This window comes from Eschrichtius robustus, chromosome 21, assembly GCF_028021215.1.
Source record: "Eschrichtius robustus isolate mEscRob2 chromosome 21, mEscRob2.pri, whole genome shotgun sequence".
In the NCBI taxonomy this organism is placed as follows: Eukaryota; Metazoa; Chordata; class Mammalia; order Artiodactyla; family Eschrichtiidae; genus Eschrichtius; species Eschrichtius robustus.
The window spans coordinates 22,307,480-22,560,274 of record NC_090844.1 but is presented as its reverse complement, the minus strand read 5'-3'; the positions used below and the strand labels follow the sequence as shown (position 1 = coordinate 22,560,274).

At 41.8% G+C, this 252,795-nt stretch overlaps 2 protein-coding genes and 1 non-coding gene across 7 annotated transcripts; 2 read left to right on the top strand and 1 right to left on the bottom strand.

The window, feature by feature from the left end:
- Positions 1-12,843: 12,843 nt before the first annotated feature.
- On the top strand, positions 12,844-138,538 carry MFHAS1 (multifunctional ROCO family signaling regulator 1). 5 transcript variants are annotated; one of them, XR_011072134.1, is made up of 5 exons: positions 12,844-15,985; positions 117,900-117,971; positions 119,230-119,356; positions 131,022-131,132; positions 135,845-138,538. XR_011072134.1 is itself a non-coding variant. In XM_068532115.1 (4 exons), exons 1-3 carry the CDS (start codon positions 12,991-12,993, stop codon positions 118,924-118,926), a joined length of 3,123 nt encoding a protein of 1,040 aa, XP_068388216.1. In that variant the 5' UTR covers positions 12,844-12,990; the 3' UTR covers positions 118,927-118,957; positions 119,230-119,315. The 5 variants fall into 5 exon arrangements, 4 of the variants coding, with proteins under 4 accessions (XP_068388216.1, XP_068388213.1, XP_068388215.1 ...); XM_068532115.1 differs by lacking the exons at positions 131,022-131,132; positions 135,845-138,538 and adding an exon at positions 118,871-118,957 and having other exon boundaries at positions 119,230-119,315; XM_068532112.1 differs by lacking the exon at positions 131,022-131,132 and having other exon boundaries at positions 12,845-15,985.
- On the bottom strand, positions 28,507-28,641 carry LOC137756135 (small nucleolar RNA SNORA1). The gene has a single exon (XR_011072191.1). It is a non-coding gene; the product is annotated as a small nucleolar RNA SNORA1 (small nucleolar RNA).
- Positions 79,897-87,082, top strand: LOC137756089 (nuclear pore-associated protein 1-like). The gene is given in 7 exon segments (XM_068532360.1): positions 79,897-79,995; positions 80,612-80,742; positions 84,540-85,176; positions 85,224-85,269; positions 85,272-85,817; positions 85,820-86,516; positions 86,695-87,082. Coding segments are annotated over 7 exon segments (2,544 nt in total).
- Positions 138,539-252,795: the final 114,257 nt, after the last annotated feature.

Below are 252,795 nucleotides of genomic sequence, written 5' to 3'. Positions count from 1 at the left end.
GTCAAAAAAAAAAAAAAAAAAAAAGAAGAAGGGTGGGGCAGAAAACTCTCTTTATCAGGATTAAAGTTAAGCAAAGGCAGCATTTTCAGAAATACAACTGATTCAAAATTTTTTTGTAGCTAGAAGTGAGAGTTCTGGAAATGTTTTGTATTAAATTACTAGGCAACGTATTCTAAACATTGTTGAAATGTATTTAAAAATCCCCAGTTTTACGAGTCTCATGCAATTAACTTGGAGAAATTGCACATGCTGAATAAGGTTGCGTTAAGGGCAAGAAGGAAGCTTAGATCCATATTCCAGGAAAGAGGGGGATTTCCTTGTGAACATATTTGCTCTCAAACAAATCACAAATTGAAATACAGAAATATAACCTTAACTGTAACTTAAATATAACAAGCACTTTTTGTGATTGCTTGAGCAAAATACATGTACTTTTTGGCATGACTTTCTTTTGAAATATAACTTATTCTGATGACAAAGATAATACCTATTATAGAAAATTTGGAAAACAAAAAAGAAAAGAAAAATTGTAATTCCAGCAAGTACGGATAACAACTACTGACAATTTGATGTACTTTTTGTGATATTTTCAGGCTTTATTCTGTGAGGGTCCATTTATACCACTCCCCCCACCACACACACACACACACACACACACACACACACACACACACACACACACACACACACACATACATACATACATACAGGTATTGTAATCGAGCAGAGAAGAGCCCTATGGGGCCTTCCTGCCCCCTGCCCGCCCACCCTTGTCCTCCTCTGCCTGCCTCTTGTTTGTAGAAGAACTTTAGCCTCCTAGGCCTTCACTGGGTTCCAAAGAATAAATTTAATCACAGAAGTGAGAAAATGCAGAAACAAAGGAAAACAGCCAAGCAAGACAAAATAGTAATAGTTTAGCCATTAAACAAAGTCAGTGACCTTTAGTTCCTCCTCAAGGGCTATAGATCATATTCTGAGCCAAATCCTTTGAGCTGTTTTACAGATACTGAAACCCCCACCAGGTGGAAGAAGTTAACTGCTTGTTGACCACAAGCACCTAGACCCCAGACCAATTGGAACCAGAAAGTCGATAATGTTGACTCCAGATTACCTCATCACCAACCTATCAGAAGAATGTCCATGAGCTGATCACGTACCCCACAACCCTCTCCCTCACCCTGTCTTTAAAAACATTTCCCTGAAACCCATCAGCAAGTTCAGGCCTTCTGAGCACTAGCTGCCTGGACTCCTTGCTTGGCCCTGCAGTAAACGCTGCACTTTCCTTCACCTCAACTCCGTGTCAGTAGATTCGCTTTACTTGGGAGCAGACCCAAGTTTGGTTCGGTAATAGTATGTGTGTATGTACTTACATCAACGTGAGGTTATGCTTTATATGAAGAACTGTATATTTTCAACAAATGTTATGACATAGGTATTTTTTTAAGTTCTTAAATTTTCTTGGAAAGCAATTTTTTTTTTTTAATTTTTAATTTTATTTATGGCTGTGTTGGGTCTTCGTTTCTGTGCGAGGGCTTTCTCTAGTTGTGGCAAGCGGGGGCCACTCTTCATCGCGGTGCGCGGGCCTCTCACTATCGTGGCCTCTCTTGTTGTGGAGCACAGGCTCCAGACGCGCAGGCTCAGTAATTGCGGCTCACGGGCCCAGTTGCTCCACGGCATGTGGGATCTTCCCAGACCAGGGCTCGAACCCGTGTCCCCTGCATTGGCAGGCAGATTCTCAACCACCGTGCCACCAGGGAAGCCCTGGAAAGCAATTTTTAATGGCTACATAGATTCTATCGTATAGGATGCCAACATTTACTTAACCATTATTCCACTGCTGGAAATCAGGATGTTTTTCGTTTTCCCCACTGAATATCCTTGGATAGATCTTTGGGGGCATGTCTATCTTTAGAACAATCCCCAGGAGTAGAACATTTCTTTAGGATTTTGCTGCATATTATTAAATGCCCTGCATGAAGCTGTACCAATACATTCTTAGCTGTAATACCTGAGGATGCCCCATTTCCTTATTCTTCTACTAAGATCGCATGTTAAAACATTTTTTCTTTTTTTGCTTTTACTTTTTATTGTATCTATATGAGAAGATGGATGCTAACTAAACTTATTAAACCTTAAACTTATACAGTTATGTATGTAAATTGTATCGCAACAAAACTGGAAAAAATAATGATATATTCTATGCCAATTTTATAGGCTAAATATGGTATCCTATTTTAATTTGCATTACTTTGATTACTCTGGAGATTAAACTATTTTTAAAATGTATTCATTACCTATTTGTATTTCTTCTAATGTAAACTATTTTCTTTGCCTGTTTTTTTTTTTATTCATCATTTGCATACTGATTTGTAGGAATTCCTTATATATCTTGAATATAAACCCTATGTTGTATGCATTGAAAATATTTCCCATTTGTCATTTTCTTTAGCTTATGTTGGCACTTTTTTCCTCCAGTGTATAATATCATGAAATGTCACCTGTGCTCCCAAATTGATTTGAGCTGAACTGCTTTACAATGGGGACAGGCCTCACCACATTTACCTGTTGGGGTAAATGGTGGGGTTGGAGCACATAGAGGATTTGGGGAGTTAAAGCTGGAGTTCAGGGATTAAAGTCCTTAGCGCATCTGGTTTTTCCCAGATATTCCCATTCTAATTGCCGAGATTATACATTTTCTTAATAAACACACCAATTTTAGTTTTAAAAACGATCACAATACAGAATCTGGTTGTATTGATCTGTCTTTTTAGATGCTTTTTAGATGGACTTTGAGCAGTTAGATGGCTGGCTTTGGTCAGAAAGGATCTTGGTACCCACTTGGATTCCAACTCTGCTTTTCTGTCTGCTTTTGGCTGGGTAGCCTTGGCCTCAAACCTCTCTCCTTCTTGCTCTCATTGTACTTCCTTGAAAGGCTGCAAGGACGGAACACAGTTTATCATCCTCTCTTTTGTTTCTAGGACTACCCATTTCTCACCCCATCTGCTTTGACAACCGTTTTCTTAGATGGTCTGTAACTTGCAAACTCACTTCCAGAAAACAATTTCTATGCTAAGAGTGTTTTCGTTTCAAGGAAGGAAAGCCAATTCAAGGGTACTGTAGCAAAAGAAGGGGATTTATTATAAGTCTTTAGGCCAAGGAATGTAGCTAAGACTCAAGAATACCAGGCAAGACACCAAAATGTTGGAAAACCAAGAAATATGATCTCTTGCTAAATCTGCGATCATTTCACATCTACCTTTTTCTTTCTTGGTGAATGGATTTCCTCTGCTCCCAAGTCCCTCTGATAGGCTAAGATAGGAGTTCATGATTTCCAATTTAACACCTGGATCCACAGAACGACTGACTTTTCTACTTTCAGTCCTGAAAGGTAGCAGAATATATCACCCCAGAATATGCCACTTTGGCATAGCAATTATTTTGAGCTGAAGGCAGTTGAGAAGAAATGGTCACAAGAAAAGCTCCATCTTCCCCCTGTTTGTCTAAAAGGAGGACATATATTTACAAAGGCGTCCCTCCTCCCCTCTCTACCGGGAAGGACAAAGGTTAATCCCTGGAGACAACTTTAGACCCTTGTCAGTGGAGAAGGCAATGACTTAAATGTTCATAACCCACTCCCCCATCACCCCCAAGACTGGTCTGCCCCATATTTCTCTTACGTCTTCAGCTGGAGATGTTATATAAGCCAGAGTTCTAAGACACCATTTTGAATGACTCATTTTCCGCTGGGTATCTCCCGTGTATACATGAGGTATACACGTTAATAAACTTCTGTTTGCTTTTCTCTTGTTACTCTGTCTTTTATTACAGGGGTCTCAGCTAAGAACTCAGAGTCAGAGGGGAAATTATTTTTCCTCCCCTACAAAGCTAAACTGCTAGGATAAAGCTCCAATAATCTTTTCGGTTTTGCTTTGGGGCACATTGTCATTTAATCTGTACATCATGTTAAACTTGTTTAAACAAAAACTTACTTTTTAAAAAACCAAAGTAAGGAAAAAAGAACAATAAGCTTAGTATTCTGCCCTAGAACATTACCCAAACTCCTAGTACAATACGTAAACTTAATACTCTTTGTTTTGAAAATGTAAATTAAGTGTTAATATAACTGTATTCAAGAACCACAAGACCATGGAACAATATCACCTTACAGAGGAAGGGAAAGGCTTTCTTAAATTCTTCTTTAGCATCTGAAGAGCCATTGTGGTGCAGGAACAAAGGAGCAAAACTCAGGCATCTGCTAGACTTCCATCAAATCCTCTGAGAATTTTGAAATAGACAATATCTTTTTAACTGATGGGAGATCCACAGCTTTTGAAGACTGTCTTAATCAACAGAAGACAATATTTTATTTTTATACCTCGGCAAAGACAACAGAGAGAAGAAGCCTTCTCACATTATCTTGTATCCAGGCACCGTGCACAGTCTTAAATAAATATGTGTTGAATTAATAATGAAGTTATGACCAGCTGTGATGCTTGTGTTATGACACACCATTATTCCAAAGCATCTCACCATTTCATGGGATGAAGTGGAGCAGATAGGGAGTCAGGTTTTATTGTTCTGTCCTGCAGAAGGGTAAACAGAAACTCTTTTTTTTAAATACAAAAGTAATAAAGTATCAGGAAGAACATAAATGGTAACTTTGGCTTCCTTGTCTTTTAATAAATACATGGCTTTATTAAAATCATCATCAAAATTACAGTTCTTTGGGAGGACTTCACATTTGTGATGCTGTGCTGTGCTTTATGATATGTGTTATACTATGTCACTGTAGACTGTTTCTATCTTAGAAATAGTGTTTCTCAAGGAGGAGGCAATATCCCAGGTGTCATTTATTTAAAAGCTAGCCGTTAAGTAAATTTGTTTTTTAAAATGGGAAATATTTTGTAAAACTGTGCAGACAAAAGCAAGATCTGAAACCATTTGTCTCACTGTCACCAAATCTCGTGAACAAACATTTCAGACTAGTAACTAAGACTCCATTGCCCGGGCTACACAGCTTGTACACTGCACACACCACCCTTGGAGGGAGGGACCAGAAGCTGAAACCACCTGATTCTCGCAGGTCTGCTGGGGGTGCTGCCTTGGTCCGCCTTTCACAAAGGCACACATGGGCCCCTTTCACAAAGATGCACCGTATGGTGGCTCCTTGTCCATGGCTTACCTTCAACCTTCGGCACAAAAGTGCGGGTGGGGAAACGACCTGCCTGCTCCCCAACCTCCCTACCCCTTCCTCCTGCACAGGGCCGCATCTCAAAGCGCCAAGTGAGCTATAGTTAGCTTCGTTTGTCCTAACTACTTCACAGATGTTTTTCATTTATCCTTCACTGGAATGATTTTCCTCCATTTTCTCATAAAGAGGATGTTTGCACCAGGATGGGGACTGAGAATGGTGGAGGGTGGCGTGAGGGGCTCGGGGAGAGTGCTATTTACAGACCCTCAGGGCGAGTTCTGGAATTCTAGGTGACACTGCTGCAAATCCTTTGGCTTTCAGTGAAATCGCCTAGATCCTGCAGAACATCTTCAGCTGAAAGTACTTCCAACGGATGCTAAAAATACATTGCAGTTTATTTTCCTCAGTAGGGAGCATATGTGTTCCCACTTGACCTGGAAACACAAAGAGATCCAATGTTAAATTTAATGCTGCCCATTCCAAGATAAATCTGTTTTCTGGAGAGCAAGGGAAAGAAAAAACAACAGACATATTGGTATGATTTTGCCTTTGCTCTCTGGGGGAGTCAGTGCCTTGAACACATTTTTTATGTTCCCTGTTGGTAGTTAAATGACTACTCTCAGACTTCTTAGCTATTGCTGATATAAACTGGCTTGCATTCAAATCAGATGGTGAGTCCAAAGCAGATTTGTTAAATTTGGGGAAAGCGGGGTGAGGAGTTTGATTTTTTTTTTTTTTTTTTTTTTACCTAAACAAAAATGTCAGATTCTTTGTATCTAATCTTAGATTGATAATTTAGCCTTCCATCTTCTTCTTTCTTTCTTTTAATGCTCTTCTCAAAAGACAATCTGAAGTGCCCTCTAATTGAAATATAGATTTAATGGACATTTGTATTAAATCCTTTCTCTCTGAAACGAAAAGCAAACAAATCAAATACAACTTATCTACAGATGACATAGAAATTCTGTTTCCTGCTGTAACATTTAATAACAGATGTTCAATCCAGTTCTTGTAGTTTGGGGATACTGTTTGTTTAGAGCTTTTGGTTGCCCAATATGACATTCTTCAATATTGTAAGAGCAAAGTTCAATCTTTACTGAAGATGAAGTCTCAGCCCTGCTCTACAGCTGGTACCACACTCTGGAGCTTAAAATACACAGTCTGCCGACAGAGAACTAAGACCCATTCCCCTCCCCCCCAACCCCCGTCCAACTCCCCCCTCCCCAAGAAATAGCACAGCAATTAAACATGAGCTTTGGACTCCGCCTTTTTTTGAGTCTGGATTCTGCCACTCAATAGTTCTGCCTTCATTTTTCTCCATCTGTAAAAGGAGGATAATGATGGGACCTGCTGTTCAAGGCTGTTGTGAAGATTAAATGAAATACTGTGTGAAAAGCATACAGCACCTTGCCTGAGTATGTAGAAAACCTTGAATCCATATTAGCTATTATTACCGGTGATGATTCTTAGATACCCTGGTTAGTCGTGCCCAATATCAAAGCTAACTGACACCACCTCGAAGATCCACTTCCTGAACTGTCCTTTATCAGATTTTTTTTTAAATTAAGTAATTAATTAATTTTTATTTTTGGCTGCATTGGGTCTTTGTTGCTGCGCTAGGGCTTTCTCTAGTTGCCGGGTGCAGGGGCTACTCTTCATTGCCGTGTGTGGGCTTCTTGTTGTGGTGGCTTCTCTTGTTGCGGAGCACGCGCTCTAGGCATGCAGGCTTCCGTAGTTGTGGCACATGGGCTCAGTAGTTGTGGCTCGCAGGCTTAGTTGCTCCGTGGCATGTGGGATCTTCCCAGACCAGGGATCGAACCTGTGTCCCCTGCATTGGCAGGTGGATTCCTAACCCTGATGCACAGGGAAGTCCCCCGCATCAATTCTTAAGGCTTCATTTCTATCCTCTTATTTGGGATAAGCCTAAAACCTTTTAGAGGGCATCCCTTCCTTTTCCTCTTTCTGTTTTCCCCTTGATTTCCTCCTCCAATAAAACCAAGCCAAGAAGGATGTGGTCTGATGAAAATCATGGAGATGGATTTTCTCTTCCTTACCTTTAACCAGATAGTTGGGAGCATTTTTGTTATTGTTTATTTAAAGCAAAATATTCACTGGATCTAAAATTATAAGAAAGGAGAAATATGAGAAGCCCTTTTCTTCTTTTCATGATAAAGGCAGCATATACTGAGCCTCTCCAGACTTCAAGGAGACAGCTAAGTAAATTTTCTCATGAAATGTTGTAGCCCACCCTTGGGTCTCATTTACACTGCAGGCTTAAGGAATAGCCACATTTCCTTTCAAGACTAGATGGGTAGTTTTGACACTCTAAAGTTAGTTAGAACCTCAAGCCCATGAATGTCCTCTCTGATAAGTTAGTAAGCATTTACAGGCATACCTCAGAGATGCTGTGGGTTCAGTTCCAGACCACGGCAATAAAGCGAATATCACACACATTTTTTGGTTTCCCAATGCATATAAAAGTTATGTGTACACTATACTGTAGTCTATTAAGTGTGCAATAGCATTATGTCTAAAAAAACAATGTATGTACCATAATTAAAAAATACTTTATTGCTAAAAACTGCTAAGCATCATCTGAGCCTTCAGCAAGTCTTAATCATTTTGCTGGTGGAGGGTCTTGCCTCGATTCTGATGCTGCTGACTGATCAGGGTGGTGGCTGCTGAAGGCTGGGGTGGCCGTGACAATTTCTTATAATAAGACGGTGATGAAGTTCATCACACCAATCGACTCTGCCTTTCACTTAAACACTTAGAGGCCATTTTAAGGCTAGTAACTGGCCTAATTTCAATATTACTGTGTTTCAGGGAGGCCTGAGGAGAGGGAGACAGGGGAAGGGCTGGTCATTGGAGCAGTCAGAACACACACATTTATTAAGTTTACCATCTTATATGAGCGCAGTTCATGCCCCCAAACACAAGAGTAACACCAAAGATCACTGATCATAGATCACCATAACAAATATAATAATGAAAAAGTTTGAAATAGTGCAAGAATTACCAAAATTTGACACACAGACATGAAGTGAACAAATGCTGTAGGAAAAATGGCGCTGACAGACTTGCTCAAGGCAAGGTTGCCACAAACCTTCAATTTGTAAAAAACACAATGTCTGCGATGCACAATAAAGTGAAGTGCAATAAAACGAGGTCAGCCTAAGTAAATACATAAGTAAATAAATCAGAACTATTTTGAAAGTCTAAAGTAGCTGAAGTAAGTAAAAGTCCTGCATTTCTGGGAAGCTATGTTTTCTGAACTCTTGAAAGGTAAAGGGAGAGCAAGATAAAGACCAAGTAGGTTAACTAACTGTACTAGTTTCCTAGGATTGCCCTGGTTTTAGGTGCAGAATGTCTCCTGTCCTGGGAAACCCCTCAGTCTTGTGCACACTGGGACATTTGGTCACCCTAAAATAAAGATTTAAGTTGTGGTTGATGAAATTAAAATTCAGTGGAAAGGGTACTTATATATTATTTTCCAAATTATATATCTTTAATATAAATGGAGTAATATAAATAAAAACAGAAAAAGCATAATGACTAAATACTCTCCTAAGAAGCTATACATATATAGGCAAATCTTGGACAGTTTGTCCATGCAGTTATAGAAGTTCATTTGGTAGCACTTATTCTAATTGCGAACTTTTTTCCTACAAGGAAGTAATTAGCCTTTATAGGGTTCTTTTGGAAATCCCAAACTTTAGCATGACACCAGATATCCTACAGGCTGAGAAAGGAGAAAGTTTCCAAAGGAAATTGCTTAACATTTTCAACGATGGGAGGTCAAGAAAGGGAAAAGGGTGAGGCGACCTTCCAGAGAACAGTGCTGCTGGCACAGTGGGGACAGAAGCCAGATTACTGGGCCCAAGGAGGGACCCAGCGGAGAGGCTCCAGACGGCCTGAGACCACTTCTGTAAGATGTCAGGGAAAGGAAGTAAACCAATGAGCCAGCAGCTAGGGGGCAAGAAAAAAGTCTGTCAAGGTGGAGGAAAGTCTAGTGTGTTGAAAACAGAACAAAAGAAACCAGGGATGGAAAGCTTACTTGGAGCTTGTTGCTACCAAGAACAGAGGACTCCTGCCACCTGGGCCATTCAGACTGTTATCGAGAAATATTTTAATGGAAGACTCTGGCCCACGTGTCCAGGATCCTCCCTTCTAGCTAGCCACATCTTTTAAGGCCCAGCTCAAGACCTGGCCTCTATACATGTGCTCTCCCACTCCTTTAAATGACTTGTGCCGTCGCAGAGGGTCTGGACTCTGGGAGCAAGCCAGTTGCAATCATACGGCAGCAGCTAAAATGAAAACAGTGTCAGAATAAGAAAAATAGGATAAACGTAAAAGTTTTGGAAAGTTTATAGCTTGGGTCCATGACATTGGGTAAACATCCAAGACAAGAAAACCTTTTTTTTTTTTTTTTAATAAAAGACTGACATTTTATTATATCAAAATTAAGAAATTTCTTTTTTTTTAGAAAGACAAATTTATGTATTTTTATTGTCCTTCTTTTCTCAATAAAAGGTAGCCTTCTAAAAAAATTAAGAACTTTCTTACATCAAAAAAATTTTTAAAGAAAATGAAAAGACTCTTAGAAAAGATATTGGCATAAACACAGCAAGGGATTAATAAGAAGAACACATAAAGAACTCTCATAAATCAATAAGAAAAGCAAAAGAAAAATGGGCAAAGATTTTTACAGAAGAATAAGCACCAACAAAAATACAGAGATGTTCAACCTCATTATTGATGAGGGACATGCAAATGAGATACCATTTTGTGGAATTCAATTGGCAAAAATTTAAAAGTCTAATGTGTTAGAAAGACTTCGAAGCATGAGTATCTTTTATACGTAAGACAAGAAAACCCTGAATAATCAGAGTCCCTATTCTCCAAACTGAGATTGTTTTTAGCTTTTAGGAAAACTCCAACACATGCAGGGCCACTTAACATTGGCAGGGTCTGGGGCGAGAGCACAAATGGAGGCCCATCTACCATACACCTAATCTTTAACTGTGCTACATCAGGCCAGTAAGTGTGGCTCACCCACACCCCTTTCATCCTAACCTGGGCTCTGTGAGGAGCCTGTGGGCTCACAGGAGCAATCAAGCTCCAGCCACCCCCTGGAGGCCCAGGGATGTCCACATCAGCAACTCCTAAATGACTATGAAATACTGCCCACCTTCTCCAAGCAGGCTTCAGGCTGTTTGCACTGGGAATTTAGGGTCCTTCATACCAAGTGTGTTCCAGAAGGCCGAGGGGGCATATCCATTAACCCCTTGGCCCATCAGAAACCTTACCACAAGGGGTGTGGTGTCACAAGAGGAGGACCAGCTTGTGTGCCGAGGCCAGGATCCTTCTTGCCTGAGTTTAATAAACATACTGGACACATTATCTTTTTCCAGTTATATTTTATCACTGCATTCTCCCAGTCTGACTTTCAAATAACTCTTGGACAAGACTTTACAATAAGGCTTCCCACAATATTGACTGTAACAGCTCAAGCAGCCTGAACAGCCCAGAAAGAATGTTCCCGCTGAGCAAACTCAAACACAGCAGGCTTCGGTGCTCCAGTGAGAGGCCCCAAACGGGGTGTTCTCTGGTCCTATCCAGCTTTTTTTTAATCAGATAAAGCAAATTACAGATTATCTCCTGGCAAAGGAAAAGCAGAGTTTCAAATACATTTGAGATGGAAATATAATCTTCTGACAGCTTCTGAAAGGGAGCAGTTTAGGCTGGGTTATTTAGATCAAACCCAAACCACTTCAGTTTACCCTATGTGGGGTAGGGAGCTGATGCCTTCTCCAGTCTTCTTCCTCAGGAGCTAAAGCCCGGAGGAGGTGGCGTCTGACTCAAGAATACCTTGAAGGTGACGCACTCAGGGGAATAATCCCACAAGGGGAGTCAGCACACCTGGCTCTTCTCTTCACCTGGCTGGTCAGTTAGGAGGTTGCTTCTTTTGGGTTGCCACCTCTGAGAATAAAAGGGCCAGCCTAGGTGATTTAGAATTTTCCTTGGGGCAGGAGGGTCTGGGGAACCCTTGAGCAGTTTGATCTTCTAGGAAGCCCTGCAGGGTGAACACAGCTCACCTGTACCTGTTAATGTACTTGGAATATCTGGGATTCACCTGGCCCCAGGAGCGTCCTCCAGTTACAGGATGTACCATCCCAGGCTGGATAACCATCACTGGGGCGTATTTCCAGTTTGAGGTGCTCAGTCACTCTCTTTGAAGAGACAAACGATTACTACTGCACCGAATTTGGGTCCCCAAATGACAGCAACGTCATGTGTAGGGGAGAGCCACGACTGTTAACTGGTGCATTTAACCAATTAAATTCGGCTTTGTGTCTGAAAACAATTTGCTTCATTATTAACCAAGCTGGAGGCAATGATGGAGGTGATATTCGGAGGCCTGATAGATTTCAAGGTTTGGGTAAATTCTGAAGAAATTATTTGCTTAGTATAGATGTGATCTCAAAGAAACTTCCTCAAATAATAAACAAACAAATAAATAAATAAAATAAACCTTCAAGTTGAGCATTGGGCTGCGAATTTTGCTTGAAATAGCTGCCGTTTTCTTAAACCTACAGCATAACAAGTACTGTAGAGTTGGGGGTATGGTATTTGTTTTCCGGGGCTGTTGGGAGGATGAATGGGATAGCCCAGATAAAACGGGGCGTGGCCCCCCTACCCCACCCCCAATGAGGCCGGCGAGGAGCCTGCTCAGAGCCTTCTGTCTGTCGGTCTGGCACAAAATAGGGACTCAATAAATATTTCCCAAGTGCATGAACAGCTGCCTGCTTTTCTCCTTTTGTTTAGTCACAGTCTCCTTTTAAGCTCCTACAAAGAAACCCAGGGCGCTGCATGCTGCCAGTTCCACTAGGGTGTGGATGTAGGGTGAGAGGAAGGGGAATGAGGAATCAGGGAGGCCAGGGATCCGAAACGAGAGGGAGGAAGAGAAAGATATGCTTAGAGGCCCAGGGCCAACAAAGAGCCAGACGCAGGCGAACCCAAGCGCTCTGCACCCGGGACGGGGCCCCAGCGCACCTCCCGCCCAGCGCCGTCCACGCCGCCGGCCTGCACCGGGCGAGGCGCCCCCAGTCCGCACCCGGCGCGGGTCAGTGCCCCCGCCCCCGGGGCGGTGCCGGGAACACGCGGCGCCTCCGGCGGTCACGTGGGGGCCGCTCCGCCGGGCGGCGCTGCTGCTTCCCGATCGCACCCTCCCAGTGCCGGGGACGCGGCGATCGTGCTCCCGCCGGAGCCTGGGGAAGCGGAGGCCAGGAGGCGGCCCGGCCCTGCGCCCACAGGATGCCCGCCGCGGAGCCGGGCGCCGCCGTCCTCGTGGAGCTGGCGGAGGCGACGACGCTGCGGGCCGCGGGGCCGCGGCGGCAAGGGTAGCGGGGCCGGAGTCGGCCCCGAGGCGCCGAAGGCGGGCGGAGTGGGAGGAGGAGCGGCAGGCATCCTCCGCGGCGCGGCGGGCGGGCGGCGGCCCTGCTGCCCCGGCGCGCCACTGGCCCGGGAGCCCGGAGAATGCGAGCTGCGCTCCCCGCCGGCCGCCGCCTCCCCCCGCGCCGTGCGCCCGGCGACCCCCGGAGCTGCTCGCGTCGCCGCCGCCCCCCAGCTGCGGGCGCCCGGCCGCTGGCTGCGCTAGGACCCGCCGCCGCCGGTTGCCGAGGGCCGGTAGGAAGGGAGGAGCGGGAGCGAAAGGGCCCCGGAGACTGGCGCCCGCCGGGGCGCAGCGCGGCATGTAGCTGCGGGCTCCCGCGCGAGGGTGTCGGCCCGGCCCCGCCATGGCTGGGACGGACAGCGGGAACCTGAAGACGGTGAGGCTGTGGCGGGACGCCGCCCTGCGCGCCAGGAAGCTGCGGAGCAACCTGCTCCAGCTCACCCTCAGCGCGGCCGGGGGCTGCCCGGGGACCGACCAGCTCGACTCTCCCGACGCGCCCCAGCTCGTGCTGCCGGCCAACATCGGGGACATTGAGGTGCTGAACCTGGGGAACAACGGCCTGGAGGAGGTGCCCGACGGGCTGGGCTCGGCGCTGGGCAGCCTCCGCGTCCTGGTCCTGCGCCGGAACCGCTTCGCCCGGCTGCCCCCGGCGGTGGCCGAGCTGGGCCACCACCTCACCGAGCTGGACGTGAGCCACAACCGGCTGAGCGTCCTAAGCGCCGAGGTGGTGAGTGCCCTGCGCGAGCTGAGGAAGCTCAACCTCAGCCACAACCAGCTGCCCGCCCTGCCCGCCCAGCTGGGCGCACTGATCCACCTGGAGGAGCTGGACGTCAGCTTTAACCGCCTGGCGCACCTGCCCGACTCCCTCTCCTGCCTCTCCCGCCTGCGCGCCGTCGACGTGGACCACAACCAGCTCACGGCTTTTCCGTGGCAGCTGCTGCAGCTGGCGGCCCTGGAGGAGCTCGACGTGTCCAGCAACCGGCTGCGGGGCCTCCCTGAGGATATCAGTGCCCTGCGGGCCCTCAAGATCCTCTGGCTGAGCGGGACCGAGCTTGGCACCCTGCCCAGCGGCTTCTGCGAGCTGGCCAGCCTGGAGAGCCTCATGCTGGACAACAACGGGCTGCAGGCTCTGCCCGCCCAGTTCAGCCGCCTGCAGCGACTCAAAATGCTCAACCTCTCTTCCAACCTCTTGCAGGAGTTCCCCGCCGCGCTGCTGCCCCTGGCTGGTCTGGAGGAGCTCTACCTTAGTCGCAACCAGCTCACTTCAGTGCCATCCCTGATCTCGGGCCTGGGCCGTCTTCTCACCCTGTGGCTGGATAACAACCGGATCCGCTACCTGCCTGACTCCATCGTGGAGCTCACTGGCCTGGAGGAGCTGGTCCTGCAGGGGAACCAGATCGCTGTGTTGCCAGACAACTTTGGCCAGCTCTCCCGGGTGGGCCTGTGGAAGATCAAGGACAACCCGCTGATCCAGCCCCCCTACGAGGTCTGTATGAAGGGGATCCCCTACATCGCAGCTTACCAGAAGGAGCTGGCTCATTCCCAGCCGGCGGTCCAGCCCCGCCTCAAGCTGCTCCTGATGGGCTATAAAGCTGCAGGAAAGACCCAGCTCCGTCACTGCCTCACCGAGGACAGAGTGGAGGGGAACCAAGGAGGAGAGGACAAGAAGAGCCACCCGCCTTCACCTCCTCCCGTGAGCAAGGGCATCGAGGTGACCAGCTGGACAGCGGATGCCTCCCGGGGCCTGCGGTTCATCGTGTATGACTTAGCTGGGGATGACAGTTATGAGGTGATCCAGCCCTTCTTCCTCTCCCCGGGGGCCCTTTATGTGCTGGTGGTGAACTTGGCCACCTATGAGCCGCTCCGCTTTCCCACCACCGTGGGCTCCTTCTTGCATCGGGTAGGGGCCCGGGTGCCTCATGCCGTGGTGTGCATTGTGGGCACGCACGCCGACCTGTGCGGGGAGCAGGAGCTGGAGGAGAAGTGTCTGGACATCCACCGCCAGATCGCCCTGCAGGAGAAGCATGACGCCGAGGGCCTGAGCCGTCTGGCCCAGGTGGTGGATGAGGCGCTGGCCCGGGACTTTGAGCTCCGCTCCGCCAGCCCCCATGCAGCCTACTACGGTGTGTCCGACAAGAACCTTCGGCGGCGCAAGGCCCACTTTCAGTACCTGCTCAACCACCGGCTGCAGATCCTCTCCCCTGTGCTGCCCGTGAGCTGCAGGGACCCACGCCAGCTACAGCGCCTGCGGGACAAACTGCTCTCAGTGGCCGAGCACCGGGAAATCTTCCCCAACCTCCACAGAGTACTGCCTCGGTCCTGGCAGGTGCTGGAGGAGCTGCACTTCCAGCCCCCTCAGGCGCAGCGCCTCTGGCTCAGCTGGTGGGACTCGGCTCGCCTGGGCCTGCAGGCCGGCCTGACCGAGGACCGGCTGCAGAGCGCCCTCTCCTACCTGCACGAGAGCGGCAAGCTGCTCTACTTTGAGGACAGCCCGGCCCTCAAGGAGCACGTCTTCCACAACCTCTCCCGCCTCATCGACATCCTCAACGTATTCTTCCAGAGGGATCCTTCCTTGCTGCTGCATAAGCTGCTCCTGGGGACCAGCGGCGAGGGCGAGGCTGAGAGCCGGGGTGAAAGCTCCCCGCTGATGGCGCCGCCCGCCCCAAGCCAGGATGCGCTCCGGGCCACCCAGCTCCATCATTACGTGGAGGGCTTTCTGCTGCATGGGCTCCTGCCGGCCCACGTCATCCGGCTGCTGCTGAAGCCTCACATCCAGGCTCAGCAGGACCTGCAGCTCCTGCTGGAGCTGCTGGAGAAGATGGGACTCTGTTACTGCCTCAATAAAGCCAAGGGCAAGCCTCTGAATGGGTCCACGGCCTGGTACAAGTTCCCGTGCTATGTGCAGAACGAGGTGCCCCACGCGGAGGCCTGGATTAACGGGACCAACCTGGCCGGGCAGTCCTTTGTGGCTGAGCAGTTGCAGATTGAATATAGCTTTCCCTTCACCTTTCCACCCAGCTTGTTTGCACGCTACAGCGTCCAGATCAACAGCCATGTGGTGCACAGGTCGGATGGCAAACTTCAGATCTTTGCATACAGAGGGAAAGTCCCTGTGGTGGTGAGTTACAGACCTGCCAAGGGGGTCTTGCAGCCGGACACGCTGTCCATTGCCAGCCACGCATCCTTACCGAACATATGGACGGCGTGGCAAGCCATAACCCCCTTAGTAGAGGAACTGAACGTCCTACTTCAGGAATGGCCTGGACTGCACTACACCGTGCACATTCTCTGTTCTAAGTGCCTTAAGAGAGGGTCACCCAATCCACACGCTTTCCCAGGTAAGAGGGGAGAGGGATGTGTCTCTCTTGCGGTATGTTTTAAGATGCATTTTGGGAAGATATTTGTTTCTCCTTTGGCAGACTGTTTGCTTAACCTCACTGGCTCCCCAGGAGAGCTTTTCAAGGTAAACAGAGGGGGATTTGGGGACAAGCAAAAGGCAGCAAGTATGTGAGCAATATGAATACAGTCCCCAGTATCATGTATCATACTCTTCTAATAGCAAGACTCAAACTTCCAAAGTGGGTTCCAGTCAAAACATTTCGGATCTCCTTTTCCCTCTTCCCAATTCAGCCCACCTTTCCTGGAAGGAAATTTCAGATGGTTGAACAGAAAATGAGTGGTGTCTGATGCCGAGCCCTGGGCTATAATGCTTATTAGACACATCTCGAAGGGGTGCTTTGAGTTTGAGATGTCTAGTCTCATATTCTTTTGTTTAAGTTCAGAGTGTGATCATAATGCAGAAATTATTGCTCCTTTTTCTTAAGCAATTCCAGAGAAGAATGTTTCGTAATCGGGGTGAATGATGGATTAGTAAAGACAAAAATGTCAGTCTGTAAGGCATGACTCAATCCTGGGATCACTGTTTCACCCACTGCACTCTAGGGCATGAAAGAGAGATTACTGAAATCTCTTAAGGGGAGTTTTTTGGGTATTTCCTGGTAATTTTGTGCTTTACCGACATCTTAAGGCCTGGTTTTTGGTTAAGTGTTAGAGAGTGGAGCTTTATGGAGGTCCTTTGTAAGAGATGGAAGGGACAAGAAACTGACACGAGTTTTTGGGGTTTTTTTGTTTTTGTTTTTTTTCCTCCTTTGGGGAGTGTTTTCCAGCAGACTTTTTTTTTTTTTTTTAACTGTTTCAGGTGAGTGGGAGAATTCCAGGACTGGTAGGGTTTTTCAAGCCTGGTTAATTGGTATCCTAAGTGTCTATTTGGGAACGGGTCCATTTCTTGACCCTTTGGAACTCTTCTCTAAACAGCTCTGATTTTTGTGAAGCAGGCTTAGTTAACATTCCAAGTGTCCTAAGGACAAACCCAATAATAGTATCATTGCCAGTTTCTCCCCTCGGTCCCCCACCTCTGGGTACATTGAGGGGGGTGATGAAATGGAAAACTGTACGCCACTGTCATCTTTGTCCTAGTCTGAATGCTGCTCGTAATAGTATCGGGAAGGAATTGGACACCAATATTTCTGAAGGTAACATCTCCCTGTTGCCCTAGATCTAGGTTGAGTTTAATTCATCAGCTGAAAAAAGCCACCATATCCAGTTACCAGTCAATTAAGCTGTCCATTCTGTATGATTATCTGGTGTCTCCTCACAGTTCACGACTTGGTAGCCTTTTCAGTTTGCTTTATATTTGCCATTGTCTTTATGCATGAAAGCAAAATTCTTCTCTATTGTGCCACGAAATTGAAGAAAGTGGTTGAGAATTACATATTCACAGAGCAGATTATTGAAGGAGCTACTTAAAGCCAGTTCTTAACACAAAGATGGAGCGTTAATAAAACTGATATTATTAACAACAAAGGGGAACACATAGGTTATTGAACAAGTAAGGATTTGTGCAGAGGAATTCGAAGAACTTTGAAGAGTAAACAATGAGGCTGAATTTTTTTTTTTTTTTTTCTAATCTCAGCTCTTTATTTTTTAAGTCATAAATTCCACAAACAAGCTGTCTCCAGATGCAGAGACAACCCCATTCTCTTGCTATTGTTTTGCCTTTTTGTCTTTCAGGGAGGTTCACCTGGTTTGCAATCCAGGCTATAGGGAAGAGGTGGCTTTTTCAACGTAAAAAGCAATTAAATGATTGAAAATTGTCAAATTATCTTATGTAGTGAGTAGGAATAACTCCACAGCTGTTTTTATAATATGGACTGCAGGCTTCTGTCTTGTTTATGGTCAGAGAAAGAAATTATCTTTTTTGCTTCGTTCAGGATTGATTTCTTCCAAAAGCAGCAGAGGGTACAGAGTAGTGGGAAAAGATGATTATAGTACATTTATTATATTAAGACAAAGAAAAAACCACATTTTCCTCTTTCATAATTTTCTGTGATAGCCATCATTTGTTAGTATTTGTCGCAATTCTGAAAGATTTGAGAAGAGCTAAAATAATGAAAAGCTAGAAGGTGATGTAGGAACAAACGTATAACGTTGGGCGTTCAGTTAGTGAGGGCATACATTTAAAAATATGCTCAACGAGTCCCTGGATTATTAAAATATATTGTAACTCAGCAGAAACCTTTGAATCTCTTGGTAGCCTTTTGTTTCTTTAAGAAGTCATTTTGCTTTTTAGAGACATGAAAAAAGTTCGTTACTTAGTTTTACATTTTATTAAAGTGTCAAGTTCTCTTGTAAACTAGCAATTTTATATACAATGGTGAAAAAAACACTGGCTGTTAAATTTGTTTCAGCTTCAAGACATTAAGATTAAATAGAAAATTAATCAAAGTGTCTCCTTTGATTTTATACGTAAGAAACAAAGTTGCATTATTATCTTAAAAAGTTTGTGTGTGTGTGTGAAAAGCCCATTTTGGCTCTGTCCCTGTGGATGGGACATTGAATTTTCTGGCCTGAGCTGCACTGAGGTAGTTGGCCTAGGGAAGTATAACGCTAGATTTCTCTTTTCTTATTTTGATTTACAAAAGAAATGCAATGTTTTGGAAAATCCTTAGTCACCAGGCCACTTGTTTTGAAAAGTTCTTGTTAAAAAAGATCTAAGCACCGTGTCAGAGAGGTCACCTGTTTGTTTCATTTGAGATAAATGGGTTGAGTGATAAGAGAGGCTTTCCGAAACTCAAAGAAGGCCCATGACGCAGCCTACATGTCTGTCAGGTGTGAGTCTTTGCCTACTTTCTGCAACGACTTTACTGCCAGCACCTGACAGCCAGGCTTCCTCATCCTTAACAAGGGAACTCCGTGGAATGTTCTTGGCCTTGAGTAAGTTTCTTCTTGCGGGATATTTATCTATGCTCTCGTTCTTTTCCACCAACATGACATCTAAACCAGGAGAGCTGACTGCTCCTGAGGTTGGATAATGTGTGGCCTACGGATGTAAGATGTGGAGGTGAGGACAGAGGTCCACAGCGAGATTCTAGTGCTTTGCTATCCATTTCAGTATTTGAAAGGATGCTGTGTGTTTTTAAATTGGAAGAGTGCATCTTGGTGAGTTGAACTTGGGCCGCGTGTGATTTTTCATGAAATATCCTACTCTCCAAATTATTCAAGGTCACTCTTAAGAATAATTAGAAAGCAACCCAGAGCAGTAGGCAGAGAATTGGTAGATGATCTTTTATATATTTGATCCCTTTCATTCACTCAGTTGCTCAGCACCCTGCCGCTTCTCCCTAGTCAAGTGCCTTTTGTCCTTGTTTAATTTCTTACACACTCTTAACCTCTCTGAAGCCCTCAGTGAATTTTGCCTTGTTCTGTGGCTGTTTGTGTAGGTCATAATATCTCTTTGATTAGCTTGTTCACTTGCTTCCTCCAAGCAAGAAACATGCCTGAGGCTTTGTGGCTTCTGTAAGAGCCTCTCAACTGTCTGCTGGATGATTGGTCTTAGTGAGAAATCTCTTTTTTGTTTTCTTTGATAGTCACATACTCTGTCAGATTCCCAGGTGGTACTCTTGTAGTCATCTCGCTTTGTCCTGTGTCCCAGCTTCCCTCCCCCACACTTGTCCCTCTGGTGTTCTCTTCGTGACTGTATTGCTGGCCTTGCCCTTGAATGGGCCCTTCACTTTGACCACTGAAGCAAAGCAAAATTCTTGCCTTGTTCTATCTCAGTTTTAGATTTGAGCATGACCTAGTTGCTCAGATTGAATTAGTCATTGTTTTTAATTTTGCAAAGGTTATTAAATATCTTTTTGGTTTGGCTTTCTTAATACTGATGCCACTCGGCTTTTGTTTTTGTGGAGAGTCCTCTTTGAACTCTCTTGGGCTTTGTTTCATAGAAACATCAAAACCTTCATCATGCAGTGGACGAAAGAAACTCCCTGCATAACAGAATTCAAAGACTTGAAAGGCCTTTGGAGTGTTCAGATTATTTTGAATATTAGGTGCCTCTTCTTTAAACTCTAGAATAAACTCTCAAGTCCATCCCTGCACAAGTTTAGAATTTCCTAGAGAAAGTATTTTTTAATTTGTTAACAGACATTTTGTGTCATCCTCTGCCACCTGCTTGTCTTATCCTCCAGGAAACCTCACCTATTTTAGTTCTTACTCATTTTCTTCATCTGAACACCTAGAACATGTATAGGGTGTACTTCACAGGGTTGTTCTGAGCATTAGGTGAGAGACTGTGTCAGGGAAAGCAGTTACCCCCCGTGTCTGGAGGAAGTGAGGGGCTTCTGCTCCGTGTACCAGAGGGGGGCCGTGGTGGGGAGGGCCGATATGGGAGTGAACATTTCTGGTTGATTTCTCCCTTCACCCACCAACTTGTTTCTCTCCATGGGAGTCTGTTTTGATTAAGGATCTGACCACCCATCAGGGAGCTTTTTTTTTTTTTTTTTTTTTTAAATGCAGGGGACCAGTAGTGCTGGTCTCATCTTTTGCCCTCTCTCGTCTGCTGCAGCCGAGGCCCTCCTGGGCCCGGGGCTGGAGAGGAGAGTTGTTTGCGTTTCAGGCTCTGCTTGGGGCAGGCCCAGCCAGGTCTCTGTTCCCCTGGTTCAGCTGCTCTGATTGCAAAACCAGGTGTCAGGTTGCTGTCAGGTTTACTGTCCTCTGGGGGCTGGCTACCTTCACTTCAGTGGGGAGGGCTGTGGAGGCCTTATTTTGGCCTGCCTTCCCCAGACCTGCTCCGGCACTCCTGAAGCTGACCCTTGGATCCCCATTTAGTGCTTCGAGTCTGCACGGCCTGTAGAACCCAGAGTGATTGACAGACATCTCAGACAGCCACAGAATACGTACGATGACATGTCTTTCTTGAACCACCAAGACCCTCTCCGTGAAAGGTGTGGCAGTTTGCTCTGCGGTTGTACCCTCACTTCTCTGAGTTCTGATGTCTCATGTGATGGCACATCGCACCCTGGATGGTGCCTGGCACAGGGCCGAGAAGGTAGAAGGGACTCAAAGCGGATTGGTTATTTTTCAAGAACTCAAGAAATTCTAGTGTTTCTTAATTGATTCCTTGGCAGAGTGGGTTTTTTTAGGTTGCTTGTGATGTATTTTATCTCAAAGTGTGTACTTTAAGAGAAGCGTGTATAATTTTCCCATGGGATTTTTCTGCCACATCAATCCTGCCCTCTGTGTACATCCTCCTGACTCTTACAGAGATGGGGCAGGAGTGGGCGAGGGGCAGCTTATCAGGATGAAGGTGAGTGAAGCGTGGAAGTTGGCTACAGAAAGCTTCCACCACCTGACATCACAGTCGCTCTCCTTGAGGCAGTGGGCACTGCCCTCCCTCCTGTCTCATAGCTCTTTCTTTCTTTCTTTTTTCTTTTTCTTTTATTTTTTTTGGAATTTTGGAATTTTGTTTTTTGTATACAGCAGGTTCTTATTCGTTATCCACTTTATACATATTAGTGTGTACATGTCAATCCCAATCTCCCAATTCATCACACCATTCCCGCCTCCCCCCCCACCCCCCGCACTGGCCACTTTCCCCCCTTGGTGTTCATACGTTTGTTGTCTACATCTGTGTCTCTATTTCTGGCCTGCAAACCGGTTCATCTGTACCATTTTTCTAGGTTCCACATATATGCGTTAATATACGATATTTGTTTTTTCTGACTTACTTCACTCTGTATGACAGTCTCTAGATCCATCCACGTCTCAACAAGTGACCCAATTTCGTTCCTTTTTATGGCTGAGTGATATTCCATTGTATATAGGTACCAAATCTTCTTTATCCATTCATCTGTCGATGGGCATTTAGGTTGCTTCCATGACCTGGCTATTGTAAATAGTGCTGCAATGAACATTGGGGTGCATGTGTCTTTTGGAATTATGGTTTTCTCGGGGTACATGCCCAGTAGTGGGATTGCTGGGTCATACGGTAATTCTAGTTTTAGTTTTTTTTTTTTTTAATAAATTTATTTATTTTTATTTATTATTTTTGGCTGCGTTGGGTATTCGTTGCTGCACACGGTCTTTCTCTAGTTGCGGCGAGTGGGGGCTACTCTTCGTTGTGGTGCGCGGGCTTCTCATTGCTGTGGCTTCTCTTGTTGCAGAGCACAGGCTCTAGGCGCGCAGGCTTCAGTAGTTGGGGCTCACAGGCACTAGAGCGCAGGCTCAGTAGTTGTGGCACACAGGCTTAGTTGCTCCGCGGCATGTGGGATCCTCCCCGACCAGGGCTCACACCCGTGTCCCCTGCACTGGCAGGCGGATTCTTAACCACTGCGCCGCCAGGGAAGCCCTAGTTTTAGTTTTTTAAGAAACCTTCATACTGTTCTCCATAGTGGCTGTATCAATTTACATTCCCACCAACGGTGCAAGAGGATTCCCTTTTCTCCACACCCTCTCCAGCATTTGTTGTTTGTAGATTTTCTGATGATGCCCATTCTGACTGGTGTGAGGTGATACCTCATTGTAGTTTTGATTTGCATTTCTCTAATAATTAGTGATGTTGAGCAGCTTTTCATGTGCTTCTTGGCCATCTGTATGTCTTCTTTGGAGAAATGTCTATTTAGGTCTTCTGCCCATTTTTGGATTGGGTTGTTTGTTTTTTTAATATTGAGCTGCATGAGCTGTTTATATATTTTGGAGATTAATCCTTTGTCCGTTGATTCGTTTGCAAATATTTTCTCCCATTCTGAGGGTTTTCTTTTCATCTTGTTTGTAGTTTCCTTTGCTTTGCAAAAGCTTTTAAGTTTCATTAGGTCCCATTTGTTTATTTTTGTTTTTATTTCCATTACTTTGGGAGGTGGATCAGAAAAGACCTTTCTGTGATTTATGTCAAAGAGTGTTCTTCCTAAGTTTTCCTCTAAGAGTTTTATAGTGTCCAGTCTTACATTTAGGTCTCTAATCCATCTGGAGTTTATTTGTTTATGGTGTTAGGGAGTGTTCTAATTTCATTCTTTTACATGTAGCTGTCCACTTTTCCCAGCACCACTTATTGAAGAGACTGTCTTTTCTCCATTGTATATCCTTGCCTCCTTTGTCATAGATTAGTTGACCATAGGTGTATGGGTTTATCTCTGGGCTTTCTATTCTCTTCCATTGATCTATATTTCTGTTTTTGTGCCAGTACCATATTGTATTGATTACTGTAGCTTTGTAGTATAGTCGGAAGTCAGGAAGTCTGATTCCTCCAGCTCCATTTTTTTCCCTCAAGACTGCTTTGGCTATTCGGGGTCTTTTGTGTCTCCATACAAATTTTAAGATTGTTTGTTCTAGTTCTGTAAAAAATGCCATTGGTAATTTATCTGTAGATTGCTTTGGGTAGTATAGTCATTTTCACAATATTGATTCTTCCAATCCAAGAACATGGTATATCTCTCCATCTGTTTGTATCATCTTTAATTTCTTTCAGCAGTGTCTTATAGTTTTCTGCATACAGGTCTTTTGTCTCCCTAGGTAGGTTTATTCTTGGTATTCCATTCTTTTTGTTGCAATGGTAAATGGGAGTGTTTCCTTAATTTCTCTTTCAGATTTTTCATCATTAGTGTATAGGAATGCAAGAGATTCCTGTGCATTAATTTTGTATCTTGCTACTTTACCAAATTCATTGGTTAGCTCTAGTAGTTGTCTGCTGGCATCTTTAGGATTCTCTATGTATAGTATCATGTCATCTGCAAACACTGACAGCTTTACTTCTTTTCCGATTTGGATTCCTTTTATTTCTTTTTCTTCTCTGATTGCTGTGGCTAACACTTCCAAAACTATGTTGAATAATAGTGGTGAGAGTGGGCAACCTTGTCTTGTTCCTGATCTTAGTGGAAATGGTTTCAGTTTTTCACCATTGAGGACAATGTTGGCTGTGGGTTTGTCATATATGGCCTTTATTATGTTGAGGTAGGTTCCCTCTATGCCCACTTTCTGGAGAGTTTTTATCATAAATGGGTGTTGAATTTTGTCAAAAGCTTTTTCTGCATCTATTGAGATGATCATATGGTTTTTATTCTTCAATTTGTTACTATGGTGTGTCACATTGATTGATTTGTGTATATTGAAGAATCCTTGCATCCCTGGGATAAATCCCACTTGATCATGGTGTATGATCCTTTTAATATGTTGTTGGATTCTGTTTGCTAGTATTTTGTTGAGGATTTTTGCATCTATATTCATCAGTGATATTGGTCTGTAATTTTCTTTTTTTGTAGTATCTTTGTCTGGTTTTGGTATCAGCGTGTTAGTGGCCTCATAGAATGAGTTTGGGAGTGTTCCTTCCTCTGCAATTTTTTGGAGGAGTTTAAGAAGGATGGGTGTTAGCTGTTCTCTAAATGTTTGATAGAATTCACCTGTGAAGCCATCCTGAACTTTTGTTCTGAACTTTTGTTTGTTGGAAGATTTTTAATCACTGTTTCAATTTCATTACTTGTGATTGGTCTGTTCATATTTTCTATTTCTTCCTGGTTCAGTCTTGGAAGGTTATACCTTTCTAAGAATTTGTCCATTTCTTCCAGGTTGTCCATTTTACTGGCATAGATTTGCTTGTAGTAGTCTCTTAGGATGCTTTATATTTCTGCAGTGTCTGTTGTAACTTCTCCTTTTTCATTGCTAATTTTATTGAGTTCAGTCCTCTCCCTCTTTTTCTTGGTGAGTCTGGCTAATGGTTTATCAATTTTGTTTATCTTCTCAAAGAACCAGCTTTTAGTTTTTTTGATCTTTGCTATTGTTTTCTTTGTTTCTATTTCATTTATTTCTGCTCTGTTCTTTATGATTTCTTTCCTTCTACTAACTTTGGGTTTTGTTTGTTCTTCTTTCTCTAGTTCCTTTAGAGGTAAGGTTAGATTGTTTATTTGAGATTTTTCTTGTTTCTTGAGGTAGGCTTGTATTGCTATAAAGTTCCCTCTTAGCACTGCTTTTGCTGCATCCCATAGGTTTTGGATCATTGTGTTTTCGTTGTAATTTGTCTCTAGGTATTTTTTGCTTTCCTCTTTGATTTCTTCAGTGATCTCTTGGTTATTTAGTAACATATAGTTTAGCCTCCATGTGTTTGTGTTTTTTACGTTTTTTCCCCTGTAATTGATTTCTAATTGCATAACGTCGTGGTCAGAAAAGATGTTTGAAATGATTTCAATTTTCGTAAATTTACTGGGGCTTGATTTGTGACCCAAGATGTGATCTATCCTGGAGAATGTTCCATGGGCACTTGAGAAGAAAGTGTAATCTGCTATTTTTGGATGGAATGTCCTATAAATATCAATTAAATTGATCTGGTCTGCTGTGTCATTTAAAGCTTGTGTTTCCTTATTAATTTTCTGTTTGGATGATCTGTCCGTTGGTGTAAGTGAGGTGTTCAAGTCCCCCACTATTGTTGTGATTTCCTCTTTTATAGCTGTTAGCAGTTGCCTTATGTATTGAGGTGCTTCTATGTTGGGTGCATATATATTTATAATTGTTATATCTTCTTCTTGGATTCATCTGTTGATCATTATGTAGTGTCCTTCCTTGTCTCTTTTTTTAATAAATTAATTTATTTATTTATTTTTGGCTGTGTTGGGTCGTCATTGCTGTGCGCGGGCTTTCTCTAGTTGCGGCGAGCGGGGGCTATTCTTTGTTGCAGTGCATGGGTTTCTCATTGCAGTGGCTTCTCTTTTTGTGGAGCATGGGCTCTAGGCATGTGGGCTTCAGTAGTTGTGGCACGTGGGCTCAGTAGTTGTGGCTCGTGGGCTCTAGAGCTCAGGTTCAGTAGTTGTGGCGCACGGGCTTAGTTGCTCCGCGGCATGTGGGATCTTCCCAAACCAGGGCTCGAACCCGTGTCCCCTGTATTGGCAGGCAGATTCTTAACCACTGCACTACCAGGGAAGTCCCCTTCCTTGTCTCTTGTAACATTCTTTATTTTAAAGTCTATTTTACCTGATATGAGTATTGCAACTCCAGCTTTCTTTTGATTTCCATTTTCATGGAATATCTTTTTCCATCCCCTCACTTTCAGTCTGTACGTGTCCCTAGGTCTGAAGTGGGTCTTTTGTAGACAGCATATATACAGGTCTTGTTTTTGTATCCATTCAGCCCGTCTTTGTCTTTTGGCTGGGGCATTTAATCCATTTACATTCAAGGTTATTATTGATATGCATGTTCCTGTTAACCATTTTCTTAATTGTTTTGGGATTGTTTTTGTAGGTCCTCTTCTTCTCTTGTGTTTCCCACTTAGAGAAGTTCCTCTAGCATTTGTTGTAGAGCTGGTTTGATGGTGCTGAATTCTCTTAGCTTTTGCTTGTCTGTAAAGCTTTTGATTTCTCCATCAAATCTAAATGAGATCCTTGCCGGGTAGAGTAATCTTGGTTGTAGGTTCTTCCCTTTCATCACTTTAAGTGTGTCATGCCACTCCCTTCTGGCTTGTAGAGTTTCTGCTGAGAAATCAGCTGTTAACCTTATGGAAGTTCCCTTATATGTTATTTGTTGTTTTTCCCTTGTTGCTTTCAATAATTTTTCTTTGTCTTTAATTTTTGTTAGTTTGGTTACTGTGTGTCTCGGCATGTTTCTCCTTGGGTTATCCTGCCTGGGACTCTCTGCGCTTCCTGAACTTGGGTGGCTATTTCCTTTCCCATGTTAGGGAAGTTTTCGTCTATAAGCTCTTCAAATATTTTCTCTGGTCCTTTCTCTCTCTCTCTTCCTTCTGGGACCCCTATAATGCGAATGTTGTTGCATTTAATGTTGTCCCAGAGGTCTCTTAGGCTGTCTTCATTTCTTTTCATTCTTTTTTCTTTATTCGGTTCCACGTCATAGCTCTTTCTTTCTAACTAGCCCCCTACCCTTCCTTGACATTGGCCTTAAGAAGCGGGAAAGTATAAATGGTAAGGAGAGTGAAGGTCTGATGGTGGCGATGCAGGAAAGAACGTGTTTTCTGTGGTGTGTCCCAGCTGTTTTGCCTTCTTCCAAGTACTGTTGCTTTCCAGAAGCTCCTTCCAGGTTTCTTGCTGGTTTGAGTTCAGGAGAGACCATAGAAGAGTTGCTGGCCGGAACGAAGGCAGCAATGGTTCATGTGTGCTATACTCTATGGTAACAACTCCCAGACACCACTGCCAGCGGGCCTGACTTATTCATGGAGAGGGAGGAGAAAACATTTTCAGTTATTTTTATCTTTGGTGCAGAATGCAAGAAAACATTTTCTCATTTTTCCTTCCTCGACCTAATCTCTTAGCTGCAAATAGTGATGCCTTGTTTCTTAAAGGGTAAATTAGCAAAAAAACCATCAGCAAACTTCTTTCTCTTTAGCTGTCGGTTTACAGAAGGCAAGGAATACTGAAGGAGAAAGAAAGTGGGAGTGGGGAGCATGGGAGCAGGGGAGAGGCATTCGGGTCCTGGTGAGGTACTGCGGTGGGTTTGCATAGGCTTTGCGAGCCTGGAGCCTGTTTTACCGCCTCAGGAAGGAACTTCCTGCCCGGGACTGGCAGTCCTAGGCACCCGGGCTGTCCCAGCTGTTTCCTTCACTTTTGCAAATCTGTGCACAAGGGTGCTTAGGAGAAGGGAGAGGAGGAAAGGAAGTTGTGTTAAGTTGTGTAAGTTGTCGTGTTAAGTTGTATCAAGACTGCTCTTTGAGGGTTCCCTGTTTTGTGCCTGCCTTTCTGCTTTTTGGGTGGGGTGGCTTACCAAGTCTAGCCCTGCTGCTTTTGCTTCTTCCTCCTCTTCCTCCTTGTTATCCAGGTGAAATTCACATACATGAAATTAACCTTTAAAAAAAATTATTTATTTATTTATTTATTTATTTATTTTTGGCTGTGTTGGGTCTTCGTTTCTGTGCGAGGGCTTTCTCTAGTTGTGGCAAGCGGGGGCCACTCTTCATCGTGGTGCGCGGGCCTCTCACTATCGCGGCCTCTCCCGTTGCGGAGCACAGGCTCCAGACGCGCAGGCTCAGTAATTGTGGCTCACGGGCCTAGTTGCTCCGCGGCATGTGGGATCTTCCCAGACCAGGGCTCGAACCCGTGTCCCCTGCATTGGCAGGCAGATTCTCAACCACTGCGCCACCAGGGAAGCCCAACCATATTTTTTTAATGTGAAGGTTTTTTTTTTTTTATGAGTAACATAGGCAAAATTAAAGTCAAAATTTTATTTAAAGAATTCGCATGTTATGATTCCCTCCACTGCCAATCACCTTAGTTCCTCAATGTTTGAGTCATAATCTTCAAGGTAGCCCTTTTAAAGAGAACTTTTGCTCAGACCACAGTTGTTATATTAGTAAGTCCACAATTCTATTTAGTTGGGATTCTTTGATCTCCACTTGAATATGGAGATGCTTCAAAAATTCCCCACCTGTAATCTTTGGGTTCCAATTTCTTCAAGCAATTTACTTTAGGGCCCTGGAAGTTAAACTGTAGGAAGTACATTGCTATTTTGGCAGATGATCTAAAATATATTGTTCCTTCATCATTTCTAATATTGAAAAGTTTTGTGACATCCAGTTTTCACTCACGGCCCTAGCAAAACACGTTACAGGTCTCCTTGTCACCACTGCAATAAACTTACTGTGATGGAAACAAAACCTATGTCTCAGTGTGGCCACATCAGTAATATCTGGACACCGTGCACAACAGTTCCCATTTGCATCTAGAATGAGGCTTGAAATGAACCATTTTACAGTGAACAGTTCCCTGGCATTTAGTGTACTCACAGTGCTATGCAGCCACAACTGTAAGTCAGGTGCTTCTGGAGGGAAGGAGCCAATGAGGTTGGTGGTTTCTTCCTGGGGCGAATGTTCTGGAATTCTTTTGCCAGACTCTTTGTGGCAACTTTCCTTCTAAGACATGACTTGAGAAGGGATTTTTAAGCTAGGCCTTGAGATGCCACGTTGATGAACGTCTTTTAGCACAGCTGCCATGAGAATCCTCTTCCTTAGTGTTGATGAGAGGACAGAAAGTAGGACATGGAGACTTCTGGTCTGTGCCGTGCATATGTGATTTAATGGGGGGCTGACACACAAAGGACATGTAGGAGAGAAGCACAAATAAGTACTGTGTAATTACTGTCTTCTGTACAGTGCTTTTTTCCCATATAGATTTTGACTAGAGTTCTGGAATGATTGGCAAGGCCATAGGCAGGTATGAGGGTTAAGGGGATGGGGTTGCATTGATTCAAAATTAGGTTGTTACCAGATTAGACAGACGAGTGTACCATACGTCTATGAGCTGGATGCTGTCATCAATCACTGCTGAGTACCTTCTGTAAACAGAAGACTGTACCAAACTGGGATTTTTAGGAGAATAAAATAAAATACCTGGCCATGGTCATGAGGAGCTGAGATGGGATTTTGGTTGATGTAATTGTTGACTCTTGTACATATGGAATCTGACTGTATATAGAGAAATTCATTGCATGTTTGAGGAATGACTGGAAAAAACTGGCTTTTGATTTTCTAGAAGAAAATGTGGTCATATGGAAAAAAAATCAGGTATAATTTTGAATTTGCTTGACATAGTCATTCTTTTCAGTTATTTACAGTTTAGATCATTTGTTTGCAAGAAATCTGAGGCAGATCTCGAGAGGATGCTGAAAAAGGAAAAGGCATTGTTTCTGAGGATTTCTCAAAACTTCCAAAACTAATCAGCCTTTTAAGAGGAGGGAAATGCCTCCTCTTCAGGAATCTTTTACATTTTTCAGAGTCATTTTTGGATTTGCTTCTGTTTTGAGAGGGATTGCCGTCAGCAGTGATTTCTGAACCCCAAAGACTGCATGACCACTGCCTCCAAAGACAGTCTAAATTAAATCGGGTACTGCCATATTAAAAAGATATGGCTGCTACTTAGAGATGTCTTTGTTGAGGGACACTTTGTTGGGGTGGTTTACTATTCTTAGCATATTAAATGTTGAGAGAATTAAAGAGTTAATTTTCTTGGATCCTCCCCACTCCTAAAATGAAGCGTGTGATCTTAACATTGTATTAGTACTGTGTTACAGTAATAGTGAATTTGGAGGTAGTAGAACACGCCTCCCTTTCTTTCTTTCTTTCTTTCTTTCTTTCTTTCTTTCTTTCTTTTCATTTTTGAAAAGAGGATGTTTAAAAAGAAAGGTAATGGAGAAGAAAAATATAAAATCAAAAAAATATTTCTCCTAGGTACTGTTGTTTTATCAACTTTATTACTGTTTCCATGAGATTCTTATTTTTCATGCCATAGCGGTTATTATTGTATTAATCATCACATCAGTCATTCTAAGGGTATAGGGTTGGGAGAAAACATGATAATCGGTGACACTGTTGAGTTCCTGTCATGTTCTAGAGACAGTGCTAAGTGCTTCTTATGGGTGATCTCGCTGAATCCTCCCAGCAACCCTAGGGGGTCGATGTTGTCATTGTCCTGACTTTCAGGGGGAGAAATTGAGTATCAGAAAGTTAAGTGAGTCCCCCAGAATTCGAACACTCTGGGATTTCAGCCCCGACCCTCCGCTCCTACCCACTGTCCTGCTCTGCCCCTCGGGGTCAGGTTGCCCACTACCCTCCAGGATACACAAACTCACCTCTGTCCCCCTCTTTCCTAGATGTCCATTCTGTGTCACTGCCTGCTGTTCACTGTCTCAGTGTTGGGCATACAGGCTCTGGTAAGGCATGGGACCTGCCCACGCAGAGGTCAGCAGAGGTCATGGTCAGGTGCCAGCGAGAGGTATGGTCTCAGAGAGGGGTTCCTGAAAGGGCTGCATTGCAACTGAGTGTGATTTCCAGTCCCAGCCAATCGCGTGGAGAAGTGGGGAAGGGTATTTCAAATTAGAATATCTCTTAAAAAGGCGGAGGGCGTTCAGATAGATCACCAGGCCATGCCTGGGGATGGGTGTGTGTGCACGAAAGCAGTTAGCAGTCGTCATAAAGAAGAGGCTTCTCGATGGTAAGTATCATTTATGGACTGGTCAGAGTTTGCCAGTGGCCACTGCTGGCCCATGAACTAGAGTTTTGGGAGCACTGTCCTAGCTCATTCCTTGTCCATCAGGCAGGGCTCTGTCGAGACCATGGAGGGGATTTACGGCTCGGAGAGCTGAAGGGTAGTTTCAGATGATTTGCTCAGACTCACGATCAAGTTACTGTCGGGCTGACAGAGCACCTGTCCTGTGTGATCCCCGGCTAAGTGTGCCCCTGGTCCGGTTCTCTGCGTCTGAGTCCAGAGAGAACACGCACGTTGGCTGCTCCCCCAGCCAGATGGCTGCATGCTTCTGTGATCGCTAGGAATGTATCCAGAACATCGATTTTCCTGACTTGAAATCTTACCATAACAGATCCTGCAATAAAGGCGAATTTAGCTGTAACACAATTAGCATTTTATTGTGGACTAAGTTTCCCTGTCTTTACTTTGGGCTTTCTTGTGACACCACAGACTGACTGCAAATACTGTTTTTTTAATTAATTTTGCACCGATGGAACAGCATATTTTATGCACTTTATTTGTTTGGACTCCACTTACCACGCTGTGATGGTGTTTTCTTGCACCTTTCATCATATCACCATTGGAGTTTGTCTTCCCCTGCCTCTCAATTTATCAAAATATACTTAGTTACATTTTAATTGAAATCCTAGGAGGTGCAAGATATTAAAAAACTTTGTTTTGTTTATATTTGCTTAATATTTTGACTTGAAACACTTGGAATTTTGTGTTGCATTTTAAAATGGAAGCATTATAATATAGTGGTTATTTGCAAGGGCTCTTGAGATTCTGCTGGATTCGAATCCCTGTTCCACTTGTTAGCTGTGTGACTTTGGATGTCATAATAGTTTTTGTCTCATAGGCTGGCCCTGCATGTTGAGTTAATACAAGTGAAATGCTTTGAACAATGCTTGACGCATGGCAGGGGTCCCTTAGGTATTAGCTGCTGCTGCTGCTGTTTCTACCATTATTCCAGAAAGCACAAGTCTAAAGATCTATTTGGAAATCTGATAAGCTTATGGATAAAAGTCTTTTTTCATAGGAGTATAGTACAGTGTGATTCCTATTCGTGAATACCTTATGCTTTTTTCAAAATGCATTTTTCCCATTATTAAAACATTTACAAACTTGGAGTATAAAGGGGAAAAATACTCATAGTTGGTATCTAACATAATTACACATTTTGCTCTATTTCTTTTCAGTTTTTTTTCCCTTTAAGTTTAGGTTTATTAAAATGTGATAATCATATTGTATAAATAATTAAAAAAATTTTTAACCTAAGTTACCATGAGTATGGTTTCAATTATTAGTAGCTACACAGTAATTATAAATGCTTGCATAATAGTACGTCAAGGAAATTTTTACCTTTGTTTATTTAAACATTAGACACTTGAGTAGTTTCAAGTTTTGTTGTTATGAGTAATTCTGTGATGACTGTACTTCTCTATAAAAGCTCTTATTTGGGCAGTAATCCTAGAAACAGACTCATTGAGTCAAAGGCAAAGAATGTCTAAGGTTCAGTACATGCTTCTGTTGCTTTTCATTTGAGGAACATTGTGCTACCTGCATAGGATGCTAGAATGATTTCACTGCATTTCCTCAGCATTGGGTATCATCTTAAAAATGCACTAACAATGAATGGAAAACAATATATCACTGATAGATGAAATTTTAATTAGGGAACATGCATGTTTTCCTCTATGAATGTTGCCTAATTGTGTTGCTTCTTTTGTGAATTGTCTGATCATGTCTTTTGGGATCGTCTTATTGGTATTTTTTTTTAATCACAGTGATTTCTTATAATCATAGATTTCAGTTTACATTAACACTTTATATATGAAAGATGATAACCTTTTGACTATCAAACTGTCAGGGAGGGGAACACTTCCCTCTACCCATTTTGGTTCTTTTGGCTGGTCTAATAATTAAGTTGACACAAGGCAGATTAAGAGGAGGAAAAAAACAAATTTAATTTCATATGGATGGGGGTGCTAAAGATAGGGGACCTAAGAACTGACCAAAGCAGGCTGTTTATATACCTTTTAGACAAAGAAACAATAAATTTGTGAAGAACTGACAAGATAAACTTAGGCTTGGGTACTAATTAATGAAGAAACTAAGCAGAGTTTGTTTATACAGCCTTCTCTACCTTGAGCTCCCTATCTCTGGCGATAAGAATATCTCTTTACCTACTGGTACAGGAAGGGTACCTTTCACCCGACCCGGGAGATTTATTTCCTACTTTCGGGGTCGGGGGGGGACAAAGGAGGGTCAGAGTGTCCTTCTTGTAGTGGCTGTTTAACTTTAATTCAAAATAATATGTCAAAGTGGCATATTTTGGGGTGGCCTGCCCTGAACCCCATCATCCTTAACGTGTTTTTGCCTTTTCGATGTTTAAAAAACTTATGATGTTCTGAAGTTTTAAATTTCATTTGATACAATGTATTGATAGCTTCCCTTGTGATTGAATGAAATACCATTATTATTTTTCTAAATACAGAGAAGTAACAGAAGGGATCACACAGTGAACCATAATTCTCTACCCATATAACGTCTACTGACCATAAAAGAGTGATACCTGTACGTGGATGGTATATTCAAAAGCAAAAGCCCCTCTCAGCCCCCTCCCCGAGGCCCCTTTCTCCTCAGTAAATTGTTTCTTGTTATTGCTTTCAAGGAAAATAAAACATGTATTTGCAGATATTTTAAACTGAAAGAGATCATGCTGTAGTCACTGCTCTGCACCTTGCTTTTGATCACGTAAAATATATTTTGGAGATATTTCCATATGAGCAGTTATAAACCTATTGTGTGTGTGTACATACACATATAGCATAATATTCTACCAATGGATGTACTGTTTAGTTAGTCCTATATTGACAGACCTTTGATTCTTTCCAGATTATTTTATAGATTTTAAACTAAGTTCTCCACCTTCCAGAATTTTGAGAAATAATCAATTTTATTTCCCTCAGGGTTGGTGACCCCTCTTTGTGCTCAGGACACTGTCGAGATGCAGTTAGAAAAAGACAAATCTCTGAGTCAAATGGTGGGACTTAAAAAGGGGCTTGGGAATGATAAAAGCTTAACTCTGTCATTTAAAATAAGGGTAATCTTTTTAATTGGCTTCTGTGATGCCTAGTGGAATACCATTGTTTGCAGCATAATTATGCATTTCCCAGTTTAATTCATCCATTATAACATGATGTAATGTTTAGACACAGCAATAATTACAAATCTCGCATGTCTGCAGATAAATATACCACTGATCAAAATAAGACAGTGGCAGCACGAATAGTGCTGTGTCCATGGGGGACATTAATGAAAAATAATTGATAATGAACCGTATCTCATTGGCTCAATTTCTACATTGCTTGGTAGAAACATGCCTTTCTATCCCAACTGTCATGTAGAGGCCGGTCCACCTGTGCCAGCGGGGCCGTTTTCATTTCTGCCCTGTAACTAGCCCCAGAGTTCCACACCATTGTATTTTCTAGATACAGCTTGGTGTGTTATGCACAGATGTGCCCTGGATATTTTATCCTGGGACCAGTAGGGGTCAAAATTTAAGAGATTATCCGGAACTGTCTGCTTCTCTGTGTGTGTGTCATGAATAAAGAATGGGTCTAACCCAGCCCACTAAATGTGTTTGACCTGGAAGAACAGTAAACAATTAAATCCTGGTAGAGTGGCTTGTTTGTTTAAAAGCTACTTAGTTGTGTATTTTGCTTAAAGCAAACAAAATCATCATCAGTCAGGTTCTTGGAGAAAAGAGATTGTTCACAGGGTCCAATGAAGTGTTTGGTCTTTAAAATCCTCCTTCTTATAGTAAATGTCCAAACTGGTTCAGACAGCATGGAGGGAAAGAGGAAGCCACGTTTTCTGAACATGTTATTAAAGCAAATATTGGCGGGGATGATCTTGACTCACCTTAGCTGTACATCGACATGGCATAGCTGAGGTGCCTTTGATCCAGGGGGCTTGTTACAGGTGAATCACATGGGGAAGAGCTGAAAAGAGAGATGGGAATTTTCTAGAACGCTGTGATGCCCCAAACAGCTCACTGGTCTGCTGAGAGCTGGGCCATTTCGTGTCCAGGTTACAGAAACAAAAAATGAGATGCAAAGCCCCTGTAGGAGGATGCATCTGTCCCCTTTGCTGACACTGCTCACCCCCAGATGGCTAGTGAGTGGCACGGCCCTGGTTGTGCCCCCCTCTAGTCTGGGGCAGGTGTTCTTTTGAATTTCTTTCTTTTATTAAGCCTCTGCGACTATGTATGCCTTCTCCCCTCCCCGAGAAAAACACACATGCTCACCCTCTGGTTACTGTATAATATAATGTGCATTCTCACTGGCTAGTACCTTGTTTCCATCTTTTTATTCTTAGTGTAGGGAGAAGGAAAATTCACTAGTTTTCTGTTTGGTCATTTCAGGAATTTGCCTTTGGGGCTCTTGGACCAGGCTTTCCTGTAGCCACACAGAGCTTATCGGGTCTGTGTTAGCCTCTCAACCACTTCTTGAAAACTGTTGATGCCGCTGAGCCTTGACTGTGTGACAGGGCGCAGCATTAAAATCTCACCCAAATAGCAGGGATGGTGGCGTCTTGTTGATTACCAGGGCTGTTACAATTTTTTTGCTGAGCCAAAAAAAACAGGTGACTGTTTCCAGGAATTGAAAAGCTGCTGCACACCCGGCCCCAGGTGTTCCATGAAGGTTGGATCACTCATGTCATCCCTTTTTACAGTCCATAAATCTTCTGATTTATTTTGCCATCTGGGATCCAAGACATGTTTATTTGTGGGGGGATTTCCATTGAAATCAGAGCCCGCTGTCAAGCAGGAGAAAGCATCAGGAATTAGAATGGTGTACATTGTTCTTTGTTAGAAAAGAACCCTCGTTCTTTGCTTGTAGACAAATATTTGCTTTTGCAGAATCTAGTGGTGTGTCGGTGCCTTTGTTCGCATCCATGCAACAAGCACGCTCTCTCGCCTTCTAAGGACTCAGGCGTACACCGGGCGCAATTTGATAATGCTTGGAATCTGGGTGTGTGCTACTTAAAGTACGAATACCTTTCTGCTTCCTACTCCTCTGACTTAGCTAATTTCTGTAATGGGACAGATCTTTATCCCAAGGAGTCTACATAGTTTCCTACGGAGGGTGATATTGGAAAAAATGTCCCTTTAACTATAGCTGGAGATGAATATTGCCATGCGGCTTTCTTGTGTTATGCTAAACCAGCATCAGAGCAAGAGGCCTTACATCTTTTATCTTTCCCAGCCAGTGGATTAGGGAGGAAAGAAGCCTGGATCTCTGGGAAGCCACCCTGAACCTCAGTTTCTTCATCTGTGGATGAGGAGAAATAATTCTGACACTTCCTAAGCATTCGCTCTTGCTGTCACAGCCTCCTCAGATGTTATGAGTATTAAATGAATTCATGCACGCCAAGGGTCCAGAGTAGTTTTTACCACATAGTATTGGGTTGGCCAAAAAGTTCGTTCAGGGTTTTTGTTAAGATGTTATGAAAAACCCGAATGAACTTTTTGGCCAGCCCACTAAATGTTAGCTCAGGATCCCTGTTTCCAGGGGCGGAACACTGAGGAACGGGAGGGCTGAGGAACTTGGTTGGGTACATGCAGTACGTGGCAGGGCCCAGGCTGTCCTCCAGAACCTACATTCTCTGCCACCACCCTATACTGTCTCTCAGGAGGATGATAGCTTTCCACCTGCCATAAACGCGTGGTTGGTGGAGTGAAAAATGGAATAACATGTGTGAAAGACGTGTGTTTAACTCTGCAGTGATGGACTGTAAGCGTTAACTGGGAATCTACAATGACGACAGGGCAGGTGATGGGGAGTCTGGGGTGAACAGGCCTTGATCCCAGGAAGCTGCAGTTTAGGGAAGTGGTGCACACAGTCAATGTACAGTTGCAGTGCTGTGTAATAAATGCCAAGTTAAAAGATCTCCAGGGGCCAGGAGAGGCCTGAGGAGGGGAGCTCTCTGGAGCCCCATGGGTGGGGTTGGATGGATGGGAGCAGGTCTCTAGCTGAGTGGAGGTGATGCTAGAGGACTTTCTGCAAAGCATCAGGTCCACTGAAGTGCGATGGAGTTGGGATGGGGAAGGGGGTCGTACAGATTATCAGGAGCCAGTTCTTTTACTTATCAGTGCACATGCCATGTCAATATTTTTTAGCCTATCTACCTGATTAGCTAAAATTCTTGGCAGAATTCTTGGCAGCATGATATAAAGCTAAAATATTTTTATTTGATTTGATGATTTTTTTTCCCCTAGGGTGAGAAGGACATATTGAAGGGTCAAATGGGGGAAGTGTCAAGTGTACCTTTTGTAAGACCACTCAGGGCAGCAGCATGGAAGATGGACGTGAATGGAGTGGGAATAGAGTCAGGGGATCACTCTGAGGTCATTCAGACGTTATATGATACGGGACCCCAGGCAAGTCCCTAGGAATGAAGGAGACAGTCCAGGATGTTAATGAGGGCCTCTCCGCCTGGCTGGGAGATCTTGGGCGATCTTGGGCAAGCTAAGTACGTCTCTGGGCCTCACTTTCCCGTCAAGCTAAGTACCTCTCGGGACCTCACTTTCCTGGCATGTCTCTTTGATTTGGGTGTATGGGATGGGATGGATTTTAACCACAGTGAGAAGAAAACTGGGGCGTTTATTTTTAAAACAGAAAGCAGAAGTGATTTGATAAGATTAATTTCAGCAGAACTGATATATGTTGCCTGCTGGCTTAATAGTTTTATTAGGGCTGTTTAGTCACCCTCCCTATGATGGAAACCAAGTGAATTCTAGTAGATTTGTAGTCTTAGGTTTGTAAGTAATGTCATGTGCAGAGGAGTAAATTTCCCCATTTGTTCCTCAATTTGGAAGGATCGTGTAGAAATCAGCTACTTTAAAAGTATCCAGCAACCTTTCACCACTTTAAAATATTGAAAGGATAAGTGATGCTGATGGTGGCTGGCTGTGCATCATGAATTATGGATGCGGCGTGCCCTGGAGCTCTTTATGGCTGTGCATAACGAATCATCTTTTGTTCTAGCTTATTTTCATTGGGGTGCTTGTAAAAGAAGAGGTCAAAGCAAATGCATTAAAGAGATCTGTTTGGTGCAGGATGATCGTTTTTTGCCATCCTGTTCTGTTAGTTGCTTTTGTTGGCGCTTTGTTTATTCATTATCAAATTGGTCCGCAGTAGGGTGGGATCTGGGGACAGTGGCGGAGGACCCCCTGTGGAGTTAACAGCTGTGGGTCAGGCTAATGATAGAGCAGGGGGCTCGCACACCCCTTGTTGGTTCCCTGCATCTCTAAAGCAATTCTCTTCCTGCCCCCTTCTTTCTCTGAGCTGCACCCTCTTTAAATTCTTCAAGGCAGTGGGCCGCCACGAAGTAAAAACGGGTTTATGCTCCGTATAAAAGCAGGTGAGGCCTTAAGTACTTTATAACCTGATAATAGTAAAATAAAGTAAATTGGAATAAATTATTCACATGCCCATGATCTTTTCTCCCACTAATTTTCTCTAGACTCTCAATGCAATTAGAGAGGATTAAAAAAACATGAAACACAGCAGAAAATTAGTTTGTGCTCTTTTTTCCCCTCCCCTCCCCTCCCCTGGCCAAGATGCCTTTAGAATCTGAGTATGCTATCAAAGGTACCATTTAAATTTCATACATGAAGTCATAATGACTGTAAGTGGAAGCTGGTGGTCACATTGCTTATTTTGGTCATTCGTATCTCCTTTCTATAGTGAAAGCGCTACCTACTTTGTGAGGGCGGAGCCTCCCAGACACAGATATCAGGCCTGGCTCATCTAGAATCAATTAGAAAAGGTCTACCCACTGCATTTCATTTGTGGTTAGGTGAGCTGTCTCATCCGCCCTAAGATGATCGTGTGTGGGGTGCTCAGAGGCAAACATCGAAATAGTTGGGAGTGGCTCCAGATTGAGGCTCCAAGGCCCATGGCCGCCTCTGGACGTGCACATCTACCGAGGGCTGGTCCGTGTATTCATCGGAGTTCCAATGTAGTCATAGTTGCAAAATGTTGGGGCTATTCTGATTTCAGTGGTTAATTACGGTTTTAGCTCATACTAAAATTAAAAAAAAAATCTTTGCAGGAAAAAGTATTTAACTGTTTGTCTATAGTATTAACTAAAAGACACAACACAGTGCTCATGCAATGTAGAGAAATGGGATAACGCCTGGAGGTTACACATAGGCAGAAATTTGTCTGGATACGCATCCACTTAATCCTGTATTCATTCAGCAGAAATTCACGGAGGCCTCCCAGCAAGGGCCGGGCACCAGGGGACTTCCAGCAGGAATCACGCTCGGAGCCTGTCCTCAAGGACCTTGGTCCAGAAAGGGAGATGAGGCTTGGGCACCACTACGAGACATTGTAAAATGGGTCTAGACCCTGTGCCGTGAGAATTCAGTAGAGAAAGAGACTCCTTCCAACTGAGTGGGTCATGGAGAAACTAGAATTCCACTTACAGGTGGTGGGAAAGGCATTTGTGAACAAAGAATTTACAAATGGTCTTTTTTTCTTCTAGAGAGATCATCAATCAAATCCCTGGGCTTTTAATCTGTTAGCTAAAAAAGTGCAGTAATTCATAATTTTTGAATTACTATTAGCCCGTTCTCATGTAATGATACTTTACATCGCTTTTCAAATCCTGGGATTGAAATAATAATAAAAGAGTAGGAACATTGATTATTTAAATTTTTTTTCTATGCGATACATACAGGGGACATGATGTACCTCCTTTTATTTTTACGCTAGTTTTGGAACATTTCTTTTCTTTGCTATCCTAGGAACAGTTAAAGGCATACTTCCAGTAGTGTGAGATTACATTTTTAATTTGTGCTATAAACGTGGAACGATTTATATGGTGAAGAATTCAGTGGGTCTACCTACACTATTAACCATTGTGATTTTAATAAACCATAGCCTTTGTTTAATTGTGATTTTAATAAACCGTAGCCTTTGTTTAATTGCATTCTCTGCTAGCACAGATTTGAAGAGCTCAATCCATCTGCTTTATTGTCGTTTCCTTCTATCTGAGTCCCGTTTTGTTTCCCCTTCTCTACTATACAAATGCGTCTTAGTAATACAGGAAATGTTGTGACTGCATTATGTGAAGCTGAACCGTATGCTGAAAGTAGGTCATACCAAGCCATTTCTCTCTCTCGCCCTCTTTTTCTTTTTGCTCAGTATCACCTTCTAAATTTATAGTTAGTTATTTGCAAACGATGGGATTATACTTTCAGAATTGTCTTGTATCAGATATATAGCTCCCCATTCTCTAAAGAAGCCTTATTATGCAAATTAGCTGCACTTTCTTGATTCATGAATTCATATCGTGATTTTATTTTGGGATTCCTCGAGGTAATCGCTTATTCGGGTGGTTCAGAAGACCGGAGAGATCCAAGTCATACGGTGAACATCTTCCGTCACATAAAGGCAGTTCTATCTTCCGCAGAAAATCAATGAAGCAGTCACTGTGACAGTATGTTGGAGACTGGAGAAAGAAGATCAGTCAATGGTCATTTAGGATCACTGTTCCTTTTTCCCAACCCTAAGAGTGATCTTTACTGGGTAATCGCAGAGCCCTCTTCTAAGTCCCCATTTAAATGCCTCAGTTTTATCTTCTGAAAAAACAGTGATCAGGTAGGAGAGCGCTTGGGGCAGGCAAAGGCACTTTACCTGTGAGTGGCTAAAGAGCTTCCCCAGGTTCCTTGGGAACATTTTTCTATTTTCCTGCTTCAAGAAAGAGCGTAATAAAAATACTTCAGCAGGGAGTAAAGCTCTCCCGAAATTGCTAAGTCCCGGGAGACCCAGGATTGGAGGATCTTCGCTATCAGCTCCTTTTGCGGCTGGCACGTCGGTGCTTCCTTGCCAAGTGAGCTCAGTGGGGCGTGGAGGACGCCAGCTCTGCAGTGGAAGCGGTCCCTGTCCTCGTTGTCCTGTCTTCCCCAGTAAACTAAGAGGACACCAGCTCTCTATAATAACCAGGCTTCTGACCTTTTTTGGCCTTTTTGGACTATGACAATTTAGTTTTTCTAAGATACTGAATGTCAGTTTGGGGAACAAAAAGTAGTGGGATTAAGGGGCTATATGGTTTAATAGCAGTAACTGGATTTTTTTCTTTTTTATGGATGTATAGTTGATTTACAACGTTGTGTTAATTTCTGCTGTACAGCCAAGTGACTCAGTTAATACATATACATATACATTCTTGTTTTTCTAGTCTTTTCCATTATGGTTTATCCCAGACTCGATTTTTATATGTAATTGCTAGGAATTTCAGAGAAGTCACAGGCAGCTCACCTGGAGCAGCCTAAGATTTGACACCTGAGTGACTTAAATTGCACTAAGCAGCCACTTTCTAAAATGAAGAGAAGGTGTCCAGAGAGTAATTGATATCATGTGTCATTTGCTGCTTTTTGGCGTGACTCCCCCCTTGCAGGGCTTTCCTGGACCGTGGCCCTTGTTGAGTTAGCAGTCCTTCTGAGTTAAGGTAACTCGTATTCCCCGCCCTTACCAGTTTATACCCTGTTTGTCTGCCTTCCCATTTTTTTTAAAACATCTTTATTTGAGTATAATTGCTTTACAATGTTGTGTTAGTTTCTGCTGTACAACAAAGTGAATCAGCTATATGCATATGTATATCCCCATATCCCCTCCCTCTTGTGTCTCCCTCCCACCCTCCCTATCCCACCCCTCTAGGTTGTCACAAAGCACCGAGCTGATCGCCCTGTGCTATGCAGCTGCTTCCCACTAGCTATCTATTTTACGTTTGGTAGTGTATATATGTCAATGTTATTCTCTCACTTCGTCCCAGCTTACCCTTCCCCCTCCCCATGTCCTCAAGTCCATTCTCTACGTCTTTGTCTTTATTCCTGTCCTGCCCCTAGGTTCATCAGAACCTTTTTTTTTTTTTTTAGATTCCGTATATATGTGTTAGCATACGGTATTTGATTTTCTCTTTCTGACTTACTTCACTCTGTATGACAGATTCTAGGTCCATCCACCTCACTACAAATAACTCAATTTCATTTCTCTTTATGGCTGAGTAATAGTCCATTGTATATATGTGCCACATCTTCTTTATCCATTCATCTGTCGATGGACACTTAGGTTGCTTCCATGTCCTGGCTATTGTAAATAGAGCTGCAATGAACATTGTGGTACATGACTCTTTTCCAATTATGGTTTTCTCAGGGTATATGCCCAGTAGTGGGATTGCTGGGTCATATGGTAGTTCTACTTTTAGTTTTTTAAGGAACCTCCATACTGTTCTCCATAGTGGCTGTATCAATTTACATTCCTACCAACAGTGCAAGAGGGTTCCCTTTTCTCCACACCCTCTCCAGCATTTACTGTTGGTAGATTTTTTGATGATGGCCATTCTGACTGGTGTAAGGTGATACCTCATTGTAGTTTTGATTTGCATTTCTCTAATGATTAGTGATGTTGAGCATCTTTTCATGTGTTTGTCGGCAATCTGTATATCTTCTTTGGAGAAATGTCTATTTAGGTCTTCTGCCCTTTTTTGGATTGGGTTGTATTTTTTTTTGATATTGAGCTGCATGAGCTGCTTGTAATTAATCCTTTGTCCATTGCTTCGTTTGCAAATATTTTCTTCCATTCTGAGGGTTGTCTTCTCATCTTTTTTATGCTTTCCTTTGCTGTGCAAAAGCTTTTAAGTTTCATTAAGTCCCATTTGTTTATTTTTGTGTTTATTTCCATTTCTCCAGGAGGTGGATCAGAAAGGATCTTGCTGTGATTTACATCATAGAGTGTTCTTCCTATGTTTTCTTCTAAGAGTTTTATAGTGTCTGGCCTTACGTTTTGGTCTTTAATCCATTTTGAGTTTATTTTTGTGTATGGTGTTAGGGAGTGTTCTAATTTCATTCTTTCCCATGTAGCTGTCCAGTTTTCCCAGCACCACTTATTGAAGAGGCTGTCTTTTCTCCATTGTGTATTCTTGCCTCTTTTATCAAAGATAAGGTGACCATACGTGTGTCGGTTTATCTCTGGGCTTTCTATCCTGTTCCATTGAACTATATTTCTGTTTTTGTGCCAGTACCATACTGTCTTTGTTACTGTAGCTTTGTAGTATAGTCTGAAGTTCCCTGCCCATTTTTAATCATTGTATCCAGGAGTTTCCAATTCTGCCTTTTGAGTTTAGTTTCGTCAAGGAGAGCTAGGTTTTTATGAGGAAAGAATTTCTAAGCTTCTCACTTTTTGAAACTTTTTTTTTTTTTTTAACTTAGGTGGACTCTTAATTGACTTATTTGGGACCTAGATATCCTTTTTAGTAGCTAATTCACACATAAAGCCAAAAGAAATCTCAAGTAATCTTTCGGATGAGAAAATTTCAGTGCTGTGTTATATAACTTTATGATATCTCATCTTATTTCCTGTTTTTCTTCCCTCCCTCCCTCCTTTCTTCCTTCCTTTATTCCTGTTTTCTTTTCTTTCTTTCTTTCTTTTTTTTTTAAACAGAGCCTAGAGCCTGTAGGTGAGTTTATCTTGGGATGCAACTGGGAAAATTCACTTTACCTGATAAAGAAAATAAACTTCAAAAGCATCTGGTAGATAGCTGGTACACATTACAGGAAGGGAATAGCTAATTTTATGCTGACTGTAGTTCTATAAGACAATGTAAATATGTTTGAATATTTTAGGGGAAAGAAATGTAAAAAGTGATTTCACCCGAACAGTTGTTTGTGGTCTTCTGCATTTGGACCTGTCTGAAACACATCCAGGTCAACAGAAGAATATTTGGAATGTGAATTTGGTCCAAGGAATGTTGAACATATTTTTGCTACGTAATTTTCAGTATGAAGGCACTGTGTCACTAATGTGTGAGCTGGAGGGAAGAAGGGGCGGAGGAGTGGGGGCAGGGCCATCTTGTTGCACAGTTCCACTGCAGGCAGCATGAGCAGTGCCCCTGGCATCATGCCCTGAACATCCCTCTTGGCCATTGGCAACAGGCCTGGTTGGCTTGTGGGTAGAAATATCTTTGTTCATTCATTTATTCATTTATGGTTATAGCTGGTTAGGGGTGAAGTCCAAACTCAGAATGAACCAGGTCACAGCACCCCAGGGAAATTGGTCTCTAAGGCTGGCCATAGGAGTAGGAATCAGATGGTCAACACAGAGGTTAGCAACGTTTTGGTGATGTGGTCTGGAGAAATCTAAGGAGTAGAGACCAAGAGTCCAGGGGGTCATGGCTGGTAGAACAAGAGCATAAGTGAGAGCCCGTTGTTGGTGAGGTCAACTGGGTAGGAATTCTTTATGCCCCCGCCTAAGCAGGAAGTAGATGTAGGGCTTTGAAGCTCCCTGGAATGTGTAGAAGGAGCCACTGTTAATTTCAGAAAGGGCTGGGGGGGATGGAGTGAGCAACAGTGTCAATTGGAGGTCTCATGCTGTATCCATTGGGAGTGAATTGTCCCATAGGGAATCAATCACCAGTTATTAAATTATTTAAAAATAGGTATTCTAAGTTGAATATACTTAGGTATATTACCTGATTTCAAGACTTCCTTTGAAGCTACAGTAATCAAGACAGTGTTGTTTTGTGTAAGGACAGATAAATCAATCAGTAGGACGGAATAGACCCATATATATGGTAATTCATTTTTGACAAAGGTACAAAATAATTCAGTGAGGGAGAGATAATATTTTCAAAAATAGTGCTGAAACAATTAGATATCTGTATTTATAAAAATGAACCTTGACCTCTACCTTGTACCATACACACAAATTCACTTGAATGAATCATAGATCTAAATGTAAGAGCTAAGACTGTAAAATCTTATGAAGAAAGCACAGGAGAAACTCCTGTGCTTACGAAAATTTTGCTATATAGGACTTAATCAAAATGAAAAACCTTTGGTCTTCAAAAGACCTGTTAAGAAAATGAAGAGGCAATCCATAGTTCAGGAGAAAATATTTGCAAAACATATACCTGATAAAAACCAAAACAGAACTCTTACAAGTCAATAATTATAAAACCAAATTAAAAACTGGGCAAAGGATTTGAATAAACACTTCCCCAAACAGGGTATATGAATGGCAAATAAACATATTAAAAGATAGTAACATCACTAGTCATTAGAGAAACACAAAACCAGTAGGAGATATAGCTACCCACCCGCTAGAATGGCAAAGATTAAAAAGACTGACCATACCAAGTGCTGGTGAGGATTTGTAACAGCTGGGGCTCTCCTGCATTGCTGCTGGGAATGTAAAGTGATGTAACCATTGGAAAACAGTTTGGTCGTTTCTAATAAATTTAAACATGCATTTACCATACAATTTAGCAATTTCATTCCTTGGTATTCACCCAAGAGAAATGAAAATCTGTGTTTATAAAAAGATTTATACACAGATGTTTATAATAGCTTTTTTCATAATGGCCAAATACTGGAAACAACTTGTCTGCTAAATAGATAAATTGTGGTATATTACTTAGCAATAAAAAGAAGTGAACTACTGTTGAAACAATGTAGATGAACATCAAGAGCATTGTGCTAAGTGAAAGAAGCCAAACACAAAAATGTATGGACTTTTGGGCTTGAATCCAATTGTAGGAAATTCTAGAAAGGCAAAACTGCTATGGTGACAGAAAGCAAATCAGGGGCTGATGGTGTGGGCAGGGGATGGACTACAAGGGAACTTTTGTGGGTGATGGAAATATTCCACATCATGATTGTGGTGGGGATGACAAGACTGGATACGTTCGTCGAACTGCATCAAATATTACACTTAAAATTAGGGAATTTTATTATATGTAAATTATACCTCATTAAAACTAATTTTAAAATAAGTTCTGGTTAAAATAATTCCTTCGATATCCTGAAACAAATTTTTTCACATTAACGTGGTATGTGCCTTGTGATCCTATCCTTTGTATATGAATTTTTTTTAATTAATTAATTTTTAAAAATTATTTTTATTTATTTTTGTCTGTGTTGGGTCTTCGTTGCTGCGCGCGGGCTTTCTCTAGTTGTGGTGAGCGGGGGCTACTCTTCGTTGCGGTGCAAGGGCTTCTCATTGCGGTGGCTTCTGGTTGTGGAGCACAGGCTCTAGGCGCACGGGCTTCAGTAGTTGCAGCACCTGGGCTCAGTAGTTACAGCACGCGGGCTCTAGGGTGCACAGGCTTCAGTAGTTGTGGCACGCAGGCTCAGTAGTTGTGGCTCACAGGCTGTAGAGCGCAGGCTTAGTAGCTGTGGTGCAAGGGCTTAGTTGCTCCGCGGCATGTGGAATCCTGGACCAGGGATTGAACCCGTGTCCCCTGCGTTGGCAGGCGGATTCTTAACCACTGTGTCACCAGGGAAGTCCTGTATATGAATATTTTGATAAGTGGAACATGTTATGAAGATACATCCAGATTTCCCACCTATGTTTGTGTGATTGGTTATATTCTATTATGTTGAACCATATGAAATTGTTGATATCCAGTATTTTTGAACTGTAAAAGTGGCAATTTCCTGTTGTTCAACTAAGAGAAGAAATTTTGTTTGCTTTCTAATTCATTGGAAAGACTTTTGGCAGTGGTTACAGCTCAAGATTATGTGGCAGTGGTCAAATTTCAAGAGTTTTATAAGCCAAAAAGCCTAAATTTTTGTTCTAAGTTATGCATTTTCTTTTCCCTCATTTTGCTTTTTCAGTTCAGTAGATGTTTCATGTATCTATCGCTTTCAGGGCATTATACTTGGAATTACAGTGGATGGATATAAAGATGAGTTTGTTGCCCTTGCCTGGAAGAATTTAGGTGATGAAATTAAAAGACATGTATAGACTTTGCCATAATCACGACTGTGAAATACAGCTCTTAGTCACTGTTGTCTCCATTGTAGTAATTATAGAAAGATATTTGGATTTTCTTACTGAAGAAATAAGTGCTGTGGATGTGTATATATAAATCTATGTGCATATGAGCCTAAAGAAAAACTAGAAACAAGGTCAGCAATTTGCATAATATTCGAGTCTGCCAAGAGCAAGCATCTCTTAACGTTTTTCAAGAAAAGTCTGTATTGTTTGCCGTTACTTAGTGGATGACCTCACACTGACTCTTTCTTTAGTTATCCATTGACTGTATTGAGCTGTTGGTCATAAGTGAGGTGAGCACTGCTTAAGGAGGTTTGCTTCTGGGTGTCTTTGTGGCCTTTTGTTTGGTGTGCAGATGTGGGGAAAGTGGCTGTCACTTCATCCTAAGACTAAATTTCATTGTTTGTTGAGTTGGTGACAGGGGCCACACTAAGCATCAAATGAAGAACCCTGGGAAACTTCTAAAGACATATTCTAGAGCATTCAATACAACACTGTGTCCAGGCTGGTCAACTCGATGCCCTGTTTTCTTAGGTTTCTGAGTGGAGACCCATCTGAGCAAAATGGAAAACAGCAGAATGCATGCTTTATGTCTCCTAACTCTGGTGTATTTCCTCCTTCTCTTTTCCTAAATAAGTCCAGGGGACTGAGAGGGCTATTCTTTTTATGTGGAGTGAAGCTATTCTAGCAGTCAGAGATGAGATTGTTGATAGTTGATACATAGCACATAGGCTGTTGTTTTTGGACCTCTGCCCCAGAAGAGCATGTACCCAAGAAATGATGTTATATAAGTGGGATGGGTTTCCATGTTTTGTTCTGTGCACTCTTTATGGAGTCTCACAACTGTTTGTGTGTGTTACCTCTGACAATAGCCTTTACTTTTGATCAAGGATTTGCAGTTCTGAGAGGGAGCAGGCATACTCAAATTAAGTAGTGCAGTAGTTTTTTTGGTGCCCTCGTGGGGCAGTGGAAAAGAGTACATGTTTTAGAGCAGCCAGATGTGGATCAATCCTAGATCCTCCACCCTAAGGTGTATAATCCTGGGCAAGTTGTTTAACTTTGAGCTGCGACTTTCCTTATCTGAAAAGTGGGATTAATACTGATGTCACTTAAAACTGTTGAAAAATAGACACTAACTGCCAATATTCTTTTTAAAATAGTCTTTTAAAAATTATCACATAGCAAAAAAAAAAAATTATCATACAGTAAAATTGACTTTTTTCGACATATAATCCTATGCCTTTTAACTCATGTATAGATTCATGTAATCACCACCACAATCAAGGTACAGGAAAATCCTATTACCCCCCAAAAACTCCCTCCTGCTGACCCTTTATAATCACATCCTTCCTCCTTCACAAAGACTTGTTCTTGAAAAGGGTCATGGGGTACAAATCATGCTTAATTTATATTTCATATCACTCTAAACTTAGGGAACTCTTTAGCTTATGATGAAAAAATGCATATGTCAGGAATCACTTTTCTATCTGTGACAGGAGAATGTGTGTGTGTGTGCACACGTGTGTGCACGCACAAAAAGAGCAACATGGAATTTTTTTCTTCTCCCTTCACCCCTTTCTTAGGAAATACTTACATAATCCTGCACATTGGAGAAGCTAAACTCCAGAAAAGTCTAATTCCCAAACCATGTCCTCTGCTTTGAGATTCTTTCTAATGAAATCAAACATTAACATGAAATTTAGCAAAATTGTGTTTTGTACCACATTTAACATCAGCTCCAGCAAGGTTGTAAAATATGCGCTTTGTCTATAAAATCCTTCCATCTTTTGAGGCAATCAGAGTTCTTTGAAAAATGGTATCTGCCCTTAAGTTACTTGCAGTCTAATTTAAGAGACAAAACTAAGACAAGGCTTCCTGTCCCTTAGGAGTTGAATTGTACCCCGCCTCCAAAAAAAAAAGGTATATTGGAGTCTTAACCCCCAGTACCTCAGAATGTGATCTTACTTGGAGATAGAGCCATTGTAGAAGTAAGTAAAAATGAAATCATTAGGGGCCATTAGGGTGGGCCCTAATCCAATATGACTCCATGTCTTTATAAAAAGGGGAAATCTGGACTCAGAGACATGCACACAGGGGATGGTACCATGTGAAGAGAAAGGCAGAGATTGGGGTGCTGCATCTATAAGCCAAGAAATGCCAAAGAGCCAAAGATAGCCAGCACAGCGCAGAAGCTAGGGGAGAGGCATGGACCAGATTCTCCTTCACGACTATCAGAAGAAACCACCATGCCAAACGCCTTGATCTTGAACTTCTAGCCTCCGGAACTGTGAGAAAGTACATTTCTGTTGTTTAAGAGTCCAGTTTGTGGTATTTTGTATGGCAGCCCTAGGACGTTAATACACTGTCCTTAATAAAAACTGCCATTTTTTAAAAAAATTTTTATTTATTTATTATTTATTTATGGCTGTGTTGGGTCTTTGTTTCTGTGCGAGGGCTTTCTCTAGTTGTGGCAAGTGGGGGCCACTCTACATCGCGGTGCGCGGGCCTCTCACCATCGCGGCCTCTCTTGTTGCGGAGCACAGGCTCCAGACGCGCAGACTCAGTAACTGTGGCTCACGGGCCTAGTTGCTCTGCGGCATGTGGGATCTTCCCAGACCAGGACTCGAACCCGTGTCCCCTGCACTGGCAGGCAGACTCCCAACCACTGCGCCACCAGGGAAGCCCAAAAACTGCCATTTTTAAATGGCAGTTTCTTTGTGTATAGGAAGAAAGGACACTGGTATTTGGTAAATTTGGAGTCTTAGTGCTGATGACCACTCAGTGTATGATGTGGACGTTTCCTGGTGCTGACACCTCCATGTGTAGAACTCAGTACTTTCTTGACTCCTTTTAAAAAGTGGTTTTTACAATTATTGTCGCCTTCACCTCTCTTCCTTCTTTCTCTCAACCTCATCTCACTCCCTTTCTCCTCTCTCATGAGTGCCTTTTCTTCTTCCCCCCACAAGCCTGCTTCCTCCTCCTCCTCCTCCTCTTGCTCTCCTCAGATGCCTTTTCACTCATGGCTGCACAGAGAAGATATGAATCGAATGACATTGTACCTTCATTGAGTCCTCTCCCTTGACAGGAGGAAATTAATGATTGATAGGTGGTTAGGGGTGACTGCTTCTTAACCGATTATGTTTTTGTCTAAGAAAACTCCCATCAAATACCAGCTTGAACTCTAGATAAGACTCTGCTTTACATTTTTTAAAAATGTGATATTTGAAGGTCCAAATTCATAGGGCATATTTACATAATCTACTTAAAAATTCTCTGATCCCACTGAGACCTCCTGACCTTTCCACTTTTATATTGTCTCCCAGCCCCACTCATGTCCTCACTTCCTCACCCAGTTTAAACCGCGTGGTCCATTACTGACTATTCACCTCAGTTCCCTTAGCCCAGGTTCCATTCTGCACAGTCATTCTGGTGTTCATGTATTTGAACGCAGCTGCAGAAAAACAACCAAGGAAAAAGCAGGCATAGGAAGAAACTTTGTCACCTTCCCACCACTACATTTACCAGCTGACTTGTATGAACACCCATATGCCTACTCCACCTTGCCTGTTGTGATACATGAACAATCCCTGCCCTGGCCAGTTATTCGCAGGACACCTTCTACTCTCGTCTACTCAGAAGCCCTTCATCCTACAGTGAGTGCTCCCCGCTCTCTCCTGCTTCACCAGTTTCCCCTCTACTTGATCAATCCTGTCAGCAGATCATCAGACTGTAGCATGTTCTTTCTTAAAATAAACAACCAATGCATGTTTTCACTTTATGGTCCATGCTAGCTGTTGTCTCTACCCTGTTTATAGTAAAGTTCCTTGAAAATGTTGTTCATCCTCCACATTTACGTCCTTGCTTCCCATTCCTTCTCTGAATCTCTTTCAGTCCAACTTTGTCCCCACTGTTGATCCAGAGCCTCTCTTGCCTTGGTCTCCAGTGATGTGCGTGTGGTCAGCGGTCAGTTCTCAGCGTGCCCTCCACTTGACCCCACTGTTGTTCCCTCCGTCCTTCTGGAGACACTGCCTTCCCCAGGCATCCTGTTTCTTCACTGCTTTTGGGACATCATTTGCCCAGCTGTCTTCTCATCTCACTGGGTGCTCAGTCCCCTTGGCTGGATGTGCTTCCTCATCCCAGCATGAAGTGTCACAGGCCACCAGGGATGGCTCTGTCCTCAGACTTCTGCTCTCTCTTCTCTAGGAGAGATTGGCAGAATTTTCTGGAAAAAGTCTTTTTTTAACAAACCTTTTAGGTTTTGTGGGCCACATAGTCTGTCACAGTTATTCAACTGTGATGTGGCACAAAGACAGCCCTAGATATTACATAAATAAATGAGTGCGACTGTGTTCCAGTAAAACTATTTATGGACTCTAATACTTTAATTTCATATTGTTTTTATGCATCAAGAAATACTACTTTTTTACCATTTCAAAAATGTAAAAACCATTCTTAACTCACAGGTCATATAAAAATAGGCTGTAGCCTGTCATACAAAAATCAGCCGTAGTTTGCTGATACCTGCTCTACATCACAAAGTGATGTCATCCAACCTTGGTCTTACTATATCACACATACGTAGTAGATAAATGAAGAATGTATACTTTCAGCTCTAACTATACCTTGAATTTCAGACTAATATATTCAGCTCCCTGTGTTATATCTCCACTTGAATGTCCAATAGGCATCTCATGTCTAAAACAGAGCTCTTGATTTTTTTTCTCCCTTCTCAAAGCTACTGGCGTCAGATGTGTGTTCAAATCCCAACATTCTGCTCCTTGCTAACTATGTGACCTTGAGAAAGTTACCTGCCTTCTCCCTCTCTTTAAATATGAAAAATACCTACTTTAAAGGCATGCGAGGATGGTGAATACTGTGCCTGACCTATAATAGGCTCAGTAGATCATAGAAACCACAGTAAGAAGCCACCTATATGTAGATATCAGATGAAGGAGAAAATTTTTGTAGTCTATTTATATAATAGAATAAAGATAGCTTACCAAAGCAGAGTATAAATTAGAGAAAACAGAAGGACATTCAGATGGTAATATAATCGATCAGTTTCCAACTTCCACAGGTAGGGCAACCCTGAAAACTGGACGTCTCATGAAGCTCTGGCCAGTTTAGCTCTATTGGAGGATGCTATGGGTTGAATTGTGTCCTCCTCAAATTCATATATTGAAGTCCTAAGTCCTGCTACCTCAGAGTGTGACCTTATTTGGAGACAGTCTTGACAGAGATAATCAAGTTAGAAAGAATTCCTTAGATGGGCCTATTTCAATCTCTCTGGCATCCTCATTTTAAAAAGGAGAAATCTGGAGACAGACAAGCAAACAGGGAAAACACGGACATCTCCAAGCCAAGGAGGGGGCCCGATTCAGATTCTCCTTTGAAACCCTCAGAAGGAACCAACCCGGCGGACAGCTTGATTTTGGACTTCTACCTTCCAGAACTGAGACAATACATTTCTGTGGTTTAAGCCACTCAATTTGTGGTCCTTTGTTATGGCAGCTGCCATGGGGCACCGATACAGGAAGGATCAGGAGGACTTCATTAGCTCGGCTTGACTTACAGTCTCTCCCAACACTCTCCATTGTTCTTCAGTGCCTGTAAGTCGTGCGCCCTGCCCTGTATCGCTACTGACGAAAGAGGGTCCTGTCATGAGTTCAGAGCTGCAGTTACTCTCTGGGCTAAGTTCTGAGGTCCCCAGGTTCACTGATCTCTAAACACCCAGCCAGTGCAGACTCTAGGAGTCTGTGAATTAGAGCTGTGGTTCCCAAAGTGTGGAGTGTAGGTTATCAGTCCCAGGAGATCCTCTGAAAAAGGGTTTCTGGTCAAATTAATTTCAGAAAAACTGTATTTTGTAGAGCTGTTTTTGAAAAACACCAAGTATCTTAGCATATGAGGAAGCTTCTGAGAAGTTCCACAGTTAAGAAATGTGATGAGCCTAGGTTAAGCAAGTATTCTTCAACCTTACGTGACCACAGAACCTGTGTGTGTGTGTGTGTGTGTGTGCATAAAACACTTGTGTATATTCCCCAGAGCTGGTGTTATATAGAATATATTCAATACTTTGAGAAATGCTGATAGAAAAATCTCCCTCACATTCATCGTATGGCTTTTTTCTTTTTTTTTGGCTGCGTTGGGTCTTCGTTGCTGTGCGCGGGCTTTCTCTAGTTGTGGCGAGCGGGGGCTACTCTTTGTTGCAGTGCACGGTCTTCTTATTGAGGTGGCTTCTCTTGTTGTGGAGCACGGGCTCTAGGTGCGCGGGCTTCAGTACTTGTGGCTCAGGGGCTCTAGAGCGCGGGCTCAGTAGCTGTGGCGCACTGTCTTAGTTGCTCCGCGGCATGTGGGATCTTCCCGGACCAGGGCTCGAACCCGTGTCCCCTGCATTGGCAGGCGGATTCTTAACCACTGCGCCACCAGGGAAGCCCCATTGTATGGCTTTTTTGACTCAGAATACTTTATCAATTATGGATATTTTCACTTTTCTTATACCTATCTGGGTCTGATCCATGAGCATAAACTTTTTTTTTTACAGTTTTATTGAAGTGCAATTGACATACAATAAACTGCACATATTTCAAGTGTACAGTTTGATAAGTTTTGACCTATGTGTATTCCCGAGACCATCACCATAATCAAGATAATGAACGCATCCACCTGAAAGGCATGAGCATTTTTAATATAGTTGTAATCATAGTTTCACATAGTCACTTTAAGTAGCACTGACCTAGTCTGTAGCTTTAGGTCCCAGTAAAATAAATAACTCAATATTGAACCCACTTAGCCTCCAAAACTGGATGGGCCTTTTTTTTTTTTTTTTTTTGGCTGCGTTGGGTCTTCGTTGCTGCGCGTCGGCTTTCTCTTGTTGCGGCGAGCGGGGGCTGCTTTATGTTGTGGTGCGCGGCTTCTCGTTGCAGTGGCTTCTCTTGTTGCGGAGCACGGGCTCTAGGCACGTGGGCTTCAGGAGTTGTGGCTCACGGGCTTACTTGCTCCGAGGTATGTGGATCTTCCTGGACCAGGGATCGAACCCGTGTCCCCTGCCTTGGCAGGCGGATTCTTATCCACTGCCCCACCAGGGAAGTCCCAGGATGGGCCATTTTAATAGACTTTTCTCATATATCAAAGCATAATAAAAAGATTTAAAAAAAAATGTACTTTGATATGTTTATATTTAGATGACATGGGAACATCTCAGTGTGTTTCCTTCACTATACAAAAGCTAAGTCTGTTCCATAGAGCTACTGAAAGGATTAAATACGATACTAAAAAGTGTAAAAGTGCATCATTATGGCTGGCACATTATAGGCACTTACTAAACCATTTCCTTCCCTTCTTGGTTCTTTAACCACTCCCTACCCCCTAGTTTGAGTTCACATGGCTATTGCTCTAGCTTGGGTTGTCAGGCTTAAAGGTTGGGAAATGACCCAGGTCATTGTATTAGAGCATTTGTTTGATGCAGCTCAGGTATTGGAATCGTCTTGGTTTTTCTCAGTGTTTAGAAAATGTTTTACCGAAAGTTGGTGTTGGTGGGTTCTTGATAACAATGTGTATGTGTCAACAAATGGTGTAGTTCAGCAGATGGAACTTTCCTGACTGTAGAGGAAAACTTGCCTTAGGTTTTAGGCTTTTTTTTTTTTTTTTTTTTTTGGCTGCACTGTGCGGCTTGTGGGATCTTAATTCCCCAACCAGGGATTGAATCTGGGCCCATGGTAGTGAGAGCACCAAGTCTTAACCACTGGACCGCCGGGGAATGCCTTGTTTTAGGCATTTTTAAAATTAGTTTGTAACAGTCACTTTTTGTTGGGTTAAAGATAGTTAAAAGTCATATACGTCTATTGAGTTCACAAAACAGAAGACTAATTTTGAACTCATTTTTAATTAAATTATTCTTAGAATTAATTTCATTTTAATTCATCTCACTTAACAGTTATCTGTACTCACTTTTGTTTTTTTTTTTCTCACTTTTGTTTTTAATTTTATATATGCACTACCTATATATTATACATACACCACTTATGTGTATATATATTATGTTTTTAATTATACATTACTTATGTATATTATTAAATGTGGTTGAGGTGACTAGACCATTTGTGGCTGAATAAGAGGAAGAAGAAAATATCTAAGCCCAGAAGATTCACATGTTTAAGGCAGAAAAGGTTTGCATATGTTGGCTTGGACAATATCTCAATTATGGAGTCAGAGATCTGAAAGGGATATTAAATTAGAAGTAAGCCTATCCTGGGTTGGTTAACCGATAAAAGTTGGGTTGACTATTTAATAGATAAACAGTGGGGGCACATCTGGAATTTATTTATTGACCTTTCATGAACTTTCTGTTTCAACCTCTATTGCTTTGAATTGATAAAGTTTTTTGTTTGTTTGTTTTTTTGTTTCATTTTTTTCCTGCTTTGTTTAATGGGCTGAATTTGGTTTTGGCTTTTTTATGATTTTTTTTCCCTCCCTCCCTCCCTCCCTTCCTTCCTTCCTTCCTTTTTTAGAATTTGGCAGTGCTTTCCAAAGTGTTTCCTTCTGCACTGCCTCCAAAACAAAATTATAAACAGGTTGGCTTCTTTTTTGATATAGTATGAAATAGTGTTTTTACTTTTCTGACTTGTAAACGTGTCTGGTTTGGAGTAAGTTTTAATGTTAGGCCTTGAAAGATGAGAACTTGAGTTCTACTCATTTCTCTTTAGCACCTAGAGAATCGTGTTTGTTGTTAGGAAAGTGTATGAGCAGACCTGTGTGGCTGCAAGGTTCCCTGCTTGCAGTAATAAACGAATGCATGCCCGTGGTAGGGAATCTGGCTCATAGGGTTGAAACTTCATGAACACCATCCATTAACTCATCAACATTACAAGGTGTGTGCTAAGTGCCATGACGTTGCTCAGTTCTGCAGATGCAAAGATGAATAGGCTCGGAATAAGAGGCCAATTTCATTTTTTAAAGTATTAGTGTTTTTAACACTGAACTATGAGACCTTGTGAGTAAAGTGATACAAAGTTAATTACCCAATTATAAGTCTTTGAATTATTGTCTTCTGTGTGATATATGTCCTTGGTTTCCCACCAGTGGACCCCAGAGCCTTACCTAATGCCCTTGGCAATGATCACGCCCTCTTTTCTGTGATCTAAGGCAATTCCAGCAGGAAATACATACACACCACCTTTTTCTTAGCTTCCTTTTCTCCCAACCTGCCTTTTGCTTTCTCTCCTATGATCTCGAAATCAAGGGGTAATGAAGTGGCTCTTCACAAGAAGGTGCATGAGGCTTCTAGGCCAGAGCCGTTTCTGTGCCAGGCGGTGCACATTCACACCTCCTGGGCACCCTCTGAGAATGACATGAGCCGGGCAGGTCTCTCTGGCACTGTCCTTGCCTGACCCCACCTGACCAGTCGATTCTGTGCCTTGCCCAGCTCCCTTGGCTGCTGGCGCCAAAGACAGCTCGAGATATAAAAGGAGAGCTAGTTTTCCAAATATGGGCCCAAAATCTTCCTTGCAGAGCTGTGCGCATGAGTAGTATGTGGGGAATCCCTGCTCTCAGCAGAAATGGGGAAGACTGTCCTCTACACTGTGTTCGAAACAGACAGGCTCCCAGACTGTGGGAGCTCCCCAGGCTCCAGGATGAAGAGTATTTTGCTCTGTAAACAACTCAGTTTATTCTCTCTAATCTGTCTTTTCAAATCTGTTTTATGGCCAGTATTCTCTAACTCTCTCCAGATTACCTCGACAGTAACTTGCTTCAGGTGTAAATAATGGCAGAAAGCGGAATGAATGATCTTCACAATTGTTCAGCTTTCCGGGTTTCCACTTGGGGATGGTGTGCATTTGGTAATGTTCGGTTTCCTCATCCACATGACCCTTAGTGAGGAACCACATGCAAGCCACTCTGCTCTCTGCTTTTATGTGGGTTCCTGTGAGGTTAGCAACACAGCTCTGGGTCAAGGAGAGAAGTTCTTAACTCCTGGAAGTTTTGGAAGCTTCAGCTTAGCTTGGGGTTTGCTTCTTCCTGTGGATGTTACTCCTGAAGGAGGAATGGTGGGTGATGTCCAGTCAGGGGAGAACACTTAGAACACTTAGCAAGTTCATGTGTCAGAATTGTAGATCTGTAGAATATAGAGAATTCTAGAATAAAAAATGTTTACTTCCATTGCGAAAAATAGGAATATTTGTGTGCTACATTAGGATTTAATGGCTGCTTTGCCTGTGTTTCCGAAAGCACTTGGTAAGTGCCTCTAATCCTCTATGGTAAACTGTATTGTTCTGGTTCTCACCAGACTGTGCGCTCCTTGGGGTCAGATGCCATGTCTTATTCATCTTTGTTCTTCCAAGCCGTAGTGCAGTGTCAGGGTTGCCAGATAAAATGTAGGATGCTTAGTGAAATTTGAATTTCAGATCAACAGCAAGCAAATTTTATTCTAAGTATGTCCCATATATATATATATTGTTAAATTTGAATTTTAGATAAGCAACAAATAATTTTTAGTGTAAATATGTCTCATGCAATATTCAGATTTAATTGGCTATCCTGTAAACTTGCTAAATCAGGCAACCCTATGTAATGTCCCTCACTTAGAAACAATTTTTTAACCCAAATAGGTATAATTCTATAATGTGACCCCAACTAAGGCAAATCAAGGTGTTCACTGGGCTTGTAGGATGGGAATTGCAAACAGGAGTAATTCCCTCCTTCACAAATAGCATTTGGGAAGATGAACCATTTCACCTACTACAACTGCATAGCCTTGATAATAGAAAAATGTAGCTAGGACCTGAATTAATGAGTTTTCTAGTGCTTCTGGCCTTCTCTGAGCCAGGCACTCCTAACCCAAGTTTTTTATGGTAATAATGAGCAGCCATTTTGGGAGATTGTGCATATTAACTAATAAAATATTTGTCTGGGTTTATGGAACTGTGGTTAAGAGGTACAGGCCTCTTTCTCTCTTTCTGCTGTTTCTGTTCTTCTGAGTACAGCTCTCCAGTGCTCCCCTTCCTTCTCGGAAGATGGGAAGGGGCAGGCAGGACAGGAGTTTGTCATCTGTTGAGCTAGAGGGACATCACTTCATGGGATCACTTCATGGGATGTGTGAGTGTGTATGTGTGGGTTGGTATATATCCACGGTATAAGTAAATAAGCATGAGTGGGTGGTAAATCCCCATTTTTATAGGAGGAGAAAGTGGAGCAGGTAGGGGTGAAGTCAGCAGCTTGAGAGCAGACATATAGGCTGAGTCAGGCAGCTGCTGTTGCTGAGAATAGAATTGGGACCTCCTGCCTCCTTTGGGTTAAATGGGGTTTTTTAGGCTATCTTCCCATCCACAAAGTAAGGCTCTGAAATAGGCCTGGGTATAAATGTTTTTGTGGAAATATAAACAGTTCTGACCTAAAGTATTTGGAAGTGAGGATTCATGCCCTTCTCCCAGAATGTAAATTTGACTCATTAGTGCTAAAAGCAATTATAGCCTAATATAAGAGACCGTTAACAGACTTTGTTCTGCTGTCAGCCACATTAGAGCTTTGCATGGTCGGGGGGCGCTATGTTGGCTCTACTCTATTAGGGAAAGCAAAAATAGAAAGCTTTTTCTCTAGACTTGAGCACCAAATCAATGTATGGTTATTAAAAGCATCAATGGCAAATGGCCATGGCAGTTGGAATCTCAGCCTTAATGAAGGGCGATGGTGTCCTGATAATACTGAATTTGCAAAGAAACAAAATGCTCCCATTGGTTTTGAAGCCATGGAGACCTGCAAATGCCAGATAGAAAACTGGGGGTGATCCCTAGGAGGAGGAGCTTCAAGATGGTGGAAGAGTAAGACGCGGAGATCACCTTCCTCCCCACAAATACATCAGAAATACATCTACATGTGGAACAGCTCCTACAGAACACCTACTGAATGCTGGCAGAAGACCTCAGACCTCTCAAAAGGCAAGAAACGCCCCACGTACCTGGGTAGGGTAAATGATAAAAGAAAAAACAGAGACAAAGAATAGGGATGGGACCTGCACCAGTGGGAGGGAGCTGTGAAGGAGGAAAGGTTTCCACACACTAGGAAGCCCCTTCGCGGGCGGAGAATGTGGGTGGCGGCGGCGGGGAGCTTCAGAGCCACGGAGGAGAGCGCAGGCACACGGGTGTGGAGGGCAAAGCGGAGAGATTCCAGCACCAGCCTGAGAGGCTCATCTGCTCACCTGCAGGGACGGGCGGGGGCTGGGAGCTGAGGCTCGGGCTTCGGTTGGATCCCAGGGAGAGGACACATAGTAATCAAATTGAGAAAAATTAAAGACAAAGAGAAAATATTAAAAGCAACAAGGGAAAAGCAACAAAACATATAAGGGAATTCCCATAGGTAATCAGCTGATTTCTCAGCAGAAACTGCAGTCCAGAAGGGAATGGCATGATATATTTAAAGTGATGAAAGGGAAGAACCTACAACCAGGAATACTCTACCCAGCAAGGATCTCATTCAGATTTGATGGAGAAATTAAAAGCTTTACAGACAAGCAAAAGCTAAGAGAATTCAGCACCACCAAACCAGCTTTACAACAAATGCTACAGGAACTTCTCAGGCAGGAAACACAAGAGAAGGGGAAAGACCTACAATAATAAACCCAAAACAATTAAGAATATGGTAGTAGGAACATACATATTGATAATTACCTTAAATGTAAATGGATTAAATGCTCCAACCAAAAGACATAGACTGGCTGAATGGATACAAAAACAAGACCTGTATATATGCTGTCTACAAGAGACCCACTTCAGACCTAGGGACACATACAGACTGAAAGTGAGGGGATGGAAAAAGATATTCCATGCAAATGGAAATCAAAAGAAAGCTGGAGTAGCAATTCTCATATCAGACAAAATAGACTTTAAAACAAAGACTATTACAAGAGACAAAGAAGGACACTACATAATGATCAAGGGATCAATCCAAGAAGAAGATATAACAATTGTAAATATTTATGCACCCAACATAGGAGCACCTCAATACATAAGGCAATACTAACAGCCATAAAATGGGAAATCGACAGTAACACAATCATAGTAGGGGACTTTAACACCCCACTTTCACCAATGGACAGATCATCCAAAATGAAAATAAATAAGGAAACACAAGCTTTAAATGATACATTAAACAAGATGGACTTAATTGATATTTATAGGACATTCCATCCAAAAACAACAATACACATTCTTCTCAAGTGCTCATGGAATATTCTCCAGGATAGATCATATCTTGGGTCACAAATCAAGCCTTGGTAAATTTAAGAAAATTGAAATCGTATCAAGTATCTTTTCTGACCACAACGCTATGAGATTAGATATCAATTACAGGAAAAAATCTAAGAAATACAAATACATGGAGGCTAAACAACACACTACTTAATAACCAAGAAATCACTGAAGAAATCAAAGAGGAAATCAAAAAATACCTAGAAACAAATGACAATGAAAACACAACGACCCAAAACCTATGGGATGCAGCAAAAGCAGTTCTAAGAGGGAAGTTTATAGCTACACAAGCCTACCTCAAGGAACAAGAAACATCTCAAACAACCTGACCTTACACCTAAAGCAGTTAGAGAAAGAAGAACAAAAAAACCCCAAAGTTAGCAGAAGGAAAGAAATCATAAAGATCAGATCAGAAATAAATGAAAAAGAAATGAAGGAAATAATAACAAAGATCAATAAAACTAAAAGCTGGTTCTTTGAGAAGATAAACAAAATTGATAAACCAATAGCCAGACTTATCAAGAAAAAAAGGGAGAAGACTCAAATCAATAGAATTAGAAATGAAAAAGGAGAAGTAACAACTGACACTGCAGAAATACAAAGGATCATGAGAGATTACTACAAGCAACTGTATGCCAATAAAATGGACAACCTGGAAGAAATGGACAAATTCTTAGAAATGCACAACCTTCTGAGACTGAACCAGGAAGAAATAGAAAATATGAACAGACCAATCACAAGCACTGAAATTGAAACTGTGATTAAAAGTCTTCCAACAAACAAAACCCCAGGACCAGATGGCTTCACAGGTGAATTCTATCAAACATTTAGAGAAGAGCTAACACCTATCCTTCTCAAACTCTTCCAAAATATAGCAGAGGGAGGAACACTCCCAAACTCATTCTACGAGGCCACCATCACCCTGATACCAAAACTAGACAAAGATGTCACAAAGAAAGAAAACTACAGGCCAATATCACTGATCAGCATAGATGCAAAAATCCTCAACAAAATACTAGCAAACAGAATCCAACAGCACATTAAAAGGATTATACACCATGATCAAGTGGGATTTATCCAAGGGATGCAAGGATTCTTCAATATATGCAAATCAATCAACGTGATACACCATAGTAACAAATTGAAGAATAAAAACCATATGATCATCTCAATAGATGCAGGAAAAGCTTTTGACAAAATTCAACACCCATTTATGATAAAAACCCTGCAGAAAGTAGGCATAGAGGGAACTTTCCTCAACATAATAAAGGCCATATATGACAAACCCACAGCCAACATTGTCCTCAATGGTGAAAAACTGAAACCATTTCCACTAAGATCAGGAACAAGGCAAGGTTGCCCACTCTCACCACTATTATTCAACGTAGTTTTGGAAGTTTTAGCCACAGCAATCAGAGAAGAAAAAGAAATAAAAGGAATCCAAATCGGAAAAGAAGAAGTAAAGCTGTCACTGTTTGCAGATGACATGATATACTATACATAGAGAATCCTAAAGGTGCTACCAGAAAACTACTAGAGCTAATCCATGAATTTGGTAAAGTAGCAGGATACAAAATCAATGCACAGAAATCTCTTGCATTCCTATACACTAATGATGAAAAATCTGAAAGTGAAATTAAGAAAACACTCCCATTTACAACTGCAACCAAAAGAATAAAATATCTAGGAATAAACCTAGCTAAGGAGACAAAATACCTGTATGCAGAAAATTATAAGACACTGATGAAAGAAATTAAAGATGATACAAATAGATGGAGAGATATACCATGTTCTTGGATTGGAAGAATCAACATTGTGAAAATGACTATACTACCCAAAGCAATCTACAGATTCAATGCAATCCCTATCAAACTACCACTGGCATTTTTCACGGAACTAAAACAAAAAATTTCACAATTTGTATGGAAACACAAAAGACCCCGAATAGCCAAAGCAATCTTGAGAAAGAAAAACGGAGCTGGAGGAATCAGGCTCCCTGACTTCAGACTATACTACAAAGCTACAGTAATCAAGACAGTATGGTACTGGCACAAAAACAGAAATATAGATCAATGGAACAGGATAGAAAGCCCAGAGATAAACCCACGTACATATGGTCACCTTATCTTTGATAAAGGAGGCAAGAATACACAATGGAGAAAAGACAGCCTCTTCAATAAGTGGTGCTGGGAAAACTGGACAGCTACATGTAAAAGAATGAAATTAGAACACTCCCTAACACCATACACAAAAATAAACTCAAAATGGATTAAAGACCTAAATGTAAGACTGGATACCATAAAACTCTTAGAGGAAAACATAGGAAGAACACTCTTTGACATAAATCACAGCAAGATCCTTTTTGACCCACCTCCTAGACAAATGGAAATAAAAACAAAAATAAACAAATGGGACCTAATGAAACTTAAAAGCTTTTGCACAGCAAAGGAAACCATAAACAAGACGAAAAGACAACCCTCAGAATAGGAGAAAATATTTGCAAATGAAACAGCTGACAAAGGATTAATCTCCATAACATACAAACAACTCATGCAGCTCAATATCAAAAAAACAACCCAATCCAAAAATGGGCAGAAGACCTAAATAGACATTTCTCCAAAGAAGATATACAGATTGCCAACAAACACATCAAAGAATGCTCAGCATCATTAATCATTAGAGAAATGCAAATCAAAACTACAATGAGATATCATCTCACACCGGTCAGAATGGCCATCATCAAAAAATCTACAAACAATAAATGCTGGAGAGGGTGTGGAGAAAAGGGAACCCTCTTGCACTGTTGGTGGGAATCTAAATTGATACAGCCACTATGGTGAACAGTGTGGAGGTTCCTTAAAAAACTAAAAATAGAATTACCATACGACCCAGCAATCCCACTACTGGGCATATACCCTGAGAAAACCATAATTGGAAAAGAGTCATGTACCACAATGTTCATTGCAGCTCTATTTACAATAGCCCGGACATGGAAGCAACCTAAGTGTCCATCAACAGATGAATGGATAAAGAAGATGTGGCACATATATACAATGGAATATTACTCAGCCATAAAAAGGAACGAAACTGAGTTATTTGTAGTGAGGTGGATGGACCTAGAGACTGTCATACAGAGTAAAGTAAGTCAGAAAGAGAAAAACAAATACCATATGCTAACACCTATATATGGAATCTAAAAAAAAAAAAAAATCAGAAGAACCTAGGGGCAAGATGGGAATAAAGACGCAGACCTACTAGAGAATGGACTTGAGGATACGAGGAGGGGGAAGGGTAAGCTGGGACAAAGTGAGACAGTGGCATGGACATATATACACTACCAAATGTAAAATCGATAGTGGGAAGCAGCTGCATAGCACAGGGAGATCAGCTCAGTGCTTTGTGACCACCTAGAGGGGTGGGATAGGGAGGGTGGGAGGGAGGGAGACGCAAGAGGGAAGAGGTATGGGGACATATGTATATGTATAACTGATTCACTTTGTTATAAAGCAGAAACTAACACACCATTGTAAAGCAATTACACTCCAATAAAGATGTTAAAAAAAAAAAAAAAAAGAGAACTAGGTGTGGTATGTTTTCATTAGTCACATGTAACACACCAGGCACTCCTGAATCCTCAGCGCTCTGGAGGAAAGGGTATGGGGGGTGGGGTCACGTGGTTGCTGGAGCTGGCTCTCCTTGACAGGAAGCTGGCATCCCACCCCCACTGCCTGCATCTCTACAACTGGGCTCTGCGGAGGTGTTTCTGAAGAACATTCAGCCCTTAGTAGGGATCTTGATGACCTGGAATCTACACTAAGCTTCCACTTTGCCCATAGTAAATATTTTCTCTCCATCACCGAGGACTTACTGGGAATGGAGGACATGGTGATCACTTGAAGTCTCACAGGCCCAAAAACCTTTGTTTTATGGGAGGCATCAAAACTTCCTATTTTTCCATTTACCTTAGTTTTAACATTCCTGCTAGTGTTTTTGCTCAGATTAACTTCCTGCATTTGTTTTTATTTTAAGCGCATTCTTTGGTTAAAGTGTTAGGAAGTGAATGGAAAGAGAAAAATAAGGCAAGGGGAAGGGGTACATTATTCAAGAATACAGTTTTATTTCCAGTTCTGTTTGCAACATTAGCTAAGTGTTTTCCATTTTCTATTCCTCGTTGTTTCACAACACATTAAAACTCCATTTTTTAACGAATATGGTTAAACTTTAGATGGCAGCTCCACATGGAGAGTTTGCAGAGGCTCTTTGGTGGAATCCAGACCTCACTTTTAGGAGGGTTCACGTGCACCTATGCATTCGTGGGGCATCTATTTGCTGACTGTCCATCGTGTCCCGAGACCCAGTGTCCTCACCTGCCAGCATACTACTCGTTTCAGTGACAGAAACTTGGCAAATATTAAGTGCCGGAAGAATACTACATATCAATATTTGAGATCAGATAATAAAATCTAGTTCCTGTTAATTAGACACCCAAGTCAAAATCATAGCACAAATGAGAAGTACAGAGTCTTGTCAGCAGAATTGGGCATCCTGAAAACAACCAAAAGCTTAGTGAAAAAGGAAAGCAAACCTGGTACTTTTAGTTTGCTGTAATTCACCTAGCTCTGGAATTTTCTTCTAAACCCTTGAGAGAAACTTACACACGTAACCCTGGGTGGGACTTTTGGAGTCTGAAGTACAGAGGTTCTCTGTAAGGAGAAGCTGATCGGCTGGAGGTGATTGGTTCCAAGCATGGTAAAACTGTTCATGGAGCTGTCGGGGTGTGTATGGGACCCGCTGGAGGAGGGTGGGGCTGGTTGGAGCCAGTCAGGGAAGGAGAGAAGGAGAGGAGAGAAGGAGATCACATGTGTTGTGAGGGGCCAGACTAATGTGTAGCGCAGGGGCCTGGGAATTCAGGGTCTTCCGATATTATTTCTACTAATAAACTTTGTGACTTTGGACATCTCAACTCTCTGGTCCTGTCTCCTAATCTTTAAAATGAGGGGCTGGATTAAATGATTTTTAAAGTCTCTTCCAGGTTAAAAATTCTGCTCTCACTTGGAAACACAGTGTTAGGAAAATATCAGCACCGAAGTCTGCTTTTCTAATAGGGGAAGTATATTTGGATTGGGTATCAGCAAAAATTACTATTGCTAATATTTTCTAAAATGTATAAAGTGGGAAATTATTCACGTGTATTGTGGCACCTGGGTTTAGCTATTTGTGTTTCAGTTAATGGAAGAGAACTTTAAGTGACTGTTAACTTTTACTAAGGGGTGCAGCTCAGAGTTAACAGTTTGTAAGGGCTAACTAGTTTACTAGCTGGTAGTTGCCACAGGATTTACAAGTTTACAGTCTGATTTTTAGTTTTGGTAGCTCCACACCTAGTCAAGAATAGATGATTCATGTAAAATCATCTTCATAAGAACAGGCATATAATATTGGCTTTTCATTGCTGCTCAAGGTAAAGATTTTAAACTGTTACATTGAAGTAATTTAATTTCCTTTGCTTTTCTAAAAGTCTCTACCATCCTGAGAAGGTCTAGTGGTTTCTTCAGAGACCTGGCTGCTTTCTGTCTCAGAGTATTTAAGGAAAGTGCATTTTCTCAAAATGGAATTTTTCCTGGGTCACACCAGGCAATCAGGGCTTTGAGCCATAAACCATCTCCTAGGGTTTGGTTCCCTCTGAGAGAGAGGGAAAGGAGAAACTTTCACCCTTGCTAGAAAGTAAAGCTTGTCTACCCCTATGTGTTTGCAGCTTTTAAAAAGGAGTGGTTTATACAAAAACCTAGCACCCTTGACCACAGTAAAGCAGCACTTAGGCTGCTCATTTTGTGTCCAGGAGACACAGATGCATTTTTCAGCCCATGGAAGGCTCTTTTGGTACCAGATTTGGGCTGAATTCTGAGGGAACAATAAAGGTACAAATGTGTGGCTGTGTAAATATCTTTATAATAACCCCACATTTTATATATATATATATATATAACTAGAATATAAAAAATAGAATATAATATGTAAAATATTCCTATATAGTAATATGTATTACTATATATTATATTACATATTCCTATATAGTAATATGTATTACTATATATATTAATAATATATATTATTACTATATATTATATATTATGCTATATCATAGTAATAAATATTACTGACATAGAATTATGTATACATCTGTAGGTATATATAGATACACACACATACACACACATCCATGGGTGGATGAAGGAATAAAAGTCAGTGAACTGTAAACTTTCAGAGTTAATTGTTTCAGAGTGCTGTGTTTTCAGCTGTGTATCTTTACCATGATATTTGAGGAAGAAATGCTAAATTCAATCAGTTTGCTGTATAAGAGGAAAGTAAGTGTAATGGTGCTTTGAAATCAGAAGTAAGTCTCCCTCCCACTTTCAAAAAAAAAAAAAAGGCTGTTTGATTTAACCACTTTTTTCCCCAGCCAGTTTCATGTGGGGAGGCCCACACTGACCGTGCTTGATAAAACTAGTTGTGTTTTTTTGTGTTAAGTAAACTGTAGGCTGGTGGCTTACTCTAGTTGTCTGCATTTTTTTAAAGTCCTAATATTAGGACAAAAAGCTTTCTCAGTTCTCTGTTGAATATTTTACTTATCGGTTAAAAATGAGTATCCAGCTCTGTTATTAGTCAGAGGGCTTCCCATCAACTCATGAAGTGTTTCAGTATCTCAGTTTTCGGTTAAATGGTGAGGGGATTTTGAGTTCCCCGGGAGTTCCGTTTGGTGTTTCACTTGTGTCTCTTTATATTAATGGCTTTAATTTTTATTCCTTTGCTTGAGATGGAGAAGGAAATGAAATTGGATGACTTTTTTTTTTTTTTTCATGCTTCAGCCCGACTGGCTCTTTATAAAATGGGGAGTAGAGTCACTCCCTCAAAATGGATAATGTGTTCAACTGTGTGTAAATTGGGGTCATAGTCCTTTCTTTGAAGAATAGGAGGAGTGCTATTATGATAAACGTGCTGGAAATGATTAAAGAAAGGTAAAATACAGCAGGAAACAAGTGGCTGCTTCAAGCCTTTTGGTGGCAGGTGGGACACCCTCTGAGTCCAACTAAAAGAGACTGAGAAGAAAGGGATCAGCCAGTGCAGCCCTGGCCATGGGGATGTCGCCGGGTGAATTTGCAAGCAGCCCACTTACATCAATGTCTATGTTGTGTTCTGTCTTTTCTCATCTTCTATCATAGGATGGGGGAAGATATCCCAAAATAGGGAGAGAGATTTGTGTACCGCTTTATCCAACCTGTGTGTGCCACACCAAATATACACCCCCCTCCAATGTCTGTGGATGTTTTTCTTAAGCATGAATGTGATAGGAAATTGAGGTTATTCAGCTATACAGGCTATACTGAGTATTGCTTATACTAAGCAGGATATGCCATCAAAGAATGATTTGACTTTAGATGCCTGCTATTTGAAGTGGTTGGGAATAGAAATATTCCTTTCACCATTCATGATCAGGAAGAACTTTAGTCAATACATGTTTTCTGAAGTGCTAGAATATAAAGGGAATTTACTGCAAAATTTATGCCATCAGGTGTCTTTATTCAGGCAGTTAATTCATGACAATTTTAAAGACAGGGTGTTTGTATTTCTTAGTGTATAACCACTAACTGTCTTATCAATAATGAATTCCTATTCCATTCCATATTATCTTTCTACAAGTTAAGTGAATCCTATCTACTTCTGAGAATCTTTCTCTCTCAAGACATTTCTAACTAGTTTATTGGAAACAAAAACCTTGTGGTTGTTCCTTCCAGGGATGATAAAATACATTTATTGTCAGTGCATGAAAGTAGAAAGAAGAAAATAAAAATCACTTGTAATCTCACCAACTCTATCAGAGCTGGGAAGCCAATGGGGGTATTGGAGCTGAGAAAGAAAAAAATTTAAGGAAATTTTTAATTAAATATTTTTAAAGGACCACAGAGGGGGTGTGGTGAATAGGCAAGGGGGAAAGCATGGAAGGGGAGGTAGGACTGTTTCAGTAGTCTAGGCAAGAAACAATGGTAGCTTGGAATGCATCCTAGCAGTGGAGCTGGTGAGCAGTGGTCAAATTCTAGATCTGATGGGAAGGTGGAACTGAAGGGTTTATTGATAGGCTCTGGGTTATGAGAAAAAGAAGTAAAGAAAGACAAAGAGTTTTGTCCTGAACAGCCAGAATGATGGAGTTGCCACTTATTGAGCTGGGAAAGGCAGGGAGAGGGGGAAATTTTGATGAGAAAAATCAAAAGTTGAGTGTGGGCCCATGTAGTTTTTTTATTACAGTACTTATTCAAAACTTTGTCTCATTCGGTCTCCCCCGTGCTTTTCCACAGGGATAAGTGTGCTTTTATTAATAAATCTCAAGGCAACACTAAGCTTAAGGTATGGAAACTTTAAGTCAAGGAAGGAAAAATTCCGGATAAAGATCAGAAAAAGCCAGTGAGGAGAAGCATCCCCAGGCGCCTGATAACGGCCCCAGCAGGAGGGTCTTGTAAAAGGCAATTTAATTAAACTGCAGGCGTCTAACTGAGAATCGTTCTCCAGACAGCCTCACAGAAGAAGCCCTTTATGATCTTTTGTTCGTGCATTAGGCTCCAACTGGGTGTGTTTCCAGGTTTGTTCCAGGTTTGGACTTTGTTACCTGACGTGCTGTGTAATGGGGCTATTATTACTAAAAAGAAGTATGGATTTTCCCATGCATCATAGATAGATCAATTCTAATCATGTTTCTAATATGGGTTTGCACTGTGAAAGTAGTTTTTTTTTGTTTTTTAATGGAACTGTTTCTGCCTTTTACATGAACTAACCTAGAAAACTCCATTATTTGTTCTGATCATGCCTGAGAAAGAATGGCAGTTTTGAAGCAGAATCTTTTTTTTTTTTTTAAGCCACTTTATTATCTTTGCATATGGCTCAAAGCAAGCTGGTTTAAATCTCTAGCTTGAAGGGAAAAAGAATATATGTTCATTTAAAATAGCAAGGGAGGTTATAGCTTACTCAGTTTTAAATGTCCTCATAGTCTTCCTCTTATTCCAGCTCAGTTGAGTTTTTTTCCTTCCGCCTTCATCTTTTACTGTTGTTGTTGTTCATAACTTCACCCAAGAGTTGCTTTATTAATGCTGATAGTATTTGGGCCTTCTTTTAAAAATAAAGCAACCTAAGTGCCCAGGATTAGAACTTAAATTTGCTTATTTAGCCATGTTGATGCAGCATCCTATGTGCCAGGCACTGTTTGAGGGGCTGGAATGCAGCAGTGACAGTCAACACCCTGGCTGTCCAGGAGCTGAAAATCTAGCTTGGTGTGTGTGTTGGGGGGATGGGTAGGTGATCAGTAACCCAGTATGCAAATATACAAGTTAAGCTTTGAGTGAATATAAGGAGAGTCAGGACATAGAGAGCAATGGGCAGTGCGTGGGATTATCTGAGGAGGCATCTGAAGCTGAGATCTGATCTTGCACCAGCCTCCTGGTTTACGACAGAGAAGCTGGATGGAAGCGAGCCCTGCCTCTGCAGAATTAAAGCATTTTAACTGTGTAGTTTTAGATCTTTTCAGATAAGAAGCCGGTGCAAGAGTCCTGCTAATTTTTAACAATGACAGGAGTGATGTATGTGCCCATGCATATTTTATTTGTATTTTTGTAAAGAAACCTGGTTAAGTGTGAATAGAGCGGTATTTGAAGAAAGTGGTACTGTTTCCCAAAGGGAACAAATAGCACATTTGAAGCCAGCCTCTGGTGAGAACACCTGTGGGTTATTTTTCCCGTTTTTAAGAGAGGTAGTAATATTGGGACAATGATCGTATGACTTAGAATCATATCATTTTTAGGTATGAAATGGAGGAACTTTTAGAGACTATGTAGTCTGAGCACTCTCATTTCTTTGAATGACAAAGCTGAAAAGGACAAGCTCTGCCCCAGGTTTCCCTGGTGGTTAGTGGAGGGGCTGACACCGTGGTCCAGGGTTCTTTTCTTCTCCATCTACCATGCTTTTCCATGTGATTAGAATCTGTGTCTCTATGCCTTTCAGCAAGGTGTCCATGCAGTTAGGGCCCCAGAGAAGAGCAGATTTTCAGTTATTTTAAATTGATCCTACAATCATTTATAAAATGTCTCTGCTGTTTATAGTTTGTCCTCTTTATGCATAAGTCTGCCCCAGATAATGATAAAACAGAGAAATCATTCTTCAGTTTCTACTTTTCCATTTTTGGTTTGTTTTCACCAAACCTTAGTTTTGACCTTAGTGTAAAAGCTGAATTTAAAAGAAATGCTAGTCTCTCGTTTTCAGCCTATAAGATATGAGTAGATTTGCTAGTGTTGGTGGGGAAGGGGCACGGGGTGACGTCCAGGGGAGAAATGACCGTGTCTCTACCTTCCCTTCTCTCTCCTTTTCCCCTTCCCTGCCTTGCCCCATCCACCCTGTACCCTTCCATCTTTCACTCTTATTCTTTCTCTCTTACACAGACCCCCTCTTTTTCTCTCTCACATTCTTATGTGCAAACCTATTTTTGTTTGTTTTCACGTTGGTTAAAACCATGCTAAGTTGTAAATCCAAATTTCCAAACCACAAAGAGATAGTAGAGATAAAATGGAAGGGCATGCAGTATTTTTCTGGCTTATTTCACTTGGTATAATATTCTCGAAGTTCATCCATGTTGTATCATGTGTCAGAATTTCCTCTTTTTTTAAGGCTGAATAATATTCCGTTGTATGTCTGTACCACATTTTGCTCATTCATTCATCTGTCAGTGGACACTTGGGTTGCTTCCACATTTTAGCTATTGTGAATAATGCTCTTGTCAACATGGGTGTAGAAATAGTTCCTTGAGATCTTGCTTTCCATTCTTTTGAGTATATACCCAGAAAAGTGAAATTGCTGGATCATATAGTCATTCTATTTTTAATTTCTTAAGGAACCGCCTTAGTGTTTGCCACAGCAGCTATACCACTTTACGTTCCCACCAACACTTGTTATTTTCTGGTTTTTTGATAGTAGCCATCCTAATGGGTGTGAAGTGGTATCTCACTGTGGTTTTTTTTTTTTTTTTTTTAATTAATTAATTTATTTATTCACCTATGGCTGTGTTGGGTCTTCGCTTATGTGCGAGGGCCCTCTCCAGTTGCGGCGAGCGGGGGCCACCCTTCATCCCCGTGCGCGGGCCTCTCACCATCGCGGCCTCTCCCGCTGCGGAGCACAGGCTCCAGATGCGCAGGCTCAGCAGTTGTGGCTCACGGGCCCAGTCGCTCCGCGGCACGCGGGATCTTCCCAGACCAGGGCTCGAACCCGCGTCCCCCGCATTGGCAGGCAGACTCCCAACCACTGCGCCACCAGGGAAGCCCTCACTGTGGTTTTGATGTGCATTTCCTTAATGATTAGTGATGTTGAGCATCTTTTCATGTGCTTATTGGCTATTTATATATCTTCTTTGGAGAAAATCAAGTATTTGCTTAATTGCTATTTAAAATATTTTGTCCTGAATGCCCAGCAGGGTAACTTATTTGGTCATCTGCATCAAGAATATATAAAGATTGTTATACAGGAGAAACTAACACCACATTGTAAAGCAATTATACTCCAATAAAGATGTTTATATATATATATGAAGAGCTTGCCCAATTAGCAGAGTACTTGCATCATCATTTAAGAATTGCAGTGTTACGAACATCTAGTTGCTAATTACATATTGATAACAGTTTTCTATGTCAAAATGCCACATGAATATTTAGAGACACAGAACTTAGTTATGTTTTGCCAGAGTCACAGGCCACTGTTCCCACATTGCTCTTCCTAACTCAGTCCAACTTGTACAAAAACATCTAAAAAAATTTAAATGGAACTATTCTTACTCTCTACATTAGGCAGAATGAAACTCATACCCATGTAAAGAGGCAGTAGATAAACAATGAGATGACTATTACTGTGGGGAAGAAAAAGGAAGAAAGATTGGTTCACCTACAGAAAAATGATAAAATTCAGAGGAGAAAAGCAGTCAGATTTTTTAGACCCATGTGAGGAGAAAGGGGGACAAAAGAAAGCCAGCTCCACTTTATTTTTTCTCTCCTGAATTAATCTTGCACGTAAAAATTTCGAGTTCATGGATAGACGAATCTCTACACCCAGGAAGTGTTTAAAATAGAAAGCTGGGTACTTTTTTCTAAGAAGTCTAGAGCCATTGATAGTAACAACTTGAAACAACCCAGAGAAGTAGATTTTTTTGAGTGAGACACAATCCAGAGTCTGGTACTACTCAAGCTACACATTTTGTTGGAAACAACAGAATAGCCTGAAATTTGCATTTGAAACAGTAAACTCCCTCCTGCACCAGAGCCTGCACAGAATTGTTCAGTTGTGTTTAAAAAGAAATCCCTTACTTAGGTGTTTGGTTTTCTCCTCCTCCTCCTCTTCCTCCCTGACTTGTACGGTATATGTTGTTTTAGAGCAGGTACATCTTAGGTCAGGGTTCAGCAAACTTTTTCTGTAAAGAGCTAGATAGTAAATACTTTCAGCTTTGTAGGTCATAGAGTCTCTGTGACAACTACCCAACTCTGCTGTTGTAGCAAAGTGGAAAAGCAGAGTTGTACCATCTTGGAAAGCAGCCATGGATAATCGTTAAAAGACTGGCCATGGTTATATTCCAGTAAAACTTTATTTACAAGAGCAGGCAGTGGCCCTAGTTTGGTGATCCCTGTTCTAACTAATTTCAGGAGGCCATGGGAAGTTTAATCTCAACGCATGGTTAATGAGAGCTGTCTCCAAATGTTGACTCTTCTCCGTGGTATTTTTGGGGTCCCAAATATTCTTAGAGGGTTAAATGATCTTTTAAATTTTTAATTTGAAACCTTTTTCAGTGACTAGAATCTTGAGGGAGTAAGAGAGAAAAGCTTTATAAATATTTATAAATGCTAAAAATTAAATTGCTGAGATAAAATTTTGTTCTCATGAAAAGATAATTATATAACAAGTTTGGAATTCGCTTTCAATTTTCATTTCCTTGTGGAAACATCTTCATTGTGAGGAAGATTAGGGAATTAATGAACAAATGTTTCCTGAGCATGAACTGTGGTGTTTAACCGGGCCCTGAGGGCATCTACTGGGATGGCTGTCACATACTTCCTGCTCCAAGGCACTTATCATCTTGGAAAGATGCTCAAGGCCCATGAGAGAGGATATTTTTAAAAGCGTGTTTTAACTTTTTTTGGGGTATTTTATTTTAAAATAAACCTTTTTGAGGTACAATTTACATATAGGAAAAATGCCCCTATTTTAAGCGTATGATAAATTCCATGAGTTTTGACATGCAGCCGCCATCCCAATCAAGATATGGAACATTTCCATCTTCTCAAAAGGTGTCCCAACCCTCCCCCTGCCAAACCCCAGACAACCATTGATCTGCTTCCTGTCACCGTAGATTGGGATTGCCTGTTCTAGAATTCACGTAAACGGAATCACAGAGTATGTACTCTCTTGTGTCTGGCTTAGAGGTTGCCAAACTTCCTTGGCTCACAAGACCTTTAGAGAATCAGTAATTTTTTCATGGAGTCACAAGTCAAAAGCAATACCTAACAGTTCCATTAGGTCCAGAGAACACAGTAGAAGTACTTGGCATGGTGTTCAGTTGTTGCTGTGTTTCCCTCAAAAATTTGAAATACCCTCTGGTACCTGTGAGTTCACCGTGGGGCCCTTGGGTGACATAGTGCAGAGTTTGGGAACCAGATGTCTAACTTCTTTAACTCAGCATAACTTTTTGAGATATATTCATGTTGTTATATGTGTTAGTAGTTTGTTCCTTTATTTTATTGCTGAGTACTAGTCCATTTCAGAAGATACCATGGTGTCTTCATTCACTTGATGGGGGCATTTGAGTTGTTTCCACTTTTTGGCTACTGTGAACAAAACCAAATAAGCATTCGTGTGTGAGTCTTTGTGAAGGCAGAAACATATTGTCATTTCTCTAAGAATAGAATTTTGGGGCCATATGATAAATGCATGTCTAACTTTATGAGAAACTGCCAAGCTTTTCCAAGTGATCGTACCATTGCACTCCTACCAACAATGTATGAAAATTCTAGCTGCTCCAATTCTTGCCAGTACTCGGTATTGTCAGTTTTAAAAACTTTTAGCCATTCTACTGAGTATGTTGCATATCTTAGTATGGTTTCAATTTGCATTTCCCTGAAGACTAATGATGAGCATCTTTGCAAGTGTGCTTATTTGCCATTTGCGTGTGTGTGTGTGTGTGTGTGTGTGTGTGTGTGCGCGCGCCTGCACGTGCGTGGTGTCTGTTCAGATCTTTTGCCCATTATTCAGTTGGGTTGCTTCTTATTACTGAGTTGTAAGATTTTTTTTTTTTTTTTTTTTTTTTTTTACATATTCTGGGTACAAGTCCTTTGCCAGATAAATGTTTTACAAAGAGTTTCTCCCAGTTGGTGGCTCTCCTTTTCATTTTCTTAACAGTATCTTTTGAAGAACAATAGTTTAAAATTCCAATTTATCAGTGTTTTTTTTTTTCTAGTTAGTACTTTTTTATTTTTTGGCTATCTCAAAGTTAAGATTTTCACCTAGGGCTTCCCTGGTGGCGCAGTGGTTAAGAACCCGCCTGCCAATACAGGGGACACGGGTTCAACCCCTGGTCTGGGACGATCCCACATGCCGCGGAGCAACTAAGCCCATGATCCACAACTACTGAGCCTGCGCTCTAGAGCCCACGAGCCACAACTACTGAGCCCACATGCCACAACTACTGAAGCCCACGCACCTAGAGCCCATGCTCCGCAACAAGGGAAGCCACTGCAGTGAGAAGCCCGTGCACTGCAACGAAGAATAGCCCCCGCTCACTGCAACTAGAGAAAGCCCGCACGCAGCAATGAAGACCCAACACAGCCAAAAGTAAATAAATTCGTTAAAAAAAAAAAAAAAAAAAAAGATTTTTCACCTAAATTTTTTTCTAGAAGTTTTATAATTTTGACTTTTACATTTTGGTCTAGGATCCACTTCAAGCTATTTTTTGTGTATGCCATGAAATGAATGTAGAGGTTAGGTTTTTTTCCATACAGATTTCTGGTTGTTTCACTAGCATTTGTTCAGAAAACTGTCTTTCCCTTTGGAATTAACTAGACCCTTTTGTCAAAAATCAGTTGACCGTGGATGTGCTTGTCTGCTTCTGAACTCTGTTCTGTCCCATTAATCTATGTCTATTCATGATACCTTGATTATTGTAGATTTATAATGAGTTTTGAAATCAAGTTATAGAGAAAGATGTATTTTTAAGTTTGATTTCTTTTATCAAACTGTTTTCTCAAATACTTTATTCCTATTGCTTCTGAAAATGGAAGTAAGCATATTTCTTTTTAGTCCTGGACATTAAAGTGACGTTAAAGGCAAGGGAGGTACACTGAGAATATAGCACAGTGATCTTGCTTCAGCACCAAATTTGATGACCTTGGGCCTCAGTTTTCTTGCCTGTCAATGAGAAGCTTTTGACTCCAGAATAGTCCCCCGCAGTGTCCCATTTAAATCTAATAACCTGTCATCTTAGATGGATCATAAGCGATTTCCTCTTTTACTTGTGCGCTTTGCTGTGATTCAGGTTTTAAAATAGCCAAGCATAAACAATACTGAAAACCAAATAGTTTCGTGGAAGCAGTGCCTGACACTAAATAATAACTTAGTACGCTCTTAGTCGAAGTGCTTCAGGAAAATCTTGATGCCAGTGGGACTCCTTCGTTTATTTTAGGAGCTTTTACAGTCATTCCTTCCTTAGGCCTTTTATCTTGGCGTTTCCCAAGTTATTAAGTCTTGGTTATTGGGTCTGCAGACCAGAGGCTGTGGGGCTGCCTCTCCTATCAGGGTCCATGGATAAATCCCAGGATTGGAGAGAGCTAGAGGTCATCTTGCCCCCTGATCTTCAAAGTGTGGTCCTTGGACCAGCAGCCTTGGCGTCATTTTGCTGGAAAAGCAGAATATCAGGTTGCACCCCAGACCTCCTGAACCAGGTGTGCGCAGGTATGTACCTTCAAGGTTGAGAAGCACTGATCAGGCTGGGCAGGGAGTATCGTCTCTGTGGCCTTCCCACCAGACCATCTGGCCTCGGGACACCTCTGAGGGTAACCCCATTAGAGAAAATCCGTTCCATTTGTGGAGAGTTCTGTTCAAGTTTCTTTTTTTCTCTTAATCTCCATCAGGCCTCCCCATCTGCATTTCCAGGTAGGAAAAGATAGAGAAAAGTAGAAAGAAGGGATGGTTCCTCTATTGTGAAAGCCAAAACATTTCCAGAAATCCTCAGCAGACTTCTGCTTGCATTTCATTGACTAGACTAACTGCCCCACGGCTCCCCAGACCTTCAAGGGGATCTGTGTAGGCAAGAATGAGGCACACGGTCTTCCCTGACACATCACCCAGGGTCCTGTAGTGTGGAAGAGGAGGACAGGGAATAGCTTCGGGTAGGCAGCCAGAATCGTATGCCCCACCCCCCGCCACACACACACACGTACATTTGTGTCTGTGTTACAGTGTCTCTGGAAGGTGCCTGAGAAATGGATAACAGTAGTTACCTCTTCGGAATAGGCTGGCAGTCAGAAGGAAGAGGGACATTTATTTTTCACTTTATATTGTTCTCTCCTGCTGAGATTTTTTTTTTTTTTTTGGTAAAAAAAAAACAATGAATGTGTGTTAACTTTAAAGAAAGGAAGTTGACAGAACCCCTTGGGTACAGCTGTCCAACCAGTTCCTCAGAGCCTGGGGGCTTCAGCCTCAGCTGTAAGATGAAAGGTTAGATTAGATCCTGTCTTGGACTCCTGGGTCTGAGCCTCTTCCAGTTAATTACACAATCTCCAAGAACCAGAGAAGGGGATTAAGAGTCAGCTCCTTGAGTCACAAAAGAAACCTAGCATCTTGAACAGGTTCTTACTTAGACTTTGTTATGGGCTGAATTGTGTCCCCCCAATCCCCAAATTCATATGTTGAAGTCCTAACCCACACTACCCCAGAATGTGACTGTATTTGGAGAGAGGTAATAAGGTTAAATGAGGTCATGAGGTTGGGCCCTAATCCAGTATGACTGTAAGAGATTTGGACACAGACACACAAACAGAGAGGACCATTTGAAGACACAGGGAGAAGACAGCCACTTACAAGCCAGAGAAGAAACCAACCCTGTTGACACTTGGATTTCAGGCTTCTAGCCTCTAGCATTGCAAGATAATCCTTTCTGTTCTTTAAGCCACCCAGTCTGTGGTACTTTGTTTTGGCAGCCCTGGCAAACAAATACAGTCTTCTGTCCCTTTAAACTTTTGTGGGGATAGTTTTGTATTTTGCAGAATCTCCAGGATAGCTTGAGATTGCACTAGACTTGGTTACTTCATCTAGTCCTGTCCCCAGGGAACCTGGAAGTACGGAATGTGGGCTGGGAGCAGAGCTGGGTCTCTGGCAGGAAGAAACACGTGTCTGTTACCGTGAGGCCAGCGCCGGCCTCTCCCCAGGGCCTCATTGCCATGCACACCTCGCTTCCGGGTTTCTTGGAACCCTGCCTTCAGCTTGCTCGCCTCTTTTCTGATCCATCTTCTATCCTTGACCTTCAAAACCGATGGATGCTTTCCTGCACTCTTGATTTTTTACATGGCCTCTGGCTGAGAAGTCCATCTTGACCACAAATGGTTTTGCCTTTTAGGGAAGATCTGCACCTGTGCAGCTGGTGAGATTCGAGGGCGATCCTGTGTTATAAGAGTTACCTTATGATACCTATTGGCAAGAATATATTCCACTTTTGATGAAGCAGGAAGGAGTGTGTGTGAGTGACACACACATCCACCCATTGGGGTCTCACACCTTCTCCAGCCCAGCACTCTGTCTGAGCCGGATCTTGGCCTTGACGGGGGCCAAAGGACTCTGAAATGGCCTGCAGTCTTCCAGTTTAAGGGAGACTCGATTTTTCCTGGGGCCCGATGAGGGCCAACTTTCTGAGCCGGAGTGGGCAGCGACTGCCAGGCACCCGGGCGTGCCCTGGGAGGGACTCAGGCCTGCGTTTCTAGGAGATGCCCGGGTGACTGAAGGTGAGCAGAGGCTGGCCTCGGGGCACTGTGCTCCCTGCCGAGCCCCTCAGGAGGAGGCCTCATTTGCCAGCCTGTTTACCAGTTTCTTCTCCCGGAAGCAGAGAGCATGGGTGGGATGGGGCAGCCTGCATGGGTAGCGTGCCCACCTTGCAGGCACACTGGTGGTGTCGGAGCAGAGCCGCACAGATGGAAATACTTAGGTCCGGCTAAGTGGCATGTAGCTGTGAGCTCCTGGAGGATACTGTACTGATTTTGGCTCAGTGGGGAATGAAAAGGACTTTTATTTATATGGAAAATCAAATCTCACCACTTTTTCTATGATTTACCATTGTTTTCTCACGCCAGGGAGATTTGCCGTGATGAGGACAGAGTAACAGGCCTTTCATGCAAGCGCTCAGCTTTCCATTGTGCCCGACACTGCTGAGCTCTTTGAAGCCCAGGGAGGCAGACGCATCTCTGGGTGGAGCGTTTTTCTGGCCGTATAATTTCATCAGCCCTGACTGCTCCGTGCTAAGCGTGAGGCTGAGCTCGCAGATAACACTCCTTTTGGTGCCAGTGGGATTCAGTACCTCGTGTGGAAGCAGGGGGATGGATGAATTGGGGAAGTGAGGGAGGGTGGCTGCGGAGAGCCCGGGACATGTTTGTTTGCCTTATTTAAGAGATTGTTCTACTTCGTGCTGCATTTGCGAGGCGTTTAACTTGAGAAGCCTAGAAAATTCAGTAGAAAATACATTTTCACAGTGTTTTAAGCTGGAACAGACTATTTTAAGCTGAACAGACCCTGGAGATGAACCATTTCAGCTTATTCCTTTTGAAGCTGAAGGCCTGAGGCCCAGAGGAGTCGGGGTTTGCCAGGAAATGGCAGGGACTTAGCACAGCACCAGGGTCAGAACCCAGGGCTCGATGCCAGGCTCCTGGCACCTTCCCTTCCAGCAGGGATGCTCACCTGCCTTTGCAAAAGTGTTTCCCTGGATACAGAGGGATATGTTGTTAATCTTAAAGCCAAGGTTTCAAAAGTGGTTTTTATAATAATTTATTAGAGCTACATAATTCGTGGCAAATAATAACATAGTTAATGCACAAATTGGATACTCTCAATAAAAGCCAATTGTTAATTATTATGTTCTGGTAAGAGCTCTTGAGCTAACTTAAGGGGGAAAAGGCAGGATTATGTCAAGAGTAGAGCCATCCCCAGGATCCAGGGAAGCCCCTGTGCCCCAGGCTCTCTCTGTGTCCCCCTCACCCCGCCGCCCAGTCTGTTGGTACCCGCGGCCCGTCATTCTCTTCGTCCATCACCCTGTCTCCCGTCTCCGGCCCCCTGCCCCCGACTTGGTCCCCCCTCCCCGCCCCCCGTCTCCCCTCTTGGCTTCCCTCGCATCTTCTGCCCCCACCTCAGGTGTGGTCGCCCCTCAGTGCCAGCTCCGTCTCTCGCTATGGACTTGCCCCGTTTTCCCTTCTGCCCTCAGACCAGCTTGCTCTACAGCTCACACATGATCCGAGCGGCTGTGCCTGCCTCTCTCTGCTTCAGTCACCCCGCGCCCCGCCCCACAGACCAGTTCTGTCTCTCACCCCACTTTCCAGTTCCCAGGGAGCCCTCCGACACACCTCCTCCAGCTTTTCGCACCGGGCGGCATGTCGCTGCCACACTCAGGAATGGACTGCCTGTGGCCAGGTGGCCGGCCCTGGTCTAGTTCTGGGGCCGGGGTCCTGGGGGCCTCAGGAGCTCTGGGGAAGGAAGCCGGCCTCGTGCTAAACACTTGTGCATACGTGACCTCATTCAGTCCTCACAGCGACCCTGTGATGTATCGTCCCCAGTAGGGATGTGGAAACTCGGGCCCAGCACCGGTAAAGCCATTGCCTGGGGACCCCCGGCTGACCGGCAGCCTCCACAGGCCATCCTGCACCCTCCTCCTCCTCATGTTGGGCTTTCCTGAAGTTACTCAGTGGATCCTTAATAAGTCAAAATGCTCTGATGCTAAGTAAACGTACTGTCTTTTGCATGAGTTTGGATGTTACTCCTAAGGCTTCTGAGCTATCAGTACGGGCTTGATATCGATAGGATTTTATAAAAACCTCACTTGAGCCCCTCGTGGTATCTACCAACAGCTTCACATGCTTGGGATCCAGGAGGATTTCTTTGATCTAGATCAAGTCCTTGTAGAAACACCTAAGTAAGGTTTAAACATCACTCGCTGGTTTGCAGAATTTTTAAAAGCTCCTCCATCCCTTTTAAAGAAAGTGTGAAGCTCGCGTAAATCAAATTTTGAATAATGAGTGCTGATTGACTTGTCTCTTCATAACCCCTGGCATCAGGAAAGATTTCATATGGACGTGAGAATTGTATGCCTATCTGCAGCGAGGTGAACATTCTTGGACTATCCTCCTTGCTGAACAAAGGTTGTAAGTACTTCGCTGCATTCCGTGAAATTTGCTGTGATGAAATCTAAGAACCAAGCGGTGCCGGGTGGGGAGAGGCTTAGTAGTGAGTAACCTTCCATTTCTGCTTCCTCCTCGTTATTTGACCTCCTGCCACAGGGGCCTTGGTGGCATCCCATAAGGGAAGCCACTAATCCCCCAGCAGTGCATTCCGGCTCCATCTGGCAGCTGCTTCCTCTCACACCCAAGGCCAGGCAGGCAGTGGCCTCGGACCTCGACGGGCGGCCAGCGTGAATGCATGTGTTACTGACGCCCAGATCCGGTCCTGTCCTGACTCAGCATGTTCTCGCATCTCCTCAAGGGAGGAGAGCTAGGGAAGGATGCTGAAACTAGAGGCCTTTACTTGCTGGAGAGCTTTTCTCTGTCACTTGTGATACTTTTTCTTAATCAAATGTGTGCTCTGGGTTTGTGAAAGCTTCCAGTAGCTTCTCCTACTAGATTGTTTAATGCCATGATGCAAATGGCACCTCGGCTGGAGTCTGGAATCACACTTGACACTTGGCCGGGGCCCTGACTGTCCAGCAGGCTGAGGTTTGCCACAGGGCACCCCCGAGTTGGAGGTGCCCCCAGAACAGGAATCAGCCCCAGGGGTGGGCCTGGGGAGACCACAGGGTCCCTTGTGGGCACACAGACCCACCCTCCAAGGGGCCGCGAGATTGTTTAGGAAATGGGGGTGGCCAAAACAAAAGAACCCTGTTAAAAAATGAGTGTGACATGAGTCCGTTTGTGTAAAATTGTTTGTGGGAGTGAGGGAGGGGCAAGGAAGAGAAAGACATTGAGATGTGATGAATAAAGAAATTGGGAACAAATATAGTTCTCACTCTTAACACGACTGTCAGATGAAAGAAAGGAATGTTACACTCATGCTTACGGTTTGATTTTGCTTGGTGGAAGAGAAATCAGTCCCAGAAGTCCCTGCTGTGTGTATATGTTTTATCTGCATGTCTGAGCCAGGAGAAAGGGAAGGAAGGGTCCACACCAATCCATCCCTGGATACTTTGGGGGTGGGGAAGGGGGGAAAGGGATTATAGCCTCTTCTTTATACATTTTATGTTAATTTGCTTATTAAAACCAGTACATGGTAACTTTCATAATTAAAAACAATAAATTTAAAGAAATATTTAAAAAACAAGAAAGCTGTTCTAGGCAGGAAACAGGGCAAAAATTAATTTACACTGGGGGTAGATTATTTTAAGTTTTATGCCTAATGGGCAGTCTGTGTAAATGGTGTAAAACTCAAAGGGTACGTAAGGCTGTATGGGGAAAGGAAAGTCTCTCCACAGCCATCTGTCTCTCCTGAAGTCAGCCAGTTTTGCCAGATTCCTGCACGTCCTTTCAAGATGCTCTGTGGTTTTACAAATGTACATTTGTAAAAATAGGGCAAGAGAGAGTCCTGCCCCTGCCAAAAAAAAAAAACGGCAGCGTAATGTAAACACTGCTTGGGTCTTTTTATTGGACATATTGCTACATATAGAGCTGTCTGACTCCTTTTACACTGGTTGTATGATATTCCATTCTATAAGCTGGTCTTACTTAACCAGCCTTCTGCTGAACAGGCATTTCAGTTGTTTCCAGTCTCCTACTTTGGAAACAATGCTGAAGTAAATACCTGCGACTATATCCTTCGACATTTATGGGTATATCCACAGAATAAATATCTTGAAGTGGATTGCTAAATTTCTCTGCAGAGAGGAGGGACAAATTGACACTTCCTTCAGAAATGTGTAAAAGTACTAGGTATTCTTTAGAGAACAGTGCTGCCTTGGAGGTGGGTATAATATAAAGTCAGCAATAGGGATTTTAGGGAAGGCATTAGGAGAGTCAGGACCTTTTCAACTGCTCCTCTAAGGTACTTCTCTTTCCAGAAGTTATTTTTGCTCAAACCTTGGTTTTTGTTTCAGATTAATAAAGTCGTGAGGAAGAAATAAACATATAGTGAGCTGCTATTATGTGCCAGACATTGGGTTAGGTCAATTGCAAATATCATTTAATTCTTGTAGCATTCCCATGAGGTATATATTTGACATTTACTATCCACAGTTCACAGATGAAAAAAAGAGGCTCAGAGAGGCTAGGTAACTTCCCCAGGGTCACACAGTGGATAAGTGGCAGAGCCAGCTTTCCGACTTTGTCAGAGTGCTCACGTTCTTTTGATCTTTCTCCTTCTCTCTCTCTTAGAAATTTAGTAATCTCTGTAGCTCTAGCATTGCAGAAAATCTAGGGATGCACTGAACAATGAACTAGGTATGTAGAAGACTGGTGTCACTTATGGTTGAGCTAGGAATATGTGTCATTGCTTGTGCCTCAGGAGTCTTTTAAATAGATTTGTGGGGTGTACAGAGGAAGTTTGCTGTTGGATTATATGGATTGTCCTTAATGTACAAAGGGCTGTGTTGCAAAACTTCTTTAACTCTGAAGGAGAAGACACAGCCTAAGTAGGGTCTGCACAAAGCCAGTTAGATTTTGCTGAGCTCTGGTTATAGTAAAGGGCAGAGGAAAGAAGAGGGGCTGAAAACAAGGAGACAAAAGTCATTTTAGGAAAAAAAGTTCATTTAATGAGCTCTAGGGAACACTCAGCCTGCTGCCATACTAACTCATGAATTACAGTGGATTGTTGGTAAGCAAGACAAGAAAACAGGGAACAAACAAAACAAAAATCAAGCGATTGTTTTTTACTGAACTCTTCTCAAATGAGATCAAGGAATTACGGTGAAATGCCACAGCTGTAAATCATTTCTGCTCCTGGAGAGGTTAGAAAGGGCTTATAATATTTACACTTTTTTTCCGACGGAATTTAGGTCTGAGCAAAATCTTTTGTGTCCTCCAACCTCAAAGTTTACTGGGGATGGAAGTCCAGATTTGCTTTGACATACCATAAAAAGAATCTCATGAGCAGAGGGTCAAACTAATTTTGTAATATATGAATTATGCCCAGTGCTATTTTAAATAGATTTTAAACTAAAATATATAAATAATTTTTTACTGATCTATATGATTCTGGGTTCTGAAACTTCTACATGTCACATGCCTGCTACATAACACACAATGTCAGCCCCAGGAGAGAGAAAACACTCCAATGAAGCAAGCCAAAGAAACAAGATTCAAACAAGGTAAAGTGATGTGTAGACCAGGATTTTTCAGTTCTTTCCTGTCATGCTGAAGCTTCCAGCTCCTGAATAACAACACATGTTTCCCTTGTCCTAGACACCCAAGAGTATGTCTCCTCTCTTGGGCATAAGAATCTTAGAGTTACATATGTGTAGTAAAGAGTGGACCCAGCTGGCATACTCACAATGACCAAATTGTGTTGATCATACTTTAAACTAATACATTGCTCCACGATGAAGTTGCAGTAAATGATATATTTGCTTTCTAGACATGAATGAGATGCCTTACTGGATATACTCCAGGAAGGGCAGAGAAACTGGCTTCTAATCCATATGGAATAATTCACTGGTGAATTCCTTTCAGGATAGCCCGTGATTTATCTAGAATATAATCTTTACATATCTGGATTCTTCAAACTAGACCAAAGGGAAAATCTGGGCTGCAAGACTCAGTTAGAAATGTGAGATGGTGCTATGCTGACAGCTGGTGGTCCCTGACCTGTATCTTCTGAGACTAGAACCCAGTGTGGTGGATGACCAGTTCATGAGTTGAACAAAAGAAGACCTCCTACAGGGCAGTGTGTGTGTTCATTACAGGTACGGCACTTAGGGCTAAGTACCATAAGGAGTACAAGAAAAAAAAAAAAAAGTAACACATGAAGCATATATGATAAGGAGGCACCACAGTCTAGAGCACGAGCTCTGGAATCACACAGGCTTGGTGCGAATCCCGGCTAAGCCACTACCATCTGCATACCCTGAAGAACAGTCGAAGGTTGAAATGTTGTTTTACCAAATTTCGAAAAAGAAGTGAAGAAAGAACCTATCTGCCAGGAAGGGACATGGTGGGGTGCGGCATCCAGTCGGGTCAGGGCTCTGCATCCCCTGCTCAGAAACCGGCTTTTACACGCGCCAAAAAGGCAGGATCCCATCCAGCAGGCCAGGTACTCCCATCTGCGGATTCTTCCCTTGGTGAATAGGAGGGACTCGCCAAAGAAGCCCGTGCTGTCTGCTCGTAATTCCACGATGTTCTGCCGCTCGAGAACCATCAAGATTCCTCCACCGGGACGCAGATTTACCCTCCTGCGTTCACCACCTGAGCGGGCAGTCAAGGTTAGGAAGCCGGTACCGTCCAGTCACCTCCCACTTCCTTGCCCAAAGCAGAGTGAGGTGAAGGTCCAAGAAGAGCCCCGAAGAGGCATGGCAAAGATGGAGGATCACACAGAGACCGAAGGAGAGGACGATCGGAAGCGGGGCCACCGTAGCAATGGGGATACACCATTGACATCCAGGCCCCAGGAGACCAGTGGAGTCCTCACTTCCCTCAAGTGCGATCCTGAGCTTCTGGACCTCCTTCCCGAGCACCCAGAAGACAACTTGAGTGAGAACGCCCAGATGTCTCCAGTGAGCTCCTCCTCAGAAAGCCATGTCATCCGCTCACATGGGGATGCTGGAGAGGTCCTGCCTCCTTGGAAGCCTGAATCCCATGCCACGGTGTTCTCTGCCCCAACCCCATGCTGCTCCCTGCTGCCGGAGAGGCCAAAAAAGAAGTGCTGGGTGAAGACCACAGGCTCAGCCCACCAGGCTCACTGATGTCTGGGAAGGAGCTGCAGCGTGAAAAGTCTTCACACATCCCATCAAGAAGCTCCTCTTCCCAGTATCTACCAGCAGTAGGCCCTGCAAGCGGAAGGTTCCCCTGTCGCTTTTTCTGCCGCTGCTGGGGCTGAGGTCATCCCCGCCACTGACATGGGATCGGGGTGAGCTGCCCCCTCCTCCTAAGCTTCCGTGCTTAGCTCTTGCCAAAAGCCCAGGCAACTTGGAGAAGAACACTGAGTGTCAGTGGAACAAGATCCTGAATAATATAAGGAAGGCCAGGGAAGACTGCAGTGCCCCTCAGCCTGCCCCTTCTCTCTCCCCACCTGCCTCAGAGACTGCAGACTCCCTGCCCCCGGCCACTCACACTTTGGAGGTCCCTGCTACTACCACCGACTTGGCCGACCTGTATTCCAGGTCTCCCATCCTGTCTGTCCCTCCACCTTCCCCGACACCTGAAACAGGATACACGGTCCCTAAGTCCCCTCCTCTTGCTATTCCTGCGGATTCTCTCCCTCCTTCAGCTTCCCATCCCATTTTGGGAATTCCACTCAAGAAGAATGAAGGCCCTTTTCATTCAGTCATGGCCACAACACCTCTTACTTCTGACCTCCCACACCTCCTAGCATCCCAGTTTCCTCCTTCCAGCCACCGTCCCATGAAGAGGAACCCCCAACACCCATCTGTGTAGATTCTACCCCTCCTTTATACGTGCCTACCCCTCTTCCAGTCCCTACCATCAATCCCCCTATTTTAACTGGGCAGCCCATGACTTCTACGGCAATCCCTCCCACCAGCATGGTCACGGCATCTGGAAGTTTGACCTTCCAGCCTACTGTAGATCCTGATGTCACTGACATGGACACTACTCCCCCTTCCCAGGCTGTCATTTTCCATTCTGCCCCTGTGTTCCCCAGCCCCCCATTTACGGCTTCAGCCATCATCAGTGCTTCAGCAGGCGGCACCTCTGACACCGAAGCTATGGACACCACACCTCCTTCCCAAGCTGTCATTTTCCATTCTGCCCCTGTTTTCTCCAGCCCCCCGTTTACGGCTTCAGCCATCATCAGTGCTTCAGCAGGCAGCACCTCTGACACCGAAGTTATGGACACCACACCTCCTTCCCAGGCTGTCATTTTCCAGTCTGCCCCTGTCTCCAGGCAGAACCAAAAGCCATTTCACATGTCTGTTCCTAGTTCTGGGAACACACCACCCAGTGACAGCAATGCCTCAGCCCACGCCTCGACTCATTTACCTGCAACGTCGGCCAGCAGACCAACACTTCAAGCTTCTCTTGGACCCAGGTCTCCTGTCTCAGGCCACATTTGGGGCCAACGATGGGCAGAGGCCTAACGGTTATTTTCTATTGGGAAACCCAGTAGCCCCAGCACAAGATAAAGTCCTAACCTCTCCTGTGGCCCAGCCACCAAGAGTCAGCACAGCGCAGTCAGGATTGCCGGGTTCCCTATTTGTCACCACCAGCAACACGCAGCCGGCCTTTGGCGACAACCCAGGCATTCTCCCCAGGGCTGTGTCCATTGCTACTGGCTTTGGAGTTGCCACCAGGATGCCCAGTACTGGGGTCAGTAGCTCGCTCTTTGCCGACACCACACCGGGCCCACTGTTCACGGGACCTGCAGCCCCGACGGCCGGTGGGAGCCTTGGAGTCCGTGTGTCAGCCCCAGGCCTCACTCATTCAGAGGCATCCAGACCACTTAACTTTGGGGCAGGACTAAGTGGGGCACCCAGCACCACTTCTGTTCCTGCTTTGGGCCAGACAACCTGCCATCTACCTGACCACGGCAAGGCTGCTGCAGTAGGAGGGGCAGGCACCATCCCAGCATTTGGGAACAGACCTGATTCCCCTTAAATCCAAATACCTGGGGCCTACCTGGGCTGAATACAGGTGGTCCGGTGATGGCAGGGGACAACACCATCCCCACGATGGGAGGCCCTCGTGTTTCCACTTTCCGTCACTGCACCCAGGGCCCATCTGGACGTAGAAAATCTACGTTTAAAAGTTCCATCACCAAGGAGAAGAAATCTGTGTCAAGGAACATGTCAGTTTCCACCTTCCATCAGAGCACACCACATCTGTTGGAGTTACAAGTGTGGGTACCACCCGTGGGTTTCAACACACTTCTAGTTCTACCTTATTTCCAAACACAAGTGGCCCACCTGCCCACAATCCAGGTGGTGGTCGTCTAGGAGGGAACAACATCATGCCCATGATTGGAGGACCTGGTATTCCCGCTTACAGCTGGGACCCACCTGGCCAATACTCAGGTGGTGCGGATGGAGGACACAGCGTCTCACTGGTGCTGGGAGGCCGTGTGTCAATAACTGCCATCAGACTTGGAACCCATCTGTGCAGAGAACGGGGGGGCGATGGGGGACAGCACCACACCTGCTGTGACTGGATACACTTCTGGTGCCGCATTCATACAAAGCACCTGGGCCCCCCCCCCGGCCAAAACCCAGGTGGTGCCATGGGGGATAGCAGCATCCGTATTTAGAGAGGAACCTCCACTCTCAGGAAGAACACTGGGGCCCCCAGGTCAGGACACCCCTCTGGCTCAGAGGAGCCGGCATTGTGTTTGGAGGCTCCTGGTCAGGGCAGCTGTGCCTGTGCTCATAGGAGTCTGGCAGCCTCATAACCTGCCCAGGGCTTCATAGGAGCCATCAGCTAATTCCTTTCTTCTATGAAGAAACTCAACAAATGAAGAGGAGATCTTATTCTGCAAACTGTGTAACCATGAATGGACTTTGCCTCACTGGAAAGCGGCTCAGCCCCTTTAAGTGAAACTTAACCTCCTCTCTTCCTACAGCAAGCCGGAGGACCACACATCTGGGGTGTGCAAGAGTGTGTGTGTGTTTGTGTTGGAGGGTGAGGAGCATATGAGCCCAGTTCAGAACTACACCAGACTTGACAAGCTCCAGTTAGGAGAGCGGAAGAGAGCTGCATGTATCGTCCACTGTGCCATCCCTGGCTTGGCTGTTAACTTGGCGGACCCAAGCTCTGGGCCAGTTTTCCCTACACTTGGAGCTGGCAGGATGCCCACTGCTGTTTTCAGATGCTTCCTCTCCCCCTGTGCATTTGCTTCAATGGGCCCTTCTCTTTCCCAGCTTTATGTACATATATATATGTCAGTAAAACCTTGTTCGTATTAATCTGCTTCTGTTTATGTGACTGGCTCAGCTGTAGAGGAAGAACTGACATGTGTGAGTGGTGATGTGTGAGCCAGACTTAAGGCCCCAAAATTTTGTGTCCCAGTGACTGGGATGTGGAATTAGGTACATATTACGGCTGCACGTGCTGACTCCTGAAATCTGTTTAGAGTGTAAGGAGAGACAATCAGGAGGAACTGAGGTCCAGAGGAGGGAGAGATGGCGTGACTCACCCTGGCTTCTCTATATGTGTCTCTGTCCCCTCACCACTCTGACCACACTGGAGGCTAGATAATCCCTGATGTGTGATAAGGAACCACACTTTATGATTTTAGTTTTTGAAAATGTTTAAATGTCTTTTGGGGCATCTTTTTATTCAATTGAGAATTAGGCCAGTCATCTTCATACTTTCCCACTCCACCTGGAGAGGATGGATTTGGCATCCAGGTTCATGTGTCTGGAGAAACAAAGGAAGAGTTCATACCTGCTCTGTAATTATTGAAAATTTAAGTTGACCTCAAATTTACCATGCTGCTTAAAATAGCAGAAAAGATCCTCTTTAATAACTGGCTTGGCTCTGAGCTAAACCGCTGAAATATCAAATCGCAAGAGTTATAATTGTGCCCAGTTCTGGCTGACCCTGGAGTTCTGCTGGGCCTCCACTAGGTTTAATAACGGCAAAATTCCTGAGTCTGTGCCGCCTCTCTTCCAGTTGGAGGGGAGAACAGAAACCCATGTAAATTATCTGGTAGGTTAGCCAGTAATAAATGCTATGGAGATTAAGCAGTATATGGTGAGTTGAGATTATGGGCAGAGAGAAGCAAGGCTTTAAACTTAAACGGTAGACAGGATAAGTCTTACTGGGAAGGTGGAATTTGAACAGTCTAGAGGGAGGCAGATGAGTCAGACATCTGAGGGAAAAGCATTCCGGATCATGGGAATAACCTCTGCAAGGCCCAGAGGAAGGATGCCAGTGTCCTCAGGGAAGAGTTAGTAAATAATGTGGCTGGAATAGAGTCAGCAAGTGGGAGGGAGGGAAGGAGGAAAGGAGGACAGAGAAGATGTGCATGGAATTCCCTGCATCACCATTTATTGATTGTGTGATCACAAACAGTTAACTCAACCTTCAAGTGTTTCAGTGAACTCAGTGCTTTTTCTATGGCCTATTTACCTCTCAAGAGTTTTGGAAGGATAAAATAATGTAGGGAAGTGACTTATAAGCCATTGTTATTGTTCTATACATAAGGATAGATGGATAGACAGATAAAATAATGTAGGGAAGTGACTTATAAGCCATTGTTATTGTTCTATACATAAGGATAGATGGTAGATAGATAGATAATAGAGTTAAGGACTGAATTTCTGTGCCCCCCCCCCCCACCAAATTCATATGTTGAAACCCTATCCCCTTATGTATGATGGAAGTAGGAGGTGGGGCCTTTAGGAGGTAATTAGGTTTAGAAGAGGTCATGAGGGTGAAGCTGCCATGATGGGATTAGCTCTTATAAGAAGAGGAAGATACACCAGAGCTTTCTCTCTCCACCATGTGAAGAGACTGCAAGAAGGTGGCCCTCTACAAGCCAAAAAAGGAGGACTCACCAGGAACTGGATTTGCCTTGATCTTGGACTTCCCAGACTCCAGAACTGTGTGAAACGTCTGTTGTTTAAGCTACTCAGTCTATGATATTTTGTTATAGCAGCCTGAGCAGACTGATACAGATAGGTAAACAGGGAGATAATGATAGATAGATAGATATACATACATACATACTTCGATGACAGATGGGGATACTGCACATATCAGTATGCTTAATGAATTCCTTTGAATGCTTTCACTTGGCAATCCAAATGGGAGATCCCCTTTTTAAAGGGAGCATAAAAGTGCCTGCTTTTATGAAGTACACACATGGAAAAATATAACTCAGCCTAAAAATGCACAACACTGAGCCTAGTGCAACATTTATGAGATTAGACCTGTAAAAACAAAGAACACTGTCACAGAGAGGCTGCCAGACTCCTCCAGGCACCCAGCCACCTGATTCATTTACTCTACGTTGTTTGTTACGGTGCCAGAGGATCAAAACTCCTGCTCCCAAACCTTTTTTTTTTTTTAGATTCCATATATATGTGTTATAAACATATATATGGAATCTAAAAAATATGAAAAACATGTATGAAAAACATACAGTATTTGTTTTTCTCTTTCTGACTTACTTCACTCTGTATCACAGACTCTAGGTCCATCCACCTCACTACAAATACCTCCATTTCGTTTCTTTTTATGGCTGAGTAATATTCCATTGTATATATGTGCCACATCTTCTTTATCCATTCATCCGATGATGGACACTTAGGTTGCTTCCATGTCCTGGCTATTGTAAATAGAGCTGCAATGAACATTGTGGTACATGACTCTTTTTGAATGATGGTTTTCTCAGGATATATGCCCAGTAGTGGGATTGCTGGGGCAGGACAGGAATAAAGACGCAGACCTAGAGAATGGACTTGAGGACACGGGGAGGGGGAAGGGTAAACTGGGACGAAGTGAGAGAGTGGCATGGACATATATACACTACGAAATGTAAAGTAGATAGCTAGTGGGAAGCAGCCGCATAGCACAGGGAGATCAGCTCCGTGCTTTGTGACCACCTAGAGGGGTGGGATAGGGAGGGTGGGAGGGAGACACAAGAGGGAGGAGATATGGGGATATATGTATATGTATAGCTGATGAAACTAACACACCACTGTAAAGCAATTATACTCCATAAAGATGTTAAAACAAAAAACAAAAAACTGCTCCCCGGCTTCAGAGAATCTCCTGCCCTTTGTAGTCAGAACTGCCTCCCAGAAGCAGGGTTGAAATCCAGTTTGCTTCTAATAGTTCCACACCTTCTCTCTGTGGTGCCTGGCAATATTACCAGGGACAATTTTTAATTTTAAAAATTCATACTTCTTGGCTTTTTATTTTTAAAAAATGGCCTTCAAAGCTGAAAAGAACGATCCTGATAAGGCAAGCATTTAACAAATGTATGAGAGATTTAAAGATAATTTTGAATTTCATGTTTTGATGCATTTACACAGTTGAAGCCATTTCTAAATAAGTAAAAATATTTTTTTATGAAAATAATACATGAACATGATAGCAACTCAAATAATACTGAAATTCAACCCTTCTAACCCCAGTTCCCCTCTCCAGAGGCAGTTTTTCGCTACTCAGTGTTACCCCCATAATTCTAAACATTATGTTTATCCTGCTATATCCATTTTAGATAAGTTTTAACACCCTAACGTGAAGGAGGAAGATAAACTCCTACCCCCACTACTACTCATCCCTCTTCTTTTCCAATACATCATATTCATTTCATTACTTATGCTGCTTCTCTTTTGTAACTTCATGGAGTTGTGCTAGCTTTATTGATGGGAGAAGCGGTAGCATAGCAGCTAAAAGCACTGGTTCTGGACATGGACCACCTGGCCTGCAAGCTTGGAAGCTTTGTTCCTCGGTTCATTAGCTCTGCAATCCTGAGTAATTTATATAACCTTTCTGGGCCTCTGTTTCCTCACCTGTAAACCGAGGAAATGGGTGATACCCATTGCATGGAGTTGCTCATGATGATGCAAATAATAATAAGGCCTTTGCAGCCTTTAGTATCCAACATGCAGAAGCTCTCAAGAAATATTAGCTATAGTATATAGCTATACTATCAACTTTCTTATGGCATCAACTTTCCCCCTAATCTTATAATTTTCTTTAGGCATGAGACTATTTGTGCACCCACAGTTCTCTGTCTTTCCTCCCCCCTTGTACAACTCACCTCCTGTCAATACCATGTTTGTTTCATTTGTCTGTGCTGATCACATTTACATTTTCCTATGCAATCACAGCAAAGGGTCCTGTGTTTTATCTACAGGTTGACACTAAGGGTTGAAAACCAAGAAGTTATATTAACTATTTAAGTTTCGCTCAGTCCTGGGGACAGGAGTATGGTAGAACTGTATTTTCTTCTCTCTGTATGTCAAGAATTAGAAGAAGATTTGAGAATTTCAGACTCACAGATGCATGTCTTTCTTGTCCTAAATATTTTCTTTTTAGCGATCTAGGAACAGCCCTTGACTGTTAGGAGACCGCCCAGGCCCTCCCTGAGCCAGTCACTGCCGTGAACCCGGGGTGATGTGATGTAGTGAGGCTGCCTGACCAGCAGTTCATACTTTACCTGAGACAGAGCTGGGCGTGGTCCTCTCAGCAGTCCCAGGACAGGAACTTTCTCTAATTCTTGAGAGACATATGCAGGGAAAATACCCTGCTTATTACTAACCAGAGTTTTAGCCTGAAGTGCCATACAAACTTTTTAATCTTACAAGATACATGAGGCCCTTGGTGAGATCTCACTTATGGCCTGGACCATTATGTGGCTCAATATAGAATAAGGACTACCTGCCTCATAATTACCTGGAGTACTGGTTGAAATCCAGATGGTTTTCAGATGCCCCTCCCAGGTAGGAAAACCGAGGCTCAGAGAATCCCACAGGTGCTAAGTGTTAGAGCCATAATACGGATCTCCTGGATTTGTCCAAGGCTGAGGGGCTGGGAGAGACATAAAAACCAAACAAAACATAACCACTCTTGAAAAGTTGTCTCTCTAAAGTAAATAGGACTTTTGTCTTAAATTCACGCTAAGTTGGAGGTCCGAAACTTTCCTAGAAATAGGTTTTCAGAAGATGGAGGACAAATGAAATTTTATGTCTAAAGATATGGGGATTGGTTGGGGTTGGGGGGGACATTGAGAGAAAGGGTTCAAAACACGAGCTCCATCAATTTCTAGTTTACTACAGGACTAGCCCAGGCTGTTGTATAGAAACTTGGAAACACTGTGGTGAAATATCTAAGCTAGCCACGTGGATAGTCAACTCAAAAATACTTTTCTGTTTCCCTTGAAACACGATTTTATTGATTTCACCAAATAAATATCTCAAAGTTATGACAGAAAGTTGAGTAAGTTATATGCTTGGAATTGCATTTATTAACAAGCACAATTGTAGTGCTTAGACTATAACAAGTACAGTTCTAAGTGCTTAGCAAATATTAACTCAATCCTCATACTTGCAACCCTATAGGTAGGTATTATTTGTAATATTCACCTTTTTTTTTGGGAAACTGGGGCCCAGAGAGGTTGAATAGCTTGTCTAATGTCACACAATTAGTAGGTGGCAAAAACCCAGGATTAAAACCAGACTGTCTAGACTTTCATCACTTTGCTGTGTCACCTTATTATAAGTTGTGTTTAGGGAAGGGACTAAATTGACAAGACTCTCAACTAAAAGGAGAAGGGAGAAATGAGAAAATGAGTGATCCTAGAAACTAGAGAGGATTTAGGCTCAGAAATTTCTGGTGATGAGACCCAGAAGAACAAGAACTTGGTTGGAATATTAACTTGGGGTAGTATCTGAATCCATTGAGAAATGGGTTTGTTTTCTTTAAAATTTAGAAAGGCCAGTTAGATGAAGATTAATGAAAAAAAAGTAGAAAGGAAAAGAATAAGGTGCCTTAAGTGAGACATAACCTCTTCCCTCTAAGTAATAGGGGTGGAGGTCCTGTGGGAAAGGATGGAACTCTCTCTACCAGGTTTGTTAACCAGGATGAACAAGGAGAAAAATGGCAACCATTGTACTGGTTTTGATGATCCCTCAAAACCAAGGCTTCAGTTTCCAAGAATGGCATATGGTAGCATACCTACCGTGTGTCAGACATGCCACTAAGTGTGTTTCCAGTTTCTCCAACATTTTAATTGGAGAAATAGTTCCTATGAGGTACGCATTAGTTCCCTATGGCTGCTGTAACAAATTACTACAAATGTGCTTGCTTAAAACAAAACACACTTATTTTCTTATGGTTCTGGAAGACAGGTCCAAAACCAGTTTCCCTGGGCTGAAACCAAGAGTTGACAGGGCCATCCATCTTCCTTCTAGCGGCTCTAAGGGAGAATCTGTTTCCTTGCCAGCATTCATTGACTTCTGGCCACATCAGTCCAACCCCAACTTCATCATCACATTCTCTTTGGAGTAGAAACTCCCTCTGCCTCTCTCTTATGAGAACATCAGTGGTTACATTTGGGCCCATCCAGGTAATCCAGGAGGATCTCCCCGTCTCAAGACCCTTACTTTCATCCCATTGGCAAAGTCCCTTCTGCCATTTAAGGTGACATTCACAGGTTCTGGGGATTAGAATGTGGACATTTGGGGGCAACGGTATTATTCAGTCTACTACAAGGTAGATACTATTATCTTTCTCAGATGCAGGAAATGAAGTTTAGGGAAGTAATTTGTCTCAGGTCTATAATTTCCAGAGTAGAGATTTAAATTCTGGCAGTGCGACTTTAGGACACACTCTAAACAACTTTAATCTGTGTCCTTAACTACTGTATAATCCTTGGTTAAGAGTCACACTTAGGTATCAAGACCCAATTGAATAAAACACTATGTACTGTCTCCTCTTTCACTTTGTTTGCCTGGTGTGTTTATGAATCTTGCCCAGAGCAGAAGAGTTCAGAAGATTGTTATGCAGGTTTACTAAGAGAAAGCATTTACTGTTTGATGTGCACTGAGTAATGGAAGGTTTTTTAAAATAGAATATGCCACCAAGTAGTGTTATCACCATTTTACATAATTAAACAACCAGACAACAACAACGAAAAGCTACAGATGCAAAGGTGTCAGGGACATGTCTAAAGGCAGCCTGCCAGAAAAAGGGCTGGTACCAGATGCCAGATGCCCAGGTCTGAATTCATCCTATCCAGTCCTGATTAAGCACCTGTTCAGAGGGATTGTGGCTCATCACCCAACACCTGAGTCTTTATATCCCAGCTTCAAGACGGAAAGTAGCCGAGGGATCACAGATATTGTACTGATCACTGACTCATAATCTGCTATCCCCATCCTTTGTGGGACAGAACTTGGCACTTCTAAGATCCTTTTCTGCTTGAGAAAGAGCAGAGCAGCCTTTGCTCCTCTGGCTGTGGCCTACTGTGCTTTGCAAAGGTGATTTGGCAAGTGCAGCTGCAAACCCATCTCCAGTATCACACATCTATGGAAAATTCCAGTCAGGTTTTAGACCCAGTCACAGTACAGTTTCCTGAGGATCTGTAATGATTTGCTGAGGATCAGTAATGCTCTCCGTATGCTGGCTGACAAGGGCGTGACCTCTGCGCTTACTATACTCCATCTGTCAGCTCTGCTCTGACACAGTTGTCCGCGGGATTCCTTAGGAATATTGGAGGTATTTAGGCACAATTTCAGGGGCTGCTCTTTCCTGTATCCTCTCATTTCTTAATCAATGTTTCCCAGTTGAGACTATAAATAATTCAACTTGGGTGGGTTATCAGAGGCATTCTTCCCTACTCTACTCCATTTGAATCTCTGTGCTCTTTAAGTTTCACATACGTGGCATCACATGTTTCCCATCATCGCTATTTTCAGCAGTCGGGGCTACAAAGGTAATTGTTAAGTTCATTAGCCTTTCCATTTCTTTCCCTCTTGGTTGTTTAAGAGTGATTTGCTAAAGACTGTGCGTTTCGATGTTTTGCAAGGCTCAGTGGTACAGAGACAGTATTGGAATTCTGCCCTGGAGAAATAGACATTCTGTTCATTGTTCTCCTTCTCTTATAGAACAGAAAAGAGATTCATCTATCACACAGTTACTCAGGGTTTCTCTACTTGCATTGCCAAGGATCTGGATAAGACTGGTAGTACTCCACATTTTCTGTTGGAAGGTACTTTGCATTCCATAAAATTAAATCCACACCATATGAGAACTTTAGTCTAACCTCTCATCTATTGATTCATGAGGTTTGACTCACTGAGATTTCCCCTCCTCATACTATTGTGAAGAAAAGAATTGTTGGCCAAATCCATGGTCAAATGTTTATATTATGTTTCCTAGTTTGTCAAGTTATCTTTATGTTTGGATTGCCTTTTGCCGTGCAGAATTCTTTAATTTTTATGAAGTCAAATCAACTCTCCTTTTTCTTTATGATATCTCAGTTTCATGTTCTGCTTAGGAACAGACTTCCTCATAACAAGAATATGACTTCTTATCCTATTTTACATTCTTCTAGGTATTTGTTTCTTGCAATAGAATATTACCAAACGTATGCTATACATGCAGTCCTCGCTCTGAACAGTTTGCCCATGCATGAATTTCAGTTACCATGATTTAGTTAAATAATCCCAGGACCCCAACAAAACCATCAAATTTCAGTTACTGCCATATTAACTGTGAGGAAGGGCATAAAGTACAAACTTCACAGCTAGTTCTTAAGTCCACAAATCACCCTGGATATAACAGATGTGTATCATGGTCAGTGAACAATCAGGTCCCTTCTTTCCAAGTCTGTAGGTGCTTGGTCACTGTGCATGTTATTCGGTTCACATACAGACAGCAAGATCCATGTATTGCTTAGAATTGAACCGTTTAATCTTCAAGTATTTTGGAATTTTCCAGCTTTGTTTTTGTTATTGATTTCCAGTTTGACCTCACTGTGGTCTGAGAACAGACTTTATATGATTTCTGATGTTATAAATTTGTTAGCGTGTGTTTTATGGCCCAGAATGTGGTCTGTCTTGGTGTATACTTCATGTGAGCTTGAGACAATGTGTATTCTGCTGTTGTTGGATGAAGTAGTCTGTAGATGTTTATTATATCCATTTGGTTGATGGTGTTGTTGAATTCAGCTATGTCTGTACTGATTTTCTGCCTGATGGATTTGTCCATTTATGATAGAGGGGTGTAGAAATCTTCAACTATGATAGTGGATTTATCTCTTTCTCCTTGCAGTTCTATCAGTTTTTGTCTCACGAATTTTGATGCTTTCTTGTTAGGCACATAAGCATTAAGAATTGTTATTTATGTCTTCTTGGAGAGTTGACCCCTTTTTCATTATGGAATGCCCCTCTTTGTGCCTGATAATTTTCTTTGCTCTTAACTCTGCTTTGTCTGAAATTGATACAGCTTCTTAAACTTTCTTTTAATTAGTGTTAGCATGATGTATCTTTCCCCAACCCTTTACTTTTAAGCTATATGTGCCTTCATATTTAAAGTGGATTTCTTATATTTGGATCTTGTTTATCGATCCTCTGTGACAATCTCTGTCTTTTAATTGGTGTATTTATACCATTGGTATTTAAAATGATTACTGATATCATTGGATTAATATCTACCATATTTGTTAGTTTCATATTTATTGCCATTGTTCTTTGTTCCTTTTTTATATTCCACTCTTTTTCTGCTATTTCTGGTTTTAATCAAGCATTTTATATGATTCACTTTTCTCTTCCTTGAAAATCCAGGCATGATGTACTGGTGAAATTAACTGCAGTGCATAGTCCTTTAGTGATGTGGTGTTATAGAAGCATTTGCATAGTCTTATGATTAGGTCTCAGCTATGAATGTCACAACTGCCTCTCACTATTTTCCCTCCCCTTAGGTGAAACACAGTGGCTGGATATTTCCCTTCCCCCAGGTCAGTTAGGCTCTGACAAAACCCCATAGGTTAGGCCTCTGGTAAAACAGTTTCTCCTGAGGGCAGGCCTTATGAAGAATAGCAGAATGCTCTGGTGTATTTCAAAATTGCTCCTTTTTCACCCTCCCCCTGCCAGAATCCCAAGGGGATTTTCCTTTGACCTTCACCTGGTAGTCACAACCTGGTAGAGCTCAAGAGACAAAACTTGCAAAAGGATAGGGGCTTCCCTGGAGTTTTTTTACCTCACAGACTTTTCCACACACGCCTCCAGCAATCCGTCAAATACAGTTCAGGATTTTCTACCTCACTATTGGTTTCCACAGAGATTTCTGCTCTTGGGTTTCTGTTCCGGTAAGTTGTTATTCTCTGTATCTGCTATTCTGCCTCTCCAATTTTGGGCACGGTGATTTTTCCTGTGACCTCACTTCTCTAATGAATCTAAGAAGAACTGCTGATTTTTCAGTTTGTTCAGATATTTACCTGTTAGGACAGAGTGGCAACTTCCAAGCTCCTTCCATGCTGGACTCAAAACTAGAAGTCTCATAAGTTTTTTACAATGGAATAAAACATGTTAATTCTCAATATTTCTTACGTTTTAGGTTGCACTAAATATAAGGTTTACTAAATTTTTAAGTCTATCTGTAACTTTATAACAAAAAAGTTTCTAGTGCTTTTGTCAGAAAGATTTTAAGGTCATAGAACAATAATATTTTCCCAGTCGATCATTAAGATCAACTTTGCACAGTTCAGCTTGTATGATCATTTTTGTAGTTCCACAGTGAGGACAGCCTGTATTTTATTTACCCTCTATTTTATTTCTCATATATACATGGGTTCCTATTCTGGTTTAATAATATACTGATGTACTGTTATAGCTTATTAGATTTTTTTAAACTACTGAAATTTGGAGTGTGTTTTGATATTGGATATGGACATTTCTTTCCTCATTCCAACTTTACCCTACTTTAAAATATCTGCTTTATGGTGATATATCCCTCTTGATCATAATGACTTTTTAAAAATATGTTGCTGGAATCTATTTGCTAATATTAGTTAGAACTTAAGATCTTAAAAGAAATGTGCTTCTAGTTACTTTTGGGGTAAATTTTCCATATCTGATTTTTGTATTAGGATTCTTCTAGCTTTTTTAATACATTGGAAAATAACTGATGTCTTTCTAAGGTGTATATCTTTGATTATATTTTCTAATTTCATAAAACTACTTGTATTCTCTACTCAAAATATGAGTAAATATTGGCTGCATATAACTTATCAATAATCAGCCATTTTGTCCAGATTTTAAAATGTGTTGGTATAAAGCTAGCATAGTATTCTTTTGTAATTAAAAAAAAAAATTCTGTTTTATAGCTAGTCCCATCTCTATCATATTTGCCAAATATTGCTTATTTTACTGGTCTTTCTTTTGGTTTTATTTGTCAGGTTTACTGCTTTTCTTCTCTATTTTTGACTTTTCTCTTTATTAATTTTGTCCTTCCACTCTTTTGGATTTACCTTGTTCTTTTTCTATGTCTACTGTCCAATTCCTGTAGCTTCAAGAGCCATTTTCAACAACTCAGCCAGCTCTGCCAGCTGTGTCACAGCCACTTTATCATATGCCATTAAAACTTAATCTCATACACTGGGTTAAGACTCAGCAGCCTTATCTTGCTTTCACAATTGTTCTATGGCCTTGGATCCTTCTTCTTCTCCTAAATTAGCACTATCATCAGGGAAAATTCTAGTGGGCTGCATGCTGCTTATAAGCCTTGCCTTTCCTCCAGTTTCATAATAAAAAACATTTCCACCCTTTTTTTGATGTTGATCGAAAATTTAGCAACACTTCTTTGCACTGTATTCAAATCCCGAAATATAAGCAAGTCTTCATGCACACAGGCTCACTGAAATGTCATAATTTTAAACTATGTATGACCTTGAACAATGACCTTTCCAAATACTCCATGGTCCCCCTTTCTTCCTAGGTGTTCAGAGTTTTTCATTCCTACAACATCTTTTACACATGGTCAATTTGTGTCATAAGCTCTTCCTCCCTCCCACTCTGAGTATATATCCAAAGGAAACATCATCATTATTTGAAGAGATATCTGTACTCCCGTGGTCATTGTAGCATTATTCACAAGAGCCAAGGTATGGAAACAACCTAAGTGTCCACAGTAGATTAATGGATAAAGGAAATATGACATATACACACACACACACACACACACACATATATATATATACATACAATGGAATATTATTCAACCTTTAAAAAGAAGAAAATCCTATAATTTAAGACAACATGGATAAAACTGGAGGACACTATGCTAAGTGAAATAAGACAAATAGTGCATGATGTCACTTATATGTGGACTCTAAAAAAATAACTAAATAAACTCTTCCTTCCCTGGACATTTTCCTCAGCAGAATCTAGCTGCCTCTACTATGCCTCTCATCTTTTTTTCATTGTTTGTACCATATCACAACCCCAGGGAACCTATGTATTTACTGATGTGTATCTAGATTATAGTTTACCATTGTTCTTTTTCTTCGTAATTCATTCCTTCCACTTCTGGCATCAGAACCTCATTTTTCCTTTGGAGAAGCCCTTGCGATTCAGGTAGGCTGTGTGTCTCCTCGGCAGTGATGCTCTGACCGAAGCGCAAAGCCCGTGCAATCCTACAATGTTCTGAAACAGTATTGGTGGCCATAATGTCTTGGCACTTGCAGTCCAAAGCAGAATGCATAGGTGAAGGATGTATGGCTAGATAAAGGCTAGAGCCACAGTGAGGAGGAAAATAGGAGGGCGATGGCTCCCACATGTGTGAGCTGGGATGGGGTTCGGGGGCATGGCTGCAGCGAGGCTGAGAGCTGACACCAAAATACAGGGCAACAGGAAGCTTGCTTAGGTGGAATTGTTACAAGCATCACTGCTAAGAGGAATGGGGCCATTTATTATTTTTGAAAGTCAAATGTTTGTAGATTGGCAACTGTCTATACTTTTTGTTTCAAATGGCTTTATTAGACTAATAACCTCTGATACAAATGGGCTTCAATTAAAGAGCTTGTATATAATTTGGTGTAATATCTCAGCTCAAGACATAAGGAGATTTTTCCTCCCATAAAAGCCAGGGTAAATTTTCTCGTAAGTGGTAGAGGTTATTATGGTACTTACTCATTTTTTTCTGTTCATTTAATCAAAAGTGGTGCAATTTCCACTTGATGGAGATTAGATGGTGCTCTTTTGAGCTAATGTTGTGAGTCAGTCACTAGACTACTTTGTGCTTCAAGACTGAAAGAAGCCATTGTCCTTATGTCTTCTTGCCCTTAGCCTTGTCTTCTCCGGGGAGTTCTGGGGGATAGTGTTGGATGAATTGAAGCTTATGTCTCACCTCTAAGTGATGATACTCTTCAGCTTACAATAGGCAGAGAGTAATTCCCTGAGATGGAAGAGGAAGCCAAGCTTACAGGTCTCTAGTTGGTTAGAGATGGGAGGGAGTATGTTTACCTGGACTTACCCTGCCGTAGGTGTCAGCTCTTAACACGTCTATCCCTCAGCAGCAGACGCTGGTGTGTTTCCATATTATTGCTATGCCCTGCAAGTTTATAACCATCAACTGTGTTTAACTACTTTGATCTATTAATTTAATAGCCATGGGTAGGTAGTGTCACCTGCCAATTATTATTAGGTATTAGATAGTATCTACTATTATTACTATTAGAATTTTCTATATGATTGAGTATAGCTTCAGTTTGAGTTTCATCTAACAGAATATACTTTTTTTGTTTTACAAATATCACAGTGAGACGCGCATGAAATAACCATAAATAAAAGCTGAAAAAAGAATCTCAGCAAAAAAGATGCATGCTTATGTGACATTTCTGCCTTCTAGGGCTTTGATCTGAGATTCCCTAATTTTTCATTTTGGATGTCATGGGATGTGGTAAATGAAATTTATCCTTCCCAAATCTGTCAAGCATTTCATTTTGGTGGGGAGGGTGGTCATGCTGTAACACCAGTTGGTGTTTCTTGGTGATAGTTTGGGGTTTTAGTTAACTATAGGGTTTGTTTCTATTTGAGATATAGTTGAGATATAAGTGGCATACAGTAAAATGCACAGTCTGAAAGTATACAATTTGGTAAGTTTTGAGCTGTGTACATACCCATAAAGCCATCACCACAATCAAGAAAATGAACAAATCCCTCTCCCTCGGGAGTTTCCTCTGGGTCACTCCGATCCCTTACCGTCTGCCACCTCCACCCCAGACAACCACTGATCTGCTTTCCGTTACTATAGATTAGTTTCCATTTTCTAGAATTCTATGTAATGGGATCATACAGTATGCACTCTTTTTTGGTCTGGCTTCGTTTCCTCAGCATAGTTATTTCTGGATTCATCTGTGCTGTGTATACCCATGGTTCATTCCCTTTTATTGCTGGTCTGTATTCCATTGTATGGATATACCACAGTTTATCATCTGCTCACCTTTTAATGGACATTTGGGTTGCTCCTGGATTTTGGCTACTTCAGATGAAACTGCTATGAACATTTATATATAGATCCTTGATTGGATTTATGCTTTCTCTTCTCTTGGGTGAAAGTTTAAGAGTGACCTGCTGGATCACATGGCAGGTGTATGTTTCCACTTTTCAAGAAGTGCCACCAGCAGTGTTGAGAGTTGCCGTTCCTGCAGTCCTGACTAACGCTGGGTGTGGTCAGCCTTTGTTGTTTAGACACCCTAAGAGATGTGAAGGGTATCTCGTTCTGGTTTTGGTTGCATTTCCCTAATGAGTAAGGATGTGAAGCATCTTTTCATGTGCTTATTTACCATTGGTGCACCTTGTTTGGAGAAATGTCTGTTCAAACTTTTTCTGCCCCCTTTTTATTGGTTTTTTTTCTTCTTACTGAGTTTTTAGAGTTCTTTATATATTCTGTATACAAGCCCTTTTATCAGATACGTGCTTTGCAAATCTTTCCTCCTAGTCTGTGTCTTGTCTGTTCATTCATTGTCTTTGGAGGAACATAAGTTTTTAACTTGGATGACGGGCTTTATCATTTAGAAAGAAACTATTTTATTCACAATATCAAAAGTACTTTTAAGACTTATAAAAACACTTCTACTTTCAGCTAAGACAGAGTAACAGAGACTGTATTTACTCTTGCACCTGGGAATAAACTCCAGCAAAGTATATAAAATAATGATTTTCAAGACCCTGAGCATCAGGTGACAAAGGACAATGATCCCGAGATACAGGAAACAAATGGGTGAGTCCCATAACTGGCCCAGCATAGTGCCTTGAGAGTGTCCCAGCTGCGGTGCAGAGAGGGCCGAGCTGAGACAGACCCTCTGAATTAAGGAGCCCAGGGTGACTAGAGTTTGCAGGACACAGGACTGGAGAGAAGAGACCTCCAGAGGGTTCCCTGGAGAACCCAGCAGGGTGCTGATCAGCACATGTGTGTGAGCAAACTGTCTGAGACTGGGGAAAGGGGGTGGTGCTAAGCTCTCATTTCAGCTCCTCCTACCCACACCCAGAGCGCTAAGTAACTTGTGGCGTCTCTGTTCCCAATTCCCCACCCCCGCTCTCTAAATAACCCATTTCCAACGATAGTTCAGAAGAGGGCATTTTTAGCTACACTTAACAGGTCTTCCTAAAGAGTCTCTGAGTCTTGTAATTCTCAGAATTTAGAACACCTTTCAAGATGTTGGCATTAGAATCTTCCCAAATGGGTCTTGAGTTTGGCATGACTTTTAGTTTGTAAAAGATGCGAGACCCAGGTAGGACGGAAAAGCAGAGTGAGTTCCAGAGCGGAGCACTCCTGGGTTGTGTGCCAGGCCTGGCATGTGGAGGAACAGTGATACGCCGAGAAGTCTGACACCTGCCCAGCTGGGCCTTCGTGTGCCCTTGGGAAGAAGAGGGTGTAGACTGTGGCCCTGACGGCCTGTGTGCCACACCAGTGTCAGATTTGGAAGCACAGACCTGAGGGAGCTTGAGAAGCCGCCTTGTATATGCCGTCTGCTTATGGACTCATCAAATGATTGATTCTTCTTCACCATCTATCTCAGGCCTGCTATGGGCCGGGCACTGTTCTGGATGCTTGGATCCAACAGTGAGCAAGAGAAATCCCCACACTCGTGACTCTTACATTCTAGTAGAAGAGACATACCATCAACCAATGTATGTCAGGTGGACAGAAGTACCATAAGAAAAATAAAGCAGGTGATGGGATGTGGGTGACCAGGAGGTTGGGGGTGCTATTTATACAGGGTGGTCAGGGAGTTCTTTTTGAGGTGGTGACATCTGAGCAGAGACTTGAATGAAGCTTGTATGGGGAGGGGGGATGGGGACCTAAGTGGTGAAAACGGGGTCCTGAGGTGGGAGTGTGCTTTACAAGGAGGCCAATGGGGCTAGAGCAGGATGAGGAAGGAGCGAGGGGCAGGAGAATGGAGCAGATGACACCGGACCCTGCAGATGTGTGAGTGACAAAGGAGGTGGCACAGGATCTGAACAGATGAGTAGCATGGCCTGACGTGCCCTGGGAGGGAACCCCTCTGGCTTCAGTGGGGAATAGACTGGGGTCAGGAGCTCAGCTAGGAGACCACCACACATCCGGGTTGATGGTGGCATGGACCAGGGAGCTGAGGAAGTGGTCAGATGCTGATGGGTTTGAAGCTGGAGCAGCGGGACGTGCCGACGTATTCAGCGTGTGGTATGAGAGAAGAAGGGCGGAAAAAATGACCCCATGTGTTCTGTCCAAAGTAACTGAAGGACAGAGTGGACACTCACAGACACGGGAAGCCTGGGAACGGAGTGGCCTGGTGGAGCGTGGGGCCAGTGGGAATCAGGAGTTTGATTTTGGGCACATCGGTATCCAAGTGACAGTGTTTAATAGGTAGTGAGATCTCAGCTGATATTCAGGCCAGAAGTCAGGACTGGAGGTGACCTGAGACCACGGCCAGGGAAGTAGACTGAGCTACCCCAAGAAATGGTTCTTTCCCCTGATGAAGCCAGTCCTGTTTGGGGGTCCCATACTTTCTAACGGGTGTCCACACTTTTCATGATTACATTTTCTTTGCACTGAGGCTTCTTCATTTGAAAGCCAGCTGCACCTGTCGGCGGGAAGGTGTACCTGAAAAATAAGAAGAAATAGACTTAAATAATTAAATAAGAATTCTTTCTTGTTCACAGTTACAACTTTGAAGAGGCTGGAGAGTCTAAGGAGGGCTCGGTTTCCATTGGTCCTGCAATGTTAACACTTTTCAGGACGCCAGGGATGCTTTTTGTTTAAAATGGCCTCAAGTCCAGGCTGGATCTTCTGGGAATGAAACTTGGGTGGGGGGAGTAGATAAAGAAAAGCTGGTGTTGGAAGAGGGTCCTGGCTGGAACACGTTCCCAGTAGTGTTTGTTTATGCAAGTGGGAGATATTATTCATGTGCAAAATAAGGAGGCTGAACCATCTCAAGCTTTCTTCCAGCCTCAAGGCTCTGTGGGTCTGACCCTAAGCCTGTGGGGTCTCTCAGCAACCCCCTCACCCAGAGGAATTCATTTCTCCTGCCCCCTCCCTTCCTCCAAGAAAAACCGATTTGCAGGAATTCTTATCTTCGTTCTGAGACCTGAAGCCAAGATACAGTTTCTGATCATTCTTCAGGACTTCAGGTGGCTCCCTTAGTCCTTCAGAACCAGGTCGATTTTGACAAGGCTGCCGGGCCAGTGTTTCAAATTTCAGGTCAGGTCCTAAAAGTTCCTCCCGTTTCTCAGTTGAAAGGAGAACTCAGGTTGGAGGGAGACAGTTTTAGTCTGAAGGCTTTTACGAAACTGTCTGCATTCACTCACTCCTCTGAGCCTGGAGCCGTTTCCAGTAAGAAGGAGGTGACAGGCTCTCCAAATCGAGTCACCTTTTGAAAGCACTCCAGCCCAGCAGCATGGGGGCTTTTGATAATCCTGACTTGCGTCTTGAGAAGAGGGCAGCCCAGAGCTGGGTTTGGGCTCTGTCCCTCCTCCGCCCCCTCCTCCCCACCCCCCTCCTCCCCCCTCCTCCCCCCTCCTCCCCACCCCCTCCCCTTAGCGTACTTTGATCTGTGAAGCATGTCTAATCCTCAGCCAAGTCTGCTAGAACTTTATCCAGAGCCGGAAAAGGGGAAATATTTTTCCTTTCTTGGGTGGATTTGTATTTATATAAACCCTTAGCAACGCTGATGGAGCCAAGTGGCCAGCACACGCGTCTGAGGAGCGGGGAGTTGGAATGACTGAGTGGCGGGAATAGGCAGGGCAGCGTGTCCCTCTGTCCCCGGTCAGCTTTGACATGGGTCAGACCTACTAAAGGTCAGGAGAGGGTGGTGTTAAGTCCTCACGTGCATTTTGCTGAAGGATGTGCTTGTTCGTAAGGCCGTTTATACAACAGCTCGAGCTGAGCCAGCAACGGATCAGTTAACTCCAGATCATAACTCCAGTGAGATACCTGTATGTATATGAATGATTAGGTCACTTTCTTTTGTCGTCACTAAGAATATAGGGTTGTGGAAGGCCTTAGCTGTCCTCTGAAACTTTAACCTCGGCAGCTTGACCTTTTCAGTGTGTCCCGTTATTGATTTTACTTGCATGAATTTGTCTACACCTTTTTGGTCAAGCCCTTGCCATTTCTCATGGGTAGTGAGTTTTAAACTCTTTTTTTATTGAGTAACATTGGTTTACAACATTATATAAGTTTCAGGTGTACAACATTATATTTCTACATCTGTACACCCTACAGTGTGCTCACCACCAAAAATTCAGTTTCTATCCATCACCATCTATTTCCTCCTTTTTACCCTCCCCCCATCCCTTCCCCTCTGGGAATCACGATTCTGTTCTTTGCATCTACCTGTTTGTTTTTGTTTAGTTTGGTTTGTTCATTTAGTTATCATTAGTTTTTTATATTCCACATATGAGTGACATCAGACAGTATTTGTCTTTCTCCATCTGACTTATTTCAGGGTGATGAATTATTTAATTATTTTTAATTTTTTTATTCTTTTGGCTGCCCTGCACGGCATGTGGGAGCTTAGTTCCCCTGACCAGGGATTGAATCCGTGCCCCTTGCATTGGAAGCACTGCGTCTTAACCACTGGACCACCAGGGAAGTCCGGGGTGGTGAATTTTTAAAGCCTGCTTACCATCGATATGAAGGCTTTCTTGTCCTAAAACCACCTTGTTGAAGTGGTACCTCATTGTTCTACATTTCTAGGATACAGCATGATTCGCTTTCAGATATTCTCGAGAAATCTTGTACAGAATCTAAAGACAGGCTCTCTCGTTCTTGTGATATCGTGATTTGTATATTATCTGGGCTAGTCTGGGACTGATAAAGGTGCTGACAACAGCCAGTGTATAGAACGTTGATATAAAGCAATCTATTATTTTGCTATTTTTTGCTTTTAGAACCAAAAGCAAACCCAGTGTAGGCACCCCAGATTCTGGCAACTTCCCTGGAGTAATTCTGCTACATATTAATAAGCACCACAGGAGCCTGGTCTCCAGGAATGTTTATTTTGTGTCTGTTGGGGTCTCATACTTCAGCAGGGAATCTTCCCAAAGTTTCTCCCTGGCATCTCATCCCAGTTCTGTGATGGACACTTGGGGAAGGAAACTCCTCGGGGACCCTGGGACTCTTTCAGCAGGTGGAGAGAATCCAGGCAGAAAAGCAGCCTGGAGGAGGAGGAGGAGAAGCCATGGGGACTCTTGTTCCACCGCAGGTGATGGAAATAGGGGGGCTGTAGAAGGGGAATTTCAAAGCCCTGAGTTATGAGGAAGTGGTGGGGAAGAATGGGACAGAGGGTTGCATGTGGTCAAATAAAAACACAAAAAAGAAAAAAAAGACGTTAGGAAAAGGAAGTGTAAGCTTGTCATGTGAGGGAAGAAGATTTACAAAGAAATGTTGTCAGCAGTTTCCCCCCCCCCCCTTGGTTGAACTTTTGCCAAGTGCTTGATCTGAGGTCCCAGCTCTTTTGATCCAGAAGAGACCCGTGCGATGATCCATCCAGGAGGGGCCCTGGACCAAATGTCACTCTTCTTAGTTTAGCATACCTGAGATGTTCAGTCACCTCCTGTTCCTCAAACAAACAAACAAAAAGCAAACATTACTATGAGGACAATCATCTTCTGTCAGGAATTGGGTTAAACAAGGAAAAGCTAGGCTTGTCTGCTCCAGATGGAGCACCTGCCATAAAAGGAAAAATTTCAAAGTGTCCATCATTTGTGCCCGGCTTGCGGGGAGGCTTGGCTTCCACTGACTTACTCATCAGGAAAGTCTGAGTGCTTCACAGGTTAGCAACATGGAATGAGTCAGAGAAGAAATCAAGAGTGTGGCCTTTGTCTTTCCTTCTGCCTGTAACTTGTCACCACTGTCACCACCTTGGAGGCTGTTGGGAAGACGCTGAAGTGTTGAAATTTCGTTTGTTCAGTGCAGCCTAATGACAAACCATGAAGACTCACTGAAGATAGGTACTGAGTTATACCCTTAGTTCAAGGTCATCTCTAAGAACCCCAACTGGCCTGCTTCTGTTTTGCTTATAGGTTGTCCTCTCTTAGTGATAAGACTTTACAAATTGTCCCCAAAGCTTCAAGGCACAGAAGGGCATTTCTGAGTGATTTTTTTAAAAAAAACAAAGTCCCAGCGTTTAGAATCAAAACTGGACTTGAGAATTCAACAAATCTGGGAGACAGAAATGCCTTTACACTGTTAAATTGCCTGGAACTCAGTGGATTCCTATACTTTGAAGAACTGCAGGGCTATATGGTGAAAGTGAAAACACAGTTCTGGAAGACAGTCACAATGTCTGATGGTGTAAGTTTTTGCATCTACTTTTGCACTTCATAACTTAGGATGTATCCGATTATTAAGTGGCCCTATCAATTTGACTTCTTTCCAAGAGGAACAAATTGAGCCAAAAGCAAACTGCTCACAGGGAGAACACAGCATCACTGCAGTTTGGGGGACCCCTCTCAGAGTCCCAGAGCTCCCTAAGAGTATATGGTGAGGCCCAAGTGCTGGATGGTATCTGTGGGCACCCCAGCTGACTTCCCTGTGGCCCAGCAGGAAGATGCCTGAGAATCTAGGGGTACCCCAGCCAATTTCCTGGCGAGTTCAGCAGTATCCCCCAGGGCACATCCCCAGAGAGTTTCGAGGGTGGCCTAGCTGGCTTCCTCGTTGATTCAGCAGCAAGCCGGGGGGGGGGGGGTAGCTTTTCAGGGACTCTAGTTGGTGCCCATCTAGCCTCAGTTCAACAGCATGATCCCCACCTTCCCCCCAAAGACAGCTTCCTGGGGAATTTTGTCAGCACCTAGGGGACAGTTCCCTGCTGGCTTTAGCCAGCTGACTGTGGACTAGTCTGGCCTGGGCAGCCCAGCAGGCTCTTCCCCCACTCAGAGGCTGTACCATACCCCATCCAACCAACGAGGTCTGAATCTCAGCTTTGCCCAGGGCGCTCCCACGCCCAAGTTCTTCTTCCTGGGCAATTCTCCCTCAGCCCTGGAGTTATCCTTTAGAGTTTTGTTTCCTCTTGGTAGTAAATTCACTGTAATAGGTTAATAATTATTTATGTTAAAGCTTACTCGGTGGTTCTGTCTCCTAAGTAGACCCTGACTGATCCACACAGCCAGTAAATCTTAGCCAGGATTGCAACTAAGCCTGTCTGATTCCAGAACCAAACTACTTTGTATTGTTTCTCTATGACCAGCAGTTTCATATACATTGATTGTTGTGATTAAAGTGCTTTAGACTAATTTTTTGTTTGTTTTTTAAATTTTTATTGGAGTATAGTTGATTTACAATGTTGTGTTAGTTTCAGGTGAACAGCAAAGTGAATCAGTAATACATATACATATATCCACTCTTTTTTAGATTCTTTTCCCATATGGGTCATTACAGAGTATTGAGTAGAGTTCCCTGTGCTATACAGTAGGTCCTTGTTAGTTATCTATTTTATATATAATAGTGTGTACACGTCAATCCCAGTCTCCCAATTTATCCCTCCCCTGCACCTTCCACCCAGTAACCATAAGTTTGTTTTCTACATCTGTGGCTCTATTTCTGTTCTGTACCATTTTTTTAGATTACACATATAAATGATCATATGATATGTGTCTTCCTCTGTCTGACTTACTTCACTCAGTATGACAATCTGTAGGTCCATCCATGTTGCTGCAAATGTCATCATTCTTTGTTATGGCTGAGTAATATTCCATTGTATATATGTACCATATCTTCTTTACCCACTCCTCTGTCAATGGACATTTAGGTTGCTTTCATGTCTTGGCTATTGTAAATAGTGCTGCAATGAACATTAGGGTGCATGTATCTTTTCGAATTATGGTTTTCTCCAGACATGTGCCCAGGAGTGGGATTTTGGATCATATGGTAGCTCTATAAGTCTTTTAAGGAACCTTCATACTGTTCTCCATAATGGTTGTACCAATTTACATTCCCACCAACAGTGTAGGAGGGTTCCCTTTTCTCCACACCCTCTCCAGCTTTTATTGTTTGTAGACGTCTTGATGATGGCCATTCTGACTGGTGTGAGGTGAAACCTCATTGTAGTTCTGATTTGCATTTCTCTAATAATTAGTGCTGTTGAGCATCCTTTCATGTGCTTTTTGGCCATCTGTGTATGTCTTCCTTGGAGAAATGTTTATTTAGATCATCCACCCATTTTTTGATTTTTTTTCTTTTTTTGTATTGAGCTGCATGAGCTGTTTATATCTTGGAGGTTAATCCCTTGTCAGTCGCATCATTTGCAAATGTTTTCTCCCATTCTGTGGATTGTCTTTTTGTTTTGTTTATGGTTTCCTTTGCTGTGCAAAAGCTTTTAAGTTTCATTATGTCCCATTTGTTTATTTTTGTTTGTATTTTCATTACTCTAGGAGGTGGGTCAAAAATGATCTTGCTGCAATTTATGTATGAGAGTGTTCTGCCTATGTTTTCATCTAAGAGTTTTATAGTACCCGGCCTTACATTTAGGTCTTTAATCCATTTTGAGTTTATTTTTGCATATGGTGTTAGTGTTCTAATTTCATTCTTTTACATGTAGTTGTCCTGTTCTCCCAGCACCACTTACTGAAGAGACTGTCTTTTCTCCATTGTATATTCTTGCCTCCTTTGTCATAGATTAGTTGATCATAGGTGTGTAGGTTTATTTCTGGGCTTTGTCTCCTGTTCCACTGATCTATATTTCTGTTTTTGTGCCAGTACCATACTGTTTTGATGACTGTAGCTTTGTAGTATAGTCTGAAGTCAGGGAGCCTGATTCCTCCGGCTCCGTTTTTCTTTCTCAAGGTTGCTTTGGCTATTCGGGGTCTTTTGTGTTTCCTTACAAATTGTAAAATTTTTTGTTCTAGTTTCTGTAAAAAATGGCATTGGTAATTTGCTAAGTATTGCATAGACTGACTTTTGATAAAAATCTGTTTTCAATAGCAAGCACATGTTATTTCACCATTGTTGTTTTTTTTAATGGAAATGTCTACCATACAGATGGCTTTCTTACCACATAACCCACTCTGGAAAAGACATGGACACCCCTGTTTATCTTTTCAAAAGAGCAGTTCATCACCTTGGCCTCCAGGGCCTTTGCACTGGGCTCCTTTCTCTCTTTTTTTTTTAACATTTTTAATAATTAATTTATTTTTATTATTTATTTATTTATCTTTGGCTGCGTTGGGTCTTCGTTGCTGCACGTGGGCTTTCTCTAGTTGCGGTGAGCGGGGGCTACTCTTTGTTGCAGTGCGCGGGCTTCTCATTGTGGTGGCTTCTCGTTGTGGAGCACAGGCTCTAGGCACGCGGGTTTCAGTAGTTATGGCACGTGGGCTCAGTAGCTGTGGCACATGGGCTTAGTTGCTCCACGGCATGTGGGATCTTCCTGGACCAGGGTTCGAACCCATGTCCCCTGCATTGGAAGGCGGATTCTTAACCACTGGACCACCAGGGAAGTCCCTCCTTTCTCTTTTTTATCTTCTAAGCCTTGTGATCTTTCATTCATTCTATTACTCACTCACTCCTCCATCTACCCACCTGTTCATTGTAGTAGTTCAGACATGGAGACTTAGAGCTGGAGAAAACTCAGAGAGAAACAGGGCCATTTCCTTAATTGTGTTTTTCGGGTGTGGGATACCCAGCTCAGAGTACAAGTGGCAAGTACAACATAATTCACAGCTTTGTGGAAATTTGTCTCTGGCTGTGGTTCCCACTTCCGCCTCCCATTCTTTCCTCAGCCCTCTTCAGTCACACACCTGTCCCCACCTTTCTGCTTCTGTCAAAGCCTCCAGTCACCTCCAAACCCAGTGGTCCCGTCTCCGTTGTTACTTTGCTTGTCCACTCAGCAGAGGTGAGCACAGCTGGTCACTCCCTTTTCTTGAAGGAGTTTGGTTTCCTTTGTGAAGCCATGTTCTTCTTGTTCTCCTTCTGCCTCCTTGGCAGTTCCTGGCTGGCCTCTCTCCTTTTCAGCCTCTAAACTTGGAGCACCCCAGGCTCTGTTTCCTTTTTCTTCTTTATCTACTCAATTTCCTGGGTGATGTCATTCACTTTTATGCCTTTCCAGATCATGTGTTTGCTGATTCCTCCCAAATCTCTACCTCCAGCCTTAACCTCTTCCTGCAAATCCAGAACTGAATGTGTAATTCCACAATTAATATCTATCACTCTGTTGTCTAACAGTCAAATCTAACTTGGCCAAAACAGAACTCCTAATTTCTCCCCTTCCCACAAACCATCTTCTCGCTTAGTCTTGCAAGTAGTACCACCAGCTGCCGTCTTCCCATACCAAAGATTTGGAATTATCCTTGGTTCGTCTCTGCATCTTACCTCCACATCCAATTCATTGGCAAGTCCTGCTGACTGTCTATGAAACATAACGCCAGTCACTCCATCTCCGTGGGCGCCTCTCCAGACCAGGCCTCCACCACCTCTCACCTGGGCTCCTCTGTGAGCCTTCTTATGGTTTCCTTGCCTTCATTTTGCCATCCCACACAGCAGCCAGAGGGATCTTCTTAGATCAGATGTCATTACTCTGTTTAAAACCTTCCACATGGCTCCCCACCACTTAGAATCAAAACCAAACATTTTCCCCTGGTCTGCGAAGTCCCCATGATCTGGGCCTCACTGCCTTGCTTCTTCATCTTGTCCCGTTTCCCCTTCACCCCATGATCTAGATTCTTCTCTGGGCAGCCAAGCATCTTCCTACTTTCATGACTTTGCATTAGCGGTTTCCTCTGCCTGGAATGTTCTTCCCATGGCTTGCTTCTCCTTGTCGTTCAGATTTCAGCATAAACGTCACCTCCTCAGAGAGGCATCCTGGGCAACCCAGTCACTCCCTATCTCATTAGCCTGTTTTAGTAATCTGTGTAACAAGTTTTTAATAAGTTATGCAGTTTGTTCCTTACTAATCTTCCTTCTAGACTATAAGCGCCACGAAATCAGGGGTCTTCGTGTACCTTATTCGCTGCTGTTCTCTCAGAGTCTGTGGTGCTGTCTCACGTTAGTTGGTGGTTGTTATGTACCTGTTGAATGAACGAGTGAACTCAGTGGCAGAACCAGGCCTAGGACATAAGATTTTCCTCTTTCGTTTCACATCTTATTTATACCAGGATGTCTTTTGCCCGTAAAGTTATCCTAGCTCCAAGTTATTGATATCTCCTGTTTACTTAAAGGTTATGGTAAAATTTCCAAAAACAATTCCAAAGCCAAATTACCTTTAATCCATTTTGATTTTAAATTTACTTTTAAACTTCACCTTTCATTTCAATATGATAGAAAATACCACATTCAATGACATTTTATGACCTATATCCTTTGGTTTTTAAACTTAAAATTGTTTCCATTTATTCCAAGTGACTGTTATAAAATGGCACTTTAGGACACTTTTATAAGTTGGGAAGATCACACTTCCATAGTTGTGCATAATTTTTACCTCTGTGAAAATGATGTCGGCCAGAGATGGGCCCAGTCCTGGTCTCGGAGATGGAAGGACCAGGTCTGTTTCTGTCTTGACACAGGCTTGCTGTGCTACTTCCTGCACATCAGTTTCTCTTCTAAAAAAAAGTCATAATTCATAGTCACAAAATGGATTTTTTTTTTAAAAAACAAGACTACCAAAAAGTACAACCTAGTCTATTTATTTCTTTGGAACAGCAGCCAAGCCGGAGCTGCCCAACCGTCGTCCTGAGGGAGGCGCTGTGCTGTGATGAGGCTCAGCCGTGGGGACCGTCCCCTAAAGCGGCATGAGGCGGCCAGGTCTGCAAATGTTGGTTTTGTGGGAACCAATAGGTACTGAGAGATCCCTTCCGCTCCCTTTTCTCACACTCTTAAGTGTGCACAGTGGTGCATTTTTCTTATTTTATTTTTTATTCAAGTGTACTTGATTTACAGTATTATGTTAGCTTCAGGTGTACAGCACAGTGATTCATTTTTGCAGATTATACTCCATTATACGTTATTATGAGATAATGGCTATAATTCCCTGTGCTATACAGTATATCCTTGTTGCTTATCTATTTTATGTATAGTACTTTGTATCTGTTAATCCCCTACTCCTAAACTGTCCCTCTTCCCCTCTGGTAACCACTAGTTTGTTTTCTGTGAGTCTGTTTCTGTTCTGCTATATACATTTGTTTGTATGATTTTTTAGATTCCACATATAAGTGGTATCATACAGTATTTGTTTTTCTCTCTCTGACTTATTTCACTAGGCATAATATTCTCTAGGTCCATCCATGTTGCTGCAAACGGTAATATTCCATTGTATGCATATACCACATCTTCGTTATCCAGTTGTCTGTTGATGGGCACTTGGGTTGCTTCCATATCTTGGCCATTGTAAATACTGCTGCTATGAACACTGGGGTGCATGTATCTTTCCAAATTAGTGTTTTAATTTTTTCCCAGATACATACCCAGGAGTGGAATTGCTGGATCATATGGTAGTTCTATTCTTAATTTTTTGAGGAACCTCCATACTGTTTTCCATCGTGGCTGCACCAACTTACATTCCCAGTGTTTACCTCTCCTTTGTATATACTTTCTGGCCTTTGTTTTGTTTTAAGACAGGATGTCCTTTTATCTCTCTCTGGCGTTCGTCTTCATATAAAAGGGACCATGGAGTTCTCCCATCTTTGCTCCCTTTGATAACTCGGTGGGCTTGCAAAGTGGGAGCCCTCCTGCTCATCGGTTTCTGAGGATGCTGCCTTTGCCCTGAGGGGATGTGGGAAACATGCGTTTGTGTATCACTGCATCTCATCCAGAGTCACGCTTAAAAGACAGCAGTGGACTTTGAGGGGTGGAGGAGTGAGCTTCAGAACATTCAAGCTGAAAGAGGCCTTGAAGAAATCTAGATAATTCCTTATTTAATAGAACCTATATAATTGCTTGTTTTAATTTCCAGACCACTTTTGCTGTTTTGAGGGATGTTCATAACTCAGATCTTTACCCTGGATCAGGAACTGGGTTTTATTTATACTGAAAAGACATGTTTTAGGCTTTTAATATTGTGGTTTGGGTCGTCAGAGTGATACATTTTTAGTATTTTGCATAATGTGCCCAATATTTGTGAATTCTGATGATTAGCAGAAAAAGACGAGCTCACGTCACTTATCTCCTGTAGTTTAAAAATAAATCATAATAAAACTTGGTGTTCTATTCTTCCACGGGGAAAAAACAGCTAATGAGCATTCACTAGCATTTTAATGCCAGAAATCTTGAGACAGAGTGATTAAGTAAGAATAGCTTTTCATAACTTCAATGGACACAGGGAGACTGTGTAGTGGCCTAATACAGCCTAATACAGTAGATGCAGTGGTCTGTTCATGCAGCCAAGTTTCTGCTACTTCAGGAAGACTGTGTAAAAACCGCACATGAATAGAGAATATGCAACAGAGGAGAAAGCATCAGCATTTAAAGCTGGCATCTCCCTTCAGCGTGAAGCATACTTAGCCTTTTTTTTTTTCTTAATTGACTCAAGCATAAAAATAAACAAATAACCTCAGGACCATTTAATCTTGAATGACCCATTTCACTCCAAATCCAGTTGTGTTCCTTATCAGTTTATGTTTCTAATGAGAACATACTTTCAAATTTACTTTCTACATAGAAATATCGGTCTCATAATTTTTAATGACTACAGAGAATTCTGTCTTCTGAATTGTGTCATAGTTTTTAATCAGCTCCCCTTTATTGAATATTTGAGAGGGTTACTAAGTTTTCACTGTTTTATGAATACTGTTGCTATGAGCAATCATTGTATAATTTTTGTAAGAAAGGCCCACTTCCTTGAAGCGAGTTCCTAAAAATGGAAATATACCAGGTCACATGAATATTTCTCCTTCCTCTATTGGTAACATATTTTCTGTAAATATAACATTTTTTTTGCAGCTGCCACCAACTTTGGGATTTATCTTTTTTATTAGCTTTTGCTAGTGATGACAGGTGTGTAATAAATCTAAATTCCCCACACTTCCAGGTCTTTTCCAGTCCTGGAAATCAGTATTAGTCTGTCCTTCTCATTCGTTCTCTAGCATCTCATAACTTCCTAGGGGGCATCCACTGCACAGTACCATAGTTCTTTCTTTGTGCACTTGACTTTCTCCAATGCCGAAACCCTCCACATCACAGGCCTTGCTTTAGACTCCTGTATCCCTGCAGCTCCTCACACAGTAATATCTCCCTGATTAGGTGCTCAACCAATAGCTTGTGCTTTAGTTTGAAAATCAAGTTTGTGTTACGGAAATTGGAGCCAATTAGCCTCTATTTTAGTAGCCAACAACACATGTTAGGAGCCACTCTGTGTGTTATCGATAAGATAGTGGGTTTTTTTTTTTTTTTTTTTTTTTTTTTGAGAGGAAAAAATCTGTATCTCTTACTTTCTTAACTTAGCAACTGGGCATGTTTCCGAAATCCTCAGAATCTGGCCCCAAGCAGTAGCTTGTCGGAGTGCACTCATGTCCTGGAGCTTGTGAACTGTTCTGTTTCTTGCTCATCTGCACAGCACCAAGTGAATTTCTCGTATGCATGACATTTCTCAGTGCCTTCGACTTTCCTGCTGTTTCAGTGGCTGGCAGTGCTGCTAGGGGTAGGACCCACACAAAACCAGTTCCCTGGACCTGTGTGATTCTGGGCATCTGGGGCAGGGCGGGGGAAACTAAAGCTCTTGGTTTAATAGAAACTGATAGCCAATGCTTAATAGTCGACTGCGAATTATTTCCGGTTCTCTGGCAAAACCTACACTATTCCCAGCAAGGAAGCCAGCGGTGCAGGAACAGGAGCCTGGGGTCAGGGCTTGACATCTACATTTGTTATCCTGGGCCCTCAGGCACTTGCAGGCAGGAGGAGCAGAGGCCTGTGTGAAATTCCCGCCAGGAGACAGTTCTTGGGGGAAGTCAGAGATTCCCAGTCTGGGTTCAAGCCTTGGGGGTAATCTTGGGACAGAAAGTAGAAACTGAAAGCATCAGGTGAGGAAGCAGGGGAGAGCGGTCCGGGACCGGGGGTGTTAACAGGCCTGGGTGGTTCAGAGCATTCTCTTGGTGCAGCTCTAGCCCCATGGTGCGTGGTGGGTTTAAAGCTCTCCGTGGGACTCAGAGCAAATCTGTTAAACTCAGAGACCTTCTGACTTGTATTTGGACTGGATGACTTCCAAGTCTCAGTCTGGTGCAACATGCTCTTACTTTGGTTCATTTTATGACTTCGAGAGCATTTAATGTTTACGTTTTTAATTTGCCTTTTTATATTTTGAGATCTTTTCCTAGCTGGTGTCGGAGCAGAATTCTGATACCCATGTATCCATGATACAAGCTAATGATGCTAAATTAACTTTTGCAGTCATTTGGTGTTTACATTAGTTTGGTTAAGGAACTCAAATTACATTTGGTTCATATTGTGCAAAGCCATATAAAATTGTTCAAACCAGGAAACAGCTGTCTTTCATAAAAGTACAAAGATGTCAATGGTTAGTTCATTACTGAATAATAGCATTTTTGGATTACTTTTCTAGGAGAGATGTGTTCTGGAGTAAAGAAGCAGTCCCCACTTTGGGGGGACGGGTATCAGAGGGTGGCAGCAAAAGGTAAGGGCCCCAGAAGTGGGTTCCCAAGGTCACAGCCTGAGTCCACCCCTTGCTAGCCTTGACTCTGGGTACATCACATAACCTCCCTCAACGTTAGCTTCCTCACTTGCAAAGTGAGGATATAAACCTTATAGTAACACTGTAAAGATGAAATGAGATGTACGTTTAAAGCTGTCCGTTCAGTGCTGGCACATGGCCATGCTCCATCAATGTGAGTTTGCTGAAGGTGAGACGTTTAGATACACGGCATTTTGAGTCAAAGGATTTTTTGTATCCTCACATGATGGCATATACTTTGGGGTCCCCAGAATTTCAAATCAGTAATACAAGTGATGGCTGTCATAGCTGATGTTTTATTTCCAGTAGCATCTTTCCCCAGTTGGCAGATGTTTTGTGTCCTTGGTTTGGTTTATTTACTTTCTAGGTATAAGTAGGGGAATTTAGGCAATAATGCACCATTGTCCACCAAAAGCTATTTTTTGAATTCTCTGAGCAAGAGCGCCCTGCTGGCCATGAAAACAGAGAAAGGGCAGGGGGCTACTGGGTCAGTGGACGGCGGGGAGGAAACCAAGACACGGAAGGCATCACTGCTCTTAGGGGTTTGATGATCTGGTTGGAGAGATTGTATCCGGGGCAGGCAGAGTACGCGGGTTTCCCTTGGGGTGACTTGTCTGTTTTTACTAGCTCCCATTACTCATAAGAGAGCATTGTGTTGGTCCTTTACAAATCTGCACACATACCTACCCAGGAAATCCTCTTGCCAGCATGAAGCCGGCCTGTTTACCTTGATAACACACCTTTAGTCAGCTGCATTTCCAGATCATTAATACGGGGCTTTGTTGCAAGGCTGCTGTGAATTCCATCTGCCCCCATCCTAATTATGAACACCTCCTTGGCAGCCCCGCTTCTCCGGGCTCAAGGGATCCTGGCTCAGTTTGCTGCGACGTCTAGATAAAGATCTCTGGAGCCCATCTGGGGAAAGGAAGGTGAGGAAAATAGCAGAACAGATGCTGTCTTTGTCCCAAACGGTAGCCTTCCTGCCATCACCATTAGAATGTTCTCCACAGTGATACAGATGAGCCACTGAGAGCAGAGCCAGTTCTGCTCTGGTTGCACATTTGTTCTCTGATTCCACTGTCTGCAGACCCTTCCCGTCATCCTCACTACCTGCCCTGCTCCCTGCTTCCTCCACCCCCTCTCTAAGGTGGCCCCATTTTTGAAGGCAAATCTCACTAATGCATGTTTCTTTCTCCTGCAGGGGAGTTGCTGAGTCAGCCCAGACCAGAAGGCGTGGCAGAGATCATATGCCCCAAGAATGGCAGCGAGCGAGTGAATGTTGCCTTGGTTTACCCACCCACACCGACTGTGATCAGCCCATGTTCCAAGTGAGTTCTGAACCCGCAGCCCCGTCCCTCACTCCTGAGAACAGAAGTCCAGGTTAAAGTACCTTTCATCAAACCTGGAGAAGCTCCCCCAGGGCAGACCTAGTTATCTGGGCAACAGCAAAACTATGGCTTATACAACAAACTAGGAACTTTCATTTTTTGTTATTTGTGATTTTTTTTTTTTTTTTACTTTTGCTGATAAAAGAACATTTTAAAACAGCTTTTTTGAGATATTGTTCACATATTATACAGTTCACTTGTTTAAAGTGTATGATTCATTGTTTTTTAGTATATTTGCAGGTATATGAACCAAAAAGAGCGATGTGTTTTTTTTGATGGAGAGTCATAATTCTGTCATTGTAGTATGAAGTGGGCCCTCACTTCAGAAAACAGCGAGGGCTCATTAAATAAGAAAAGCTGGCAGAAAATCTGTAGTAGATCCTTTTTTCTTGTGGGTCTCTGATTCTCTATCAGTCCTCGACAATCAGAAGCAGTGTGGTTTTTTTCTCACCTTCCCCAAAATGGACTTAAAGACACAGAATGTACCCGTGTGAACTAACTTTTGGATACAAGGTTAGCTTAGCATTAAACTCAGATGATAAACTTAGGTTAAACTCATCTGTTTGGTTTTTTCTGTAGTGTTAAGAACTGAACAGGCCACTTTAGACTGAGATGAAATACCTTTCTACTGCAAATCTTGAAAAGCAGTAGTCCCTGGTCTTCTGGGTGATATCAACAGAGTATTCATGAAGGAGACTTCCATTTTTCTTCCTAGTTGACCACATAGAATATTTTTTCCATATCTAAGCTTTGTATAGGGAGGTTGGAAAGTTCGTATTTGAGAATGGTGACCTGTTACGGCATCTTGAGAAACTTGCTGTCAGGCTGCATTCCTGAGAGCTTGTGTGATAGGAACTTATGTCTCTGACCCTGCAAGTATCAGCTTTCCTGCCCCTGGTATGCTGTCTGCAGAGCAAGGGTCTGCTGGGGATTTCTCACTCATTAGCAGCTGTCCCCTTTCTCCAAACTGGGTGACTCACTAGACAGAACATCCCTAATCCACCTTTGCTGGAAAATGTCACTGAACACCCAAGGGAAATTCTTCTCTCATGCTCTTCTATTCAGAATGATTTTTAAGGTTAACTTATCACTAATATATAACCCTATGACATTGTGAAACCTTGAAATGCTTCTTAGGATTACCCAGTAACTAAATATGAACCAGAACATTCCCCTGTCCTGAGCATACCAAACATCAGAAATGTTACCATTCTCTGAATTGGTATACGCTGGTGCCTTTCTCACACATAGGGTAAGGATAAAGGGATATTATAAAAAACAGGGTCTGGAATGGAGGGAAACAATTGTTCAACAGGCTTTGCATGGGTGTAGATTTTCCTGAGCCAGGAGAGACGGTAACCTATTGTTTTGCCATAGCCACGTGGCATTTAATAGGCAAGATAGCCAGAGTTATCAGTGTCTTCTCACGGGCTTCTGTTGTACTGCCACAAAAGGACATTTATACCAACCTGCAGAAATGCTATCAGCTCCTCTCTCTTCCAGGTTATCATACCTGAAATGAACAAGCAGCTTTAAAGCCTTGGGTAATCAGAGCCACATGACCTGAGACTTCTAGATGCTGGAGGGGATACCTTTAGGGACTGAACTGCTTTTGACCTAGCTCTGTGAACAGTTTTATTTTGAAATGGATTTTTTATAAAAGGTCTCATACAATGGATGGCAGGTTTAGAGGGTAACTCTCAATTCTAAATGAAGGAATATTCTTGAGAACAAAATGGAAACAAACTGTCAGGCCCTGCACAGCCCAGTGGAAACTCTAATTTACAAGTGGATGGCAATGTATTGGAAGTGGGGGATTTGGGGATCGATGAGGAAAGCTGTCCCAGGAGGTGGTCATTAGGTCCAGACAGCTTGGGTCTGAGCCTGAGAGCTTCTGAGAGTTAGACTTAGGGTCTCAGCGGACAGTAGAAATTGGTAGACTGGAGTTATTGCCCTGGTTTTGCAACTCCAGCCCCAGTTAACTTAGGCAAGTCACTAGAGAGTGACCTTTTACTGCTCTCTCCTCCTCTAAAATGCAGGTCAATGGTCAAGATCAGACTTTCTTCATCAGGCACGTGTGTTTCAGAATTTCCAGGGCCAGGCACTAGTCTTTAAGAAAACGAGTCACTCAGATGATTGTCATGTGTGTGCCAGACATTGTGCTCGTTGAGCTCTCCTCCAGGGCTCCCAGGCCAGTTGGTCTCATCTTCAGGAGAATTCGTAATAATTTTGCCAGGACGATAGGCAGCAACCAGAACCATCCCAGGAAAACCAGAATAATCACCCTACTCTTACGTCATTGATCTAGACCTTACAGTGGTTTCAAAAAGGCATCCCAAGCTCTTCTTTGACCAGTTTACTCCTCTCCTTTATAGGTCAAATGAGACTTGTCATTAATGGCCTGTCTTTGACCATGTGTAAAATAATGGTGCTACGATGAACTTTATAAAGAAAAACCATTGATGACTGTTAATTTGATTGGATCTTCTTTATGAATTCCAAGCTTTTCTATTTCTCATTTTTTTAAATTTCGAGGTTTGTTATTCCCCTACAGACAGAGAATAAAGAGCAAGTAGTGATTTTTTTTTTTTTAAAGTGACTTATTCTCATAATTCACCTTGGATGATGGTGAAGTCTCTACCAGCATTCCATGGGGAAGAAGTTACATGAATTGGATGAAATGCCTGTCCTTCTGCACCTCGCTCTCCAAGGAGAAATGTATCAACTGAGTGACTTCTTGGTCCCTTTGCTGATTATCAGATAGAAATACGAGTCATTTCCATACTTTGGCAATCCTCGGCTGATTTTCAAGGATATTTGCCTTGGAGATGAGATGAAAATTCATCTAGTAGCAGATTTGCTGGGTTGCTTTGAAAAATTCTGACCTCTTTAAGGATATGGATTCTGTCTGATAAACATTTTTTTTAAAGCTTTGGTATACTTTCATACCATAAAACTTGCCCATTCAGCGATGGTTCACATATTTACAGAGTTGTCCAGCTGTCACCACAACCTCATTTTAGAACATTTTCATCATTCCAGAGAGAAGTTTCATGCCCATGCTCACCTGCAGTCACTGTGCCTAACACAATACCTAGCTCCATGCAGAAAATAAATAATTCTTAGTGCCACTTTCAGGAATGGTTTTGCTCCCTGGTGTGTTGGTATTAAACAGATTTGTGAGTTTTAAGGAAATTCGTACGAACACTTGTTATCCTTGGCCCAGTGCAGTCTGAAGGCAGTGAATGGACGTGCACCCCCGCTGCCAGCCCCCTGTTTACTGAACAGTAGAAGGGAAACAGAGTTTCTTGGAGGGAAATCAGCCTCCTTCAGAACTCTACCTATACCTAAAGTATAGGTAGCAATTTCTAAAAACACAGACTTAGTTGTTAAGAGCAGTTTTAGGTTCACAGTGAAATCGAGCATAAGGTACAGAAAGACCCCATCTACCCCCTGCCCTGGCCACACACAGCCTCCCCACCCAGACTGGAACATTCGTCACAGGTGATGAACCTACACTGACACCTCGTTATCACCCGAAGCCCACGCTTTACATTAGGGTTCACACTTGATGTTGTACATTTCATGGGTTTGGACAAATACAGAATGACATGTATCTACCATTACAGTATCTTACACAATATTTTCATTGCCCTAAAAATCCTGTGCGCTCCCCCTCTTTATCCCTCCCTCCCCTCTTAACCCTTGGCACCCACTGATCTTTTTTAGCTTTATTGGGATGTAATTGACAGATAAGTAAGATATTTAAAGTGTACACTGTGGTAATTTGATATCCGTATGCACTGTGAAAGGATTCCCACCATGTAGTTAATTAACACATCCATCTGTCGCGTATTTATCCTTCAGAACTTCTGAGTGGCAGCCTAACTGACCTTCAATATAGACAGGGATACTAAGCCTTGGACTTTAGGGATCATAAAGGGCAAAAATATACTTTCAGTGGGAAAAGCAAGGCAAAAGTACAATAGAAGGATTTTTTTTTTTTAATTAAAAAAAAATTTATTTGTGAATTCCTGTCTCCATCCTGTTGCTTTACAGATTGAGACACTTAAAATTCCAGTTCAGAAGGGAAGTGTGAACTTCTTTGGGCAAATTGCAGCTTGCTGTTTGCCTTTCATTTTTAGATAACTTATGGAATATTTCTTTCTCATTTCCAAAGAGATTTTCCTCCTTTACCAATTAAAATATATATTCTGAAAAACTGCCACTTGACTCAATTTGTCTACTGATTTTCATTTAAAAGACAGGATTCAGCAGGTTAGCTATGAAAATGTTTTACCTTAAGAAATACTGGAGATACATACAGTGGGTGGGGACAAGATGGCAGAGTAGAAGGACGTGAGCTCACCGCCTCTCACGAAAACAACAAAATCACAACTAACTAACTACTGAACAACTATCAATAAAAAAATGATGGAACCTACCAAAAAAGATATCCTACATCCAAAGACAAAGAAGAAACCACAACAGCACAGTAGGAGCGGTGCAATCACGATAAAATCAAATCCCATACCTGCCAGGTGGGCAAACCACAAACTGGAAAATAACTATATCATAGAGGTTCTCCCACAGGAGTGAAAGTTCCGAACCCCACATTAGGCTCCCCAGCCTGGGGGTCTGGTTTCAGGAGGAGGAGCCCCCAGAGCATTTGCCTTCAAAGGCCAGTGGGATTTGATCACAGGGATTCCACAGGACTGGGGGAAACAGAAACTCCAGTCCTGGAGAGTGCACACAAGGTCTCATGTGCACTAGGACCCAGGGGAAAAAGCAGTGACCTCACAAGAGCCTGGGCCAAACCTATCTGCTGGTATTGGAGGGTCTCCTACTGGTGGGGGGAGGGGGGGCGACTTTGGCTCACTGTGGGGACGAAGACACTGGTGGCGGTAGTTCTGGGGAGTACTCATTGGTGCAAGTGCTCCTGGAGGCTGCCATTTTCTCACCAAGACCTGGCCCCAGCCACCAGCCTGTAGGCTCCAGTGCTGGGAGGCCTCAGGTCAGACAAGCATCAGGGTGGGAACACAGCTCCACCCATCAGCAGACAGGCTGCCTCAAGTCTTCCTGAGCCCACAGCTGCCCATTAAACACACCCCTTGACAGGGCCCTGCCCACCAGAGGGACAAGACCCAGCTCCACCCACAAGTGGGCAGAAACTAGTCCCTCCCACCAGGAAGCCTGCACAAGCCCCTTACATCAGTCTCATCCACCAGGGGGCAGACAGCAGAAGCCAAGAAGAACTACAACTCTGCAGCCTATGGAATGGAAACCACAATCACAGAAAGTTAGACAAAATGAGTCAGCAGAGGAATACGTCCCAGACAAAGGAACAAGATAAAACCTCAAAAGAACAACTAAGTGAATTGGAGATAGGCAATCTAACTGAAAAAGAATTCAGAGTAATGATAGTAAAGATGATCCAAGATCTTGGAAAAACAACAGAAGCATAGATCGAGACGATACAAGAAATATTTAACAAAGAGCTAGAAGATCTAAATAACAAGCAAACATAGATGAACAATACAATAACTGAAATGAAAAATACACTAGAAGGAATCAATAAAATAAATGAGGCAGAAGAACGGATAAGTGAGCTGGAAGACAGAATGGTGGAAATCACTGCTGTGGACAAGAATAAAGAAAAAAGAGTGAAAAGAAATAAGGACAGTCTAAGAGAACTCTGGGACAACATTAAACACACCAACATTCACATTATAGGGGTTCCAGAAGGAGAAGAGAGAGAGAAAGGACCTGAGAAAATATTTGAAGAGATAGTAGCTGAAAACTTCCCTAACATGGGAAAGGAAACAGTCACCCAAGTTCAGGAAGCGCAGAGAGTCCCAGGCAGGATAACCCAAGGAGAAACATGCCGAGACACACAGTAACCAAACTAACAAAAATTAAAGACAAAGAAAAATTATTGAAAGCAACAAGGGAAAAACAACAAATAACATATAAGGGAACTTCCATAAGGTTAACAGCTGATTTCTCAGCAGAAACTCTACAAGCCAGAAGGGAGTGGCATGACACACTTAAAGTGATGAAAGGGAAGAACCTACAACCAAGATTACTCTACCCGGCAAGGATCTCATTTAGATTTGATGGAGAAATCAAAAGCTTTACAGACAAGCAAAAGCTAAGAGAATTCAGCACCACCAGACCAGCTTTGCAACAAATGCTACAGGAACTTCTTTAAGTGGAAAAGAAAAGGCCACAACTAGAAACAAGAAAATCACGAATGGAAAAGCTCACTGGTAAAGGCAAACATTACAGTAAAGGTAGAAAGTCATCCACACACAAAATGATACGAAAACCAGCAGTCGTGAAAAGAGGAGAATACAAATGCAGGATATTGGAAATGCATTTGAAATTAAAAGACCAGCAACTTAAAACAATCCTGTTTTTATATAGATTGCTGTATTAAAACCTCATAGTAACCACAAACCAAAAATCTACAATAGATACACACACAAAAAAGAATAAGGAATCCAAACACAACAGTAAAGTTAGTCATCAAATCACAAGAGAACAAAAGAGGAAAGGAAGAAAAAAGACCTACAAAAACAAACCCAAAACAATTAATAAAATAGCAATAAGAACATACATATCAATAATTGCCTTAAACGTAAACAGACTAAATGCTCCAACCAAAAGACATGGACTGGCTGAATGGATACAAAAGCAAGACCTGTATATATGCTGTCTACAAGCGACCCACTTCAGATCTAGGGACACATACAGACTGAAAGTGAGGGGAATGAAAAAGGCAAATGGAAATCAAAAGAAAGCTGGAGTAGCAATGCTTATATCAGACAAAATAGACTTTAAAATAAAAACTGTTCCAAGAGACAAAGAAGGACACCACATAATGATGAAGGGATCAATCCAAGAAGGAGATATAATAATTGTAAATATAAACGCACGCAACATAGGAGCACCTCAATATATAAGGCAAATACTAACAGCCATAAAAGGAGAAATCAACAGTAACACAATAATAGTGGCAGATTTTAACATACCGCTTTCATCAACGGACAGATCATCCAGACAGAAAATCAGTAAGGAAACACAGGCCTTAAATGACACATTAGACCAGACAGACTTATTGATATTTATATCCATCCAACTGCAGCAGAATACACATTCTTTTCCAGTGCACATGGAACATTCTTGAGGATTGATCATATGCTGGGCCACAAGTCAAGCCTCTGTAAATTTAAGAAAACTGAAATCATATCAAGCATCTTTTCCAAACACAATGAGGTTAGAAATCAACTACAAGGAAAAAACTGTAAAAAACACAAATACTTAGAGGCTAAGCAATATGATACTAAACAACCAATGGATCACTGAAGAAATCAAAGACAAAATCAAAAAAAAAACCTAGAGACAAATGACAACAAAAGCATGACAATCCAAAACCTATGGGACACAGCAAAAGCAGTTCTAAGAGGGAAGTTTACTGCAAAACAATCTTACTCAATCTCAGAATCTTACAACCTTACAATCTCAGAAAACAAGAAAAATCTAAAACAACCTAACCCTACACCTAAGGCAGCCAGAGAAAGAACAAACAAAGCCCAAAGTTAGCAGAAGGAAAGAAATCATAAAAACCAGAGCAGAAATAAATGAAATAGAGACGAAGAAAACAATTGAAAAAAACCCAGTGAAACTAAAAGCTGGTTCTTTGAAAAGATAAACAAAATTGATAAACCTAAACAAAATTGATAAGAAAAAAAGGGAGAGGAACTCAAATCAATAAAATTAGAAATGAAAAAGGAGAAGTTACAACTGACACCACAGAAATACAAAGGATCATAAGAGACTACTACAAGCAACTATATGCCAATAAAATGGACAACCTGGAAGAAATGGACAAATTCTTAGAAAGATACAATCTCCCAAGACTGAACCAGGAAGAAATAGAAAATATGAACAGACCAATCACAAGTACTGAAATTGAAACTGTGATTGAAAAACTCCCAACAAGCAAAAGTCCAGGACCTGATGGCCTCACAGGTGAATTCTATCAAACATTTAGAGAAGAGTTAACACTTATCCTTCCAAAACTCTTCCAAAAACTTGCAGAGGAAGGAACACTCCCAAACTCATTCTATGAGGCCACTATCACCCTGATACCAAAACCAGATAAAGATACCACAAAAAAAGAGAAAATTACAGGCCAATATCACTGATGAAATTTAGACGCAAAAATCCTCAACAAAACACTAGCAAACTAAATCCAACAATGCATTAAAAGGATCATACACCATGATCAAATGGGATTTATCCCAGGGATGCAAGGATTTTACAATATCCACAAATCAATTAGTGTGATAAACCACATTAGCAAGTTGAAGAATAAAAACCATATGATCATCTCAATAAATGCAGAAAAAGCTTTTGACAAAATTCAACATCCATTTATGATGAAAACTCTCCAGAAAGTAGGCATAGAGGGAGCATACCTCAACATAACAAAGGCCATATGACAGACCTACAGCTAACATCATACTGAATGGTGAAAAGTTGAAAGCATTGCCTCAAAGATCAGGAACAAGGCAAGGATGTCTGCTCTTGCCACTTTCATTCAACATAGTTTTGGAAGTCCTAGCCAAGGCAATCAGAGAAGAAAAAGAATTAAAGGAATCCAAATTGGAAAAGAAGTAAAACTGTCACTGTTTGCAGATCCCATGATACTACATAGAAAATCCTAAAGATGCTACCAGAAAACTACTAGAGCTCATCAATGAATTTGTTAAAGTTGCATGATACAAAATTAATACACAGAAATCTCTTGCATTCCTATACACTAACAACAAAAGATCAGAAAGAGAAATTAAGGTAAAAATCCCATTTATCATCCCATCAAAAAGAATAAAATACCTAGGAATGAACCTACCTCAGGAGACAAAAGACCTGTGTGCAGAAAATTATAAGACACTGATGAAAGAAATCAAAGAAGACACAAACAGATGGAGAGATATACCATGTTATTGGATTGGAAGAATCAATACTGTGAAGATGACTATACTGTCCAAAGCAATCTACAGATTCAATGCAATCCCTATCAAATTACCAATGGCATTTTTCACGGAATTAGAACAAAAAATTTTACAAACTGTATGGAAACACAAAAGGCCCCAAATAGCCAAAGCAATCCTGAGAAAGAAAAATGGAGCTGGAGGAATCAGTTCCCTGACTTCAGATTATACTACAAAGCTACAGTAATCAAAACAGTATGGTACTGGTGCTGAAACAGAAATACAGATCAATGGAACAGGATAGAAAGCCCAGAAATAAAACCACACACCTATGGTCAACTAATCTATGACAAAAGAGATGAGACTACACAATGCAGAAAAGACAGTCTCTTCAATAAGTGGTGCTGGGAAAACTGGACAGCTACCTGTAAAAGAATGAAATTAAAACATTCTCTAACACCATACACAAAAATAAACCCAAAATGGATTAAAGACCTATATGTAAGGCTGGATACTATAAAACTCTTAGAGGAAAACATAGGCAGAACACTCTTTGACATAAATTGCAGCAATATCTTTTTGGATCCACCTCCTAGAGTAATGAAAATAAAAACAAAAATAAACAAATGGAACCTAATTAAACTTAAATGCTTTATCACAGCAAAGGAAACCATAAACAAAACGAAAAGAAACCCCAGAGAATGGGAGAAAATATTTGCAAACGATGTGACCAACAAGGGATTAATCTCCAAAATTTACAAACTCATGTGGCTCAATATCAAAAAACAAAACAACAACCCAATCAAAAAATGGGCAGAAGACCTAAACCGACATTTCTTCAAAGACATACAGATGACGAAGAGGCACATGAAAAGATGCTCAATATCACTAATTATTAGAGAAATGCACATCAAAACTATAATGAGATATCATCTCACACCAGTCAGAATATGGCCATCATCAAAAAGTCTATGAATGATAAATGCTGGAGAGGGTGTGGAGAAAAGGGAACCCTCCTGCACTGCTGGTAGGAATGTAAATTGGACAGCCACTATGGACAACAGTATGAAGGTTCCTTAAAAAACTAAAAATAGAACTACCATATGACCCAGCAATCCCACTCTTGGGCATATATCTGGAGAAAACCATGGTTCGAAAGGATACGTGCACCCCAATGTTCATTGCAGTGCTGTATACTATAGCCAAGCCATGGAAGCAAACTAAATGTCCATCAACAGATGAATGGATAAAGAAGATGTGGTACATATATACAATGGAATATTACTCAGCCATTAAAAAGAATGAAATAATGCCATTTGCAGCAACATGGAGGGACCTGGAGTTTATCATACTAAGTGAAGTAAGTCAGACAGAGAAAGACAAATATATGATATCGCTTATATGTGGAATCTTTAAAAAATGATACAAATGAACATATTTACAAAACAGAAACAGACTCACAGACATAGAAAACAAACTTATGGTTACCAAAGGGGAAAGGTGGGTGGGAGGGATAAATTGGGAGGTTGGGATCGACATATACACACTACTATATTTAAAATAGATAACCAACAAGGACCTACTGTATAGCACAGGGAACTCTATTCAATACTCTCTATTGGCCTATATGGGGAAAGCATCTAAAACAGAGTGGATATATGCATATGTATAACAGTTTCACTTTGCTGTACACCTGAAACACAACACTGTAAATCACCTATAGTCCAATATAAAAATTTTTTTAAAAGACATACTGGAATATAACTTACACTTCCATGTGGCTTCTTAACGGACTGGTCCTTGAACATGCAGGAAACAGATAAGTATCTTTTTTATTTTCTGGCGCTTGCCATTTCTTTTGTGGTGCTACCCTATCTGTCTGTGGAGTGGTGGAACTGAAGAAGGAAGCAAATTCTGATTTTGGCAGGTCATGTCTTACAGAATTAGAAAAAATGGGGTGGTTTGAAAATTGCTGGGCAAAGCTTTCTCCTTTCCAGAAAGTATTACCGATAATAAAGGACAAGGCTCACACTGCGTTTCAAACTTGGATTATTGCGTGTATATACTATAGCGTTCCAATTCAAGTAAGATTCCAGATACTTACTGTTTGCAAGTATTCTCAAACCTATAGTGATTACTTTGCATAGGAATTTTGGCAGTTACATTGTTATGACATAAGGATATTTAAGACCAATTAAGCCTTTTGTAAAACGTAGGATGAAGATTCTGTGGCCTTTACCTCACCAAATAAATAGGCAAAGTATGTTTAACTGCACTCAGATCAGTTAGTACGGACTCGATTAAAAAACCTTTTTTTTAAGGAATAGATGAATTTGGCTTAATCACAATGGAGAATTTTTCACTGATCTCAGAAGTGTAAAACATGAAGGGTGGGGATGGGATGGGATTTCAGAAGGAAAGGAGGCTTAAATGTGGAGGTTGCCTGTGGGGTGTATCACACTGATTTGCATTGATTTGTTTTGTTCTTTGTAAGGAGTAAGACAGCTCCTTGCCTTGTTGCTTTCACGACTGGGAGGAATAGTGTTTCTTTGATTTAGTCTCCCATCAGCCACATTGATACTGGAATTTGTTCCCTCTCTGCTTAGGTATCTCCATACTTTCTTGGACAATTAAGTGGAAAAGATAGTGCTTCTTTCCCTTATGCCATCATTTTTACTGTACCCAATCTGTGACTTTAGGAGCACCAATGTTTAAGGGTAAGTCTGGGAAGCAGAGAGGGTTTCTTAAATAGGTAAGGGCCTCCTAAGGACTTGGAGAGTTTAGGAAAAAAAGGGGGAGGATGGGCTTGGGACGAAGAGATTCCATACAGCAGGACATTTTAAGATTACAAGTCTTTTACTTATCCAGAATCAAGACATACTGGAGAATTAAAAATAAAACTGCTCAACTCTTTTGCCTAATTTACTATAATGCATATATCAGTAACCTTAGATCCTTTTTGGAAAAAAGAAGTCATTTAAAAAAACTCATTCTAATGTAATGCAAGAATATAACATCAGGAAAAGCTCAAGCTGATTAACACAGCAAACCATTTTTTTTTAATCCTGAGTTTCCCACTTTGTAGCTAATTGACTATTTATTTATTTGTTTATTGGCTGCGTTGGGTCTTTGTTGCTGCGCGCGGGCTTTTCTCTGGTTGTGGCGAGCGGGGGCTACTCTTTGTTGTGGTGAACGGGCTTCTCATTGAGGTGGCTTCTCTTGTTGCAGAGCACAGGCTCTAGGCGCACGGGCTTCAGTAGTTGCAGCAAATAGGCTCAGTAGTTGTGGCTCGTGGGCTCTAGAACACAGGCTCAGTAGTTGTGGTGCAAGGGCTTAGTTGCTCCGCAGCATGTGGGATCTTCCCGGACCAGGGATCGAACCTGTGTCCCCTGCATTGGCAGGCGGATTCTTAACCACTGCGCCACCAGGGAAGTCCCAGCAAACAGCTTTTTAAAAGCAGTGTTGGTATTTATTTTCTCAAGGCAGTTCGACAGGCTCTGGAGTTATGCCCCCTGAGTTTGAATCCGGCGATGTGTTAGTGCTGTGACAGGTGCAGATCACAGCAGCACTATCTCCTGAGCTCGTTCTGTGCATTTAGAGACCGTTGCAGGGGAAGCATTTAGCATTATTCCTTACACAGATTAAGTAGCGCTCAATAAATCCAGTTGCTGTTATTTCTACCAGAAATATTAGTATGTACACCATGCATAACATAAAGGTAATCATTAAAATCAAAATTTCAAAATCCAAATATAGATGCTAGAGTAAAATCTACTCACTGACTTACCTAGGACTGTTTTGCTTATTAATTGAGGTACCCACGCAAGGCAGGTAAACGCGTGTGCTGAGTAGGCAGGAGAGCATGCCGGCTCACCTTCCCCTCCACCACCACGAAGGGGTCAAGGTGAAGTACATGCAGATCTGTTTATGAGGCCACCTGCAGCTACTTCGTAAACGTCAGTGTCCTAAACCCATCTTCCTGAGATAAAGAGGAGATGAGTGGGATCATTCCTTTCATACTGTAGATGCCAGAGCCCATGTGCCTGGACAAACTCCGTATAGTGTGGGAATGGAAGACTGGAGATACGATGAGGCCAACAGATCAGGAAACGACTGCTGGGGAAAAGACAGTTTATTACAGTTCCTTCGGGGAGGGGCACGCCGTGCCCTGGGGCGGGGGCGGGGCTGCGTGGGGGAAGCACCCGTGGGCCAGGAGGCTGAGGGTAGGGGAGGCAGTGGGGGAGGGGCCTGTGCTGTGGTCTCTGCGGGAAGGCACGGGGAAGGCAGGGGCGCACATGTAGGATGGGCCAGTTTGGATAGTTTCCGCGGGCTCTGGGGCACAAAGACAGTCCCGAGTTGTCCGGAGCCCGGCCCTGGTGTGATCAGGGCAGGTAGAGTGGCCTGGAGTGTGAGAGCCTGATAAACGGGGTGGTTAGGGGTGTGGACCCTGGCTTCGCTGGTTTGCATGAGAAGCACGCTCGCGTCTGACTTGCTGACTACATGTGGGCACTAACTGGCTGAGCCTGGGAGGGGCAGTCTCTCCACGGTGGGCAAGGCGGCAGAGGACAGAAAAGTCCCGCTTAACATCAATACAACAGGGTGTGGCTTCACCGTCAGCCTGAGCTTCTAAATACGCTGAATGCTGAATGCGTTTGCCGCGTCCCAGGAAGAGCAGGCTCCGTAACCTGAGGGGATTCTGGGGCGAGCCCCCCAGCTGACCCCTCCCTTCAGCTGCGGGCCTGTTTCCATCGTCCCGCCCGGCAGCTCCCTTGGACGCGCACATTTCGTCCCCCTGCCCCGGAGCTCTTCACTGCCGGTGCCTCCTCCCGTCTCCGGGGATGGCATGGCTTTGCGCCATCTGCCAGGCTGGGGGTCGTCCACTCAACCCTTCCCGCTCCCTCTTCCCACGTGCAGTCAGCCTTCCACTGAGACCTCTTACCCCACCTCATCAGCGTGTCTTGAATGAGTGAATCTGCCCATGGAACTTTCTCTTCGGCCCGTGCTTTCCTGTAGGTCCTCCTGTCTCTGCCAAGATCCCTGTGACTGAGTCTCAACTGGCCTCCTCCTCGCTAGTCTTTTTGTCCTTGAAACCAATTGATTTTTCAACATCAGGCCCCATCAATTTTCTATTGAAAAGCCTTGAATGGCTTCCTGGTGATTATGGTGCAAGTTCAAAATCCCGGGCATGACACACAAGGCTCCCAAGCAGACCCCAGCCACCCTTCTGACGCGTGACACTCCCTTACTGTGGAGGGTCAGCCATACCTGACCTCTGGCCAGCTCTCGGTCCACAGCTAGCTGCCACCCCTTCTCTCCTACCTGATGAAGGCCCATCGTCCCTAAGACTCAGGACATGTGTCACCTCCTCTGAGAAGCCACCCCCAGTCCTTCTAACTGTACTCAGACCCTCTTTCCTTCACATCTCCTTAATACTTCTCATCCACCCCCTTACAGAAATGATCTCAGAGTAGCTTGGCTGTTTTTGCCTGTGACTTTTTCATCACATCTTATTCCTTATTCATTACATCTTATTCCTTATTCATTCAGCAGATCTTTGTTGAGTATTTGCCCTCTACGAGGCATTGTGCCAACTGTTGAGGGTACAGAAATAATAGAGATCCACAAGAATCTAATAGCTTCCGTGGGGAGGATGGGAACCAAAGACACAACCAGAGAAACTTGCGAATGTCTAATTCCAATTAAAATGTGATACCTGCAGCGACAGGTGTATCGACAAAGTCCTGTGGACACAGAGAAGAAAGAACTCGGCCAGACAATTAGGAAGAGCTCCAGGAAGTAGCATTTGAGGTGGATCTTGACAGATGACGGCGAGTTTATTGAGATGGAGGAGCAGGGAGAGGTGGGGAAGTTTGGTGATTCGATGGCTCTTCTCTTTCCCTAAGCGCCCACACAAGAAAAATGATATCCACGTGGAAAAATGCTCAAACCGGTTTTCCTTTTTCTCCCTTGAACACTGGAATATTCCCTCTAGGTGCCCTTGATTACGTATCCTTGTGTTTCTCAGTCTTTCTAGTGGCTCAGGGGAGCAGACAGCCAGACACAACTGCCTGCGTTTCTCAAGGTTTGTTAGATTCAGTAAGAAAAGCGTAACGTAGCACCTCCCCCCCACCCCCCATGAAGCTGGAACTCTCTTCACCAGAGTTAACTGCTTAGTTGGGATGAGTGTTCACACTGCCATCCTCTTTACACTTAGATTTATGATTACTTGAGTTTGAGGCAGTTTTCAAAACCTTCTCTACTGGGAAGTTTACTCTATATAAATAGGCCTTCCAAAAGTCCATATGCCTCAGTGCCAAAGAAATGTGAAACTACCCCTACGGCCCCAAATATTCCAGCCTTGCTTTTAGCTGTCAAGCATACTTCGGAGTCAAATAACCCTCTTTAAAGGCCTGGCCCTGCTGCTCACTGGTGTGTGCCCTTGGGGAAGTTATCTAACCTCTTGGAACCTTAGCTTCTTTCTTGGTGAATGCAGAGCTTACCTGATAGAGCGTTATGAGTTTAGGATTAATCAAATAATGCAACACGGTGAATGATGCGATTCCTAGTGTGTAGTAAGTACTTAGTAAATGGAAGGTGCCTATTTTTGGTGATGTTATTAATATTATGCTCAGCCAATTCTTATGTGGGCTAGAGAGATGTCTTAGGTAGATATTGAATTATCAGTTACAAAAAAATCAGGCAGCATTAAGAGAGATGCGGGGTGGAGGGTGGGAGAAGCAGGTAATAACCCCTTTATGTCTTTGTATGTTTTATTAAATGTTGTCAAAACACTTTTAAAAATATCACATCATGTGTCATTATACGAAAGCTAAAATAAGGGATGGGAGCATTTGACATGTTTTCGTCTAACCACTTTGTCTGAATTGAATGCCACTTGGTTTAATTAGTTGATGATACAGCAGTTTCTTCATTTTATTTTCATCCAACTCCAGCTTTTAGTTTGGCAGTCTTTAAGTAAAATCATGCTTTTTAGTCCAGATAGACACTCATTCTCACTTCTTAGTACTGATATATATTCAGTGTTATTTAGTGTGTCTATGTGTGTTTCCTGAAAGGAAGCAGTGCTGTGTTTAGAGTTCAGGATTCTTAATCAGAAATCTAGTTAAGCTGTGAAATTACAATGGAATAGGTAGTTATAGCTAATTCGTCTAGTTTTCTCTTTATGTCTGATCTTAATGTCATAAACAGAAATGTTTGACTAGGTTTCTAGTAAAAAGCCTCTTTCCTTTGTAGGAACATTAGTTGCCTGCATTTACAATTTTATACAGAGCTGTAGAAGTAGACATGAAAATCAGTGGTGCAAAAAAAAAACAAAAAAGATACTATGACTTGCTGTTCTTATCATTGAGAATATCATTTCCTATTTCCTTTGTTCATTTCTGTGCTTTCTTCTCATCTACCCACATAGGAAGAACGTTGGTGAAAAGCACAGAAACCAGTGACTTTTATGGCTGTGGAATTTCCATGGAGAAAAGAGCATCAGAACGCACCTGGACCATCTTTTGTACCCGGCAAACCCTCTACACTCCCTGGCGTGTTCTGTGAATTTGAGTGCATGTGTGTTCAGGGTGCTTTCAGGGAGGAAGCACACCTAGCCTGTAGACGAGGTGGGGAGGGGCGGGGCAGGGGCGGGGAAGGATGGGAGAGAATGTGGAGCAAATGTTTTACAACCTGAACCTCAGAACTGTGATCCTCCAAGGAGAGCGCTACTTGAAGAAAAAAAAAAAAAAAAAAAAAGTCGAATGGCTTCTCAGGGATTTTTGTTTTCCGTGCACATATAAGCCATAATTCCAGTACAGGTGGCAGTATTTAGAGCACTCAGATTTCAGTTCTGTTAAATGTGAAAGAGGGATCGACTGACCATTCATTGCTGTTCCGTAACTAGTGTAAAATATGTATATGTTTATCTTTATTTTTATAATATGCAAATACATTTAAATTTATACAGTTTGAAGCTTCTAGAGTTAGTTAACACTGGGTGCAATATTCTGATGAGAACTGTGCCAAGATGGGGCTGATTTCTTATTTTAGCATAGGACCTTTTGTTTATTCTTTAATTCTTTGCAGATTAAAAAAAAGATACCTATCTCTCTGCCCATGGATTAAGGGTTGGTTCATAGAGTTTGACGATAATCAGCAAGAACTTTAAACATGCATTTCAGATCAGGCAGTGGCTGTACTTTTAAATAAAGGTCCCTGCCTGTAAACTGCTGGGCAGCGTAGGAGGATTTTTCCTTTTCTTTGCCCCCACACATCACTAGTGTTGGGCAGAGTCTTCCTTGCTCCAGGCTTTGTGATGACTGTGAGTTGTTACTGGGTGATAGTCTGATGGGGGCCTGGGGATTAAGATTCTTCAGGGGACGGGGATTAAGGGATCCACAAATCCAAGGAAAAGCAGAGTCTTGCAATAGCTTCAGATAATCAGGAGTCAGTTCTGAAGCATGTAAAGAGCTCTGCTAATAAGTCCTTTCTTTTCTGCCCCCAGAACAGAGTCTGTGAAATTTAGCAGAGCACTCTGAAAGCCCTCCACATCTGGTGTCAGACCGTAAGATAGTGAGTTGCCTAACTGGAGAGCATAAGCCCACATTGGTTATTTTATAAATACAGAGCCTCTGATTGGATGATCTACTGCCAAGAACTAGTAAAACCCTGGTTTTAAAATCTCCGCGAGGTAAAACTTAAAAAGCCAACCAACCAAACTGCTCTCTCTTCTCCTCATCGGGGCCAAGCAGCATCTGCTGCAATAGTAACACATTCTTTGAAGAGTGTGCCTGACTCTGTTTACATCTGCCTCCTCTGCGTGTTGATTGAAAATGTGTAAAACTGTTTCTCACCCGTGTAAGGCAAGAAAAGTGAGTCAGCTGGTATTATTCTTTTACTTCTTCTATAAAGTATTGACTCTTGGAATGCCACAGTATATGACAGAAGTAACAAAGAAGCAAGTGGCTGCATTGTGAAAAATTGCGAATCAATTTTTGTAGATTATTTTGTGCCCCAGGAGTTAACTTTATTAACTCCAGAACCTCAGTTAAACAAGTATGACTTCTTATAATCATAAAATCAAATGGGATCAGACTAGTTCTGCATTTTAATACTTGAATATGACACCTCAAATTTGCATTTTCTTTTGGAACAGTCACGAGATTCACCTTGTTAATCCTTTTGTCACAGTTCTCCTGTGCGTGTGTGCATACGTGTGTGTGTGTAAGTGTAAACTGAATGGTAACATTTAATTGCTTTATGGATTGGGCATAAAAGTTTTTTCAGTCGGCACAAACAGTTCCTGAACTGTCAAATTAACCGACTTTGACCAGGAAGAGACTTGTAAATGACTTCAGGCTAACTCCCCAGGGGACCATATTAAATGAAAAAAAAAAAAAAGCTCCTTTGGGTGACATACCCTGCAAAGTATGTGCTCTTGTCATGAACATAGATGCCCACATTCTTAATATCTGCTATTTTTGGACAAGTGATGTTTTGTGCTGTCATCTGAACCCTAGAGAAGCAGTATAAGAAGAAATTTTGGTGTCACATGTACTTTAGCAAAAAGGTCATCATGGTAGAGGGTCATGTGACCAAAAGCAGCTCCAGAAAAGCTTGAGAACTTGCTTCACGGTTGGGGGAGGGTCGGAGATACAGAAAACATTCTGCTCTATAGGAATTTTCTTCATTTATGCAGGAAATTCCATTTTCTCTTTCAACACCTGGGAAGACTCAGCCGGGGAGGCTGACAGGCAATTCATAAGCACAAGGGGAATCTTTTCCAACCAAGTCGTCCCTGCCTCGCAAACAAAAGCCCTCCAAGTTTGTTATGGTTTCTATTCCTGCATCTTGTGGTATCAAAACCACTTCCTGGAATTGTAAAAGCGCTGCCAGAATAAATGTTTTTCCCTCTTCCAAGAAAAAAACGACAGTGCTCATATTTGACACTTGTGCACTGGACTCTTTTGAATGAATAAAATGGAAAGGGTTTGGTGTCATTCCTGATGGGGTGTGTGTTCTTTTTCATGCCACAGTTTGTGAATTGTAATTGTGGTTTCCTATTTAATTGTCATAACCAGGCAGAAATTTAAAAAAAAAAACAAAAAAGTTTAATAAAAACACAAAGAAATGGTTAAGCAGTTATATTTCCAGAGTTGAGTTATTTCTGTCTGTTTTTGTTTCCGTTTTATCAGTTAGGAACTCACTATATTCCATTTTTAGTTCTGAAGGCACTTTTGAGCCACAGGAGGTGGATGGCAGCAGCTCTGGTTGTGGACTGAGCTCCCAGGAAGGAAACGAATGAATCTGTTTCATACTCTGCCTCCGCCTTCAGGCTGGAGGGTCAGGTCTTGAATATCGGCCGTTTCTTAAATCAGAACCTTTTTTCAGCGATCTATGTTCCTATCAAAGCTTATAAAATTATGATTGGTTTGCAAGTTCCCTTCTCCTGGCCTTTCTTTGCCCCGGGGGAGGGGGGGTCTGTATTTGCTGGCTGAAGGGGCTGACCCTTGGGTACTGGGTCAGAGACTTTATTCCCCCGATTTTTGTTTGTTTGTTTGTTATTGTTTCTAAAGGACTGTTGAGATAAGGATAAGGAAAGGAAAAGCATGTGGCTGCTTCTTGCAGAAGTAACAGCCTCTGGGGAAGGACCTGGTGCAGACGAGCCGTGCCCTGAGGTGCTGGGGCACTGGGGACACAGGGAAGAAAGGGCCCCCTCCACTAGGAGGGCCCTCATTGAGACTCCTGAGAAGGCAGGTGAAGCCACTGGGTGCTCTGAATCCATGTCTCCCTCTGCCAGTGGGAAAGCTGAAACCACGTGCTGATCAGAATTTTCCAGAGTAGCGAAGCATCCCAGTGTTCATAGCAGCACTATTTACAATAGCCAAGACATGGAAGCAACCTAAATGTCCATCGACAGACGAATGGATAAAGAAGATGTGGTACCTACAGACGATGGAATATTACTCAGCCATAAAAAAGATTGAAATAATGCCACTTGCAGCAACATGGATGGACCTAGAGATTATCATACTAATTGAAGTAAGTGAGACAGAGAAAGACAAATATCATATGATATCACTTATATGTGGAATCTAATAAAAAATGATACAAATGAATTTATTTACAAAACAGAAACAGACTCACAGATCTCAGAATCAAACTTATGGTTACCAAAGGGGAAATGGAGGGGGAAATGAGAGATTAGGAGATTGGGATTGACATATACACACTACTATATATAAAATAGATAACTAATAAGGACCTACCGTATATATAGCACAGGGAACTCTACTCAGTATTCTGCAATAACCTATATGGGAAAAGAATCTGAAGAAGAATGGATATATATGTATATAGCTGATTCACTTTGCTGTGTACCTGAAACTAACACAACACTGTAAATCAACTATACTCCAATAAAAACTGTCTTTGAAAAAGTAGGGAAAGAAGAGGTATGCCCCCCATGGACGGGCTGGCTCTTACAGCTGTGTCCAGGTAAAGCAAAGTCCTCAGATTCAGTGCCGCCACTAACCCTCCTGAGTTGGAGAGAACACAAGGAGCGTCAATTGCCACTTTGGGCCTCGTCTTCCTTTACCAGGAAGCTTGGGGTTCTTTAAACTTGCTAAGTAGGTCACAGACAAGCAGACGTCCCTGGTGACACTTTGAAATGCATTATTCATCACATACATGTAGCCTTCCCTCTCAAGGCTATGTCTCCTGTTTAATTGTGAGCTCTTTGAAGTAGATTCCTGGTTTGCTTTGAATACAGTGTCCCACAAGTGGTGGATTCAAAAGCTCAGGGTTTCCCTTGCCCGTGAGTTACCCGGCAGTCCTGGGAAGGAGGAAGAACATCACCTGGCAGAACTTGCACTGTTGCACCCAGTAGGGAGGGATGCAGAGTTACTGGAAGAGGTTTAGAAAGCACATGACCCTTTAAAATCTGGGTTTGACAGCATGAGAAAATTCCCCGGGTATCAGAAACCCTATTTGAATATGTAGGCTCAAGAAAGAAATATCTTCATCTTTATACACAAGAAATAACTCATTATTGCCCAAACGGCTCCATGAAACATTTGTGTCTCCTGAGTGACTAATAAATATTCCTCTGTAAAAGGGTTCTGAGAACTAGTAAGTTTGAGAAAGCTGCATTTATAAAGCTTAAATTTTTGCTGCAGGATTCAGAACCGTTTAGATGCTGAGATAAATTGTGAGTGTCCAAAAGGGGCACAGAATGCATTTCCACAGGTGCTGGAGTGTGGAGGGATGTCTGTGGACGTTCTCTGAGACCAGTATTTCCAAAGTACAGGATGTCTACTGCCAATGAGACCCGGGGCACTTGTAGGTGAGGCAGATGTAGGCCCAACCAATAGAGAATCACTTTTCTTTGGAGGCCTTTTATTTTCGTAGGAGGTGGGAGTGCATGGTGGTTAACAGCACCCCTCCAGACTGCCTCCGCTTGAATCCTCACCATGCCATCTAGTTACCTTGTGCCTCAGCGTCCTCGTGTGTAAAATGGAGAAAACCATCTACCTTATACAGTTGTGATGAATATCAAATGAGCTTCTATGTGTAAAGGACTTAGGACAGTGCTTAGTACCGGTCATCAAATACAGCTAATGTTATTCTATTAATGTGCATAGTTCTCTTTTTTTACCGGGAAAACTGGTCTCAGGTTCTGAGTCTTTGACTGTATCTTACTAGAATTCTTAACATTGTTTGTCTTCATCATATTTACTAACTGGTTATTCACACTGGTGATAAAACAGCTGCTTTAAAAATAAATGCATTTAGAAAGAAATACTTCAAATGTATGAAAAAGAAAACTACTAAGTGAATAAGTGCAGGTGGTACACAAATATAGAAAAAATGGTGAAGATATGGCAAAAATTATGAAGATGGTACATGAGCATCTGGGTAACGTAATGGAGGGACCTCTGGGACGCAGCCTAATGCCAGCTACAGAGGGACCAGGCAATTTCCCCGGAAGTCTGAAGGACCTCCCCCACCACAAAAGCTTTTAAAGATACTTCCCCCAGTTTTAAAATTTCTGCTAGAAAATTGTACAGAAAGATTACAGAAGAATGATTATTAGAAAGTGAATATTTCTTAAATTTGAAATTTAAAGTAAGTTCTGCATTGTTAAATGTTTCTTTCAGTGCAGCCGAACTTTTCATACAAATACAACTCTGAAACTCGGGAAAATTTGATTTGTGAAAATGTTAATGTGCTTTCGGAAGCCCTTATAGGTATGACACTTTTTCTCTGAATATTTTACTGAAGCCAGACTGAAAAAGTGAACTCACATGTTTCACTCATCAGAAATCAAAGCAAAATCTCACTAACCAATTTAGTACACATCGAACAGAACAAATTGCTTGGATTCATTTTACAGACACTCAGTCCTTGAGAAATCATGGCATGAAATTAAGTTGGGTACAGGCCACATGCCCAGTGAGTGCTGAGGGGTAGATGTAATGCCTGGCAACCCAGTGACACATTCACCTTCTTTTCTCTCCTGCTCCAAAAAGCATGTCAAGATGGCAGCTGAGCTCAGTGGAAATTCTCCCCAGCAAAATAAAGTGGGGAAAATTGTTATTTTTTTTTAAAAAAGAACAACAAACAATTATTTTTACATCTCTGACAAGGGGCTTCCCTGGTGGCGCAGTGGTTGAGAATCTGCCTGCCAATGCAGGGGACACGGTTCGAGCCCTGGTCTGGGAAGATCCCACGTGCCGCGGAGCGGCTGGGCCCGTGAGCCACAACTACTGAGCCTGCGCGTCTGGAGCCTGTGCTCCGCAACAAGAGAGGCCGCGATAGTGAGAGGCCCGCGCACCGCGATGAAGAGTGGCCCCCTCTTGCCGCAACTAGAGAAAGCCCTCACACAGAAACGAAGACCCAACACAGCCATAAATAAATTAATTAATTAAAAAAAAAAAAAAAAAAAAAGGAGGCTGGTAGCTCCACGGTGCAAGTAAAACAGCAGAGCGCCCGGAAGTTCCAGAGAACCAGAGAAAGAGCCCAGGAAGTGTCCTCCTAGGATCACAGTCAAGCTGGGGGCGCTCAGGCTGCACCACTGAGGAGTAATCAGAGCAGGACATGGGACAGACTTCAAAGCATCCCCAAACCAACACACAGACCCACCAACACAGGGCAGAAGCTTCACTGGCACAACACAACCTCTGAAAAAATACTGACTGAACAGTAAGCTACTCCAACCCAGGGGGCTACTCCTAGGAAGCCAAGTTTGTAACTAAAAATCACACTTATTCCTGGGAGCCTGGAAGACTGCATGTCCAAGACGGAGCCCTCTCAGGAGTGATCAGAGAGGGAATTCCAAGCTCCTAGTCCCTGGCTGAATGTGGAGCCAGAAATGTAAATTCCCTGAAGTGTGATAGCAACCTACAAGCTAGACACACATCCAACAGTAAGGGGTAAGAAGCTAACTGAGGAAGGGGCTGAAGCACAACTTTTGACCAACAAGTGACTTATGCAGAACTGGAGCAACCCCTTGGAAACTAGGCTAAAAGATAAAAATAAGGGGGAAAATCTGAGCAGGGACATCAAAGAACACCCCCCCCCCATAAAGGAAATTGTGTAAGTAGTGATAAAAACTGTATAATTGCATACATCTTCTCCTTTCTTCTTTTGACTGGTTTAAAACAATTGCACAAAACAATATATAATATGTATTGTTGGTCCCATAACATAATGATAATAAAAGCACAAAGGAGGCGGGTAGGACTAAGCTGCATTGAAGTAAGGAAATGATACCAGATGGTAACTGAAATCCAAAGAAAGAAACAAAGTGAGCCAAAAGGGTAAATAAGAAAGGTTTTCTAACAAAAGTTATAGTGTATACTCCTTTCTTCTCTCCACTTCTTTAAAAGGCATGTTAAAGTGATAATTATAACAATGTATTGTTTTGTAATATGTATAACAATAATAGCACAGAAAAGGGTGGAGGAAATGAAGTTATATAGGAGGAAAGTTTCTGTATTTCACTGGAACTAAGCCAGTATAAATCTGAGGTAGATTCTGGTAAGTTAACATGTTTATTATAAGATTTAGAGCAATCCTTAAGAAAGTAATTCAAAAATATATTTAAGAAACCATTAAAGGAATTAAAATGTTACACTAGACAATACCCACTTACTGTAAAAGCAGGCCATAAAAGGAGGAATAGAGGAGCAAAATGTTATGAGACATAGAGAGAACAAAAATCCGTATGGCAGACATAAATCTAGCTACATCATTAATAACACTAATGTGAATGGATTAAGCAACTCAACCAAATGACAGACTGTCTGATTGGATTAAAAATTATGCTTTCTACAAGAGGCAGATTTTAATTTAAAAATACAAATAGGTGGAAAGTAATAGGATGTGAAAAGATAAGCCAGGCAAAAAAACAAAACAAACAAAAAAACAACCCAAAACAAAGAACAACAACCGCAATTGAGCTGGAGTGGCTACTAATATCAGACAAAATGGATATTAAAACAAGCAAACAAAATGTTACTGGAGACAAAGAGGCACATTTTATTATGAGCATTGGTCAATCCATCAGGAAAGAAAAGAAATTTGAGACATGCACAAAAATATAAAGATTAAACAACACAGTACTAAATAACCAATGGTCAAAGAAGAAAGCACTAGGGAAATTAGAAAATGCTTTAAGATAAATGAAATTGAAAACACAAAATATGGAAACTTATGGGATATAGCTAAAGCAGTATGCTAGAGAAATTTAGAGCTGTAAATGCCTATTTTAAAAAGAAGAAATATCTCAAATCAACAACCTAAACTTCACCTTCAGAAGCTAGAAAAAAGATAAGCACACTAAACCCAAAACAAGCAGAAGGGAGGAAATAATAAAGAGCAGAAGAAGAGAACAGAAAAACAGGAAAAAAATCAACAAAACCAAAAGGACACTTTGGACAGGTTAATGAAATCAACAAACCTTTGGCAGGACTGATCAAGAAAAGTTCAAATTTGAGAGAAGACTCAAATTACTAAAACCTGAATAAATGGACATCATTACTGACCTCATAGAAATAAAAAGGATTGTAAGAGAATGCTATGAACAACTGTATGCCTATAACTTAGATCAGTGGTCCCCAACCTTTCTGGCACCAGGGACTGGTTTCGTGGAAGGCAATTCTTCCACAGACCGGTGGCGGGTTGGGGTAGGGGGTAGTTCAGGAGGTAATGCGAGTGATGGGGAGCGGCAGATGAAGCTTCGCTCACTCGCTGCTCACCTCCTGCTGTGTGGCCTGGTTCCTAACAGGCCTCAGACGGGTAGCGGTCTGCGGCCTGGGGCTTAGGGACCCCTGACTTAGATAACCTAGACAAAATGGACAAATTCCTACAGGCACAAATTATCAAAACCACCTCAAGAAGAAATAAGAAATCTGACTAGATCCAAGAAAAGGGACTGAATTTGTAATTTAAAACCTTCCCACAAAGACTAGGACCAGATGGCTTCACTAGTGAAGTATACCAAATCTTAAAAGAACTAATACTAATCCTTCCCAAATTCTTCCAAAAAATAGAATAGCACTCTTGTGCTGCAAACAATAACATCAATAAAGCGAAAAGACAACCCAGAATAGGAGAAAATATTTGCAAATCATATATCTGTTAAGGGACTTCTATCAGAATATATAAAGAACTCTCAAAACTCAGTAAGATAAATAACCCAATTTAAAAATGGGGATAGGACTTGAATAGATATTTCTCCAAAGAACATATGCAAGTAGTCAATAAGTACATGAAAAGATACTCAACATCACTGGCTATGAGGTAAATGCAAATCAAAATCTCAGTGAGGTACCACCTCACACCCACTATGATGGCTATGATAAACAAAAAAGATAGACAATAACAAGGGTTGACAAGGATGTGGAGAAATTGGAACTCTCGCATATTGCTAGTAAAATGGTAAAGACACTTTGGCAAATAGTTTGGCAGTTCTTCAAAATGTTAAACATAGAGTTACCTATGACTGGATCATTCCACTCCTCCACTCCAAGTTTATACCCAAGAGAAATAAAAGCATACATCCATCCAAAACTTGTCAACAAATGTTTATGGCAGCACAATTCCTGATAGCCAAAAAGTGGGAACAACCCAAATGTGCATCTACTGATGAAAGGATAACTAAAATGTGGTATATCCATACAATGGAATATCATCTGGCAATAAAAAGAAACCAGGTACTGACACATGTTATCACTTGGAGGAACCTTAATGCTGGGTAAAAGAAGCCAGTGACAGAAGGCCACATACTGTACGATTCCATTTATATGAAATATCCAGAATAGGCAAATATGCAGTGGTTGCTTAGGGCTGGAGGGAGGAGGGATAGGAAATAACTGCTAATGGGTACAGGGTTTCTTTTGGAGGAATGTATTGGTCACGGTTCTCTAGAGAAACAGAACCAGCAGCATATATTGGAAAGATTATAAGAAAGTGGATTGTGTGATTATGGAGGCTGGCAAGTCCAAAATCTGTAGAGCCAATGTCCCATTTTAAAGGCCATCTATCAGGAGAATTCTGATTCTCCTGATAGAGGGCAAAGTCAGCCTTTTGTTCTACTCAGGCCTTCACCTGATTAGATGAGGCCCACCCACATAATGAAGGGCAATCTGCTGTTGTAAAAGCCGAGGGCCTGGGCTTCCATGAGAACAAAGGCAGAGCATGATGGGGTCAAATTGAGAATAGAATGATGAGTCTTTCATGTGAAGACACAAAACTGAAATAAAGAAAAATATTTGGGGGCAGTTAGTTGTTAGGGAGCTGGCCAGTGGCATGGTAGAGTCTGAGGACATGAAAGCATATAGAGCCAGCAGCCTGTGCCCTAACAAAAGCCCTTCCACAATACTGTGCCTACTGAATACAGTTCCAACTCCTTGGTCAACTGGCATAAATCTCAGGTCACTCTATTCCCTCTACAGGTGTGCTTGAGACAATCAGTGCAACCACACCCAATTCTGAGGGAAACACCTGTACCCACAGCACCTGCTGTCCCTCTGCCAGTCCAGCATCGCTGGTTGAAGTAGCCATGGGCATCTGGGCACCTAGGATGCAAAAACTGTCCAGGCCAACCAGCGTCCTGCTGGAAATGCAGAAGGCTGAGCCAACCAGCAGTAGGAGCAGAGGGAGTGTTGTGCTATGGAGAGTCTGGTCAGGGTGGCGATCATGGCCACTTCCAGACCAAGGTTAAGATGGTGCGCAGAGCTGGCTGAAGCAGAGGAAGCTGGCTGAACAATGCAGAAAAGCATGCCAGGGACCACACCCCCTGTGACTGGGTCTGGACACAGGGGTCCCTGGAGTCGCCTCCATTGTTCCAGTCCAAATATATTCCTAAAGTGACACACCTCCCCTGAGTCCCACCCATTCCTAGAGGCAATTCAAATAGATCCCTGCATTTGCACCCCAAATACCCAGCTGCAGCAGTACCCCTTTCCTAGGAATTCCTTCACTCAATTATTGGGCACTCTAGAAAACCAACAAAGACCCACAGTACAGCACAGGGCACTATACTCAATATTTTGTAATAACCTATAAGGGAAAAGAATCTGAAAAAGAATTTATATATATATATAAAATATCTATTATAAATAACATATTATATAATGTTATTTATAATATATACAAATTTATATATATAAATTCTTTTTTCATATACATACCTATATATATAACTGAATCACTTTGCTGTACACCTGAAACTAACACAACATTGTAAATCAACTGGACTTCAATTTTAAAAATGTAAAATTATTGGGCACTCATTACATGCTAGGTGCTGTGCGGCACTGGAGGCTTGGCGCTAGATAAGGCAGACTGGGCCTCTGCATAGAGCTGTTTTCTTGTGGTCAGAGCCCATCATGTTCGCTACTCACGCTGCATTACCCTCCTCCAGCCCTGTGCCCTGCTCTCCTACACTCCCCGAGATGTGCCTTTGGCTCACACTGTTTAGCAACGTTCCTCTCCATAGAAATCCCTTCACCTGCTAAATGCCGCCCCCTCCCTGCAGCCTCCCAGGATCTCTCAGGCAAAATTAACTCCCCTCTTTTCTACACAACTTATCCCTTCTGCGCCCATCATGGCACTTCTGCCATTCTGCCTCAGAGTTACAGTTATTTACACGCCTCTCTCATCTTCAGGAACTTGAACTCGTTGAGAACAGGAACTGGGCCTGATTCCTATCACTGAATCCTCCCTCCAATGCATATTGGTTAAACCAAACTAAATTCAACTTGTGAGGAGCTAGGGAGAGAGAAAGTGAGGAGGACATACACCCTTTGCTGATTCTCAGCTTCCACATCCAAGCATACGGTCACAAGTCCCTCATTGTCACCCTGTCTCCTAGAGTACAATATAAATGGTGACATGTATCTAAAGACTTTGGTCCAGCTGCCTTCCTCCGAATCCAAATCATCCCTAGCTCATAGACAAGCTAGTTATTTTTTCAGCCCTCGCATGTGGTCAGTATCGCTCAGCCAGGAAGAAGGCATAATGAAATACTTCCAAGTGCTTTGAACGGGCAAAACTGTGTTTATACAATTACATGCAAACAAGCTAATGTGATGGCATTGCTGAGGTTTAATGGTGCTGGGTCAGGAAATTATAGTCCCCTGCTTACACGTTTCACTGCAGATTGGTTTACGTGTCATCGGAAAAGAATCTCGATTTGGAGCTATTCCTTCGTGCACAGGGGGCTTGCTATAAATAAAGGGGTGGGGAAGGGAGTCCTTAAGTGAATTTTATTTCCTCCTGAGCGACGCATACAAAGGCAAGGGGATGACTGTCTGCATCTGGGCTCCAGCAGGAAATTCCACTAACTACGTGCAGGTGGCAGCAGCATAAATAATAATAATAAAGGAGGGTTTTCTCATGTTTCCAGGCTTCTCTCTCAACAAGTTCTGCTAAGTGCTGTTGACCTTGCCAAGACTCCATGGACATAGGCCAGAGACGCAGCTAACACAACATTAGAAAGAGCCCTGAGCTTGCAATCCGGAGGCCTAGTTAAAGACCCAGAGAGCCACTAACTAGCCATGGATCTGGGGCATGTCCCTGGGCTTCTTTAGGCCTTAAACTGCTTATCTGCATACTCAACAATTGCTTAAGGTTCCTTCCAGGGTTAGAGCTGAGTCTTTGCCAGGTCATTAGACTCCTGTCCCACAACCACAAAATTACTGAGCTGACCCATCCACACGAGGGTCATCTTCTAATCACACGGATCCATGCACACGTTCTGACCCGGTTCTCCATGTGACTAACCCTGCGTCTGTCACACGGTGGCCTAAGGTAATGGGGTTTGGCTGGGGTGGTGACACTTTGCCTCTTACTCACACATGGTATTAGGGGAACGGCCTCTAGAACCGCCGTCTCCTTGGCTACAGAGTCTAAAAGACAGTTAATGAGCCAATACATGAGATCACTGGCCTTACAGGATTTTATCACTGGGTTATTTTTAAATTCAAGTGAAAAGAACTAAATGTTCAAGTTCTTAAGTGGAGAGGTTGGAGGAGTGATCCATTTTCAGTGCAAGGGTGACCCCTTGTAAAAATGAGAGGGCATCCAACACAGGCTAAAGGGAAACAGTCAATCTGGCCTCACCAGAAATGTTTACACCCTGGGACCCCTCTAGAATGCTGTTCTTGGAACCTGTGTTTTGAAAACGTGGACGGACTGGACTACGATGTGAGGCATTTCTGAGGCCAAACTCCCAGACAGAATCCAAAACAGACCTGGGTTGCATTATCAGGACTGTAAAATACAGATGTTACTCAAGTTGCTAAGAGGGATCATATCAGTAAACAACTTATTTTTGACATCTTGTGTCATCTGGTGCTATAAACATTCCCATACAGTGTGCTTTTCAAGTTTGCCTCTTTTGCACATATGCTGAGGCCATGGCAGTGGAAATTGGACCACTTTGGAGAGCAATTAGGAATAGCTATCAAAAGGCATCAATGTGTCCAAATTTTATCCCACTCTCAGCAATCTATCCCAATATCATAGAGATATGGTAAAAGATCTATGTATAAGAATGTTTCTAGCAAAAATTTAAAGCAACAATGGGGAAATAATTCAGTAGAAATATATGATAGGAAATATCATTACAATGATGCTTCTTAAGAATGTTTTATAATAACATAGAAAAATTTTTGCTACAATTTTAAGTGAAAAACGGAGGTTGTAAGTTTTATGTATAATATTTTTTCAACACTTGTGAGGACAAATACACAGACAAAAAGATGCAAGACAAAATGCTAAGAGATTACTTTAGATTTGGGAGGGCAGATGATGTTGTTCCCCGCTCCTTTCCACTTTACTCAGCTTTCCAAATTACCCACAATAAGTTTTACCTTGAAATTATAATATCATTACAAAAAACTGAGTGTCCCTTAGATGACAACCCCTTCCCTCATTGGCGATTACCTTATTTCCCTGTTCACCACCACCATGCCTTTCTCCCTGCAGACGCAATGGCAATAAGAAAATCAAAGCCACAGAATTCACTTCTGCAGGTGATGATTATAAATGTCCCAGCCCATATTGACAAGTTTGATGGAGAGTTCCAAGATGGGTGGGTGGGGGCAATATCCTATCTATTTTCAAACCATTATTTTGAAGACAACAGGAAAAAACATGGCAAAATGGGCATCCATGGACCACTGCTTAGTTCTGAAACCCTAAGGATCACCCAAGACCCACATGAAAGCGGACTATCCCAGCACATCTCCATCCTCCAGGAAGGCCCTGGTGACTTCACACTTTCTCTTGGAACAGGCTTTTTACTTGGTGAAAGCCTGGAACTATAGGAAGGTTCCAGCATTTTGTCCCCTAAATTATACCATCCTAAAAGAAGTCAGGGTAGGAGATTGGTTCAAGATGGCGGAGTAGAAGGACGTGCTCTCACTCCCTCTTCAGAGAGCACCCGAATCACAACTAACTACTGAACAATCATCAACAAGAAGACACTGGAACTCACCAAAAAAGATACCCCACATCCAAAGACAAAGGAGAAGCCACAATGAGACAGTAGGAGGGGCGCAATCACAATAAAATCAAATCCCATAACTGCTGGGTGGATGACTCACAAACTGGAGAACACTTACACCACAGAAGTCCACCCACTGGAGTGAAGGTTCTGAGCCCCACGTCAGGCTTCCCAACCTGGGGGTCCGGCGACAGGGGGAGGAATTCCTAGAGAATCAGACCTTGAAGGCTAGCGGGATTTGATTGTAAGACTCTGACGGGACTGGGGGAAACAGAGACTCCACTCTTGGAGGGCACCCACAGAGTAGTGTGCGCATAAGGACCCAGGAGAAGGAGCAGTGACCCCATAGGAGATGGAACCTGACCTACCTGCTAGTGTTGGAGGGTCTCCTGCAGAGGCAGGGGGTGGCTGTGTCTCACCGTGAGGACAAGGACACTGGCAGCAGAAGTTCAGGGAAGTACTCCTTGGCGTGAGCCCTCCCTGAGTCCACCATTAGCCCGACCAAAGAGCCTGTAGCCTGCAGTGCTGGGTCGCCTCAGGCCAAACAACCAAAAGGGAGGGAACTCAGCCCCACATATCAGCAGACAAGCGGATTAAAGTTTTACTGAGCTCTGCCCACCAGAGCAACACCCAGCTCTACCCACCACCAGTCCCTCCCAACAGAAACTTGCACAAGCCTCTTAGATAGCCTCATCCACTGGAGGGCAGACAGAAGAAGCAAGAAGAACTACAGACCTGCAGCCTGTGGAACAAAAACCACATTCACAGAAAGACAGACAAGATGAAAAGGCAGAGGTCTATGTACCAGATGAAGGAACAAGATAAAACCCCAGAAAAACAACTAAATGAAGTGGAGATAGGCAACCTTCCAGAAAAAGAATTCAGAATAATGATAGTGAAGATGATCCAGGACCGCGGAAAAAGAATGGAGGCAAAGATCGAGAAGATGCAAGAAATGTTTAACAAAGACCCAGAAGAATTAAAGAACAAAAAAACAGAGATGAACAATACAATCACTGAAATGAAAACTACACTAGAAGGAATCAATAGCAGAATAACTGAGGCAGAAAAACAGATAAGTGACCTGAAAGACAGAATGGTGGAACTCACTGCTGCGGAACAGAATAAAGAAAAAAGAATGAAAAGAAATGAAGACAGTCTAAGAGACCTCTGGGACAACATTAAATGCAACGAAATTTGCATTACAGGGGTCCCAAAAGGAGAAGAGAGAGAGAAAGGACCAGAGAAAATATTTGAAGAGATTATAGTCAAAACTTCCCTAACATGGGAAAGGAAATAGCCACCCAAGTCCAGGAAGCACAGAGAGTCCCATACAGGATAAACCCAAGGAGAAACATGCAGAGACACATAGTAATCAAATTGGCAAATATTAAAGACAAAAAAAATTATTGAAAGCAGCAAGGGAAAAACGACAGATAACATACAAGGGAACTCCCATAAGGTTAACAGCTGATTTTTCAGCAGAAACTCTACAAGCCAGAAGGGAGTGGCATGATATACTTAAAGTGATGAAAGGGAAGAACCTACAACCAAGATTACTCTACCCAGCAAAGATCTCATTCAGATTCGATAGAGAAATCAAAAGCTTTACAGAAAAGCAAAAGCTAAGAGAATTCAGCCCCACCAAACCAGCTCTACAACAAATGCTAAAGGAACCTCTCTAAGTGGGAAACACAAGAGAAGAAAAGGACCTACAAAAACAAACACAAAACAATTAAGAAAATGGTAATAGGAACATACATATCGATAATTACCTTAAATGTGAATGGACTAAATGCTCCAACCAAAAGACACAGGCTTGCTGAATGGATACAAAAACAAGACCCATATATATGCTGTCTACAAGAGACCCACTTCAGACCTAGGGACACATACAGACTGAAAGTGAGGGGATGGAAAAAGATATTCCATGCAAATGGAAATCAAAAGAAAGCTGGAGTAGCAATAATCATATCAGATAAAATAGACTTTAAAATAAAGAATGTTACAAGAGACAAGGAAGGACACTACACAATGATCAAGGGATCATTCCAAGAAGAAGACATAACAATTATAAATATATATGCACCCAACATAGGAGCACCTCAATACATAAGATAACTGCTAACAGCTATAAAAGAGGAAATCGACAGTAACACAGTAATAGTGGGGGACCTTAACACCTCACTTAGACCAATGGACAGATCATCCAAACAGAAAATTAATAAGGAAACGCAAGCTTCAAATGACACAGTAGACCAGATGGATTTAATTAATATTTATAGGGCATTCCAAACAAAAACAGCAGATTACGCTTTCTTCTCAAGTGCACATGGAACATTCTCCAGGATAGATCACATCTTGTCTATGTGATCAAGCCTTGGTCACAAATAAAACCTCGGTAAATTTAAGAAAATTGAAATCATATCAAGCATCTTTTCTGACCACAATGCTATGAGATTAGAAGTCAATTACAGGGAAAAAAATGTAAAAGACACAAACACATGGAGGGTAAACAATACGTTTCTAAATAACCAAGAGATCACTGAAGAAATCAAAGAGGAAATCAAAAAATACCTAGAGACAAATGACAGTGAAAACACGACGATCCAAAACCTATGGGATGCAGCAAAAGCAGTTCTCAGAGGGAAGTTTATGGCTATACAATCCTACCTAGGAAGCAACAAACATCTCAAATAAACAACCTAACGTTACACCTAAAGGAACTAGAGAAAGAAGAACAAACAAAACCCAAAGTTAGTAGAAGGAAAGAAGTCATAAAGATCAGAGCACAAATAAATGAAATAGAAACAAAGAAGACAATAGCAAAAATCAATAAAACTAAAAGCTGGTTCTTTAAGAAGATAAACAAAATTGATAAACCATTAGCCAGACTCATCAAGAAAATGAGGGAGAGGACTCAAATCAATAAAATTAGAAATGAAAAAGGAGAAGTTACAACAGACACTGCAGAAATACAAAGCATCCTAAGAGACTACTACAAGCAACTCTATGCCAATAAAATGGACAACCTGGAAGAAATGGACAAATTCTTAGAAAGGTATAACCTTCCAAGACTGAACCAGGAAGAAATAGAAAATATGAACAGACCAATCACAAGTAATGAAATTGAAACTGTGATTTAAAATCTTCCAGCAAACAAAAGCCCAGGACTAGAGGGCTTCACAGGTGAATTCTATCAAACATTTAGAGAAGAGCTAACACCTATCCTTCTCAAACTCTTCTAAAAGTTTGCAGAGGAAGGAACACTCCCAAACTCATTCTAAGAGGCCACCATCACCCTGATACCAAAACAAGACAAAGATACTACAAAAAAGGAAAATTACAGACCAATATTGCTGATGAATATAGATGCAAAAATCCTCAACAAAATACTAGCAAACAGAATCCAACAACACATTAAAAGGATCATACACCACGATCAAGTGGGGTTTATCCCAGGGATGCAAGAATTCTTCAATATATGCATATCAATCAATGTGATACACCATATTAACAAATTGAAGAATAAAAACCATATGATCATCTCAATAGATGCAGAAAAAGCTTTTGACAAAATTCAACACCCATTTATGATAAAAACTCTCCAGAAAGTGGGCATAGAGGGAACCTACCTCAACATAATAAAGGCCATATATGACAAACCCACAGCAAACATCATTCTCAATGGTGAAAAACTGAAAGCATTTCCTCTAAGATCAGGAATAAGACAAGGATGTCCACTCTCACCACTATTATTCAACATAGTTTTGGAAGTCCTAGCCATGGCAATCAGAGAAGAAAAACAAATAAAAGGAATACAAATTGGAAAAGAAGAAGTAAAACTGTCACTGTTTGCAGATGACATGATACTATACATAGAGAATCCTAAAGATGCCACCAGAAAACTACTAGAGCTAACCAATGAATTTGGTAAAGTTTCAGGATACAAAATTAATGCACAGAAATCTCCTGCATTCCTATACACTAATGATGAAAAATCTGAAAAAGAAATTAAGGAAACACTCCCATTTACCACTGCAACAAAAAGAATAAAATACCTAGGAATAAACCTACCTAGGGAGACAAAAGACCTGTATGCAGAAAACCACAAGACACTGCTGAAAGAAATTAAAGATGATACCAACAGATGGAGAGATATACCATGTTCTTGGATTGGAAGAATCAATTGTGTGAAAATGACTATACTACCCAAAGCAATCTACAGATTCAATCCAATCCCTATAAAATTACCAATGGCATTTTTTACAGAACTAGAACAAAAAATCTTAAAATTTGTATGGAGACAAAAAAGACCCTGAATAGCCAAAGCGGTCTTGAGGGAAAAAAATGGAGCTTGAGGAATTAGACTCCCTGACTTCAGACTATAATACAAAGCTACAGTAATCAAGACAATATAGTACTGGTACAAAAACAGAAATATAGATCAATGGAACAGGATAGAAATCCCAGAGATAAACCCACGCACCTATGGTCAACTAATCTATGACAAAGGAGGCAAGGATATACAATGGAGAAAAGACAGTCTCTTCAATAAGTGGTCCTGGGAAAACTGGACAGCTACATGTAAATGAATGAAATTAGAACACTCCCTAACACCATACACAAAAGTAAACTCAAAATGGATTAGAGACCTAAATGTAAGACTGGACACTATAAAACTCTTAGAGGAAAACATAGGAAGAACACTCTTTGACATAAATCACAGCAAGATCTTTTTTGATCCACCTCCTAGAGTTACGGAAATAAAAACAAAAATAAACAAATGGGACCTAATGAAACTTCAAAGCTTTTGCAAAGCAAAGGAAACTACGAACAAGACGAAACAACAACCCTCAGAATGGGAGAAAATATTTGCAAATGAATCAACAGACAAAGGATTAATCTCCAAAATATATAAACAGCTCATGCAGCTCAATATTAAAAAAACAAGCAACTCAATCCAAAAATGGGCAGAAGACCTAAACAGACATTTCTCCAAAGAAGACATACAGATGGCCAAGAAGCACATGAAAAGCTTCTCAACATCACTAATTATTAGAGAAATGTAAATCAAAACTACAATGAGGTATCACCTCACACCAATTAGAATGGGCATCATCAGAAAATCTACAAACAACAAATGCTGGAGAGGGTTTGGAGAAAAGGGAATCAACCCTCTTGCACTGTTGGTGGGAATATAAATTGATACAGCCACTATGGAGAACAGTAATGGAGGTTCCTTAAAAAACTAAAAATAGAACTACCATATGACCCAGCATGCCCACTACTGGGCATGTACCCAGAGAAAACCATAATTCAAAAAGACACATGCACCCCAATGTTCATTGCAGCACTATTTACAATAGCCAGGACATGGAAGCAACATAAATGGCCATCGACAGACGAATGGGTAAAGAAGATGTGGTACATATATACAATGGAATATTACTCAGCCATAAAAAGGGACGAAATTGGGTCATTTGTAGAGACGTGGATGGATCTAGAGACTGTCATACAGAGTGAAGTTAAGTCAGACAGAGAAAAACAAATATCGTATATTAACGCATATATGTGGAACTTAGAAAAACGGTACAGATGAAATGGTTTGCAGGGCAGAAATAGACACAGAGATGTAGAGAACAAACGTATGGACACCAAGGGGGGAAAGTGGCATTTGGGGTGGTGGGATGAACTGGGAGATTGGGATGACATGTATACACGAATATGTATAAAATGGATAACTAATAAGAACCTGCTGTATAAAAAAAATATAAAATAAAATTCAAAAATAAAATAAAATAAAATAAGTCAGGGTAGTGCTAAGGAAAACCAGAGAGCAGATTCAAGCCTTGGGACTTTGGGCCACGTCCAGCATAGGAGCCTTTCCTGGAAGTTTGCCTCGTGGGATAACCCTGAGTGTGCTTTGTAAGTTACATGGCACAGGAAGAAATCACATATGAAATGCTGGAGCCTGGGGTGGAATCACAGAGGAAGAGGAGGTTACAGAGCATATACAGGGGTTTTAAAATACATTCAAAGACAGAGTCTGGAGGAAGATCCCCCAGAGTATTAACATCTCTGAATGACAAAATTATTGGTGTTGTTATTTTCCCTGTGATGCTGTCCTGTGTTTTCCAATCTTTGTATGTGTTGTGTTTGTAAGGAAAAGAGTTATTTTTATTTTTAACATGATAATTGAGGGGTATGCATAAAAGTCCATAGAAAAGACTCAGAAGGTGGTGGAGTAAGAGATCAATCTTTGTTTTCTCTTTTATACTTTCTTTGCATTTTCTAATTGTTTTGCAATGAAACTGCATTCCATTTCCCATCAGAAAAAAAAACAGTTTTTAAAATGCGTCCTCAATGGATTATGGAGAAATGTTTTGTTTTCACAGCTAAGATGAAACAGGGTGGGAGGGGGAGGGATTTTCTCAGTGATTTTTTAGCTCTGGTTCATTAGAGATCCACCTCAAGCCCAATGCTGTCAAAATTATTTACTAAGCATTTATTAAATAGTTAGGACTGTGCAAGAGTTCATTTGCTTCATTCATTCATTCACAAATATTTTTATAACTATGTCTGTCTGTCCTGAAGAAACTTTCTGTCTTGCTGAGAATATAGACAAGTTAACAAACTATTACAGTCCTTCCTCAATATCCACGGGGACTTAGTTCCAGGATCGCCCCCCTGCCCCATGCCATACCAAAATCTCAGGATGCTGAAGTGCCCTATATAAAATGGTGCAGGGACTTCCCTGGCAGTCCAGCGGTTAAGACTCTGTGCTTCCACTGCTGGGGCCATAGGTTCAATCCCTGGTTGGGGAACTAAGATCCTGCATGCCATGCAGCATGGCCGAAAAAGCAATAGAAAACAAACAAACAAACAAACAAATAAATAAATAAATAACGGTGCAGCACAGTTTGTGCTCTGTATCTGAGGGTTCTGCATCCACAGATTTGGATCTGCAGTTGGTTGAATCTGAGGATGCAGAACTAGAGGATACAGAGAGCCAGCTGTATAGTACAGCAGTGGTTCTTAAAATTTAACATGCATCAGGTTCATCTGGGGGTGCTTCTTAAACCATAGATTGCTGGGCTCTATCTTCAGACTTTCTGAGTCAGTCAGTCTGATCCCAGATGATATTCGTGCTGCTGACCTGGGCCTTCACCCTTGGAGGACCACTGCATTATAAATGCTTGAAAGAGAGATAGTAGGTAGGGTGCTCTGGGAGCTCTGAGTTGCAACTCCATCAGATGGTGCGTCCCTACTGAAAGCTTTGAAAGAGGGGACGGGGGAAAAGGGAGAGGACAGGCTCACAAGGCAGGATTTGCAATCAGTCCGTGGAATCCTTGAAGCCTTACCAGGTAGATCTCTAGCCCACCATGCTGCCTCTTTCTGGATCTGACAACAGCCATTAACTCCTTTCCTGCTACTCTCTGGGACAGAATTCTCCCAATTCCATTTCTCTCCTACCTCCTCCCAAATCATTTTCCAGGCTCCAATGAAATCAGATATTCTACCTCTTCCAAAAAGGATAGGCTTCCACCTGTAGGTGGCTAAAAATTGGCCTCAAAATAAAAAGGATCCCAAAGTACTAAAACTGTGTTGAAGCCATGAGGTAGGCTGAATGTTTGTGTCTCCCCAAAATACATGTGTTGAAACCTAACCCCAAATGTGATGGTATTAGGAGGTGGGGGCCAATGGGAAGTGATTAGATCATAAGGGTAGAGCCCTCATGAATGGGATTAGTGCCCTTATAAAGAGTCCCCAGAGAGTGCCTTTGCTCCTTCTGCCACATGAGGACCCAGTGAGAAGATGACCTGGTCTATGAACCAGGAAGCCAACCATCATAAGACATGGAATCTACCAATACCTTGACCTTGGACTGCTAAGCCTCCAGAACTGTAAGAAATAAATTTCTATTTTATATAAGCCACCCAGTCTATGGTATTTTGTTATAGCAGCCTGAACGGACTAAGGCACACCATTAGACACATGAAAGCATAAACTCGCCACTAGTGAGACAGATCACTAAAATTCAAGCCCTTTAAGAAGGAGGCTTTGATAATAATATGAGCACAATTAGGGCCTGCAGAGACTCTTCTGGGCATGGGAGGAAGACAAGGACCAACACCCACAACACTGGAAATGCTAATAAAACTGACCATGTTGGGTAAAGCCTTTGCTGAGGATGCAGTGACCCTGTGTAGTGACTCTGTTTTATAAGTGCAAAATGTAGCCAATGGTTTACCCAAGCCTGTGATCATAAAATGTTACAAAGCCTTCCTATATTATTAAAATAGTAAGGCCACTTATAAAATACTTTATGGATGAAGGTCAAAAAGATGATTACAGTGTTCCCTGGGTAGAAGTTCAGCTATATACTGGCTAAAAGTCAAACAGAAATGTCACAAGCTTCATTTTCTGTACCCACGAACATTGTATTTTGTCAACTGGGACAGAGTTTAAATGTACCAGGACAGCTAACTATAAGGATCCATAGAGCATACAATTTTGCAGTAGTATACATACTCTCTAATTTATATTTTATATAAACTTGAAGTTTTACATATTGGGTGTCAGGGGTTATATCTGCAAAACGGAACGTCTGTAAGAGAGTCAGTATGTCATTACCTCATTTTTTTTCTTGAACAAATGTGTGTGTTTAAGGACCAAAGATAAGAACAGCATAGAGAGGGGAAAATTTGGAGTCAAATTCATGCAGGTGAAATGATTTGTAGATCTCTCTTTTAACCTGGTGAATATTACTACCCACTTGTTCTTGTTGTTTCTTTCCCTTTCCTTGTCTTGCAGCTGATCTGATTTCTATTCCTCTATATCTTAGGATACTACTTAGGGCACTGAGAATACCATCCGTGAGAACGTTTTCCCCAAATGCTTCATTTTACATTTTACCTCCAGATAGGTTACAGGTAGAGTTGATTTAAGCTCTTGTTTGTACATTAATTCAGGGCATCAGAGTTTCATGATCCTCTTTTAAAAGTGCTTATCTTGCATGTAAGAACTAGCCTGATGAGCAAAAGATGAGGTGGAAATTATTATACCTAGTTTACAGATAGGAAAACCAGGACAATATAAATAAAAATCTTTGTTTTGAAATGGCATTTGTTCTTTAGAAATACCACCAAAATGGTCCTGGAAATATGTTTTACTACTTGTCAGAAAAAAAAAAAAAAAAAAGATTTTTTTTTTTTCTTTTAGTACACACCTAAATAAATTCCAAAGAGGAATAAGGAGGTTAAACGTAAAAACTAAAATTAAACAAACACTGGGAAAACAGTGAATATTTACTTGATTTCAGAATAGGGTTGGATTTTCTAAGAGCCATAAAGGAAATCACCACATTTGATTATTATGTATATCTTTTAAAAGTTCTGTCCATCTAAAAATACCATAGACAAAATAAGAAAGTGAAAGACAAATTTAAAGAAATATTTGCAACATACATGAAGAGATGGTACACAATAAAAAGAAATTGTAAAAATCAATTAAATTTAGCAAAATGATTGAACAACCTGGACAATTCACAAAAGGAGAAATGCCAATAGCAAATACACATATGAAAATGTCGGACTACATTATTTATGAAATGCACATTAGAACAATCTTATGATTGTGCATACCCAACTAGCAAAGATTTTTAAAGATGCAAAATTCCTGCTAATGAGTGTGGTGAAGTGGATATGCACATATACAGCTGTCCCTTGGCATCCTTGGGGAATTGGTTCCAGTACCCCTGCCATACCAAAATCCGCAGATGCTCAAGTCCCTTATATAAAACGGTGCAGTATAGTCTGCTCTCCGTATCTGCAGATTCTGCATCCACAGATATGGAGGGCCAACTGTACTATATAAAGTATAAGACCTTGTGGGCAATTGGCAGTAAGTATTAAGGGCCTTAAAGGTGCCTATTAACCTTTTTTTCCCCTGGTCCCCTTGGCCTTGTATCTTTTTGGTTTTACAATTTTATTGGGGTATGATTGATATACCATAAACTGCACATATTTTAAGTGAACAGTTTGAAAAGTTTGATACACATATACACCCATAAAACTATCATCACAATCAAGCAAATGACCCCCAAATGTTTCTTTGTGACCCTTTATAATCTATTCCTCTTTCCATCTCCATCCCCAAGTAAATGCTGCTGTGCTGTCACCATAGATTAATTTACTTTTTTTAGAATTTCATATACATTAAATAATACAGTACATCCTTTTTCTGGTCGCTGCTTATTCACTCAACATAATGATTGTGAGATTTATCCATGTTGTTGCATGTATCTAATTAATTCCTTTTTTTTGGTGAGTAATATTCTATTTATGGATATAACCATAATATATTCATTCACCTGTCAACTGGCATAAAATTGTCCATTATCTTTTTCTAGACATTTATTCTAAGGAAATAATAAGAGATTTGTTCAAAGATTTACATATAGGGATATATATTACAGCATTATTTACATTATCAAAAAAATTAGAGGCTATGTCCAACAATAAGAAATAAATCAAGCAATTATAATCAATCCATTCAAAGAAAATGCAGCATTTAAAAACCACATTTTCAAAGAATTTTTAATCAACACAGGAAAGTCTTCATATGTAATGTTAACTTTTAAAAAAGGGATAAAAAATTCATTATCTTAATTTTGTAAACTTAAATCATTGAAGTACTATTAGAAAGCAGGGGTGAATTCTATTATAACATGTATATGAGGCAGGTTTTCTAAGATTGAAAATCCAGAAGCAAAAAATAAAAAAGAAAAGAAAGAAAATGAAAAGATTGATAAAAATCGTTTGATAAAAATCTTTTGCCAAGGAAATGAATAAAATCAAAATACACCTGATAAACTGGGAGAAAGGGGACTTCCTGGCAGTCCAGTGGTTAAGACTCCACGCTTTCACTGCAGGGGCGCTGGTTCAACCCCTGGTCGGGGAACTAAGATCCCACATGCCGTGTGGTGCAGCCAGAAAAAACCCCAAAAAAACAAATGAAAAAACCTGAGAGAAAATATTTGCAATATTTATCACAGATAAATGGATAATGTCCCTAATACATAAAGAACTCTTTAAAATTAAGGGAAGGAAGACCAAAAACTATATAGAAAAGGATACTAACATAGTTAATAATAAAAAAAAAAATCTAAAAATAGCCTAAACATGTGAAAAATGTTCAACCCCACTCAATTAGGGAAATGCAAATTACAACTTCACTGAGATGCCATTTCTCACTTATCAGACTGGTGACAACTAAAAAGCATGGCAACACATTCTATTAAAGAAATTGTGGGAAATAGATATTCTCATACCTTGCTGGTGGGAATGGAAACTGGTACACCACCTTTGGAGGGGATTTTGGCAATATCTAATAATTGCACATCTATTTAAAACTACTTTTTGATGAAACAATTCCACTTCTAAGAATTTACCCTGAAGATAGAACTCCAGCAAAATGAAAATACATATGCATATATTTATCGCAGAATTGTTTGTAATTTCAAAGTATTGGAAATAACCTAAATGCCTGTACATAAGAAGTTGAATCAACTATGGTATATTTATACAGTGGAGTACCTTGCACCTGTGAAAAAGAATGAGGGTCTCTCTGAACTGAGAGTGTCCAAGACACACTGTTAAATAGGAAAAAAAAAAAATCAGTGTGCAAATGAATATCATACATTATTTTTTGTGTAACAAAAAAGTGGGGGAAATAAGAAAATATACTCGTATCTGCTTATTTTTGCAAAAGGAATCCCAGAAGGATAGACTAGAAATAATTGAGATTGGTAACCTTCAGGGCAGATGGATGGGAACAGGGTAGAATGGATGAAGGAAGTGACACTTTTTAAAGTAAGCTTTTTGTACAGTTTTGATTTTTAGAACCACATTTGTTTCACATACTCAGTGAATAAGTAAACAAATGCATTAATTAATAATCAGAATCAATGAGGATATGGAATAAAAACTGCAAATAGAATATGAAGAGAAGCAAATAATCCTAATAGTAATTAAAATAACCACCATACAGAAAGAGAGCTTGGGGAACCAATCAAGTAATTTTTGAACACAGTTGTCTGATTTTATACCCTTAGGCTAAAGACAAAAACTATAAACAATTATTGTAGTTAGTAAGTTTGTTTTTCACAGTGGTGTACGCTAGCAATTCTGAAATGACTTTATGTATATTCTTGGATTGAGCAAATAAAGGGATCCAGGTTTTCACTATCAGAGAAGGGAACTACAAATACACAAAGTGCGAGGCTAGGATGCGCCCTGGGGTGTTGAATTGGAATTGAAGCTGTTAGCATAAACATATGGTTTTAAATATAGAAATATAGAAATCAATATGAACCTCAGGACACACACATATATCCCTGCTCTGTTTGCCGAGAATGTTGGAGAGCAGTGACATCCCAGTAACAATGAATGCATTTAGTGCCCAGATCTGGTACCTAAATATCATCCTCCACTAAAAGGAACTACCTTCCTTGGAGAACTGGCTCGTTCCAGGGCTGGTGGAGAATCTTGCTATGCAAATAAGGGTGTGCTCAAAGGATGATGGGGACTTGTCAAAAGAGCCATATTGAAGGGGCTCCCCCTGACCACCTGTGGGACAATCCGGGCATCAAAATAAATCAAGACAGCAACAGATTATAAACCAGACTCAAGTGAGAATCTATGAATATCTTATATCTTATAGTATTTATATCTTACACTGATATAAATAAGTGGATAAATAAGTAAGTGGGGAGGAAAGAAAGTGATCCCTTATAGTAGAACACAAACTAACAATGAGGGATGGTGGAATTAGAAAATTGCTATTTGGTAACCATCATAATAACATTAGATTCAGGCAAGAATCATCAAGGATGGTAAAAAAAAAAAAAAAAAGTAGGTAAAAATTGGAAGATTAATAGGATTGTTACATAGTATTAAGTTACCTCCCCACACGATAGTTTTTAATTACAAAGGGCAAAATGGTATCATTTATGGTAGAGCATGTTGGTAGATACCACCTTAACCGACTGACCAGGGTTAACATCACCAGGATGTGTCAAAACCACAACATGTGCCCTTGATAAGATGCCTGGAGGACAGCTCCACCTTGCTTCCGTGTATTCCTGCCAAAGATATGTGGCATGAAACTAATCATGAGGAAGCATCGACAAACCCAAACCTCTCTCACAGAGTAACTGGCCTGTACTCTTCAAAGATGTCAAAGCCAGACAAGAAAAGCTGAAGAACCACCCAGATGAAAGGACACCAAAGAGACTAAATGCTGTAAGTGATACAGGGTTGGATCCTGGACGAGAACTTTTTTTTTTTCTTTTGCTAAAAGAGCAATAAGGAGACAACTGGTGAAATGAAATAAATTCTGTAGATTGAGTAATACAATAGTATCATTGCTAATTTTCTGATTCTGTTAAACCTAGTATGGGTATCTATAAGACTGGTCTTGTTTTTAGGGAATACATGCAGACACTTTTTAGGGGGCATCAGTTTGCACTGTGCCATTAGATGGTGCAAAAAAACAATATACATATGAGAGAGAGAGGAAGCAAATGTGATAAAATGTTAATATTTGGGGAATCTGGGTGAAGAGCATTTTGGAATTCTTTTTACTATTTTTATAACTTTTCTGTAAACCTGAAACTATTTCAAAATAAATGGTAGAGATAGTGAGAAAAAAAAAGAAAAAATACCTTCTTTCTCAACCTCTCTCTCCCTCTCTCCTCTGTCTCTTTGTCTCTCTGACTCTATCTCTCCACAAACCTACACACAGAAACATGTCTGAAGGAAATGTAGCAAAACTGTTAATAGTGTTTATAACCAGATGGTGGGACATTATGTTTAGAATTAATCTTCTTGCAAAGGCAGCAAAGGCAAAAATAAACAAGCGGAACTACATCAATTAAAAAGCTTCTGCACAAAAGGAAACCAAATGAATGGGAAACGGTAAAATGAAAATATCACCTTATCAAATGGGAGAAAAAATTTACAAATCATATATCTGATAAGGGATTAATATCCAAAATATCTAAAGAACTCATAAAACTCAATAGCAAAAAAAAATCTGATTAAAAATTGGGCAGAGGATCTGAACAGACATTTTTTCAAAGACGACATACAGATGGCCAACAAGTATGTGAAAAGTGCTCAACATCGCTAATTACTAGAGAAATGCAAATCAAAATCACGAGATACCACCTCACACCTGTCAGAATGGCCATCATCAAAAAGATAAGAAATAACAAGTGTTGGCAAGACGTGGAGAAAGAGTAACCCTTGTGTACTGTTGGTGGGAATGTAAATTGGTGTAGCCTTTATGGAAAACAGTATGGAGGTTCCTCAAAAAATTAAAAACAGGGCTACTATATGATCCAGCAATTCCACTTGTGGGTATTTATCCAAAGAAAACAAAAACACTAACTGGAGAAGATACATGCACCCCTAAGTTCACTGCAGCGTTATTTACAATAGCCAAGATATGGAAGCAACCTCACTGTTCACTGATGGATGGATGGATAAGAAAATGTGTTATACACACTTGTGTATATATATATATATATATATATATATATATATATATATATATATATATGCATGCAATAGAACACTATTTAGCCTTTAAAGAAGAAGGAAATCCTGCCATTTGTGACAACATGGATGGACCTTGAGGGCATTATACAAAGTGGAATAAGTCCCACAAAGAAAGAGACATACTGTATGTTCTCACTTATATGTAGAATCTAAACAAACAAAAAAACCCCCAAAAATCAAACGTATAAAAACAGAGAGTAAAAATAAAATAGTGTGTGTGTGTGAAAAAAACCCAAAAAAACCAAAAAACAGAGAGTAGAATGGTGATTGCCAAGGGCTAAGGGGTGGGGGAGATGGGGAGATGTTGGTCAAAGGGTCTAAACTTCCGGTTATAAGGTGAATAAGTTCCAGGGATCTAATGTACAGCATGGTGATGATAATAAACAATACTGTATTGTATACTTGAAAGTTGTTAAGAGAATAGATCTTAAATGTTCTCACCATAATGACAACAACAAAAAGGTAATTATGTGAGGTGAAGGTCACTTAACTAACCTAATTGTGGTAAGCATTTTGCAATATATACTTGTATCAAATCATTATGTCATACACCTTAAACGTACACAACGTTACATGTCAATTATATCTCAATACTGGGGCAATAAAAATAATAATAAAACAAAATTAATCTTTTTTATGCTTTTATGTTTACACATATTCAACCATTAGTACGTATTTATTCTCATAATATACATACATTTGCAATTTCAAAAAGCGCTAGCAAGGGCTATGGCCCTTGATCTGTCCTGATGGCACCTTGTCAGTGTCAGTTGTCTTGTCCATATCACTACTCTCCCAACTAGTGGTTACACCCATCTGGGCTCTGCCAGCAGCTGCAGCAGTGCCAAAATAGTCCTCAATGGGATCATGATAGTAAGACAGCTGTAGTCTCTAATGACTTGAAGTGTCACATGTTTTTCCCCTGAGGCCATGACTATACCATATGACAGAAGAAATTCTAAAAATGGCAACATGCATACTCTTTGGTGCAGAAACACCCTGTCACTTTCTGGTGGAAGAAGAGTTCCAGAGTGATGAACTTGGAGTTTGTCTGCACTGTTAACATGTCACTGATTGTTTTTTAAGCAAATTATTATTTATTACAGACTGATAGAACATGCCATCTCAATCTTTGGGTGCCTTGGAAAACCCAAATTCTTTCCCTGTTACAGTTTTAAAAATAATTTTTAAAACAGCACTTCTCACAGTGTTGGGCATACATAAAAGAAATGTTCCTCAGATGAGTTAACCAAAAAATGAATCAAAAAGGTGTGAGTGACTGGTGTGATTCTGTAGTCCGGGTTTTAAAGTTTGGATTATGCAATTGGTTTGACAGTTTCTGACCAATTTATTTAACAGTTTTCCAGTTTCTGCCAGTTGGAGGTGACTTTAGTGGGTCAGTGCATTTTCCTCCAGCTTCAGGCAGGAAAGTGTCAACATGTCAGCATCTCAGAGGGTTAGGCTGTGCGCCAACATTCTGCAAAACTTCCAGAGGGAGCTTTCACAACTTTATGCCAAAAGACAGCCTAAATCTTGTATCACTGAAAATTCAGTCCTAACAGATCAAACTCTTCATTTCACAAAGCTGGGTCTTTGATTTGTGATTTCAGAGAGAGTCATGTGTTCAGTTATTCTAGATTCTTCTCATTCCCTTCTGTCACTATGAGATCATTCTCTGAATTTATTCTCAAAGGCTGCCACCATTCAAATATGGAGACAAATCTTAACCCCTCATTAGAAGAATTAGACGTGGATTTTCTATTAACCCAATTTCTGAGCAACCTCTCAGTTTGACTCAACCCAAGATATATTCTTGTGTAAGATGGTGTGCTCTTCGGGAAAACCCAACTTACTTGCTGATTATTTACAAAATATTTAAGAAACCAAGACAGTCTTTAGAACTAAAACTTGGAAATTTCAAATTAACTTTCCAAATATTAAAAAGGAAATGTATGACAGTAAACATTTATTATTCTGTCTTGAAATCTGGCATTGTGTTTAGTCTCTTTCCAGGAAATAAACGTAAATCATGAGTGAAATTAAATGTAAAAACCTAACAGGATTGGAAAATGGCTTTAGGGTCTTCGAATTCAAATGTGTCTCTGCTGTTTGCATCAACATTCCTTCTCTCATGAGTATTCATAATCCCATTGCCTTTCAGCAAACATAACAGCCAGTACGTATTATAGAGCTATTTAAGGTGACTTATATGTTTTGACTCATTTAATCCTTACGATAATCTTATGAAGAAGGTACTATTATATTCCTTTTACAGATAAATAGGCACTGAGAGTCAATTGCCTAAAGTATACAGCTAATCAATGGCAGAGCACAGATTCAAAGCCTTGATCCTGACTATAGAGTGTAAGTTTTTAGCTACTGTATTTTGTCATCTCTGAATTATTATTAGAGGCAAATTGTAATTCCAAACTCCTTTCCCTTGCCTCCCGGCATAATATATGGGTGTGATCACCCCTTTCCTCATCCATTGGTATTTGGTAAATGTTTAACAACCAGCCCTCTGAAGAGCTGATGTGTAGCATTTACCAGTTTCCACGGCCAAGTTCCAAGTGGATAATTTCAAATTACCAAGAGATGTGTAATATAATCCCATTATATAGTATTTTTATTATAAAGATACAATATAACCTCAAAGAGCACAAAGATAGTAAAATGTCATAAAATAATTAGATAACAATGACTTTTAGTATTTAATACCTCTGGGTTTTTTTTTTTAATTTATTTATTTTATTTATTTACTTTTGTCTGTGTTGGGTCTTCGTTGCTGCGTGCGGGCTTTCTCTAGTTGCAGCGAGCGGGGGCTACTCTTTGTTGTTGTGTGCGGATTTCTCATTGTGGTGGCTTCTCTTGTTGCGGAGCACAGGCTTTAGGTGAGCGGGTGTCAGTAGTTGTGGCACACGGACTCAGTAGTTGTGGCTCTCGGGCTCTAGGAGCACAGGCTCAGTAGCTGTGGTGCACGGGCTTAGTTGCTCCACAGCATGTGGGATCTTCCAGGACCAGGGATTGAACCCCTGTCCCCTGCATTGGCAGGAGGATTCTTAACCACTGCACCACCAGGGAAGCCCTGTTACTTTTGTTTTAATATAATCTACTTAATTGTAAATTTATATGATCTAATTCTAATTAAAAAAATATTTTTAATTCCTGAAAATTTAGCAATTGGCTCTCAAGAGCCAGTTCTATCTATCAGATAATATATTTTCTGGAAGTACTTTTTAGTGGAAAATTGGGAGAAGGGTGAAATTAAGGTATTGGGCTACAATCTCAATGGTGTCTTAACTCTTAAGCCCTCCTCCAAATTTCTGGGGTTACCAAACTCTTCTTTGTGGAGAACAGCCCAAGGGGTAGGTTTGCCCTGGCCTGCTGAGAGTTTTGCGGTCTGCCGCGCCACCTGGTGGTTGCAGCTTGCAATTGCTGTATTCCCTGCGGCTGACTTCAGGGTACTTCTCAGATGGGGAACATTCTTTACCCTCCAGCATTTTCAGCTACTAAATTAGGCTTCCAGTGAGTAATTTGACTGTTTTAGTTTACAATCTCTTATTCTAAGACCTTTAAGATAAAGTCCCAGGAGTGGGTCAAAGGCCACCTGACATTAGGAGGATTTTTGTTCTCCACTGGGACTACCACCCCAACTCCAGAGTAGCAGGGAGGGTCTCCAGCCTTGTCTTATAAATGTTAATCAGAATATCCAATGTCCTAACAAATATCCCAAAGTTCTTGTCACTATTCTCTACGAGGCTTACAGGGTTCTCAACAAATAGATCTTTAAGCATTCCATCCTGATACCTCACAGTTCCCGAAACTGAAGGCGTAACCCTATCCTCTATCCCATAATCCCTGCTCTTGCCATCATGGACCCTATCTCATTACATAATTTTAAGATAATAAAAATACAGAGTGAGACAGAAATGATTTGAAGGCTACCTTGTAGTTGTGCTAATCCACATCACGAATCTCTTTAGTGTAATTGATTCTAATGTAACTGAGCCCTGACCCTACATGGGGGGCAGGTGTTGTCAACCATTCTTCCCATCTTCTTCACTTTTGTATCTCCTACTTGGGTATTAATTAATTCACACAACTAAGGTTTATCAGGCACAAGCATGTGATGGTCCCTTGGCTGGGAGATGTGAATCAAAGAAGAGTAAGACTCAGACGCAGACCCTGCACTTGAGGGCTCCTCAGGGTTGTGGTGCCGGCAAAGGAATATATTTGGAAGCCTCAGCCAAGCAGCATTCCGTGGGTGCCAGTGACCAGAGCAATCAAGCCGAAGCAGAAGGACTGGGGACAGCTTCCTGGAGGAGCACCTAAGCTGATCGTGAGGTGTGAGCAGACTTTGACGGAGGGAGAAGACAGGGAAAGATGAGTCAAGGCATGAAATCACAGACTGGAGGATTTCCAGCAGAATTAGCACGGCTCGTTGGCCAGAGGAGAGCATGTTCACGAGGCAGAAATAATGAGCGATGACTCTGGAAACCAGGCTGGGGACAGCTCTTAATGGTCTCAATTACCATGCGGGAAATGTGGACTTCATGCAATTGGCAATAAAATGTGAGCCTTTCAGTGTTTTTAAGCAAAGGAGAGAATCAGATACACGATTCAAGAAGTTATCTGTCTGAGCTTTGTTGGGCACATGTGCCAAATGTGGGTTTATTTTCTACCTGGGGACATGGGGCAATTCAAGCTCCTTGTCTAAAAATGGTAAGGACGTGGACATTGTTAGCAAGGGATAAAGAGTGTTGCTCGTTATACTAGTCACTTCTGGAAAGTCCTGTCCTGTGGAATGAACAGCTATTCACCAATAAAAGAGAAGGAAAAGGTGATGTGAGCAAAGGGAAAGCAAAAATACTAAAAAGAAAAATTATCCAAATTAAAAAGGAGGAGGAGATGGAGATAGAGGAAGAGATGAGGGGGAGGAGGAGGGAAGGGTAGCTGGGGAGTGGGACCTGGGGACAGGGAGGTTCTCCCCACAGCCAAGGTGGGAGACGACAGGGCTTGAACTTGGGCAGCAGGAATGGAAAAAGGGATCTGCAGAAGGAGAACTGATGGGTTATACTGCTGTGGAGCTTGGGGAGCTGGAAAATTCAAAAAGATTCAGAGAGCATTCCTAGAAAGTGACTTGGTAAAATATCCACAAGAACAAGATTTAAATGTTCTTACCCATTGATCTTGTATCAATAATTTTACTTCTAGGAGTTTATCCCAAAATAATCACAAATGAGTATAAAATGTGTGTAAAAGATGCTTATCACAGTATTGGTATAGCAGAAAATAACTAGAAACAACCAGAGGAGATATATACATTTTGATACATCTAGAAAAGGGATACATTTTTAAAATCATGTTTATCAAGGAAGTTTAATGACATGGTTAAATGCTTTTGATAGATACAATCATGTTAAGTAAAAAAAAATCTGGATTCACAGTGTATAGTATGATTCCAAATTTGTAAAGAAACTCCGTATGTATAGAAAAAGAAAAGAAACGCAAGAAAATGTTAACTGTGGCTATCTTGGAATTGTAAGATTATGGACCAATTCTTCTTTATACTTTACCAAGCTTTCTACAGTTTTGTATAATTAACCTATATTATTCTAATAAACAAAAAATAATAACTGTCATAAAATATAAAAAGGAAATAACTGAACTTTCTGGCCTAAGTTACTTATAGAAAGTCTTGACAAAGATTTAGATTTGAATAGAGTTTGTTACAAAGGCACAGAGAATTACATTTTTAAAAAATGAAGTAAAATTTCAGAATCAATAAAAATAAGAATATCCTTCTTTTAATTATTAAGCTAAACATGGCTGTGATTAAACTTGACATTAACTTATGAGCTTCTGGCAGTTAGGGCACAGAGGAAAAATGGGACCAGCACAATTTTTATTGTGATAACTGGGTCTCATACCAGACCAGCAAGGGAAATACAATATTTCTAAGCACTGCTTTCTAAATTAAAATCTTTAACAGGCTTACAATAGGGGAAACTGAGTGATACAGACAACAACAAGAACTATGGTATTTTAATAAATGGATACAATAGTGCCAGCAGATATCTGTCTGTGATGTTTATAAAATCCTAGGACATAAGGTGAAACCTCAGTAAAGACAGCTATGGGCAAAATATGTAGCTAAGTACGTACCCTCCCAATACTTCAGCTAGATCCAAAAATATAGAAACTAGATTGCCTAGAGAGTATTTCTCAAACTTTACTGTGCTTAGGAAACACATATGTTGCTTGATAAACAAAGAGCTTCCTAGGTCCCTCTTCCTAAAGATTTCAGTTCAACTGGTTCAGAGCAGCGTCTAGGAATCTTCATACGAAATATATTAAATAAACACCCAGATCATATTTGACACAGGTGGTCCAGGAACCCCATTTAGAGAAACATCCACTTAGAGGTGGATTGTTTCCAAGTCCCTTTGGCATCTTGCCTAAACAGCCCTCTTCTTAGCAGGCTGTACTCTTAGCAAGAACCTGTAGTCCTGGAATTCAGAATCAGTAGTTTTTACACTGGGGGAAGCAGAGCCTTGAGGTTACACATACACTTCGCAAGGTTTCTTGTCAGAGGGTTCTCAGGGCATTTGTTTATAGGGGAGTACCCTTCCTTTGTACTTTTTTCTAAAATCCGTCTGCAGTGGTGGTGCGCGGCCACCAGGGGGCTTCTCTTCCCAACCAGCCTTCCCCACCCCGCCCCCAAGTCTACTCATTGCCCTGGAGTATAAAAACCTCTGGGAGGACCAGCAAAAGATCAGTTTTATATAAAGGACTCTAATGCCCGGGTAACAGATGCTTTTGCAAGTCAGGAGCAAAGTGAAAGAGGATCTAATTGATTTGTCAGCTGATAGATGATTGGAAATAACTTTTATGATATACCAAGAGCTACAGAGTGATCTATCACTCCAAAGGAATGTAAAGACTTGAATAACATTGCAGTATCAACATACCTTCCATTTCACTTATTTATATGAATAACGTTTCTCATCACTTAGATCTTCCATAAGAAAAAATAGGAAGAAGCTGGATGCTGAACCTGGCCTAATTTGAACTAACTTTAATCTATGGATACATGAACTTAGCAATAAAAGCCACATTCATTTAATTAAATGATGTACTTGCAATGCAATTTCACTTCTTATGTTTAATATTTATCATAATTTCAAAGATATTTAGGCTATTTTGGTTAAAATTATGTACCACTAGCTATAATCAATCCAAAAGAGAAATTTTTAATACTTAGAGGTCTTTGACCATAGAAAACAAAAATTAAAATTTCTGTGTGGGTACACATATTTTTGTGGCCAAGAAATATGAAGCACAGTTGAAAGAAGACTTTTGAGCTTAAATCAAGATGGCACAGTAGAAGGAAGTGGAGTTCACCTCCTCCTACAAATACATCAAAAATACATCTCTGTGTGGAACAATTCTCACAGAACACCTACTGAACACTGGCAGAAGACCTCAGACTTCTGAAGGGGCAAGAAGGATCTCCACATAACCGGGTAGGACAAAAGGAAAAAAAAAAAAAAAGAGAGAGAAAGGAATCGAGATGGGACCCTTGCCCTTGGGAGGGAGCTGCAAAGGAGCAAAGGTTCCTGAGCCCTGGGGAGCCCCCTCACCAGTGGGGAGATCAGCCAGGACGGAGGGGGAGCTTTGGAGCCACAGAGGAGAGCACGGCAACCGGTTTGCAGAGAGACCTGCATGGACAGTCTGTGCCACCACCCTGCACTCCTCAGAATGAGATGCGCATCCACCGGTGCAGGCAGGGGTCTGGGTGCTGAAGCTCCGGCTTTGGAGGTCAGACCTGGGGAGAGGGCTGGCATTGGCTGCACGGAGACAGCCCGGAGGGGCTGGAGTGTGGTGCGGCTGCAATCGAGGGGACATGCAGAGGGAACCCAGGCCTGCTGTGAGGAGAAGTGCCATTGCTGGAGGGCATGTGAAGTGAGGGGTGGGGCCCACCATGCAGCCTCTTTCTTCACCCACATGATCTCAGCCAACAGGGCACTGCCTCCACAGGCTACTGCTGGCTCCGAGAGCGGAAGCAAGCAGCCAACTTCACCACCACTGTGGTTCCAGAGCGGGCACCAGCCTCCGCCATCTGCACACCCCCTATCAAAGGGTAACGGCCAGCACACACTGAGGAGAGAGGCGACAGGCATCCATACCAAAAACAGCTCTCGCACCAAAAATATTAAACCCACACAAGCTACACAGGGACGTTCTCACTTAAAGATAGCCCTCCAAGACCACAGTAGATAATCATTTCTCCTAAACTCACAGAGTAAGAGAAATATAAGTAAAATGAAGAAGCAGGGGAACCACTCCCAGTTAAAAGACCAAGAGAATTCCCCTGAAAGAACAAACAATGAAAAAGACCTCTTCAGTCTAATAGACACCAAATTCAAAAAGGAGATCATGAAGATACTGAAGGAATTCAGAAAGGTTATTGACAGAAATGCAGATTACTGTAAAAAGGAACTAGAAATTATATGGAAGAGCCAAGAAGAATTAGAAAATTTATTTGCAGAGATGAAAGCTGAACTAAAGGCAATGATAGCAAAATGAATAATGCAGAAGAATGAATAAGTGACCTGGAAGATAGAATAATGGAAATCACCCAATTAGAACAGCAGACAGAAACCCAAATGAAAAAAAAAAGAAAGCAATATAAGAGACCTGTGGGATAATATAAAGCAGGCCTACCTATGCATAGTAGGGATTCCAGAAGGGAATGAAATAGGAAAAGGGATTGAAAACGTATTCGAAGAAATTATGGCTGAAAACTTCCCAAACAAGATGAACCCAAACAGACCTACACCAAGATGTATTATAATTAAAATGGCAAAAGTTAAAGAGAGGCTTCTAAAGGCAGCAAGAGAAAAACAAAGAGTTAATTACAAGGGAACTCCCATAATGCTATCAGCTGATTTCTCTACAGAAACACTGCAGGCCAGAAGGGAGTGGCAAGATATGTTCAAAGTCCTGAAAGGGGAAAACCTGCAACCTAGGATACTCTACTCAGCAAGATTATCATTTAGAATAGAAGGAGAGATAAAGAATTTCTCAGACAAGCAAAAACTGAAAGAATACAGCAATACTAAACCTATCCTAAAAGAAATACTGAAAGGTCTTCTCTAAATAGAAAGGAAGCAAGAAGCTATAGGAAAGAGAAAATCAATCAGAAAGAAAATCACTTAAATAAGCCAGTATACAGATTAAATTCTTTTAAAAAATTTTTTGTGAAAGCAATGAAAACCACAATGAACAGCAAAAGGATAAACATGAAGATGTAAAAGAGGACATCAAAATCATAAAATGTGGGGGAGGAGAGTTAAAAAAAAGTGTAGATTCATTTTTTTGTTTTAGAATGCATTGGAGCCTATATGACTATCAGTCTAAAGCAAGCAGATATAGGAAAGGGCTAACATATTTGAAAAACAGGGTAACCACAAGTCAAAAACACACAATGGATTCACAAAAACCAAAAAGAGAACACAAGCATAAAAGGAAATCATCAAACCACTAAAGGAAAAACAAAAAGAAAGGAACAAAGAAGAAATGCAGAATCAACTAGAACACAAGGTTTAAAATGGCAATAAATACTTATCTATCAATAATTACCTTATATGTCAATGGGCTAAATGCTCCAATCAAAAGACAGAGAGTGGCAGATTGGATTAAAAAAACAAGAGCCTACGATATACTGCCTACAAGAGACTCACCTTAGGGCAAAGGCCACACATAGATTGAAATTGAGGGGATGGAAAAGATATTTCCTTCAAACAGAAATGGCAAAATACTCACATCAGGGTCGCAATACTCATATCGGACAAAATAGACTTTAAAACAAAAGCCATAAAGAAAGATAAAGAAGGACACTACATGATAAAAGGATCAATACAAGAAGAGGCTATTACTCTCCTCAACATATATGCACCTAATATAGAAGCACCCAAATACATAAAACAAAAACTAACAGACATAAATGGAGAAATTAATGGGAATACTATAATAGTAGGAGACTTTAAAACCCCACTCACATCAAAGGACAGATCTAGACAGAAAATCAATAAGGCAACAGAGATCCTAAATGAGACAACAGAACAGTAGACTTGATATTTTCAGGACATCACATCCAAGAAAACCAGAATACATATTCTTTTCAAGTTCACAGGGAACATTCTCTAGGATTGACCACACACTAGGGCACAAAATGAGCCTCAACAAATTTAAGAGTACAGAAATTATTTCAAGCATCTTTTCTGACCACAACAGCATGAAACTAGAAATTAACCACAGAAAAAGAAATGAGAAAAAAATGATTACATGGAGACTAAACAACATGCTACTAAAAAGCCAATAGGTAAAAGACAAAATCAAAGAGGAAGTTTAAAAAATACCTTGAGACAAATGACAATGAAACCACAACCATACAAAATCTATGGATGCAGAAAAAGCAGTTCTTAGACGGAAATTCATAGCAATAGAGGTCTTCCTCAAAAAAACAGGAAAAATCTCAAATAAACAACCTAACCTACCACCTAAAAGAATTAGAAAAAGAACAAACAAACCCTAAAGTCAGCAAAAGGAAGGAAATAATAAAAATCAAAGAGGAAACAGATAAAATAGAGATTTTAAAAAATAGAAAAAAAATCAACAAAACCAAGAGCTGGTTCTTTGGAAGGGTAAACAAAGATGACAAACCCTGGGCCAGGCTCACGAAGAAGAAAAGAGACAGAACCCAAATAAACAAAATAAGAAATGAAAAAGGAGAATCTGTAACCAACACCTCAGAGACAAAAAAAAAAAAAAAGAATATTATGAACAATTATATGCCAAATCTGACAACCTAGAAGAAATGGACAAGCTTCTAGAAACATACAGCCCACCAAAACTGAATCAAGAAGAAATAGATAATTTGAACAGACTGATCACTAGAAGTGAAATAGAATCTGTAAAAAAAATAAAAACAAAAAAAACCAAAAAAAAACCTCCCTACAAACAGAAGTCCAGGACCAGATGGCTTCACAGGTGAATTCTACCAAACATACAAAGAAGAACTTATGTCAATCCTTCTCAAACTCTTCCAAAAGATTTAAGAGGAGGGAACACTCCCAAAGACATTCTATGAAGCCACCATCACCTTGAGACCAAAACCAGACAAAGACACAACCAAAAAAGAAAATTACAGGCCAACAACTTTGATGAATATAGATGCAAAAATCCTCAACAAAATATTAGCAAACCAAATCCAACAACACATTAAAAAAAAAATCATACACTACGAACAAGTTGGATTCATCCCAAGTTCACAAGGATGGTTCAGCATATGCAAATCAGTATGATAAACCACATCAAGAAAAGACAACAACCACATGATCATCTCAATAGATGCAGAAAAATCATTTGATAAAATTCAACATCCATACATGATTAAAACTCTTACCAAAGTGGGTATAGAGGGAACATATCTCAACATAATAAAAGCTATTTATGACAAACCCATAGCCAATATAATACTCAATGGTGAAAAGCTGAAAGCCTTCCCACTAAAATCTGGCACAAGACAAGGATGACCACTCTCACCACTTCTATTCAACATAGTATTGGAAGTCCCAGCCACAGCATCAGACAAGAAAAAGAAATAAAGGTATCCAAATTGGAAAGGAAGGGGTAAAATTGTCATTATACACAGATGACATGGTACTATATATAGAAAACCCTAAAGACTCCACACAAAATTACTAGAACTGATAAACGAATTCAACAAGGTAGAAGGATACAAGATTAACATATAGAAATAGGTTGCATTTCTTTACACTAACAATGAAATACCAGAAAGGGAATGTAAAAAACATACCTTTTAAAATCACATAAAAAATCTTATGGATGAACCTGACCAAAGAGGTGAAAGACTTAAATGCTGAAAACTATAAAACATGAATAGAGGAAATCAAAGATGATTCAAACAAATGGAAAAGATACCCATGCTCTTGGATTGAAAGAATATTGTTAAAATGTCCATACTACCCAAAGCAAACTACAGATTTAATGTGATCCTTGTCAAATTATCCATGACATGTTTCCAGAACTAGAACAAATAATCCTAAAACTTACATGTAACCATAAAAGACCCAGAATGGCCAAAGCAATACTGAGGGAAAAGAACAAAGCACACAGCATAACTCTCCCAGACTCAGACAATATTACAAAGCTAGAGTAACCAAAACAGCATGATATTGGTACAAAAACAGACATATGGCTCAATGGAACACAATAGAGAGACCAGAAATAAGCCCACACACCTATGGTCAATCAATCTTCAGCAAAGGAGGCAAGAATATACAATGGGAAAAAGACAGTCTCTTCTGCAAGGAGTGTTGGGAAAGTTGGACAGCCACATGTAAATCAATGAAGTGAGAACACACCCTCACACCATCCACAAAAATAAATTCAAAATGCCTTAAAGACTTAAACATAAGACATGACACTGAAAAAACACATTCACAGAAAGACAGACAAGATGAAAAGGCAGAGGTCTATGTACCAGATGAAGGAACTAGATAAAACCCCCAAAAACAACTAAATGAAGTGGAGATACGCAACCTTCCAGAAAAAGAATTCAGAATAATGATAGTGAAGATGATCCAGGACCTCGGAAAAAGAATGGAGGCAAAGATGGAGAAGATACAAGAAATGTTTCACAAAGATCTAGAAGAATTAAAGAACAAACAAACAGAGATGAACAATACAATAACTGAAATGAAAAATAAACTAGAAGGAATCAATAGCAGAATAACTGAGGCAGAAGAACGGATAAGTGACCTGGAAGACAGAATGGTGGATTTAACTGCTGTGGAACAGAATAAAGAAAAAAGAATGAAAAGAAATGAAGACAGCCTAGAGACCTCTGAGACAACATTAAACGCAACAACATTCGCATTATAGGGGTCTCAGAAGGAGAAGAGAGAGAGAAAGGACCAGAGAAAATATTTGAAGAGATTATAGTCGAAAACTTCCCTAACATGGGAAAGGAAATAGCAACCCAAGTCCAGGAAGCACAGAGAGTCCCATACAGGATAAACCCAAGGAGGAGCATGCAGAGACACATAGTAATCAAATTGGCAAAAATTAAAGACAAAGAAAATTATTGAAAGCAGCAAGGGAAAAACGACAGATAACATACAAGGGAACTTCCATAAGGTTAACAGCTGATTTTTCAGCAGAAACTCTACAAGCCAGAAGGGAGTGGCATGACATATTTAAAGTGATGAAAGGGAAGGACCTACAACCAAGATTACTCTACCCAGCAAGGATCTCATTCAAATTCGATGGAGAAATCAAAAGCTTTACGGAAAAGCAAAAGCTAAGACAATTCAGCACCACCAAACCAGCTCTACAACAAATGCTAAAGGAACTTCTCTAAGTGGGAAACACAAGAGAAGAAAAGGACCTACAAAAACAAACACAAAACAATTAAGAAAATGGTAACAGGAACATACATATCGATAATTACCTTAAATGTGAATGGACTAAATGCTCCAACCAAAAGACACAGGCTTGCTGAATGGATACAAAAACAAGACCCATATATATGCTGTCTACAAGAGACCCACTTCAGACCTAGGGACACATACAGACTGAAAGTGAGGGGATGGAAAAAGATATTCCAGGCAAATGGAAATCAGAACAAAGCTGGAGTAGCAATACTCATATCAGATAAAATAGACTTTAAAATATTTAACAAGAAACAAGGAAGGACACTACATAATGTTCAAGGGATCAATCCAAGAAGATATAACAATTATAACTATATATGCACCCATCATAGGAGCACCTCAATACATAAGGCAACTGCTAACAGCTATAAAAGAGGAAATTGACAGTAACACAATTTATGTGTTATGACAGCAACACATAATAGTGGGGGACTTTAACACCTCACTTACACCAATGGACAGATCATCCAAAATGAAAATTAATAAGGAAGCACAAGCTTTAAATGACACAATAGACCAGATAGATTTAATTTATATTTATAGGACATTCCATCCAAAAACAGCAGATTACACTTTCTTCTCAAGTGCACACAGAACATTCTCCAGGACAGATCACAACTTGGGTCACAAATCAAGCCCTGGTAAATTTAAGAAAATTGAAATCATATCAAGCATCTTTTCTGACCACAACACTATGAAATTAGAAATCAATTACAGAGAAAAAGACGTAAAAAACACAAACACATGGAGGCTACACAATACGTTACTAAATAACCAAGAGACCACTGAAGAAATCAAAGAGGAAATCAAAAAATACCTAGAGGCAAATGACAATGAAAACACGATGATCCAAAACCTATGGGATGCAGCAAAAGCAGTTCTACGAGGGAAGTTTATAGCTATACAAGCCTACCTCAAGAAACAAGAAAAATCTCAAATAAACAATCTAACCTTACACCTAAAGGAACTAGAGAGAAGAACAAACAAAACTCAGAGTTAGCAGAAAGAAAGAAATCATAAAAAGTAGAGCAGAAATAAATGAAATAGAAACAAAGAAGACAATAGCAAAGATCAATAAAACTAAAAGCTGGTTCTTTGAGAAGATAAACAAAATTGATAAACCATTAGCCAGACTCATCAAGAAAATGAGGGAGAGGACTCAAATCAATAAAATTAGAAATGAAAAAGGAGAAGTTACAACAGACACTGCAGAAATATAAAGCATCCTAAGAGACTACTATAAGCAACTCTATGCCAATAAAATGGACAACCTGGAAGAAATGGACAAATTCTTAGAAAGGTATAACCTTCCAAGACTGAACCAGGAAGAAATAGAAAATATGAACAGACCAATCACAAGTAATGAAATTGAAACTATGATTAAACATCTTCCAACAAACAAAAGTCCAGGACCAGATGGCTTCACAGGTGAATTCTACCAAACATTTAGAGAAGAGCTAACACCCATCCTTCTCAAACTCTTCCAAAAGACTGCAGAGGAAGGAACACTCCCAAACTCATTCTAAGAGGCCACCATCACCCTGATACCAAAACCAGACAAAGATACTACAAAATAAGAAAATTACAGACCAATATCACTGATGAATATAGATGCAAAAATCCTCAACAAAATACTAGCAAACAGAATCCAACAACACATTAAAAGGATTATACACCATGATCAACTGGGATTTATCCCAGCGGTGCAAGGATTCTTCAATATATGCAAATCAATGTGATACACCATATTAACAAATTGAAGAATAAAAACCATATGATCATCTCAATAGATGCAGAAAAAGCTTTTGACAAAATTCAACATCCATTTATGATAAAAACTCTCCAGAAAGCGGGCATAGAGGGAACCTACCTCAACATAATAAAGGCCATATATGACAAACCCACAGCAAACATCATTCTCAATGGTGAAAAACTGAAAGCATGTCCTCTAAGATCAGGAACAAAACAAGGATGTCCACTCTCACCACTATTATTCAACATAGTTTTGGAAGTCCTAGCAACGGCAATCAGAGAAGAAAAACGAATAAAATGAATACAAATTGGAAAAGAAGAAATCAAATTGTAACTGTTTGCAGATGACATGATACTGTACATAGAGAATCCTAAAGATGCCACCAGAAAACTACTAGAGCTAATCAATGAATTTGGTAAAGTTTCAGGATACAAAATTAATGCACAGAAATCTCTTGCATTCCTATACACTAATGATGAAAAATCTGAAAGAGAAATTACGGAAACACTTCCATTTACCATTGCAACAAAAAGAATAAAATACCTAGGAATAAACCTACCTAGGGACACAAAAGACCTGTATGCAGAAAACTATAAGACACTGATGAAAGAAATTAAAGATGATACCAACAGATGGAGAGATATACCATGTTCTTGGATTGGAAGAATCAACATTGTGAAAATGACTATACTACCCAAAGCAATCTACAGACTCAATGCAATCCCTATCAAATTACTAATGGCATTTTTTACGGAACTAGAACAAATCATCTTAAAATTTGTATGGAGACACAAAAGACCTTGAATAGCCAAAGCAGTCTTGAGGGAAAAAAACGGAGCTGGAGGAATCAGACTCCCTGACTTCAGACTATACTACAAAGCTACAGTAATCAAGACAATATGGTACTGGCACAAAAACAGAAACATAGATCAATGGAACAAGATAGAAAGCCCAGAGATAAACCCACGCACCTATGGTCAACTAATCTATGACAAAGGAGGCAAGGATACACAATGGAGAAAAGACAGTCTCTTCAATAAGTGGTGCTGGGAAAACTGGACAGCTACATGTAAAAGAATGAAATTAGAACACTCCCTAATACCATACACAAAAATAAACTCAAAATGGATTAGAAACTTAAATGTAAGACCGGACACTACAAAACTCTTAGAGGAAAACATAGGAAGAACACTCTTTGACATAAATCACAGCAAGATCTCTTTTGATCCACCTCCTAGAGTAGTGGAAATAAAAACAAAAATAAACAAATGCGACCTAATGAAACTTCAAAGCTTTTGCACAGCAAAGGAAACCATAAACAAGACGAAAAGACAACCCTGAGAATGGGAGAAAATATTTGCAAACGAATCGACGGACAAAGGATTAATCTCCAAAATATGTAAACAGATCATGCAACTCAATATTAAGAAAACAAACAACCCAATCCAAAAATGGGCAGAAGACCTAAATAGACATTTCTCCAAAGAAGACATACAGATGGCCAAGAAGCACATGAAAAGCTGCTCAACATCACTAATTATTAGAGAAATGCAAATCAAAACTACAATGAGGTATCACCTCACACCAGTTAGAATGGGCATCATCAGAAAATCTACAAACAACAAATGCTGGAGAGGGTGTGGAGCAAAGGGAACCCTCTTGCACTGTTGGTGGGAATGTAAATTGATACAGCCACTATGGAGAACAGTATGGAGGTTCCTTAAAAAACGAAAAATAGAATTACCATATGACCCAGCAATCCCACCACTGGGCATATACCCAGAGAAAGCCATCATTCAAAAAGACACATGCACCCCAATGTTCATTACAGCACTGTTTACAATAGCCAGGTCATGGAAGCAACCTAAATGCCCATCAGTAGACGAAAGGAAAAGAAGATGTGGTACATATATACAATGGAATATTACTCAGCCATAAAAAGGAACGAAATTGGGTCATTTGCAGAGACGTGGATGGATCTAGAGACTGTCATACAGAGTGAAGTAAGTCAGAAAGAGAAAAACAAATATCGTATATTAACGCATGTGTGTGGAACCTAGAAAAATGGTACAGATGAACCGGTTTGCAGGGCAGAAATTGAGACACAGGTGTAGAGAACAAATGTATGGACACCAAGGGGGGAAAGCAGAGGGCGGTGGGGAGGGGGTGTGATGAATTGGGAGATTGAGATTGACATGTATACACTGATGTGTATAACATGGATGGCTAATAAGAACCTGCTGTATAAAAAAATAAAATAAAATTCAAAAATTTAAAAAAATAAATAAAAATGAAAAAAAAAAAAAAAAAGACATGACACTATAAAACTCCTAGAAGAGAACATAGGAAAAACATTCTCTGACATAAATTATACCAATGTTTTCTTAGGTCCATCTCCCGAGGCTATAGAAATATCAATAAAAGCAAAGATAAACAAATGAGACTTAATCAAACTTACAACCTTTTGCACAGCAAAGGAAACCATAAACAAAACGAAAAGACAGCCTACAGACTGGGAGAAAATATTTGCATACATTTCCAAAATATACAAACAGCTCATACAACTCAACAACAAAGAAACAACCTAATCGAAAAATGGGCAGAAGAACTAAATAGACATTTCTTCAAAGAAGACATACAGATGGTCAACAAGCACATGAAAAGATGCTCAACATTGCTAATTATTAGAGAAATGCAAATCAAAACTACAATGAGGCACCACCTCACACCAGTCAGAATGGCCATCATTAAAAAGCCCACAAATAACAAATACTGGAGAGGGTGTGCAGAAAAGGGAACCCTCCTACAATGTTGGTGGGAATGTAAGTTGGTGCAACCCATATGGAGAACAGTATGGAGGTTCCTCAAAAAACTAAAAATAGAGTTGCTGTGTGATCCAGCAATCCCACTCCTGGGCATATATCTGGGCAAAACTATAATTCAAAAAGATACATGCACCTGAATGTTCATAGCAACACTATTTACAACAGCCAAGACATGGAAGCAACCTAAATGTCCCTCAACAGATGAGTGGATAATGAAGATGTGGTATGTACTTACAATGGAATACTACTCAGCCATAAAGAAGAATAAAATAATGCCATTTGCAGCAACATGGATAGAACTAAAGATAATCATATTAAGTGAAGTAAGTCAGAAAGAGATAGACAAATACCATATGATATCACTTATATGTGGAATCTAAAATATGACACAAATGAACTACGTACAAAACAGAAATGGACTCACAGACAGAGAACAGACTTGTGGTTGCCAAGGGAGAAGGGGGTAGGGGAGGGATGGATTGGGAGTTTGGGGTTAGTGGATGTAAGCTATTATATAGAGAATGGATAGACAACAAGGTCCTACTCTATAGCACAGGGAACTATATTTAATACCTTGTGATAGACCATAATGGAAAAGAATATTAAGAATGTATATATATATATATGTATAACTGAATCACTTTGCTGTATAGCAGAAATTAACAGAACATTGTAAATCAACTATACTTCAATTTAAAAAAAGCATTACCAAAGGATAAAATTCTGGTAGAAATGAAATGGAGTCAAGGAGAAAAGAAATAATGACAAATATCTTAGAAGAGTTCACGTGTGTATCTTTAAAATGGATGCTGATGGCTATTAAATCTCTATAGTATTTGGATTCTACTGAATAGATTAGAAATAAAACTATTACCAGTATTTTAATGTCAATATTTACAAATACATCACAAATGACATCTTGTGTAGCTATTTAAATGTGATGAAAAATATTGATATCAACTTAACCAAGTGCAAGAAGTGTGTAGGTTTTACCCAATTCTATGAGTAAAAAAGTTTGAGGATCACTCTTTGATCAGTGCAGCTCTAGCATTTCTCTATGGGAGGGGCTTGGATACAGCCTTGAGGGTGGGGTAGGGGGATGTGGCTGAAAACTGCATTTATTTGCATAAGAAATTTATTGTTCTTATATTGCATATTACAGATCACAAAAAACAGTAAAGTTTTCTGGTAGCTGCTTTTATTCTTTTAATTCACATCTTACAAAAGGTTGAAAAGGCATCACTTGTCCATATCCCAAGAATATCATTAATAATTGTATTGTGGATCTGTGAGGACTGGAAGATGATTAAGTCTGTTTGAAAGGAAATTTACTAGGAGGATTTTTCTCATGAAGCTTCTACTCATTCATTCCAACAAATGAGCATAGGCTTGAGGGAGCGTGCAGCTTTCTCACTGAAACATGACATAGTTCTTTGTTGAAACACTTCTCACGTATCCATAATCAGCTGCTCATCCTCCTAGAACTACCTCAGTAACCCTCCATAGATCAGCTGATTTGGAGCAGCAGAATTTCTCCAGCTACACAGTAGGAGGGATCAGCCACAAAATGTGCCCCTAAATCACTGAATAAGCTAATGCCCTATATGGTTATTTGATAGATACTGATTGGTTTTAGAGAAATCTGTAGGGTGTTGGAAATGTGTGATTAGAATTTAAGAGAAGTTGTGGCTCGAGATTTCAGATTCATCCACAGAAAGATCACAGATAGTTGGACATTATATGTATCTGCTCTGCCTAAGGCATGCTGACTACAGAACCTTTAGCCAGTACTGAAAAAGCATTAAAGCAAAATAAAACAACACAAAATAAAAGGAACATCAATAATAAAAACTTACTGTAATCCCATCACTCAAAGGCAGCCACCATGAATATTTTATGATATTTTCTTCTATTTGTCTATATTTTTTAATATTTGAGATCATAGACTATCTGGGTTCGTGATGTGGTCTCAAACCAACACAGCTTGAGAACCACCCAAGAAACTGAGATGGAATCAGCGCAGGGGTGGACAGTGGGGAGACAGCGGAGAACAAGCACCCAGAGATATTACTCAGGGCTCCCTAGGCACTGCCTTGACCTTCTACATGGAAGAGGAGGGGGGCTTGTGGGTGGTAAGTCAGGTTCAAGAACAAGGAAAGATCAAATTTCGTAAGTATTTCTTCCAATGGAAGCACGTAGATGATCAGTGTATGTTATTCTGGCTTGATGACACAAACCTGAGTATAAGAGGGCAGTGGTTCTGCAAGGATTTAGCTGTTTTCTCAACTCTGACGGGTCCCACATGGACAGAGGGTGACACCAGCCCCTTCAGAACTTCTGGGAAGTCAAGGACCAGGACATACCTCTCACGGTCTAGCACCTGCTGGGAGCCACCTCGTTTCTCTCTTTTTGGCGAATTAAATTGGGAAATATAGCAGGTGTGTGGGTGTGCCTGTATGTATGTGTGTAGGATGCCACTTCCTACCGACCTGAAATTCTCCATAAACACAGCAACATTATATCATGAACACTGTCCCAGGACAAAACAACCACCACCACCACTCAGTCTATTCATACACACAATATTCTGTTTCATGGATACGCCATACTTTTTCTCTAATGCAGTATTGTATATACTAAGTTTCTAAATATTATTACTGTTAAGTGCCCCATGATTCAACATTTAGAAAATCTTTCTACAAGTCTTATATATTCATTCAAAAACTATTTATTGATATCTACTAAGTGTAAGTCACTGGCCTGGGTACTTTAGCGGGTCCAAGGATGAAAACACACCGCCCCAGAGTTTAGAACTTACATGGAAATTAGTACTCTGTTGATGGAAGCTGTTTTATTTTACCTTAATGAGGACGCTGGGAGATGGGCTAGGTGGGTGTAACTTCTCCATTGTTTTTTTAGGTGGGAACACGGGGGTGCAGAGGTTATGACACTTGCCCGAGTAATAGAAACTGTCTTTAGTATAGGCTGACACTTGATGGGTAGTTTGGTTGGGTCTTAATTTCTGGGTTGAAAAAAAATCACTTTCAGAATTTTAAAGGCATTGTTCCATTGTTTTCTTGCTACTAGGGTTACCGTTCAGAAGTCTGATACCATTTGGATTCCTTTTTATTATCTGTGTCCTGGTTAATCTGGAAATGTTTAGATATTTCTTTTTATCTCCACCTCTGAAGTTTAGGAGGATGTGTCATGTGAACCTTTATTTATTGTCATGGGCAGGCAGTGGGTCCAGGATCTGTAGAACTATGTCTTTACTGTAGGGAAGTTTTCTTCTATCTTTGATAATTTCTTTGCACTGTTTTCTACACTTTTTTGCACTCTCTTCTTCATCCTCTCCTTTTGGAATTCTGATACTTTTGCTGTGGCATCTACTACAATGATCTTCTAATTTACTTACCTTTTGTCTCCTGTTTTTTTTAAATTTTATTTATTTTTTATACAGCAGGTTATTAGTTATCTGTTTTATACATATTAGTGTATATATGTCAATCCCAATCTCCCAATTAATCCCACCACCACCCACTCCCCCTGCCACTTTCCCCCATTGGTGTCCATACGTTTGTTCTCTACATCTGTGTTTCTATTTCTGCCCTGCAAATTGGTTCATCTGTACCATTTTTCTAGGTTCCACATACATGCATTAATATACGATATTTGTTTTTCTCTTTGACTTACTTCACTCTGTATGACAGTCTCTAGATCCGTCCACATCTCAACAAATAACCCAATTTTGTTCCTTTTTATGGCTGAGTAATATTCCATTGTATATATGTACCACATCTTCTTTATCCTTTCGTCTGTTGATGGGCATTTAGGTTGCTTCCATGACCTGGCTATTGTAAATAATGCTGCAATGAACATTGGGGTGCATGTGTCTTTTTGAATGATGGCTTTCTCTGGGTATATGCCCAGTGGTGGGATTGCTGGGTCATATGGTAATTCTATTTTTCGTTTTTTAAGGAACCTCCATACTGTTCTCCTTAGTGGCTGTATCAATTTACATTCCCACCAACAGTGCAAGAGGGTTCCCTTTGCTCCACACCCTCTCCAGCATTTGTTGTTTGTAGATTTTCTGATGATGCCCATTCTAACTGGTGGGAGGTGATACCTCACTGTAGTTTTGATTTGCATTTCTCTAATAATTAGTGATGTTGAGCAGCTTTTCATGTGCTTCTTGGCCATCTGTATGTCTTCTTTGGAGAAATGTCTATTTAGGTCTTCTGCCCATTTTTGGATTGGGTTGTTTGTTTCTTTAATATTGAGCTGCATGAGCTGTTTACATATTTTGGAGATTAATCCTTTGTCCGTCAATTCGTTTGCAAATATTTTCTCCCATTCTCAGGGTTATCTTTTCGTCTTGTTTGTAGTTTCCTTGGCTGTGCAAAAGCTTTGAAGTTTCATTAGGTCCCATTTGCTTATTTTTGTTTTTATTTCCACTACTCTAGGAGGTGGATCAAAAGATCTTGCTGTGATTTATGTCAAAGAGTGTTCTTCCTATGTTTTCCTCTAAGAGTTTTATAGTGTCCGGTCTTACATTTAGGTCTCTAATCCATTTTGAGTTTATTTTTGTGTATGGTATTAGGGAGTGTTCTAATTTCATTCTTTTACATGTAGCTGTCCAGTTTTCCCAGCACCACTTATTGAAGAGACTGTCTTTTCTCCATTGTATATCCTTGCCTCCTTTGTCATAGATTAGTTGACCATAAGTGCGTGGGTTTATCTCTGGGCTTTCTGTCTTGTTCCATTGACCTATATTTCTGTTTTTGTGCCAGTACCATATTGTGTTGATTACTGTAGCTTTGTAGTATAGTCTGAAGTCAGGGAGTCTGATTCCTCAAGCTCCATTTTTTTCCCCCAAGACTGCTTTGGCTATTCAGGGTCTTTTGTGTCTCCATACAAATTTTAAGATTTTTTGTTCTACTTCCCTAAAAAATGCCATTGGTAATTTGACTGGGATTGGATTGAATCTGTAGATTGCTTTGGGTAGTGTAGTCATTTTCACAGTATTGATTCTTCCAATCCAAGAACATGGTTATCTCTCCATCTGTTGGTATCATCTTTAATTTCTTTCATCAGTGTCTTATAGTTTTCTGCATACAGGTCTTTTGTGTCCCTAGGTAGGTTTATTCCTAGGTATTTTATTCTTTTTGTTGCAATGGTGAATGGGACTGTTTCCTTAATTTCTCTTTCTGATCTTTTGTTGTCAGTGTATAGGAATGCAAGGGATTTCTGTGCGTTAATTTTGCATCCTGCAACTTTACCGAATTCATTGATTAGCTCTAGTAGTTTTAAAAAAACATCTGGGAGGTTTTTTTTTTCAACTTTACTTTCAACACTTTCCCTGATTAAAAAAAATATATTGGATATCAGATTTTTAACTTCCAAAGCTTTTCTTGTTCTGTTCTTTTAAAAGACATACTCTTCTTGTTTCACGTATGCATATTTGCTTATTTCTCTGAGCGTATTTGTTTCTATGGAATTTTCTTCTGCTCCCTGCGTTGTCTCTGTTTCTTCCAAACACATGGTTTCCATTTGTTCATTTTGGTCTCCTTTACTTTACTTTTGTTTTAGACCATCTCCTCAAATATCTGTCAATTGTGCCTGGCCATTTATGAGTGAGGTGTATTTCTGAGCTGATTGTAAGTTGTGTGTCTTATGAGACTAGTGTCTGGCAGGCTTTACTGTAGCATGACTGGGAAGGGACCTCACTGGTTCACTGGGCAACATCTCAATGTTAATATCCCCCAGAGGAGGATGCATGTCCCCATTTCTTGCCAGAAGGGTGTAAGTCTGGCTGTAGATGTATGGAGCTGGGCAGAGGAAAGGGCTGGGTGGGTGAGTTTTCATGGCTCCATATATAGACCTTTCACATAGTTCTTCTACCTTTTGATCTGCCATTCTCATTCCACCCCCATTGGAGAGGTTTTGATAACTACCTCTAAAGAAACTTGTGGCTGTTCTTAGGGTTTCTTAATAACCTATTAAGATACCAACCTAAGCCTGTCTGCAGCACTGCCCTTTATTCCCTCATAATCCTGTGACTCAGAGGGAAAGCTGCTGATTCTGTGGCCACATATCAGGGAGCTAAGAGTTACAGCTCAATTAATACTTACACTCTGAGTTACTTAAATTTTAGTCATGATATACAAAAAAAAAAATCAGTAAAATGAACATCTTACCGACAACAGATCAAACACTTGTCAGTATAAACTGTCAACAGCAATTATTTATAACTGATAAAATAGAAAGTCTCATGTCACTAGAAAGACAAATTTGTGTAGAAATCTTTTTCAGTGACACTGTCAAGTATTGGCAAATACAACTAGCCTAGCATCTCTTGGCCATTGAAATGAGTTTGAAATGATGGTCATTTACGGGGTTTTACTGCATTTAGTTTCCTGAAACTGAGGCTCCAAGTGGTAAAATAATTTGATCATTCTCCCCAATTAAACCTTACAGACTTGACAATACAGATTATTTTTTAAGTTGGGCATCTCGGCAGCAATTACACAAGATCTCTTTGTGTTTTGAGGAATGGTTGCCTAAGTTGAATTTCCAGGCTGGGAAAATTGCGTGGTCCCAGGATTACTGACTCTGTGGTCATCTCAGAGCCTGGCAAAGGAAGATGTTCCTTCTGTGAGTTAATCATCCCACTGCTTTCCCCGACATGTACATATATGCCTGAAATTCCTAGAGGGAATACTCACCATATTCTTGGAGTCTTCATGTTTGTATTCACTGTGCAATTTGCAACATATACCGTATTTAAGGGACCTTTAGGCAAGTCTGAAAAGTAGCATTTTTCTGGGCAAAGTGCTGTGCCCAGACTGGGCCTGCAGGTGGCAGCAGAAACTCAGGCATGGAAAAAAGCCAGCCCACAAAGGCTTCTTGGGAACTGTGGACCCTCTGTTTGCTTATAGTGACTTGCACAAAAGGACCTGGAGGCTTTAGCAGCTATAATTTTAGTGGATTTAACACACCATTTGAAGCCATCCTATCTGTTCTTCAGCGTGAATGGAGATATCTGAGATCACTAGCACAAACTCCAAAGAATCATGTATTCATGGTTAAGTTAAAAAAAAAAAATCAGAATGTCCTTCTTAGCAATAGGGCATTATTTAGGCTAAGTTGGACATTTAATGAGTGATAGCTTCCAAATTATGGCCTGTGACAGCCATTATTCATGTTACTTATGCTGGAACACACTCTCCCCGTTTGACTGGGTTGCTAAGGAAACAACGCAGACCCTCCAAGGGGTAGGCAAGAGACAGGGGGCATAAAATGACTCCTCATCACTTGTAAACCCATGGCTCTCCTACAGCCGAAATCACAGTTGCTGCTGTTGTATCTCATTTCATCTGATATTATTTGGTTTGCATATGCCTGATTTATTTTTACCCATCCTTTAATTCTTAAAATTTCTGTTCGGCTTTACAGTTTGTGTCTTTTAAGGAATTTGCCTATTTTATCTAAGACATGTCTGGAGGTGGGGATGGTCTCTAGTGACCCCTTCCTCCCTTCACTCCCGATGTTGGTAATTTGTGTCCTCTCTTTTATTCTTGGTGAGTCTGGCTAGAGTTTTTATCATTTATTTGGTTGAGCTTTTCAAAGAACCAGCTTTGAGTTTCACTGATTTTTCTCTATTATTTTTTCTATTTTCCATTTAATTGATTTATGATCTTACCTTTATTATACATATAGCATATATATTGTTTGTGCTTTTTTGCATTATGCATTATAATTTCTTGCATTTGCATAATTTAAAATATACATTTTACAAGAATATATATGCTTGTCACAAACTTTTGTATTCTTAGTTTTTTCCCCCCCTCTCATTAGCTCTTAGATTTAATTTTTCCTGTTTTTTTTTTTTTTAGAGTATTGTGGATTTTCCTTAGTCATGAAACAAGGGTGATCCATGTTCAAGAATTCAAAAGTGTAAAAATATCCTTTTTCTGCCCTCACATTTGAATATTATGCTTCTGGACAAGATTCACAGATCACAGTTCTTTTGTAATCAAAAGTCTGCAAATGGAAAGTTTGGTACTAGCCTATATTCTCTTCTTACACAAGTACCTGTTTTTCTTATCTGAATGTTGTATTTTCTCCATCCTTGGGGTTTGGAAATTTAAGTGACGTATAGCCATGTATGTCTGTTCCAATTAATTTTACTTGGGTATTGGTGAGCATTTGCTAATAGAAACAGTCTCTCTTCAGCTCAGGAAAATTTTCTTATATAGTTATGTGAACATTAATTTTTCTTCATCCAGTGCTTTTTCTCCCTCTAACACTCATTTTTCGTTTAATAAAATCCCAGGCCAGGTCCATTCCTATCTCTTCATTTGTATCTTCTATTTCCTTGTATTTTGTTCAACGTTCTATTTCTTCCATTTCTTCTCCCCAAATTCCAGTTCAGTTCTAGGCCAGGTCTACTGTGTGTCTCATGTCCTCTATGGAATTTCTAAATTTGTAAATCAGTTTTTGAATTTCTGAAAGCCTTCTTTTTGCTTCATTGACATCTCCTGGGAGATCTTTTTATGCTTTTATTAAAGTTCTCTCGTCTTGTCTGCTAGCAGAACCTCAACAGAAACAAACCTATTCCCTTTAGCCAGCCTGCTCGCCCCTCCTCACCAGCTGCCTCTTCCTGGGGGGTTCCCTCAGCCCCACAGAAATCAGGCTGTTGAAAAACCATGGCAAATGGTGAACTGGCAGGAAGTGGTGAATGAGACGGCAAGTTCGTTTTATGGTGGATGGGGGGTGTAGCTTATTGTTTATAGGATGGGAAGAGATGCAAGTTCGGGGGGAGGGGCTCAGGGGAGAGAGGGAAAGTCTCTGATGAGCACAGGCTGCAAACAATTCATTCCTCAATGTGATGCAGGGTCTTCATTCTCTTCAAAGAACATGGGCAGCAAACATCAAGAGTGCCAGAAAGATCCTTTAGAGTCTTCAACTGGGCTCCCTCAGATGCCCCGGCATCAGCATTCTATATCATCTGGAGTCTCAGTTGAAGAGGCAAATGTACCCCACTAGCCTGCACTTTCCGCTCTCCACCTAGCGAGCCCAACAGTGAGTCTCTGCACCTGTCCTTTCTCTGCAGCATTCAATCCTCAGATGCACCCAGGAATCCCTCTAGATACCTACGCACCAACCTTACTTGGGAGTTTAATGTAGAATCTCATGCCCCACCTCAGATCTACTGACAAGAAATGTTCATAATAACAAGATATCCACATAATGTGTCTGTACCTTAAAGCATAAAAAACATGCCCCGGGCCACTGCCCCCAGCCACAGACACTTGCTGGCATGTCACACTTATCTTGGCTGTTGAGTGGCCCTAGCAAGGACATGGTAGGATGCAGGGTCCAGAAACACATGCTTAACCTGACATTTTCTCAGAATCCTTTCGTTATAGATTTTCAAGTGTGTTTTTAGATGTTTGTAACAATATAGTTTTAGACTTATAGAATGCAGAAATTTAAAAAGACCTGAAAGAGGACCAGTTTCCACCATGTGACTGTATAAATGAACACATAGGCTAAGAAGCTTAATAAATATCATAGAACTAATAAGCATCAGGGCAAGAAAAGAATTTCTAGAACACTGCTTTCTTTCTTCATTTCACTGCCCACATCTTACTGAGCAATAATTTTTGTAGTTGTTCTATAAACAAACAAGTACTAGTCTTCAAATATAACTGGGACAAAGCTAAACCAGAACCAAATCAAAACAACAAAAACCACCACAAAAAAAAAAAAAAGAAAGAAAGAAAAAGAAGGGAAGGGGAGGGGAGGGAGGAAGAAAAAACATCTGGTAAATGAAGTATGAAGCCACACTTTCAAAGTCAGATAGCTAATAAACTAATAAAATCAGATAGCTGTATCTTTCCCTTGGTCACGATCTGGCAGTATTTGGTAAAAAGCAGAGAAAGAAAATTGCTGAGTAAACCAAGATCTATCTTTCATTAGGTGAAAAGGTATATAAGAGTTCTTGTAGCCTTACCAGAGAGTAGCCTGCTGCAGAGAAATGAATGGCTCCCCAAAACTTTGATCACAGACACTGAAGGTAAACCCGTGGAGAAGGGCATGTGGGAGGGACTGAGGGCAGAGCCTGGGTGGGACCAATGGGCGTAAGGAGGAGGGGCAGAGGTGAGAGACAGCAGGTACCACAGATGGGATTACAGCTCCTGGCGAACACCTGACTGAAGGAGCAAGGCAAAGGTTAGCACGGTACAGAGGAAAGTCACTAACTGCTGTCTTTCTTGTTAGAAACTTAATGTGTGAACAGAACACGCAGACATTGACCCCAATCCTTTGGCTGCGGCTCTGAAGTCTTTGTACCACTGGTGGTCCCTGCTGGTGATCCATGCTGACATTTGCCACTATTCTTTTTTAAGATGAAGAATAATAACACAATAAGTGAAACAACAGTGAGGTCCATACTATTTTTTCCTGCTCTTTGACTTCGAGATCTTCTACTCTGAATCTCAGGTTGAGTCCTTGGGGTACACTCTTTGGAGAAACAGCAAAAGGAGTTAGGACGACTCATTTTTAACAGTGACAACAACATTTTAAAGGCTATTTAGAAATGAAAAGTACATTTTAAATTGAAATCATAAGTGACACAAATTTGGGCAAGAAGTGAAATCAAATGGATCCATGGAATGGAGACTCCCCAAGAAACATGGTTAAATCAAGAAGCAGGGTGTCACTTAGGATGGGACAAGGATAGCAGTTTTTAAAATGTTTCACGCCACACCAGAGTATATTAGCAATCTGTTAATCAGATGGCCCAGATGGACACCAGCAAGGGAGGCTTGGAAAAGGTGATTCTCTGGTATTTATACTCAAACAGATGGGTTCTTCCAAAGTAATTCAGTTTGCCACATTGCCAAATCAACAGCTGTGAAAATTAACACAGATTGGACTTGCTGCATAAATGGTCCTCTGTAGCAGGCTTCTTTTTTCCTTCAAATTGCTGCTTAAATTTCACCTCTTTCCTGAAATCTTTTCAGGCTAACATCTCCTGGCATGTCATCATTTAACATTTCTTCCTTCTGGCTGTTTGATACGCAAATGGACACCCACACAATTCTCTGCTATCCAGCCCGACAGAGGATAAGGTGTTAGTGAATCAACTTGCTGATGGAGATTCACTATGCTTAAACATACATGAATTAGCAAATTCTATAGTTAGAAAATAAAATGTACCTAACACCAAATAAATCATTTTAGCATCAATTTTTAAAGTATTAAGCTTCATCACAATTTACCCTATCATTTTATTATTAATTGCACATTTTCAAACTTCTGCCAGTACCCAGCATTCACAATGGTCACAGTATTTATTAGATTACTGTTTATATGTATATACTGTGCTAACTACACACTCATGTTCTCATGAGTCAATGGGGGGGTATATTCCATTAACCATGCTATATTTCTTTAGTACAAATTTATATTTATGACCAAGTGGGATGGATTTATCCCAGGAATGCGAGGATGGTTGTAGTGTAAACGCCTGACAATTAGCTTTTTTTTTTTTTATTGTACTATAAGCGCCTGACATTAAGCTTTTGATTGCCAAGCATCCACTTGGAAGGCTGCTATCTCGAATGAACATATTGCCAGATACATAACTACACAAAGAGCCAGGCTACTCCACGCACGCAGTTCCCCTTTTTAGAAAGCTCTAGGTGACTTAAATAACTGACCACTTGAGTGACTCTACTTTTCCGTTCCTGCGCTTTAATTCCTGCTCTTATATTTAAAATTCACCAATAAAGGATGAACCCTCAAGACCGTGGTCACCCCACTGTCAACCTCAATAAAGGCAGAACCCCAGATCCACATTCGCTGTCTCTACCACGACCTCGCTGTGCCTCCAGGACCCGTGAGCAATAAACCTTGTCTTCTCAAAGTTCTCTCTCTTGTGGTTGTTGCTGAGGTGCATCCTTCCATCATAATAAACCCACAAGGGCCGTCCAGCCCCACACTGGCTCTGGTCCGGGAAACGCCTGCGGGGGCTGCCTGGGTAGTACAGCCCAGGTGGGTGCCCCAGGCATGTCGAGCCCAGAGCACCACTATTAATAGGCTGAGACTGACCCAAAACATTGGTTTAACATCTGAAAGTAGATCAATATAATGCACCATATTAACAAAGGATCAAAATCACATGATCATCTCAACAGACGCAGAAAAAGCATTTAACAGAATCTAACTCCCCTTCACGATAAAAATACTGAACAAACTAAGCATAGAAGGAACTTCCTCCAGCTGTTAAGGGGCGTCTTGAAAAACCCACAGTGAATACCTCATGTAATGGACCAAGACTGACTGCTTTCCCGCAAGATCAGGAATATTATTGGCTCCAAATTCCAAGTCCCACGGGGGACGGATCAGCCAAACCTGGGTTACATGCCTGCTCCCTATTGGGCCGGGGAGCACAGAGGAATGCTCTGTCCATGGGCATTGGTGGGAGATGGGGACTGGCCCCCAGGCAAGACACCCCACGACAGGGAGGAGCTAATTCTCCAGGAGGAGATTCAGGTGCTCTTGGGAAGGGCCCGGATCCCAAAAGGCTGAAAAAAAAAAACCCTAACAAAGTACTGTTTTATAGTACTATTTAGGTCTTCTCACTCCAACTGGCGTGTTCTTTGTTTGCCATTTCACAATATTTCAATATACCTTTGATAATTCAAAATATATTTTGAGGTCCTAATTATGAACATTAATGTTATTAAAGACTCTATGGCTAGTGGATTTTGAAATAAAAGTTGTTGCCGGTTCTTGCCTCCAGACCATTTCTTTCCTGGCAGATTCCGTTTATGGTGGCTCTACCCTTCTCCTGGGGTGAGAGGGAAGCCTGCAGTGTGTGTGGTTTTTTGTCTTCAACTGCTGGACCACTGCCCCATCTAATTAGAACCCTAGCTATAATAACCCCAGCTGGGTCCCCTCTTTACCTCTTGACAGCTCAGCCTGGACCTAGTTGGAATCTTTGTACGCCTGCTTGGACGTGGCTTTAGAATGCCAGGTTATCAATTGGAATTGCTCTGCCTCGGCCACGCTGCAGCCCTCCTGATTCTCTCCTTCCTTCTTCCTCCCCTAGGCTCAGTTAGCTTCTCCTTCCCAAGATGCTATGGAAAAGACAGCCAAGGTGTCGTCTTTAAACCACTGCTCGTGGGAAGTTTTGAGGAGGCATCCAAGTAGTCCTCCCAGAAGGCTATGGATTTACTTTAATGATGTTTCCATAACATAACGTGTTTATATTTTGTTTTTTGGACTCCGAAAATTTTCTGCAGGACCAATTTATAAGTCACGTAAGGAAAGAAATTCCACTATGTTATAACTATACCTTGAATACTAACTGTTCTTAGGAAAATGTGAATTTGATTAGGTCCCCTCCCTGCTAAAAACGGTCCCAAAGGTTCCCAAGAACTTTCCTTGGTTTGGCCCATCAGGTACTTCATGCCCTGGGTGGGATCTGCCCATTTGCCCAGCTTCAACGCTGGCCATCACCCCATGAGAACCTTCACTCCAGTGATTCTGCACTGACAGCAAGTTCTCACAACATGCCTCCAGGACTTGGTGTTTTTCTATTCTGTCTGCTTGGAATGTTCTTCATATGGATAACATACCTTTCAAAAATTAGCTCAATGTCATGCTCTCTGTGAAGCCTGCCCAATCAGCCTATCCCAGGCCCATGTCTGCTTCCTCCTCTTTGCTTTCACAGAATGTCCGTACATCCCTCCGTCACATGTATCACACCGCACTGCAGTGACGGGGATGGGAAATTGTAGGGCATGTATCTTAAATTATTTTGAATCTCCAGTGCTTGGTGCTCCATAAAGTTACGGAAGTGCCTACCGCATAGGGAGCAGAGTGGTGCACTTAGCATTTTTTTCTTTAAATCAACAAGAGCTGAGAGTGAGTGCAGATTTATTATTACTCATGATGGTCGTTGAGACTTTGAAAGATTAGTTTCAAATCAACTGAATTCATAAAGCATCTTTTAGTTTTCATAACAACACTTATTTTCCAGATCTGATCAGAAAGTTTAGGCATTAAATTAAAAAGTCAGAATTAAGGAAAAAAACCTCAACAGCAGATCACTAACAGCAGTTCAACTCAATTTAACATTTGTTGTGTATATCCTATATGCAAGACACTGGTTACTAAGATATTAGTTCACTTTCACTAGACACTGAACTTCAGAAAAACAGTGAAATATAAATTTTCAGAATGAAAATACTTTAGGTTTTTCTGCATAAATAGATTCCCAACTCTAAGTGTCCAGCATTGTAAATTATATTACACGATTCTTCTGTCTTGTTTTGTTTATACAAGTTGAAATTTTGGGATATGACCAGAAATGCAAATGTCTTGTTAGCATATGTACAAAAATAGGAGAACAAATATAAATTTTTTCTAGGCAGAATCCTGAACATGCCAAAAAAAAAAAAAAAAAAAATTACCTACTAAAACTCTAGAGTCCCAGGGGCTGAAGTCTAGATTTTGGTTTTATACACAGTTCAAATTCAGAATGGCATCCATTCATATCATGACACAGCTGTATTAGTCCAGGTTCTCCAGAGAAACAGACCCAACGGGATATATCTAGGCTTATAAGAGGTGATTTATTATAGGAGTTGGCTCACATGATTATGGGGGCCCAGATAAGTTATGATATGCCATCCACAAGCTGGAGAACCAGGAAAGCCAGTGGTATAATTCAGTCCAAGTATGAAGGCCTGAAAACTGGGGGCCTGCTGGTATAAGTGCTGGAGTCCAAATGCACAAGAACCAGGGGTTCTGGTTTTGGAGGGCAGGAGAAGATAGACATTCCTGCTCAAGGAGAGCAAGATCATTCACCCTTCCTCTGTCTTTTTGTTCTATGGGGGCCCTATATGGATTGCATTATGCCCACCCACATTGGTGATGACCGATCTTTACTCAATCTACTGACTCAAATGCGAATCTCTTCCAGAAACACGCTCGTGGACACACACGGAAATAATGTTTTCCCAGCTACCTGGGCATCCCTTAGCCCAGTCAAATGGACATATAAAATTAACCATCACAGTTGGTTCAGGAAGCCCCAATAGCAGACTGCAAGATGCACCTTGTTGGGCCAAACCAAAGGTCAGTTAAGCGTTTGTACACCAGATTTTTTAGCTGTTACAGACGGAAGCTGTCCTCAGCGGGAAGAGAACAGTTGGCTCCTCTGTTTAGAAGTCATTCACTCACACAACAATCATTGATCCTTTGTTTATCATATAGCAAAAATGTGCTAGATGCTGGAGCTCAAAGATTATTAAGACAAGGTTCTTGTCTTGAATCTCAAGGGTGTTAGGGAACAGAAATGTAAAGAGATGAATACTGTGCAATAACATCAGAAGCAATGGTTAGCATGACCCCATAAAAACTGCCTGGCTGTTTAATAAAGTCTTCCAATGTTTTGAGTATATTGCTTATCAGGTAATCAAAGAAATGTTTACATAATTCAGGTCTTCATATCTCAAAACATATATATTTTATTAATATTTATAGAAATATATCTAATATTACACTTAATAAAATCTGGTAAGATTTTGTAGTTTTAATATACATCATGTACCCTTTTTATTCTAAGTATTTTATAGGTTTTGTTATTTCTAAATTTTTTTTGCTTTTCCATTTCAACCGCTTTTTTGCTAGCATAGAGAAAAAGATACTGTTATATTGTTTACAGGCATGTTAGCCAATTCTCTTATTTCAGTATAACTTAGTGTTTATTAAGTTTTTTGGATATAGTGACATAGAAAAGAAAGAAAATATTTTATTTATAAAATACATTTTATTATACACTGCTTATTTTGTTTCCTTGCCTTGCTGCATTAGCTAGGATCTCCAAGACAATGCAGAATAATTATGAAAGCAGTGTTTTAGCATTTCATTGTTTATCATGATGCTTGCTGTTGCTTTCATTGAGTTCTTAGACTATCTGTGAAGATTTCTCTATTCCTATTTTACTTATACTCGTAAAAAATTAGGAATGGCTGCTGAATTTCACTGAAGGTTTTGAGCATATATTACAAATCATGTGGATAATGTAGTATTAATCCTTTAATTTTTAAGGTAACTAATTTTACTAATAAACTTCTTAATGTTGAATCAACTTTGCATTACCAGAATAAACCCTACTTGTTATTCAGTATTATGTTTTTTTAAGTACCTAATATAATTTACTTTAGACTTTTGTCTCCATTTTCATGGGTAATATTTGTCTACTATGAAGTACTAAAATTATGCTAATTTCATAAGGCAATATGCTAATTTCATAAGGCAAACTGGAGTTCTTTTCAGTTTTTTCCTCTGAGCTGTAATAGTCTTAATAGCTTCCAAATTATTTATCCTTTAAAGGTGAGCTGGAACTCAGGTTAAAAAAAAAAAATCACCTGAGTCTAATACTTAAAAAAAAAAAAAAAAGGCATCTATTTAGGTATAGCTTACAATGCCCTCATTTTACATGAATAGTTCAATGAGTTTCAGCAAATCAACATGCAATCACCATTCCATGAAAGATGCAAAATATTTCCATCAACTCCAAAAGTTTCCTTGTATACTTTTTCAGTCAATCCCACCAGCCTCAGGCAACCACTGGTCTAAATTCTAAAACTATAGCTTAGTTTTGCCTGTTCTAGACCTTCATATAAATAGAATCATACAATATATACTCTTTTGTGTTTATCTTTTTTGCGTAACACAAATGTTTTTGAGATTCATCCACATTATTGGACCTATCAGTAGTCTGTTCTTTTTTATTGTTGAATAGTATTCTGTTGTATGGCTGTACCCCACACATTGTTGATCTACTCATCTTCTGATGAACATCTGTGTTATTACAGTTTGGGGCTAGAATGAGTAAAGCTGCTATAAAATTAGTGTAAACGTCTTTTATGGACACATTCATTTCTCTAGGTTAAATCTCTACAAGAGGGATTGCTGGGTCATATATTAAGTAGATGTCTAATTTTATAGGAAACAAACTTTTTTTCTAAACTTGTTCTACTTCCCCTACTTATCAGCAATGGATGAGAGTTCCAGTTGCTTCACATCCTGCCTAACACTTCATACTATCAATTTTTTAAAAAACATTTTAGCTTTTCTAAGTGCTTGTAAGCTATATCTATCTGTGGTTCTAATTTGTAGTTCCCTGACAACTACAGATGCAGAAATCTCTTCATGTATTTTATTGCCCACCCATATCTACTTTTATGAAGTGGCTCTTCAAATCTTTAACCATTTTAAAAATGTGGTCATTTGGTTTCTTATTATTGAGTTGTAAGGTTTCTTTATATATTCAGGATATGAGAACTTTTTGAGATGGTCTATGGATACCAGTGAGTCCATAAGGTCAATTATTTTCAAAATAATACCAAACTATTATGCACCCTTTTTTGTGTGTGCTGACATTTGCACTGATGGTAAAAAACAAACAAAAAAGTAAAGGCTGGTAAAACCACTGACTCCTTTGTGTGAATCAAGGTGGTGGCACCAACGTGTACTAGTGGTCATTTTACCCTTTACCGCCACACACTTGTAATTTTATTGGGTTGGCCAAAAAGTTCGTTCGGTTTTAAGTAAGAATGAGACATTTTTCATTTTCACCAAGAACTTTATCAAACATATTCATTAACTGAACGAACTTTTTGGCCAACCCAATAAAATATGCCTGTTTCACTTAAGAATGTATTTGATGACACAATCAAATAGTAAAAATTATTAATTGTATTAAATTTTAACCCTGAGGTGCATGGCTTTTTAATACTATCTGTTACTACATGGGAAGTTTGCATAAGCCCTTCTGCTGAATGCCAAAGTTTGAGGAGGAAAAAACTTGTGCAGTTGTCCAAGTTGCAAGCATACCTAGACACTCTTTTCCCAGAATATCATTTTTACTGGAAAGAATGACTGATAGACATCTGGTTATTCAGACTCTAGTGCTTGGCAGACATGTTCCTCAAAAATGAACAGTGTGTATGTGTCATTTCAAGGAAAACGACTGTGTTTGTTCCCAATGATAGAATTTGAGCTTCCAAGGTAAAATTAGAATCCATCATCATGAGCTTGATAGCTTCCCAATAGTTAAAATCGTTTCTGATGACATTTGTAGTGACGTTAACAAGTATGATTTTTTAAACATTGTATAATAGAAGGTGTCAACATTTGGAATATCAGCATAACTTAATGAACCAATATTTTCCAGATGAGCCACACCTGAGGTTACAGTTTTGTATGGGCAGAAGATCCACTCAAAGTACAAGACAGGCCAACGGATTTTAATAAGGACAGTATGAAATGCTCATTGATATGGTTTCAGGTTCCACATTACAGCTAACCTTTAAGAAATTATCATTTCTTGGGCTTCCGTGGTGGCGCAGTGGTTAAGAATCCGCCTGCCAATGCAGGGGACGCGGGTTCGAGCCCCAGTCCGGGAAGATCCCACATGCCACGGAGCAACTAAGCCTGTGTGCCACAACTACTGAGCCTGCGCTCTAAAGCACGTGAGCCGCAACTACTGAAGCCCGTGCGCCTAGAGCCCGTGCTCCGCAACAAGAGAAGCCATCACAAGGGAAGCCATCGCAATGAGAAGTCTGTGCACCTCAACAAAGAGTAGCCCCTGCTCGCCACAACTAGAGAAAGCCTGCCCTCAGCAACAAAGATCCAACGCAGCCAAAAATAAATAAATAAAATAAATAATTTTTTTAAAAAAAGTAAATTATCATTTCTTAAATGTTGGCGTTGGTATCTGTATTAATTTCAAAGGGCTGACGTAAACAACCCACAAACTGGGTGGCTTAGAAGAACATAAATGTATTACGTCACAGTTCTGGAAGCCAGAAGTCTGAAATTAAGGTGTTAGCAGGTACATGCTCTCTCTGAAGGCTCTAGAGGAAGAATCCTTCCCTGCCTCTTCCAGCTTCTGGGGCCCCAGATGTTCCTTGGCTTGTGCAGCATGATTCCCATCTGTGCCTCCGACTTCACGTAACATTCTGCCTGTGTCTTTTTCTCTTCACGTGTTTTCCTTCTCTATATGTCTGTGTCCGAATTTCCCTCTTATAAGGACACCAGTCATACTGGATTAGGATCCACTCTAATGCCCTCATCTGAACTTGATTAAATCTGTGTAGAGCCTATTTCCAAGTAAGGTCAACTTTCTGAGGTCCTGGGAGTTAGAACTTCAACATATCCTTTTTGCGGGGAGCACTACTGAACGCATAACAGTATCAAAGAAAAATATTTACAGTGACCTGGAAAGGCTAGTGAGATACTTCCGTGGCCAACACATATCTGTGTGAGGCCAGTTTTTCTCCATATACTGCAATCGAAACAACATCGTAACAGATTGAATGCAAAACCACATGAGAATACAGCTGCCTTCTATTAATCTCATTAAAGATATTTGCAAAAATGTAAAATACTGCCATCGTTCTCATTAACATTTTTGTATTTTGGAAAATGTGATTATTTTTCATAAAAATACATCATTTATGTTAACATGTATACATTTATTATTATATTGACTGAATTAAATAGTGTTTAAAATTCTGTTTTAATTTATGATATAGTGAATATTGATAGGTACAGGTAAATATTGATAAACAAAACCTCTTTGGTTGGGGGAGGGGTCCTTAATAATTTTATGAGAGTAGTCTTTACTAAAGGCTAAAGGCTAGTGGCCTTGTAGGCATCTACAGAATGTTCCAGGTGTTCCATAACTGCTCCAAATGTCTTTGAACTCTGTCAAGGTCAGGAGTTGTTCTGCTTATAACTAACTCTTCAGTAGTTATTCTTCACCTGTACCCGTGGAGTCTCACTCCGTACATGTCCAGCTTAGAATTCAGCAAATGAACCCCTCTGCAGAAACTCTTTTTCTGTGTAGCGCCCTGTTCTCCAGCACTCCGCCCCACACAACCCAGCTGCTTCAGGCTCCCTGGACTCTCATCCGTCCTTCTGTCCCCTGAGACCACTGTGTTCCCCCTCCCTTTCCAGGTTTGGTAAATGCCTCCAGGTAGAATGCTTTTTCAACCTAGGTGTTTGGAAGATAGAGCACAACGTAGATTACTTTCATCATTAGGCCTACTGTTCTGCTTTTTTGTCAAACTGCACATACCACTGCCCCCCTGAACCGTTACTGGAACGCAAGCTCTACGAGGGAACGTAGTTTCATTCGTTTTGCTCCCTGTGGTGTCCTCAGTGCCTCGAACAGTGCTTGGAACAGAGAAGGTGTTTTGATAATTTGCTAAATGAATTCAAGGAAGGTGTGAATTTTAATGCTTGTCATTATATGACCTGGATTAAAACATTTGACAAGGAGAATATAATAATTTAGAGATAAATAAAAATCTTATTTATATTACTTATTATTTCTATCACCTGTGTCTGGGGCTTCCTCAGATGGTATGCGTTGAGAGCTGATGCTGGCTGTTTATAACAACAATGAAGCTGCTAGTTCTGTGTCTATATGATCTTGTTTAGTTGAGATTTGAACACAGGTCTATGGTACTGCAGTCCCAGGTACCTTACCACTAGCTTCAATGCTTTCTTGAGGACCAGTGAGGAAAACTGGTCTATATTCTTATACCTCTGAGTTACTCTGTGTCACTGAACATCATTAAGCAGCTCAAACAGTCTGGTTCCAAAGCAGCAACATTTCAGCAGAAATCAATACATCTAGATTTCTGTTAAAAACAGAAGGGTCCTTTTAATTGGATTATGCAATCAGGGCATACAGTGACTTTAAAGAAAGTTCCAGAGCATATGGCATTCTGAAGTCTTCAAAGTGTGGTTTGATGGGACCAGCAGTGAACATGAAGAGGAGGTAAGATTTAAAAGAAAGCTGTTGGAGTACTGTGTTGCAAATAAAATCTAAGAAGGCACTTGGCAATTCACTTTTCTATTTTTTTCCTGCTGTTTTCCTGCTGCCTTTCATTCCCAGACACTATAAGTGTTCCTTGCCAGTTTCCATTCTAAATTCAAACTCCATCGTGTTCTCTCCAAGAATCTGACACTTATTTCTCTTGGTAGACTGGAAAGAAGGAATGTCACAGCTTAGCTAAGTAAGGGAGTGAGAGAGGGTGGTCTGTGCCTCCCTGGAAGGTGTCACATGGTCTCATTTTTATCCACAGTCTAATCCCTAAATGGCAGCATGTGGGTAAAATGAGCTCTAAATTCTTCCAGTCCTGTAAGTCTACCATCCTACAGGGATTATGTTCGACTCTAATTCATACCCATTAAATTTGATACACGTCCATGTCCAATTGCTCATTAAGGCATTCCCCTCCGGGCTGTGACACAGGCTGAAAGGGGAAGAGTGTTGTTTAGGGCTTTTGTTACTCTGCATTTACAGTGTGCTCATCACCAGCCAAAGAGGACTGCAATCTCAGTGCTGTCGTTACAGACCCGGGGTCAAGAAGGCCTATACTGCCCAAGCGGGAACACAGGAGGCAGCGAGGGATCCATCAGGACAGGAGCCCAGGGGTTTGAGTCACAGTGATGCCCTCAGTTTGGGGCTATCAAGCCCTTGCTTTTCAAAGCGAGGCAACAAAGGCTTCACCTAAGAGTCTGTTAGAATCTCAGGCTCCTCCCCAGACCTGCAGGAACAGAGTCTGCATATTCAGGAGGTTTCCAGGTGTTTTGTGGACGCACAAAAATCGCAACAACAACAACAAAAAAACTTAGGAATAAGCCTGAACAAGGAGGTGAAAGTCCTTATATGTTCACAACTATAAAACATTAATAAAGGAAACCAAAGATGATCCAAATAAATGGAAAGATATCCCATGCGCTTGGCTCGAAAGAGTTAATAGTGTTAAAATGGCCATACTACCTAAAGCAATCTACAGATTTAATGGGATCCCTATCAAATTACCCATGACATTTTCACAGAACTAGGATAATCCTAAAACTTATATGAAACCATAAAGGACCCAGAATTGCCAAAGCAATCCTGGGGGAAAAGAACAAAGCAGAAGACAAACCCTCCCAGACTTCAGACAATACTACAAAGCTACAGTCATATAGAAAACAGTGTGGTATTGGCACAAAAACAGGCATATGGATCAATGGAACGAAATAGGGAGCCCAGAAATGAACCCACATACCTACAGTCAATTAATCTTCAACAAAGGAGGTAAGAATATACAATGTGAAAAAGTCTCTTAAGCAAGGGGTGTTGGGAAAGTTGGACAGCCACACATAAATCAATGAAGTGAGAACACACCCTCACACCATGCACAAAAAGAAACTCAAAATGCCTTAAAGACTTAAACATAAGACATGACACCATAAAACTCCTAGGAGAGAACATAGGCAAAACATTCTCCGACATAAATTGACATAAATTTTATTAGGTCAGTCTCCCAAGGCAATAAAAATAAAAGCAAAGATAAACATTGGAACCTAATCAAACTTACAAGCTTTTGCATAGCAAAGGAAACCATAAACAAAATGAAAAGACAACATACAGACTGTGAGAAAATATGTGCAAACAATGGGACCAACAAGGGCTTAATTTCCAAAATATACAAACAGATTATACAACTCAACAAAAACAACAAAAACCAAACAGCCTAATCGAAAAATGCGCAGAAGAACTAAATAGATACTTCTCTAAAGAAGACAAACAGATGGCCAACGGGCACATGAAAAGATGCTCAACATCACTAATTATTAGAGAAATGCAAATCAAAACTACAATGAGGTATCACCTCACACCAGTCAGAATGGCCATCATTAAAAAGTCCACAAATAACAAATGCAGTGTGGAGAAAAGGTTACCCTCCTACACTGTCGGTGGGAACGTAAGTTGGTGCAGCCACTATGGAAAACAGTATGGAGGTTCCTCAAAGAACTAAAATAGAGTTGCCATATGATCCATCAATCCCACTCCTGAGCATATATCCTGATAAAACTACAATTCAAAAAGATACATGCACCCCTACTATGTTCATAGCAGCACTATTCACAATAGCCAAGACATGGAAGCAACCTAAATGTCCATTGACAGATGAATGGATAAAGAAGATGAGGTACATACATACAATGGAATATTACTCAGCCGTAAAAAACCAAAATAATGCCGTTTGTGTAACCCAGCAGGACCCTATGGGGCCTTCCCAGAACAAACCCCCACCCCATGTCCGGCCTTTTGTCTGTAGAAAAATGTTAGTCAAAGAGGTATTTAATCAGAGAAGTGAGAAAATGCAGAGAGAAAGGAAAACAGTCAAGTAAGACAAAATAATAATAGTTTAGCCATTAAACAAAGTCAAGTTCCTCCTCAAGGGCTATAGATCCTATTCTGAGCCACATCCTTTAAGTTGTTTTGCAGCTACTGAAACCCCCCACCAGGTGGGAGAAGTTAACTGTATGCTGCCCACAAACACTTAAACCCCAGACCAGTTGGAACCAGGTTGATGATGTTGATCCTGATTACCTCACCACCAACCAGTCAGAAGAATGTCCAGGAGCTGATCGCACACCCCACAACGACCCTCCCTCATCCTGTCTTTAAAACCCTTTCCCTGAAAGCCTTCAGGGAGTTTGGGTCTTTTAAGCACTAGCTGCTCTGGACTCCTTGCTTGGCCCTGCAACAAACTGCCCCCAGCTAGCAGACCCAGGTTTGGTTCAGTAACATTTGCAGCACTGTGGATGGAACTAGAGCTTATCACACTAAATGAAATAAATCAGAAAGACAAATACCATATGCTATCACTTACATGTGGAATCTAAAATATCACACAAATGAACTTATCTAGGAAACAGAAACAGTCCCACATAGAGAAGAGACTTGTGATTGCTAAGGTGGAGAGGGGTAAGGGAGGGATGGAGTGGGAGTTTGGGGTTAGCAGATGCAAACTATTATGTATAATGGATAACAACAAGGTCCTACTGTAGAGCACAGAGAACTATATTCAATATCCTCTGATAAACCATAATTGAAAAGGATATAAAAATGTATATATAACTGAATCACTTTGCTGTACAGCAGAAATCAACACAACACTGTAAATCAACTATGCTTCAATTTAAAAAACAAGTTTGAGAAGCTTTAAGTATTGTCGACCGTCCCTACCTTAAGTGTGGCAAGGGCTTTGAATCAGCTGAGCGTCTGCTGTCCCACTGCAGGAGGGGCGCCAGGTCCCAGGCCCCAGGCACTCATGGCCGCTGAGCACCCCCAGAGGAGAGGCATGCGAGGCACCCCAGCTCCGTCTACAGCCCCGCTCCTTCCCGGCAGCTCTTCTCTGGAATCTGGAGAGGCCAACTCCCCGCGCAACCCGCCCACCGGCGCCGGCTTTCCCCGTGCGCGGCGGGAGCGCGACTTAAAGCCGCCCGGGCAGCCCGTGCGCTCCGCCCGCCCGCGGCGGCCTCGCGCAGCGCGCCTTGCGCCCGGGTCCCCGCGCTGTCTCCTCGCGGCCATGGGACTCCGGTCGCTCCTTCGGCTCCTGCCGCCCGTGCTGGCCGCGCTGGGCGGCCTCCGGGGCTCCGCGACAGGTGAGTGGGGCCCGCGGGTGGGGCGCCCCGGGAGGCACTGCATCCCGCTCTGCTGGCTGCGGGGCGCGGGGCTGCCCGGCTGCCGGGCGGGCGCGGAGGAGAGCTTGGGGCGCCCTCGCGGGGTGTGCGCGGCGTATCCCCCGTCCTGCGGTGACCTTTTGTCTGGGAGGGCGAGGCTAGACTGTCTGGAGGGGCCCCCTGCTTCTCAGCCCTTTACTCCTTAACAAGCCTGCCTGGTGGGTGGGCTCAGCGGATGGATTGGATGTCTTTTCCTCTCTGACCCTCAGGCCGGTGGGAAAGGAAGCTCGTTCCGCACCTGAGTGCAGGGCGCACGCTCCCTTCTAGGTTCTTCCTTTTCCCAACATCCAAGGGAGTGGAATTGGCTTTCTAGCCTTGGTCTCTGATGGGCCCGCCGCCCAGGTTTAACCAGGCAGCAAATTTAGCCTCTTGGAGGCCCGGGACCTTGGGAAGAGGTGCTTCCCTCCAGAAACAGCCCGGGGGAAACGGAGCTTGGGCCCAGGTGCGGTTAGCAAGCAACTTCCAGCGGCGCTTGTTAATACCACTCAGGTGTAGGCGGACCCCAAGGCACAGGAGAGCTGAGTCGGGGTTCCAGGGTGACTAAGACACCCTGAGCTCCCATAGGGTTGGTGGCTGGTGACCTGGGCAGGTGCAGGAGGTGCCCAGTGTTTGTCAAACGACCTGGCCTGCAGAATTGCCCATCTCTCCTGACAGGTGCTCCCAATTGGCCCTCATGGATGGAGGCAGATTTTAAATCATTTTTTAACTTATGCAGACACTTTGTTGGTCAAGGCACTGTTAACTGGTTTGGAGGAGATGTCACTTAGTCTCTTGAGTTGTTTGCCCTCCAGGAGGGATTCTGAGCCTCAGGGTTTTTGCCTAACCTGGTGGGGCGTCTCTGCAGCAGGAAGCCCTTGCCCTGGGTGGTCTGTTTGCTCCACCCCGGAAACAGGATTTAAAGTTACTTGCCTTTTTCACTAAGCAGTGTTCGCCCAGGCCTTCTGGTATGAAGACATCTTTGTGATGTCTGTTGTAGAACAGCCCATGATCTACTTTGTATATTGTACACAATATACTTTGTATATTGACAGACTATGAGAAAGCTACCATGAACTTAATATGTAAATAGATTAATAAGTACATTTTTTATTTATTCACAGCAAGCATCTACCTAAATTTGAAAAGTAATGTTTGAGACCCATGTACAGATGGTGTTCAGAATCCATGTGCACACTGGGTCTCCAGACTGAGAATCACCAGGGCAAATAGTGTTCCAGGTGGGACTCGCCTAGCAGTGTGAGTCTTTGAGGGTTGACTGCAGCCCTAACTGGGATCCTTCTGGAAGGATCTGCTAGAAGAGGTAGCAAAAGAGCTAACACTTTGGGAGCATTTATTTGGTGGGTATTGTGCCCAATGACTTTGTACTCTTTTAATCCTTGCATTTTCCTCTTAGAACCACTTATTTACTAGCCTCACTTTACAGACAAGAAAAACTGAGGTCCAGAGGGAGGCAGTAACCCTCCCGAGGTGATGTTGTTAGTACGTGGTCTAACCAAAACTCCAACCTAGTCAGTAGCCTGACGACTGAGCCTGGGATCCCATCTTAGGGGTTGCTGACCTCACCTGCTCTCAATTGAATGGTTTTGGTCAAGTCAAGTGGGATTGCCCGGATGGTATGTGAGTAGCTGGCAAAGTTGTTAGCTATTCATTAATAACCAGTACCTCCTGAGTCTTTCATTTATAATGCAATTTATAAGCCAGCCTTTTAAAATCAAACATTGAGTAACTATGCTAAAAGCACTGTCTTAGAGGGATGCAAGTAAGACTGAGGTCTGGTTCCTTACCAAAGAAGGTGTAGTCTGCGCGGTGGGCTTCCACTGTCAACTCCCATCACATAGCTTTGCACACGACTTTCCATCCCATGTGCATACATTGTCCCTGGGGTAGGGTCTTCACTGCATCTTACAGAGACTTCTGCCAAATGGGACATGTGGCTTGTGTTTTCTCGGAACCAAAGATTGGCTTTTTCTCTTTGAAAGTTAGGACAAAATAGTACTAAGTACAACCAGGCCTTCTCTGAGCACCACATCCATAACAGGCTTATTTTTGACCATTAATCAATCAGGGTTGAGAAACACAAGTTCATGATTTGAATAAAACTGATAATATAAATCAGTGTCCTGCAAATAACTGAAAACTTAAATATTTTTAACCAGGCTATTAGAGGTATTCTTATAAAGATGGTATATAGGACCCCAAACGGTAACTTCATTTGAAGCTGTATCGACCCATGTCTAAAAGGAAACTAAAGTCAAGTGCTTTGAGCCTAGACCTCTAAACTTGCAACACTTAATACTCTTGAGTCTGTAAGACCAAATCAGGCCTGGAAGAAGTAGTATCTTTGTAAGCACAAGTGTAAGTCTGAGCCATTCTAACAAGACAACGGGGAGGCGAATGGCAGCTCTCCAGCAGCAACTCCACAGCATCAGAAAGAATGGTCCCCAAGGATCGCCACTGGAGAACCTGCATGGGTTTTCAGGGTACTGAACCCCCCTAGCGTTCTCCTAGACAATAGCTGAAGAAAGGTCTTCCAAAGAGAACAGTGAATGCAGCTTACATGAGAAGGTCTCCTGGACCCAAGGAATCCAAGAACTCTGATGGCTTTGCTTCTTGGTCCTTCATTGCAGATGAAATACAGTGTCAGATGACAAGGCAAGCTGCATGTGGTGGGAGATGCATTCCTGTGGCCTGGCTCTGCAACGGAGAGCAGGAGTGCCCGGATGGGGTGGACGAGCAGTGTGGTGAGTGGTCTCACCGCTGTGTCCCGTTGTGTAGCATGCACTCACCCGCACCGGGCCCTTATTGCTGTGTGCCTGGTTGACAGGTCTCACGGTTTTCACCCTCTCAGGGGCGTTCGGAGATGCTGGGTGCTCTGCGTTGCCGCAGGCTTGCGGTGGGGAAGGCCAGCCGTGTTTCTTTAATTGTTGGCAGCACTGTTGTCCAAACAAGTGTGGAGGGCGAGTTGGGATGGAAAAATCCAGCAAAAGTCTGGCTCCTCATCTTAAACTCAGACCTAAACATCTATGACGGTGTTACTCAAACTGGAATAATACAAGGATTCCTTTATAGGAAATCCCTGCAGCCCCCAGTGCACACAATTACTTTCATATACAATAAACTAGTTCAACTCTTATATGCTTAGAGATTTTATACGACTGAAAAAACAGCTTTCAAACTGGGGACAAAAACTATAAAACCAACAGAAATCAGCCATTTGGTAAATATCTTCCGAAATAAAGTTCTAGTAATTCTCTGTGCTAAGAGAGCTCAAAACCCCAGAAGGGAGGCCAGAGCACCTGTATGTGAGGAAAGCCTCTCACCAGGTGCCTTGCCTCCCTGCGCAGTGAATGTGGAAGGGAACTTTCCTCATTAAAAGAGGAAAACCCCCATAGCCCTTGGTGAGTGGTACCCCTCACGCACATTCCTGGGGTGGTCACTTACTGTAACTACTTTAACGTGAAACCGTGGATATCAAAATGTGTGCTGTTACAGGTTACAGTAAAATTTCAGACTTGCAGAAATGCCTTGTGCTTGGACCCCATACACTTCAGCCCAGCTCCCCAAGTTTACTAGCTTCAGCCAGTAGGCAGACTTCGGTGGAAATACTTGAACGTCTTATTAAACCCCAAACCCCAGCTCCCAGGTTGCCATAGATCTTAATCATCTCAAACACCAAAGGAATTCAGAGAAGTGAACTCATAAAACTGGACTAATACAGGGGCCACTAGCCACATGTGAGGATTTAAATTTATTTAAATGAATACAATTAGAAAATTTAGTTTGTGTATCATACTAGCCACATTTCAAGTGCTCAGTAGCCACGTGTGACTGGTGGTTGCCATTTTGGACAGCATAGATGTAAAAGGCTTCCATTGTCACAGAAGGTTTTAGTGGACAACGGTGTTCTAGCATAATGGGAGGAGATGTTTATCGATATGCTAGGTGACTGGCCCTAAGGTAGGGGTACTGAGTGATATTGTCAGAAGTAATGTGAAAAGGATGGGCAAGTTTAGGGTTGACTCCAGCGGCAAATCAGGAATTAATTATTCTTTTGCTAATGAAAGTACTTAATATGAAATCCAAATTTAAAAGCTGCTAGTGCCCTGACAAACACCTCTTCCTTTCTGCCTCTTCTTGGACACCGCCACTGCCCGCAGAGGAAGTATGTCACGGACACCCACAGGCCTGGCAGTGTGATGACGGGAGATGTATTTCCATTCGCTGGCTTTGTGATGGTGTCAGTGACTGCTTAGATGGCTCTGATGAGGTTAACTGTGGTACGTACAACTTATTTTTACCTTCAGTGACACTCTCTGTTTATTAGCTGCATTGATTAACATCAACAGTATTAAGTGAAACAAGCCCGTCACTAAATAGCCTTATGCCATACATGCTAAACCCAGACGTTAAATTGTCTCTGGTATTACGAGTAACTGTTTTCACTCACTTCTCCATTTTCCAAAACTACTTAAAATTAAGATTATTAGCTTTATTGACTTAAACAAAACCTATTTGGGGTGAAACTTCAGAATACAAAGTTGTGGCCACCTCTCCGATGGCTCCCATCCTTTCTGTTCTTGGTTTTCTATGGATTAAGTTAATAAGCAAACCACAAATCCCTAAATAAACAAGGCCGTGGTACAGGGGTTCTACCTCACCAAGCCAACTCCTGCCTTTTAGAGAGAATGACGGCATGTCCAGACCCAAAAATCCAGTGTCCAGGAGATCCTCAGTGCCGTGATGCCTGGGAACCCTGTGATGTAGAGGAGGACTGTGGAGGTGGGTTCGGGGAAGCGTACTGCCCCCGGCACCGGTGCCTGGCTGGGCAGTGGCAGTGCAGGAACGAGGTGTGTGTCCCGGACCGCTGGCGGTGTGACGGCTTCGACCACTGTGGGGACTCCTCAGACGAGGAGGGCTGTGGTGAGTCTTGCCCCTCGCCCCACCTTTTGTTAAAGGGAAGGTTGGACTATGTGGGCTGCTTTCTGCAAGTCGTGTTTTAATTCCTATGACTGAGACTGCCATCCTCTATCTAAACACGGGATGTTTCCTAGCAATAACCAAGATTGTCTTATCCATGGAAACGTAAAGCAGTGCTTAAATAGTAACTCTGCAATGGACACTCTAAGCATTGCCTAGAATGTTTCCACTATTCAAGTCTGGCCAACGCACAGAACACCTGAGCACCAGTATCCGAAGGAAGTCTCCTAACAGATGCTTACATCCTTCTGTAGTGAATATGGAAGGGGAACATTCCTCACTAAAAAAAGAAAGCCCCCCCCCCAAAACTTGGTGAATGCTACATTCCTTTTTTTACCCTCAGTACACAATGTAGTGGAACCTCCAACTTTTTGGTGAACCACAATTCCATTCACTCTTTCTTCCCAGAGTTAAATTTGCAATATCAAATGTGTTCAGATTCTAACATTTTAATGATAATTTATAACCTGGTTTCTTAAGAGAATACTTCTATTAGGGCTAGTGTTATCGGACTTAAATACGATTTCAATTAGAACTATTTAATACTAGTTCAGTTCAATTTTAATACGATTTCAATCTAGTGCCCTGATGTCTTAACATAGTTGCTATCAAGTCTTAAGTCCCAGTTCCTGATTACTCTGCTTAAAAAGATAACTTCCTTTCCTACCTAGACTTGCCTTGGGTTATGGAAATATTGCTACCTTCCTGGCCCACTATAAGAGTTGTCTATTTTCACCACCACCCCAAGTATTAATGAAAGGAATGCTTAACTTCCCACACAGCTTCCTGTCCAGAAGGCATGGTTGGATGTGATGAGGGGAAATGCATCCTAGAATCCCTGATGTGCGATGGGGACGCGGACTGTACAGATGGTACCGATGAACCCACTACATGTGGTAAGAAATCAATTGCTTGGCTCAACATGGGAGAGGGAGAATAAATGAAATAACTCAGGGCCTTAGTTAACATGGGGGTCTACTCTCTGAAACAACACTTGGGCTCAAACTTCTCCAGAAGCAATTATCCTTCAGTGATGGGTCCCTTACATTTTGCAAGTTCCAGCCCTTGGCTTTGGTCTCCTGAATGTGAGCAAATATTACCTGAGCTGTAAAAACTGAGGGCCATTCTCATGTTGTAGCTTTACGGACATAGACTAGCTAAAGCCCTCAAACTCCATGGCTCCTAAAATTCTGGAATAAGGAACATAAACTTTGCCACAAAGAAGCAAATCATTTGTTCAAGACAAAAAGGTAGGTTCTCTAAGGATTTAACCGAAGAAGGACCGAGGAAGACCCTCCTGGTGAGGAGGAGGCCTCTGAGCGGGCAGCTCTGACTTCTAAACCCTTGTGCTTCTCACTGTGAAAACCACTGTCGCTTCCAGCTGGAGCAGAGGGAGAGTGGGTATCTGTCCCCAGTCATCTGGTCGTCTGTCTCTTATTTCCCCCCAAATCTGGTCTTAGACATTATGATGAAAGCTCTTTAGTACTGTTAAAGGCCGCGAAAGAAGCTTTTCATGAAGGCGACACAGTAAGAGATACTAAAAGCATAAACAATGGGACACAAACTACAGGTTTCTGGTCCTGTATAGATAATTCATTGGGATTAGAAAATTATTATATCACTTTCTGAGCTAAGAGTACCAGCTGTCCATAAATTCTAGAGAAAATAGAAAAGAGGTTGCTGGTTCCTCCACGGGTGAACAATACACAAACACTTGAAATGGTCCAGACTGTTCTCCTTTCCCCTGCTCCAGGATTCCTAACTTTCCCTCTTCTCTGGTCTTCCCCCAAAGCCTCCAGTTTCCTAGGTAAGAGGGCAGGGTCAAAAGTTATCTTTAACCAGCCATCTACTCCTTACACAAGTGTGGAGGGTTGTGACACAGTGTGGTTTATAAAACGTTTGCTCTTTACCATGTTCAACTGTAGTGACCACTGTCCTGTCTCTACCAGGGAAAAACTGCTCTCTGGCCAACGGGGGCTGTGAGGGGCAGTGCAGGGACACAGCCTGGGGTGTCCAGTGTTCATGTGGAACCGGATGGCGATTACAGCCGGATGGTTGGAGCTGTGGAGGTCAGAATTCATTAGGCTCATCTTTACAACTTTTTATTGCAGTAACATAAAATTTACCATTTTAATCATTTTTAAGTGTGCAATTTGATGTACATTCACAGTGTTGTGCAACCATCACACTATCCATTTCCAGAACTTTTTCATCATCCCCAACAAAAACTCTGTACTCATTAAGCAATAACTCTGTCCCCCACTCCCTGGTGAACTTTATCAACTTTCTGCCTATGAATTTACCTGTTCTAGTACTGCATATAAGTGGAGTCATACAGTGTTTGTCATTTTGTGTCTGGCTAACGTCACTTGGCCTATCTTTAAGGTGCATTCATGTTGTAGCATATATCAGAATTTCCTTCCTTTTTTAAGGCCAAATAATATTCCTTGTATGTATACAGTTTGCTCTTTGTATATGCAGGTTCCACATTGGCAGATTCAACCAACTACAGATTGAAGATACTGGGGTGTGTGTGGGGGATTCTAGAAAGTTCTAAAAAGCAAAACTTGAATTTGCTGCATGCTAGCAACTATTGTATTTACATTGTATTAGGGATTCCAGGTAATCTAGAGATGATTGAAAGTATATGGGAGCATGTGCATAGGTTATATGCCAATACCACACCATTTTATATAAGGGACTTGAGCATCCATGGATTTTGGTATCCACAGGGGGTCCTGAAACCAATCCCCTGTGGATAACAAGGGATGACTGTAATCATATTCTGTTTATCCATGCATATGTTGATGCACACTTGGGTCGTTTCCACCCTTTGGCTATCGTGGACAATGCTGCTATGTGCACTGGTGTGCGAGTGTCTGTTTCAGCCCTGCTTTCAGTACTCTTGGGCATATACCAGAAGGGGAACTGCTATGTCACATGGTAAATTCTATGTGTAACTTTTTGAGAAACCATCACACTGTTTTCTGCAGCGGCTGTGCCATTTGACATTCCCACTAGCAATGCACACGGGTTCTGATTTCTCCACATCCTTGCCACTCATTCTGAATTAGGCTCTGGCTGGCTTGACAAGGGGCTTGTCCCCAAGAATGTTGCTAGGGTAACAGAAATAAGTATTCTGTAGCAGCCACACATCTAGGGTCCCTGTATTGACGGTTCTGCTGAAATACATTCGCATTTGTGGGAATTCTATGGAGGCAGGGACTTTCTGTCCCAGCACCACACAGTGATCTCCAACTAGTACATGTTCCATGAGTATCTGAAAAGTGGCCCAAAAGAACAAAAATACTTGAGATTGTTCCTTGTTCTTCCCTAATTTCTGACTGTCTATCATCAGATGTGGATGAGTGCTCTATGGCATACAGCCCCTGTGGCCAGCTGTGTCATAACACACCAGGGTCTTACTCCTGTGGGTGTATTCGAGGTTACCAGCTCCACAATGGCACCGACTGTCGAGTTACAGGTGAGTTTCAATACCAGAAGCAAAGCCTAGCTCCTGCTCTATTTTTAGCAGCATTTATAGGTACGAGTGATATAGATGATTCACTTCAAGGTCTGGTATTAGAGGTGATTCTACTCTTTCCATAAGGAAGCTGCTATCAATATTATAACATTAGTTGATCAGTTTTGAGTGTCAGTTCCTACTACGTGTCTTTAAAATGATTTAGTTTCTCTGCAGGATCTACAGCTAGGTGCTCCAGAGACCCAATCGATGATCTTAACTTGTCCTGTGCTGCTTTCACAATGGGACACTTAATTTGGCTGCTGTATACAAGGCATGCAGAGGACCTCTGTCTAGGGGAGAAGGGCTTAATCTGAAATCAGGCAGAAAAGTTCCAAAGATTCATTTCAATGTGCTGGAGTTCAGAGGAGGAATTGAGGCTTCACGTGGCCAGCCAGGTCTCCTCTAGATCCACCTTAGTCCAGACCTCAGGGATAAGTAGGTTTTGGCATGGGCCATGAGCCAACATCTTTAGTTAAGGAGAATGGTGTGAAAGAAAGTTTCATAGTCACATGCCACTCCTTCTACTTCTATTGCAGATGATGCTATTAAAATTCTTATCGCAGCAGATAGAGAACTTGGTGTACTGGATCGAAGAACAGGCATCTATGAGACTCTGGTACCTATAAAATCAAGGCCTACTTCTGTTGCATATGATCTGGAGAGAAGTATGTACTTCTGGGTGGATGAAGTCTTAAATATGTTTGTTCTTGGGAAGCCGAACTCTGTTCCTCTCTATCCAGGTATCTTTCTTAATATTAAGAGCCCTAGCTTCTTCAAGCTACTTGAACATAATGTAAGAAGCATATGTGTTCATCTGGACATCTTCTGTGACTCACTTGTCATGAATCATGAGAGTACATAAAATCTTGATTTGAGATAAGTCTGTGTAGTTTGGTTCTACAGGAGCTTTGTGGAGCGTAACCTGAGATGAGATTGCTGTCAGGCAGTACTGGAAGTATGGGGGTGTGGGCTCTGGCCAAGGTTAGTCTCAGCCCCATAACTAGGTGTGTGACCCTGAGCAAGCTGTTAACTCCTTTGAGCCACCGTGTATAAGATGAAGGTAATAGCACTTGTCTCACTGGGTTGGTGTGAGGATTATGTTGGACAGTGCAGGGGAAGCAGTGCTTAGCATAGTCCTGGGCACACAGAAATCCTCTGACAGCAGTTAAGAGGTAGCATTCATTAACAGTTCCCCAGAGACTTCTATAATGAATATTGTCCCAAACTGAGGTCACATTCTCCTGGATTTCTTGGTTATGCTTCTACTGAGGTCTTTCTGTTTCCTTACTGTCCACTGTATATTGGAAATACCTCACACAGCTGTGGCTCTCATTCATTCCTTGTGTTGCCTTATTGTATGGCCTGAAATCAGAAGATGTAGAAAAATTTTGTCTGAGTCTCTTTTTTCAAGGTAAGGTGGATATAGAGGAATAGAGAAACATAATACTGTCTCCTGTATCCCCAGAACTTAAAGCAATCAACAGTATCTCTTTGGACTGGTTCACGGGACAGTTGTATTGGGCTAGCAGCTTTGCCAGGGTCATCTGTGCTGGTTTAAGTGATGGCAGAGGCTATGTCAAAATCCTGGAAAAGGATCTTGTGCCAGAGCAGCTAATAGTGTTTCCTGCAAAGAAGTAAGTAGCGCTTCTTTTGGAATATATCCAAAATCATTGGTTATCTTAGATATTTAAATTGGTAAGAGAACACGTCAACCTTTTCAACCTAGGTCTCATTTGCTCCAAAAAATTCGTAATTTTGAAGTTTAAATTGAACACCATAGAGCCAAACTTTTCAAAGTCTACTGAGTCTGAGAGCAGCTTTCTTAGCAGTGCAATGATATGAGGTCTGTGCAAGAGACCAGGGGAGCCTGGCTGGTCAGAGTCGTATATACACTCCTGAGGGGATTCTCTAACACTTGTGCCTTTGCCTTTCTCAGGTACCTGTACTGGGTAAATAGAGGAGGGAAAGGCCTGAGGACTATTGAAACGGCAGGGATGGATGGCTCTGATAGGAAGGTGCTGGCAGTGGTGAACATGGAGGAACCCTCAGGGCTGACACTAGACCACGTGGCTGGCAGGCTCTACTGGATCAGTGCATATAAAGAGGTACTGCGATGGGTCAGGAAAAGGTAAACCCATTTAGTAGGGGCTTGGTATGACTGTGGGTAAGTACAGAGTTCTCTTATGTCTTGCATCGTCTTAATAAAATATCTCTGGCCATGAAAACCGAGAAGAGCACAGAATCTTCAAGTAGAACCAGACTGTATCAACGTAGGTTGGGAGACTTAGTGTGACTTTCTTAAACTCTATACAGTCAAACTCAGCACCGGAATTTCCTGGTAGTCTAGGTCATGTTCTGTGTGGTACCTGGGATACAAAACATTTTACGATGGCAGACCTCTTCCTTGCAAGTATGCAGTTACTTAAGTACTTCAGTGTCTTGTACTCACATTTCTAGGTCTTCATATTACAGTTCATGCTTTCTCATTTTTGGAACCATCAAACTAAAAGACCAGTAGGACATGGGGGCTGAAAGCATAGGTTTGGAAGTTGTAGTTTTAAGCCTATTTCTTCCAGCTGTGGTTTCTGGCTACTTAGGGTACCTCTTTGAGCTCCCATTGCCCTCTCTGAAAAGACAGAATGCCTACCTCAGAAGATGGTTGGGGAATGTAGTGGAAGGATTTGGTACACTGTCTGGATGCAGACACTAAGTTATAGCAGCTACTTGTACAACATACGTGACTCCAGTTTATATAAGAAACAGCCCAATCCATTGGCTTTGACATTAGCCTCTGTGGATCCCAAGATAAGTTTATCTCTATCAAGTTAATATCAGATAAAGATGTTTAATCAGTGTCCAAGAAACTGAGGTGCACTAAGGTGGTCAGCCGCTCTTGCTAACACTGCCCTGCCCTCATGAGACCCTCTCACCCTTCAGTCCATAGAGACGGTGAACGTGGATGGAGCTGGGAGGCACACCTTCCCCAAGGTCTTCTTGGAAGGTGAAGATCCAGTGGGACTGGCTGTATTTGAGAACTCTTTCTTCTGGACAAATAAACTACAGCTGTTTCATGCTTCACCCCACAACCCAAAGGAGAGGGTGGTGCTGATAAACGCTTCCATATCTGCCTTCTCGGTGCTCCACAAATCCCAGCAGCCTAAGAGTAAGTTATTGCTTGCTTTCAAAATGCTCACGAACCAGAATGCATACTGAACGGAAACCCCCTAAATTACTCCCTCCATCTGTTGGAACTTGCTGTTTGGGGGGAAATGTTCTGGGTATCATTCCAGACCTATCCAGGACTTCTGAGTAAGATGAACGGAATGAAAATATCTGCTGGGAAACTCATTCCAGGCATGTACCTGGCTCTTGTCTAATGTAGCAACCAGAATTTTAATACACGTAACTTCTGAGATACACAAAACGGGGAATACGCTGTTCACAGAAGGGCTAGAATAGCTTCCTCACTGACACGTCAATTGATAACAGAAGATGGAACCAAGCCCAACATCCTGTTTATAGGAGGAAGTCAAATGTTCATTGACTAGGAGTTAAAAGCTTGTTAATCTGAAATTGTATGTCAGCTTCAGCTCAGATAATGCTTCTTCAGTGGGTCCAAGAAACTAACCAAAGTGGAGAGCCTAGAACCACTATTTACTTCCTATCAGCAAATTAGACAGTCATTTTGTCTTAACTCCAAGGGGGAAGATGCTGTTGGTTGAAGCTTTCTTGGCCCAAGCTTCATATAGAGAGGTCATTGTCACTGTCTGAAAGACACGGGGCCCCAGGAGTTCAAGGTCAGCCTGCCTAACCTAGAGGGTAACAAGTATATTGGGATCCTCTTAAAGCAAAAATGCCTTAACTCCCCTTGAGTCTTAGGTTTTGAACTAGTTTGGATAAATACATCTGAAATTGTATCCAACCTAATTGTATCTGTTTTTATTTTAAAACAGACAGATACCCAGCATGCGTTCCAGGTTCTTGCAGCCACTTATGTCTCCTGTCCCCCATCCATCCCAAGGGCTATAAGTGTGTTTGTCCAGAGGGGATGTTTCTTTTATCTTCGGGCACATGTAGTGGTAAGTACGCTGGGTGAAATGGGTTTGGCTTAAGAAGGCACATTCCATGGTAGGTCTGGAAATAATGTAGCTTCTGTTTTTGGATCAATCGCTTTTGACCTGACAACCTACTTTGATAATGACAGTTTTGTTATCAAAAGATCTTGATTAGTTTTTTATTGTGCTAAAATATACATGACAAAAGGTACCATTTTAACTATTTTTCAGTGTAGTGTTCAGTGGCATTAAGTATGTTCACATTTTTGTGCGACCATCACCAGACCTTTTTCATCTTCCCAAACTGAAATTCTATTCCTGTTAAACAATAACTCCTCATTCCCCTCTCCCCCCAGGCCCTGGCAACCACCGTTCTACTTCCTGTCTCTAACTGCCCTAGGGACCTCATATAAGTAAAATGGTACAATATTTGTCCTTTTGTGACTGGCTTATTTCACTTTGCATAATGTCTTCAAAGTTCATCCATGTTGTAACATGTATCAGAATTTCCTTTTTAAGGTGGATTCCATTGTGTGTAGATACTACAGTCTATTTATCCATTCATCCATCAATGGATATTTGGGTTTTGTTAGTTTTAAAAGAAGAAAAAGTAGCTTATACCACTCAGTTTTACATGAAAGATTAATGACTTAGCATAAGAAAGAAACCCTCTACAGTCTTACGACTGTTGTGTATTCTGACTCATGTTTGTAGGCAGAGCGTCTGCATTAACGTAATTCCTCATGCTGCTGTTCCATCTTTTGAAGTGGTAAAAGCCTGCATAATCTGTTGAATATCACTGTCCAAATGTCTTGACTTCTTTTCTACAGAACATTGAGGTTTTAAGAAGAATAAATGCTGTGAATGTGTTCATGTTCTAACCACCTCTGAAGAATGCAATTCACAGTGGGTAGCCATGGAACGTGATTATGGTGTAATAAGCCATTGTGCCAAACTCAAGACTTAGCTTAAAATGTTAACATGATATATACAGTTAAATTCCCAGGTAACTTTTCTTTACATCGGCAGTAGAGTTTAAAATTCTTCGTATTGAGACTTGTGTGCTACAGGCAAGAATTTGATGACATTACTGAATTAAATGGTGCAGCCGTGCAGCCCTAATCCTCAGGATTCTGTGTTAACCTTTCAGCAGAAATTTAAAAGACTTGGCGCCTTGGGAAAGCTGAACAATGCTTTCATTTGCCCAAATGACTCCCTTCTCTAAGGAAGCCAGGGCATTCATGGTGAATACCTGCTTCAGAAGCAAACTTTGTAAGATCCCTTTCTAGGGGAACCTCAGCTTGAGAGAGGGGCATTGCTCCAGAGGGGAGTATGGGGCTTCTCTGACAAATGGTCAAACAGGACATCTCTCCTTTTTCCTTGGTAGAGTTAAAACTAGTGTTTTCCTCTGGCAAACGTCTCTACTTGTTGAAAGTTGGTTTTATGGGAACTGCTATAGAGAGAAGCCTAGTGCAAGAGCATCCAAGGAACATCTATTTACTGGATATTGACTGGAAAAGAAACCTCGTCTACTGGACAAATACCCAGGGACATCTGTTCTGCTCAACTGGCTATTCAGGGGAAAAGCAAGAGATTTGGACAGAGCGTACAGGTAAGTTGGGGTGGCTATTATTTTGGACTTTTTTCCTTTATTTTCTGGCTCTAAATTTAAGTAGGGCCAACCCCCCCGCACCAGAAGACCCTACCTGTCCCTGATCTGAATCAACCTTAATACCAAAGAGTGGTTTTTAACTGATTTAAATATTAAGTGTCTCTGATTTACCCTTGTTCTTATGAAGGGTATGCAGACTCTTAAAAGGCTTCCATGATTTGGAAAATCCTAGGTTTTTAAAATTCTATTTTTCTGGCATTAAGTCTAGATAGGATGGAAACGGACCTTAAATACTTCAACTTTGCATTGCAGATTTTTCTTACACTAATTTAGAAGCAATTTGCAATGCAGATTTCAGAGAGAACTAGCAAGATATTTTCTTAATATGATAATATATACTTTCTCTCCCCTCCCACACTCCTACATGGCATACCCCACCCTTAGCTCCCTGTACTCAGCCTAAATGCAAATATCTATTTTATAAAAGAAAACTGAGACTTGAGTTCCAGGGTGAGTAATCTGATTTCTGAATGCCTGTGCCATGGGTGCTTTACTACAGGAAGTGCTGTATTGGAATCCATGTTCCCGAGACATCCTTCAGAGCAGCAGACTCTACCCAGAGCCCTGTGGGCAAGAGCAAAGCCTGGCACATAGGAGCTTTCAGTACCTGACTGAAAGAACTTTTGGGAGAAACTGAAATGGGCAGTGATCTTGCAGTACATCTGATGGCTGTCTAGGAAACCCTGATCATGGATTTCCTCCTGTTTAATTCAAATGCTACCTACCCCCACTGGCTAATCTTTGATAGTTGGTTTCTATGTTATAATTATACCAAGGATTTGTAAGAGACTGACAATTTCATTTAAGCTGGCTCCGTGGTGAATATTGAGTCTCTGTAGTAGGTGACCCTGAAATAACAGAAAAAAATATAGATTTTGCTCTCTGTCCCTGGTTACAGGCACAGAGCTTCTAAGACCTTTGTAATTTCCTAAGTGATGGGAGCATCTGACACAGAGTTCCTAAATCCATTAGAATTTCCTGGGTGATAGGAACAGCTTTTGTTTTAATGAGACAACTCTTGATGGGTTTTGCAATGCAATGCAAAATTGAATTTAAAGTCCACTTCTATCTTACTCAGATTCAAGGCCAGAAAAAATTTTAAAACCTTATCACTGCCTCTAGGAGGTTGGTCACCAGAAAGACCAAGCCGTGATGAGAAGCTAAGAAATTTCAGCCCCACTCCTTACTCTCTAGAGAGGGGAGAGGGGCTGAAAATGGACTTAATAATCAATCATGCCTATGTGATAAAGTCTCCAAAAAATCCCCAAAGTATGGAGTTCAGAGAGCTTCAATACATCTGTGTGTATTGAACCCCAACTCCACAGGGACAGAAGTTCCTGCACTTGGGACCCTTTGGACATTGCCCTATGTATTTCTTCATCTGGTTGTTCATCTGTATCCTTTATACAAAAAACCTGTAAACGTGTTTCCCTGAGTTTTGTGAGTCATTCTAGCAAATTATTGAACTCAAGGAGGGGGTTGTGGGAACCCTGATTTAGAGCCAGTGGGTAAGAGTACAGGTGACAACCTGGGACTTGTGACTGGTGTGTGAAGTGGGGGCAGTCCTGTGGGACTGAGCCCTTAGCCTGTGGGACCTGATGCTAACTCCAGGTCGACAGTGTCTGAACTGAACTGAATTGTAGGTGTCGACTTGAAAAAAAATGCACAATGTTAAGAGCTATGAGTCCAGTTTATTCAGTGTCTTACTGAAGACTATAGCCCAGGAGACAGCCTCTCAGTAGCTCTGAGAAACTGTTCCAAAGAGCTAAGGGAGGAGCCAGGATACATATGAATTTTTTGGCTGGAAAAACATGTAGTCAAGCATCAGAAGATTACTACTAATCACGAAGGGCAGCTACCTCATGTTAATGATTTTAGTGTTTTTCTGTGCATGGGAAGATGCAGGAATCTGGGGTCCTTCGAAATTTTTCCTTAAATAATGCATCTTAACTACCTAGGGGCCAGTATCCAAAGCACAGAATGCTTCCTATTTTTCTCCAACCTGAATTCCTCTAGGGGAGCACTGCTGGTGGGCGACTGTTGTGGCTGATGGCTTGATCCTTGCAGAACTGGAATGGCAGCAGGCAGCATGTTTTATTTTCCTTACATAGGACATCCCACTTGTGTTGCAGAATTGCTTGGTGTGGGGGGAAAAACACGCATCTGGTGTCACAAGTACTGACGTATAGTAAAGGAGACACAGGAGTGCTTGTCCTATACAGTTGGCTGGAAAGCTTGACAAAGCCAGGCAGGCCTTTTCTAGGTAGTAATCAGCTTGACCTCTGCTATCAAGACCTGTTTGCACATCTCAGAGCCTCCTTACAACTCCTGGGCCTGCAGCTTTCAGCTTATTCTTATATCAAAGTGCACTGACATCTGTGGTTTTTTCTCTTGGATGTGTTAATCTTGTTCTCATATTGAAAATTGAGGACTTCCCTGGTGGCGCAGTGGTTAAGGATCCGCCCACCAATGCAGGGGACACGGGTTCGATCCCTGGTCCAGGAAGATCCCACATGCCGCGGAGCAACTAAGCCCGTGCGCCACAACTACTGAGCCTGTGAGCCACAACTACTGAGCCCACATGCTGCAACTACTGAAGCCCATGTGCTCTAGGGCCCATGTGCCGCCACTACTGAAGCCCGCGCGCCTAGAGCCCGTGCTCCGCAACAAGAGAAGCCACCGCAATGAGAAGCCCGCACACCGCAACGAGGAGTAGCCCCCACTCGCCGCAACTAGAGAAAGCCCGCGCGCAGCAACGAAGACCCAACGCAGCCAAAAAAAATTTTTTAATAAACAAATAAATTAATAAATAATAAAACCATTTACATAGATCTCAAAAAAAAAAAAAAGAAAAGAAAAAAGAAAATTGAGGCTGGAAAATACTGATGAAATTCTGAATCGAAAATGATTGGGCCTCAAATACTGTTTTAGGAAAGAGTGCATGTTTTTAAGAACCTTTGTGGAATCATTCTAAGAACATTCTGTGATGCTGGCATGCTGGGCTGGCCATGGTTGAATCTGACTCCAGAGGAGACCACGTGTTTCCTACAGAGGGCAGAGCCCAACGAGGATGAGAGAAACAGAACCCAGTGGAGCCAGTGTGTTCTTAGGAACTTGCCAGTCTTTCACTTAGCTACTAACTTATAAAATGCAGTGCATATCTACCTTGCCAGGGGTTGTCAAGGATCAGATGAGCTCATAGGACAGACAAGGTGCTGGAACCAGAGTAGGCATTATGGGACCATCGTGCGAACAAGGTGTGTAGGCTTGTAGGGACTGATCTTTGCATCCCCCCAATTGTCTCCCTTCTATCCTTGACTCAAAGTTTAAGACAGTATGTGAATGCATTTGAGTGTCCTTTCTAATGGGAGCAACTTGTCCTCACAGTCTGTTCAGCAAATGTGGACATTCCGACTGGGAACTTGTACTGGCTGCCCTGTGACACAAGTGCTATTCAGAGGACTAGAATCGCTGGCCCAGACACCCATACCCTGTATAGAACAGGCAGCGTTATACTGCATCTCCTTCTCGATTGGCCGAAGAGGCTGCTGTACTGGGTGGAGAGTGGGGAACACTTGCAAAGCATGACCCTTGATGGCAAAAGCAGATGGGCAGTCTGGAGAGGCACCTGGACGGCGGACACCCACGTGACCTTAGACCTTGGCTCATCTAGCATCCTCTGGACCACCAAAGGGTTAGGTAAGCACTGCACAACGAGTGAGGTTGGAAGAAGCTTGAGGGGATGAGTGAGGGTCTTGTATTTAGTATAATGATTCCATTTTTAGAACTAGTTAGACATAGGCTCAAACTCTGATTTTCATAGTTAAAGCTTGGGCACAAGTCACTGACCTCAAACTCTGTTCTCATAAGTCTAGATTTATGATTGAAGAGATAGAAAACTTCAGAAATAACATAATTTTGAACACTGCAAAAAGCTATTTGTTTCTACTTCCGTAAGTAGAAGTAATGGAACCAAACTTCCATTGCAAATGAAGTACAGATGCTCCAGTTATAACTTGCAGCAGGTACCAATTATACCTTTGTAGCAGAATGTGATAGTCTTTTCACCCAGAAGTCATTCTTGAGACCTGGCAGCTGTGTGCTGATGACCGGGGGTTGTAGGACTATACATGGAAGGTGGTCAAGTCATATCTGATGTTTCCATGCAGCAGACCTCAGTTTTCTGGAGCTTTAAATGCTTCCTTGGATTATCTTTAACTATAAAACTAAAACCTACAAAACTCAATAGAAGAATCTGTGCTTATTTTACCTTTCAATCCAATGGTGGCCTTGCCTCCTTGCTGTCACAGGTTACTTGTTCTGTATCAGCTTATAAGAACCTGACTCTTCCTTAGGGTTGCAAAGTCTGAGTCTCCGAAAAAACAGAACCTACACTTTGAACAAGACCTGGAGTGATGGGATGATCGTGGCCCACGAGCCCTACCTGGTGACTCTGAACAGAACAGCTCTCATGCTGTGGAACAGGAGGATGCCGGAGCCCTTCTCTGTGTCGAAAGAGCCCTACGTACAGAAGATGATCATCCTGGCAGAGAACCTGGAGGTTCCAGGTGAGTCTTCCCCTGGGAGGTTATTCTTGGGGTTCCACTTTACCCGGGTCCCCTCGGTGTGTTTTTCTAGGAGAAAATCCTGAGTATCTTCTAGTTCGTATTGGCAGTGGTCCCAACCCACAGTTCAGCAGGCCTTCTCCCTGATGTGTCCTTGTCCTGGAGGAGTGAGAATCTAACACGGTTCTCAAAGTTGCTAAATGACACCAGTTCCCGAGTAATACCCCAAGCAGGGTGCACACCGTAGCCCCTTTTGGGAATCATCTTTCACCTTAGCGTATTAAAGCTCTTAGTCTGGCAGTAAAGAGATCCATTTAACTTGCTCTAAACCAGTTTCCCAAGCTGGTTTTTTTACCAAGGAACCCCTTTTCTCATAGCAGTGACATCTTGCAGGGGACCCTCTGCTCTGGGTCCTGGTTACCAGGAGAAGCAACTCTTCTGTTGAAGCTGCACCTTGGTCATTCACGTTAATCTGCTTAATGCTGGTTTAACTCTTTTCTTTTCATATAAGCCTTTGGCATGGCACCAAAAACTCTGATTCTGGATCTTGAGGCAGAAGAAGAAGAAATCCTATCACAGGATTCAGGGGGCTTTCTTGCCAGAAGCAGCTGGAAATCCCAAGGAAGAGTAGAAACAAAGATGGACAGAACTGTTCCTCCTCCTATATACCTGCTCCCTAGAGGTCTCTAAACTCCCCCTGCTGTCTAAACTACCTTAATTTTTGATTCACTGGTTTAACCTGATTTGGGGGGCTAAGAAGCGTTAGGCATATGAACATAGTTCTTAGGTGGTAAAGTATGCTAATAAAAAGTTAACTGTTTGGTAAAAAATCCAATTTTGATTATTCTACTAACAAATCTATTACATTACTGCAACAGTTGCTGAAGAGTACTAAATGGTAACTTTTGGTAGTGTAACTTAGACATCTCAGCATCTCTAGGCCCCTGTCCTAGACCATCAGATGCTACAGCAAGAACCAGACAGAACAAGTCCCTGCCTTCAGAAACTTACTTTATTTTGCATGCCTAGAATATAGTACCAGGCAGTGAAAAAATTAAGGTTAAAGTTTATAGGCCTGAAAGGAGAAAACAATTTGCCCAAATTCAAAGCCACGAGATGATGGGCCAACACACCACACACGTAGTCAAAAGATCAAGGGTCCTTATTCTTTCTTCCTATGAGATAGAAAAACGTAGCTACCCAGCCATGACATGGGTTTTCGGGGAGGGGGGCAGTAGAAGCACATCTCCATTGCTGAAACCAAATGGACTGACCTGCTGACACACTGTTTATTCTAGATCCTGAGGTCAAAGGAGCTGCCACACCCACCCCTCCTCCACCCCCTCCGCCACCCCCTCTCCTCTGCACCCGATCTTCTGTGCCGTGTCGGGACGGGCGGGAGTGCATCTCCTGGGGGTACCTCTGCGATGGCAAGCAGGACTGCGGGGATGGTTCAGACGAAGAGAACTGTTTCCACTTCTGCAACAGAGCAGGTGGGTCACAATCTCCTGTTCTCAGTCTCTTGTTCCAGGTATGCTGATTCAGCCTTGGGTGCACGATATGAATTGCCAGAGTGTTTATTATAATCACACTTGCTTTCCCTATAAATTCTCATAGATAAAAGTCCCAGTCTGTCAGAACATGGATCCTATGATTGCCCATTTTATGACATTTAAGTCCACAGTGTTTTGCCAGGTATAATTTGACTATTGCCTCCTTGCTCCCTCAAATTTGCCTAAGTATTCCAATATCTGCCTTTATATTGGCACAGAGTGACCTAAATGGACCACTTATAACCGACTTGGTAGTGTTTTAACAAGTTGTTAAAGTAACCAAACCAATATGAGGCCTTAATATTTCAAGAACCTAGTTCAGCTTAATTAACCTTAGTACTTTATTAAAGCTCACTTATGGATCAATTAAGATATAGAACTCAAACAAATAAGGTCAGTCTACTTACCCCTCAAACTCCAGAATGAGTGTGAGTTAATCTAATTATAAATCTTCAGTATGATGAGCATATGGTGCTAGCTTTTGACCCTTTCTATTGAAGGGGTCTTCCAGTGTCTGGATGGAAACAAGTGCATTGAGGAGAAGTACCACTGTGATGGGGCCCGGCAGTGCCTGGATGGCTCGGACGAGTTGGGTTGCTGGAAGCCTGCTGAAGACTGCTCTCTGCGTTGTGACAACAAGACCCGCTGTATCCCCAAGAGCTGGCTGTGTGATGGCAACCCTGACTGTTCTGACAGAAAAGATGAACAAGGATGTAGTAAGTTCCATGGGAGTTCCTTGGAGTACTTCCAACTGCATTACAGTCGATTCTCCTTATTCATGTTAGTTATATTCTATATAACTATATATTCTATAAAGTTGCCATGAACATTGAATTCAAGGATATTGAATCATTGCTCCTAGATAAAATACAGGGTGGTTTCTTTGAGTCTCTGGTCACAACATTTTTGTCAACCAATCAGTATATAACCTTATTTTATGTGTGTTTCTGTTGAAAGACAACGTAACATATAGTGTTTGCTCATTAACAGCAAACCGTAACTCATGCTGAACAAAGCTTATCTAATGCGCGTATTTTCTCCATAAGACACACCGTAGACTTCTTACCCTTAGAAGCACCAGACAGCAGTTGAGCACTATGCTTGGGGCCATTTTAAACAGCAAAATCACCAAAAAGTACAAAAATGTGAAAACCACGGTCCGAAATGGGCAGTTTTTTATATGAGTATGAGAACAGAAACAAGAAGGCAGAACGGTGCCTTGTTCAGCCTCAACCGGAAAGACGTGCATTGGGCAACTCACATTTCTGCTGCTTTGTGTTATATCTTCACATGACCATGGAAGTGTGGGAGTGTTGATTTGGGGGGTTACAAATTTTAGCAAGTAGGTGAATGAGCAAATACTGAATCCAAAAATAATGAGGATCGACTGTACTTAACTACTTAGTTAAGACTAAGATGAAGGTTTCTGAGTTAGAGGGACCTTGGTGATCATGCTGTAACATTCCCCTTTCCATGACAAGAAGAAAGAAGAATTCTATTAGTGGACAACCAGTCTGCGTATCAAAATAAAGTATTATTTCTCATTGGGCAAAAAGCTACCTCCTTGAAGATTTTGATTTTGGTCCTGGGTCTTCTCATGGGATGGACCACCTCATTATAGATGTCATTGCTTTCCCCTCATTTTTATGGGATGCACATCTTTACCTTTATTCTTCCGAAAGACATGTTTCAAAGACCTTAATCATGTTGTGGGATTAGGGTAGAAGAGGGAATTTGGAGAACTGAAGTGAAAAGAAGAGGAGGCCGGGTAAGGCACCATGATGGATTTGGATGTGAAGGTGGCTGAGTGGGTAACCAGAGGATGTGACTGCACTTGGGCTTTAGGAGAAGAACATCAGGAGGCAAGAGGTACAGGAAGGAAGTAGGCAGAAACCCAAGGTATAATTTACTTTTCAATTCATATGTATAGTTTTGCCTAGGGCCTGACTCTTTTTCTTGAATCAAGCCAATCAACTTCTGTCTGGAGGAACTGAGTCCAAGAACATAAGTTGTAGGGTCCGTTGGGTATTATGGGAGAATCTCTTTTTTCATGCATGACATTAGGGTTTCAGAGGGGAATCCCACTACCCTGCCTATCCCAGCATCCTTCTACAGTCCTCCCATCCCTGTCCCTCAGCCCTCGTTCTCCAGGACGAAGAGGATTTTCTGGGCTAACTTAGCAGGCCTTTTCTGCCCTAACACTCTAGTTGAATCACCTTCCTGCCCTAATACCTGCTGGGACTTAGTTCCCAAGGTGACAGCAGAAGACTGGGAGTCTTCAAGTCATTTTATCTGCCATCAAATTGCTTCTCCATCTGGCTGAGTTCTTACCTAGAGCTTTGTTTTTCAGTTCATGAAAAATGCAGTGCATCTGAATTTAAATGTGAGAATGGCCAATGTATATCTTCTTCCCTGCGTTGCGATGGGAACCGGGACTGCCTGGACCACTCGGATGAAGAGGGCTGTTCTGCCTGGCCCCTGCCATGCCCGTCAGGGGAGGTGAAGTGCCCGAGGAGTGGAGAGTGTGTGTTGGCAGACTGGATATGTGACCACGACTTAGACTGCAAAGATGGAACTGATGAGAAGGTAGCCCACTCTCTTTCAGAAAAACACAGTACACTTCTAACTGTAACAGTAACACGTGCCTCCTCATAGAAAACTTGGGAAAACACAAGAACAGAGAAGTCTCCCACAATTCCTGCCCAGAAAGCCACTCAAAACTACATCAAAGTGTCCAAAGTGTTAAGATCCTCTTGTTGAAAGTCAAACCTGTAAGAGGTCTTTATGGGAGGTTTGCAAGTGTTAGGTCTTGATGGTCGTGGCTTAAATGTCCTGCTTAGAGAGATGCTTTGAAGCTCCACCTAACAGTCATCGAGACGTACAATGGTGCTCCTGCATCGTATGCAATGCAGCCCGGGTTTGAACCTACTGCTTGCATTTGACCTTAAGAAAGCACTTATACCCTGATGCTCTATTTCCTCATCAGTAAAATGAGTAGTGTCTGAGGGGCTGAGACTGTACCTCAAGGTGCTGGGGTATAGCAGATGCACAGATCTGAGATATCCTTCCCTCCTATACCAGACATCCTGCACCAGATCTGAGAATCCAAGTCAGATTAGGTGCAAAATGCTGGAGTGTGCGTTAGAAATGGTGGGAATTCTAGAGAAGAGTTCCTAGAGCAGACTTTTTTTGCTTATGCTTCTTAAATGAAATTAAGACTTCCTGGATGGTCAGTTTGCAAAACAAGAGATTTCTTCCCACTTTCCCACCCACGTTGGTATCACCTACGGTTCCTTGCCTAAACTCCAGCTGCGGAACGAGTTTCTTATAATCCATGTCACCCGAGTTTTCAGGCTCTGGTCTCATTGCAGAAGGGACTTGAGGGTTGTCTTGTAACCCAGGCTTCCTCGTCCTCTGAGGACCCTTCTGGGCTCTGAATGCAGGTGGTGTTGACCAAGTCGCTCGCTGTCTCCTCAGGACTGTGACCCCGAGGAGCTTCGCTGTGGCTCGAGGCAGTGGCCCTGTGCCAGTGGAGACCAGTGCGTGCCTGAGCCCTGGCACTGTGACGGGCAGGGTGACTGCAGGGACGGCAGTGATGAGGCCGGGTGTAAGTGCAGGGGGAGAAGGCAGATGGCTTCAGAGGGGCGCCTGCCGCTTGCTGCGTCTGGGCGTGGGAACCCAGCTCAGCGAGCAAATGCTGCAGGACCTGAAATCCATCCCTTTGCCAGGATGGAGGCACCCTGATCGTATGCACGGGAGAGAGCCTTGCTGTGGGAGGGATGTTTGGCGGGGAGCGGGGTGTGGGGGGGTGGTTTGACTGTAAAGGTAGAAATTCATCCTCTCCAGGCCCCCCGGAGAACTGCGGGAGTTCCGAGTTCCAGTGCCGCTCCTCTGCCTGCCTGGACCTCAGCCTGGTGTGTGATGGGAAGGAGGACTGTGCCGACGGCTCCGATGAAGGCGAGCAGTGCTCATCGTCCGCGTGCAGCCAAAGACAGTGTTTCCACACCTGCTACCCATCCCCACGTGGGCCTGTGAGTTGCTTCAGTTCCTGTGCTCTGGCAGCTAGAGACTCGGTGTAGGGAAAGGGGCGCTGTCCTCATTCAGGATGTCTGCTCCCTATGCTCTGAGTCTTACACGGCAGAGCCGTGCTGACCCATCCACCCACATCCCTGTGCTTGAGCCGTTCTGCTGAGTCCTGTCTAGCGCCTTTCCTATCTCATGTCTTCTGGAACCCTACTACCCGGCTCCAGAAACTCTCCTATGGTGGTCCTTCCCATGCCACCTATGAGCGCCGGGTGACATTTAGGGTGAAGCAACAAGTTTTGGGGGGATTGTCCCAAGAGCCAAGCAACTCCCCACCATGTTGCAGCTCAGGAAATTGAGTACATACCCATGTGGAAGTCCTTTCCGTGTGGGCATTTAGAATATGACTTGCCCTTCAATGGAGGACTGTCCGTGTTCTGGCCTGGCATTATTGGGTGGATAGACACGGTGAACTTGATTCTGATGGGCAAGTGGAAGAAAACTGTGCTGATGTCTGGTCCTAGTAACATCTCTATTGGCAGAAAACCAGTTCAGTGAAGTCTACGAGTCTCCTCACTTACGGATTCTGCTGGGGTCTGGGCGTCCTGGGATGAACTGGGCACCTTTGTTAACTTGGGGCCCCTGGTGGTGGCAGGGGTGTGGGGTGTGCGCAGGAGATGGAGAGAGTGACTGCATTTGAGATGAAGACGGTTCCAGGAACAGTTTGAGTTGCTGACATCGATTGTATCGCCGTGTGCTTTTTATATCAAGGCTGAGGTCCTTTTATCAGTATTGTACTTGTCTTCAGAAAGTCTTCATGTTTTCCAACCTCTCTCAGGTATGTGCTTGTGAGCGAGGCTTTGAGCTGAAAAGCAGTGGCCGAATCTGCGAGGATGTGGATGAATGCCAGAGACTGGGTGGTCAGCCTTGCAGTCAGACCTGTATCAACACCAAGGGCTCCTATAGCTGCACCTGTCATCCTGGCTACTCACTGGAGCCTGATGGCCATACCTGTAAAGCAACAGGTAAACTGGAGCTGGGAGTATCTCCTAAGCTGTGGGTCGAGAGTTTGGAGGTCCTAAATCGTCCAGGAAAACCAATGCACATCTCTCTTTCTTAAGTCGTAAGTGCTCCTACCTGCTTTATCTGTCTTCAGAACAAGACTTGCACAATCCCAAAGCTCCCTTTTTATACCTCATATTTCAGACTGAATTCAAGTCTGAAAGTATCTACCAATAAGGCATTATTATAAGAAAATCATAACTTGAACCTCTGTGTGCATGGGTCAGCCTTACCAGAAGTTAGAATAAATATCCAAAGCCCTGAAAAGCACTTCTTTCCTACCCAACTGCCCCCAAATATTTAGTTGTAAATGTGGTTTTCAATTTAAGCTAATTATGCCTTTATTCTGAGTATCTTCAAACCATGGGTATTAGCTTAACCATTACATGAAGGAAAGAACTACTTAGATGCCAGCTAGATGGTTTCACAGCCTTGGCAATGAGAAGGCAAAAACTACTTTGTCCTCTGATTCCTTAGCAGTGCTGGGTTCACTGTTCAAACTCCTTAAGAAAGCAGTTCTTTTTTGACAGGTACTGAACCGATCCTGCTTGTGGCAATTCAGTTTAAGCTACTCCTCTATGGATTGAGGAGCTTAAAAGAAGATATTCTGGCAACTATAGACAAGAACCTGATTATTTTCTCTATTGACTATGACTTAGTGGATCAGAAAGTCTTCTGGACCGATACCAGTGCGGAAAGTATTAGATGGATAAGCATGGACACGACGAAGAAAGGGACTGTGGTGAAAGGTATGCCCCCTTATAGAGACTCTCATCTTGCCCTTACTAAATACATGTAGCATGAAAAATAAGATGAGTGGCCATGAACTTTCTAAACATTGGTTTATACCTCCTTAACAAAAAGGGATCAAGCCTTGCTAGTTGCTTAGAAATGAGAAGATGCGTCTCAATAGATATGGAGTCCAACGATAAGTCAGTGATCATTACTCGTAATGGTCATCTTCCTCTACAAATAGTACTTTGGGAACATTTAAATGAAGACTGCTCTGATGGAGATGCATCTACCAGTTGGAAAATGAATTAACATGGCATGCAAGTCTGATGCCTGTGAGCTTCAAGCTTGTAAAAACCTATAATTTAACCTAAGTACACATGTTGAATGGTTTCCTTTCTTCAGGAATAAAGTCAGACTATATAGCAGTTGACTGGATTGGGAGGAATCTCTACTGGACAGATGGGACAGCTGGTCAGATTTTGGCAATTCAGTTGACTGCTGTTTGGAGAGGAAAATCTGAGTACACGATTGTCCTGGACGATGACTTGAACCAACCACGGTCTTTGGCTTTAGATCCCCTAAATGGGTGAGTCCAGGTGTCACAATGCCTGGTCAAGTCTGTTAAGTTTGTTGTTCTTCTTTAGTTCTACTTTGGTTGTGTTCCCTCAACACAGAACGAGTGAATAGAAACCTTATCTGACTTTATTTTAGATCTTATGACAATGTGAGTCAACCATACATAGTCGCTTTGAAAGCTCCTGGAAAAAGTTCTTTACCTCAGGAAAGTGAGATGTAGGTGTGCTCACTTCGTGGCACATCTATACTTTCTTTTGCTAAAATAAACAAATATACCTCAGAGTGGAAAATTATTATGGCTTTAAAATGGCAGGAGGAGGGAGAATGAAACTAAGGATTGTGTTTAATTTACAGTAATGTGATTGGTGGTGGTGATGGGGGCAGAGTAATTGGGTGTGTGGGTGGAGCCTGGGTTCTTTTGTCTAGAGCCCTTCCCTCTGCAAGGGCCAGGAACTTGTAGACAGCATTTCCAACTTGTCTGAGCTAAGCCCTGATTGGGATGGCCATGTGTATCAAATGTAAGAACAAGACAGAGCAAAACTCGGGATCCAGAGGTGACCCAGATCAGCTACCTTCCCTCTGCTTTTCTCACCTTTTCAATACCTCCAACCAGGAATCTGGTAACGTAGTTCTCAGGAAATTGGCAGGAGTTTCCTGATGCATCTAATGACTTGTGGCCAAGAATGAATTCTGAGGCACACATCTGCACGTGGAACTAGCCTGCTTGCTAGCCCAGAAAAGATTGGCAGGTTCCCAAAAGACTGGCTAGCCCAGAAAAGACTGATATTTTCCAGGCTAGGGACTAATATATTTCTTAGACTTTTTGTACAGCTGTCATTATAGATATTTTATCCCTAAATGATAAACAATCACCATAAAATTTCAAGGAAAACATTTTACCACCTTACAAATTATGCTTAAGGCATAGACCAAGTTTAATTTTGAGGGAAAGAAATAATTAGGCTGTAAATCAGTGTTTTAAGGAATGAACTGATGTTATTTTCCTTGAGGTAATACTTTATCTCAAGGCTGACTTATCCACATAGGTTAATGTACTGGTCTGAAATTGGAGGAGAACCTCAAATAGAACAAGCTGGAATGGATGGGAGCAGCAGAAAAATACTCCTCAATCAAGGTCTTGGCTGGCCAACTAGCATAGCTCTCGACAAGTTGAGTTGGAAGATATTCTGGTCTGATGACAAATTTCACTGCATTGGCTCTGTCAATCTAGACGGTACTGGTATTAGCGTAAGTGTTCTTTTGGTATTAGGCTTGTGTGAGATGTCATGTGCCTTGTGTAAAACTCACCCCGGGAACCTCACCATCACCATTTTAGATGTTGCAGCTAACACAAATCAAGAGCCCCTTTTTGGTTGCTGTGTTTGAAGATGAAGTCTTCTGGTCTGAAATGAAGACGAGAACAGTACAGCGCATGAAAAAGACGACGGGCAAGAACAGGGCTGTCCTCATCAAGCGTTTGGAACAGCCGTACGGACTTAAGGTCTATAGTTTACGTTTCAAAATATCCCCCTGATCCTCCCTGGAAAGGCTATGTGTATGAGCTGCCCAAGGACAAAACTGTAGTGACATCCATCTATAATGACTAAAAGGCAAGATTGAGCCACTTGCCATTTTGAAGGATTCAGCAATGCATAGTGACATTTAGCTGTTTTCTTCCAGATAATACACGAAGTGCTACAGCCCAGGTCTTCGAATCCTTGTCTGGACACTGGATGTTCTCACTTGTGCCTTCTGAGCCCGCAATCCAAGGGAAGCTGTCGTTGCCCAGTTGGACTCCTGCTTGCAGATGATGGCATCAACTGTGTTCCACTCAAGGAGTCTGCATTTCTGTTCCTTGGGTTGCCCACAGTTATCATGCAGGTACTGTCCTATCCTGTCACATGTCTGTGCTTGGGCCTCAGTCTGTTTCAGACTTTGAGTAACTTGAATTCTCTTGAATTCAAGAGAATTCCCCTTGGAATATTCTTCAAATGCAATTTAAATTTGAATAGTCAGTGTGTGCTGGGAGCTATGATGACCAAAATAAGGTAGCTATGAAATGAAGACCACTTCTACTCAAATTCCTTAAGAAATGCTTAGTACCTCAGAACACAATGAGGTTAGGAATCTGACAGTGTGCTTAACTAGGTTGAGTTGTCCAAGCACCTAGCTGATGATGTAGAGTAATTCCAAATACAAGCAACTCGGCTGGGTTCTAGCCTAGGGGGCAAGTACATTTTGTGAGGGAACTTTTCTTAAATCATAGGAGGATAAAAGGTACTAACAAGCAATTTACCCCTACCTTCTACCATCCAGAGGACTTGTCGACTTCGGCATTTTAAAATGACAAAACATATTTTGGGGTTGGAAGACCGACTTCAGTTTCAGTAAGATCTTAAAAGTGGAATCTCATTTAAAGAGGAGGGTCTTTAACATGTGAGTGTATCAAATCCACACGTTGTACACTGTAAACTTACGCAATGTTATATGTCAATTTTATCTCAATAAAAATTTTAAAAATTAAGGGGAGGGCCTTTCACAGAGGAGTAAATCTTCAAAGCACATGGATTCAAGGAATTTTAAGTGCTTGAAGCTCCAGGAAGGGAGAGAAATATGATCTGCTTTTAGACAACAGACTATATGAAACTCTGAATTTAAGTATCTTAACAGCAAGATCAAGATGAAGAATTAAATTAGACTCAACTGATGCCATCCACTTAATTTTTTTCCCATAGATTTATCTGAAAAATCTAGAAGCTTCAGGAGGACAAGCAACTTTACCAGAACATAGGCTTCTTCCCTTTACCAATGTGAACCAGCTTGCATCAATGGACTACCTTGTCCAGGAGAAGGTACTCTACCTGTCTGAGTTGAATAAGGGTGATATCTGGCTACTGAGGCTCAAAGAATCTGGAAAGCTCTCTTGGAGGAAAATCATATCCGTGGAGGGCACAGTGATTGACCTTGCTGTGGACTGGTTGAGTGGACACATATACTGGATTGGCAGTGAGAATCCTTACATCAACGTAGCTTCCTCCAAAGGCCAGTATGCCACGGTCTTGCTCAGTGAAAGTCTTCACCGCCCAACCTCTGTCGTGCTCCACCCCCCGACTGCAGTCATGTGCTTTGTGGACCTGGGTCCCCAGGATGATGGTAGGCGTGGCTCCAGCATTGAATGTGCCTCCATGGATGGCAGCAAGAGGAAGGTGCTCTGGCAGAAACCCCAGGTCCCTGTGGGCCTGACCTTTTCTGATGCAGGGACCCGATTGTACTGGGCTGATCCTGGTAAGCAGTTATCTTCTACACCCTAAATCTGAGTGTGAGGGACCCTGCCAGAGAAAGAGATGTTCTGCTTTCTGGTCTTCAGCTATAACTTCAAATAGCTTTTAGGTCTGAGTTTACATTTTCTGCACCACCTTCTAAACAAATACAATCATTCCCCATCCTGAGCAGCATATGGTAGCCCAGAGAGTCTTGCTGTTGCCTTTTGGTGAAGGAATGAAATCAAGAACTTAACAAATATGCATGAGCAAATCTTTGTGTATTACTGTTAGAGTAGAATAAATAAGAACTGGTCTTCAAAAAATGCATGGCAGACAGTGATCTCCTGGAGGGGAGGCAGGACAAGACATAAAGAGCTACAGGATGGAGTACAGCTGTTTGGGCTCCGGGAAATTAACTGAACCTCTCCTTCTAGGGAGAGGACTCATAGAAAGTATTCAACAGGATGGCTCTAGATACAGACTAGACCAAAGAGGAATTCAGGGCCTTAACCTCTTTACGTATGGCCAAGGCATGATGTTCTGGAGCACAGTGGATGATGGTAGGTCTTAATTCTACAATTGATTGTCTTTGTGAGCTGAATTAACTACTGGGTATCTAAAGTAAAGCTGCTACTGCTTAGCACTGAACTTTGGCAGTGTCTTTCTTTTGGAAGAATAGCTAAGCAACTTCCCTAATTTAACATGTATATGTTAATAGTGATTCTGTGATTTAGAGGAGCTTTTACTTATTTGGTTATTCTTTATATATGAATATGCTTAATCCTGTTCTGCCTGAGATTTCTGGCTGTCATATGAGGCTCCTGGCTTTGGAGGACACCGGGGTATGGTACAGACAGAACTGGGTCAGGAATTGGAAATAGGTGGTATAACTGCTTTGTCAGTTAGTAGCTGTAACACCTTACCTATAACATGAAGGAAGTGTACCTGTCTCAGTTGACTAAGTACACATGAAAGTACTAGATCAACTGTAGAGCATTCTATACTTGCAAGGTATTTCTAGTATTCAAAGAGATTGTCTAAACCACAGTACTCTAGTATATTATTTCTGACTAGTCTAGATTTGGTAAAACTGGAAAATGCTGCTTAAAGTAAATCTGTCTCTTTATATTTCCCAATATTGGTCCATTGACCAGTTGGGCTGGTCTCGTGAAAATTGCAAAAATAAGTTGTCAGATCCTACCCCAAAGATGCTAAATTATTAGGTATGTGGTGAGACCTTTGCCATTTATTTTAAGATCCCCTGGTGACTCTTGTTGCAGACAAGCCATTTTCAGAAATATTGTTCTGGAGCAATGTTTAAAATCGTTATCCATCAATTGCACGAGCTGCATTTAGGTGTCTCGTATCCTAATTTTCTGTCTTTATATTTGGATGTATATCAATGTGCTGGACGTAACTTCCACCGGACGTTATTTTCAGCAAAGCCATAGAACTGTTTTTTATTGATCTTGAAGTTTCTTCCCAGAAACAAGATTTAGAAAAATGCGTGTCTCTTCTTAAAACTCTTGTTATTCACCTGGAATTTTTGCAGATGAGTGACAGTTTTCATACTGAGCAATGGTCTTTGCCTAGGAAATGGTCATAAGATAAAATTTCACTTCTGTTAATGATCGTTCACTGGCTTTTGTTTCAGCCCAAATCAATAAAGTTTGGTACAGCAAAGCAGAACTTTCAGAAAACCAGTGGTTCCAAGTAGACCAGAAGATTGTGGATTTAAAAGTTTATAGTAAACTTAGCCAACAGGGTAAGCAACCTTGCAGTGATTATAACAATACTGAAGTCTACTGAATTTCCCCATGAAGGGATTGTTCCATCCTGCAATATCTCCTTGGAATATCTTTGTGTTTCCCATTAAAATATTTCTCTGGCACATTCCTGTAGATCTGCATAACTCTCTTATCTTTATGCATCATGTATGGTCTGGTTCTGGTATATAGCTAGTCCCGCTACGGAGCTAGTAGACACAACGGTGGTAAGGATGTTGGGCTGGGGTTTGGTATACTTGGGTTCTATTTTAAGTTCTCTTACTGTAGACTGAATTACAGCTGTGATATAATCAAAATACCCTTTTAGTTCCAAAGTGAAACTGGTCTTCATTCTACTCATTGTCACTTGTATCTACTTGTGATGTTAACTTTGAAATATCAACTCCAGGTGCTCAGATGTGTTTCTCCACCTTTCTTATAGACACAAATGCCCAACTGAGTGTGTGAGGAGGGTGATGCTGGGCTTAACATAGTAATAGATGAAATCTGTTCCTAGTTGAGATAAACACCAACAATAATTAGTGTTAAATAGTTAACCATACCTATCACTACCACATATGATGGGTGTATTAGTCTTAAGGGAGTGCTGCTCCACTGGTTGGTTTTTGAAAGCTAAACTTTATAAACCAGTACGAGTCATGCTTAGACTCCTGAAGTCTTGGCTTTGTGGGGAGAACCTTTTTAGAATTCTTCAGTGTAATAAATGGTCATCCAAGTGATGATGATCTGTCACTTACTTCTGAGAACCAGAAGGAGGGTCCCTGTCACCTCTGAAGTACATTTTATCTTCAATATATCCATAATCTATTCCAGAATTCCTGGAATATGTCAAGAGGTAAAACCTCACTAGAAGTCAAGGCTTGAGATAGAACCTTAGATACAAATGGCTGACTTAATCAGACTCCTGTCCCCCACCCCTAGCAACCACCAATCTGTTCTCTGTATCTATGACTCTTAGAGGGATGAGAGAGACCACATCCTCCATGTTCTCATCTAAAGAGAGCTTTATTTCTAAGGCCCTTCTAGTTCTGATGTTGGCTACGTGGTGCAAAGGGAAAAGAGAACTTACAGGGGATCTTGGATGGGCCAGAGTTCACCTCAATTTTTCTTAAGCTGGTCCTTTGTCTGAACTCCTGGCCTTCTAAAACCATCCTTTTCCATGAAGAAGAATCACCAATCACTTGGTACTTAGTTGGCTAAAATGAATTAAATTGAAAAGCTATCTACTCTGGGAAAAAACATCTGGGTCCTCTAACTCTGATAGTCTATTTGTAAGCTTGCAGAAGACCCTTCTGAAATAGTCTAAATCAATATTTTTTTTGGGGGGGTGGGGATCCACAGGTAGTAACCGTTGCTCAAAAGACAATGGAGGATGCAGCCATATCTGTTTACCAAACCCGGAAGGACAGACTTGTAAATGTCCCAGTGGGTACTACTTGGCTGACATAAAGAAATGTATTGAAGCTGTCCGATGCTCTGCGCCGTCACAATCCTGTAAGGATGGTCAGAAATGCATTTCTGTGGCGCAGGTTTGTGACGGTCATGCTGACTGTCTGGATGGATCTGATGAAATGGACTGTGAGTAACTCCTACCCAGGACCCACCATTGGTCACCATGGTGATTTACCTTTAGTAATATCTAATTCCACAGTGTCCCTCAAGATTTTATCCTTTAAACTGTTACTTCCTTCTCACTGTGTACTCTTGAAACTGAACAATATGAAACGTCTAACTGTGGGCAATTGGATATAGATTATGTGGACTCTTTGTGAAAAGCTTATGTCCCTGATGATTTGGTGTTAGAGTAGGCTGTATGAGAGTGTGCTCCACAGAGCTCCACAGAGCTCAACAGTGTATTTTGTCTGAAAGAGCACTCATCTAACCCAGATCTGATTCAGTCCATGGAAATTGATCACAATAGTGCGCATCGCCTTGGGGGTAAGCAGTTGGGCAAACTATTTGACTTGTCTTGGTTCCCCCTTTTTAATGTGGAAATAGCACTTTCTATCTCATAGAGTTGTTAAGGAATCCAAGAGAATGTGTAGAAAGCTGTCATATTAGTATATAATATGTATAATTATATTATACATATTATATATGTATAATATTATATATTAGTATATAATATTAGTATATAACACCGTCATGTTAGTACTTAAATGCTAGCCTCAGATGGTTGTTACAGAAATATTGTTCCAAATCGTACCTTCATGGGAAGATGTCACCGTGGCCAGTCAACTGAGTGACCATAATACCTAATTCTGCTGGAACCACCAGCTATATAGCTCCATTGGTATCAAAGTCCCCTTCGCTGTAGAGTCAAAGAGACAGTGGACTTGGTACCGAAACTGGTCATAACCAGTAAAGGAAGAGATTTGGAAAAGGAGCCTTACAGTGAAGAGTTCTCCTTGACTTCTCAACTTAAATTCTTGCTTCCCTAAAACCTGAGTAACTGGAAGACCGCTTATTACCTCTAAACACTTCATCTTAAATAGGAAAGATAAGGGATTTTGATTCCCAGAGTTGATTCTATTTTTTAGCAAATAAGGGTGGTTTTGTCGAAAGTCCTGTGTTGGCAGTGACTCAGGAAGGGAGTAAATGAGTGAGAAATTTATCACCTTTACCCTTTAGGTTAGGTTAGGTTTCTGGTTTAAAATGAAACCAGAAACCTAACCTAACCTAGCCTTCTCTTGCTCTTCCATTCTTGATGACCCGGGCCCAAGTATTGACTCTGCTTCTTAATGATTTCACCCTGACTTTTACATAAAGCTTTTTTGGGGGAAATGGCACTGGGTGTATAAAATTAGGCTGACTTCCTCTGGATGTACCCTACCATCAAGGACCCTAAATGCCCAGGAGTGGAAATCCTCCTGTGATGCCAGCTTAGGGCAGAGGCAAGAAGTAGTTTTTTTGCTAATTCTGCTGTTTTCACTCCTGGTACTTCTGTCTTCCATGTGAGGAATAATACTTGTGCCAACAATGATGGAGAATATGGTGAAATGCCTTAAACACAAACTTAACTCTTGGATTCCTCTTTGGTTAGAACCCTGTTGCCTACTCCCTGCTTTATGAGTGCCCCTCCCACACTGCCACCAAATCTGGTTCAATATTTGCAACTTGTACATCTTGATAAACCTAGTTTACTTGGACTCAAAAAATTTGAAATATTTACCAATAAACTTAATCCTTCTAGTCTGGATATTTACTACTTCGATCTACTACACTCATCCTTATAGAGTAAAACATTTTTGTAACTGGTGGGACCTACCTTGGCTAAAATTCTGCATACCATCATTTGAAGACAGATTGTTATGATAGACTACACTGGTCCTGAAACCAAGTATTTTAAGTGCCTTAAGATATGTAGTTTTTTATCAGCTTTTAATAGTTTTTTGTTTAGCCAAAAGTAATGGTAGTGATCATGATTTCATAAATTCAAACTTATCTGGTTAAGTTCACTACAATTCTTGTTCTTCTGAAATAGTTCTTAATTGACAATGACAAACTTGTGTATATACTCACACTCACACCTACTGTTTTTGTAGGTACCTATCCACATAAAACCCATTCGACACCAACACCTAAAATGTCAGAGGCTGGAAAAAGACTGACACCAAAAGCTGCCCAACCTCTCCAGGGTACCAAGTCTACCAAGGCTAAATCCCCAGGTCCAGAGGCGATGAATTATCCTGTCAGAAAAACGCTAACCCCTCTCATGCCTGCTGTAGAGAGCAAGACTCCAGAAACCAAGGAAGGAGTTCAGCCCAAGGACTCACAGAAGGGAAAACTTCTGCTCTGTAGCAGTGATTTCTGTAATGGGAGGGGAATCTGTACAATGGAAGGAGAGCTGAGAAAATGCAGCTGTCTGATGGGATACGGCGGAGAGTTCTGTGAAGAAGCAGCACGTAGACCTGCCCCTGGCCACATGGCCCTCAGCTTAACCATAGCCCTGTCAGCTGTTCTGGTCATTCTGGGAGCATTTGTATATTTCAGAAGAGAACACAAATTAAAACGGTGAGCAGCTACTAATGTCCTCATGGGAGAATTTTATTCCAAAGAAGGCTTATTAAATAAAATTAAAACAAGATTAACGAGGTTGGAGATATGAATCCACTCTAGAAATTTGCCCTCTGAGCAACAAAGCAGCCTAGATGCTGACCTGGAAAAATCATACTTGGGACCATCTGTTTGAGTGAGACCTGGGACAATGTTGTAAGGGGTACGTGGCATTTATGCAGATAAAATCTGCCTCAACAGCAGTCAGTGACACAGTCTCAGGGATGAAGTGAGGCAGAGTTAGGGCCAGTGACCGTTTGGGGGAAAAACTTGTTAGGTGTGTTAGTTTGCTAGGGCTGCTTAAACAAGTACCACAGACTGTGTGTCTTAGACAACAGAAATTTATTTTCTCACAGTTCTGGAAGCTGGAAGTTTGAAATCAATGTGTCAGTGGGGTTTGTTTCTTCTGAGGCTGAGGTCTGCTTTTCTCCTTGGATTGTAGATGCAGACTTCTCCCTGTGTCTTCACGTGGTCTTCTCTCTGTACATGTTCATGTCCTAATCTCTTCTTCTTATAAGGACACCAGTCCTATTGGATTAGGGCCCACCCTAATGACCTCCTTTTCACATAATTACTGCTTTGATGACCCTATCCCCAAATATGGTCACATTCTGAGGTACTAGGGGTTAAGACTTCAACATATGAATTTTAGGGGGACACAACATAGCCCTTGACAGGAGGTGAAATAAACTCATGAGAGATTTAAGGCTAAAGCATAAAGTTTTGTCTAAGAGCAAGAGTCATTGGGTTAAAGAAACAAACAAGAATAACTCAAAAATGATTGAGTAAGAATGATGACAAAATAAGCTTTAGGAAGATACACTAACTGAAGAAATTGATTAGATAAACATATTGGCAAAGGACATTAAGCAGCCTACGTAGGGAGAGATGTTACAGAGATGACCGAAATCCTTAAAAGTTACATTTCCTCTGTCCAGCCTTCACTTTGCAGACTGAAGAAAGGGCCAGGAGAAATGATATATCTTTGCCTAAAGTAACACTGGTCAATAGCCAACTGGTTAATGTTAAGATGAACTGAGGTGCTTCCCTTGGGCTTCTGACTGTCAGTCAGGCCTGTCTTCTACGTTAACCTGCTTTCTTAACTCACCTGTGTCCAGTTGCTACTTACCTGTTTTTGGATTCAATTCTCACTGACTCCAATTTCCTAGTTTCCTCTCAATTGAGAAGATGTATCATTTTGGAAGTCAAGTGAATGCCTAGTAACAAATCATAACTGACTCAAGTATTGGCCATTCTAGGCCAGTTCTTTGTTAAAGGGACAATTAAAATAGGGCATAGTTCCCATAACAACTTTTGATAGGGGACGAGTTGGCCATTTCTAACCATGTCGCATTCCCAGCTTCTACCTTAAGGAACAACTCTTTTGACTTTCTCTGATTTCTAGAAACAGTACAGCATCATCAAGGAATTTGACCTGCCATAAAGAAAATGACCAAGAAGAGGAGAATCTAATGAATAGTGAGACTTTTGTCAATGAAGCTTATGATGAAGAGTTATGCCTGGGAACTGTCTTTGAGGAAAACAGGTGGTGAGATCCAGTCACAAAATGCCCCTTCCAAAAAATCCTAGCAGGGTGAAAGCAGGCAGTGCTAACTTAAAGAGCTTTTTGTTATTGACGAATGATGTTATCATGTAGACCAAATGAATGCTCAGTAACTTTTTTGATTTCAGATTCTGTTCAGTCTCTAGTTGTTCAAACCAAAGTGAAACATACATGAAATAGTAATCAAGAAATTTGGCTTTTGGTGGACTTCCAAAAGGAGTTCAATACTATCGTGGGGTGGAGTGAGGTGTATTCAGGGTTAGTTAACATTACCCTTAAAATTTATGTCCCTCCCATCCCGTGATCTCTGCTGACTTCCACATAGCTCAACCACCTCTATGTTTTTGCTTTGTTTTAATATAATGCGTATTCTCTAATTTCAAGTCTCTTTTTCTACAGGAATTGTTAACCTCTTTACAAACTGACTAACCTGACAAAAAAGGAGCTGAAACATCTCAATAAAAACTGTTTATATATTTCACTGTGTACTGTTTTAACTTCTGTAACAGTTTGTGGTAAATGGTAACTTCATATTAAAATAACTGCTTTTTATTTTTTAAATTTATTTTATTGAAGTATGGTTGATTTACAATGTTGTGTTGATTTCTGCTGTACAGCAAAGTGTTTCAGTTATACATTTACATACATTCTTTTTCATATTCTTTTCCATTCTGGTTTATCACAGGATACTGAATATAGTTCCCTGTGCTACACAGTAGGACCTTGTTGTCCATTCATTCTCTATATAATGGTTTGCATCTGCTGACCCCAGACCCCTAATCCCTCCCTCCCCCACCGCCCACCTTGGCAACCATAAGTCTGTTCTCTATGTCTGTGAGTCTGTTTCCGTTTCATAGATAAGTTCATTTGTGTCATATTTTAGATTCCACATATAAGTGATATCATATGGTATTTGTCTTTCTCTTTCTGACTTACTTTACTTAGTATGATAATCTCTGGGTCCATCCATGTTGCTGCAAATGGCATTATTTCATTCATTTTTTATGGCTGAGTAATACTCCATTGTATATATGTACCACATCTTCTTTATCCATTCAGCTGTCAAAAGACATTTAGATTGCTTCCATGTCTTGGCTATTGTGAATAGTGCTGCTATGAGCATAGGGGTGCATGTATCTTTTTGAATTGTAGTTTTGTCCAGATATATGCCCAGGAGTGAGATTGTTACCAAAAGTGGGGTCCAGCTGCTCACTGCTCAAAAGCCAATAAAGAGGCAAGGTTGGTGGAAAGTTTGCTTTATTTCTCAAGCCGGCAACTGAGGGGGAGGGTGGACTCCTGTCCAAAGGCCAACTCCCCCCGTGACAAGCAGTGGACAAGAGCTTCTACAGGTGAAGGGAGGGGGCTACATGCAGAAAGAGCACAGTCATCTTGAAATTGGTCAGGCTGTGGACTGATCAGCGTCATCTTGACTTTTGTAAGTACAGTAATCTTCAGTTCCAAGGTCAGTTTGTTCCCATTTCTTTGAGGTCAGCTCTCGGAATTGTGGCAGCTTATGTCATGGCTACAGTCTGGTCATCAGGTAGTTAACTTCTTCCACCTGGTGGGGGTTTTAGTATCTATAATACTAAATACGAATACATTTTTCCTTAATGGTTAAAGCAGATGTACAATGTATGTTTAATAGGCCACAAACAGGCTGTTTTGGTTAACCTAAAGTGCAAATTAAATCATGTATAAGCCAGAAGGACTTCCCCATACCTCAATATGTGAAAATTCCTTCTATCATTTTCCCCTTTTAATTGCAAATCTTTTCATAGAAAGCATTGATAATCAATGTATTTTTCCAGCATTGCCAGACTGACTCAGTTGCCTGCTCTGGGTCCATTCATGTCCCTTGGTGCTAGGCCTACTTTTTGTTTATCTTTTGGCCTAGTTATTCACGTTGGATTCTAAAACTAGACACACAGAGGTATTGGCACAAAGGGGCTTTGGACCAGAAATCATCTCAACCAGCTCATGTCTGCTAGGGAAACATGTAAACGCTACTTAGATCCCAAAACCCCTTTGTGCCAATACCTCTGTGTGTCTTCCTGGATCACTACTTTATTCATACCCACATAAGGAATCAAGGGCATTGAATCTGTGATGGGACACAGATAACAAAGCAGGAGTATGGTCTAAAGTTCAACAGCAGCAACCTTGGCCAAATCACTTAATCATAGAACTGTTACCCCAATGATAAAAATAGGATTAACAGAACCTACATCAGGCCATTTGGGTATCGAATTAAAACACAAAAACGCCTGCTTAGCCTAGTACCTGAGGCTGATAACATGAGACTAAATTTTCATAAACACAATGATTTGGAACACTTCTTGCTTGGAGCTTTTCCAGACTATTCATATTTAGTTTCTTGCAGAATAAATTTGTATAGGATGCCAAGGATAAACAGAAGTCCTAGGCTTATTACTGGGGGTGTAGTGCATAAAACAAATTGTGCTTTGCAGTCAAGTATAAATATTCCCAAGTACAGATCAACCTGACCTGAAGAACACACGCTGGGGGCTCACCTTCCTTGAGGCTGGGAGACACGTGGAACATCATCAAATTGCCTCTGGGGCTCAGCTGTATTTGAGAGAACCTATCTCAGCCTCACAGTACCCTAGACCCCTCTCATCCACAGGGTGAATCTCACATTTCTCTTGCCATCTCGCCCAAGAGCCATCCTCACTGCCAAGTCTGCCCTTGGCAAGGCTCTGCCTCTGTCTGCAAAAATGCATACCAATGACACAAATGCATCCAGATTGAAAGCCTGTATGGAAGATATACAACAGAATTATCACTTTCTGGACATGCTTAAGCTGCTGCCTTGGCTCCTTAGACCCTAACCCTCCACCAGACTTGCAGGGCTGGTGTCCTGACTGGCTCAGTCCACTTGTGTGGGCTCTGCTGGAATGGCACTCTCAGCCCTCCCTTCTGCTCTGCAGACCCATTTCCTGTCTGGGCCCCAGAAACACCCCCTGTCTGCTCTTCCTGGGGAAAAGGGAGCTTACTGCAGCCAAATTGTCACATATGCACTCCTTCCACCCTGCCTACTCTTATTTATATCTTTCCTATTTTTGGTCCTTTATGAATGTGTGCCTAGGTGTTATCCCATCTGAAGTTACTTAACACATCCTGTTACGCTTTCTCTATTCAAGAATTCACAAAATATCTCAATGTCCTTTTCACCAGAAAGGCTTAATTTTATGAAAGAACACAAGATTTTATACTTAATTCCTAACAATCCCATCCCCAAAATTGATTGTAATATGTCAATTTCATGACCTTATCTATTTGGAGCAACGGGCATGTTATGAAGCATAAAAGCTTTCTAGTGTGATAATCTCTATATTAATTTCTTAATTTCTCTACAGCTAATAATCGTAGCAGTAAGCCTGTAGAAGATAGAAAATTTGAACTTCTTTATAGAAACTGAACTTCTGTAACCTGGTAAATAGGTTTGAGTTTTCTTCTGGAAGAAAAAGACCTTTGGAAAAGTTAATTGTTTTATGCTTTAGGCTCAAAGATCCCTACACAAAACTTGACCTTTTGTGTCTATTGCTAGCCATTAAGAGTTAAATTAGTTAATTTTATACTGTTGTCCCTTGGTATCCACGAGGGATTGGTTCCAGGATCCTCGTGGATACCAAAATCCATGGATGCTCAAGGCCCTTACAGCCAGCCCTCCGTATCCATGGGTTGTGCATTGAAAATATTCCATTTGCATTTGGCTGAATCCACGGATGCAGAACCCGCAGACACGGAAAATGGACTGTGCTTATTCTCTTTAGGAGACAAATTAGGGGAGGGGTCATGGATGATGGGTGGGCTGTACTAAGTTCCAACTGTTTTAACTGCTGGGTGGCTTAGGAAATTCAGGAAAAATGAGAACTAGAATCTGGAGTTTGTTGTGCTCAGGCCAGTTACTAATTTTATGGGTCAATCAGCTTCCCCAACGTTCACTGTTCAAATTTCACATCTCTTCTCTCAGCCTCCTCTAGTTCTTTTTTTTTTTTTTTTTAAATAAATTTATTTATTTAATTTTGGTTGTGTTGGGTCTTCGTTTCTGTGCGAGGGCTTTCTCTAGTTGCAGCAAGCGGGGGCCACTCTTCATCGCGGTGCACGGGCCTCTCACTGCTGCGGCCTCTCTTGTTGCAGAGCACAGGCTCCAGACGCGCAGGCTCAGTAGTTGTGGCTCACGGGCTTAGTTGCTCCGCGGCATGTGGGATCTTCCCAGACCAGGGGTCAAACCCGTGTCCCCTGCATTGGCAGGCAGATTCTCAACCACTGCGCCACCAGGGAAGCCCCCCTCCTCTAGTTCTTAACCCTCACTCTCAGAATATTAAATTCAGGAAGGCCCTCTGATAACACTGAATCCAGTCTTCCCAGTTACACAGCTGAAGAAACTGAAATCCAGCAAGAGCAGGGCTTAGGCTATAATTAGGGAATATATTGTTACCCACGTTCTAGAAAAATTGCAGTGACTTTTCCAGTTTCTTCAGCCCTGTGGTGAGTGGCAGTTCTTTTGGCGGTAACCATGGTGGTGGGGGAGGGTTGGCAGACCATCTGTCACATGGATGGCCAAGGTGCTTGGTCACTGAACAAGAATGCGGTAGAGTTGTACTTAAGCTGCTCTCTCCCCTTGCCCCACTGGAGAATCAAGCCCTCTGGTCAGTACTGTCTCCCCCCCTACCCCCAGCCTTGTCTACATTTTCCTCTTTTTGTGCAAATTAAACCTTGTTTTCCTGTGTTCAGTCCTGCTTCATAAACATTTGCTGGAGGAGGTCATTTTATTGTCTTTAGTGAAAAAAGAACAGAATGTGGGCAGAATTTGTTGGGAAGATGGGGTGAGAATTTCACGTAAGTTTTTACTTGAAATATTACGGGAATTCACTGGCGGTACAGTGGTTAGAACTCTATGCTTTCACTGCTGAGGGCGCGGGTTCAATCCCTGGTCGGGGAACTAAGATCCCTCAAGCCTCGTGGTGTGGCCAAATTAAAAAAAAAAAAAGAAGAAATATTGATTGAGTTCCTTATTTTCCTCCCTTCCCAAAGGGAGAAAGATCTCATCTGTAATGTCTTGGGAATAGAGGAGGCATGAGTTGTGCTCTACTGGTCTTTGTAAGCCAATCGTAACCCAATTGACAAAGCTGCTCCCGTGGCCTCCTCCCCACCAGTGCTGGTGAGCCCTTGCCCCTGGGTTTCGAGCCAGTGGCCTCAGGCCACAAATTACTTTCCAAGTACCTGATAAGCTGTGCATAAGGTGAGAAAGTACTTGGGTACAGAAATGGCTTTTAGAGGCAACTTTAATTTATTAAATTTCTAACAGGCTCTGAAGAATTGTTATAACCATTCTAGGATTACAAAAATAAATAGAAGCCGTCCATGCCCCTACCTTAAATTTTGAGGTAAAATGAGAAAGCACACCGAGAAAAGTACACATGTGAACATTTAGATGATATGTTCAAAGATGACACCTGTAAGCTGCCGGGGGAAGTAGTGTAGGGTGTGTGTGCAGGAGAAAGCGATGAGGGTGAAAAACCTGAGCCTTGGCCACATCACGAATGGAATTTAAGCTAAGAGTGAATGATAGGTAAGGAAGATCCTGAGAGTTTTGAAGATGAATTAGTCCTTCATTTTAGGAAGGTCTGAGTGAAGATGTGAGGTGAGTGTGGGGAGAGAGATTCTGGTTATTAAACTTTCCCATCACTTTGCGGATGTGATGAGGCTGTGAAGTTGAAAGATCTTTCTCTGCCTACCGTGCTGTGAGGCTGTCTATACGTTGGCAGAATAGAATGTTCTTCACCTGCTATTCTTATATCAAATTGTTTATATTTGACTCTGAAAACATTCTATACAACAGACTGAATCCAGACTGTATTCCCTCCTAAAAAAGCTATTAGACCAGAAGAGGTCCTCAATTCACTCAGTTGTACCCCCGGCTTCTTCCTGTCCTTGCCACCCCTGTCTAGAGTGAAGAAGAAGCAAAGCAAGCCAGTACCAAGACCACTATGGAAACCTGTTTTCACTAATATTTCTTTACTGGGAAATTGGAGTTTGCTGTTCTCTCTGATGTCCAATCTTTTCTTTCAGTTCTCTGCGCAAGCCCCCTCTCCTTCCCGACCACCTTTCTTAAAATACTACCTTTTGGGGCTTCCCTGGTGGCGCAGTGGTTGAGAATCTGCCTGCCAATGCAGGGGACACGGGTTCGAGCCCTGGTCTGGGAAGATCCCACATGCCGCGGAGCAACTAGGCCCGTGAGCCACAGCTGCTGAGCCTGCACGTCTGGAGCCTGTGCTCCGCAACGGGAGAGGCCGCGACGGTGAGAGGCCCGCGCAGCGCGATGAAGAGTGGCCCCCGCTCGCCGCAACTGGAGAAAGCCCTCACACAGAAACGAAGACCCAACACAGCCATAAATAAATTAATTAATTAATTAATTTTTTTTTAAAAACTGCCTTTTTTCTCCAGTCCTTGACCCTGGTTTGTTATTCTTCATTTTCCTTGTACATCTTTCTCATGCTAGAGTATGCAAGTTCTACAAACTTGGGCCTGGAATAAATTTGCTTTCCAAGGCATCCAAAGGTGTCCTGACAGGATGACAGGTGCCCCCAAACTTACAAATGATCTAGGCCATGAAGAGGAGGGTGGCTGCTGAAGCATCTTTGACAGCACCTCCACAAGGGATCAACAGCCTGTGTGCCAAAAACCTTACTTCTCCTTAGTGAGGGTGGGCGTCTAGATCAGAGCCCGATTGGCAGATGCACAGAGCAGAAGCTGTGTTAATGCAGGGTCTGCTCTACTTTCACAGATTCCTCACTCCTCCAGGCAGAGCTTGAGTAATCTTGAAAAGACTTCACCCATTAATGGGGACACATACTCTGTCAGTAGGATTATTAAGAGTGAGTCCTCACAACACTGTAAATCAACTATACTTCAATTAAAAAAAGAGTCTAACAAGAAAAAAAGTGAGTCGTGATGCGCGTCAGAGGTGTGAAGGGCTTGAGGCCAGGAGGCAGTACTATTTCATGTTAGAGTCTCACTGGGGTGTAGCTGCTTGGCTAGTTGGGTATTAGATTTAGGATAAGTGCTCACCGACGACAGCAACTCCTGAGGCTCCAGCCTCCTCCAGCACCTTGAATCTCAAGCCCATTGTCATTTTTTTCTGCTGTAGCACAGAACGACTCTCAGGTCAAACCCAGATCCTGCCTGATGCAGGAGTCTCATGCCATCTTGAATATTTTTATAGCAAAAAAGTTTAGTTTTCTTAAAGGGATTTTTGGTTTTATTTCTGTGGATGAGGCAAAAATGTAGTTCTAACTCAGAGCAAATCTTAATCACCAAAGAGGAAGTGTTTTGGATATAAGCCAGTGGACGGTAACTGGGCAGGGAGAAGTAAAAACATATAAAGCACCAGTATTGACTGTTTTTTACCACAGATTCCCTAGAAACAATGGAATTATGATGCAGGCAAGATTCAGTAGATTCGGTACTTGCCAGAAACCCAAAATCTTTATGTTGTCTGCCAGGTCCTGACTTCTCAGGTGCCCAATTCCTGCCTTTTGAGGTCTCAGCTGAAAAAAGCAGGGTTGC

What these genes read in the sequence shown, in the direction of transcription:
- MFHAS1 (XM_068532112.1), top strand. Translation starts at nt 12,991, where the DNA reads ATGGCTGGGACGGACAGCGGGAACCTGAAGACGGTGAGGCTGTGGCGG. An exon ending in TCAGAGGGTGGCAGCAAAAG is followed by an intron (nt 117,972 to 119,229) that starts GTAAGGGCCCCA and finishes TTTCTCCTGCAG; the next exon opens with GGGAGTTGCTGAGTCAGCCC. An exon ending in GTGATCAGCCCATGTTCCAA is followed by an intron (nt 119,357 to 135,844) that starts GTGAGTTCTGAA and finishes CTACCCACATAG; the next exon opens with GAAGAACGTTGGTGAAAAGC.